Source organism: Emydura macquarii, unplaced genomic scaffold (genome assembly GCF_026122565.2).
Source record: "Emydura macquarii macquarii isolate MOO-44397 ecotype Brisbane River unplaced genomic scaffold, CSIRO-AGI_Emac_v2 contig_1045, whole genome shotgun sequence".
Taxonomy (NCBI): Eukaryota; Metazoa; Chordata; order Testudines; family Chelidae; genus Emydura; species Emydura macquarii.
In genome coordinates, this window is record NW_027131182.1 from 16,531,501 (window position 1) to 16,819,858 (window position 288,358).

Consider the following 288,358-nt stretch of genomic DNA (forward strand, 5'->3'; position numbering starts at 1 on the left):
CTCGTGACCCCCACTTAATCAAGTCGTGACCCCCAGTTTGAGAACCAATGGAACAAGTCTTACAAACGCTTGGGTGAGATTCCAAGCTCTCTCCCAGTACCAGCTTTTCAGATTCTGGGCTGGGCAGGAAGGCTCAGGAGGCCCAAGGAGACAAGTGGGACAAAGTAGCTATACCCTCAAGCAAGTGGAACTTTGACTTCAGGGTAATCTTCTTGCCTGACAATTTCAGGATCAGGAACTTCAGTAATGTTATTGTAAGATGAAGGGTTCTGAACCCTAGTGTAGAATATCTTAGGCTCTCTCTTCATTCAAAAAAGGTGCCTTTCTTCAGTGAGGCATCTATCTTCACATGAAACCTCCATGGAGAGAAGGCCCTGGCATTTTTTTCTTCAATGTAGCTCGTAGAAGTAAATCCTAGGTGAGGGTGAAGTGTTGTTCTTGAGTAACCACACCACGCTAGAACTATCTGTGCCTTATCTCCATTAGGATTTTACATAGTCAGCTACCTGTGTAAAAAACACACTTTCTTTTTCTGCAGCACAGACACAGCCTTAGTGCTGGAAACAGTTGAGCTCATCTCTAGTAACTACTGCTATGTCAACTTACACGCATTTGTGCACCACGGAATATGTTTGTGAGAAGCACCCAGAAAAAGTAGTAGAAGTGGTATACGTCATGTGTCCTCTGCTCGGACACACGTCTCCTTTTGCATAGCAGAGATGAGGAGACACAGAACCTGCACATGAGTCTTGTTTCCAATGGACTTTTCAATGACTGGGAGGAAAAATTTCCTTTACTTAGTATCTCAGTGAGACCCAATGGCAAAGGGCAAGATTGATTATTATCAGGGATTAGCTAGACCGTTTCTCTAAAAAGAAGCAGTATCCCAGCGGTATGGGTATAAGAACCCACTTTGTACCAACATGTGTCATCTCTGAGATTTGACACAAAGGAATGCAAATTGTATATGGCCAGAGAAAACAAAAAAATCAAAACCAAACAAGACTGACCTGAACTTGCTGAAAAGGTTGCCGCTCAGAGTCTGAGCATGTCATTAAGTAATTCATTCGTGCCCCTATCTTGCAGCACTTTTCTGATGGAGAGATCCTTAAGTCTGTGCAGATTACTTCTATAATCAGTAGGATTCCGTGCGGGTTAAAAGGCCTGTCACGTGGGGTTTGTTTTCAGTCTTCAGCTATCATATTCGCATATGAAAGATTGTGGGTGCACTTACAACTGGCTATATTGTGCAGGTGTTAGCAACTGTGCATGCACTTTTAATGATCATACTGTTGTGCAAAATGCTTAGAATTTGTACCCATCAAAATGAGTTTTGTTCATTGTGACAGGCCCAGGTTACAGTCCAGACTAACAAGTAGCTGTGTCACTTCTGCCCTCTAACCTGGGATGCCCTTTATACTGCTTTGCTGCTGTAGCCTCCAATCAGGAATCCTCATAACAGCCTCCAGGTCATTCCCAGATATTTCTGTCTGTATGCTGCAGCCTGCCAGCCACACCTTGACTCTTACCAGCCTTGGTAATATTGCAGGATGACCCACAACACACCCCCAGTCTTAGATTTCCCCACAGAAATGTATGTCCTGTACTACCCAGACCTGTCCTGGACAATACAAATTCATATAAAATCCATATTTCTTTAATAGAAATAATGTGTACACCTTGGGTATGTCTATACTGACGGCAGCAAAGTCGCTACCGCCAGATCGATCTTTCTGGATCGATTGAGCGGTCAGTGTAGACCCGCTCAATCAATCAGGAAGTCGACTAGTAAAACCACCCCCTCAAGTAGCGTAGCACTGCTTCAATGGGAACGCAGTTCCCGTTGGCGCAGTGCAGTGAAGACCGCGCACAGAAGGGAAGCACAGCAGTCGATGGGAGTTACGCAAGCTACTCTGCGTAGTCTGCGTAACGCCCGTTGACTGCTGCCGAATCTCCAGGTAAGTGTAGACCAGGGCCTTGTTACCCCAAATGCAGCTTCCCAGACACTTCATTTTAAACACACTGAATTAGATTATACAATAAAACAAGTTTATTAACTACAAAGAGAGATTTTAAGTGAATAAAAGTAATGAGGAATAAAAGTCAGAAATGGTTACAAGAAAAATAAAGATAAAATGCAACTAGTGCCTAACCTAGCAAACTAGGTTAAATTCAAAGCAAAGTTTTTCTCACCATATGCTCTCATCAGTCTTACTGGCCAAACTTCTTAGGCTAGGCCCCCTTCTTCTGTTTATTGGCTACTTCCTTTGTTCCTTCTTGTGCAGTGAATAAATGGGCAATGATAGAGAGTAGCAGGTTCCTGGGGATATTTGTCCCTCATTTTTATAGTGTCAGTCCTCTTGGAAAACATTTCCTACTGAGATTCAGGAGACAAAGAATCTATAGGAAAGGATGTTCCCTGCTGTTTCTCTTCACCTGTTGGAGCTCCTTTTTGTTTCCCTTCCTGCTTGATGGCCTTTCAGATGATGTTTACTGATTAAATGTAAATTTAACAAAGGAATGTGTGCTCTCCTTGAGACAGACCTGTTTGCCAATCTCAGTTTGGAACATGTGTTAAGATCACCATACAGTGGAATCTTATAACTTCACACAATGTTGCCACACATTTTATCAGAATAATATTGACCAGCAAACTATGAGTTTTCAGATGATATCTTACAAGGCATACTCTGAACAAAGATTATTACAACAGTGTGTAATGATTATGATGATCAACAGATGGCTCAGGCAGTGCTGCTACAAAGAGGGCTTTGGAATATATGACCACTGGGAGGCATTCATACACAGAGGACTGTTCTCTTGAGATGGACTTCACCTGAATAGGGAGGGAAATAGACTTCTAGGATGGAGATTGGCACAACTGTCTAAGAGAGCTTTAAACTAGGAATTTGGGAGAAATGGTTGGGAGATGCCCGGGTAATCTCCACGCCTGATTTTAACACTGGGAGGGAGGAAAATGAAATAGGAAAGGATATAGCAGTGGGTAGGAGAATGGACATTAAGAGGAATGGTGGTGTAGATACCAGTCTAATAGATGATACTGACGGTAGAATGACTGTGACGAATCATGTAAGGAATGTGTGCGAAGTCAAACAGCAAAAAATTAAGATGTTTGTACACCAATGCAAGGAGCCTGGGTAACAAAATGGAGGAACTAGAGCTACTGGTAACCAGATATTATAGGGATAACAGAAACATGGTGGAATAGTAGTCATGACTGGAGAACAAGTATTGATGGGTATGTGCTGTTTTGGAAAGACAGAAATAAAGGCAAAGGTGGTGGAGTAGCAGTGCATATCAATGATGAAGTAGACTGTAAAGAAATTAGAAGTGATGCAATGGATAAGACAGTCTGTCTAGGCAAAACTCACTTTGGGGAAGAAAGCTATTAGAACTTCCTCTGGCTAGTGCTTGGGGTGTGCTACAGACCACCGGGATCCAATTTAGATATGAATAGAGATCTCAATGTTTTTAATGAAGTAAATACCACTGGGAACTGTTTGATTATGGGATATTTTAATTTCCCAGATATAGACTGGAAGATTAATGCTAGTAATAATAATAGGGCTCAGATTTTCCTGGATGTGATAGCTGACAGATTGCTTCACCAAATAGTTGCTGAACCAACAAGAGGAGTTGCCATTATAGATTTGATATTGGTGAGTAAGGAAGTCCTCATAAAAGAACTGGTTGTAGAAGACAACCTTGGTTTGAGTGACCATGAGCTAATTCATTTTAAACTAAATGGAAGGATAAACAAAAATAGATCTGTAACTAGGGTCTTTGATTTCAAAAGGTCTAAACTTTAATAAATTAAGGGAATTAGTTAGGGAAGTGGACTGGACTGAAGAACTCATGGATCTAAATGTGGAGGAGGCTTGGAATTACTTCAAGTCAAAATTGCAGGAACTATCAGAAGCCTGCATCCCAAGGAAGGGGAAAAAATTCATAGGCAAGAGTTGTAGACCAAGCTGGATGAGCAAGCATCTGAGACAGGTGATTAATAGAAATCAGAAAGCCTACAAGGAGTGGAAGATGAGGGGGATGAGCACAGAAAGCTATTTCTTGGAGGTCAGAACATGTAGAGACAAAGTGAGAAATGCCGAAAGCCAAGTAGATTTGGATCCTGCAAAGGGAATTAAAACCAATAGTAAATGGTTCTATAGACATATAAAAATGGAGAAATCAAAGAAAGAAGAAGCAGGACCGCTAAGCACCAGGGACGGGGTGGAGGTGAAAGATAATCTAGGCATGACACAATATCTAAACAAATACTTTGCCTCAGTTTTTAATGAGGCTAATGAAGAGTTTAGGGATAGTGGCAGGGGGGCTAATGGGATTGAGGATATGGAAGTAGAAATTACCACATTCGAGGTAGAAGCGAAACTTGAACTGCTTAATGGGACTAAATTGGGGGGCCCGTATAAGCTCCATCCAAGGATATTAAAGGAACTGGCACATGAAATTGCAAGCCCATTAGGAAGGATTTTTAATGAATCTGTAAACTCAGGGCCTGTACCATATGACTGGAGAATTGCTAACATAGTCACTATTTTTAAGAAAGGGAAAAAAGTGATCTAGGTAATTACAGGCCTGTTAACTTGACCTCAGTAGTATGCAAGGTGTTGGAAAAAAATTTGAAAGAGAAAGTAGTTAAGGACATTGAGGTTAACGGTAATCGGGACAAAATACAACACGGTTTTACAAAAGATAGATCATGCCAGACCAACCTGATCTCCTTTTTTGAGACGATAACAGATTTTTTTTAGACAAAGGGAATGCAGTGGATCTAATTTATCTAGATTTCAGTAAGGCATTTGATACGGTTCCACATGGGGAATTATTCATTAAATTGGAAAAGATGGGGATTAATATGAAAATTGGAAGGTGGATAAATAACTGGTAAAAGGGCAGACTACAAAGAGTTGTACTGAAAGGTGAAATGTCAGGAGAGAGGTTACTAGTGGAGTTCCTCAGGGATCGGTCTTGGGACCACTCTTATTTAACCTTTTCATCACTGACCTTGGCACAAAAAGTGGGAGTGTGCTAATAAAGTTTGCAGATGACACAAAGTTGGGAGGTATTGCTAATACAGACAAAGACTGGGATATCATACAACAAGATCTGAATGATCTTGTAAACTGAAGTAATAGAAATAGGATGAAATTTAATAGTGGAAAGTGCACTTAGAGACTAATAACAAGAACTTTTGCTATAAGCTGGGGACGCATCAATTGGAAGTGACAGAGAAAGAGAAGGACCTGGGTGTATTAGTTGATCACAGGGTGACTATGAGTTACCAATGTGATGTGGCCGTGAAAAAAGCTAATGTGGTCCTTGGATGCATCAGACGAGGTATTTCCATTAGAGATAGGGAGGTTTTAGTATCATTTTACAATGCATTGGTCAGACCTCATCTGGAATACTGTGTACATTTCTGGTCTCCCGTGTTTAAGAAAGATGAATTCAAACTGGAACAGGTGCAGAGAAGAGCTACTAGGATGATTCGAGAAATGGAAAACCTGCCTTATGAGAAGACACTCAAAGAGCTTGGCTTGTTTAGCCTAACCAAAAGAAGTCTGAGAGGAGATACAATTGTTCTCTATAAATACATCAGAAGGATAAATACCAGGGAGGGAGAGAAGTTAAGTTCGGCACCAGTGTGGACACAAGAACAAATGGATATAAACTGGCTATCAGACTTGAAATTAGACGAAGATTTCTAATCATCAGGGGAGCGAAGTTCTGGAACAGCCTTCCAAGGGGAGCAGTGAGGGCAAGAAACCTAGCTGGCTTCAAGACTGAACTTGATAATTTTATGGAGGGGATGATATGATAGGACAAGCTAATTTGGCAATTGACAGATCTTTGACTTCCAGTGGTAAATATGCCCAATGGCCTATGATGGGATGTTAAATGGGGTGGGTTCTGAGTTACTACAGAGAATTCTTTCTGTCTGGCTGGTGAGTCTTGCCCACATGCTCAGGATTTAACTGGTCGCCATATTTGGGTTGGGAAGGAATTTCCTCTAGGGCAGATTGGCAGAGGCCGTGGGGGTTTTTCACTTTCCTCTGCAGCGTGGGGCACAGGTTCCTTACTGGTGGATTCTCTGTACCTTGAATTCTTTAAATCATTATTTGAGGACTTCAATCTTCAGTCTTAGATTAGGGTCTATTATAAGAGTGGGAGGGCGAAGTTCTACGGCCTGCATTGTGCAGGAGGTCAGACTAGATTATCATAATGGTCCCTTCTGACCTTATAGTCTCTGAGTCGATGAGTGTGTAAAGTGTGGACACAAGGGTACATTCTGTCATACTCACTGCATGCACAAAAACATCTGTGCAATATACTGGCTTCTGTGCCCAATTTTGTGTGGCCAGATATGGCAGCTGCATAAAGGCCATTTTTTAAGTACAGCCCTTTATCTCTCGTGCCTCAGTGTTTGCTACCTGACATAAGTACTATAATGATAACTCATGGGGCTGTTGTGAGGCTTAATCAATTGCCATTTGCAAAATGCTTTGAGATTTTCAGATGAAAGATGCTAAAGGAGTGCAAACCTTTATTATTATAATGAATCAAACCTGTCAATGACAGAAAAATATGCAGACTGAAAGCAATGCTGGTGTATATAGCATTAGGTAGATGAATGTGTGAAGCTAATTAATACTGCTAAAAATCAGTGTGCTCTTATTTTAAGAATTATTATACAAAACATTCTGTAAAGCCTTTTTTTCCTACTTAAGACAAACATATACACAATCTGCCCTTATATGTCAACTTCCTTCTAGCAATATTCTAGTGCTATTGCAGCTTTAGGTTCTGTGGTCATATGGTACAAGATCCCGTAAAGAAAAATAAATTAGCTATAAATGGTAAATCTTGTCAACAGAGAAGCAACATTCTTCATCAGGAATTTGGAGGGAGTTCATACGGCAAACTGCTGAGCTGTCAGATTAAAGTGGCTTGGGGGAATAAATCTTAAAAGCGCTATGAAAACTGTATTGCTTAACACAAACTGCTAACTCCCTCTCAACTACTTTCTCACCATCATCAGTAATTAAAATCCAAAAAAGCAAAGAGCTCATGAGATTACCATTAGTTGATGGGCACTTTGCAGTGCTTCCTTCACACAGAGCAAAGTGGGACTTTAAACTTTACTGTACAAATATTTGCTGACTGTACTTGAGATTTTCCCTGTATTGCAGCCTGTATTCTTAGCTGCTTAAAATACATCTAACACCAGCCCATTGATATTACTTGTCTAACGAGTGGCTCTGGGCTCATTATGGCTGTTTTGTGTAGGTCAGATCCATTTCACTAACTAACTTGAATTATTTTTGTTTGCCATTTCAAAAATATAAAATTTTCCCTCAGCAACCATATCTTTGACCAATCAAAAGCTTATCAAGTAGTTCTGTTCCGAGAATAAAATGAAAAGATATTGTTCACTTTAAGAAAAATAAGTAATTACCATTTATGGAAGAGTTAAATTTATGCCAGAGCACAAGACCCAGACAACACACCCCAACATGCCAAGTGAGCCCCTGAAAGATGGCCTTCAAAGGAAAGAAAATGTGGATGCACCTTTTTGCTATATGTAGAAGGCCTGATATTCCTCCCCTGCTTTTCTCCTGCTTGATTTTTTTTTCTTTTTTTTTTTACATTAAGTCTAGGTCCTGTCTAACCTGGAACTTTATGGATGAATATCATTAGAGAATGAAAAGTCAGAGGGGAAGGGATTTTTAGTCAGCCTGCTTCAAACGCACTGATTTTTGTTAATGTCTATTTCACTCAAATGCATGAAAAACACCTGGGAGAAAAAGAGAGGGTCCCTCACCATGTCTACACTAGGGAGTTTCTCAAACATTCCCTGCTGTTGCTAACACCAGTTCAGTTCCAACAGACTTCAGCTTCCTCACCATGCTCCAACATTCATAGTGGGGTTGATGGCCAGTGATATTGGGAGTGGGGGAGGCAGTGCCAACCCGCAACAGCCTGGGAGTGGTGAGATCTGTGGGTAAGTTGAAGCCAGAAAGGCAGTGAGAGAGTTGAGCAGCCCCCTTCCTTTCCAATACCACAACTGATGACAGTTGAGAAAAAAGTCCTGCCAACTGGCATGAGCAGGAGCTCATAAGCCCAAAGACACACCCATCCTGAGGTAAAAGCTGTTGAGTCCCTGTGCTCTTCCCCTAAACTTCCCTCCCACAAGCACTGTTTTCAGACAGACTGAGAGTGAGCCTCTTTCATCACTAGAATCTTTTCTCCCCCATGCAGATCATGTCACAGGGGCTCCTGCAACCCCAGAGGATGCAGCATGTTGCAGAAGAGACACACGCTGTGCTCGTGTTCCTTCTGATTTTGCTGTTTCCCTTAGTCTCCATTGGTTTCATTCAGACTTAAATCATATGTTTGGCTCTTTATTTAGGGACTAACTCTGTAGTACTGTCTCTGAAGCAGGATATAAAGCGTCACATATGATGGCACTTTTCTGCAAATGGTTGCCCCCAGCAATAGTTTGAGAATGCCAGTTGTAAATACAAAATGAAATTTCACTGTGTCTACAGGCTGACAAGCTTTTTGTGGTTTATGAATGCCAATGACCCTGGTGTTGGGTTAAATATGGCTACACCGTTTTCCTTTAAACCATTTAAAACATATAAATCCAATCTAGACCCGGACAGACTAAATGTAGCCAACATTTAGCTTGTTGTAAATTTTGGGCTTGATTCTGTATGATGTTAAGTGCCTCCAGCTCTCATTGACATCAGGCCCCTAGACAGCTAAGCTTCAATAATAAACCCTTTTCAAGATAAGACTTCTAAGGGAAACAGCAACTCCAGTCAATGCAGCACTGTAATACTGAGACATCTAAATGAAACATGAGTAAATTGGTAGAGTCTTCCCAATGGTCTTGTTTAAAAAAGTGAGATGGTACTGCCCGGGGCATGCTCGAGGGGGGGGAGGCAAGGCCCTGCCAATAATAGTCAAGGGCACAGAGCTCCCTCCCAGTCCCAGCAGGGGGAGGGAGGGAGAGCAAGCTCCATCCCACCTCCGGGCTGCGGCAGGGGTGGGGAAAGAGGAAGCTCCTCTCAGCTTCCAGGCTGTGGCAGGAGCTGACAGTTCATTTAAATTCCTGTGCACACCCCTGGTACTATAAGAATGCATTTTCATGCTTACACTAAGAGCATAAATAGAATTCCATTTTTTAGGGATACAAGGGAGGTAAATTAACTGCAGGACTGTTACCCCATAAAATTCAGACAGGCAACGAGAAGCACGTATGAAGTAAGACATCTTGCTGTGGAAGGAGGTAAAAAGAGTGGGTGAGTGGGGAGGCAGAAAGAACATACTGTTCTCTTGGGTACAGCTGAGGTATTCAGTATCTTTACTGAAGAGAGTATATTAAATGGTTTCTGGTAAATCCTCTGCTAGGGTAATTGGTTAAGGTTAATCAAAAGCGATTCTTGACTGATTCTGCTAAAGATTCCTATGTAGCATTTTGATCAGTCATTCTCTGTTCGATGTTATCCTCTTTATCTTTATAAAAGGGAGCACTTGCAAGTCCTATCATAGTTTGACATTAGAGGGGATTTGTATTACTGGCATCTCCCTGCCAGCTTTCCATGAGCTATCATTTCTAAAAGTGCCATCTTATATGGACCAGATTCTGAACCTACTTACATCAGTGTCAATCCAGAAGCTGTACTGGAGTCAGTGGACTAACACCAGCATAAATGAGATCAAAATTACATGGAAACATACTGTATTGGTAATACCACAATAATAACATGACCATCTCAATAGTACCACCATACCAATGAGCAGTAGCTTTCATTCCAGCACTTTCTGGACAACAAAAGGATTTTAATCTAAACAATCATAGAATCATAGAAGATTAGGTTTAGAAAGGACCTCAGGAGATCATCTAGTCCAAGCCCTGCTCAAAGCAGGACCAACCCCAACTAAATCATCCCGTCCAGGGCTTTGTCAAGCTGCACCTTAAAAACCTCTAAGGACGGAGATTCCACCACCTCCTTAGGTAACCCATTCCAGTGCTTCACCACCCTCCTAGTGAAAAATGTTTTCCTAATATCCAACCTAGACCTCCCTCACTGTAACTTGAGATCATTGCTCCTTGTTCTGTCATCTACTACCACTGAGAACAGCCTAGCTCCATCCTCCCTGGAACTCCCTTTCAGGTAGTTAAAGACTGCTATCAAATCCCCCCTCATTCTTCTCTTCTGCAGCCTAAACAAACCTTGTTCCCTCAGCCTCTTCTCATAGGTCATGTGCTCCAGCCCTCTCATAATTTTTGTTGCCTTCCGTTGGACTCTCCAATTTGTCCACATCCTTTCTGTAGTGGGGAGCCCAAAATTGGTCACAGTACTCCAAATGAGGCCTTACCAGTGCTAAATAGAAGGGAATAATCACTTCCTTCGATCTGCTGGCAATGCTCCTTCTAACGCAGCCCAATATGCTACTAGCCTTCTTGACAACCGGGGCACACTGTTGACTCATTTCCAGCTTCTTGTCCACTGTAATCCCCAGGTCCTTTTCTGCCGAACTGCTATCTAGCCTGTCAGTCCCCAGTCTGTAGCAGTGCATGGGATTCTTCCGTCCTAAGTGCAGTACTCTGCACTTGTCCTTGTTGAACCTCATCAGATTTCTTTTGACCCAACCCTCTAATTTGTCTAAATCTCTTTGTATCCTATCCCTGCCCTCTAGTGTATTTACCACTCCCGCCATCTTAGTGTCATCTGCAAACTTGCTGAGGGTGAAATCCACCCCATCATCCAGATCATTAAGAAAGACATTGAACAAAACTGGCCCCAGCACCGACCTCTAGGTCGCTCTGCTTGTTACCGGCTGCCAACTAGAAATCGAGCCGTTGATCACTACCCATTAAGTCTGATGATCTATCCAGCTTTCTATCCATCTTATAGTCCATTCATCCAACCCATACATCTTTTACTTACTGATACAAATACTGTGGGAAACTGTATCAAAAGCTTTGCTAAAGTCAAGGTATATCACGTCCACCACTTTCCCCACATCCACCGAGCCAGTCATCTCATCATAGAAGGCAATCCGGTTGGTCAGACATGACTTACCCTTGGTGAATCCATGTTGACTGTTCCTGATCACCTTCCTCTCTTCCAAGTGCCTTAAAATGGATTCTTTGAGGACCTGCTCCATGATTTTTCCAGGAATTGAGGTGAGGCTGACTAGCTTGTAGTTCCCCAGATCCTCTTTGTTCCCTTTTCTGAAGATGGGCACTATATTTGCCTTTTTCCAATCCTCCAGGACCTCCCCCAATTGACATGAGTTTTCAAAGATAATGGCCAATGGCTCTGCAATCACATCAGCCAACTCCCTCAGCACCCTCGGATGCATTGCATCTGGTCCCATGGACTTGTGCACGTCCAGCCTTTCTAAATAGTCCTGAACCTATTCTTTCAGCACTGAAAACAAAAGGATTTTAATAAACAATCACATTAGCATTGCAATACATATGTCTACTCTAGAATCATCTCCCTAATTTCCAAGACTAGGGTGAAAAGAAGACATTACTGAAGAATCCAGTATTTGCCTTTAGTCGAATAGAGCAGGGGCTTAGGGAATGGTGCCGATACCACAAGTTAAAATCAGAGGTGATGTGTAATCCTAGTCACATCATTTTCCTGATGTGTAAGGGAGTTCTAAACTGGTATAACTCCATCCCAAGAAGATGTGAAAAGCTGCAATAGGAGTTGGCTTACTTCAATTGATTCATAAATGTTAAGGCCTTAAGGGACCCTTATGACTATCTAATCTGACCTCCTGCAGAACACAGGCCAAAGAATCTCACCCAGTTATTTCTGCATTGGGATTAACTTCTGTTTGAGCTATAGCATATCTTTTAAAAAGATATCCAGTCTTAATTTAAAGACTTCACTTCCTTGGTAAATTGTTCTAAGGGTCATTACCCTTACTTAAAAATTTACACCTGATTTTTAGTCTGAATTTATCTAGCTTCATCTTCCAACTACTGGATCTCATTATGCTTCTTTCTGCTGGATGTAAGAACCATCTACTGTCAGAAATCGTTTCTTCAGGTAGGTACTTGTAGACATGATGAAGTTACCTCTCAAACTTCTCTTATATGAACTAAATATTTTGAGCTTCTTTCGTCATTCACCACAAAGGTATGTACTTTAACATACAAATTCTCATGTCAGACTATATTGATCTCCTCTGGCCCTTCGAAATGAGAGTGATGAGTGGGCATCAGTCTGAGTGTAAATAAGTCTAAAGCCTTGTCTACATTAAGATAATTGATGTACAACATTGAAAATTTAGTTACAATGATGAAAATTCCCAACAGAGGCTGGGTGGACCAGCACAATGTGGGGTTTATACTGGCATAGGTTAATTCAGTCAGTTACCAAGTTCAATGACACTTGGATAAGCCTGCTTTATGCTGGAGCAGCCCATCTACATGAGAGGTTTTCGCTAGTGGGATCAAGCCAATGTAGTTACACCACTGGAAATTATTTTAATGGAAACAAGGCCTAGATAAATCAAGAAGGAATCTGCTGCTGATGTAATTTTCATCTTCCTCTACCCCTTTCACCATGTGAATTGTACAAACTTAGTGGCACCTTTCAATCCGGCCCTGTGTATTTAGAAAGTATGCATGGTTATGTTATAAATTAGACTGCCCCATTTCCTAAGCTTCTCCTCCTCTCTCAATTATTTCTTGATTTAATAATGCTCAGTTCAAGGGACAAGCGAAGTTTAATGCCAGTTCTTATTTTATCTAAGACCTTTTGGTCAATCTCTCCTAATGTGCTTTTCTGGACTACCATGAGTACTCTTTGTAGTGAGTGACTGAACTCAGCTTGGACAGAAAGGCTTGCTAGTGACCTCCCAACATTCTATAAAAGACATATCCACAGAGATATTTTAAAAACAGAAACATATTCTTGATATATGTGTAATATCGAATGAGAAAATAAATAGGATTACCGTGTAATAAACTCTCCTAAATCAGCTGAAAGTTATCAGTCTATTTAAAAGAACAAGAGAAATGAAAGAAATTGCCATCTGAATCTTTTATGTCTTATTTTATGTTCTGTAAAGCATTGTTTATGTCTATAGTGCTATAGAAGGCCTCAGACTTGCAAAGATTTATACACATGAGTAACTTTATGTCTTATTGAGGAGGTCTAAATGCCTATTAATAAGTAACATAGATTTGCATAATCATTAACAGAATTCATATAATATTATTTAATACAAACTTCACCACTAGGGAGCACCAGCATACAAACTATTTTAGGAGACTTCCTATATCCAAAGCAAAAAATCAACAGTACAGATATTGCAACACCAATATATTTAATGTTGTAATTTTAAAAATTGTCCATATGGAGAATAGGTGACTCCGGGATAGTGGACTAGAGCCTGTTTTTTATTTGATCACTGGACAAGGTCTGTAAGTTCTGACCTACCAAGAGCCATGCTGTAGCATCTGTGACGTTAGCTGATGGTCTCTGTCCAGTTCCTACTGGAATGGCATCTTTATCACTATTGAAAAGAGGCCAAGTGTATTGGAAACTGAACTACATTTTCTATCCTAGATGTAGTCCTTCTAGCTCGGCACAGGAATAAACTGTGTATCTGATCTGTAGCTAAAGAGAATTTCATGCGCCACGGCTGTTAACCTGGCACCTTTCACAGACACTACATTTATTTTTAATATAGTTGCTTTTATCAAAGCATGGAGCACACACTACCTAGTCAGTGCAGTACATCTCACTGATACCCTACAGTGCAAAATATTTAATCTGGTCAAAACAGGATTTTTAGAGAAGCCATATAAAGAGCTCAGTGATAATTCCTTTACAACTTATTATGAGACTGTATGGTGAAAATCTTTGTTATTGATAAATCTAACTAACACACATCCAGCAGTGTTTGTGTACAACATGCACACTCAGATTGATTAGCGTCTTCAGTGAAAGGATGTTAAGAATAGCATGCAAATATCAACGACCTGATCCATTAGTTCTAAAAGTGGAATCTACTTCCACCCCTTCCCCTTTCATCTCTATGCTAGAGGAGATGGAGAAGGGAATGGTACACCAGGCAAATGTTAAGACTTTACTCCACAAAACTGAGAAAATGCAGAGTTGTGGTTGAAACTCAGTCTTTGTCCCACCACTGATTAAATATTGTGCAGGGTCTCAAGACACTGGATCTAAGATACCCTAGTTTAACCAACCCATGTTCAACTAAAACCTACTCTTATCTGAATCATGGTTCCATCCCCCAATATGAATCACTTCCCAGTCATTCCCCAGTTATCCAAACCCTACATAACCATTTTGATGTCCCTGAAGCATGTCAGTGAAATGAGGCAGTACATGGTATGTCCTAATTGCTGTAATACCTAGGCACAGTGGGATAGAGTTGAAAACAGTTTCACGCAAAAGTCTGAATTTCTTGGGTCATGCAGGCTTCAGACATTTTAAATGTAAAACACAAATTGTGTGGAGCCAACAGATACAAATCTGATGTTTTAAAATCTCAGGTTCTGCTTCCAATAACTGAGAGCAGAATTTAGCCATAACATTTTAGTCCAGTGGGATCCACATTAGTTACAACAGTTCATTATTATCTCTGTCAAGCTGGACTTACAAACAAGACAGCTTTCACTTTGTAAAGCACCTCCCAAACATATCCTGTGTTAATCCTCACTATTATGGTTTGACAATATAGCACTCTGCATATAATGTTCATTGATATTACTGTCTGTGGTCAATTCCACAAACACATTTATTTGAGCAAAGAAAATGAAATTCTTGAGGTAAACAGACATTCGATGATCTGTCAAAAGGAGCGAGCTGCAGGCACCCGCAGAATTGGTTATGTTAATATTATATTGAAAAGAATTTTGCTAGTATGAAGATTAGCGCTATTCATGCTTGTTATCATAATGAGTACATACAGCTACAAACAATTGCATTGTCAGCTTCAGCATGACATCTTCTTGTCTCTTTTCATGGCATGTCGTGTTGCAACCTGAAGGACTGCTAGTGTACAGAACCACCACGTCATTAGTGGCTCCTATGGCAGGACCACTAGCAGCAGGAAGACATTTTTAGACACAGTGGATGGCTAAATCATAGAATATTAGCGTTGGAAGGGACCTCAGGAGGTCATCTAGTCCAACCCCCTGCTCAAAGCAGGACCACCCTAGCTAAATCATTTCAGCCAGGGCTTTGTCAAGCCGGGCCTTAAAAACCTCGAAGGATGGAGATTCCACCATCTCCCTAGGTAACCAATTCCAGTGCTTCACCACCCTCTTAGTGATTAAGCTTTTCCTAATATCCAACCTAGACCTCCCCCACTGCAACTAGAGACCATTGATCCTTGTTCTGTCATCTGCCACCACTGAGAATATCCTAGCTCCATCTTCCCTGGAATCCCCTTTCAGGTAGTTAAAGGCTGCTATCAAATGCCCCCTCATTCTTCTCTTCTGCAGACTAAACAAGCCTAGTTCTCTCAGCCTCTCCTCATAAGTCATGTTACCTGTCAGCTCTGTATTCTTGGGGAACCAGGGTGCAAAACCCCTATCTCTCTGGTTCACCTGAATTCCCCCTGCCTCTGCTTGAACCAGAAACCAAAAGTAATGAAAAGGCAGTGGGAGACACACCTAATCCCCTCCAAACAAGGGTGATAGGACTAAGGCAATTCCCCTAGTATCAGCTACATCAAAGGAGACATCTTGATTAGCACATCGAATGGAAAACAGAAAGCCTCATCTACATTGAAGATGGAACAAGAATTAGCATAGCGTATGGAGAACCAAGCTCCAAAGCAGGAACCGCACTGAACTGTGGGATTGGCAAAGCAGGGATGCACTGCATGATGGGAGAGCTCTGCTCCTGATGTTAATGAACCCACGCCTGCACACACCCAGCTCCACAGTAATCAGACTATTCTACTTATTAATATCTAAAACACTGAATCTGCCTGATTGCACTGTGAGCTCCCTGGAAGTAACACTGCCCATAGCCAAGAATGATCAGCTCCTATTGTCCAGCATAAACAAAACCACTCTGGTATACTCCCTTGAGTCATTGTTTACCCATAAACAAACCCAGTGATCTCCCTTGAACCATTGTTTCTTCTGTACAAAAACCCCTACCCAAGTTTAAACCTCTGTTCTGATGCCTGGATCCAAATGCTGCATCAATTTCACTGGGACTTCACCTTTTCCTGACTGATCATGTTGGGGGCTCTGCCTGTCTCAAGCACTCCGGACCCTAAGCTGAACAGCCTGTCTCCTGGGAACCTTTGAGCTAGTGGTGAGACCTCTCTCTTCTTCCCCCAACACACACACTCTCTCTCTCTCTCATTAAGCCTACTTCTTCCCCTCAGACCTAATTTAATCTCTCTCTCTTTTAGTCCCGGCGTAACTTTTTACTTTTGTAATCAACCCTGGGCTAGCTTTCTCCAATACCCCAACTGAAATTGTGTAATATTGTAACTGTTTAATTGTTTTTCTCTCCTTGTATGGTTATTACTATTAGTATCGTAAGTTTTGTATACCTAGCAATAAAATAACTGTTATAATCATGCTGGTTGCTAGTCTCTCTCTCTCCAAACTTCATTTACTCCTTTGTGTTCTTGGCTTCCCTATCTTGCTCTGCAGAAATGATTCTTTTACCTAAGCCAAAGATCCCTGGAGTGCCCAAAAGGCCTATGGGGTTTACTCATCAAGGGGGTTACTGCTAGAACATTTGTAGAGTTGGGGGGGAAGGGTAGCTGAGAAATGCTGCTCTGCCTAGCCTGCGGAGTCCAGGAGCATATAAGGGTGGCAGCTGAAAGTGCTGTTTGGACCCAGCCTGCTCAGAAGTGTTCTCTATTCTGGTGCAGTGCAAAGGGCATATAAGGGTGGCCACTGAAAGTGCTGTGTCACCTAGCCTGCTGAATTCAGGGACATATAAGGGGTCAGCTGAGAGTGCTTATAGCCCAGTCCATGCAGACGCACTCTATTAAACTGGAATGTGTGTGTGTATATGTGGGGGGTTTATTTGAATCTGGGGCTGGAGGAACCCAGCCCTGAAAACCTTAGGTCCTTCAGGATAGCTCCATTGGGGGGGACTTGTAACCATATGAACACACAAGTAACACAAGCAGTACGTTAATAGAATCACACACCCCCTTCCAGGAAAGTAACCCTCATGAGCATACCCCAAGGTGACGGCAAATCCTGTAACAGTCATGTGCTCCAGCCCCCTAATAATTTTCGTTGCCCTCCCCTGGACTCTCACCAATTTGTCCACATCCTTCCTTCAGTGAGTGCCCCAAAACTGGACACAATACTCCAAACGTGGCCTCACCAGTGCCAAATAGAGGGAAATAACCACTTCCCTCAATCTGCTGGCAATGCTCCTACTAATACAGCCCAATATGCCGTTAGCCTTCTTGGCAATAAGGGCACACTGCTGACTCATATCCAGCTTCTCGTCCACTGTAACCTCCAGATCCTCAGGTCCTTTTCTGTAGAAACTAGATATATGCTATATGGCACCTAAAATGGAACCACATTAAGGCTGAATCTGGCTTTCTCTGACTGTGATGAACAACAAAAGAATTTAGTGTCTAGTTTATGGTGCATAGATAGAAGAAAACACTCCTGTTTCCGCACAATAAATGAAAACTAACATCTATCACAGCATGATGGAACCAACGCAAATAGGCCGACGATAATAATGCCTTTTAAAGTCATGAAGATTCAGATCATGTTCTTCCCAATACTGCTATTACTATGATAAATGTGTTCTTTGCAACCAGAAAATGCATAACAGGATACAATAAGAAAGCTCTGGATCGGTTGTGGATTATGTTTACCTGTAAAATTACATCTATCATCCCTGAACAAAAACGAAGGGCCAGATTCAGCAGAGTACTACAGCTAGGCTGGGCAAAGGGGCTGTTGATGCTGAGATGCTCTATGCTGGGCACAAAACTGCCGCTGCAGCAGATCTAGAAACAGAAGTATACTGGGGTGACTGAGAGCTGCCCTACCCTATGCTTGTCTGTGGGTGGGAGCACTGCACCAGTCTCCAGTAGCCCCTGAATAATACTCCCTAGGACACACAAGCTACCTGACTACATTTGGTCCATTACCAGAACTGGGAAGAATCTGCCACTAAGTGTCATGGCTCAAAGAGTCTGATTCTGATCTCACTTGCACTGAATTCAGTGGAGATCTTTCTGATTTACACTTATCTGAGCACCGAAGCAGGCCCAGGATATTTAACTTCAATGTTTATGTGGTGACTGATTGACTTGGGGGTTAGTTGTAGATTCTCCAGCTATTTATCTAAGACACCTGGTTGAATCTAAACCTGGTTCACAGTAATTGAGAGTTTTGTTTCCCGTCTAAAGGCTTAAGGAGCATGGAGGCCCAGCTCCATTTTCCAGCTGACAAATGTCTACATTCAAAAATAACCACCACAGTTAGCAATCCTATTGGCAGCCAGATTAAGGATTGTAGTGGGCATGGAAACTGAACTGAATTTTAAGTTCTCACCCCTTCAGCTGGTCCCTCCAGGGAAAGCTGGCACTGAGGTGGTTTATTTAGTACCTGTTCTATGGATAAACACTAGACTTCAAGTATTTCCATAAGCATTGGTGCCCTCACCTAGGGTAGCACTGGCAAATCCATGAGGTGTTTCCATAATGCAACCCAATAAAGGAAACAAAAGAGGTATTTAGCTATAGCTCAATGAGCCTTTCTTGAACTGTAAATTACTTGGCAACAGCTGGAAGGAAAGAAAACAATGCTGTGTGCCAAAGGAAGGTATGCATGTCATGGCCAATTCAACCCTTTCAGGTTTTATTATCTGCAAAGTTATAGCCTATTGGCTCTTGTAATTAGAGAGCTCATTAGTGGAAGACAACACATTTAGTATGTACTTAAATGCAGCACAGATTATTGCAAAAATACATTAAAGCGCTTTATAAAATTTTAGCTGCAAGAGCTGTGACCATTTAATACCACAGTGTAAGACAAGTTTTAGTACATTACAAAGTAGTCCAGCTTTTGTTCTGTTTGTTTTTCTTCAAATTAGTAAACAGAAGAGGAAAGGTAAGAATGTATTTTAGGGGCTTTTTAATGCACTTAAAAATGTATTTGAAGTTTTATGTGGGGAAGAGGAGTACAAACACCACTTTATTCACTCCCACCCCTACACACACACACCCCATTTCTAGCCAGCTGGTCCAACTACCGCTGTTATTGTAACAACAGTGGTAAGCAAGTGGCAGTATCAGGAAGCATCAAGGAATAGTGGCATCTGGAGTCTCATCAGCAGCATACTTGCATGTAATTACATTAATTGTATTTAATTACACTCCGTGACCTGAACATGGTGCTTCTGAGGGTTGTAACATAGTACAGTATCTGTTAGTTTAAAAAAGTAACTTGAACAAGTGTATCGTTAGCTCTTCATTATCACAGTTATGCTATGAAATACAGAAGGTATCTGTGCGTGCCATCAATCACGCATAGGAGAAACAGAGGGATAAGTAGGAGGTCCTTCACCACATTATTTGAAACCTTTTAGAACATGTTTCAGTTTGGTAGAAGGGAAAGTTTGTTATTTGATTGAAACCTATGTACCTCCCCTCCTGTAGCAGGAAGGTCTCATAAGGCTGCTAGGCTAGCTGGTTCCACAGTTTCAACCAGTATAATCATCCCAGAGGGGACTCTGATGGCAGCCTCAACCACTCCCTTGTGCTCCAGTTGCTCCCCCAGAGTTTGGTCACTACAGAGGACTGGGGGCAGCAAGGGAGGAAGACCCAGGCCCACCCACTCTACCAGGTTTCCAACCTAGGGCCCTGCAGGTTTATCAAAGTGTCCAGCCCAGTTACTGAACTAGCCCAAATCATGTTTGCCCTAGGCACTTCCTACCAGTCTGAAGCTCCTGAGTTTGGGGCGTGGTCACTGGCTTAGCAGACTCTCCTTAGTCTTCTCTTCAGTTAGTCAAACTCCCCTAGGATTTTCAACTCCCCAAGCAGAGTGAGTGAGTGTGTGAGAGAGAGAGAGAGAGAGAGGTGGGGGGGTGGAGGGAATCCAAGTCACTGCTGTTAGAGCAGATTTCACAAAACTGCTACCATCCTGGTACCGCTCTCAGCATCAACCTTACTTCCTGGTGCCATAAGCAGCACATTCCCGCCTCTCCTGAGCTTCTTTTTAACTGTTCCTCCACTGGGAACATGCCTTGCACCTGCTGAGGGGCAGGGCCACCTTATCACAGTATTGGTCTATTCCCAGCCCTGGTTCTGTGTGGGGTTTGTAGATGCCATCACACCTTCCCATTGACGGCGGCACTTCATCTCTATGTCCCGACTTCCATGTTCTCAGTGGTGGCAGAGACAGAACTAGGATCAATGGTCTCAAGTTTCAGGGGGGGGGAGAGGGTCTAGGTTGGATACTAGGAAAAACTTTTTCACTAGGAGGATGGTGAAGCACTGGAAAGGGCTACCTAGGGAGGTGGGGGAATCTCACAATGTCCACATCCTTTCTCCACCTGGCTATCTAAAGACAATAGGTGTGTCCAGTCATTAAAATAATGATATCCATTCCAGACTGACTTTGACCATGGCACCAGAAACCATCATTTGGCACTCATCAGCTAAAGATATGCAATTTCATCTCTTCCCAGTAACCCATTACATGTTATTTGCTATTAGGAGCAGTGATGCTAAAAACCAGGCATGACTCAGTCTCTTTTATAACAGCAACAACTTTATAACAATTGGCTTTTGTGGATGGCTGCCATCTTGGCCAACACACCAGAGATTGGACCAGGGACCTCCAGAGCTAAAAGCATCAACTAATGCATCGTGGCTATCTGTGACTTAAACAGACTCTCATCCTCAGCAGATCAGGCACAGTGGGGACCTGTAACACAATGACCAAGAGGCTACACTTACATAGCACTTTTCACCTTCAAAGCCCTTTACAAAAGAGAAAGTAACAGTTACAATGCTCCTGTGATTCAGCACTTTAGAGCAGAGGCAGCGGAAGCTCATTTGAACATGGGGTGTTAAATGCAGCAGGAGGAGGTCAGGGCATCTCTCTTGCCAGAGATAGCTGCTCCCAGCTCTGGCCCTATCACTCTGGTTTCTATCTGCTGCTCAGCTGGGGCTCAGTGATACCTTCAGCCAGGAGTGGGGCTCAGGGTTAGAGGGCAGTGTGTGTGGTGTGTGGGTGGAAACTTAGATCTTCTCCCCCAGCAACATCAACATGATGAATGATAGGTAATTGCTTTCTCAATTAACTCTGCAGACAAGGACAGCCTAATTAGCATTCCAAAGGACCTCAAGCCCTATCATACTAATTAAGAATTAGATATTCACCGATTTGCTGTTACTACAGTTTTTTGGGTGGTTGCCTTATTGGTGCAAAGCCATCCCAGGTATAACTCAGCTGAAGCCAATGGAGTTATATTAAAGCTAATGTTATAAAATAGTGAAATACAGCGTTTTTAAAGGAAAGAGTTTCTGTACAGCTGCGGATAATGCATAGATTACCCAAAGGGTACAAGGTTTGGTTTAGAAGTCCTAGAATGCAAAATGTACATAATCTACAACGTCCCAGATTAATGGTGATCAGTTAGTGATACAGTTAAGATATAAGCATTTAAACATTGGGGGTTAACACTCATACCAAAGAAATACGGAAGTTAGGTACTGGCAGACAAGTATAACGATGAGTGCTGATTGTCCCTTAATGAATGGTGGGTTCAGGATGGTTACTCCATCTAGCAAATACGAGCCACAAAGCAAAGGTCTTTCTGCATGGCTTTTCCAGCATGCTTTGTCTCATTCCTTCTGGTATTGCTTATGCCCACTGCTGTGTTCTGTGCAGATGAATTTGGCCCAGTCTATTGTTATTTTATACACATTTATACACTTCGACGTAAGAAATCACAGTACATTTTTAATTAAAACGATCAAACCTCTCTCCCTACCGCTCCCTTCCTCTGTCTCATCAGCACTGTCAGTGCCTGCTGCTCAGTCAGTCTGCACATATGAAGCTGTGGAAAGCAGGCAGACTCCTAAGGCAGCTGTACTGACAGTTCTGAGCTGACTCTCACTGTCACCTTCGTTAGTGGCACAGTGACATGGAACTGGCTGTGTTGCCTTGTCATCCGCAGTGTCATTTTCTCCATAGCGCACCTTTGATTGTGAAAAATATGCTCAGCTTCATGTCTCACAGTATTTTATGCAAGATGCAGTTATGGTCAGAAGGGGCACAGCTGGCTTTAATGGCTATACACTGTTCTCCAGGGATATCCATATTTCTGCACCGACGTTCACATGCATACTTGTTTTCAAACATAACTGTGCACCCCTAATTTTCATGCACAAATTTGATATTTGCATAGACAAAGGATCAATTACATGCACAGCTGACCATAGGCATGCGCTCCTATAACCGATGTGTATGTGCAGTTATGTGATCTGAGTATGAAAACAGGATATGCAAATTAGGTGTGTGTGTGTGTGTGTGTGTGTGTGTGTGTGTGTGTGTGTGTTTATGCACTGCTTTGACATGTGTGTGAGAGTAAATTCACATTTTCTTATCCAGGGAAAAACAAATTGTGGGTTAGTTGCATTGCTTTTGACACACAAGGCATTAATGATCACTTAATACGAAATTCAGAGTGAATTTGGCAGCAAATTGTCAGACACACCAATAATAGATGCAGAGCAGGGGCATCTTTAGGGTTCGTGCGTTAAGTTGCACGCACAGAAATCATGAAACCAAGGGTGCAAAATCAGGCAAACATACACGTCTCTGGTCCTGGTGCAGAGGGGAGACTTGGGGGGTGGGAGAGGTTGGAGAGTGAGCCCATCCTACACTCACCCTGCAGCAGCAGCTCCTGTCCTACACGGCTGGGCCTGGCTCCCCGCTCTGGGTGTTGCAGTCTGGTGCAAGGGGTTGCAAAGGGAGGGGCATCCAGGCCAAACCTTAGTGGAGCTGCAATCCCATGCACCCGGCTGCAATGACCAGAGTGGGAACTGTGCCTTCTTCTGTATGCACTCTCTGGAGAGTGCTGGGTGGTTTCAGTCTCCAGTATCTCCTCAGGGCCTCCCCTCCGCAGCAGGCCAGGATTAGGGGCGGAGGGTGCTGCTGCGGGTAGTTGGTGCCCCCTCAGCAGTTTAGTATAGTGCACCCATGGAATCAGGAGGCTACCTCCACCCTGGTTATGGAAGGAGAATGGCCTTGTGACTGAGGCACTGCACTCAAACTCAGGAGACTTGGGTTCATGGCTTGGCTCTGTCATGGACTTCCTGAGTGGCCTTTGGCAAGTCACTTAGGGTGTTTAACTGCTGTGCAGACGTACCCGGGGCTGGCCTGGACCAGCTGACCTGGGCTCCTAGGGCATGGAATTCAGGGCTGTAAAACTGCTGTATAAACGCTTAGCCTGGAGTCCGAGCTCTGGTACCAGTGAGGGGGAGAGTCCCACCGCTCAGGCTCCAGCCTGAGACCAAATGGCTGTGCAGCAATTTTTTAGCCACACAGCACAAGCCTTGTGAGCCTGAATCAGCTGACCCGAGCCAGCCACAGCTGAGTTGAGGGGCTTTTAGTAGCCCATGTCTTTGTGTCTTTCTTTCCCACCCGTGAAAGGGGGTTAATAGTACTTCCTTTCTTCCACTCTTTGTCTTGTCTCTTTACACTGAAACCTTTTCAAGAGCAGGATTGTCTCTTACCCCGTATATGTACAGCGCCTAGCACATTGGAGCACTTCTCTTAGACGTGTCTTAGAGGCACTACTCTAATGAAAACAATCTATTCCCAGAAAACCTCTTCCTGAAATTAACCCATATTCCAGATACCACAACACACTGGTAGATACATACTGCCATTGTGACAAATGCTCAGGCACTATGGCAATGGGTGGCAGTACAAAACACTATGCCAGCGGATGTCTACAAGCTGCTGGATCAGCTGTACATTACACTGAAAGGCTATACAAAGCAGCCAATATCTTGTGAAGATAATCCCAATGGGAGGTTTGCTAATACTGTTAATGGCAGCAAACCGTGTTAAGGAAGCTGAATTTAGCTCTCTGGCAACTAGGTCACAGAGTGCCTGTGAAAGCAAATTAAGAATCAACTACAGCAAGTCTCACAGATTAGTTTTCCCATTTCACACCATTCATCCCACCAGACTAGAGCATTTAGTGCCTCCTGAAGAATTCCCTTTCATTTAAAGAAAGAGAATTTAAGTCTTCATGTACAACTGACATTATGGTATAATTTTTGTGCTCTACAGGTGGGAGAACAGCTACTTACTTGTAGCTCCTGTGCAGTATAATTAAAATGCAACAAGGTTGGCTTGTTCCATCTCCATATATTATTAGGGCATTCCTTTGGCCAAACATTTTTTTAAAAAGATCAAACCTCGTGGCAAGGTCAAATACAGAACATTTTTAAGAAGAGTGGTGAACTCTTCATTTTGAAATGCTTGTGATATTTTTGCAAGTATTGTGCCTGATTCTGCTTCCTTTGCATGAAAAGCAAGTCAACTGAGAAGTTTCTCTTCAAATGATTATGACAGAAGACCTGTATGAAGAGACCAGTATGCTGACGAGAGCTGAAATTTTCAAGATGAAAAAAGATGTGTGACCAAACAAGGGCATCTTTTCAGATTAGACCAATATCTGAAGTGTGTCAAATTGCTCTTGAAAGGGGTGTCTAAAAATTAGGTTTTAGATGTTACTAGTTAATTTACTCTTTTTTCCAGATGAATGAATGAAGATTCAAAGCAGATTTAAGACTTTAGAAATTCAAAACAAAAAGCAGAGGAAAAGCAGGCCCAACTGTATGAAAAGAAATTAATTATCTAGAGTGTATGGACACTAATTACACCCATTCCCGTGGATATATCATAGTAGCTGGGAGTCCAGACTTCCCGCTATTTGATCAGAGGGAGAAAATATTGAGACCTAGATTTCCAGGGAACTTTTATTAACAAGAGGAATTAAATGGTTCAAAGTTGGTGCCTGGATTCTACAGTAATGTACAGTGTTGTATTTATATTGGTACGTATACAGTTATTTATGGCGAGAAAGAAAAAAAATGAGCCTTAACAACAATGTATTATGGCTCTAGTGTGACGTATTCAACACTGTCATGAATATACCACAGTAAACATTATTTAACACCAATATCAGCAACTGACTAATTATATCTATAAAACCAGCTTGGCATGCTGGTTTTACTATCTTCTGCCTCACACAGGGTCAGAATGCTGAAGAAGTGCTGCTAAAATATTGGTTAAATGTTTAATTATTACTGAAGCCTAATTGCACTGACTGCTTGGGAATTTATGACCATGAATAATGATCAGTCTTTTTCTAATCCTTGGAGAGAACTATAAAAGCTGGGGTTTAATTAATTTAGTTGCAGCAGAACATTGTTATCAATGTTCAGGTACCTGATTTGCATGCAGCACCATCATCCTTGTTACGATGAGGAGGAGCTAGCACTGCAGTTTTATTAGTCAGTCTTCACTGTTCCTTACCGGACCTAATTTACCCTGAGATTATTTGAATCAATGGTGCAGTATAAATTGCTGCGTCTTATAATGCATAAAAGTATACTTTTTAAATGATAAAAAGACTGAATCGAGCAGCACAGTGTCAAAGAGCAGGTCCATCACCTTTAACAATGGCAGGAAATGGAAACAGTCACATGAAATCTTACGTGAGTAGTTAAAAAAAGAAAAGTGATAAATAAAATAAAGTGATGGATTAAAAAACCCAAATGGATCTAGCACTGCGTGCATTTGGCTTTTTCGTGCAGGTGTTTTAGAGCTTGCTAAGATTGACATTTTAAATTTTTCATCGCAATTTAAATATGAAGCTGTTGAAAGTATTACAAGCCGAAGCTTGATTGATTGCTGGTGATTGAAGCCACTGAAGTATAGTCAATCTTCGAGGCTTCTGGCAGCAGTTGTTCATGTTTTGGTACTTGAGCTGTTCAGTAAAACAAAAGAAAGTTCCAGAGACTGGCCCAAACCAATAATCCATCTATAACCCCCCACCCTCCCCCGCCCCGAGATTTGGGGTCTTAAATCCAGATTTGGATTTTACAACATGATCCCCTTTCTAGAACTTTCTTTTCCTCCATGATGTTCATGTGAGAGGGATCTGGGTTCAGAAATGAAGTGATTGTTGGGAAGAGACTTCCCTATGAGCAAATTATTCCATAATTGTCTATTGCAAGATTTTTTGCACTTGCCTCTGAAGCATCTCATTCTGACCACTGTCACAGGCAGGCTACTTGTCTCAGTGGGTTATTGTTCTGATCTAGTCTAGCAATTCCTAAGTCTTATCTCTGACAAGAGGCACAGAGATAAGAACAGGCATAATTTTTATTAGCAGTCTCTTGCCAGCTGATTCATAAGGTAGTATTGGTGCTGGTTTCAGAAGATATCACAGGACTGTGCTTTTGGCTAGAAGATGTAGAAGGCATCTCTTATATGGATAGGACTAGAGGTGAGCTTGAGCTGTAAAATTCAAACCTGCATCCTGATTTTGAATATCCAAGAGTTTGGATCCAGTGTTTTGGTTCAGCAGAGCACTGCTAACAGCAACATGAGGACCTGATACCGAACTGGTGTAAATAGCGTAGCTCCAGTAACTTAAATGGAATGACACCGATTTACTTCAGCCAAGAATGTGGCCCAGCATCTTTTGAATTTAGGTAGGTCCCAGGTCTGAGTTACTTGGAAGTTTACTAGTTTCCAAAGGGTTACATCTCTCTTCTAAATCTTCAGAAAATATTAAAAAATGCTGTTAGGGCCCCTCCCCATAGTTGTTGGTTTGCTGACAGAAGCAGAAGTCCAGAGTTCAGCAGCAAGATTATTGGGGTAATAAAGCAAGAATCCCAATTCTTCACACCAGTAATTTTCCTTCTTCCCACCTTACTTCCTGTTTGACTTCAATTTTTATAGTGTATTTTAACCAATCATTTTCTTTAAAATATTACAGGATAATTCTTTAACCAATCCTAACATACTGTAACACAATTTTCTAACCAATCATACCCCACCACCTTAACTGATTACAATTAGTTATGCAACAGACAGAAAATCAAAGAATCAGACATAAATTATCAGAAAAATGGGTACCATAATGACCAGACAATACGAAGTGTAGAATCTACAACCACAATTCTTGACAAGTGTTTAAAAACCAGACAGAATGCTATCAAACAAAGTTTTCTTTAAACATTCTAGGATCTTTCATTTATCTGGAGGTGTTAGACTGGGTCATCCTCTTAACAGCCTGGTATTTGCCTTATTTTAATAAAAACAACAAGAGTCCTGTAGCACTTTAAAGACTAACAAATTTAATTTCTGCAGGCATAAGCTTGGCATCTAACAAAGTGGGTTGCAGCCCACGAGAGCTTATGCCTGCAGAAATTAAATTTGTTTGTCTTTAAAGTACTGCAGGACTCTCATTTTTGCTGTATACAGAGTAACACAGCTACCCCTCCGGAACGTTTCACCTTATTTTAATGTAATTTGTTTGGAATGTGCGAAATGTGACTACACACTTCCCAGCTTATGGCTGCTCTTTTTGCTTAGCCAAAGTACATAGCCTCAGACTGTTGCAGTGAAAGAAGGCCCATAGACAGCCTGTGATTTTGATTCTTTGTTCATACCCCCTGTAACTAGCTAAGTGATAAGAATATACTTAAAAATCATAGGCATTTACAGGCAATGCCTGTATTCTAACAAATGCAATACTAAAAAAATGAGGCAGTCCATCACCCCTAAACCATTAGGATTACTGGAAACTCTACAGGGGCAGCTCACAGATGGTGTTCAATGGAAAAAGTCCCTTAACTCCGTTGAGATACAAAGCTGCAGTATTAAGGCATCTGTGTACTTTATACAATCTTGCTAATACCCTAGCAGTCCTACAATCTATGCAGTAGATGTGATCTATACAGAACAGCCGATTGCACCTCCAAATGAAAGTGAAAATGTCATTCTCCTAAAAGATGCAACTAATGAGATTCAGAATGTCATAGTTGGGATGGAATAGCAAAATTCCCAGAATCAGCCAGCCAAAGGTAAGAGTGGGTGAGGTAATATCTTTTACCAGACCAACTTTTGGTGAAAGAGGCAAATTTTGAGTTTGCGCAGAGTTGGGCAAACTCAAAAGTTTGGCTCTTTCACCAACAAAAGTTGGCCCTGTAAAAAGATGTTACCTCACCCACCTTATCACTCTAATATCCTGGGACTAACATGGCTACAGCAATGCTGCAAAAGGTTATTTAAGGGCACTTGAAGGCTTACAAGCGGACACCAGTATTGTTTGTTTATTTAAGAGAAAAAAGGCTTCCCAGTGTATCTTTTTGCTGTGGTATGTTTTTCCTCTCCTGGAAGGTGGGTGTGCGAGTCTCTAGAAGGACAGACTATCCAGTCTTAGAAAGAGTTGCATTTTAGCAATTCTCATGCACTTTGCACATCTGTAAATGGCCAGACAAGCTGCAAGGCACTGGAGAATCAGTCGTTCACTTTACATTGGAAGATCAATATACTTAGACTGGCTATGTGCAGTCATTTGAGGAATAACAGTTTGTGGAGTAATATTTCTGGGATCCTCTATTCAGTTGGTGGCTTTCCAGCTTTTGTAGAATCATAACACTTAGGGAAAGAAAAAGGCCTCTGGAGTCACTTAGCCAAACCCCTGCCGGTGCTGGGTAATGTTACTATCATCATTTCGCTAGTCTCAAGAGGCCTCAATCTGGATGGGCACTGTGTCTTGAATTACTTCCTACTACAATGGTGAACCAAGGGTGCACTGAGTTCTTTTTGCCAGTGCATGAACCAAGAGAATAGACTGAGGGATGGTGGGGAGATGGAGGTTAGATAGTCCTTGAGAGAATCTCCAATTAAAGATCAGAGAATCACAGAATCAGAGTTGGAGATTAACTGATCTAAGGTACATTTTCCTAGCCCTTTTGTCCCGCAGGTATTTTGTCCCTTGCCTCCCAACATAGCAGCTGCATTATTTCAATAAAATCACTTTCATTCTGTTCTGGCTTTCACATATTAAGTAGAAGAGCACAACAAAGGACAAATTCTGATCTCGTTTATGGTGGTGTAAATCTAAAGTAGCTCCCTTGAAGTTTGCATTTACACCAGTGTAACACCTTAGAATTTGTCCAAGTCTAGGAAATAATCTGCTTCTCCTAGATAAAATGTTTACCTTATCTATGAGAATATTCAGGCTCATATCAGAATAGATTTGCACTCAGGGTCATGGGTTTATTTTATCTTTGTTCTGTGTCACCAGAAAAGTAAAGCCAGAGGGGCTCAGAAAGTATGATGATAATAATACTCTTGTGTTCCAAAGCAGCATTTTCTCCTATTACTTCATGGATACTGTACCAAAAGCACAAGCGACAGACTGTGAAATGTACAGCAATAGAACAGAGTTCTCTCATGCATGACCGCAAATATGTAGTTTCTTTTTTAATCTTCCTAGAAGGCATGGAACGGTGTTTCTACTTGGCTATTAATATACACAATGGGACATGATTTGGTCAGAACAATAGTTTCAGTAATGAATACTAACATTTCTTGACTGCATAAACCATGTGAGAAAGAGGAAATGAAATATATTTACTGGTGTGCATGATTAGAATTGTGCCCATTGTCCAATTCAAGCCACAAATAATTTAAAGCAGGCTTGCTTTGAACCTGAACTGTCTGTGTGAACACACACTGCAGTGTTGCTGTAGCGATGTCAGTCTCAGGATAGAGAGAGAAGCTGAGTGAGGACCAACTTCTATTTGAGAGCAACCCAAGCTTCCGAGCTACACAGAGCTCTTCCTCTGGTCATCTGAAGAAGAGCTCTCTGTAGCACAAAAGCTTGGCCTCGCTCACCAACAGAAGCTGAATGCATCCTTTAAAAATGGAAGTTCAATCCTAATGAAGAAAATAGAAAGGAGCAAAACTCTGCAAAGTGAAGAGTAAAATATAATTAGGAAGACCAAAAAGAAATTTAAGAGCTAGTCAAAGACTCAAAAAGTAATGGCAAAAAATATTTTCAGTACCTCAGAAGCAGGAAGCCTGGTAAACAACCAGTGGGACCACTGGACGATCGAGATGCTAAAGGAGCACTCAAGCAAGATAAGGTTACTGCAGAAAAGCTAAATGAATTCTTTTCATTGGTTTTAATACCTGACGATGTGAGGGAGATTCCTACACCTGAGCCATTCTTTTTAGGTGCCAAATCTGAGGAATTGTCCCAGACTGAGATGTCAGAGGAGGGTTTGGAACAAACTGATTAATTTAACAGTAATAAGTCACCATAACCAGATGGTATCCACCCAAGAGTCCTGAAGAACTCAAAGTTTGCAGAAATTGCATAACCACTAACTATGGTATGTAACTTATTTAAATCAGCTTCTGTAGCTATCCTCCAGTCATCAGGTAATGTGACACCAATATCTTTTAAAAAGGCTTGAGGCAGTCCTGGCAATTACAAGCCGGTAAGCCTAACTTCAGTATCAGGCAAATTGGTTGAAACTATAGCAAAGAACAGAATTTTCAAATACACATGAATCCAATTTGTTGGGAAAGAGTAAACATGGCTTTTGTAAAGGGAAATCATGCCTAATCAATATACTAGAATTCTTTGTAGAGGTCAACAAGCACGTGGAAAAGAGTGATCAGTGAATATAGTGTACTTAGATTTTCAGAAAGCCTTTGACAAGATCTCTCACCAAAGGATCTTAAACAAAGTAAGCGGTCATGGTATAAGAGAGAAGGTCCTATCCTGGATCAGTAACTGGTTAAAAGATAGGAAACAAAGAATAGGAATAAATGGTCAGTTTTCAGAATGAAGAGAGGTAAGTAATGTTGTCCCCTAGGAGGCTGTACAGGGACCAGTACTGTTCAACATATTCATAAATGATCTAAAAAAAGGAGTAAACAGTGAGGTGGCCAAATTTGCAGATGATACAAAACTACTCAAGATAAGTTCAAAGCAGACTGTGAAGAGTTACAAAAAGATCTCACAAAATTGGGTGACTGGGCAACAAAATGGCAGATGAAATTCAAGGTTGATAAATGCAAAGTAATGCACATTGTAACATAATCCCAACTATACATATAAAATGATGAGTTCTAAATTAGCAGTTTCAACTCAAGAAATAGATCTTGGAGTCATTGTGGATAGTTCTCGGAAGATATCCACTCAATGTGCAGCAGCTGTCAAAAAAGCTAACAGAATGCTGGGAATCATTAGGAAAGATAGGAAGGATAGACAATAAGACAGAAAATATTGTATTGTAGGACTGCATGTTGGCTGACTGATGCGAGGGAAGGCACCTTTGGTGAGTATGCAATTCCAATCAAGAGTAGGCATTTCATGCTCTTCTATTTTATATGGAATAGAGTGAGGTGCAGTGGGTTTCTTCCTATCTGCTTCCCCAGTGACTGCTCTGGCTACACAGAGGATGCTCCCTGGAAAAAAAAGACTATGCACAGGGTTGGCCCGGGAATCCTCCATGGAGATCTCCAAGAAACTTTCATGGAGGTACTTTGCAATCCTCTGCAGAAGGTTTCTGGGGAGGGCTGCCTTATTTATTCCACCACGGTAGGACACTTTCCCACACCACTCCATATTAACTCTGCTGGCATCATGGCAGCACACAACATAGCAGCAGCATCTCCCTTGCTGCCTCTTAATCTCAGGAGACTAATCAAACATAGGGTCACCTAGGGAAGACAGTGGAAGTCCATTAGAAGTGCTTGTACAGCAAACAATAAAGCATGCTGATTTCAGAGTGCCCCAACTATGGTTTCCCTAACATGCCGATGGTTTGGTTGGCAGTGATCAGCACTGACCTCAGAATCTGCAAGCAGGATAGCATCCCAGGAGCATGCCATGCAGGAAGAGGTGTTGTGGAGTAGAACCAATCAATCAGACATATTGAGGTGTCTGGTTGAGTTCAAGAAAAGCAGCTTGAGGCTAGAGTCCCTCTGCAGCCCCACTAGTGAGTGGGGAATCAATCTGGAGTTAGTAAATCCACAGTGGGAGCTGGTCTCATTTTAGTGTTGCTGCGCTTCAGGGCAGGGGAAAGCTCTGTACAAAGTTTCTGGAAAGTGGCCTTCCACATTCGAAAGTTCTGCAGCCACTGCTTGTCATCCCATAGCTGCATAACAATGCAACCCCACCAGTCAGTGCTTGTTTCCCAGGACCAGAAGGGATACTCTACCATGTTCAGCTGCTATGCGACTGCCAGGAGCAACCAGGAATTGTTTTGTTCTATGGCTTGCAGCAGGGCTGCTTGAAGGACATTGCAATATTCCGCCTGGCAGCTCCTGTCTCATCTCTGGAAATACTGCAGGATAAGGCGTGAAGTGTTTGTAATTCTCACAACAAGAGTGAACTACTGAGCATGCTCCTTGGGCTATGGCATATGCATGACTAAGCCAGGCTTTTGAAAAAAGGTGAAAGAGTATGGGTTGTTTGCCATTGATATCAGGGTAGGGAGGGAGGAAACTGCATCATGGGAGGCCGAAGCAATGTTCCCATTCCCCCGTGGCAATGTTTTGGTCCCATGAAGCATTGCAAGCCCATCCCAAAACCCTCTGTGGCTAGTTGCACTGTGGGATAGCTACCCACAATGCACAGCTCTGTTCATTGATGCAAGTGCAGCTAGTGAGGACGCACTGCACCAACACAATGAGTGTGGTGTGGACACGCCCGACTGATTTAATTACTGTGATGGCTGGATGTCAATTTAAATTAAGTCAACTTAACTCTATAGTTGAGACATGCCTATAGAATATTCTAGCAATACTGACTGACTCTTGGAGTTAGGGTCTCATCTGAACTTGGAGAAACTCTAGAAAATGGGTTAGTAGAGGTCAGACTCTCTAACTGCTTATATCCTCCTAACAATGAGCCATCTGCACCATGAGCCATTCAATCCCTCACTAGTTTCTGGAGGAAAAGCAAACACCTGCTGTAAATGGCATCAGTACCCACCTCTTGCAAGTGCCCCCTTTCTGGTCAGGGGTGAGCCTGCTTCTTTGGTCTTACAACAGGGTGGCACCCACCTCTCATGGGCTCCCCTCGCCAATGGTTCTCAGCAGGTCTTCAGTGACTCAGCTCTCTGGCTGATCCACACACACTGTTCCCCTCCCCCCCCTCCAGGATATACAACCTCTAACTCTTTTCATGGCCCTGGTATGGGGCTGTAGCGCTAAGGCTTCCTTCTCAGAGGCACTGCTTTCTTCAACAATCCGACAGAAGCCCACCCTCAGTTGATCTGTCCTTTCAGTAGCCCTTCCTGGGCTTAGTCCCCAACCAGACCAGCATGGCCCACCCTTGTACCTGCACCTGAGCTAAGTTTTGGGCTCACTCCCCTGTGCTTATCCTGCCTGCACTGACCTGTCCATGGTTCTGCCACTGATCTAGCAGCAAGATACCTGATCTTTAGCAACCTTCCCTGGGTGTGGTTCTGCCTGCAGTGAGCTGTCCACAGTGCTGCTGCTCTTCTAGCTAGCCAGGCATTGGGTCCTCCTTTTTTGAGTTGTAGGCAGCAACTGAATACTCTACTATGGCTGCTGCTTGGTTTTATATGGCCTCTCTGGCCATCTGATTGGTCACTCCGGCAACCCCTCTGATTGACTGCTGCCCTGCAGCCACTCTAGGCTGCCTGGAGGACTTCTCTGCTGCTCTATCCTGGGGTGGGGTGAGGCAGGGCTGCTGGTCTCCAGCAGGGGGCCTCCAGACCTAGACCACCCCATCACACTTGCTCACAGATTTATCCCTTTTATCCTGGCAATATCAGCGTGCAGAATCTTTCTTACTGGTGAGCATGAGGCAAACAGGAAAGCCCACAGCATGATGGCCGAGACTGCAAGATTGACAGATAACATCTGTTTGCTCCTAAGACTGTGATTTGGATTCAGTGAGAGACAAGAAACATAGAATATCACTGTACCACTGTTTACAGCACTTCTTAGAGTACAATGGCACTTTAAAGATATAGTCCCTCCCATTTCTCCCAAATAAACTTATTCAGAAGTTGTACTGTCTATTGAATGGGATCCATATTCTGGCCTCCCATATACCCAGCGCACCTCACTAATATAACTGAAAGTAGGGGCCTGCCTGCTTACTATAAAACCACCAAATTTCAAGAGATATTCTCTCCTCCACTCATCATGACAGATAGAGACTTTGTAAGTTGCTCTCTCTTGCCACAGGTGAACTCCATACTAACATCAGTGAGAATTCCATGTACATCGGGAGAACCGAAAAAATAACAAGAGATCCTCTGCATGGATGGGAGAGGAAAACGTAGCTTCTTATTACACTCCATAGCTGTGGAGTCCGTAAGTCCATTTGTCCTCTCATTTACAGTGGTGCTTACTTCATTTAACTCATTGGAGATGCACAGAATAACTCACAAGAGAATTTGGCCTGAGATGTGTGACTTTTTCCACAGGCTTGTGCGGTGTGGCTTTGAGAAGAAGCTCCATTTCCCTTTTGGAGATACAGCCTGTATTTTTTTACTGTGCTGATGTTGGTTTGCCAGCCAGCGCAGAATGGGCGGAGAGCCATGCACAGTCCCAAGTTAGGGGATTTCTAGTGGCTCCCCCTGCTCCCAGTGCTTTTAGTCAGGGAGTGCAATGAATTCCAGCAACCTACCTTCTCCATGTGGGTGTGTATGAGGGAGGACATGAGGGCTTATCCATTCAGGGGAGGCAGAATGGGCTCTAACCCATTTCACAGAAGTGACCTGAAGAAGGTTCCAAGGGTCAATTCTTTTTGGAAGCTCTTTGTTGCATCTAGACATTGAACTTGTGACCTGCAATGAAACCACAACAGAAGAGTACAGGTACCAGGGTTTTATTAGACATTTCACTGAATACAAAGAAACTGGGTTTTATGCTTTTTACGTTAAATACACATTCTTGTCATAAAAAAATCACATTTGCTATACAGAACTATAGGCAATTGTTTTTTACACAACATTTATTAAAGTACCATTGACAAGATCCTAAAAAGAGAAGGTACAGGCCTGTGAACCACTGGTGCACAATGCACAAGGAGTTATATGTCACCAATGTGACATACCCACACTTCTCACAGCATAGAATAACATCATCCCAATGCATTAGCAATCATTTGGAATAGTAAGGCTTCTAGAAAGAGAAATTTAATAGTGTCAGAGGCAGTATGGCAATATTGTCAGAATAACTATCTTGCACGCTTCTAAAACTATTCATCACTGAGGCCATCAATAACCTAACACCTGCTCTGGATTTATCTTTAATTCTTCCCCCCTCCCCCCAATTTTTATAATTACACTTAAAACTAGTGCATTCTGCTTTATGTATCCCAGCTTCCCAGGTGGTGTAACACTAATCAAACAGATTTGTTAATGTAATACAATTAATAGACTCTAGAAATCTTTGCAGATCCAACTGACTTTGGTGGGACTCTGCATGGATGAAAAAGTTTGCCCATGTGGATCCAAATGTAGGGGCTCTGTTCATCTAGGGGCTCTATTCATCTCATTGCTAGTATAGGATTGCCCCCACATATACGTTTACTAGTTATTCATTCATTTGAGCTTTAAATGTGGTGTTACAAAGATTAGGGCTAAATTATCGCCAACCAAAAAGGATCAAGAGTGTGTATGAGTGGGATGGGGTGTAAACCTGCCTGTGACAGGAGATGTAGATCTCTCTCTGCCTTCTCCTAGGGCTGTGTACAACTGCTCCCTTCATGATGTTGAGCAGGTGCTGAGGTTGAGAAAAGGGTAAGGTGCATTAGTGCACATTGAAGGGAGGGGAGGGATGATGGACTGAGGGTAGAGAGGTTACAGAAGGGTGCTGAAATTAGGTAAACAGCACTCCTGCTTATTCCCCAACCAGCAGGGTTGATTCTCACCGGGTTTCACCTCAACACCCCAAATCTGTTATCTGCTGCTTACGCAGGTCTGACTCTGAAGCCGCCCCCACCATATACACATATGATAGCTGTCTATCACTGGACTGAAGAGGCCAGCACGCAGCTGGCTGGTTGGGCAGATTTGGAATTGGACTTGTCTGGTGTCACAAATTGGGTGTTGAGGGCACAGTCACCCCTAAAAGCAAGTAGAGGTGCCTCAGGCAGAAACAGGAAGGAGGAAGTGTACCTGATTGTTGAGGAGACCGAGTTGACTGATTCATCATATTTCTGTGCAGTAGAAAGGTACTGATGCTCTCCTGATTTCTTAGAGCATAAAGCCCTTCAACCCTGGCCTGCTGGATATAATATTCCTTTCTTAATGAAAGATGTCATCACTCGAGAGAGCAGAATGCTGTCAATGGGAGGCGGTACCTCCTTGTCCCTAACCACACCCTCCTCAGTGTCTGGAATGAACCTGGATCCTGGGGCAGGTTCTGAACTGTGAATTCACAGTCATATTCCACCAGAAGACATTATTAGTGTTATTCAGAATCCAGGTATTTCCCCACAGCTGAACTATCCTGGAAAATTTTGCCCTTAATGTCATAGTTACAATACAATACGGAGCAAATTACATGCTCTCCATTACATGTGCACCATTCCCATTGACGTAAATAGGAGTTGCAAGTGTATATCTGAGGGAATGATCTGGCCATATATGTCAGACTAGGTCTTGATATTTGTGTACAGTTAATTTGATTACAAAAATAGTGCTAGTCCTTATTTATCAATTTTGACATGAGCTACAAGTAAGTTCAAGTTTAAACCCCTCTAAAAAGTAAAACACCCCAGTCCTAGACAAAGCATTCAGCCACCACACAACTTGTTTTGAAATCTGAGCTCATGACTATGGTGCTTAACAAAATTATGTAGATACATTAAGGCAGGTACCATGACTGCCCTTTTCCTTTAGGATAAGTTGTTATTTCTCACATCTTGTATACAACCCCCACTCCCACACATGCACACACAAACACACATGTAACCAGTACCTATAAAACAACAGCACATCAATTCATTATTTAAATAATAATAATGATAGAGAAAAATCACTGAACTCCAAGAAACTGGTCATCATTTTACATACAATACAGCATATTTTATCCTTGTCAGTGGGTAAACGTACAATTCAGAACAATGTTGACAACTGTATATTACACAGAAGCTACTACTGAGATATGGCAAACACATCATATAAACTATTAGCTTTTGCTTCACTGAAAAAGGAATTTAGCTGTCTAAAATGGCATTAGCTGACCTCTTGAAATTCTTATATAGCCTATTCAGATGACAATGCTCATCGCTCCATATATTTTTCAGAATGAAAAACACTAGAGATATGTTCTCAGTAGACTTCTCTTTTTTTGATATTTCTCAATTAGACTTCAGAAGTTTTTATTTCCTTTAATACCATATACCATACACAGTGCTCAATTTCTGCTATGGATTACTCCAGTGTAAATCTGCAGTAACTCCTTTGAAGCCAACAGAGTTGTTCTGACAACAGGATTTGACCCTACGTACACAGGCATACTGTATATACTTTTACAGAAATGAACACTATGATAATTTTAAATGGCAGAATGTATGTGTAAGTTCCATCTACAAAAATACTGGGGCAAATTCTACTTCCAGTTATACCAGTTGCAATATCATTGATTTCATTACTATTGTACTTCAGTTGCCTTCCATGGGGGTTCACCAATGAAAGCTGAGCAGAATTTGGCCCCTTTGGGCAGATTTTAATCTCACATACACTGGTGTTAGTCAGGAATAACTTAATTGAAGCCAATACAGCAGGGGCAGTCAATTATTTTTTGTCAAGATCCAAATTTCTTAGTCAAGGTATAGTCAAAGATCCAGACTCCAGAGAATATAAGAATGATAAGAAGTATATAAAAGATTTTGGGATCCGTTTAAAAGCATCCGGCAGTCCAGATTTGACCTGTGTTCCGCCTATTGACTACCCCTGCAATAGCGTATACTGGTGTGAAATCAGTGTAAATCAGATCACAATAAGGCATCAGATCTGCTAGATCTTCAGCAGGTGTAAATCAGGATAGCCCCAAGGAAATAAATGGAGCTATGCTGGTTTACAGCAGCTGAGCATCTCGCCCATTGTCTTTAAGCTCTTTAATGTATGTAGAGCTCCACTGTGATAGGTAATTTTTCAGATCTGACTGCAAGAAAACATTAAGTAGCCATGTCTTAATACCTGAAAGAGACATATTACTTGACATGTACACACTAGACTATAGAAACCATGAGTGATTAATACATACCTGAGGGGGAAAAAACACAATATGGTGGCAGCAGAGGAATTAACATTACTAGCTCCAAAAGTCAGTGAAGGATGCATAATGCAGCTGATGGAAAAATTATGATGCCCAGTATCTTAGGTGGGGTTTTTGCTCTTATGAATAGATTACAGTCATTAGTTCCCTTGTAGGATTCCATGTGGTACATGTGCAGAAAAACCAAAGCAGAGCATTGCATACCACTAAATGAACTAGGGCCCAATTCTGCTGCTCTTATGCAGGCAGATTTCCTGTTCAAGTCAATTTTGCCAACATATAGATGGCAAGATTGGGCTCTAATGACTTGTCTACACATGAAAATTAATCCAGAATAAGCGAAGGTATGAAGTTAAAGCAGATTAATTTTTCCTGATTAATTCTACATATAGTTGCTTTTATTCTGGAATAAGAGTGCAGTAGGGGTTATGCTAATGTGGAATAAGGCATTCATGCTGTAATATAAGCATCCTCACATGGAGGTAATTGGAAATAGCTATTCTGAAATAACTCCCTGTGTAGATAAACCCTTAAATGGTCCAGTTGTATTGCACACTTCCTTTCTGGTTTGTCTGGTTTTTTGGCAAGCATTCCACAAGAACACAATAGAAACTTTTGCCTGCTAGGATGACATGATTATGATTTTTGTCCCTCAGACTATACCACCAGTGAACTGAACATGTTACTCTATTCCCTCCCCCTGCCCCCAACAGTTAAAGCAAGTTTATTTATCCACAGCCATTAAATTCTGTTCTTCTCCACTGGGAAGGAGATTAACAGCTGAATGAAAATGGCATTGATCTGACAAAGTATTTTTGTGCATTTAGCTAAGAGTATAAAGATTTCCTCAACCCCATCCCTCACTAATGAAGAAACAACATCATTTGTTTATTACCTTATCACTGCAGAGGACTTTTTTGCTTTGCTTTTATTTTCCAGCACCCAAACAACAAACAGGACACAACTGAAGCTTAGCAGACATTTTAACAATGCCAATAAGATCAAGATACAACATAGTTATATTTATATATACTTTTTTCTTAAATACATCAAAACACTTGTGTTCAGTACATATTTATATAAATGAAACCCTTGTGGCATTTTGTGTGTGCTTGATTCAGGGTTTCGAAGAGGACATCAATATTGTGCCTCTCCAGTTAGTTACAACGGAAACCCAATCACAAAATAAAAAGCAAATTAGTTTTATTTCCTTGCCCACCCTAAAGATGTTCGTAATGCTTAGATTTTTATTTTTTTAACATATAATATTTATATGCAGTTAAAATGTTTGGCCACATTTGAATAACTGAAAAATGACAGAAGACATTGGAAAAACAAAAAACAAAAAACGATCTGGCTCACTGAAATAATTATGAAAATAGCTTCTTAAACTATAACTCCAATAAGTAAGCAAACAAGCTGTAGATTTATATCAGTGGACACCCTGATTTAAAGGAAAGGCACTGCCTTGAGAACTGTGCAAAACGTGGCAGTTTCAGTTTGCATGGGATTCGGCAAAATTTATTTTTATATTTCAACTCATGTAGCTCTCAGCTGTTGAATTTAGCTTTGAGAGAATCTGAAAACTAAAAACTACATTCATCAGAACCCACTGAGTTTTGTCTGGCTTCGTGTGAAAGCCACAGCTTCTTCCATTTCCTATGGGAAGAGACAGTGATTGTGAACCTCAGCAAAGGTTTTGGTTAAGTTTTGAGTTAGTAAAGAAACGAAACTGGCCTTGTTTTGCGGTTTCATTGTGATTGATTCTCATAGCCCTAATTGCCACATAGGAATTGTTAATGAAGAAGGAGTTGTAATTTTACTTTCTACATTCTTTAACCTGCATATATACCTTTACCTAAAAACAAGGGCACAGTTCTGTGAGTGTGAGTACATCTCTGTACTGTGTACATAGAGAAAATACATATGTATATGTGTCTTTACTGCACACAGATGCATAGACACACACAGGCACAACATCTAAATATAAAATAGCAGTAAGTATAGTACCTTTTATTTCTCTACTTTCTTAATGAAAAAATAGGTCTTCCTGGTGACTCTACTTTCATTTTCATAACCTCAGAACGTTGAGTTTGCAGTTCTTATTCCTCAAGTTTTATCACTTAATGGAAATTAGTAAGGGCCAAATAAACTCAAGCAACTTCCACTGATATCATGGGCACTTTGACTGAATAAGGATGCCATCCTAACTCTCACCCTTTCAAATTTAAACTATGATATTTCAATGAGCAATGTCTCCTTGTACTGCTTTGTAGTCTATGATCAGTAGAAATTTTATTTAATATTCTGCTTTCCTCAATTATGTACATGCACATCATATATGATTAACTCTATTAATTTCCAATTGTGAATTGATGAAACCATACAATGACACTGCTCTCATTTTATTTTATACCTCACCAGCTTTTTCACCTATTAGTGTGGTATTAACGGTAGTGGGACTGGAAGGTCTGCTGTTATAATAGCAGGTATTCCCAATCCCTTGTCATAATTTATTATTTCACATGAATGAAAGGATCAGTTGTTTGCTGCTCACTGAACTATTCCACTCTTTAATAGAACAATTTTTCATTCTTGCATTGGTACCGATTTTTTCATCAGCAAAAACTGTTGTTCTGTGTTTATAGCTGCCTTAAAGAGAAATTGATATTAACTAAACCTTCATATTAATAAAGTCAATGTTTAGTCTGTATAGATTATTTCTATATAAAAGGCCAAATCCTGCTCATCCTACTTACATGAGTAATTCTGTTGATTTAGGGCCTGGTTCATAGCTGATTAATGGAAAGCCTCCCATCCATTTCAATGGGCCGTGCATCAGACCCTTAAATGGAACTTCTCATGCGAGGGATTTTTAAAAGTGCTCAGCATTGCCTTAACTCTGTTCCTATTGAAGTCCATGGTAAAACTCCCACTGGCTTCAATCCGAGTAGAGTTAGGTCAACACTGCATACTTTTTGACTTCAGCAAGTGCATAGCACTTTTGACAATCCCTCTCCATGTGAGCAAGGTAATCAGGATTTGTCCCATATTCTGCAAAGGCTACAGAATGTAGTTCTGTATATTTGCTGTCTGCTGACGATATAAGTGTTGCAGACATGACTTTATATTGACTTTATTTCCCAAAGGCCAATAAACTGATGACCACCAATGAATGCAATCAGTTATGCCATCTAACAGATGAAGTGCATTGAATTAAAATCTTAGGGTCATATTCTGCCCTCAGTCTGCAGCTAAACATTCATGTCAGTGGGAATTCCCTGTGCAGACAGAGGTCATTATCTGTCCCTCCAGTCTGCAAACAGCAAATTGCTTGGCACTATTAATAACCTTAGAAGTAAGACACAGAAATTATATTTGGTACTTCGCGGAAAATGTGTAAGTGGCTTTCTTTAGTCAATCACTAAACAAATCCTGTTTTGCTCTTCAAATGAAAAACACAAGGGTTATTAATGAAAACAATTATTATAACCAATTAAAACATTTCCCTTTGCCCACCCACTACAGGACCTAAACACCTCAGAGATTCAGTGTTATAAGAAGATCTGTGTGTTACAAGATAATTTTTTTTCTAATACAATTGTTGGGTTTTTTTAAAATCTACTCAATGAACAACAAATATATTGCAGTAGTATCAAGTAGTATCAGCTTTGCCTTCATCCAGGACATAGTTGAGTTTTATGACAGTGCTGATAAAGTCACCAAGTTCTACAAAATCAGCAGTGATAATATTGATACCACTTTCTCCTGGTTTCTGAGTTCGGACCCACTGCATCATTGCAGGAAGAGCCCTGAGGAGGAAAAGGAAGAAGAGTTATTCATAAAGAAGCAAGACAAACACTTGGGTGCATTTTTATAAAGCGCTTAGCATTGACTTCACTTTGCTCCCCATGGTAAAATGCCCAATGACTTGAGTTAGGCCATTGCTGAGCATTTTTGAAATTTCCACCTTTAATTCCCTGTGTAGAATATGTCTTGATTATATTTCAACTTCTTAAGGATTAATGCAAATATTTAATAGAAACATGTCAAGCAATTCCACAGCAACTGGTTAGGAAGGAGAAATAACACAGAAAACAAGTTCATGGTAGGTTGACACATCATAGAAAGCTTTGAGAAACATTCTGCCTCTATCATGTATAATGTCTATTGTTCTTACTTCTGTAAAACAAGATCTTTGTTTCTCAGAAGTCCCTAGGCTCCTGATATTTATTTCCTGCCAAGATTTAGAGTTATATTAAAACTTTGTTTGGGACACCAGAACAATGTATTGAATATCTCTTTCTTTACAATATGACATGTATATCACATGTCCAATAGTCAAGCCATGGATTATGTTTCATTATGAGTTTATTATTAGTTAGTGGAAAAAAAACAGTGTGGACTTACTGGTTGTTTTCTGAGACAGGGTGGAGTTATTAGGTCAGATATCCAAAGATGGAATATTGGACTGCAAAACCTATCTGTGTGTGTGTCTCTTTATAGCCTAGAGCGGTCTCTGACGCCATGAAGGGAGGAACTTTTATCTCTAATCACCTATACATGGAGAAGATTTCTGATACTAGATGACTCATTAATTCTGTCGATAAAGATGTAACAAGATCCAATGACTGGAAGTTGAAGTTAGCAAAGTTCAAATGAAATAAATGTGCACATTTTAACAGTGAGGGTAATCAATCAAATTCTCCAGTATTTGGAGTCTTAAAATCAAGATTGGGGGTCTTTCTAAAAATATGCTCTAGTTCAACCACACATTACTGGGCTAAAAGGAGGAATTCATTGGGTGAAATCTATGCCCTGTGTTCTGCAGGAGCTCAGACTAGATTAATGTAATAGACCCCTCTGGACTTAAAGTCTACAAATCTGTGATTCCCTTCTGGATTGCACCTTATGTAGTCATTTTTCCCTATGCAGAGTAAGTGTAAAATGCTGATCTGGTAGCAATACCAAGCACGTCCAATGCTTTTAAATCTAAATTAATCTATTTCTGACCAATAGCTTTAGGTAAAATAGGAAGAAAGAACACAGAACTGGTGAAGGATACAGATTTTACTTGTAAGTGGCTTAGTTTAATTATAAAAGTATTCACTGTTGACACAAAGATTAATCAGGATCCTATAAAACATTAGTGACAGAGAAACATAGCACTCCAAGGCCTTGATTGAGATCAGAAAAGCACTTAAACACATGCTTAGGTCCATCACTATTCAGCAAAGTATAACATTTTATTGTATAGCTTCCAATAAGACATACACAGATGCTTAAAGTTAAGCATCTGTTTATGTGCTCTGCTGAATCCAAACCTAATGGAACATCTTTGGACTGTCCAGTAATTTTATTTTGTATAACCTTGGTACCTGGCATTGTTGTATAAAGAACCATGAGAGAGACCATGAAACTGGAGAGAGACCATATTGTGATTCCAGGAACCAACATTTGAAAGGAACTGACAGCAACCAGGTTTTGAGGAATTGGACAAATCGTAACCAGACTGAAGAGAGTGATACAGATGAACCAGAGCATGAGGAAACTGATCAAAGGTGGCTCAAAGGGGTTGAAAGCACTCAGATGCAGTGCCATATCAAAACGTAAATGATTTTGCTGATTTTGATATGGGTTCTTTATTTCTTAAGTGCTCATCTGCCTTTGATATTTATTTCCACTTGAGGCACAAGATTGTCTCTTTGTGGCATCCCATGTGTTCACTGTGAAACATAATAATTTTGTAATTCTGTTCCCAAACCCAAGGGTTTGCTTATCATCTAATCTATCTAATATAAGGTACCTATCATCTTGATATCTAGAAACAGCATTCTTTGTCTCTTCCCAGGTACATATCAATCTAAGCTTTACTAGACAGGTATGCTTCTTTCTTTTTCTATTCTATTTCAGGTCCAACTGAACTGGTGTGCCTAGACATGAGACCCTTTCAGGTGAAGTGCTGGTAGCTACCTGATTGGAGAATTCTATTTCATAATTTTATATTTCAGCATGAACTTGATTGCATGATCCCTAGTCACACACTGTCAGATAAACTGATAAAGATCTTTTGTTTATAAATCTAGAGAGCTTGCAAATGTAAGTCATATGTAGATGAGACTAGCCAGCAAAGCACAAGACTTCTCCATATTAATGCACAGTAAAAATAAAAGCAGCAAAACGTACGAGGCCCAAATTGTCTGCTGGTATAACTCCACTGACCTCCAGGATTATTAGGCTTGGGGTATTTTACAAAAGTCTCTTTCATTAACGCTGCATATGATGAGAAGTTCACAGAAAGGGCAGTACATTTCCCTCTTCCCATAATGCCCCTTGAAAATGGCTCTACATCAGTGGTTGCAAGAAACTGTGTGCATTGTTTCGCTTTAGTACAAACACTCACACATACTAACAGCAATTATGGGAATAATCCTGGCTTAATGTTCCTCAGGGTCTCTTTGTGATAGCAATACAAAACTTGTTTACCCTTCATTGTAATTTCCAGGCTCTGCATGCCTCAGACTAGTAATTGTCCTCATTAAGTGTGTTAGTCAGGAAAATGTAGTCCATGCTGCGTGGCAGCCACCCACATGTTTTATGCGCATAGAAACCCAGTAGATACTATGGCATTAGTGTGTATCTTCTTAATCACTCTAACAAAGCGGATTTTGTGCATGGATACACGCACTTCTCTCCCCCTATAAACGCACTGCAGTCAACCATGGACCCCACTTCCCTGCAGTTGCATCTACATAAGCAGACACCTGCGGCCACCAGGAGTCTGCCCCAAGGACTTTAATGTCCATCCACCTGCTGTACCAGGGCCAAGGCTTCCTAACCCTAAACTGGCAAGAAAGATAGAGTGGTCTGAGTACAGGCCTTGGCCCCAAAAATTCACAAGTACTGATCTCAGCTCTGATACAGGCATGTTAACACACAAAAGTTGTACTGCTTAAACTATACTGGTATAGTTAAAGCAGTGCAACCATTATGGACACAATTATACCAGTACCATAAAGGAAGTGGCATAAAATAGTCTGGTAAAAGGCAAACTGTGTCTACATTAAGGGTTGTATTGATATAGCTATTTTGGCAAAAAAAGAAACTCACCCCTACTTAAAATAGTTATGCTGGTGCAAAAACTGCATTGACTAGACTCTCATCTCCCTTCTTAGCCTTGTTCCAGAGGGGTAGCCATGTTAGTCTGTATACAGCAAAAACAACAAGAGTTCTGTAGCACTTTAAAGACTAACAAATTTCATTTCAGCAGACATAAACTTTCGTGGGCTTCAGCCCACTTCCTCAGATGCAGTTGGTAGAAATAATACAGCAAATATTGGCAACATATGTAGGAGGCAACATATACATATCCAAAGGCATAGACAACAATGGGATAGGTGGATGAAAGCCGGGTACTTGAGGCCTAATGACAACCATTGAGTAGGAGGTGAAAATGGGTGATCAGAGCAAATTACTTCTTGTAATGATATAGCCATTCCAAATCCCCGTTTAAACCCAGTTTGAATGTATCAAGTTTGCAGATAATTTCTAACTCAGCAGTTTCTCTTTGGAGTCTGTTTTTGAAGTTTTTTTGTAGAAGTATAGCAACTTTGAGGTCAGAGACAGAGTGTCCTGGGAGATTGAAGTGTTCTCTGACTGTTTATGGATGTTATTATTTTTTGTCTGATTTGTGTCCATTTATCCTTTTGCGAAGTGATAGTCCAGTTTGGCCAATGTACATGGCAGAGGGGCATTGCTGGCACATGACGGCATATATAACATTAGTGGATGTGCAGGTGAATGAGCCCCTTATAGTGTGATTGATGTGGTTAGGACCAGTGATGCTGTCACTAGATCTGTTAAACTCACTGTGCCTGAGTTTCCCTATTTCCCTATCTCTAAAATGCTGCAATGACAATTCATAACACTACTTGATGAGGAAATTTGAATGTTTGCTTGCCTCACAGGGGTATTATGTGATTTAATTACTGGCAGTAAACATTCTGAAGTGCTGAGATGAAAAGCCCTGTGTGGGTTTGATTACTGCGGCAAATTAATGGCCACATAGTTGAAAGTTCTGACATATGTAAAGTAGTCATGGGCACATTTCAAAAAGTTTGGAGGTGCAGTTCTATTTGGATAAGCCTTGAAAAGTTTGCATGCTTATCTAAAAATTATTTGTATATATTAATGTCTTCCTTTTTAAATGACCTATTAAGCACAATTAGCTGGGCCTTGCCAACTCTGTGGCTGTGGAATTTGCTGTGGAATCCACTCCTTGCAGTGGAGTTATGCTGGAGAATTTCAGTTTTCTTTCTTTCTTTTTTTTTTTTTTAAAGAACCTTCTGGCCCTTAGGGTGGCCACAATTACCATAAAAACATGAACCACGTGAACAAACTGATGCAGTATTGCTTGCCTTAGTCTTTAGCAAGCTGAAATAATAGCTCTGAGAGAGATCATGCTGCATGATCCAATAAGTGAAGAGGAAAGAGAAATACCTTCATCCAGTCCCACAAACCTATGCACTAAGCCTCACTCTGTCCCGACTCACCCCACTTTTGCATTGGTATAACTCCATTGACTTCAGTGGGAGTTACGCCACTGTGAGATCAAAATCAGATCCTGTGGCAGAGTGCCATGGTGTTTGGTGAACAATGGATGAAGTACAACTAAGCTGCCCCCTGCTCGTGCACAGGTGCAGAACAATGTTGGTGTTCTGGGAAACAGAATAAAGGATGCCTACAGGAAGGTAGAGCTCCAGGCTTAAAGGCGATAGTATTGTGATGAACACCAGGCTGTGTTACTTTGGGTCATCTGTTGCCTTGTTTTGATTTCAGATTATGAACATTATCCTTGCAAGAAAAACCCTTGTTGAATGCGCCACTGTATTATTTCTGCTGAGTCACTCCACTAGCTCAAAAGTCTGCTGTAAATAAACACACACTGCTGTATGAGTGGGGCCACTCATGTCCCTCTTGAAAGAGAGAATAAACCATTTCTTCGAGTCCAAAGCTTCCTGAGAGCTGACAAACAATGCTCCAATTCTCCCCTTGCTTTCACCAATGGAATTCAGGAGTAGCTGGCCTGAAGGCAATGGTCTTTGGCTTTGAAACTGCATATGCATGCTTCGATTGGACCTGATTCTCCTCTCGCTTTCGTACCAGTCTAAGACCATTGTGTAATTTTAAAAAACAACAACCCAGAATGGACCAGCATCATGTCACATCTTATTAAAAAACCTCACATAACTTCAGTTAAGAAAATTTGCTTTTGGCCTGTTTTAGTTCCAAGTGAATTTTTATGTCTGAGTCATAAAACCCTGACAAGGTGACAGAATGTTAATGACGGCAGTGCTCTATTATGGGGCCTCCTGTGGCGAAACATCCATTCCTCTCAGCAGAGCTTTCAAGGGAGGAGAGGCAAAAAAGCAGCACTGTAACCGCAAAACAAAAGAGCTGTTCTTGCTGTTAATGAGAGTTTGATTGCTAAAGGGCAGACAGTGGGTTTTCTTTCAGATTATATGGAACCACTACAATGACTAATCCAGAAAGGGAGAAGTGGTTTCACATACAGATTGCAAAACAGTCTATCAGTGACTGCCCCAGTTACCAACAACAGGTCACACCGAACCTTGAAGCTATTCCATTTGCTCAGGGCAAACATGATATTTACAAGCTGTGACAGAATTTTCAGTGTCTTACTTCCCTTTACAATCTCCTACAGGAAATGCTCATTTGCAAGGAAATAATTGATCCTTTGCACCATCACCTAGTGACAAGAGCACAGGAGCTGCTGTTAAGAACTCTTAGTTCAAATAATGGAACTGCTGACTTGCCATGTGAGTTTTAGGCCAGTTTGCAAAACTACCCACTAGATTTGAGTACCCAAATTGGCACACAATGGCTCTAATTTTCAATGGTGCCAAGCCCTTGCAATTCAGTTGACTTCAGTGGGAACTGGGTTGCTCTGTGCATCTCCATGTCCCGAAATCTCAAATTGGGCACCCAAAAATGGACACACCCAGAATTAGCAGAATAGTTTAAACTTTCTGGGTGGGATTTTCAAGAACGCTCAGTTAGCCTAACTTTGCTCCCATTGATGTCACTGAAAGTTTTATGATATAGGGATATAGGGATTTCCAGGGCATATCAATATGAACCTTTTGGAGCTGCAGACGTATATATATCCTCAGAAGCATTCACCGGTGTGGTGACCATGAAAATGTCAGCATGCAAAGGGTTATTTTCAGTTCCTCAGCATCTCAAATTCCATAGTTTTTCCTTTGTCATATGCAGGCACCATGCAAGTCTGCCTAGGACTCCATGAGAACTGAATGTCATGAGAAGGGGCTGAAAGGGTTACAAAGCTATCTGAAACATTTTAAGGGACTGTACCTATCCTTCTGGTCACTGAGGTGCATTGTATTTTTAGAAAACTGGCTGAAATGAATTTGGTACATTATTCACTCAGTCTCACTGGACACTGGTGGTAGTTGGTTTTTCAGGATCTTGAATGAAAGTGTTATACTGTTTATAAATTGGCAGGATGCAGGCGCTGGCTATACAATCCAGTAGCCTCTGCATTTATTCCACTGAAATGTTTATCTATAATTCAGTGGTCTCCAACTGCTGTATAAAGTTTGGAAACACATTTAGTCTCTTCAGAATCAATGTGGGCCAGTTTTCTTTGTACTTCAGACCAGTTTTTGATTTTAAAAGAACAGTGTGAACTTGAAAGTCAGCTTCCTGTATCCACCTGCAAAGGCAGGGAGTGGTAACATTTTAGTAGTATTTACTAAACCAACATCCTTACTCTTGCAAAAAAGCACAATGGGATATTTAATAGCAACAAATGTTGACCCTGTAGGCTAGTGGTTTGTTCTCAGTATCTATCTTGTTTTTATTCCTGATTCTATTTTTGGAATATTGAGCTTAGAGCCACAGGGAGGCTAACTGTATATCTAAGGGTGTTAGCGATTTGCACAGCTGGAAAAGGTTTCAACAAGCTTGGGGCTATGATTATAGAAACACTCACTTAAGCAACAACACTAGCCTGGACAAATAAACTCTATTTTAGGTGAAGGACCATGCATTAATGTCTAGGCCACAGGAGCTTGTGTGAGGTGTTCTGTGCTCCAAACCTGGCTCTTCCAATGACTCTCTGGATCACTTTGGACAAGTTGCTTAACTGCCCTGTGTCTTAGTTTTCTCCATCTTTTCTTCAAAAGGGGATAGTACCATCCTTTCAACAGTGAAGTGAAGCTTAATTCATTAAACTATGTGCAATTATTTCATAATTAACCATTCAGTTAAGAGAGCTGACTGTGAATCAGCTTGGATTCCTCCCATCCCATTCATGGCTCTTTAAACTTTCCTGCGAGGTATCACTGCACATCTTTGCTCAGGTATTGGTACCTGATGTTGCTGATGTGGTTGAGATGGTGACATGTGCTCTGGATCCAGTTCCTACCTCGCTGCTGAAGGCATGCTGATTTTTTTTTTATTAGCAACAATAATTCATGGAATTGTGAAGTTAAGTCTGGATTCAAGACTTGTTCTATTATATTTTACATGGAATTTCACACTATTAGGAAACCTCTAACAGCAGTAAAGGAAATATCTGTTTTTTTAGTCTGTCTTACATTTCCTTTTTCTAGTACTTGACAAAGTTATTGAGATTCACTTATAAACTCATCACACTCAGTTCAGTGTATTAACAACAGTCAGGCTTTGGAGTTTACTGCAATATGGGAAGTTCTTTGTTGAAGGTGTACAAGTTGTTATTAAATGCAGATGACTCATGTTCTCTTTACCTGACCTTTCACAAGCCTGCATTGAACATCATCAGTCATAGTACTACTCTTGTCACATCACAGTGGGAGTTGTCAGGCAGGGCTTAGTAGTTTGCATCATATTTAACTTGTAGGCTGCTGACTGTGGGTTTGTTTACCTTCACTCAACTATTCTTGGCTGTGTTCTGCCTCAGGGACTTGTGTTGGGACTAGAGAGGGGCTCCCCCATCAGAATTCAGACCTACATTTAAAAAATCCTGAAAGGTGTTTGGATTCAGGGTTCTGGTTGGGGCCATCTATAGTAAGTACCTTTCTTTTACTACAGTTGTATGGTACCATTTGCACAGAGTTTGCAAACAGATTTATCTAACTTTTCCATCAAACCATTAAGATACAATTTCCAGCTCTACTGTTATGCAGCATCTCTCAGCGATCCTATAGGGCTCCCCGTGTCGGCTGCCAACAAGACTGATGTGAGGGGAATCCAGCCTCTGGATCCCGGGGTATTTTAAGCTTACCTGGGTCTCAGCAGGCTGAAACACTGTTTCCTCTCTCGGCCTCTCTGGTACATTTCCTGGACTATGACCTGAGTCTGCCCACCTGCCTTGTCCCCAGGACCAGAACTGACGCCCAAGACGCCTCAGTTTCTTAAACACACCGTGCTCCTAGAACTCTACTGAAGAAGTGAGCCTTCTGGTTTACTGTTTAACTCTCTCAGGAGGCAAGTGGCAATTGGAAAGCATGTAACACACACACAGGCACTTTTCATAGCGTCTAACACCGTTGCTTTTTTTATATTTAAGAGATGAAGCACAAGAGAGTACAGATCATATAGAATACACCAAACATCCTAAACCCAATGCCCCTCTCTAGCTCACCGTTTCCTTGGGGGACCATCTGTGTCAGGAAGGTAGGCAGGGTCCCCTGCCTCATCAGAACCCTGCATGCTGGGCTGCTTCTCCTTCATCTTGAGCTGAAGAAAAATGGCACCCAAAAGAGTAGCTCCTGGCCTTTTTACAACTTTTAGCCCCCTTTGACAGGTGACATCCTGCTCTGCCTCAACAGGTGACCACACAATCCCACCAGTTGATTTTGTTGCAAAGGCAATTTCCCCCCTTCCAAACCAGCTTTCTTGGGGGGGACTCAGTCTATTGTTCAGAACTATTCCATTTTGATGGGAGAGCAATTAGTGTCAGCGATCCTCTTTTGTTATTCTTTTGCCATCACCAGCTTTTGGAATCTCAGCCCAACATGGAAGCAAACAGACAACAGAGGTGGCAAAAAGCTGTACCATCAAAATAGAGTTTGCAGTTTGGTAAAGACGTATACAGAGAATTCACAATCCCATAGAGAATTCATAGATAGTACAGACAGATTTCCTAATGGTCATAGCATCCATTTATGAAACTCAAATAGATCCTAAGGCCAGAAGGGACCACTGTGATCATTTAGTCTGACCTGTATAGCAGAGGCTGCAGAACATCCTCAAAATTATTGCTAGAGCAGATCTTTTAGAAAAACATCCAATCTTGATTTAAAAATTGTCAGTGATGGAGAATCCATCATGACCCTCGGTAAATTATTCCGTTGGTTAATTGCTCTCATCATTAAAAATGTATGCCTTATTTCCAGTCTAAATTTATCTAGCTTTAACTTCCAGCCATTGGACCATATTCTACCTTTCTCGGCTAGACTAAAGAACCCATTATTAAATATTTATTCCCCACGTAGGTACTTATAGACTGTAATCAAGTCATTCCTTAACCTTCTCTTTGTTACGGTAAACAATTTTGCTCCTTGAGTCTACCACTACAAGGCATGTTTTCTAAACATTAATAATTTTTGTGGCTCTTTTCTGAACCCTCTCCAATTTATCAACTACCCTCTTGTGGGCACCAGAACTGGACACAGTATTCCGACAGTGGTCACACCAGTGCTAAATAGATGTAAAATAACCTTTCTACTCCAACTCAAGATTCCTGTTTATGCATCCCAGGATCACATTAGCTCTTTTTGACACAGCATCACACTGGGAGCTTATGTTCAGCTGATTATCCACCCTAAGTCTTTTTCACAGTGTCTGCCTCCCAGGACAGAGCCTCCCATTCTGTAAGTACATTTACATCTAACCATATTAAAACATATATTGACTGCTTGTGCCCCACTTACCAAGCGATCCAGATCACTCTGTATCACTGACCTATCCTCTTCATTATTTACCATTCCCCCAATTTTTGTGTCTAAACCCAAATCAAAATGCAAATCTTGCCCACTGGTTCTATGCTCACTGAACAAAGTTTCAACTTTAGTAACTCTATTTGATAGAACATCTCCTCCAGTGTTTTCAAGCCACAAGAAACGGAGGCTTTGATACCAGTCTCACTCAGACCAATATAAATCAGGAACAACTCCACTGATGTCAAGAAAGTCATGTTGATGTAAAACAGGTGTGGAGATCATAATCAGACCCCAAATATCATGTTGTTAACAAATTTATCATTGATTTGTGGTTCCATTTTGTTGCCTGGACATTTTTCTGACATTTGTTAATATAGCAAGACTGGGATCTTTGCTTAGCAAGATGACTTGCAAATGCAAGTAAGTGCTTTTGTCTTTTCAGGTGCTTTTTATCTTTTTGCCCCTTCCAATTCCTTATTAGTCAAAAGCCAATGGTTCATTGGGCTAATGTGGTTAAGGCACATCAATATCACAGCCAATGGTACATAATGGAGTGAAATGGCCAGCATCACATCCAACTGTCTTTGACTGCTCAAACCCAATGGAGGAGATACTCATTTTGGAGCTGGCCTTTTGGCGTGAGCTGGAGCAAGACACAAACCCACAACCATCAAGAGGATAGTTAAGTACCTTAACTACTCAGCAATCACACTCCATATTGTTGGGAGTTCTTAATGGTATCATGCCTAGAGTTCATCTTACACAGCACATCTTTCATAGCTTTCCTGTTTGAATGTTAAAATCTTGCATATATCAACAAACCAGAAATAATAATCTATAAAGCACAAGAAAATAATAGAAACGTAACATGTAATGTAGCCAGACACAGTCAGGGTGTGATAATTAGCAACTGGCCTGAGTTAGGGACAGCGTGGGGCTTCTTAGTCACATGTACAATGGGATAAAAAACCCACGGCTGTCCTGGGTCAGCTGACTCAGGCTTGTGGGGCTTGGGTTGCGGGGCTAAAAATTGCTGTGTAGCTGTGTGGGCTCAGGCTGCAGCCCAAGCTCTGGGACCCTGTGAGGGTGGAGAGTCCAAGAGCTCAGGCTCCAGAACTGAACTTGAATGTCTACACAGCAGTTTTTAGCCCCATTGCCTGAGTCAGCTGACCCAGGCCAGCCTTGGCCATGCCATGGGTCTTTTATCCTTGTGTAGACGTAGCCCTTGAAACACATTCTCTCCCTAAGCACTTTGGTGCACAGGGGTGCTCTACAGAGTGCATCATCCTATAGACTGATATACCCTGTGCCCTTTGGTGTGTGGGGGGAAAAGAACCAGATACTTTCCTCCCTTTGAATCCCTTTTGGGATGCTGTGCACCCCTAGGAGCCCATGGAGGGAACATTGCTTGAGTGCATGGATGGTCCTCACTTGTGTTGTGCAAGGAGGATGGGGAAGGTTTTTTGTGCTCTTCTTCCACACTGTTACCCCACAGCAGCATAAAGGTCATGCACAATCTGGCTGGCCCAAAAAATTGGACAGTACATGATTGACATTGACAGATCCAGGAAACAAGATTAAGTGGCCTCATTTTGAACTGAAAATTTGTTTAGTTTTTCAAAAACTGAAAAAAATATTGAGAAGTTTTGAATTCTTTCTCCTCCTTTCTCTCCTTCTCACAGAGTGGCAAAATTGCAGTGTTTTTCATCAGCTTTTGCTATCGTGTAACTTTTCCAAAGGTGGAGAAGCTTTGAAAAGTTAGAGCAGAAATTAAAAAGAAGGAAACAATGAAAGAAAAAGGAAAATGTGAAAAACAAACAAACCTCTAGCCATCACTGATTCTGTTGCATTCGGGAGGTGGGGGGCAATAAGGGAGGGGGAAAAATCTGAAATTTCTAATTTTTTGGTTTTAATAAATCCAAAACATAATGAAAATCTAAATTAAAAATGAAACTAAATGAAAACTTTCATTTTGAAATTTCCCATTGAATGCATAAAATAAAATAAATTAAAATACAAAAACAAAATGGAATGGAATGGAAATCTCCTGACACAAATGTTCATTTTTGATAAATTGCATTTTTTTGGACAGGAAAATGTCTGAGTTGAAAAATTTCATCTGTGGAGTAAGTTCTGCTGACGCATTGTGGCAAACTATCTCCATATAAGGACACCTTCTGTAATAGAGAGACTCTTCAAGCAAACCCTTGGAAAGGCAAAGAGGGTGCCCAAAACAGAGCTAGATGAATAGCTCATTTTTCAGTTCAGTGGCAATTTCAAATAATTGGGCGGGAGGGGGACGGGATGGCAGAAGGAGAAGGGGAAATGTTTGTTCAGGTTGAACCAAATTTGAAATGTTTCAAAATGTTTGGTGAAATGGAAGAGTCCATTTCACAGGTGTTCCAGAGTGAGGTTTCAGATGTGGTTCTCTCACATCTCACATGGGTGCTCTAACCACTGGGCTAAAAGTTATGATAGAGGCAGTGGTGACACTGGTGCCAATATCAGCACCTCTTCCTTCTCTGGCCATTTTGTGAATGGCTGAAACTATTTGAGTCAAATTTGCGAATAGTTTTGGGTTGACTGAAACGACATTTTTCGTCATATAAACTATTCGTCTGAAAAAACTTTCCCACCTCTAGTCTCTAAAAGGAAAAACGGTATATTTTTTACTATGTGTTAGCTAACATATAGAAGAATCCCAGTGAAGACAAAGGCAGTTTGTAGCCTTCACATGTGATGGTAGGTCAAGCGTGAAAGCTACAAATGGACTTGTCTTCACTAGGATTTTAGAATGTTTTAGCTAGCACATGGTCAAGGACACATTTTTTTCCCTAATTAACAGAAGGTCCTAGTGTGGGGAGAAAACTTAGGCTGTGTTTTATGCTATTCTGTCGACGAATAAAGAAAGTCAAAAAGAAGAGGAGACAGAGATTAAGCTTGTACTGTACATTGACTGCATATTGTTCAAGGCCGGCTGACAACTCCAAGTCAGTGGCTCTCAACCTTTCCAGACTACTGTACCCCGTTCAGGAGTCTGATTTGTCTTGTGTACCCTCAAGTTTCACCTTACTTAAAAACTACTTGCTAACAAAATCAGACATAAAAATACAAATGTGCCACAGCACACCATTACTGAAAATGTACTTACTTTCTCATTTTTACCATATAACTATAAAAAACCACCCTGGAATATACTTACATTTCACTGTATAAACAAACTGTCTGTATGAAATTTTAGTTTGTACTGACTTCTCTAGTGCTTGTTATGTATCCTGTTGTAAAATTAGGCAAATATCTAGATGAGTTGCTGTACCCGCTGGAAGATCTCTGCGTATCCCCAAGGGTACCTGTACCCCTGGATGAGAACCACTGCTCCAACTGTTCACAACACACATTCCTTGGTATCCCAATATCAATTCCTGTAGTTGCTGGGTATCCACTGGACCTTTCCCAACAAACTATGACCATGTTCAGCCCTGCTTAGTTTATGAGATCTATCATCTGACAACACTGCTGTCTGAGGTGGTACAGCTGCAGGCACTGATAGATTCCCTGATCATAAGATATGAGTGCCTCTGTGTATGACATTATTTTCTTCCCCTTCCTCCAGCCCCCCAAAAAACCCACAACAACAAACACAGAGCATGAAGGTTCTCTGACTTCTCCCTTTCACTGGAAGTGAAAAATGCATTGATAGCCTCCTGCTCTGAGATACATGCATTAGCCTTGGACTAATCAGTGGAAAATTGAGAATAGAACAAACTGACATGGTTAACCAGGTGGGTGCAAAACAGAGCACTGATGTGAGAATTAATAAAACTGAAACTAGCTAGCTCGGAGATCAGAATGCACGTCACTGAGCAATCAAGAGACACTCGAAAGAAACAGCAGAGATGTTTGACATGAGTATGCAGAAAGACAATGTAAATGATATGCAAGAAGAAAACAGAGTGACAACGATAGTAGATAGGATGGATTATATCACATGATCATGGTCTTACACTGACCTTAAAAGGACATTTGGACAAGTCATTATCATAATTTAAAAACATTTATTTTTTTTCTTACTGTTCAAATAATTCTTTGGAAGTTTAATAAGGAAGCCATTTAGTCTTAAAGTGCTTAGACGTTTTGTAACTGCAGCCTGCAAAATCTTACTTCTCTAGGCGAAGCAACTCCTCTTTGATAGGAGAATAAAACGCAGCTGAGTGATATTACAGGCAGCCAGAATTTTCCCAAATAAACTCTGCCTCTCCTTAGGTGCTGCACTTCACTGGTGATGGAACATAATAATAAAAAGGAATAGTTAGTACTAAGGAGGAGTACGCTCAACATTTCACTGTTAGCTGAGTTACGTTCCAAGAGTGTGGATGGGACTAGTGTAGATAAATAACTCCTTTCCCTGTGATCTTCACTGGACCCCTCCTTCCACCACAGTCATTCATAAAGACATGAAATAATCATTGGGGCAGGGAAAAAGGAGTGACTCTATAGCCCAGTGGTTAGAACACTAACTCAAGTTGCAGTCCATGCTACTTTAGTTATTTATACATAGTAGAACAGTTTCAGTAGGGGAGATTGAGAAAGCCCCTACCACAATATCCCATAGCCCACTGGCTAGGACACTCTCTTGCTCTATAGGAGACTGCAGACAGGCAGCCTCCACTCATGTCCTAAGATCCCACACAAACAGCATTGAACACCTTCTGTTTGCTAGCACCTCCATGAGTTTTATTTATATTACCTCCACCAAACCACCATCATAATCCCCTTCAGTAACTCTATCTACAGTTTTCCTTTATCCTCAGCCTTTCCTCCAGGGAGTGAGTAAGATCATACCTCTTCTGAATTCTGCTAGCCTCCTCCTTACACTTTCTTCCAATGCTTTTTAACTACCCTCTCAGCTAATGGGATAATTAGCTCCTTAGCTTCTCAGCCCAGTCTAATTAGGTAATTAAATACTCTGCTCCTCCATCAGGCCTTTTCTGGAGGAACTAATTAATGCTTAGGTGACCAGAGTGTTGGGTTGGCTACTGGCTCTCAGCACTCTCTCACAGAGATCCAAGTTCAAATCCCTTTTCCACATCAGGCAAAGTGGGGAATTGAACCCATCTCCCCCTCATCCCAAGTAAGTGCCCTGACCACTAGGCTAAAAGCTATAAGGAGGCAATGCCCCCCCACCCTTCTCCAGCCATTTTGTGTATTTAGTTCTTAAATGCCCGAAATTGAAACAAAAAATTCCAGATTGGAACAGAACATTTCATTTTAACATGACTCAAATGTCTTCCCATCTTTCTGATTAGCCAAAAAAATTGTTTTCATTTTGATTCAAAAAGGAACTTTTTTTTTGATTGCCAGAGAAACAAAAAAATCCACTGTTCACCCAACTCTGCTTTAAAGGTCTCTATTCAGATTTCAGACACCTCAGAGCTTATCTGTTTCAGGTATGTGAAGGGGGGTCATAGGAAGCAATAAGGCCTAGATTGTATCCCCAGTATCCAGTGGAAAATGAAAGGTGCGTATGATGTTAAAGGCTTTTTTTTTTTTTTTTTTTAAATAAAAACCAATACATTCCTGGGAAATTAAAACAAACAACCAAAAACGAAGGGCCTTAATAATATTGCATACAGAAGCTTACTATGGCAGCATGCCTGGTTTTTTTTATTTACTTTTTTAAAGCAATATATAGCAATCATCTGATTTCCCCCTAGGCACACAACAATTTAAACAATTAAAAACAGATACAAATGTAACAATCCACATTAGCAAATTGACACTGAAAAGAACTCCCAAACCCTCAAGGGAAAACAAACAAACAAACGAACAAACCCAAACCCTTCCAGCTCAACCATCTCTTCAGAGAAAGCATCAGTAAATAGATGGATCTTACAGTGTTCCCTGAAGGCCAACAAACTCTAGCTCTGTTGATTTGGAGCGGAAAAGCAAATTCTAGAAATGAGAGAATTCCCAGCCTCCAATGTAGGGTCTGTCAGCCCTAACTTTCCGGTGGATTTCAACCACCAGGGCAAAGCACTTGGGCAATTTCCAAGATCCTCACAGCCCACACCATTAAGGGCTTGTTAGATGAAGAATCAGCACTTTGAATGGCACAGGAGCAAGTGCAGACTTTGGAGTACAGATGAAATGTGCTCCATATGTAAAACACCACTAAGTGGAGGACAACGAAGTAATCCAGCCTGGAGGTGAAGTTGGTATGGAAAACTATGGCAAGAATCATCAGCCAAAAGAAAAAAAGTAGATGGAAAGAACTACCCTTGATAACTGCTACTATCTGGACACCCAGACGAAGTAGAGGATGTAAAAGACCCTCATGTTGCACACTTGAATAACAAAAGGTAGGCATAACCACTGAACGGAGGGGCTAGATATCTCTTCTGCCATTTCCACTTGCTGTTTTTCTCCATTTCACCAATACCAGGTCTTTCTTATTGAATGGATTGAACGTCCTCCATTTCCTTCTCATCCAAGCCCCTACGTCACAGCTAGAAGAAACTAGCAGAGTGAAAGGTCGGGGTCCAATAAGACAGGTAGAAAAATGAGGATCATCATCATACTGTTGGCACTGCCATCCATAGCTTCTACATATTCTCCCTTTAGGCCTTATGTAAGCATTGAACAACAGGGAGGAACTGGCATTCAGTACCAATAGTGAGCCCAGTGTGTCTCCACAGCATTTTACTAAGCAAGGGATGTATTTGCAGGTCACAGCTCAAAGCTCTCAAGCACTTCCAGAATATTACTGGGAGCATCACTCCCGACAAGAAATTGACATCAGTGAGGTGGCTAATCTGAGCCATACCTCTAAATAGAAAACTCCACAATAAATGTCATGGTTGCAGGGCTAGCACCTCTGTTCATCTCCTGGTGTCACTAAATGTCCCCTCCAGTGTCCTCTCCTGGGGTGGATTCCCACAATTTGCCCACTCTTAGACAAGGCACGGGGCTACAGTACCCTATGGATCAAATGTGCTTAGACAGCAGCTCTGACTGGGTTTGGGTAACCACAGTTCTTTCCCTTGGAAGCTTGTGACCAGTAGTGAATACAGGGACCAGACAACCTTCTTAAACCAAAGTACTGTTTAATCTTAACAGTAGGAACAAAGCATTTAGAGAAAAGGATTGTAAAACAACAAACAGTCCACATGTATGTCTACCTTCCCTAAAGCCCTACCAGCCTGTGATGTGTGCAGATAGGCCCAGATCCTTCAGGCACCCAAGCGGGGTGCTCACCCGGAACAGCTTCCTATGAACAACTACCCCACCTCTGAATAGAGGGAGACATTTTAACTGATTGTAGTCCTTTTAATCTGCTGGCTCCCAGAATTGACTTTGTGTGGCCAAACAGTTCTGTAATTTCACTGGAGCCTGGAGGTAGAATCTACACAGCTAATCTCTTGAGTATTGTCTCAATCACCTGAAGTGTTTACTAGGCGGGTGGCTTAGGTTAAGCCATTCTCTGTTTTTCCTGCTGGTTTTACTTTTAGCCCACTATTAAACTAAACCAACATATTCATAGCATATATATTGTGATAAGTAGGTCATATTCATAAATTATTACAGAGCAGCCCCACATCTGTCACAGAGAAAAATGTTTGATTCTGTACCCAAGTGCGGAACCCTGGACTGAGGGAACTAGGCTTGTTTAGTCTGCAAAAGAGAAGAATGAGGGGGCATTTGATAGCAGCCTTTCACTACCTGAAAGGGAGTTCCAGGGAGGATGGAACTAGGCTGTTCTCAATTGTAGTAGATGACAGAACAAGGAGCATGGTCTCCAGTTGCAGTGGGGGAGGTATAGGTTGGATATTAGGAATAAGTTTTTCACTAGGAGGGTGGTGAAGTACTGGAATGGGTTACCTAGGGAGGTGGTGGAATCTCCATCCTTAGAGGTTTTTAAGGTGCAGCTTGACAAAGCCCTGGCTGGAATGATTTAGTTGGAGTTGGTCCTGCTTTGAACAGAGGGTTGGACTAGATGACCTCCTGAGGTCCCTTCCAACTCTAATATTCTATGATTCTATGACTCATTTGGCTACCTACCTCCCAGTCTTGCTAGTGGGAAAAGTCTCCTAGTACAGCAAAAGTCAGTGTTCAAGGGAGTGTTTCAAATTTAATAAAAGCAAGAATTCTTTTACTAGTGGATGCATAATTAAACTGGATGGAAATATTTTAATGATAATTCCAGATCTTACTTTGCCTCATAATTTCATGTTAGTGGCTAACAGAAGTCTTCTGTTCAACTGCCTTATGGAGTGCTTATATCCTTCTGCACAAGTTCTTGGTTTAACTTCCTCCTCACATAGCACCCATGATCTCACATTGGTGGGTCCTCTAATCCTGCAAGCATATTGGGCACATGACTCAATTGCTAACAATATATGCAAAGATGTGATGGTATATAAGATGATTAAAAAAACCTACATAATTTAAGGAGTAACTCTACAAATTACGCTCAGTTCTGAGAGTGAGAAAGCACATTTATAGAAATATATGGGCAAGTAGGGAACATTAAGGAATATCTGTGGTTGTCCCTAGAAACTCTAGAGGGACATGTGTAAACAATGGTTTTTTTGTTATAGAAGGTCTGATTATACTTTTGTAGTGCCTGTATTCCCACAGATAAATCAACCTGAAATGGGATAAATGGTGATCTACCTTTGTTCTCAATATCTCCCTCTTTCTTTCCTTCTTAAATGCAACTATTTATAAAACAAAAGGGTCTCCTTCCTCAACTAATGCTTAACAGTTTCCATTTTCAAAGTACTTCTCAATCATTAATAAATGAATCCTCACAAAATACTATAGATGAGAAGTATCCCCCCCACTTGTTTTACAGACAGGAAACAGAAACAGAAACAGAGAAGGTGAAGGCCTGATCTTGCAGATATTCTGCATGCTTAACTCTTGGTGAAGGCATTGGGAATTCTGTGTGTGGATCAGAAGTAAAGTGACTTTCCAAAGGCCAAGGAGGGGGAGTCAGTGTAGGAACTAGGGATACTGATCAGAAGTCTTGTGCTCAGGCAACAAAACACTAGTTTCCCATTTGTATTCCTTGATAAGTTGTTTCCTGGAAAGGTCTCTTGGGGGATATCTACACTCCAGCTGGGGGCGTGCCTCCCAACCCAAGGAAACAGAGATGCATGAACTACTTCTGGCCTAGCTAGTGCACTAAAAATAAGTGTGGACTTTGTAGCTCAGGTGGCACCACAGGCAAGCTACCCAAGTATCAGTCCACCTGACCTCCTGGATCTATACTCTAAGGATTAGTCTGAGCTGCTGTCCATACTGCAACATCAGCACTGCTATTTTTAACATACTAGCTGGAGCAGAGCTAATGTGTGTCTGTTTGCCTGGGCTGAGAGGCTCACTCTGTGCACATAGCCTTGGTCAAATCATTCGGTAGTTCTCTTAGCCAAATTAATCCAAATACATAAAAATGGCCATACTAGGTCAGACCAATGGTCCATCTAGCCCAGTATACTGTCTCTGAGACAGTTATCAGTGCCAGGTGCATCAGAGGGAATGAACAGAATGGACAATTTCAAGTGATCCATCCCGTCATGCAGTCCCAGATTCTGGAAGTTGGAGGTTTAGGGACACAAGCAGCTTGAGGTTGCATTCCTGACCATCTTGGCTAAAAGCCATTGACGGAACTGTCTTCCAAGTACTTAACTAATTTTTTTTTTAATCTAGTTATACTTTTGGCTTTCACAACATCCTCTGGCAACAAATTCCACAGGTTGACTGTGTGTTGTGTGAAGAAGTACTTCCTTATGTTTGTTTTAAATCTGCAACATATTAATTTCACCTCTAGTTCTTGTGGTAGGTGAAGGGATAAATAACATTTTCCTATTCACTTTCTCCAAAACATTCATGGTTTTATAAATCTCTATGATATCCCCCTTAGTTATCTCTTTTCTAAGATGAATAGTTTCAGTTTTTTTAATCTCCCCTCATACAGAAGCAGTTTCACACCCCTAATCATTTTTGTTGCCCTTCTTTGCACTTTTTCCAGTTCTAATTCATCTTTTTTCAGATGGGTCACCAGAACTGTATGGTCTGGGCCTGCCATTGATTTATAAAGTGACATTATGATATTTTCTATTTTATTATCTATCCCTTTCCTAATGATTCCTAAGAGTCTGCTGACCTTTTTTGACTGCTGCTGCACATTGTGCAGATGTTTTCAAAGAATTATCCATGATGACTCCAATATCTCTTTTTTGAGTGGTAACAGCTAATTTAGAACTCATCATTTTATATGTATAGTAAGGATTTTTTTTTTTGAATGTGCATTACTTTGCACTTATCAACATTGAATTTCATCAGCCATTTTGTTACCCAGTCACTCACTTTAGTGAAAGCCCTCTGTAACTCTTTGCAGTCAGCTTTGGACTTAACTATCTTGAGTAATTTTGAGTTGTCTGCAAATTTTGCCACCTCATTTTTCACCCCCTTTCCCCAATCATTATGAATATGTTGAACAGCACATGTTCCAGTACGGATTTTTGGGGCACCCCGCTATTTACCTCTTTACATTATGAAAACTGACCATTTATTCCTATCCTTTGTCTTCTGTCTTTTAACCAGGTCTCGGTCCATGAGAGGACCTTGCCTCTTACCCATGACTGCTTAGTTTGCTTAAAAGTCTTTGGTGACGGACCTTGTCAAAGTCTTTCTGAAAGTCCAAGTACACAGTATGCACTGATTCACCCTTATCCACATGCCTGTTGACTCCCTCAATGAATTTTAATAGATTGGTGAGGCATGATTTCCCTTCACAAAAGTTGTGTTGACTCTTCCCCAACATATTGTGTTTATCTATGTCTGATAATTTATTATAGTTTCAACCAATTTGCCTGGTACTTAAGTTAGGCTTACCGGCTTGTAATTGCCAGGATCACCTGTGGAACCTTTTTAAAAAACTGAAGTTACATAAGCTATCCTCCAGTCATCTGGTACATAGGTTGACTGAAGCGACAGGTTACATATCAAAATTAGTAGTTCTGCAATTTCGTATCTGAGCTCTTTCAGAACTCTTGGGTGAATACTATCTGGTCCTGGTGACTTGTTGCTGAATATTTTATCAGTTTGTTTCAAAACCTCCTCTGCTGACATTTAGATTTGTTTCATCTTCCTTTTGTCTTTCCCCTTGTGGGGTCGGGAGTGAAGTATGTTCTGCCAATGGTGCATCAATTGTCCCAAGGATTCCGAAAGTGCTTCTTTCTCTTCCTGGTTTTGCAAATCATATGTGATTGCCTCAGTTTGCCCTTGCACCCTTAGTGTAGAGCCTCTTTTGTCTCAGATTAAAGCTTTACTGGTCTTTTCCCAGATTATTTACTTCCAGAGTTGATTCTTGGATTTTTTTCATGCATATTAATATGTGGCCAAATTGCCCAGCACAAGGCAGACTGAATGGATGCTGTGCAGGTGTGTCTCTCGCTTCTTTTGCCCCTGTAAAAAAGGCTGGCTGCATTGTGGCTGGGGAGTAAGGCTCTGCTCTCGCCTCATGCTTCTGCAAACTGCCTGAAAGGGGACAAGGGAGAATGGGACTCTGTCCTGGCCTTGCTCACCTATTTACTCACAGCAGCAGAGCAAGCTGGGGGACAGAGAAAAAACAGGGAAGCATTCTCAAGGCAGGTTAGGTGCTATGCCAATCTTTCTATCTAAGCTTTTATACTGTGCCCATCACCATAAAATCTGGGCTTCCAGGGCTCACTACATGGAAACTCCCAAGAGGACTTTTGGCCAATTCAAACTCTGGGGAGCAATGGCTGCCCTGTGACGACTACTCACACCCTTCTAGAATGTCTAAGTGCCCACTCTGGCCTTCAAGGTGCTAGGGTTCATCCAATCCAATAGGGATCATCATCAGAATAGCTTGGATAAGAACAGATAGATTTCTCAGAGAGGAGAGTTTAATAAAATAGTTGTTTCTACTATTTGGTTTAATAAATGTTTATATGTAATTTTACACCCCATTATTGGTGAAAAATGAGCTTTGGAGAATCGGACTAGGAGAAAAAAATAAATACTTCTTCTACATACAGCTCAATATAAAGATGGACCTAAGTTAATAATATCCTTTCAGAACAGGGATATTCATGCAATTGTGCCACATATTATTCATTCCAACCACCTGAAGCCACAAGATCTCAATGATATATATGAGATCAACTCTTGATATGTTTGTTGAACTTCTATTTGTCCTGTTAAAAGATTAATTAATAGCAGACTTTATAATCAAATGCTAAAAACCATCATTCTTAGCTTTCCATTCACCCTTACAGCCAATAATAATGAAATGTCTAAATGACATCTGAATTGAAGATAGTATAATATGATCGATGAGCAATTTTTAGATCTCTCATAAAGCCAAGTAATCTCCACCAGGCTCTTTCATGTTGCATATCTCTAAACTTATGGCATCTAGAATACATCTACCATCATGCTGACTGCCCTGGTTTTAAATAATTGTAATTTTTAACAGGGCATTTGAGTTGAATTCACTTTCAGACACAAAGATGAGTTGAACTTTTACAGCAGGAATTAATATAAAATTACTGGAATTGGTATTAAGTTTTGACTTATTTTTCCTAGTTTAAAGAGCCTGGAAAATACGCTTCTGTGTAACACTTATATTACAGTCTCTCACTCTAAGATCTCTTTTTTTTTTTAATTTCTGTTTATTACGTGTTTACGAGATAAGATATTTTTAATATCCGGGTTTGGTTGCTGAAGATGGTCATATTTTCCCATTTCAACTAGACATTTGCTTTGGTATTCAATAGAGATGGTTGAAAACCAGTATTTCAGTTTTGAAATTCCAACATTTCAAAGTTTGTTTTTCTGAATTGAAACAAAAATCCAAAATGTTGAAATTTCCAGCAAAATAAACATTCTGACATACTTCAATTCAGAATTACCAAAATGTTTTGTTTAGATAATGTTGAAGTGTTAATATAAAATATTACTTATAGTATGAATCACACATATTAAAATTAACATGTTAATATCATATAAAAGTCAAAACTAAATTAAATCAAAAAGATAATGTTGAAACAAAATGTTTTGACATTATCAGAACAAAATGAGAGTCAGAATGATACATTTAGATTTTTTCCCATGAAAGTTTAATCATAATCAATATATTCCCATGAAATATTTAGTGAGACAAAACCATATTTTTGGACAGAAAATTGTTCCATTGAAATTTTTTGACCAGCTCAAGTATTAAATATTTTTGTTCCTCAAGCCATTTTCCAGTCTTTTTTTTTTTTTTAAAGCTTCATAACATTTAAACAAAGATACATTTGCTACTTGATCTAAAACAGACAACTGCAGACCAAAACCATAACGGACAAAATAAACGTTAATCCTGACTAATATGCCAGATCACATGGAACATTAAGAAGTGAACTAAAATGAGCTTTAAAACTAATAATGACCAGGGTTTTTCAAAAGTGATAGTGATTTTGGGTGTACAATTTTCAGAGGGTGAGTGCTTAATACTTTCTAAAACTCAGGCCTTGTGAATGGTCTCAAGTTGCCCCATAATATTAGATACTTTTGAAAATCTTAGCTATATATTTTATTTATAAATGAGCTATCACTGATACACTTGGGTTGCTGTACCATAATATAAAACACACTGCCTTGCTGGTTTACAATGAACATAGGAACATAAGAATGGCCATACTGGGTCAAACCAATGGTCCATCTAGCCCAGTATCCTGTATCTGACAGTGGTCCGTGCTGGATGCTTCAGAGGGAGTGAACAGAACAGGGCAATTTTGAGTGATCCATCCTCTTTCATCCAGTCCCAGCTTCTGAAAGTTGGAGGTTTGCGGACATCCGCAGCATGGGGTTGCACCCTTGATGATCTTGGCTAATAGGCATTGATAGACCTATCCTCAATTGAGTTATCTAATTTGTTTTTGAACCACTTACACTTTTCGTCTTCACAACATCCCCTAGTAACACATTCCATAGGTTGTCTGTGTGTTGTGTGTGGAAGTACTTCCTTGTGTTTGTTTTATTCCTGCTGCCTATTAGAAATACATTAAAACCCCAAAAAACAAAGCAGTGTGGGGGGGCGGGAGAGAAGAGCAGGATATTATACAGGAGACAACCAAAATTAAAACTGAAACCTCATTAGAGCAAAATGGAGGTGGGTGTCTAAGAGCTGCCACAGCAAAGGTGTCACCACCTGTTCTCTCAAAGTGTGCTGGCAGTGATGGCAAGTGCAGTCACAGCAGAGATACCCATCAGTACAAAGCTCAGGGAGAAGGTGTCAGCCATAGCCAATGCCTGAGCCATTCAGGACTTGAAAAGTCAGCCAGGTCACCTTAAAAATCAAGCTTTTACTTTATGGTTAGTCAATGGAAGAAAGGCGGGATGGACATAATATGATTATAGCTGCCCAGTGCTGTGAACAGGCATGCTGCGTTCTACGGTAGCTGCAAGCAGCAGAGAAGCCCTGTTGAGAACTTTATTAAGAGGGAATTACAATAATTGAGCTTGGTGCTCTGGAGGGCATGTGTTGCTTTTCAAGGTCGTTGCAAGATAAGGAAAAGTGCTGCCTGAGCTGGAAAATACAGATTCATGTAACAGCCCACATGTAGCTCTCATTAGAGATGGCATGGAAAAAAATAATGCAAAAGTTACATCACTGGGCTTGCTACTTGCAGCAGTGTTCCCTCAGTCTGTGGGAACACAATAAAGAGAATCTCCTCATATGACAGATCCCACTCAACAACTGGATGTAATGTCTTTCCAGATCCAATGCAGCCAATGATTGGCATCATTCAAACACCTTGCCAGTGGACAGAAAGATCATAGAGCAAAAGATTTACAATTAAGTATCATTAATCATAATATCACGATATTCTCATCTGTGGTTAGAAATGACCTCACCAAGAAGCTTAGTGTATACATTGAACATGGGAGATAAGATTTAAGGTCACCATGTTTCAAGTTATTCAGTGACAGCCCATAATCATCCATTGCTACCAACTGATTTCAGTTTTCTTTAACCTCTAGAGCAGGGGTGTCAAACATTGAGGCTGCAAATGGCTCATGTGATGTATTTATTACATCTGCATGACAATCTCATACCAACTCCTGAGTCCCAGTGTACCCTGCAGCGTCCAGCCCCTTATCTACTAACACTCATGGAGTCACCAGGTCTCCTGTTCCCAATGGAGCAGTACATACCAGCTTGCAAAATTCAGCTAAGGACCATCATGCTGCTTAACACCATCGCACTTAGATATATTTACAGTGAAAACAAGGATAAGTTTATTATCAAAGAATAGAGATTCAGGTAACAGTGAGTAAGAATATTGGAAACAAATAGCTACATATAAAACAAAATCCTATGACGCTTTCTAGAGACTGAACTTAACCGACTAAAGAAGTTTATCTCACCCAAAGATCTCTCCAGCGTTTCAACCAACCCTGGCTGAAACCATTCTTTCATGAAGAAAATATGCTGTACATTTACTTCCTAAATGAGGGATCACAGGGTCTTTTTTGTCCCAACAAATAGAATAGAGCAAATCTTTCAAATGCACCTCAAAATAGGGGTCTCTCCCCCACTGTTTTTCTCTTCCTGTTAGTTTCTTTCTGAAGTTCTTACACTCCTTCATTAGCATTTAGTTCAGACTGGTGGGAGGAGACCCACTATGAACTATACAATACTTAATCTACATGTAAACAGTCAGCTAGATAAACATTTCTTAGCTGACGGCAAACCTATTTTGCACCTTTGCTGGTGACCAGTACTTTTAAGAACATAATTTTCAATATATATACATACGTCCTTACACAACTTCTATACATGTGTTCACAATGGTATTGATCCATGTGACACTAGCATCTATTTGAGACCTCACCTGACACTCTTTGGTAAACTAGAATGTATATACCAGACTCAGAAGATTCCTCTACCCTTACGTACTCCCCTCTGTACTCCTGGCCTGTTAGCACTAAGAGTTTCCTGGGTCTCAGTGACATAGTGAGATTCTTTGGATTCTAACTTTCATTTTAAATAAAGTGTAAGTTTCTAGCCCCAGTGGCTGCAGAGATAACCTTCCAAAGGTGACCTCAATGACAACAGATGCAGTGATGTTTGCCTCAGTGTGCAAGACAGTGCAGCCTGAAACAATGGCTGAGAGGGGTGGCCTGCCCCCTATTTATCTAATTGGAGTGTTAACTGTAAAACCCACTGATGACGTTGTGGTGCCAACATTAAGTGTTCAATCACTAATCATGTTAGTGGTTGGAATGGGGCTGAGAGTGAGGGTTGAGAATTGGGGAGTTGCTGCAGAGAAGACAATGCAAAGAAAAGAATACTAAAGTTGGTGGGGAAGGGGAAGAGAAACAGAGAAAGGAGATAAAGGAGGAAAGAGGAATCAAAGGGTGAGGATAGCAGTGGGTCTGAAGAGCAGCAGATTTTCCCACTGAATTGTGAATGTGACAATAAAGCTTTGAACTAATAATAACCTCCAAGTCAGTGGCACAGCTATGGGCACCCGCATGGCCCCACAGTTTGCCAACATTTTTATGGCTGACCTGGAACAACGCTTCTTCAAAACTCGTCCCCAAATGCCTCTTCTTTACCTACGCTACATTGATGACATTTTCATCATCTGGACCAACGGGAAAGAGTCCCTCGAAGAATTTCACCGGGATTTCAATAATTTCCATCCCACTATCAACCTCAGCCTGGACCAGTCCACACAAGAAATCCACTTCCTGGACACTACAATAAAAATAAAAGATGGTCACATTAATATCACCCTATACCAAAAACCAGCTGACTGCAATACGGATCTTCATGCCTCCAGCTTTCACCCTGGACACATTACACGATTCATTGTCTACAGCCATGCCTTAAGATACAACCAGATTTGCTCCGATCCCTCAGACAGAGACAAACCCCTACAGGATCTCTATGAAACATTCTTAAAACTATAATACCCACCTGGAGAAGAAGAAACAAATTGACAGAGCCAGATGGGTACCCAGAAGTCACCTACCACAGGACAGACCCAACAAAGAAAACAGAACACCACTGGTCATCACCTACAGTCCCCAGTTAAAATCTCTCCAACACATCATTAAAGATCTACAACCTATCCTAGCAGATGATCCGTCTCTCGCTCAGGCAGTGGGCGACAGACCCATCCTGACTTACAGACAGCCCCCCAACCTGAAGCAAATATTTACCAGCAACTATACACCCTACAAGAAGTCCAATCCAGGAACCTATCCCTGCAACAAACCCCGTTGCCAGCTCTGCCCACACAGACTCTAGTGACAGCATCACTGGCCTAACCACATCAATCACACCACAAGGGGCTCATTCACCTGCACATCCACTAATGTTATATATGCCATCATGTGCCAGCAATGCCCCTCTGCCATGTACATTGGCCAAACTGGACTATCACTTCGCAAAAGGATAAATGGACACAAATCAGACATAAAAAATAACAACATCCATAAACCAGTTGGAGAACACTTCAATCTCCCAGGACACTCTGTAGCTGACCTAAAGTTGCTATACTTCTACAAAAAAAACCTTCAAAAACAGACTCCAAAGAGAAACTGCTGAATTAGAAATTATCTGCAAACTTGACACATTCAAACTGGGTTTAAACAGGGATTTGGAATGGCTATCCCATTACAAGAAGTAATTGGCTCTGATCACCCATTCTCACTTCCTACTCAATGGTTGTCATTAGACCTCAAGTACCTGGCTTTCATCCACCTACCCCACTGTTGTCTATGCCTTTGGATATGTATATGTTGCCTCCTATATATGTTGCCAATATTTGCTGTATTAAACTGCATCTGAGGAAGTGGGCTGAAGCCCACGAAAGCTTATGCCTGCTAAAATTAAATTTGTTTAAAGTGCTACAGAACTCTCGTTGTTTTAACAAATAACTAAATGTTCAGTTATCACAAACTTCATATTCTCCCCCATGATCTCTACATAAGTCTACCGCTGACATCAGTGCGCATCCCCTGTGCATTATGGGGAATGTAGAGTCTTTAATTAAAACTCAGCCCACCAACAATGATTAAACATAGAGTCTGACCCTTTCCTCTGGATGAAATTGACATCCCTGCCTTAGAGAGTGATTCCAGACACACCAAATTTCTCCCATAGTTGCCTGAGTAGCTAAGAAATCAGAATGGGATGTCCTGATCTTAAAATACCAGGAGGCTATTTATGTTCCCGACCAGCCAGGAGGCCAAACAATCACTTCTTAGCTAATCAAGAGAAACACGGGGGTGGTGCATCATTACTGGTAATATTACAGTTGTGCCTTTAATCAAGATGGGTCCCATTGTGCTTGTCACTTATGCAAACACAGAGTGATAGACGGACTCTGCCCCCCCAAGAGCTTATAGACAAGACAAACTAAGTATATGTCTACACTGCAATTGGGAGGTGTGACTGCAGTACATATAGAAATACCCAAGCTAGCTTTGATCTATGTACAGCAGCAAGGAAGCTGGGGCAGCACAGGCAGCGGCCGCTTGAATATATACCTAGGGTGGTACGGGGTATCAGGTGTACATGGGTAGGCAGAGCTAGCTTTTGCAGCTACCCTTGCATTGTGACTCAAGCTAGCTTTGACCTAAGTAGATCAAAGCTAGCTCCAGTATGTCTGTATACGCTGCAATCACACCTCTCAAATGCAGTGTAGAGCAGAGTGGGAAACAGACACCGAGAAACAAAGTGAGTTGCCCAAGATCACACAGCAATCTGTAACACAGTTTGAAATCCACAGTTCCTGAGTTCTCATCCAGCACCTGATCTACAGGACGGCATGAGCATGAACGCTAAATAGCAGAGCTATTCTACTATTTAGAACTATGTCTGAAACACAAATGGAATCAGGGTTTAATGCCTTATGGCACATATTACAATATTAGTAACATTACGGCTCCCAGAGTATAATGCTTCTTGTGATGTGGCTCTATCAACAATTTTTTGGTGGGATGGTGCTTGCATATCACCATGGGTCCCAACTGCTTCTGACAAATCAGTCTGCTTCATTTCTTATCGCCATTTATGATATAATATATTCTCAATAACAGTTGCTTGGTTACTAAAACTCTCACATCAACAGCTGTAATATTAAAATCGTGCCAAAGGTCAAATCTCACTGAATGATCAGTAAGTGCCTAAAATACGTATATTTTATTTGCCTTAACATCTGATATTAACATTGAAAGACATTTCACTGTAATCTCTTGTACGTCTATTACAGCCAGAGTGTAATATGGTATCATGTGTGAAATACAATCATCAGAATTGTAGTAGCATTTCCATTATAAACTCCTAATACATGCAGTTTATATCTTGGCCATAAAATTCATTCTTAGCAGATAGTGGAATAGACTACTTTTGCCTAGCAGTAAATTTGTTGAGAAAAATTCAATAAAATCAGATTAGCTATTTCTGAGCTCTAAGTGTGAAGGAAAACACCGTAAGTTTTATGGTCACATAAAGAACAGTACTTAATGAATTCAGCCTCACAATGCCCCAGTGAGGTATTATTGTCTCTGACCTAGTGGAAGAAAATATTGCACAAATGCTGTTTTGAAGGCATTTTGATGGCTGTTGTGTATGCTAGATTCATGTATAATGATGCAACATCAAGCTTTCCTGCACGACTGATCTGCCCTATGGCTTGTGATATTTACCAGTTCATTTATTGCACCAAAATACTGGCTTGCTTTTCTTCTGTTAGATAACAGTGGGTTGCCAATGTCCCTGTGTTACTTCCTGTGTATATCATGTACCTACCTACTCCACGTGTATTCTGCATAATTAACAGCTTTCTTAGGATATGTACAAAGGCTGTGTGAAAGGATGTGGGAGTCTTTCACAGGCAAAACTGGTTTCAGGTATGGATATGGCTCCAAACTTCAGAGAAGACTTAGGCCAGCTTGGAGCATATAAACAGTGGCCTGAGAGCCTACTTCATACAATCCTCCTCCTTATATTTAGTTGTCTTCTGATCAGACTAGCAGCTACTTAGCTCCCTTCTCCTCCCAACTTCTGAGATGGCTTCAGGCTTCAAGTGAGACAATATTTATCAGTACGATGTAACAACCCTTTTTCGTAGCCTACCCTATTGCCACATAGCAGTGCCCCTGCACCCCTTCTAGATCAGCATTTCTTTCTCTCGCTCGCTCTCTCTCCCTCCCTCCCTACCTCCACACTTCTCCTTTGGACCCTGTTCAGCATGCATTATCATGGCACATGGTTAGCCAGCAGTTGCAGAGATCAAGGGTTTGTGTGAAACAGAATGACTCTCTCTCTCTCTCTCTCTCAGATGTTGGCTGCATCCTACCATCCTGGCTTTTTTACTAGGCTGAATCTCCAGCCTGCTCTGTTCTCCGGAGAAAGAAAAGAGGAAAGCAGCACTCAAACAAGCCACCTTCCCGTGGCACAGTCAAAGAGGGTAAAAAAAAACCTCTAGTCCTTCTGTATGAACCAGAGCATAAGATCCTGGTTTCCACAATCTTGGCCTGGAGAGAGGATATAAACAACTCCAGTTCCTCCATGGGCAGTGAAGGAGGAAATCTTGCCTTCTGATCCTTTGGCATGGTAGAGAGAGAGAAGAACCCTCAGTCCCACTGTAGAGGAAGCAAGAATCTGTGGATATAGAGCTATGTCTCATGGAGTGAAAAGGGAAAGAGACTCCTACTAGCTTGCCTTTCTCAATCTCCAAAAAGCACCAGGTCTTGGTAGCTGCTGTGAGTGTCCCAATTCCATTGGGAAGGAGATAGCATGGGTAATGGGGTTGTATGAGTCAAAAAGAAAGGAGGGAATGGCAGGTTTGGTTGGTGATGCAAAAGAAAGATGCAAGCTTGTGATTAGGAGATGAACAAGGAAGACAAGAATGGATAATGCTGGGGGGGAGAAACAGCTCCGCCGGCTTTATGGGACCAAGGGAATTCTATGCTTGCCATTTCTGGCCTGTTTTCATCCATTTTGTACCACTCAAGCAGCATAGAGGGCATGTAGGAAATCAGAGAATCCAGCCCACTGAATTTTTATTGACAGGGTGCTAGTAAGTCTAGAACTACACAAACCCACTGGTCAGAAAATGGTAATGACACTTCTATGTATCTAGCTAATTACATGGCCCTGTAGCATCTGAGTCAATTCCTGTGTGCCAGTACTAATACAGTATCGTGGGACCTAGAAGTCACTATAGGATGCCCTGAAGTTATAGTGGTGTGGCATCACGACTTCTGTTTAAAGGTCAACATTTCTAAGTGCTCTAAAATCAATATGCTTAGTCTGATTACATGAAATTTGATGTGCCTCAGCAGGTTACAGGGTAGGGTTAGTGAGCCAAATTTGGGGTCATTTGAGCTGAGAGATGTGAAGATATAAGCCCTGAAAAAAATAGCTATTTTTCCAAGAGTTTCTAGGGGTGTGGTGGGTTTTTTTGTTTTTTTTTGAGGAGCTAGAGATCAAACTGTTGATGTAATGTGGGTCAAAATGGTCTCAATCGGTTGAGTTTTTCCCAAGGTGGTGCATGGCATCCACTAAGTCTTTGGGGGATTCAAACTGAGAAGGTATTTAAGAAAAAAAACATTATCTAACTTTCGTAACTGTTGTTCTTCAAGATATGTTGCTCATGTCCATTCCAATTAGGTGTGTGCGCACCATGTGCACAGTCGTAGGAAGGCTTTTCTCCTAGTGGTACCTGTCGGGTCAGTACAGGCACCACTTGGAGAGGCGTCTCCATGGTGCTGTGTATAAGGCCCTGCTGACCTGCTGCCTCTTCAGTTCCTTCTTGCAAGAAGGCTCCAACAGAGGAGAAAGGCGGGTGGATCTTGGAATGGACATGAGCACTACATCTCAAAGAACATCCATTTTTTCTTCTTCAAATGCTTGCTCATGTCGATTCTAAGTAGGTGATTCCCAAGCTGACCATAGAAGGAGGGGTCAGAGCTCATGGAATCGCTGACTGAGGCATGGGTCTGCCGAATGCTATGTCATCTCTGGCCCACTGAGTAATGGCATAATGAAAGGTGAATATAGGGATCGATGACAAAGTTGTGGCCCTGTAGATTTCCTGTGTAGAGCCCTGCACCAAGAAAGCTGGTGAGGAAGCCTGTGTCCTCGTGTAGTGCATTGTCAATGCTGAGGTTAGCACCTTAGCCACTACGTCGCAGGTCCTGATGCAGGAGTTGATCCACAATGAGATCCTCTGGGACAATATTGGGAGACCCTTCATCCTCTCTGCTATAGCGATGAAGAGTTGGTTTCATTTGTGAAAAGGCCTAGTCCTTTCTATATAGAAAGCTAGCACCCGCCTGAAATCTAGAGAATGGAGGCTTCGTTCCCTGTTATTGGCATATGGCTTCAGGAAGAACACCAGGAGGAAGATGTCCTGGTTCATGTGAAACTGGGTTACCACCTTAGAGAAGAAGGCCAGGTGGGGTTGCAACTGAATCTTGTCTTTGTAAAACACCATGTACAGCAGGTCGGATGCCAAAGCCTTGAGCTCAGACATCCTTCTGGCTGAGGTAATCGCGACCAGGAATGCCACCTTCCATGAGAGGCAGAGGAGCAAACATGTCGCTAAGGGCTCAAAGGGAGGTCCCATTAATCTGATGAGTACCAGATTAAGGTCCCATGCTGGTATCAGACAGCAAACCTAAGGGTAGAGACTGTCCAGACACTTGAGAAAACAGTTCCAGAGGGTAGCTGTGTTAGTCTGTATACAGCAAAAACAACGAAAATCCTGTAGCACCTTAAAGACTAACAAATTCCTGTGGCATAAGCTTTCGTGGGCTGCAATGCATCTGAGAAAGTGGGTTGTAGCCCACGAAAGCTTATGCCTGCAGGAATTTGTTAGTCTTTAAGGTGTTACAGGACTCTCGGTTTTTTTTGGGGTTTTTTTTATGAGAAAACAGGTCATCATTGCATTAGCAAAGACTGATTGTCTGTCCGCTCCCAGGTGGAATGCAGAGATCACCACTAGGTGCACCTTTATGGAGTTTATTACAAAAGGAATGGGAAGTAATGAGCTGGGATATGAGAGCAGTCTAAGCATGTATTATCTGCACACACTCCAATAAAATGAATGTGGTCAGTGTGAGGTGCAGCTGTATTGAATGGCAGAGGCAGCAGTTAGCTCTGCTTGGTAAAGGTGTGTTTGTGAGATCTGTGGACTACTTTGAAGTGTGTGATAGAGCTGTGACTGTGAAATGAGGAGATCTACTTTTTCCACCCTCTCAGGTGTGTGAGGGAAGACACAAGGTGCATGTGTGCCTTCAGGATGCAGTAGGCATCATCTCTAGGCAGAATTGTGGAGGGTTATGCTGGTAGCAGGGCATAGGGTTTTTATCACAAATGACAGTGTCAGAAGTCACTGAGGTGGAATAGGAGAGGATTCTAATGCTTTAATGATGGTTAAGTGAAAGTGTAGGTCAAGATGGTATCCTGGGAGCAAGTGGAAGTGAGCTGTAAAAGGCTGTGAAGTGGTTCTTAAATTGTACACGTGTGGTTTTCTTTCTGGGGAGTTGGCTAAGTGTGTGAGTATACGCCAGGATCTGGAACCTCCTGAATCTTAGACTGCCAAGAGCCAGTGTGTATGTGGTATGTGCATATTGAGGCAGTGCTGAAAGAGGGTAGTAGGAAGATAATATAGGCCACTTTGTCCTTTAAGAGTGTTGGATTGAATCTTTTGGATGAGAGTGAATGGGCTGTAAAAGGAGTTGAAGACCTTGTACCATTCTGTAATGCTGGGGCTAGTATGTGTGTGAATGGGGTGTATCGGGGCATTGCTGAAAGAGAGCAGACTTAATTCTCTCATAGGCAACTTTAACTGCAGTTCCTGGTTTTCAGAAATTTATGTTTTGCTCAACTAAAGTTCTGCAAGGGGACAACATTCCATCAAGCAATCTGAACTCAGCACTAACACATGAAATCCACCTTGAGAATAAATCTGGAAGGGTTTTTTGTGTTAATCTTAGTGTTTATCTTATAACTCACAACTGAAAAAGAGCAGGAATGAATTGTCTCTTTCACAGGATGTACAAAGCAGCTAGGCAAGCGCAGACTTATAAATACACTTATCCTTTGGGTCAGCACTTGTCGACATCTATTGGCTGTAGAATTATCATAATTATCTAAATAACATTGGAAAGAGCAAAAGAAAGCGTAACTACTTTAATGAGCCATTTGCAGTTTCACTGCATCAGCCATGTATATTGAGGTATTCATTACCTCATCTTCGAGACAAGCATATGCTAGTGACAGGATAAACCAGAGTGAATGAAAAGTTATTTTTAATGATGGAAAATATTTACCCCTTTCTCTATATCCAGGGATAACAAGTGCTCAGATACTTCTGATGGGGTCATATAAGAACCTAGACAAGTACATAAGACCTAACAAAATGTTGCAAAACAAATGTTTTGATGTCTAATGTGCTTGTAAATCCACATACATACTACGTGTGTGTGTGTGTGGGGGGGAACGTCCTGTGATACTAACCCTTTGAGTATTGAGCTCTAAAACCATGTCCCCTTGGCTGTAAAACTGATTTGTTATTGGTATGTGTTCAGGTGCCTAGAAGGCTTTTTAAAAATCATTGTACTCATGTATTTTGCTGTATTTATGCTGCAGATTCATGGAGTATGACAACCAAACATTGAAGGGGGAAAATTATGTTGGAATGGAGATATGCTCAGAAGCTATCATGATGAGCGCCATAGAACTACAATAAAATGAACATTGGGACAAATCCCAGAAAATGCTGTGCAACTGCCACTATTTGTGTTTGTGTTCCAGTAGTGCCTAGCTGTCCCAATCAAGGGCAGAGCTAATTGTGCTGGACACACACACACACACTCACTCTATCTCTCTCAGAGCCAGACCCTGAGATTTGGCCAGGATTTGGCTGTTTGCGTAGTTTTAGAAAATATATTCATATGCCAGGGAATTGAACTACTGCTTTGGCTTCATAAAAATGGCCACGTACCACCAATCATGATCAACAAAAATGAAGGTAGGGAGGCAGTGTGTGTGTGGAAGTCTCAGATCCCAAGCAAGCAGGTTGATACCAATGACACCAATGTAATCAGTAAATCTGGTAAAAAAGTGGCAACCTTTTTTATTTTTTGCAGAAAATTAAAGAAAAAATTCTCCTGCTGTAATGTTTGGGTTACAAACACAGAAAGCCTGATCCTCCAGCATCAAAGAAATCTATGCTAGGGTGAGAAATGACTTGGAGGTATGGCAGTGCCACTTACTGATTTGTGAACACCACTTCTTGCTGCACATGGGATTTTTCTTTGAATGACTCCCACCTACATACCAACTAGGTCTGCCCCTACTTAACTTGTGACAGCAGCCAAAGATGGTCCCTTGGCAGGCAGCCTTTTTGGCCCACTTATCCTTCTTCTCCTTTCTTAGACTTTGGTTTTTATCAAAGGTTCCTATGTGTCTTTTTTTTTTTTTCTTGCCCTGGTTGCTTAAGCAGAATGGTACATTTTTAGTGTGGTAGGCAAGGATTTAGTGCCATGTCTGCTGAGTGATACATTATTCTTTGAGATTAATTTGGAAATAAAGTATTACTTTTGTAGAGATGAGTGGATTTGTGTCTTATTTCTTGTTCTGCAGAAACATTAAAAGTACCTCAACATTCCTGCATCCTCTAAGGGAGCTATGCTATTCAACTCTATATTCTTCAACTTCAGAGATAGCAAGGGTAAGAACAGCTCCAATGTCATTTACCAGCTGCGATAAAACTGGCAATTCCATTGAAAGTCGGAAAACAAAACAGATTCATGTAAAGTACAGGTTTATGCTTATGTTTCACAACTGTCTTTCAGATGTACTAAAGGCAGCTGTTTCACTGTCAAGTTAATTCAATAAGCAAAGGAAATGTAAGTCATTTGGTGCGTACTGTTTGCTAATCAAAGAATATTTCTTGGCATGCAGACTGTACATGACAGAATGTTAAGCTTGAAAACATATTGTTAGTCCTCAAAGTTTTTATCAAATCCAAGAAACATAATGTACAATCATGTGAACAATTCCTCTCATTAAACCACTGAAGGCCAATGATGCTGTATAAAATTCAAGCTGTACTGAGTTTGTGGCCATCTGAGGGGGTTTATAAGAAAAGACTTTTCTTTCCCATCTCTGTGTAAGGGCACAGGGACCGGTGATATTATTATTTCTCCTTCTTTCGGATTATTATCCCACAGAGAGTCATGTGCACTATCAATAGCAAAGCCCATAAGTAGGCATTTTATCTGCTATTGAACTGTGTTTTAGAAAGATCTGAGATTCCTTCCCTCTTATCTAGATTACTATAATCCTCCCATATAGTACATTGGCTACAATGCCAAAGGTTTGTGTGTGGGGGGAAACAAAACCATTTTCCATTCTGAGAAGGATTGATCAGCAACTTTCTATAGCTTCATCTATACTAGGGGATTGTTCTGTTGCATCTTGAACAAGTGGGGCTGCTCCAGTGCAAGCTGCATTGGTGCAGGGCATCTCCAACAGCCATCTTGTCTTGGCTGCAAGGAGCTGCTCTGTGTCCATATGCAGTACTCACTGCAAGCGCTGGAAATCTCTGTAGTTTGCTGCACCTATCCCACAATTCTCAACATGCTCCGTGGATACACACAATAGATGGCATATGCTTTCTGTTCACAATGCAGATCCCAGGATAGAGGGGCACCAGATTCACCCTCTTAGTAGGCCATTGCTGAACTACTTTAGGAGTGCTGCTACTCTTGGACGATGCACCAGGAGACTAGGAGCTGGATTTAATTATTGTCACTCACTTGTTCAGGTTTCTTTTAAACTCAACATTTTTCCTGTTCTTTGTTTTGCAGTTAAATTACTGCTCCCTTTTTTCTTGTGCTCCCCAGTGGGACAGAGAGATTGAAGTGGTCTGGGTGTGTGATGGCAGGGAGGACATCCCTGCCAGTTCCTCAGTGGTTCCCAGTTGGCAACCCCTGCCCAATCCTTCCCTTAATGCAGTGGGGGCCCAGAAGACGTACTGGTTCTTGGTGGGATCAGTGGCTGGCATAGCTGCAGAGGTAAGTGGATCTATTCGGGCAGTGGTTCCCAATCTGTGACCCAGGGGCCAAAAGTGGCCCATGGCAAAGTGCGCTGCCTGGGTCCCTAGGTGCTGGGGTCCCTGCTGGAGCCAGAGGGAGGCGAGCACTGATCTCCCGTCTCCCGGGCTGCAGAAGAGAGCCAGAGCCTAGCGACCCAGGTGGAGTGCACGGGGCTACAGGACGCGTGCGGTTGCCCTGCTGCAGCCAGGGAGATGGGAGATCAGCGAGGAGGCAGCCTCCTTTCTGAACTCCTTCCATCTGGCTGCACTGTATGTGGAGGGGAAAGAGTGGAGGAGCTGCTGGTGGAGACTGGTGGCCCTTCAGGGTTGTAAAAAATGATATCCGTGACTCTCGAGCCAAAAAGCTTGGGAACCACTGTATTAGGGGATGGGGGAAGGGAATTGCGTGCTGTGTATCCTTTAACTCATGACCCCTTTCTTTGTTTTCCAGCTGTCAAGAGCGTGAGAGATGCTGTGAAGCAGCATTTAATAAGTACACTGCAGAATGTGTGCCACGCACCCTGTGTTGGCTGTCTGCTATCCTCCAATGTTTGTGCTTTGCAGATGAATCCTCATAGGACCAAACAAAGAAAGTTTGCAAAGTTTTACCTGCCCTGAATAATAACAAGGCTGTATTTTCCAACCTGTCTTTACTGCTTTGGAAGACCAGGCTGGGGATGGAGAGAGAGAAGTGGGCAACTGTGGAGGAGGGACAGAGCCAAGCCAAGATCAGACACGTTCGCCTCAGGTTGTTGCAGACCAGGCCTGAATGAGGGATGTGCACTGCTAAGATTAGCTGAGTAGTCTCAACTGCTCTTGGGACTTCAGGCTGCCAGCAGATAAGTGGCTTGACGGAGGACAGACCCACTCGTCTGAGCTACCAAAACATTCACTGAAGGGTGGGCAGAAGCACTGTAGGATTGCACTGGGATGACAAATTGCAGTCTTGTTGCTATTAAGCCAGTTTTTGCCATCTGCACTGGCACTGCAATAGTGCACAGTCATATGGTGGTGAATAAACACCAGGCTTAGCCTTGTCCGGAGCAAGCACAAGCACAGTAGTGGTATGAATAATTATGTGCTGTTGCAAGCTTTTTTGTGTGTGCTATATGATATGTTACAAGTGTGTTGGGTGTTGTATTAATGTTGGCAATGCCAGCTCCCAAACAGACATATTACAGCTTCTGTTAGTAACCAGTAAAGAGTGCGTGTATATGTGGGTGTGTGTGCACGTGCTGTTTTTCTATATAAATTAACAAGTACTGTGTAACACAGAACACATATAGTAGCTGTCTACATACCATACCATAATCTGAATTATGTAGCCACTCAGAAATGGGCAAAGTAATGTTTTTTCCAGTTAATTATAACATGCCTTCCTGCAGTAGGGTAATGAGCATCACATACATGCATCACACGTACATCAGAGTACAGATTACATGCTTATAAACTAGTAAAATCTGAATGCAGGGACGGTAAGAAATGTTCTATACTTAGTAATATTGTTTTGCTTCCTTGTATTGCTCATCCATCTATTTTTGAACAGGATCACAGTCACATGGGCAGCAGCTTTGGAATATTTCATCTTCACTTTCAAAGCAGTTATCACAGTGAGTTCATTGCTATTAACTGTGTAGAACTCACATATACTCCCATCGGCTGTATACTGCTGTATTGTATTTTTGCATTAACTAATGACATATCATTCCTGGCAGGCAATATGTCACAGTTCTGGAAACATCTTGAAACTTTGTTTCTCTTACAGCTATTATATAAGAGGGAGTGGGGGAATAAATATTTTAGAACAAATTTGGATCCATATGTGTGGCTTGTGGGAAAATCTCAATTATGGTTTTGAAAGACACGATCACCTGATATTCCTGTCCAATTATTTTTAGATATTTCAAATATGTTAATTAGTGATAGGTTCAAATTTCATACAGAAATGAGAAGCTGAGAAGCCAGAGATTCAGAAGATACAAATCTCAACCAATCATAAAAGCCTGTACTCCATTCATGCCTTATTTTCTTCCAAACAGCTACGAAAAAGACCATTCTGAGCAGGAGGAAACAAAAATGGATTCTTGAGGTGTTTCCCTGCACTCACTAGCACAGCAATTTTAAAAAGCAGACTTCCAGTAAAGGGTGAGAGACTGGTAGTTTGTCAGTTGTGCTACTGAAGATTCAACAGTAAAAGCCTGTGACAAAACAAAGGAAAGAAATGGGGTGCTTTCTAGACACACAGTAAAAGTACATCTACACTGTGATAAAAGACCCACTGCACAGACAAAGCTGGCTCAGGTCAGCTGACTTGGGCTTGTGCAGCTCAGGCTGTGGGGCTATAAAGTTGCAGTGTAGAAGTGGGGGCTTGAGCTGGAGGCGAGGATCCGAGATCCAGCTAGCAGGGAGGGTCTCAGAGCCTTGGCTTCAGCCTGAACCCAAATGTCTACACTGCAATTTTTTGCCCTGCAAGACCAAGCCCTGTGAGCCCACGTCACCTGACCTGGGCTCTGAGACTCAGCGGTGCAGGTTTCTTATTGCAGTGTAGTATCCTCAGAGACAGTCCCTTCCCCAGGGAGCTTGTAAATGTTATGCAGGTGAAACATGTAGCAATATCTGTGGGTCAGGTTGCACAAGCATTTCTGTTCTGAAGTCCTTTCAATTACTTATATCAGTTTTGCTGTCTTATCATTTAGGCTGAAGTTTAAACTTTGTTTTTTTTCCAGCCTGAATTTGTCTCGGAAAGCTGTCATAAAAACTGGTCAGCCCCTTTCAACAATGAGGTGGTGTCTGGGTTGCAAGTGTCATAATTATTTGGGAAAAGTGGTTTCATCCTTAGCCATTCACGATATTGAAGGAGACAGTATTCTCTATGGATTTTCCCAACACATGTGCATCCGTGGAGAACAAAACATTAACAGACCATTGTCTTCATTATAGCTTTTTTGTTTTGCAATGCTCTTGAGCCTTATGGTACATCTACACTGCAACTGGAAGTGTGACTGCATCACATATTGATCAATGCTAGCTTAAGTACCAAGAGCAGTGAAGCCAAAACAGTGTGGATTTCAGGATGGGGCACTGTCTGACTAAATACCCACTGTCCCGGGCATTTTCTGGAATAATGCATTTTAAAATTGCTGTACATACTCAGGGTGGCTAGCCCTTCCTGAAGTCTGCACTGCAACAGCTTCATCAGTATTGGCATGTGAGCTACCTAGATTACAGCTAGCTCAGGTACGTCGACACATGATGTAATCACACCGCTGATTCCAGTGTAGACATACCACAGTGTAGTGGAATGGCCACCTGAAATTTGGCAGGCACATAGTCACACAGATGTGCCTTTAGGTGGTTTGGTGAAAACTGGTTGTGATTTGTCCAAGTCAGAAACATTATAATAATTGTATAATAATTGTATGCACACTGATTTTTGTAATGTAACCTGTCAACATCCTATTCACTTTGTGCATGCATAAGGTCCACAGGAAATCTTGCCTCTTTCTGTATGATGAATGCTAGAGTGTTTGGGAAGGACATAGACTCTAAAAGAGTTCTGCCATCTTTGATGTGCTGAATGAAGTTAAATAAAGGAGGATGTATGGCTCCAGGCTATGTCTGTATAGAGGGGGTGTGAAAGTATGTAAGGAAGAAAATTTTGCATTGTCTGGCTTTGTTAAAGAGACAGAATGAAATATCTGTTTCTCCAACACCTGGAATCTGTGCCTAGATCCAATAACTAAACCTAGGCTGGGTTCAGTTATTGCATAGATTTGCCCATATCTAAAAAGCACATTTTTTGAATAAATATTTGCCATGTTAAATGGTAAGAAACAAAATGTGGAAAAAATAGTATCCAGAAAGAATCAGGACTTTGTTTATGCTTTAGTGCGAATTCTCTTTCAAGATAAACTTTCATTGTTGTGTCATTTTAAATGCCTTAACATCACTTTTGAGCTTTGACTCTAACCCATCATAGCAAAGAAAAAATCTGTTAAATCTTCCACAATAGGAGCAGTAAAAGCAGAGCTAATGACATACAGACAGCACAGTCTGAACACAAAGTGCCTTCCCGACACTTACCTTTCTGTGATTGTTTCTCTGAGTCCACTAGCAACACCCTTAACCACAGTACTAGCTTTGGGGGTCAGCACCACTTGAGAGATAAAAAAGGAGCCCTTCTTTCTTCTCTCGGTGATTGATGCCTGGAGAAACTGAATCAATTTTTCTGGGTCTGTTGTGTTTGCCCAAGGAGCTGGCATCATCTGCCCTGGCCAAAGAAATGGCACCTCAAGAGCAACTGGACTGTGATAAAATACCAACACTTGGTAATCCTTCTCCCACAGGTACTGGAGACTTACTTCTTGGGCAAATATAGCAGGGCACATTTTATTCCCAAAGGTGCCTCTGAGCATTTGGACCAGGTTCTCATGATGGTATTTCTGCATCCCATAGAAATGATTGAAGTCCAAGAAGACAACTTCTTTATGGTGGTCGGTAAGAAATGCATTGATCTCTTCAAGGCCTTCATTGACTTTGGCACTGAATAAACCATGGGCAAAGTAAAGTTCATTGTCAGGGTCTCTGGGTTTAGTGGAAATTCTGAGATCAAAATATCGTATACCTGCACCCAGCTGGCTAGTAAAGTTCATCGTCTGTGTTGCCAACCATTTTCTCATCAACTTTTTAGCCACAGTCCCAAATACGGAGACAAAATTCTGGACAGTTTCAGGTTGTTCAGGTCCAACTGGAGAGGCTTCGTCAATGTAGAAGCTAAAGGAGTCATGAGACCCTAAAAATATAACAAAGCAAAATCAATGTTGCATTCATAAATATTCTCTGTCAGAATAATATAAGTTTCTGATCAGCACACAGATTCTCTAAAATTGGCCTTGTCCTACCCTTTTCCATCCCCTCCAATATGCTATTTTCATGGAGCCAATATTCATTCACTCCTTTGGCACTTTTAGTGTAGCTGAATGAAAAGAGTACTGCTTTCATGACTAGCCCTTATTTATGCCCTTAGTACTAATAAGTCAATGGGCCTGATTCTCAGTGTAAGTCAGGAGTAACTCCACAAGTCAGTCAACTTTGCAGAAATGTGTGATACCTATGTAAATGAGCAGAGAATTAGGACCAATAAGCGTGTTCACATGACTGTGGTTAGCTGGGTCAGGATCTTTGTGATGAGTTAAAATACATATCCTTGAAATTTTAGAAAAGCTAAAGTTTTCAAATGCATCCATGTGACTGAAGAGCGCAGGTGCCATTTTCAAAAGCACCTAAGTCCCACTGACTTTAATCAGGATCCTAAATCATTTAGATGCTTTTGAAAATTATATCCTAAATCTTTGCATTTACTGGAGAAACAGTGTAAGAATGATAGTTTAATAGTTATAGCTGAAGGAGACATTGTATTCCAGAGCTTAGATTGAGAAGATTCTATTGTGTACTTTGAACAATGATGAACAACTGTATTATTAGAATCATAGAAGATTAGGGTTGGAAGGTACCTCAGGAGGTCATCTAGTCCAACCTCCTGCTCAAAGCAGGACCAACCCCAACTACTGTAATTATTCTACCTGTTTGTGTGCAGAGTTTAACTGCATTGTACATTTTTAAAATTTGTGCCACAGAAAACAGTAAAATGGAACAAAAACAACGCTTTGCATTGCAAATTTCCCTTAGTTTCAAGGATTTATCTTTAATTTGCAATATTTACTTATTTGGTCTAGTTCACAGCCACTTTGTGTGAAATTGCAATTAAGGTTAAGGGTGTTAGCAATATCTAATAAGTTTTCTATCTGACATTGGAAAGAGATGCTTCTGATCTAGTAGGTCTTTTCCATTCTTAACTACTGTGATGCAGTCTAAAGGGGAAGACACTTCAGACGGCATGTGGGCAAATGTGCAAGTTAGAATCTGCAATTCAGATGAAGGAGGGATGGCAGAGCACTTATGCTATGGAACTGCCTGACCTGTTACACAGCCAGGATTTTTCCTGCAAAATGGATCACGGTAGAAAAAGGGGAACAAAGGCCCCTGGCCACCTCTTTCCTACCCCAATCTCTGGGCTGTGAATTCTGACAGAAGTTTGGGACAAAATGCCTGAGGCCCCCAAAGCTATTTGGGTAACCCAGAGAGACTTGTAGAAAACTAGCAGATATTTATATACTCTGATCCCACTGTAATGTGTTTTATCTGCCTTAACCTTTTAATAACTCTTATTTCTTCTCTTAGTTAATAAATCTTTAGTTAGGTTACTAAGGATTGGCTATAGCATTGTTTTTGGTGTAAGGTCCTGAGCATCTATTGACCTGGGTAAGTGACCAGCTCCCAGGAACTGGAAGAATGTAATGTGTGGTGATTTCTGGTTTTAATAACCTTTCATCACAGAAGTCCAGTTTGTCTGTAAGGCCTAAAGGGACTGCTTATTGCTCCATACTAAGCTAGTATAGCAATCCAGGAGCACACTTTTTTTGCTGGTTTGGTTAAATCTGTTTATAGGGAGGAAAAAAACAGTGTGGGAGTGTCTGCCCAGTTTTTGTCAGTCTGACCTTAAATTGGCGCTCTCAGCTGTGATCCACACTAGGCAAGCTGACAACTGTTATTACATTTTTGTGCATTTTGTAATGAAGAACCAAAATGTACCCCTCTTTCCTATTGTCACACTGCATCCCGTCACCTTACCTGGGATGTACTGTTGCCAGCTCTGTGGGTGAAATTCATCCAAGCACAGAGGGCTGTGCCCAGACCTATCCTGCATTTTGTGCAAATCTCTTTGACGTCAATGGGGCTTTTGTGCCTGGAATGGGCTGTAGCACTGGAGTCAAAGTTTCAAGCAAGAAGGAACCAACTGAAATGAGACCAAAGTAGCCCACAAGAGACTACACTTATGTGCCACAGACAGAGAATTGGAGGGATCAAGGTGCACCAGTGCTCAAGGCCCCTGCAATGGCAGGGAAATGATTACGTGAGATATACCCAGATAATCCTGGCAAGTGACCTGCAATCAAACTCTGCAGATGAAATTACCTTCCCCCCCCCAAGATCACTGCCAATCTGACCTAGGGGAAAATTCCTGCCGGATCCCACACGTGGTGATCAGTTTAATCCTGAGCATGTGAGTAAGAACCAGCCAGCCAAGCACCTGAGAGAGAATGCTTAGCGTCACCTCAGAACCCTGGACCTCCCCGTCCAATGTTCCATCTCTAGCTGTGACCATCTGTCATGGTTCAGAAGAAAGAAATAAAAAACTAAACAAAACCCCAGAAGACACTGGGGAGGGGGAATCCCTTCCTCACCTGTGCAGGTGACCAGATGAAACCCACAGGAGCTTTTAGGAACATAAAACGAGGCTCTAAGTGATTCAAATTCCTGGCATCAAGGGTGGGATTTTCATCAACACCTGAGCCTCAATGACTTTCAAAGCACGAAAGTAGTGGAAAACAAGACATCAAGGTTAAAGAAGTCCCCCAATTTGCTCATTTCTGGATGCCCTATGATATGTTAGCTACCACGCGATGAATCTTACATATTGCAATGACAAATGAAAGGTTTTCTTCTTTACAAGGAAAAGTCATTATTGCCCATCTCAAGCTTTGTTTAACCCAAATAATACCTTCATCCAATTCTAACATTACTTTGTTTAACCCAAAGAATACCTTCATCCAACACTAAAAGCACTTCTACTAGGCAACTCATTAAAAGTCCCATTTTTTGTCTTATTGTCTTTACTGACTCCTGGAACTGCATTTTATTTTAAATAAATTGCAAGTTGTGATTAAACTTTCTTCTGTTAAGTGTTGATCTGATACCATATTCCTTCTTCAGCCTGGTTAGATCATAGAGATGTATGTGGTTACCCAAAGATATTCTAATAGACTAGATCTGCATATAGCATTTTAATGCTAAACGAAATGTGTATCACTAGATTAGAGCAGCGACTCATGTTTCAACATATTACAGGACAATTAAATGGAATATATTAAAGGTTCTGCTCAGGCTAGCATTTATTAATCTAGATATCAAAGCAAACCTCTTGTTTGAGACCAGGCTTAGAATATTCATACTACCATAGAAAGGATCACGTGAACACTTACTACCATGTATATTCTTAATCCAAAATAGAGTTCCTTGATTTCAGTAGGATTCTGTATGGAATCAAGGATATGTACAGTAGCAGGTGATTGCAGGATTAAGCGCTAAACTTGTGGGAAGATAGGAACAGACACCAATGGTCTAGTTAGTCTGCTATGTTGCCTCTAGTAGCCTGATGTTCCAGAGGAGGCCATGCAACTCCCATAACACATCTGGTCAATATGAAACAGTGATTATTTAAATGACTAGAGCCAAGAGCGGCAGCACTAAAGTCTCATAGCAGAGGACTACACTTGTCAGTATACACAACTTAGCTTTTGTAAAGTAAACCACAGACAATACAAAGGAGAAAATTCATTTCATGGTCGGCAAGGTTCTGAATGTTTTGAGCCAGGGAAGTTTACAGAAGTAATTTTTGTTCTCTTAGTATCTTTATGCATAGGCCTGAGTTCAGACAGCTGGGACTCTGAGGGGATAGGGACAACAGAAGAGAGTGCCATAAGTTTAGAGAAACAGTGTCATGTTGTGCAGACTGGACAGGAGGAAGTCATTAAAAGGTCTCAAATGACAAATGAAATCAATCTGTACTGTTTGGTTTGCTGATTGACACTGTGCATTGAGCAGATGTGATCATATCTGGAGCTGACCATGATGATATAAAAATTCTTCCTAGTTAGAGAGTATAACTGACTCATAACAGTTTTATAAACTGTTTTATAAACAGTTTTATAAACTGTTCATAAATAATTTGAACAGTTTCTTCCAATATGAGTTATCATGCACTTGTCTACATCAAAATTCTCTGTCCTCATCTTGTCCTGTTACCTTTACAAATCTACTCATATGACTTTGAGATTCCAGCACCTTTGCGCCTGGAAGGAAAGTTATCTTATGGTCCTCATTGCCATCACATCCAATTGTTGATATTCCTGATAATGAATGGATCTCTTACAACCATAGTCTTTATTATATCGCAAACTGGTTCCATTCTATTTGAAAGATTACCTTGGTGGGTGAAGAATCCTCCTCCTCCTCCCTCCACTAGAAAGCGAGTCTTTAGGGACAATTGTCTGTCAGTATTCTTTCTGTCAACAATGACATTGGCTTCCATAACTGAAGGAAGGATGCCACTATTCTGAAGTAAGGCTAGCAGAACCAGGAAGCAGAAAGAGGAAACCCAGGACAGAGCACGGGACTGGAAACTTACAATTCCCTGAGATCGAATCTTTGCTCTACCACTGACTTGCTCTGTGGCTTTGGATTAGTCACCTATTCTTCAACTGCACTCTAAAGACCAGAAATTCCCATGCTCGTTACAGTTTCTCTGTGACACTCCAGTTTCCTTTCAAGACCTTTGGGATACATTATGTTCATGTAGTTAGATTAGCAGCTGCCACAGACCCAAAGACAACTTCCTGCACATGGAAGGCTGCTGATTTGCAGTGGTTTCTGCACCCTGATCATTTGTGTCACAATAGTGCCTAGTGGCCCCTAACGTATAGCTACGTAACAGTTAGCAAGAGAATCTCTGCTTACAGTTTAAACAGACAAGATGGACAGTTTACAGTTTAAACAGACAAGATGGACAATGGGGGGTGGCAGGCACTGTAAAGCAAAGTGACTTGCCCAGAGTTACACAGCAGGAGAGCCAGGAACACAAACTACATCATCTTATTGCTAGCCCACTGCCATATCCATTAGAGCATATCCCAAGGGCCAGTTTTCCTGCAATATATATTCTGCCACAGGCTGTCTCCAAGGAGGGTGAGGTGAGGGAATGACAGCAATTCAGTGCAGTGCTCGCTGGGAGGCTTTTTAAAATGCGAAGGAAAAGATCTGGCACTCACACCTTCACTTTCACTCAGAACAAACTCTTTTTTTAAATTGACTCGCTATTTCCATCTCACTCTTTTCTCTTATACACGTGCACATATGCATGCACGCACGCACGCACGCACGCACGCACACACACAGGGCTTCCCACTACTCTGCCAACTTTTTATACCTTTTCACCACAATCATTCAGCTTCCCCACAATCAGTCTCATCAAGGATTGGTTTCCGTTCTTATATTTACAGCTCTCAATCAGTCACACCAATTTTATGTACCCAGCAGGGGTAATGTTTTGATAATTCTCGTTTTAAAATAGCTCATCAAAAAGAAACTTGAAAACTAAAAACACTCACCAATACTTACTCACTGGATTCCCACTCAGCCAAACTCCTTTTTAGCATGGAGTCACACTGTATACGTTTCTGTTGCTGGCCTCTCAGCTTCAGAAGTAATTGCAAATAATGCTTCTAGTGTCTGCAGCATGTACAGTCAAAAAAATAAAGTGGTCATTTTCAACCACTGAGACATTAAACTTTGATGTGCTTACACATAGTCAAGCATTATTTAGATCAGGGATGTTAATCTTCTGGCCTGCGGGCCGGATACGGCCCACCAACCTTTTTCAGTCCGGCCCCTGGCAGCAGTGCACGCTGCCACGAGATCCCGCAGCTTCGTACTCTCTGGTGAGAGTACAACGCCACAAGATGTCACAGCGTCGCATGCTGCCTCGAGATCTGTGTACTCTTGCGGCAGCGCATGGAGCACTGTGCGCACGAGACGCAGCGCATGGAGCGCTGTGTGCACGAGACACAGCTCATGGAGCGCTGTGTGCACGAGACACAGCGCTCCAAAAGTGCCTACTATTTCAATTTATGGTATGTATGGCCCACTTGAAATACATTTAATTCAAATCTGGCCTGCCATAGCAAATGAGTTTGACACCCCTGATTTAGATATTCAAGAGTAAAGTGTATAGTAACATCAAACTTGCAAGCAAAAAGCTTCTGGTACTTTCATTAAGGAAATGGTCTTAGTTTTCTATAGTGAATTATTTTAACAGGACAATTGGGAATATACAACTGACTGCAGCCTAGTTATCAACATATTTATAGCATCCCTGGAGGGCTGAACCCCCATTTAAAAAATAATTGGACTCAGTGGTGGAAAAAAGACCCTAAGGGAAAATGTATTTCAGTTTAGAAGTTGTTTCTTTAGTTCCATAGAGATTTACAGAAATACTGCCAACCTATTGTTCTTGGCTACCCAGCATTATTCCCTCATTCATAAAAAGGGCAAGTGTGGTTGGATTTTAGTTTGTGTTTCTCCCCCTACCATCTCTCAGTAAATGCTTAGAACATCTTGCTTAATGAGGGTCTGGTTACTGCTCCCTAGAATAGTGGTCCTGAAATGAAATACTTCTTCAAAGCAGTGCCAGACTCCATCACATCCTCAGTAGCACCCTCAAGATTCACAAGGTACAGCAAGACACAAGTAGGATACACAACTCTGACACATTTTGTGAGAGAGATGAGCTTCCTCCACACCCTCTCATGCAGGAAACTCTGTATCAATGTCTACTGCAGTCCTGCCCCCAAACTCTTCTTGAGGAAGGGTTAGGCCTTGTCTACATTAGCACTTATGTTGGCAAGGACGAGAGATGGGGCGGGAGGCAATCTTTAGGTCTGTCCCCAGCTCCTACCACAAAAACAAAGCTCAGTTGCTTGTTTTCTTGAATCCTAAATCAGCTTATGAAAACATTTTCAAGGTTTTCTTTTCAAGGAACAGGGCTAGAAACTTAGGTCTGATCTACACCAGAGAGTTTTGTCAACCAAAGTAAGCTTTTGTCGACAAAACAGTGCTGGTGCATACACTGCAATCACACCCCTTACCCCCTCCACCGACACAACTGCCCTGTTTTTAAACAAAATAAAACCACCTCGATGAGAGGCATAGAGCTTCTACTGACAAATGTTTATCGACAAAGCATCTGTGTAGACACCATGCTTAGTTATGCTGTGGGAAATGGCCTCCAGGAAGTGTCCCACAATGCCCATCCTGACTGCTCTGGCCATCAGTTTGAACTCTGCTGCCATTGAGCGACCTGCCACTTCCTCTTTAAAGTCCCAGGATTTTTTAATTCCACTGCCTGCTTGGTCGGTGGGGAGAGCTCACATCGCATCTTCCCAGTTGACCATGGTGGCTCCAGGCACCAAATGCTCTCCTGCTTGGAGCACACCGGAGCTGCTGGACCTGACTGGCATTTGGGAAGAGTTGACCATACAATCCCAGCTCCGCTTTAGCCGTAGGAACTATGATATCTAAAGCCAGATTTCTGGAATCCTGGCAGAGAAGGGCTAATGAATGGGACATACTGCAGTGCCAAACAAAAATCAAGGAGCTGAGGCAGAGCTACCAAAAGGCCAGTGAGGCAAACTATCACCCTGGTGCAGAGCCAAACAGCTGTCGCTTCTATAAGGAGCTGGAAGCCATCCTCAGCGGCGACCCCACCTTGACCCCTAACCCACCTGTGGATACCTCCACGGCCCTGGGGCCAGCAGACACTGGAATCTACCCCAAAGATGAAGTCGTTGATGAGGAGACAGAGTTGGAGAATGACTCGGAGCTGGGGACCGGTTCATTTGGTGAGGTGGGGAATCAGGAGCTCTTCTTGACTCCAGAAGGTTGCAGCCAGTCCCAGCCCTTCAGCTCTGGCATGCTGGATGCAGGAGAGGGGTGCTCATGTAAGTGTTTTTTTTTAATCAGATGCAGCTTGTGTATGTGAGGTAAAACCATCCTTTGTTTTTTTGCATTATAGGATAGAAGGGATAGAAATGCACAACAGTAGATGCGTTTGCACGTGCTTCGCATTCCCCTCTTCAGCTAAGCAATGTGGCAGAGAAGCATGTTAATGTATGCAGAGATTTCATGGGAATCCTCCAGAGAGATCTCAAGAAAACTTTCCAGGAGGTACTCCCAAATCTGCTGCCGAAGGTTCCTTGGCAGAGCAGCTTTGTTCCTTCTGCCATTAAAGGAAACTTTGCTGCACCAATCGGCAATCACTTGTGCAAGGACCAAAGTGGCACACAGGTGAGCAGCACAGGGACCTAGTGTGAAGCTGCTCACATGGAGGAGATGCACCCTAGCATCTCTGCTTACTCTGAGGAGTGAGATATCAGCTTCTATGGCCCCCACCTGCAGAAAATGGTGGTACAATTTACAATTTTGTCCCTCTTGACCTGCATTGAGACCCCCAAACAACCTTCCGCCCAGGTTTATGGCCCCCTCCAACTCCCTGGGAAAAACTCACCATGCCCTGCTTGCCCGTGGAGCTGTGCGATTGCCGGGGGACAGTGAGAGACAGGTATATTTAACAGTAATGCATCAATGCTGTGATTGCATTCACAACCTACTGTTCATTGCTTATTGTGCTTGCACAGATGTGGCCTTGGCGGTCAAACATCCAACAACCAGCAAACAGCTGTGGCTGATAAGAAAAAGACCTTGGAGGAGCAAAGAGGAGATGTTCCAAGAACTCCTCCACTCCTCTGAGGGAGACAAGAAAGAAAAAAGGGCATGGAGACATATGGATTGCCAGGACAGAAAGAAAAACCAGGAGTAAGCGATGAGAGGTCATGAGCGCATGATAAAAGCAATGGAGGAGCAAACGGAGCTGCTGAAGTCACTAATCACGCTGCAGACTGAAATCATGCGTGCTCCCCCCCCCTGCAGCCAATACAGAACTGCTATCCATGCTCTCCACAGACTTCATCCACACATGCCTACCAAAGAGCAGCCCATCTCGATATCCACTTCACTCCACCCCTTCAGACAGCTACCAGAAAGATAGCTGTGACAGCTCACACTGCCCCTTACCACATTCTCCCCTCAAGCCACGTTTTTCTGTTTGTTGTAAATTCCTATTATTTAATAAAGACAAAACGTTTGAAGAATAAACACTTTTCATTTGTCTCTTGCACACACTGGTTGCACCTCTCATTGATACACAGAGCAAGCTAGATAGCAGTCAGCACGACACATTGCTGTTTACAAAGACACCTTATTGGGGTTCATTGTTAAAAGAGTACCTCAAGGCCTGCCTGATTTGAATGGCCCCCTGTTGTGCCCTTCTAATAGACCTGGCACCAGGCTGCTCATAGTCACCTGCAAGGAAGTCTGCCTCTGTGCTCCTGCGAGGAGCAAACTTTTCACCCTTAGCTTCTCATAAATTATGAAGCACACAGCAGGCAACTATAACCATGGGAATATTTTCCTTACTGAAGTCTAGCCTACTATAAAGGCACCTCCAGCAAGCCTTTATTCTGCCAAAACGCACATTCAATGGCCATTTGGCATCTGCTCAACCTGTTATTGAAATACTCCTTGCTGCTATCCAGGTTGTCCGTATAAGGCTTCATGAACCACGGCAGTAAGGGGTAGCTGGGTCTCCCAGGATCACTATGGATATTTCAACATCCCCCATTGGAATCTTTTAGTCTGGAAAGAAAGTCCTTGCTTGCAGCTTTCTGTACAGGCCAGTGTTGCTGAAGATGTGTGTGTTATGCACCTTCCCTGACCAACCTGTGTTGATGTCGGCGAAATGCCCAGGGTGATCCACAAGCTCCTGCAGCACCATAGAGAAGTACTCCTTCCTGTTTATGTACTCGTTTGCAAGATGGTCTGGGGCCAAAATTGGGATATGAGTGCCATCTATCACCCCACCACAGTTGCTAATCCCATCATTGCTAAGCCATCCACTATTTCATGCACACTGCCCAGAGTCACAGTCTTTCATAGCAGAATGCGATTAATGACCATGTGCACTTGCAATAATACAGCTCTAACAGTGGACTTCCCTACTCCAAACTGATTAGTGACTGACCAGTAGCAGTCCTGAGTTGCCAGCTTTCACAAGATGATCGCCAAGCGCTTGTCCACTGAGAAGGCAGCTCTCCTTCTGGTGTCCTTGCATTGCAGGGCAGGACAAGCTCCGCACAGAGTTCCATGAAGGTGGCTTTGCACATTCAAAAGTTCTGCAGCCACTGTTCGTCATCCCAGACCTGCATAATAATGTGATCCCACCACTCAGTGCTTATCTCATGCTCCCAAAAGCAGCACTGCACTATGTGCAGATGCTCTGTAAATGCAAACAGTAATGCAACGCTGTTCACTTGCATGGCACATAACAGGTCAGGTGCCTTGGATTCCAGTTCTGATTGGGAGCTCATGACATACTGCATGACCAGCTGCAATGTGTTCAGAACACTGATAGCAACAGTGGAGAGCAGTGCAGGATCCATCCTTTCAGATAGAGAAGGTGGGTGCTCAGGAAACGGGGGCCATTGAAAAATGCCGTGAAATGCAGTCAGAAACCCACGGAATGATAGGACGGAAATCATTGCATCATGGGATGTAGAGTCCATGCCCATGATGCAATGCGGCCCAAACACCTTCCCGCAACTCCTAACGGCACAAAATGGCAAGTTGAACACTGGGGTAGTTACCCACAGTGCACTGCTCTAATGTCAATGCTATAGCGCCGAGTGTGGATGGGCTTTGGCGACACAGTGAGTGCTGTGCATATGGACGCAAGTGCTGTAATTACTGCGTTTTTTGATCACCACTGTAACTTGCATCGACAAAACTGTCTAGTGTAGACAAGGCCTTACTTTGTAAAAAAAATAAATAAATAAAAGCAAGTCAGCTAAGATTCTCCTTTGCATTTACAGCTCCCCAACTTGGGTGCACGTGCCCCAGCTATGGGTTTCATGAGGCAAACTGCTGAGGCAATTTAAAAAAAAAAAGGCAATAAAGAACACACGCAGTCCTCCTGACAGCAGGTTTTCCCTCTCATTTGATAATTTACTTCGCTGTTGGTCTCTTGTAACTGTTTGCGTGGGAGGAAGTGTTGCAATGTTTTCTATGAAATTTCACAAAGTTAAAAAGACATTGCTGAGTGCAGATACCCTCCCACCTCTCCCCAGTCAACCCACTACCAGACGGATTTCAGCACAGAATTCACGCAGATAAATGAAAGCATGTGTTGGGATGATACTAACTTACTATAAATCATCGTGGTTGACATAAGTCTGATAAAGCTTGGTAAGTCTGAGTGTTAAAGGATTCTAGGAGCAAGGCCTCTTACCACTAGACAGATTACATGGGAAATCACTAAGATTACCAAACTTGCACTTGGCACTGACATAAGCCATGAATGGTTATCCAGGCCCTGTGTGTGTAGCTGTGCTGATGTGACAGACCAACGATCATGGTCAGCCAATGGCCAGTTTGCCTATTGTGTACACGTGGAGGTGTGTAATAGTGAATCTGGGACTAACTGACCTGGGTCAACTGACCCTGTAGAACAGCACGACATCAGGTGCCTGGATGAATAGTTGACAATATGTCAGCCGATCCCTGTTGTCCCTCCCAAAATTAATTAGAAAAACAAGTTATAAATAATCATGATATGCTAAATAAGTGGTAGCAGAGCATATTTTGGGGACATGTGACTCCTTTGAGAAAAGTGTATATGTACTAGGGAATATCGCATGCCACAGAGACATCCCAATTTAACATCTGAAGAGGGACTTTAGAACTAAAAAGAGTCTTAGGGTATCCAAACACCCTGCCACAAGGAACCATTAAACAGATCAGGTACTCAAGAAGAAGAAGAACCAGAGGGTCTCGGTTGCCAACACCCTGCTTTGAGGACTCAGAAAACACACCAACTACCTAAAGGAGCATGAAGGAAGGAACAGTCTCTACCTAGAATTGGTATCTATATCTGCTTTGTTTGCTAATCAGGATACTATATGGGGCAAGCATAGTTACCGACGGTTTATGCTTGGGGAATTGAGGCTTATTAAGGAGAGGCATTGTATAACCCTTTCTGTTTGTCTGAGATACCTGTTTTCCAACAAATAGCTTTGCATTGAAAAGACTGAATCCTAGTCTTCACTGGTACGGCTATTGGGTGCCCAGTTGTGGATGTGTGAATTGATCCCGGCTCAACAGTATGACAGTAGAGTTCAAAGGCAAGCCCTTTTCAGGTGCTTCAGCATGCTGTGTGGAACGGTTATTTTCACCATATGTGGGTTCCAAATTAAGAGCCCTGTTCTACACTCTTTACTCAGGCAAATGGCCTATTAACATCAGGTAACGGACCAAGGACAGCAAGACTAGGCCCTAACACAGACTCAATGTGGAACTGACTAATCAGCATGTTTAATCAGCTCATTAGAGATTGCATGCTGCGTTAGTACAATAATAAAGCAGGTACTCCTTATGAGGAAACAAGATAAGTCCCTATGGGAATTGGGTTTCTAACTCCTATTTATGCCATTGAAAAGTGCTCCACAATTGTAAAAACCAAGTCAATTTTCCATGAAAATTTTTATATAACTTTTCAGTTTCTTGATTAGATGAAACATTTCATTTCAGTTTTGAAAACCAAAATAAATTTGTTTTTTTGGTTTCTCTACCCTCCTACTATCTACCTCTGCTTCTACAGTTGGCAAAAGGAAGAGAAAGGAAGGGAAATCTCTTTTGTTTTCTTTTCTTTTTCTTTATTTTTTAAATATTTCCCCCATCTTTCACTTCCTTTTCCACCCCTTGCACCTCAATTTTCCAGGAGAAGAATTTCTTATGTTTTAAATAAAGACACACCCCCTTCCCCCCCAGCTCAAATGTATAAATAAATAATAATAAACACACTTTATTGTAAAAATGAAAATGTAGCTAACTGGAACATATTTATACTGCAGGCAGAGTTGAGTAGAAATATTGTAATGGATTTCTCTTTGGAAAGAACGGTTGCTTTCCTTGTAACTGTTGTTCTTTGAGATGTGTTGCTCACGTTCATTCAGAATTAGGTGTGTGTGCACCGCATACACCAGTGCTGGAAATTTCCCCTCCAGTGGTATCCGTAGGGCCGGCTCTAGCGCCCTCTGCAGTGGTGAGTATATGCGCTTGTATATAGGGCGCCGGCCCTCCTCCCTCTCAGTTTCTTCTTGCAAAAACTCTGACACAGGGAAAGGAGGGTGGGTTGTGGAATGGACATGAACAACACATCTTGAAGATCAACAGTTACGAGGTAAGTAACTGTTCTTTCTTGTTCGAGTGCTTGCTCATGTCTGTTCAGAATTAAGTGACTTACCAGCAGTGCCTCTGGAGGTGGGCAGGAGTTCATAGATGTGATGGTTGCAGCACCGCTCTGCCAAACCCAGCCTCGTTCCATGCTTGCTGCATGATGGCATAGTGGATGTAAATATGTGTATCGAGGACCATGTAGCAGCTCTACAGATGTCATGAATGGGAACACATGCCAGGAAGGCCTTTGAAGACGCCTGTGCCCTTGTGGAGTGGGCAGACAGGGAAGCCAGGGGGATGACTCCTGCTTGCTCATAGCAGGTCCAAATACAGGTCGTATTTCAAAATGAGATCTGCTGAGATGACACCGGACGTCCCTTCATCCAGTAAGCGATTGCAATGAAGAGCTGCATGGAGCAGTGAAGGGGCCTGGTCCTGTCGAAGTAAAAAGCCAATGTCCTCCTCACATCTAGAGAGTGAAGACGCCTCTCCTCATTGGATTTGTGGAGCTTCGGAAAGAACACTGGCAGGAATATGTCCTGATTGACATGGAAATGGGAAACGACCTTCGGCAGAAAGGGTGGGCAAGGACGAAGCTGTACCTTGTCCTTGAAAAAAATCATGTAAGGCAACTCTGAGGTCAGGGCTTTTAACACCTCTGTGCCGAGGTGATTGTCACCAAGAATGCCACTTTCCAGGATAGATGTGCGAGGGAACAAGAGGCCAACGGCAGTGCTGTCAGTCTTCAGAGGACGAGGTTTTGATCCCACTGAGGGACTGAGTCTTGTATCAGCAGAAAAAGTCTCTCCAGGCCCTTGAGAAATCTGGACGCCATCCCATGGGAGAAAACTGACCTGCCTTGGATCGGAGGGTGAAAGGCCGAAATCACTGCCAGGTGCACCTTAATAGACGAGAAGGCCAAGCCCTCCCGCTTTAGATGAAGCAGATAGTCCAGGATCAACTGAAGAGGGGATTTCGTTGGCGAGACATTTTGAGCTGTCGCCCAGCAGATTAAACGTTTGCATTTGGCTAAATAAGATGTCCTCGTAGACGGCTTCCTGCTCTCCAACAGGATCCTCTGAACTTGGGCCAAGCAGTGGCGCTCATCCCTGCTCAATCACGAAGCATCCACGCCATTAGGTGCAGAGTGCTCAGATCCGGGTTCAACAGCCAACCTTGGTCTTGAGAGAGAAGGTCCGGTCTCAGCAGACGTGACCATGGCCTGGCCATTGAGAGTTCTGACAGCATCCCAAACCAGTGCTGCCTGGGCCATGCCGAGGCTATCAGGATGACCTGCGTTCTATCTCGCTTGATCTTCACGAGGACTCTGTGTATGAGAGGTATCAGGGGGAAAATGTACAATAGACCCCTCGTCCACAACAGGAAAAGGTGTCCGACAGGGAGGCATCCTCCGAACCCAGGAGGGAGCAATATTGGGTGCACTTCCTGTTCTCCCTGGTAGCAAACAGGTCTACTTGGAGAGTTCCCCACCTCTGGAAAATGCTGTCGGCTGCCTCCTGGTGGAGGGACCACTCGTGGTGAGAGCAAAAGGTCCTGCTCAGATGATCCGTCAGAGTATTTTTCAGACCACGTAGGTGCACCACTTCCAGATGGATGTTGTGGCTCATGCAGAACTCCTAGAGACACAAGGCCTCGTGACAGAGTGCTGAAGATCTGCCTCCTCCTTGCCTGTTCATATAGTACATGGTAGCTGTGCTGTCCATCAGGACTCTCACCACTTTGTTGGAGACCTGCGGTAGGGATACCTTGCAGGCCAGGTGAGTCACCCTGAGCTCCCTGATGTTGATGTGGAGAGATGACTCTTCCCTGGACCAAAGACCTTGAGTCCTTAGGGCACCGAGGTGGGCACCCCAGCCCACATCCGAAGCATCTGATACTAATGACAGAGTCAGTCTGGGGGCCACGAAAAGCATCCCTGCCATTACATGCCGAGATTCCAGCCACCATGACAGGGAGGTAATTACATGTGGGGGGATCATGAGTATTCTGTCCAAAGGGTGCCTGGTTAGGAAGTAAACCTTGGCAAGCCACAATTGGAATGGCTGAAGTCACATCCTGGCATGCTGGATGACGTACATACACGCTGCTATGTGCCACAGGAGACTAAGACACACTTTTACCGTGGTGAGGGGGTGGGCCACTAGTTGGGCTATGAGCCTTGACATTGCTAAGAATCTGTCTTTCGGCAAGAGTGCTCTGGCTTGTGTAGAGTCCAGGACTGCCCCTATAAATTCGATCTTTTGAACTGGTGTAAGTATTGATTTTTGCTCATTTATTAGCAGGCCCAGTGACCAGCAGGTGTCTACCCCTCACAATCTCGATGCTGCGTTGGACCTGCCCCATGACCAATCCCAGATCAGACAGTTATTTAGGTAAGGAAAAACCTGCACTCCCATGTGCCTGAGGTGGGTTGCTACTACCGCCATGCATTTGATGAATACACGTGGTGCGGTGAAGAAGCCAAATGAGAGGACAGCAAACTGGTAGTGCTGGGCGCCCCTAGTAAATCGCAGGAATCTCCTGTAGCCCAGGAAGACTGCAATATGAAAATAGATGTCCTTAAATCGAGAGCGGCATACCAGTCGCCTGGATCCAGGGAGGGTTTGATAGCTGCCAGGGTGACCATGTGGAATTTCAGTTTTTTGAGGAATTTGTTCAAAGCACACAGGTCTAGAATGGGCCTCAGCCCTCCTTTGGCTTTTGGGATCAGAAAGTATCAGGAGTAAAACCCCCTTCCATTCAATGCTTGAGGGACCTCTTCCACCGCTCCCACATGCAGCAGGGCCTGCACCTCCTGAATGTGGAGTTGATTGTGAGAGAGGTCCCTGAAGAGTGATGGGGAGGGAGGGCGGGAAGGCAGGAATGAAAGAAACTGGAGGATATAGCCAAAGGCCACTGTGTCTAGCACTCAGTGGTCCATAGTTATGGCCCTCCAAGTGGGGAGGAAAGATACTAAGCAGGAAGAAAATAATCGGGAATTTGGATCCTGAATGAAGTCCGGTAGGCCACTCTCAGGTGCACCTTCAAAAGCCTCGCTTTCCCTTTGAGGGATGGCAGCTCAGCCCTGATCTCGAGGTCGAGGCTGGTGAATTGCCCCACTGTGCTTATAGTTCTTATGCCTCCTCCTGTAGGGCTCCATTGAGGCCTAACCCCTGAAGCACTGCTGTTGACAGGACCTGAAGTGACTCCTGGATGAAGATGGGATGTAGAGGCCAAATTATCTCAAAGTGGCCTTTGAGTCTTTTAGCTCGTGCAGCCTGGAGTCAATCTGGTCTTCAAAGAGGGTGGAACCACAAACTGGAGGTCCTGGATGGATTGCTGGACCTCCGTCGACGCCCTCCTTATCGACACCGCTGAAACCATCACCCATGCTGCCAAGTCTGCTGTGTCTGATGCCACCTGTAGGGAGGTTCTGGCTACTGCCGTCCCCTCCTCCAGGACTGCTTCAAACTCCTGCAGGGAGGACTGTGGGAGGGAGCTGGTGAACTTTTCCAGTACTGCCAGATATTATAATGGTAATGGCCTAAGAGCGCCTGTTGCCTGGACAACCTCAGCTGCAGGCTCACTGTTGAATACACCTTGTAACCAAATAAATCAAATTTTGGCCTCTTTATTCTTGGGTGTTGAGCTCATTTGTCCCTGCCTGTCATGCTCGTTAGCTGCCGCCACGACTAGCGAACCCAGGGACGGGTGCGTGTATAAATATTCAAACTTCTTGGTGGGCACATAATATTTCTTCTCTGCCTGCTTATATGTGGGGAGCAGGGAGGCCAAGCTCTGCCACAATGCTTTGGCAAGCTTGAGCAGCCCATCGTGGACCGGGGAGGGCTACTTTGGAGGGCGCCGCAGATGCCAGGATTCCAAAGAGTTCATCCACTGGCTCAGAAAGTTCCTCTATTTTGAGGCCCAGGTTAGCCGCTACCTGCTTTAACAGGTCTTGGTGCACCCTGTAATCGTCCAGTGGGGCAATGTGAGAGGGGCCCACCACAGCCTCGTCCAGCGAGGAGGTTGAGGAGGCAGGAATCTGAGGAGAGGCTGGATCTTCCTCCCTGGTTGGGGTGGTTACTGAGGGACTGGCTGAAAGAGTCTTCCCAGTTTGACCCAATAGTTACCTCTGGTGCTGCGGCCAGGCCCTTAGATGACTGCAGTACCGAGGTGCTTGCAGATGACTGAGCATATGGCATCGCGCCCTGAGGGAACCCCCATGGGTTCCAATATTGCCAGGGACCTGGCCATTGTCTTTGCAGCCAACCTCCGATCTGCGGCAGCATGGGAAACCCAGTGGGTTGCTTGGGAGCTTGGCCCTTCGGGGGGACAATCACTTCTTCTCCTGACTCCGAGGAGCTAAAAGCTGGTGACCAAGGGGTTGCCGATGCTGCATGCTTCTCTGCACCACTTCTTAAGCATCTGTGCTCCGGTGTTTGGGAGTGGTGCCAAGAGCCCAAGTGCTATTCACGCCTTGACTGCGTCTTGCCCTTAGGCTTCTTATAGGGACTTTCGTAGTGCCGGGGCTCCGGAGATTCCCTGTGGGGGCTTGCAAAGCAGTGCCGGGGTCTTGGGAAGTGATGGCGTTCTGGAGATTGATGCCGGCATTCTTTGGATTAGTACCGATGTTCCGATGACTGCCGCCTGGCTCCCAGTGACTGAAGACTCGACCCCAACCCATGTCAATGCGGCACCTGGGGAGCGGTGCTGAGATTCTGGAAACCACTGTGAAACAAGCGAGAAAGGGAGAGGCTGTAGTGGAACCAGCACTGGCTTCCCTTTTGACTGGCCTCTGGTCTGGGTATCTGAGTCTCAGTGCCCTACTCTACCCTCCTATGGTGTAGGCGGCACCAGCAATGCCAACATGTCCTTCATTGCCAGAAAGGCCTCAGGTATAGAAAGGACCAGTAAACGGCGCAGGCCTCTGCCATTCTCAGGAGTGGTAACAGAGTTGGGCTTGACACCCTTATGGGTGGAGATGTTCTCAGGGCCAAATCAGCTTTCCACGTGGTGCCTAAGTTCTTCTTAGCTAACTTTGGCTCGCGCCTTTCTCTTTTTCGGTGCCAGAGATGTTGAACAGTGCGGTGCGGGCACCGACACTGGAGGAGCACTTCTAGTCAATGCTGCCAAGCTGGGTGCTGAGTCTGATCGTGGCTCTGACACCAGTCTAAGTGTGACTCCATGAAAAGGGCCTTGAGCCTAATGTCCCAGTCCTTCTGGGTTCGCGGGTGAAACCCTTTGCAGATCTTACACTTCTCACAAAGCTGGGCTTCCCCCTGACACTTTAAACAGCTCTGGTGCGGGTCACTCAACAGCACAGGCTTCTTGCATGAAGTGCAGGGTTTAAAACTCAGGGACCGGGGCGTGCCCCGACCCTGGTAAACTACTAACTAATCAACCACTAATTAGCTAATAAACTCTGAAACAACAACTATGTACACTATGTAAAACAAAGAACCACTAGGAATACCAAAGCTTGCAGGAGAAAGGGAGAGTTCCAGCACCGTCATGGGCGGTAAGAAGGAACTGAGAGGGAGGAGGGCCGGCAGTGCCGTATATATGAGCGCATGTGTGTGCCACTGCAGACAGTGCTAGAGCCGGCCCTTTGGATACCACTAGGGGAAAAATTTCCGGTACCGGTGCATGCGGCGTACACACACCTAATTCTGAATGGACATGAGCAAGCACTTGAAGAACCATTACCTCCTGACTCAAGATGAGAAAACAGCAACAACTGAGCCTACAGCTTTACAACCAGATCAGGGCTTATTTGATTAAATTTGCTGATGGAAGATTCGTGAACAGACAGCCAGAAAGGTAGAGAGCAAGCAGGAGGAAAAAGCAGATGCATAGGGGGCTTGTGGGGTCTGTGTGAGGGGGAGAAAAGTGCTAGAGAGGGGATTGAGGAGTCAGCGACGCCCCACTGCTCCATGCTTTGGAGAGTGGAGCAGTTAGCTAAGGAGAGGCAGATTAGTGACTTGGACTCATTTTAGCAAACATTAAAACTGCAGACATTTAATAACACCGCAGCAATATATATTTAAAGCATTTTACACATCAGCTAAAAGAGTGAACTGATAAATAGAAAACTTTACTTCCTGCAGCATGAACTGTCTCCTATGACCTGGAGCAGGAGAAATGTCCCCTTCAGGAGCACATGAAGAGGCGGTGGATGGAGATCATCTGCAGGGGAAAGGAATAACATCCCTCTAAGGGAAGGAAAGTAAGTTAAGAGATGAGAAGGAAAATGACACAGGAGAAGATGGTTTTCATCTCTCCTATTCAAGTGTAAAAGGCCATCTCCCTCTGAAGAAATTATCTCATCCAAGGCCCACTTTCGCCCCCTTCAACCAGGCTATGCGTAGAGTTATAGTTCTGGAGGTCTTCATGCCAGGAGAGAAGTAGGCAGTAGTTATTCTTCAGAGAGGCCATCTAGTTGGTGGAGTGCTGCAGCTCGTGTGCTCTTCTGCCACTGCTCCCTCAGGTACGGCTCTGTGGCTGCTGATGGTGAGGTGGAGCAAGGTCTCCAGTTCATCCTACAGGTATTTCAGAGTGCTGGGATAACCACCCTGTCTTCATCAGTACCTCAGCTAGCATACCTTCCACAGAGGTGATGAGATGTAAAGGTCTGGGCCGCAGCAACCTCAGTAAAGTGAGCCCTCACAGGTGATGAGGGGGGACTCTTCCCTTCCAAATCTGTCTCTCTCTGCGGGGCTGCCTACTACACTATTTCCAGCATCAACAAACTTCCTAGTGACATCCACAGACAAACCAACTAACCTTGTTTCACATGAGCATGAATACAGAGCAAGTGAAAACAAGTGAAGCCATGTTCAGATTCCAGTTCACCAAATAGTTTTTCCCAGAACTCACCCAGCTATATACCAGAGCACAAAAGAAACCACCAACTCTCTCATCCCCCTACAACATGGTGGTTCTGAACCGGGGGCACATTGTCAAGTTTACAGATGGGGGCTGTACCCTGGAATGAACTCAGAAAAGAATTTAGAAATTCTGGAAGCTTGAGAGTTGGTTATCTAGGAGTATGATACTGTAGTTAAAGGGATTAACACAGTCCTCTGATGTGTGAACAGGAGAATTTTGAGTTGGGGTAGGGCCATAGGAGAGGTTGTTCTGGTGAGACCATTATTGGATACTGCCCAGTTCTGCTGTTCACACATCAAAAAGGATGTTGAAAAATTGGAAAAGTTCAGAAAAGAGATACAAGAATGACTTACAGATATGGAAAACCAGCCACACAGTGGACAAATTTAAGAAGCTTATATAGCTTATCTAAGACAAAGTTAAGAGGTGATCTGATCATGGTCTATAAGTATATACAAGTTGCATGAATCAGATAGTGGATGGCTCTTTAACCAGGAAAAAAAAGGTATAATGAGATCCAGGTATGGCAAGCTGAAGCTAGAGAAATTCAGATTAGAAAGAATCTTGAAATTTCTAATTGTAAGAGGAGCTAACCACTGGAATAATTTACCAATGGCTGAGATGGATTCTCCTTCACTTGAAGTCTTTAAAGTAAGATTGGCTAGCATTCTAAAAGATGATCTAGTGTCAATCAGAAGTTATGGGCTAGATGCAGGAAATTACTGGGTGAACTTCCATAGGTTTGTGTTATGCAGGCGGTCAGACTAGGAGATCATATCAGGCAGGCCCTTCTGGCTTAAAATAGCAGAATTTCAGCACAGTTATGAAGATTTAAATGTATGTTGGATATAAAAATTAAAGAGCATCACATGCCTTTTCAATGCATTACAGTTTACCCCCGATCTGAATTTGGGGGCCCATATACAATTCTTCTTGAAATTTAAATGGCAGGGGCCAAATCCTCAGCAGGCACAATTCAACAAAGCTCCATTAATGAGGATCTTTCCCAAATCTTTGCAAGCCTTGTGGCTTGCATCCTTTGTGAGAAGAGCACAGAAATGTGTGTGTTATTTTTCCTTTCTTGATTAAAGCTCAGTGCTGCTTGTTTAGATGTATCAGGAAAAAATATCTTTATCAGATCTAACAGTCTGGTTAAGCACTAGTCTCAGACAGCAAAGTACCATATTAGCTATTTTCTCTTCTCTTAGTTCAAGGAATAGCATATAAAACGTGAATGTTTCTGTGGCAGGGAAAAAATAGCAAGGGGGTATCTACTACTAAGCATAAAATTCATGTGCCAGCAACCATTTGGGGCATGTTTTATTGCAGCATCAGCACATCCAGGCTGAACATGTCCAAGTCATACCTCTTGGGGCAATCAGCAGTGCTTGAGTTTTGAGCTTATACCTTCGAGAGTAGCATTAAGCTATGATGGCCCAAGGTGGCTTTGCTCTGCTGAGCATGAGAAATAGCATCTCCCCAATGCTAGTGCCTTCCTATCGTAATTCTTGTTCATAACCCTGATGCTACCCACGGACGAGACAGGCTTGAAGGGCAGTATGTCATGTGAGAGGCTTTAAAAAGAAAATTCTGTATTGATCTGTTACTATCCTTTCCTCTCCAAACACATACACACAAAGCCCTATTTATGATATATGACCCAGGATGATTTAGCCTTCATACTCTTAAGAAATATCAAATCAAAGACATCCTCTTAGTCCTGAGCTGTTATTTGTTTGCTTTCCTTTCATAAATAACAACAGTCCTTAGTAGTATTTGTGGCATAGAGAAAAACTTCCCTTAAAATACATTGCTTCTGATGATATGGTTTCCTCACAAAACCGCCTTTCTTGCCAACAACTGGATCTTTTGTTATAAAGGGACATTTTGGATCCGTGGATTATGCATCCCATTCTGTCTTATTTTGCTTTATTTTTCCTTGAGTACAGACAGTACAGTCCTTTCCTAATTCACGGCTGTCTTGTATGTATATTTCTAACCTCACTGTGGACTTTATTTCATTAGGCCTCTTTCCTTTTCAACCACTGTAATATGTTCTATTAAATCTGTAAATGATCCTAACATATATAATGCACATTGTTCCCTACTGCCATATAGAACCAATACTATGCTGTAGAATAAAGTGCAGTGGGCACCTTTAAGTTCAGGATATTTATTGATTGCCACAGTAACTTTAAACTAATGTATTTCACATTCTGAGTAAAGGGAATACTGCAAATACCCTGATACAGTGACTCTACATGTTTTTTTGAAGCACAATGCACAAATCAATAAATGAAATGTTTTTTATAAAATAAAACTAGATAAAATGTATTCACATTTTTTATAAAACTGCAGGTTCAAAACTGTTGTACACCTGCATCCCTGACTTACTTCCAGTGGAGTTGCAGGTGCTTAGAACCTCTGAAAATTATGCTTCATGTTTTGGTGGTCTTAAATTAAATCTGAGATTTACACTCCCACTTAACATTGATAGTTTGTTTTTTTTAAGCTAGTTTAAATCCCTTGTAAAAAAAGATGAGGTTTGCCAAATTCAGGATGTCAACTGGCCGATAATAATGAACCCAACTATAAGCTGTTAAGTTTTCACATCTTTATCTATTAGATTGCAACCCAGACAAAGACAGATGGTTGTCATGGATAGCGTAAATGTGGTTGTATGAAAAGCCAGTGAAAGCGTGATTTGATGCATTAAAGTGGATTTTCTGTGACTCTTAGCGTATCTCCACCCTGCAATTGAGGCATGTGATTGTAGCTTGCGCAGACTTATCCAAGATAGGTGTTAACTAGGTTAAAGCTATACTGATAGCAGTGAAGCCCCAACAGCACAGGCTTCAATAAAGGCACAAGCACTCCAGGAGCTCATGCTGAAGTCTGTGTTGCCAAGACTTCAGTATAGGTACGCAAGCAAGCTAGAGCAACACGTGCTGAAATCACATGCCTCAACTGCAGTGAAGACATACCCTTAGTGTCTCTGTAAGAAAGCCACTGCAGTCTGAAATTTGTCTCCAGGAGATTTTTAAAGGCAAGATTTTTGGATTGTTTGTACAAATCTCAAACTCCTCTGCAAGCAGGCCTTCGATACAGAGAATGAGGATTTCTGCAGCACTTTAATGAGCATACTGACAGCTGGTGTATCAGTGCCTGGGGACAGGTTGGCTTAGAGATGCTGTTGACAGAGTTCCCCATTACCATGCAAAGATGTCAGCTAGATTTCTATGTCCATTTTCTCAGTCACTGAGCCAGTACGGGCAAATCCAAGGAGCACTTGATCCTTGTGGCAGGAGGTTAGGAGACCAAGTAGGGAACATGTTATAGAGCAAGTCCTCCAGGGAGTGCAGAGATGCCACGCTTCCTATATAGTTTTGACTCAGACTTTGGTTCACTATGACACACATCCTTGTGGGGTAGAACTAAATAAGTCCAGGTCAGGGCAGTTGCAGGCTGTAGCTCTGCAGAATAGTAGAAAGTTTTGTAATCTCATGGTTGTACATAGCTTCTGTTCATACAGCACTCCACTAATCAGTAAGATACTACAGGGAACCTCTTCCCCTTCCTGGTTCCATGCACAAATCCTTCCGACAGCTCCATTTCTACCGTGATGTCTACACAAAACTAGCTGACTGACAATGGCAAGGCTGATAGGAAATTGAGGTTCATCTCGGAGGGGAAAAAGGGGGGAAGCAATTAAAATATTGTATTATGAAGACATGGTTAATCATCACCTTGATCACTTAACACATATGTTCTTACCATAGTTTACCTGGTGTTTTTACACTGGAAGCTCTTCTGTCAGGCATCATGTCTTATTTTAAGGTTTCTCCCATGCCTAGCACATTTTAGGTGCTATCAGAAACAAAATATCCTCTCTAGCCATCATACTGGATATGAGAAACACCTCTTGCGATGATGCAAACTAAAAAGAGTCTCTCACACACAGTCATCTGAGTTAAAAGGAAAGTCACTGCAACATTTGGCCTCCATATGAATGAGTGGGAGTGGATTAAATTATTTCTTCAGGCCCTGAGATGTATATGGAAAAAGAACTCTGCTTTCCCTATACCTGGAAAACAAGTGCCTTAGGAAGAGAGTAAAGAACTAATCCTCGGGTATGTCTACATTGCCGACGACTTGGGGATTGATACAACGGGTTCGATTCAGAGGGTTGTGGAGAGACAAAATAGAGGGTCCCAAAAGGAGTAAGACTGTGTCTACTGGAGGGCATCTCCGATCGATGCAGTGCAGTGAAGACACCATGGTATGGCAACGTAAGTAAGTTGACGCGAGATACGCAAGCTACTTTATATACTTTATGAAGCTTGTGTATCTCCCATTGACCGCCAGTGGCAGTGTAGACCAGGCCCTAAATATTCCAGATCTGATTCCCCATTGCCTTGCACTTTGTGGAGTCATTTACACCTGTGCAAAGTGGGTATAAAAAGCTAACACTCATGTGAGTAGAGGACTCTGATTTGTTAATGTTTTACATTTAGTTTAGTAAGTAGCTACACCAGGTGCAAGGCAGTGGGGAACCAGGCCCTCTGTATGCACTCTTAGCTGCTGTAAATAAGCTTAAAAGCATTTTTCATTGATCATGAACAGGATTACTGCCAACAAGCTGAGACTGATAAAAAGCATGATACCACTGACATTCTGCTGTCTAGTGCCAGAGAACAGAGCATCTAGTGCTGCTGTACCTTACAGTACGCACCAACTGTTGTTTGCACAACCACCTTGTGTGAAAGCACTGCAGACTAGTAACCCTTTCCAGAAGGCCTCCATTTGGCTCCCTGATGGGAAGGTAAACAAATAATCAGTTTTTTATTTATTAGCTATGTCTGTAGAATAAGGCTAATAATCTCATTCAAAGATTTGACAACCCAGCTTTTAAGACTGCCATGGCATCATTAGGTGCTGGAGAGAGATTTCCTAACCCAGTGGTTCTCAACTAGGGGTACATGTACCCCTGGGGGTATGCAGAGATCTTCCAGGAGGTACATCAATTCATCTAGATATTCGTCTAGTTTTACAACAGGCTGCATAAAAAGCACTAGCAAAGTCAATACAAACTAAATTTTTTTTACAGACAATTACTTTTTTATACTGGTCTATATGCTATACAATACAATATATATATTCCAATCAATTTATTTTATAATTATACAGTAAAAATGAGAAAGCAAGCAATTTTTCAGTAATAGTGTGTTGTCTTTCTATGTCTGATTTTGTAAGCCAATCGTTTTTAAGTGAGGTGGAACTTGGGGGTATGTAAGACAAATCATACTCCTGAAAAGGTTAGAATAGTCTAGAAAGTTTGAGAGCCACAGTCCTAACCATCACATGCTGGCATCCTCTGATGTATTTTACTTGGCACTGTAAATTAGATGTGATGTCATAAAATGGTATCATGTCCTCCTGCTATATGACATTCATCAACAACATCTCTTTGTATAACATTTTAATGTTCAAATGTTCATGTCACAGTCTGTTAGTCACTGTAAAATGTCCTTCCTAACAGTACGTACAGGAGGTAGAAATTATAAAACCAGGACCCTATACGCATGTTGCAAGAGGAAAAGTGTCAAGACAACCATGGAATATCACGACAGGATCTTTGCCACAAAATACCCATCTACAACCTGCTGTTACCAGGAGTAGAAGACAATGGGCAAAAGGTCCATTGCAAGTGAAGTGCCATAGGATGGTATGGATTTGTGAAGAGCAGCAGTTGAGGAATGCATACAGTATGAAGAGGAAACCTTGAGTGCAAACAAACTACAAAAAACATTTTATGACTACTCAACGGAAACACAAGTGATGGGTGACTTGTGCTATTTCTTAATTTTCTGTAATTTAGGTTGGATAGTGGTGAAAGTAGATTGAAACAGAGAGGGGAATGCTCACTGAACATCAAAAGGGGGAGATATGGGGAGCACTGCTTATCCAAACCAGGGAGGAGTGAGCGAACTCCTCTCTGCTTTTACTTCAGCCTCTGGACATGGAGAAATCATGACCCAGAAACATAGGAATTGCCAAACAGGATCAGACCTGACGACCATGAAGTCCAGTCTCTGATAGAGCCCAGAATCAGATGCTTCAGAGAAAGGTACAGGCACAGTAGGCAGCTATGGGATAATCTGCCCTCATATTAGGTCTCATCCAGATCTCTAATAGTTAGAGATTGGCTTAAAACCTGAAGCATGAGGCTTAATATCCCATCTAAAATTTTTACCATTATTATAACTCGATAGCCTATAAATATCCAATTACTTTTTCATTCTGAGAGCCGAGGATTTGACAAAAAGAATGGAAGAAAAAAATGTACCAGACTACAAAAGACTTCATGAGATGTGTTATTCTCAATCAATATTCTGGGAACATAAAAGTAGCTTTGATAATATTTCAACTGGCAGATTAAAATAAAAACCACCTTGTAAGAGAGTAAAAATGTTCAGATGGCTAGTGCTGGAGGAATAATAGCTAGGATTGTAAAACAAGTCAATCAGCGAGTTGCACTGTTTGGTGTACATCCTCTCTGCCCAGAGGAATACAAGAAAAATAATCATTATTCCATTCTGAAGAACAGGAGTGCAACAAGAAAAGATTCACAAAATGTAAAGGGATTGACTTCAATTGAGTAATCCCAATTTACATCAGCTGAGGATCTGGTCAATAACATTTAATAAGAAGTCAAGTTGCTTGGAGAGAAAGTACAGACAGCACTTTAGATTAACTGAATGAGCACTCAGCTGACTGAGTTTGTTCAGGTTTCTGAAAACATGTAGTTCACACTGGGCATGTTCATGGCTTAATCAAGTATTAGCTCAATTGCCTCCCTGCTAAAATTACAACATTTCATTTGCATAGTCAGAATTATACATGTAATTTGATGCCTATCTTTATCCTCCTACCACATCAATTTTAGCTATTTTAATTCCTGTGACAACTGTTAACTCTGAAATAATATTAAACCACTAAACACATTTTTAAAAATATTTCAAAGCAATTGAATCACTTATAGTTTATTTCAGTCTTTAATGTATTCCACAGGTTCTCTCTTGTCACGCCTGCTAACACATCTTTCTCTAGGATGAGTATGTTGTGGCTCTAACATGATGCTTCCTGGGCTTGGAAACCCTGATAATGCTGGTGTCTGCAATAATCCTGTAACTGAGAACTTTGGATGCTGATATTTGTTAGGATTCTGCTGACACCAATAAAAATTCTTTCATTCCCTTAAGTGTTCCTTGATAATCAAGTAGTCACGTTTTCCTTTTGCACTAATAAAAACAGATCACCATAGTATCTCAGCAGGATTATCACAGCCAGAAATAGCATAGGGTCTTCTTTCCTCTCTGGCTCTCCAGGGCAAGCTCAGGTATTTCAGATGATGAATCTGCCCACACCTCTGATTGTCAGTTTGCTATCCTGTTGCAATAGTAAAGACTCTTGCTGCTTTCTAACTGTTGTGCTGTTGCTCTTATTAAGGCAAGGTGACCTTGTACTTAACAATTATTTTTATTAATATCATATTGTGCAGTAAACTGCACCCTGCCACTTATTCTGTTCAATCCCCTGAAATCCAGAAACCTGCCTTGAAAAACAATGGATGACCTTTGGCCTCTGCAGCCACACTCTAGACCTTTACATAACTGTGTGGAGCAACTGCTATTGTTATCTTCTGTTCTGAACTGGTCCACACTGAAAAGTTACATCAGCATAGTTACGTCTCTCAGGAGTGTGCAAAATCTACAACCAAGAGACATAAGCAAGCCAACCTAACCCCCTGTACCGACAGCACTAGGTTGACAGAAGAATTCTTCCATTGACCTAGCTGCCATCTCTTGTCCTAGGTTCCATCTCCTATGCTGAGGCGAGAATCCATCCTCTTGCTGTAATAAAAGTGTCTATGGTGAAGCGCTAGAGCTGTGCCACCGTAGCATTTTAAGTATAGACATAACCTTAGGTGCCAGACTGGAGAATCTCTGTCATAATCAGTTTTTTTTTGTTTGTCCCAGTTGGTATGCAGTAAGTCGGGAAATTGCTTAATTTTGAGTAACTGAGATTTTGTGAAAAATAAAGTCCTTGTTGGTCTGCCCATAAGCATCTGTGCTATAGAAGCCAATCACATTATTTGTAAACTTCTAAACTCCAACACGGCTGTATTGTCAAGTTTAGCTTCCTCTGGAAAGATTTCTCACTGCTCGAATAACACTTAGGCATTCCATTATGTTCTGCATATTCTGAGGAAATGTTATGCTTAAATTAATAGGTTTTAGCAAATTCCTGAAATTCCACACTTAAGAACCTGCTCAGAGAAGGTCTAACCTTCTAAGATCAGTGCAGCTGAACCAGGATTGGAAACAGTGGAATTTTTTTGTAAAAATTACCTGGCATAGACAAGACTGAACTAGGCCCCTGCAACTGCCTTTGTATGAAGGGCCTAGTTCTGAAAACCTTTACTCATACAACTACCATATTCTTCTCTGAGCAATCTCACTGGCTTCAAGAATGACACCTTCATGCATAGTTCTTGTGCTCATTGCACTGGTCAGCATCTGTACTTAACACTGGTCTGACAGAGTTGCCAGGAATAAATCAGAGGATCTAAAACTGTAAATGTAATAAGCACGGCAGCAGTCAAATCATGGCAGAAATCTCATCATGTGTTTGTTAAGGTGACTTTCTGAGACTCTCTTAGGTCTCCTGTTCTACAAATCTGAGTTTGAGATGGAAGCACTAGAGAGATCCTTCTGCTCCTAAAAAGCCTGGTTATTGAAAATGAGCTTGACGAATAAACTATGGGGTAATCCATGGGATTGCTAGTGTGAGATCAGAATTTGCTCCCATGGCTATAAGAGAAATAAACATTCGAAAAATTAAGTGGTATGCAAATGAACATTTGGTTTAAGGAACATTGGGTAAAATTTTCAAAAAGACCTAGCGTCCAGATCCACAGCAGTACTTTGGTATTGCTCCACTCAGCACTGCAATGCCTAACCCACTAGGTGTCCTGCTGCCTACTGGAGCCCTCAGCTTTGGGCTAGGCATCCAGCCTTCTCCAACAATGCCTGGGGACAGTTGGGTCCCTAAGAAAGGGATTCTCAGAGGTTGCAAGATGAGTGGGGAGCTGCTTAAACCAACCAGGAGTGAAATGCAGAGGAAAGAGGAGTGGCTTCGAGGCAGGGAGCCTAGGCAACAAAGTGGATGACTTGGTGCCTGAGATATGCACCTCCTTCCACTCAGGATCCTCAGCTGTGACTCACTCCCCCCTCTCATCTCCCCTCTCCTGAGTTAGGGGTCTAAGCCAGTCAGCCACTTAGGTAGCTCATACCCAGTTTTCTCATCCCATTTCTGAGAATGTCGCTGGTGCCTAAGTGTCGGAAGTAGGTACATAAAAGACAGTTAGGTGTCTAATTACCTTTGCGAATATTGGTCTAAGTGACTTAGGAGCATAAGTAACATTTTTGAAAGCGACAAAAGCACTTAGAAGTCCAAGTCTCATGGATGTCAATAAGATTGTCTAAGGTACTTAGGAGCCTGATGATATAAATGGGCACCTAAAAATGCAAATAGGTACTTAATGGGATCAAATAGACTTCAATGGATACAGGCATTCCCTCTGCTTAGAAAATACAGACAGGAAGATAGCATTTTGTCAGAGTACAAAAGTATGTCATACATAATGTGATTTTGTTATATGGAAAGCTTCGGTTGCATTAGCGACTTTTGTACCATACAAACAAATGAACACTGATAAAGAATGCAAATCTGCTTCATAAGAAGTACATCACAAATTTTCTAAACTGTGATTATAAAATCTGAATTACAGCTAATTAAAAGTATGTCAATAACACAATGTCCAAAATGGCTGATTGCCAACAGTGCTGCAGAATTAGTGTCTTCCTATAAATTTTATTTTTTCATGAATATGTTGGGATTCTTCAAATATTTTTTATGGTAAAACACATGCTCCTCTTTGTTTATATTTCAGTGCTGTTGCTCATAGCAAAAGATTACAGGTCAGTTGGTTCTAAGGGCAGGAACTGCCTTCCCACAGAATTATTTTGATCTTTTCTTTTTAAAATGTTCAAACATCTCCACTATAAGTAAGGCTTCATATTCTAGTCACATGAGCAGAGCACAGCACAGCTTCCTAGACCAAAATCCTGCAACAAACCTCGCAGTGCATGTGGCAATGCTTCATTCTGGGGCAAACTGACAATTATGCAGCAACGTTAGTGGATTATTAAATCACTGAATAACCCTTCAGTTTAATGGAAATAGTAATAAAAATGCAACCCAGTGTGAAAATATAACTAGTGCTTGTTAGTTACGGCAGTGCAGCTGCTCTGCGGTGTAATAGATGTAGGAGCCCTTGGAACCTGGGATGGCAGTTGCCTTATCCTCCTGGATTTCAGAAAGATGCTGTCAAAATGACAGCTGGATGAGCTGAAGAGGGCAGGAAAATGGCCATTTTTTAAGATAAGGCAACATAAATTAATTTATCTTTTTTTTTTAAAGTGTTCTATAGAGCCACTTACTTGAGTGAACATGTGTGAGCATTATATACATTGCCCCGACTATACCACAAATTTCAACATCATCACCACCTAGCTCTTACATAGCAATTTTCATCTGTAGATCTCAAAGTGCGTTACAAAAGGTGAAAAGAAGGCACAAGGAGGTGAAGCGATCTGCCCAAAGTCACCCAGCGGACAAGTGGCAGAGATGGGAATAAACCTGGTTTCAGGTCCAGCCCAACGCACCGGCCAAACTGCCTCCTGGCCTGGTCAGGTTCCCATAGAAGTTAGAATCCCAACTAAACTAAAACCTCAGATTCAAACATCCTAGGACTCTGGCAAAAGTTCAGATGTGCATGTGAATTGTGAGGCTAGCACCTGTTTTTAAACATTCATGCTGACGGCCCAACATCAAACAGTTTGAGGTTTAGGTCAGGTAAGCATCCATATAATGAGATGTTTACCTGAATACTTGAACTACAGCTCTGGGAAATGTTTCCAATAAAAAATTAAGCAAAAGTCAACTGGTTTCATGTTATGCTGCAACCCACAACAAGACTAAGACCATGTTCACTGAAAGATTTGCTAAGATTTGTGACGCTTTCAAGCGCATCTGAGTCTAAATGAGAATGTCTCTGGGTTAGTTTATGGTTTTGCAGTGAAAATCTTGTAAAAGTCATAGATTTACATTGTTTTGTCACAAAACCAGGTGAAACTCAATGGATTTGACTGAGTATTTCTCTTTAAGATTTTGCATTCCTCTGAACCCAAGCCGAAAGTGAAATTTGGAGATGAACGTTCATGAAGCCCTGCAAAGAGAGACTACTGAATTTTGCAAGCTCTCAGTCTAAACATACGATGAAATACAGTGTTGTCCTCAGTGTATTTCAAGTAAAGCCAGTTGAGCTGTACAAAAACCAACACAAAACTTCCTTCCCAAAGTGAAGATGCAGTCTGGTTCTTGTCTTACTTGAACTAGTTCACTCTATCCAAATCAGAGACACAGTTTCCTTACTAAAACATAAGAATGGCCATACGGGTCAGGCCAATCATCCATTTAGCCCAGTTTCCTGTCTTCCGACAGTGGTCAATGCCAGGTGCTTCAGGGGGAATGAACAGAACAGGTAATCATCAAGTGATCCATCCCCTATTGCCCATTCCCTGCTTATGGCAAACAGTGGCTAGGGACACATTAGAGCATGGTTTTGCATACACTGTAACAGTGACTCACAAAAGGATCTCTCCAGGGGGACTCTTATATAGTAATTTATTGCAATAATCTTACTGGTTGCCTGCACACAGAATAAACTAAGGATAGTCAAATCCTGTGGCATCTGCATTAATCTTTTTTGACTAACGTCTCTCTTGTGTGCACACGCACAAGCTAGTAAATGATGCATTCCAAGAACCATTAGATTGAGTGAGATATTCACACCACTCAACTTAGGCCAATTTAATAAGCACATTCATACTAAGAACTTTTGTTTTCCCTCAAATTGTCACTCTGTCAGTCAAATAAGCTGTTCCAGCCATTCATCAGATCATTCCAATCATCTGTTCACATAGGCAAAGGCTGTTTTGAATCTTCGCTGCCCTCTACTATGCCTGATAAAGTCCATCTGGACTCCAGCCAGAGGGAGAGGGTAAAAGAAAGGAGACAAATGCACAGTACAGTAATAGTGGGAGAAAATTAGAGTCTAGAAGCCTCAGCGTAATGTCCTCCCCTTTTCATGCACCATAAAGAATGATGCCCAGAATAATTACTACAATAGGGATGTTATAATGTTAACTTGTACAGTAGCCTATGGCACATGTAGTTTTGATTGACATTTTGGCTAGAAAGTGAATCTTACTTAGCAATCTCTGTTTGCTGAATTAAAGTACTAATAAAGGCAGTTTGATAAAGTGATGTCTCCCTGTTTGAAAATGAGCCAAAGGAAACAAATGTTCTTATAACTTTGCTCCTGCGACTACAAAATGATATTTAGATAGATAAGATTTCATCGTTCTCAGTGTGGGTGGATTTCAATCCTTAGCACTAAAAGCTAAATATAATGATTAGGAAGGTCTTTATAAAATGTAAGCTGTGTAATAGTCCTCAATTAGAAACACATGCTGCCTTCAAGATCTGCAATATACTGGATGCTCCATCTCTTTATGTTGCTACGCACTTATATCATTACTATCATTGAAGTATATGAGTGCCTCAGACATTAATGACTATATCCACATGGTACCCCTATGGGGAAGAGAAGTATCACCATTTTACAGATGGGGAACTGAGGTACAGAGAGGCTAGGTGACTTGCCCACCGTCAGAGCGGAAATGCGTCAATGAGCCAGGAACTGAACCCAAGATTTCTGAGTCTTAGTCTTGTACTTTAGCCACAAGTTACAGTTGCTAGTCACTTTAACCAAAATGTTCACAGGTGGCCACTATTTCTGTGTTCCTAGTTTTTGGGGTGTTCAACTTGAGTCAGCTGGAGCATGAATTTCAGAACTGCTGAATTCTCACAATTGAAAATGAAGTAAAAAAGGTGCTGAGGATGCTCAGTAGCTCTGGAAATAAGGCTATGTAGTCTAGAGGAAGGAGCATAAGAAGTCAGCAAGTCCTGTGTCTTAAGATACAGATCTTGTGAGAGAAAAATAGCTTGTGACCATGTAATTAAAGACTGTCTCATAACACACAAGGGGGTAAAATGAATTTGCATGGGAAACCTTAATTATGGCTGTAACGGGATGTGCATGTGCCTGCACACTCTCTGTGTTTGTGGTGGGTCTTCAACGACTAAGCCCTCCGGCTAAGTCACACACAGTCTGTGTGAAATACAAATCAAACCCCTTCTAGGGTAAACAGTCTAACCAGAGCCTATCCAAGTACTCCTCAGTTGGAATGTCGCTGCAGCCCTCCTCAGGCACGACTCACAATCAGTCCAATAGTCCCCCAATCCTGGTATAGGGTCTTGCCCCAAGGGCTTCCTCCCTGGAGTCTCTTTGGCCCCTTGGGGCTTTTCTGGTCCCAGCTCTCCAGCCAGGACACTAAACAGTTCAGTTCCCTGCCCGGGACGTGTGTAGCAAAGTCCAAAATAGTCCAGTGTCACTGACCCTCCTTCCAGGTCTTCAATCCCCTCTCCTGGTCCAACTCCTCCTTCAGGGAGTAAGCTACTTTCCCAATGGCTGGTGGGGGGGTGAGGGACTCAGGCCTGCCCACTACTCTTGGTCTCCGCACAGGGACCATACAAATAGCAGCTGCCTACTGCATATCTTTGACTACTTGAGAAGCTGCTACATTTCCCTGGGCCACTTCCCCACAACCCCTTCACCTTCTTCACCCTTACAGCTTACCCTTACAGCAGCCAAGTCCCAGCAGCCAGCCACGAGCTTCTTCTCTACTCTCCCGGTCCCTGCCAGCAACTGCTCTGTCTGTGGTCCTGTAGCATCTTCAGCCAGCCAAACCCCATCCACGCTCCTCCAAGTCCAAGCAGTAACTGCCCTCTGCTCTGCACTGCAGCTCCTCATATAGAGGCCTGCTGGGCCCGAATTGTCTGCTCCCTGCAGCATCTCTCTGATTGGCTGTGTCCCACATAGCCTCTCTAGACTGGTTGGAGGATTCATCTCCACTGCTCCTTTCTGGGATGGGGTATGGTAGGACCACAAGGCCTCGGGGCCTGGTACACCCTGTCACACTGGCATTTTCTAATTTCTGAGTGCTTGGCGCTGCAACCTTAACAACATTCCTTTAATGGTTTTTTCATGCAATAATATCCTATTATCAGGTTACTGAACAATAGCCTGACGTTTTTACTCTTCTTCTCCTCCATCCTTGTTAAGCTGAGTCTTCAAGAGCTGGGGGAACCATTTCTGTTGCCCTTTCGTCACAACCAACAATGAGTAACAATCTCATGTTCCATTGATTGCTCCACTCAGGCTTTGTTTATTCCTGGAGGATGCTGCCATTAGATTGATGTCTGGTTCTATTTCCACTACTTCTTTCTCCATCATTATAACTCAGATTGTCTTCACCCTTTTCCTCCTCAGAAAGGAGTCTCCTAAGATGTCCTCTTCTTTGCCTCTGCCCTTACAAGCATTAAAGCTTTATTTATACATTAGACACACGTACCCTGATATCCTGGATTTATGTGCAACCTACATGATCCACATGCCTAAACTCTGCTATTGTTAGCAACAGTGCTGGTCTCAAGCCCAGATAACAGAGAAAGGTTCTGCAACCCACTCAGGTAAAACTTTACTGCAAAAGAACAGCTCAGTTAAATCAAAACTTGAGGACAGTGAGTGCAGTTGGAGCTCAAATCCCACGTATGACAGACCTCAGTGAAAGCCAAAGGGAAACGGAGATCTCAAGACCTCCCGAAGAAAGAGAACCCATGTGCCAACCATGCAGATAGAAGTAAGGAATCGTTTTCATCCTCTCTGCACAAGTACTACGGCAGAAAATGATTTGGAGGACCCTTCGGAGGAAATGGATCATCAGGAGACCCGTTTGATCAGAAGGCAAGAGATGCATTCTCCTAGGGATGGGGGTTCCACGACCACCATTCCAAAAAGGAAGAGAAGGGTGATGGTGGTCGGGGACTCCCTCCTAAGGGGGACGGAGTCATCCATCTGCCGTCCGGACCGGGAAACTAGAGAAGTGTGCTGCTTGCCTGGAGCTCGGATTAGGGATGTGACGGAGAGACTGCCAAAACTTATCAAGTCCTCAGACCGCTACCCCTTCCTGCTCCTCCATGTGGGCACCAATGACACTGCCAAGAATGATCTTGAGCGGATCACTGCGGACTATGTGGCTCTGGGAAAAGAGATAAAGGAGTTTGAAGCGCAGGTGGTGTTCTCGTCCATCCTCCCTGTTCAGGGAAAAGGCCCAGGTAGGGACAGTCACATTGGGGAAGTAAATGCGTGGTTACGCAGGTGGTGTCGAAGGGAGGGCTTTGGATTCTTCGATCATGGAATGCTGTTCCAGGAAGAAGGATTACTAGGAAGGGACGGGATTCATCTATCGAAGACAGGGAAGAGTATCTTCGCAGACAGGCTGGCTAACCTAGTGAGGAGGGCTTTAAACTAGTTTCGACGGGGGACGGGGACCTAAGCCCGAAGGTTAGTGGGGAAGAGGGACACCACAAGGAAGCAGGAGGAGGGTGCAGGAGGGGAGGCCTCCCGATTCATACTGTGAAAGTAGGCCAATCGGCTACTTATCTCAAGTGCCTGTACACAAATGCAAGAAGCCTGGGAAACAAGCAGGAAGAACTGGAAGTCCTGGCACAGTCAAGAAACTACGACATGATTGGAATAACTGAGACTTGGTGGAATAACTCTCATGATTGGAGCGCGGTCATGGATGGGTATAAACTGTTCAGGAAGGACAGGCAGGGGCGAAAGGGGGAGGAGTTGCACTGTATGTAAGAGAGCACTATGACTGCTCTGTGCTCCAGTATGAAGCTGGAGATAAGTCAGTTGAGTGTCTCTGGGTTAAGCTTAGAAGCAAGAACAATAAGAGTGATGTCCTGGTGGGTGTCTGTTACAGACCACCAGACCAGGAGGACGAGGTAGATGAGGCTTTCTTTACTCAACTAGGGAAAGTTTCCAGTTCACAGGACCTGATTCTCATGGGAGACTTCAATCACCCTGACATCTGCTGGAAGAGCAATACAGCAGAGCACAAACAATCCAGGAAGTTTTTGGAGAGTGTTGCAGACAATTTCCTGGTGCAAGTGCTGGAGCAACCAACGAGGGGCCGTGCTTTTCTTGACCTGCTGCTCACAAACAGGGAAGATTTGGTAGGGGAAGTACAAGTGGGTGGCAACCTAGGCAGCAGTGACCATGAGATGGTCGAGTTCAGGATCCTGACAAAAGGAAGAAAGGAGAGCAGCAGGATACGGACCATGGACTTCAGAAAAGCGGACTTTGACTCCCTCAGGGAACTGATGGGCAGGATTCCCTGGGAGGCTAATATGAGGGGGAAAGGAACCCAAGAGAGCTGGCTGTATTTTAAAGAGACCTTATTGAGGGCACAAGAGCAAACCATCCCGATGTGCAGAAAGAATAGCAAATATGGTAGGCGTCCAGCTTGGCTTAACAAAGATGTCCTTGGCGAACTTAAACGCAAAAAAGAAGCTTACAAGAAGAGGAAGCTTGGTCAGATGACTAGGGAGGATTATATAAACACTGCTCGAACGTGCAGGAATGAAATCAGGAAGGCCAAAGCACAATTGGAGTTGCAACTAGCAAGGGACGTGAAGGGGAACAAGAAGGGTTTCTACAGGCATGTTGCCAACAAGAGGAAGATTAGAGAAAGTGTGGGCCCCTTAGAGAATGAGGGAGGCGACCTAGTGACAGAGGATGTGGAGAAAGCTGAGGTACTCAATGTCTTTTTTGCCTCTGTCTTCACAGACAAGATCAGCTCTCAGACTGCTGCACTGGGTGGCACAGAATGGGAAGGAGGCGAACATCCCACAGTGCTGAAGGAACGGGTCCAAGACTATTTAGAAGGATTGGACATTCACAAGTCCATGGGGCCGGATGCAATGCACCCGAGGGTGCTGAGGGAGTTGGCTGAGGTGATTTCAGAGCCGTTGGCTATTATCTTTGAAAGCTCGTGGCAACAGGGGGAGGTCCCTGACGACTGGAAAAAAGCAAATATAGTGCCCATCTTCAAAAAAGGGAGGAAAGAGGATCCAGGGAACTACAGACCTGTCAGCCTCACCTCAATCCCTGGAAAAATCATGGAGCAGGTCCTTAAGGAATCCATTTTAAGGCACTTGGAGGAGAGGAAGGTGATCAGGAACAGTCAACATGGATTCACTAAGGGAAAGTCATGCCTGACCAACCTGATTGCTTTCTATGATGAGGTGACTGGCTCTGTGGATGTAGGGAAGGCGGTGGATGTGATATACCTTGACTTTAGCAAAGCTTTTGATACTGTCTCACACAGTATTCTTATCAGCAAGTTAAAGAAGTATGGGTTGGATGAATGGACTATAAAATGGATAGAGAACTGGCTAGAGCATAGGGCTCAACGAGTAGTGATCAATGGCTCCATGTCTAGCTGGCAACCGGTCACAAGCGGAGTGCCCCAGGGGTCGGTCCTGGGGCCAGTTTTGTTCAACATCTTTATTAATGATCTGGAGGATGGGGTAGATTGCACCCTCAGCAAGTTTGCGGATGACACTAAGCTGGGGGGAGTGGTAGATACCCTGGAAGGTAGGGATAGGATACAGAGTGACCTAAACAAACTGGAGGATTGGGCCAAAAGAAATCTAATGAGGTTCAACAAGGACAAGTGCAGAGTCCTCCACTTAGGAAGGAAGAATCCCATGCACAGCTATAGACTGGGGACCGACGAGCTGGGCAGCAGCTCTGCAGAAAAGGACCTGGGGGTAACGGTGGATAAAAAGCTGGATATGAGTCAGCAGTGTGCCCTGGTTGTCAAGAAGGCTAATAGCATATTGGGCTGCATTAGGAGGGGCATTGCCAGCAGGTCACAGGAAGTGATTATTCCCCTCTATTCGGCATTGGTGAGGCCGCATTTAGAATATTGTGTCCAGTTTTGGGCCCCTCACTACAAAAAGGATGTGGACAAGTTGGAGAGAGTGCAGCGGAGGGCAACCAAAATGATTAGGGGGCTGGAGCATAGGACTTATGAGGAGAGGCTGAGGGAACTGGGCTTGTTTAGTCTGCAAAAGAGAAGAGTGAGGGGGGATTTGATAGCGGCCTTTAACTACCTGAAAGGGGGTTCCAGGGAGGATGGGGCTAGGCTGTTCTCGGTGGTGGCAGATGACAGAACAAGGAGCAACGGTCTCAAGTTGCAGGGCGGGAGGTCTAAGTTGGACATTAGGAAAAAGTTTTTTACTAGGAGGGTGGTGAAGCACTGGAATGGGTTACCTAGGGAGGTGGTGGAATCTCCATCCTTAGAGGTTTTTAAGGTGAGGCTTGACAAAGCCCTGGTTGGGATGATATAGCTGAGGTTAGTCCTGCTTTGAACAGGGGGTTGGACTAGATGACCTCCTGAGGTCCCTTCCAACTGTAATATTCTATGATTCTATGAAGACACAGAATGACCAACTCTGTAACTATAGTATGCACGTGGAATGCACTATTTGTGCAGTAAAGGAACATTGGCACAAGTTACACGAGAAAGAAAGAGATACCGTCTTAACAGAATTGGTGTCACTGAGATCAGATGGGCAGGGAGTGGCAAGATGGGGTCTGATAGTGCTACACTTTTATACTCCAAAGCACGAACACACAAAGAAAGTGTGGGAATTATACTGGATAACATCACAGTAAAGGCCCTGCTGGCTTGGATCAGTGAACAACAACAGCCAGGTTGCAAACAAGACATGCAAATAATACAATAATCCAAGTATATGTATCAACAAATGCAGCTGGTGACAAGGAAAAGGATATATTCCATGACCAGGTGCAGCAAGTATTGGATGGCATGCCTAACAATGACATTGGGTTGATGATAGATGACTTCAATGCACAAATTGTCAACAACTCTCCTGGCTGGGAAGGAATCACAGGCACATCAGTGGAAGACATTCAAACTGATAATGTCAAACAGCTCTTGAATCTATGGTAAAAACACCTTAAAGACAGAACGCAATTTCTTCCAGCACAAGAGGATTCACAAGATCACATGAGATTACCAGACAATGTGACTGTCAACCAGATAAAGGTGTTTAAGAGATGCACATCTTCAAAGCAGGGGTCAGTCAGCTGAGAGGCAGATGTTGGCCCTGATCATTATCTTGTAGTGTGGCCCCATTACAACTTAAACTCAAAAAGATTACAGAGATGGACAAAAAGTGTTACAGCAACAGAGAAGGGCAAAGAAATGCAGATCAGATTGCACTTAGCAATTGTTCCAGCATTTTATAGAGCAAGGGTGATGAAAGTCTGGAAGACAGATAGTCAAACTGGAAGAAGACAGTAGTCAAGACATCAGAAGAAATAATGGGCCTCCAAAGAGGGTGGAAGATGCATGGATTACAGCTGAAACATGGGCAGTGACTGACAAGCTGAAAGTTCTGAAGGCAAAAAAAAAAAAGGGAATTGCGCAAGACACTGACAGAACTCATAGAAGCAGATGCAAGAAACAGAGAAAAAGACAAAGAAATGAAGAGATGCAGGCAAGATAGAAATGCTGGAGTTCAGAAGAAGGCTGCTGATGCAGAAGCAGCAGCACAGAGAGATGACATCAAGCTGCTCTATAGAATAGTGAAAGATCTCTCAGAAATAACCAGACCATCACACGGACAGATGTTGAAAACACATGAAGAACAAGCCAGATGATGGAAAGAACATTTCCATTCCATATTAAACTGTCCAGAGCTTATGATCATGCACAGGTCTGAGAGAAATGCCAATGCTAATTTAGAAATAGAAGAAGGTCCAATAACATCTGATGAAATTAAAGAGCTATCAAAGGCCTCAAACAAGGAAAAGCTCCTGAGGTTGACAGTCTTCAACTAAAAGGCAGAAGGCAAATTCTAATTCAGCAACTAACTGAATAAAGAAATATGGATGAAAGTACAAGTGCCACAGACTGTAAAAACTATTATTATGACATTGCCAAAAAAGATGACCTGACTCAGTGCAGGAACATAAGAGGTATTTTGCTGCTACCAATCCTGAGCAAAGTATTGGCTACTGTTATGCTGAATAGAATGAAGGTGGCAGTGAATGAAATATTACAAAAAGAACAGGCTGGGTCCCATCCAGGCAGATCACTTTGTGAACCCATTCACTGTTAGACGGATCATCAAAAAGCTACTGCTTGGCAAAAAGACTTCTTAATCAACTTTGACTTTAAGGAAGTGTCCACAGAGACACCCTGTGGAATATTGCCAGGAGGTATGGGATACCAGTCAAGCTGATCAATTTAATAAGGAAGTAATATGATGGAAGATCAGATACAGACCTGGGTGAATGGTTTGATACTGTGACTGGTGTTAGAAAAGGGGGTGTGTTGTACCAATCCTCTTTGCATTAGCAATAGACTGGTTGATGAAGTGGACAACAAAAGCATCATGGAGAGTGTAAAATGGTTAGTGGAGATGAATTACATGACCTTGACTTTGCTGATGACATTTCTATACTAAGTATGACATGAAATAGAACAATTACGCTTACATCTGAAGTAGAATTGGAAACAGCAAAAATTGGATTGAAAGCAAATGCAGAGAAAACCAACATTATGAAGGTAGGAAACTAGACAACAGATGCAAACGCGTACATGGATAGGAAAGAAATTGTGAAGGTGGAAAAATTTGTTATCTGGACTATGTGATGACGTTTGAACGTGGCTGCAATAAAGATATTCATACAAGATTAGGAAGAGCAGCCACCATTTTTGGAAGGATGAACAATATCTGGTCAAACTGATAGCGGCCTTTAACTACCTGAAAGGGGGTTCTAGGGAGGATGGGGCTAGGCTGTTCTCGGTGGTGGCAGATGACAGAACAAGGAGCAACGGTCTCAAGTTGCAGGGAGGGAGGTCTAGGTTGGACATTAGGAAAAAGTTTTTTACTAGGAGGGTGGTGAAGCACTGGAATGGGTTACCTAGGGAGGTGGTGGAATCTCCATCCTTAGAGGTTTTTAAGCTGCGGCTTGACAAAGCCCTGGTTGGGATGATATAGCAGAGGTTAGTCCTGCTTTGAGCAGGGGGTTGGACTAGATGACCTCCTGAGGTCCCTTCCAACTCTAATATTCTATGATTCTATGATTCTAAACTGACGTCTCCACACCAAATTAAAAAGTCAGATTATATCATGTGACTGTAGTGAACATGCTGCTATATGGAGCAATGACAGTGGCTTTAAAAAAAAGATTGGAGGCTGCCCATCACAGATGGCTGAGGAAGACATTACACATTTAATGGAAAACCCACAAATATGAGATTAAGGGAGCTGACAGAACAGGACATGTTAGCAAATATCAAAGAAAGAAGGCTCAGGTTGTTTGGACATGCCGTATGGAAGATGGGAGACATGTTAAGCTAACATTGATTTGGGTGCATGAAGGAGGAAAAGAAAGCAAGGAAGGCCAAGAAAGAACTGGCAGAAGATAGTGATGGAGAAGGATACTGAATGTGCTGGCATCACCTGAGAAGAAATACCACAAATAACAGGCAAATATAATCAATGGAGGAATTGGGCTGCCCAATGTGCCCGCAGCACAGGAGGAACTGAGGTCCAGAATAAGGTCTACATGACTTGAGAGGTAGAAGCTTCCTGTAGTTCTTAAAGCTTGTGAAAAATAAATAATGAATACAACTGTCATTTTCAGGTGGATATAATACTAATTACAACTCATTGCCTGCCCTCACCTCATCTCATGGGCTGAACTGTTGTATAATGGTAAACAGCTGCCATGGCAGCTTGTGAACCATCCGTTTGGAGAGGCTAGCCCCCAGCCCTGACCCCTCCCACTCGAAGCTCCACTTCTGCTGCTCCCTCCCCCATCAGAGCCCGAGCACCAGTCAAGCCGGCCAGGTGGCCCCAGTGCTAGGCAGTTTGAGCGCCCCCGCAGCCTGTGTCCCAACACTGCCCTGCCCCACTGCCAGAGTTCCAGCACAGCCTGCCCCAGAACCAGCGTGGACCCAACCCATCCCCAGGCTGGCTGATCCACCCCCGGCCCCGGAGCACTGCTGGCCCGAGAGCCCCCAGCCCCCAAAGTGCCACTGGCCCACCCCACCCCTAGAGTGCTGCCAGTCCACGCCATGCCACAGCACTGGTCCACCCCAGCACCAGCCCGCACTGTGCCACAGCATCGGTCTGCCCCAGCTCCTGCCCGCCTCATCCTCAGGCAAGCCTGTGGCCAGCCGGCCCCCACTGCTAGAGTGGCTGCCAGGCCGGTCTGCCCCCAGGCTGGCCGATCCACACCATATTCCACCTCACTGGTGGCTATATTTCAGTGAAGAGGGTAGCAACTCTTGTATGAACAGTTTAAAAGACCAACCTTACTGTGCATCATTTTGTATATGTCCTTTTCAGTGTTAATCATGTGCTAACGACCGAACTTTTAATTCACCCAAAAAGATGGGGAGTTGGCTTCATTCTAGGAGTTGAAATTACATCCTGTGGTCATGATTATGCAGCCACGCTGTGTAAGGAGATTGGCCAGGAGTATGGAAACTTAGGAGTAAAAAGCTCTACAGATGTCTTTGGAATTGTTGATCCGATTCTGTTGCCACACAACTTGCTCAGCAGAAAATCAAAATCTGTTATAGGAAAAAATAGGGCAGGATTCTGTATAGGGGAGAGGAAGGGCAAGCTTGTGGTTAAGACACTGGATTGAGACACAGGAGATCTAGATTCCCCTCTCTGCCACAAACATTGTGTGTGATCTTAGGCAAGTCACTAAATCTCTCTTCACCTCAGCTCCCCATCTATCAAATGGAGATAAATTATATTTCTTTTCTCCAACCCTTTGTCTGTCTTGTTGATTTAGATGGTGAACTCTTTGGAGTAGAGAATGTCACTTGCTAGGTATTTGTACAGTGCCTAGCACAGTCGGATAGGTGGGTGCTACTGTAATACGAACTCATTAACAATAATATCTGCAAAGAGAAAAGATGAGTCAGGAAATGATGTAAGTAACATTGTCACACAGCAATTTCCTCAATGCATTAAGGACCACAAACCATCTTATTTATCGGTGTGATTGTAGAAGCAAGAATTTCTGAAACTCCCTCAATTGCTTTTGAATTCAATGGTGAATATATTTAAAAAGCAAACATCTATGCAATTGGTGCCTGATCTAAATAAGGTTTTCAAAACTGGACACTACAGACCTTCCCCCTCCCACCATTGTTCACTTCCCCTCCCCCAGGACTCATCTGCCACCTGCAAGCTGGGCTGCGAGGAGCTGATGCGGAGCCTGCCTGCCTGCCTAATCAAGGCACTGGAGGGGAGAGGCGGTCCCCAAAGAATAGGGCTGGAAAAAGCTGAGGCCCCAGGAATCTGAAGAGACAGGATGGGCCTTCACTGGCAGGGACATATTGTTAACTGCAGAGATTATAGAAAAAAATTGATGTTCCGAAATAGGAAAAGCACTATTTAATTACTTCACTGACTTATCTTCAGGCAAAACCATTTACTAGGTAAATAAAATATTTCAATATAGAGCTATGATTTTTTATGGCTCTGGCTTTGGTCAGGTTGACAAGTAAAACTAGCACAAACCTCAAAACCTGGGAGGCAAACAGTTATCTCATTAAAGAACAACATATTAACTTGCTGCCATCAACCCTGCTGCATGCTGTGCTATGAATAAATTAAACGTGAATTCAGAAGCATTCTGGCTGGCTGTGTCTGACAAGCAATAAAACTGTACAAACTCCACCAATCATTTCAGCCTGTGCAGCAGAGTCACAGGGAAGACAGAAGGGAGGCGAAAGCAACAATGTTGATTTCTCTCCTCCAGCATTGGTGCAGCTGTAGCTCAAAACACCGGAAACAGCTTCATATTAATATGACGTTGAACATACAAAGCTGAACTGATCTCTGGTACAAAAACCAATAATAAAGCAGATATTTCAGTGAATTGCCAGAATCTGTGTCTTTCTCTGGTTGAACTTAACAGCAACTAACAATGCTCACTTCAGAGGATATATGATTTGGACATAAAATGTGCTAAATCTGGCCCTGTAACAGCTCAATCAGGCAGCAGAATCAGCTCATACACTGTGCCATCAGCTGAATACACATCATCTTAAATTATTTGGGTCTGATTCTTATCTTCCCCAACACCCTTTACTCCACTTTGGAAATATAACGAGGCCTTAAAGTGGGTGTAAATTATATTTTGACTACTTGAATCTAAATTACTTTTCAACAAGTATACACATTAAGGCCCAGCCTTAGTGGACAGCAGATACACTACCAGAGTGGAGTAAAGGGCTTAGTGTAAATTATAGTCAAGTTTTCAGTCCAGTTCTGTCATCTGACATACAGGTGTAAAGCAGGATCCGAATGAGCTTTTCCCTGCCAAGCTCACTGGGGAGAGGAAAAAGCATCAGGACCAGACTGTGTTTACATGAACACACCCTCTCTGCACAGGTAACCAGCAGACAGAGCAAACTAATCAACTTTGGCTGGTGTTGGGTTACAAATCACTTTATAAATTTGCTTCACTTGAATGCAGAGGCAATTAACCAGCAGAGAGGCCAGCAGGGCCAGCGGAGCAGCTGGCAAGGTAGCTGGTGGGATGGCCGGCAGAGCAGCCAGACAGTGGAGCGAGTAAAGGGCCTTCTTCCTCCCCCCCCCCCGTTTCTCCTCCCCCCAATAGGTTACGAGATGAACTCTGCAGCTGCACCTGTGAACTCTGGGTCTACAATGACTAAGGACAACAACTGTGAGTAGGGTGCTGTGAGGGGAGAGGCACATTAACGAAACATCTGGTTGCTGGACTCAAGAACCTAAGGTGAATGGAAACCGCCCAATGTAGTCAGAGGTGGGTGTTTTTGCTCATGGTTTTATGCTTGTGAATGCGGCTTGCAGTGTTTCCCCAAGTTAATGCCGGCTTACTTTTCCCCTTTTTTTAAAAGCTTCTTTTCTACACTCAGTCTCTGTCCTTGCGAGAGGGGAAGCATTGCCTCCAGAGGAGCCCAGGAGTGGGTGTGTACTTGTCCCAGGTTGTTGGGTGGGGGCTCGAGCCGGTTTTGTGTTGTACTGTCAAAAAGGAACCCCTAGATATTGAACCCAGCCCTTGTTGCTGCTGATTCTGACTGGCAGAAGGGCTACACAGGCATAACTCTTACTGATGTCAACAGAAGCTGCATCTGAGGGCAGAGCTGGTCCCTTAGTGTTATATATGAACACGTTTCTGAATTAATACATACACTCTTGAATTTGTGAATTTCAGTTAGGTGAAACTGAGTTTGACAGGGTAGCTTCTCTTTCCTTAATCATAATAAAAACAAGAATGAGCATGCAAGCGTGAAAGCCCCCATCTTGGTGGACACCAGGGATTGAACTGGAAACCTCCAAAGCTAAAAAGCATGAGTCAGCTTGAACTAAAGACCCATATCATCTGTGGATTGGGCACAGAGGAGGACACATAATCACAGTGACAAGTGGTTTACACAAGGATAATATTGTTGTGGTGCACTCATGCTAAATATCAGGAATACAATATCAGTGGAGTAATGCCAAGACTGACAAGTTCACAGGAAACAAATCTTGCTGACCTCCTCGCCAATTTGGTACAGTGGCAGCAGCATTATGGAAAGATAATCAAGGAATAAACAGGAATCAAAATGTAAAAAGAAAACAATTTTAAAAATAGGTGTAATTATATCTAGAACTACACAAAGCCTTTTTCTTCTAATAAATTTAGTGTGGTGCCCCTGGCAATTAAGTTTCCATGGCATAATATTTATTTGAATGTACAGGCACATTAAATAACATGCTGTCAGGTTTCTGGGATAAAAGCAGGCTGAATTCTAATTAGTAAGTTTAAATTGATGGCAAATTAAAAATTAACCTTTTATTCATCAATATTTTAAAGTCATATTAGGCTCTATTCAGTAGAATATGCCCTAAGCAGATACACCAGGCTGCCTTATAGAACGATTAAAGGGAATTTCGGGTGAATAAGAAGCATCAACTTTAATGTGAAGGAAGAATTATAGCACACAGTCAAATTCATGCCCGTTGTGTAAATGGTACCAAAATTAGAGCTATTCCGCACCTGTATTCCACAGCTTGAGATCTCCATTTGCCTACTTGCCACTGGCAAATGGGAAGCGCTCCCAAACAAGCAAGGGGCCCATTCATATCTGAAGAATAAAACTTTTATTTCAAAAGCATTTCAGAGATTTCCAAAACAACATCAGAAGGAAATTAACAAAATTCACATGCTGTGGACAGTTGTGAAAGCAAAACTATCAAGCCCATGTAAATTTGATAGTGATCTCACAAGGGGAAAGACTCTCCACTATCTGTACTGGCTTTTAACTAGATACAGAGTCTAGGTCAAGATTTCTGTCCTGCTACTCAGACCTCTCCAGGTGATTGTCCCTTTTGAGATCACCTTTCGTTCCAAAACCAGAATGTCCCAGAAATCCTTCCATTCCACCAGAACAATAGAAGGAGATTTATTATGGTACCTGGTGTCTGTCTTTTAATGCGATAGACCTTACTGACCATCAACAATTGACTAATCTTGCTCTAGCAGGACAATGGAGCCACTTGTTAATGACTCATAGCTACTGTAACACACAGGAGGAGGCTGTTTGTCACAACACACAGAGAATCAGAGAATGTGTTTGAATCTACTGTTAAAAGAAAACTGTGTCTAGCAAGGGGATACCAGATCAAACCAGAGTCAGAAGAGATGGCTGGACAAGAGGAGAGGGGGTGCAGAAGGATCTTGGACTCCCTGAAGGACACTAAGACACAAATGGCATTCCGAAGGGATAAGGAAACTAAGGGAGGATCTTGCATGCAGGTGTTCATTATTCTTCTATGGATCTGTATATTTCATGTGCTTTGTCTATGAGTAAACTGTGTGTGGTTTAGAAGTTGCTTTGCAAAGTCAGTGCATTACTCGCTTTATCTGTCATGAAGTCCCCAAGTGCCCATATGAGTGGAGCTCTAGAGAGTGCATGCATAAGTGACTGGGAACACCTGTGAGGGAAGTGCAGGATCAGCATTGGCCTTGGGGCCTAGTGCAGCTGAGCTGCAGGGCCCCATAACCAAACAGGGGGATCAACATTGGAGTCTATACCCCAGGAGTGTGCCTGAAAGGCCAGACAGAGACAGTATCTGAATGCTGCTCAGACGTAGTAGGCTTAAAAGCAAGATTAGATCTAATATAGTGGGCTAGTGTGCCCAACCACTGTAACAGAGCTAACTGCTGCCTAAAATGAGAATGGCCATGGAACTAACCCCAGTCAGAACTAAATACAGATCTAATGTCTTCAATTTTGCTTTCCCTCAATGATTTCTTCAGACATAACTTGATTCATTTACAGGTTTTGTTTGTCTGGAAAGCAAAAAAAAAAAGACAAATTATTTTTATTTTGAAATACTTGGAAGGTGTCCAGATATGGGCAGTAATGGGGCTATACAAGTATCTAGATAAACAGATATGTTTATCAATTGGGAAGAGGCACAGGCTGGGAATGCTGGAGCTACACTAGGGCAAAACCACTGCAACTTTTGCCTTCTCCCACTATCGCAGAAGAGCCCCTGCAGTCAGACTCTAAGGGCTTGTCTACACTTACATCAGAGATTCAGCGGCAGTCGACCGGAGTTACGCAAACTATGCACAAAACTTGTGTAACTCCCGACAACTTCTGTGCGTCTGTTCTGCGCTCCGTCTTCAATGCACTGCGCCGACGGGAATTGCGTTCCTGTCGATGCAGTGCTACACCACTGAAGGAGGTGGTCTTAATATGTTGATTTCTGGATCGACTGAGCGGGTCTTCACTGACCGCTCAGTCGATCCAGACAAGTTGATCTGATGGCAGTGAATTTGCCGCCGTCAGTGAAGACATAGCCTAACTTAGGGAACTTCAGGAGTACCCCGCCCCGGGACCATTTGGAAGCACTTATCTGTACTGATTATCTGCCACACCCCCAGCTCTCTCCTGCTGCAGCTGCCCGGGAAGCAGCTGTGCCCTGCGCCAGGAGTACTGGGGTCGCCAGGCAGGAAGCAGGCACTTTGCTGCTCCTGGAGCTTCTCAGACCCCAGCTCCAGTGTGCGGAACACTCCTCTAGTCCTGCGCAGCCAGCCGGTGCCCTGCAGATCCTCAGCACCAGCCCCCACAAAGTCCAGGCACCAGCTGGGCTCCAGGCATCTTTGGTGAGAGGGTCCCCTCCTGTAAGGCCAGCCCCTCACCTGCCACGTGCACCTCTTGGGGTCGGGGGCTGAGCGGGAGCAAAGCCTGGGGCGCAGTGGGGGTGGAGTGTGGGAGGGTTGGAGAGGCAGAGCAGGAGCTTCTGGTGGCGGTTGTTATAGTATAGTCTATTATACCCACTGCTCATGGCTGAAATGATAACTACCAGAAAGGCCATCTTCATAAATAAGTGAAGCAAGGAGCACGTCGCCATAGGTTCAAATGGAGGTCCCATGGCATCTAAGTACCAACCTGAGATCCCAAGAAGTAGAATCCTCAACCAGGGGGTAGAGGTTCCCTGAACCCTTAATAATTCTTTAGGATGCAGGGGGCATTTTTAGCCACCAGCCACGGGTCTAAGACAATGGACTACCAATTATTTTGCTTACTGCATTTAGTGGGCCTCTGTGGCCTTAGCATAAGTAGGCAGGCAAGAAGAGGAAGGGGAGTGACCATGAGAATTAAGCATGACCTGTGCCATCCTGACTTGTTTCTTTCTAACTGCTGAGGTAAGTGTCTGTGCAAAACTGGAAGTCTGTCTATATTTGATTCTTGGTGGGTGTGTTTCAGGGCCCATGAGACGGTAGACTCTGCAAAAATGCATTTGTATAACTAATATCTGAAAAGTGCTTGCTTAATGGTTTTTTTTTTTTTGATTGACATGTTGTGCATGTCATTGTGGCTGTTACTAACATAAAAGGGGTAGGCAGGTCTGAGGAATTTGGATTTGACCTTCTGGATCTCCCTTAGAATCCCTACCAACAGATGGCTAGCTGGCCACTTGAACCTTGTCGTTTGACCATTGGAGAACCCTCCAGACCATGAGCAACTATTGTTTGGGGGTGCTCTATAATAAAGACACTTGATTCTGACTTTCTGTGCTAGCCACATAGCAGAGGGAAGTGCTGTGTCCCCCTTTGTTTATGTCCAGATACTGATTCGCAAAGCAAAGTTATAGATTTGAGGAACCTTGGATAACAAGGACATAGGGTGAGCAAAGACAGAAAATCCTTCTGGGTGGGATGAAATGCTGCTACTGTGGCCGGATGAACCTTCATACAGCTAATTGATAGCCCTGATTTCTTCAAGTCCAGCAGGTAATCAAAGATGGCTGAGAGCGAAGACGATTCTGGCACAAGACAGTGATGATGACACTAGTGGTTGAAACCTTCAGAAATAGAAAGAGAAGTTATTTGAGTTAACTCCCTTCTATTGTTTAGTAATACTTGTTGAGCAGGTGGATTCTAATCCAAAAACTATCTCAAAGCCATGCTCAGAGGTTTTTACACCTAGGTTGGGATGAAGCATGCAACCTGCCTTCTGGAAAAGGAGATGTGAGATGGTCATAAGCTTCAATGCCAGTTGGACACACAGGTGAAGCAGGTAAGGATACAGTCAAGTCGGTACTATAAGGATTACCCTGGTCTTGCCCTGTTTGATCTTGTTCATCACTGTTACTATTAGCGATGTTGCTGGGAATGCATAGAAGAGGCCCTTTACCCAGGGAGGAGGAAAGCCATCCCACAAAGAGTGGTGACCTAGACCTCCTGTTGAGCAGACTAGGTGGACACTTTTTGTTGCTGAATGTGGCAAATAGGTCCATCTGTGGAATTCCCCATCTTTGCAGTGTGCTGTGGAGAATTTGAGAGTTCAGCTCCCATTTATAGTCCTGGGAGAAATGCCTGCTGAGCATATCATCTGTGACACTCTTGACCCCAAGAAGATAAATGATTGAGGTCTGACTCTACTGGGCTATATGCTAGTTCCATAACTTTATAGCTTTGGCACCAAGGGAGGGGGATTTTGCTTCTCCTTGGTTGTTGATATAGAACATGCAAGTCATATTTTCCTTCATGATCCTAAGTAGATTTGCCCTTGATGAGGGGTAGGAATTGAAAGCAGGCATTCCTAACTGCCCTGAGTTTCAACCAGTTGATATGGAAACCAGTGTCCTGAGTTGACCATCTGCCTTGAGGTGAGAGGATATTGAGGTATGCTCCCCCACATAATAGTGATATATCTGTTGTCATAGTTATAATTGAAGCTGGGCTGACAAAAGGGACACCCAAGAAGACACTGAGTTGATTTTTCCACCAATCTAGGGAATTCTCACCTACTTATCTGTCCCCACTCACCACTCTGATAACCCTTTAGACTGCTATAGAAGCTGCAGGATGGGTCTTCTATTCTAAGGCCTCATGCAGAGTATTTTTTTACCCCTGCCCCTAGAAAGACTCCCAGTCTCCTGTTCTGCTATTGGGGCTAGGTTTTGAAAAGAGGATTTGATCCACAGTGGCCTGCCTAAATTATTTCTAAATTAATTCAGTGCACTTAGTTGTGAGTTATACACTAGCTTGTATATCAGGCACTTTCACCTTTTCGAGCACAGAATAAACATGGAAAAATATCAGCTGAAATAACTTCTCCCTTCTCCACTTTCCAAAATGTTATATCCACCTGAAAATAGAACCTTATAATCTCTTCTCAACACTGAGTGCAAGTATTGGTAGCATTTTATGGTTAGGACACATCTGTCAGACCTTTTCTGGCCTCCAAACTGTTCCTATCTTCCAGCAACTTAGATCTTTAAAAAAAAAATTAAAAGAAAATTCTTTGAAACATCTTATTCAGAAAGGACTCCATGTGATAGGCAGGTCAAACTTGTATATCCTCCTGCGTGAATTTTCAAATGACAGGAAGAATGAAAGGAAAACTGCCCCTTGAACTGCACTATATCTATACTTGCAATTCCCAGGCATACACTGCAATGCATGCTGTGCATGTTAGAGTCAAGCAATTTTAAACTGTCTCTGAATCTTGACAATTTAATTATTTTTAGCAACTGCTTGAAAAAGTAACTGTGCTATATAATGTTAGTTTGGGGATTGAATCCCCCATTTGATGGCATCCAAATAACATCATAATGGGCACCAATGGGCACCAATAATGTTGCTTATAATTATGTAGAGGAAATTAATGCATGAAACCCACATAAACAGTAACAGGAGTTGTCAGTGTATATTTTCCCTACATTCACTCACAATGAGAGAATAAATTCCTTAGAAGGGCAGGATGAATAATTTCCTCAAAAAGAAGCTGGCCATACTCTGAGACAGTTTCCTGGACCAGTATTAGAGGTAGAAGGAATAGAGACTTTCTGCACCAATCGTTATTTCCTTTGAGGTCCAGGCAAATCTTCCCTATCAGGACCATGGATCACACTTGGAGGCTGATGGAAAGAGTTTGCTTTCAGCTGACGATAGGGAAGGATACTGTGCTGTCACTCTATTGCTGGCTTAGTACAGTAGCCATATTATAATCATTTTATAGCCTCACTGTTGACAACAGTGGCTCTTAAATGTTTTCCCTTGGCTTTGCCCTTACAGGTAATTGTTATACTGAAAGGTTGTGATGGATGAAAATGGAGTGAATTTAATTTACAATTTGCACAAGCTGTGGATGTGATACAATAATTCAGATTGTATGGGTAAGTGGCGGAAGAGAAACAATAGCAGAGGAAGGTTTACCTGCTAGAAAGATGTCTGTTTATATGACTCTTCTGTCCCATTTACTCGGAATGAATTATTCTATTCATAACTAGCTATTGCCTTTTTTCCTCCCTCTTCTTTATTCCTTTGTTCTACTAACATGAGTATCATTCTCCACTATGCAATCAAATGGTATAGGCCTTTAAGCAATCATGCGCCTGCTCTGATAAATACCCTACCTGGGAATTTTTTTTAAAAAATTAATGTGCACAAGTGATATCTGCTCAGGTACTTTATGGTGGTGGTTACTTTGCTGTACAATAAAAAGGGAATATTTACCATAGCAATTTATGAAACCCTTTGCAAATTTAGCACCTCTGAGATCCAGGCTCATGTAAGAAGCACACTAAGATGTAATAAATATTTTTACTCTCAAATATTTCCCCAACACTACACATCTTTTTTCTCAGAGGAAATATACGTAAATGTAGCAATATAACAAACTCTTTATGTTCTTCTTTGAGTAGTGTCCCTATGGATGCTCCACTTCAGTTATTTCAGGTGCACATATGACTTTCAAGCCCTGGCTAGGAGATTTTCCATTAGCAGTGTCCATTTGACCTGTGCATGTGCTTTATACAATCTCGTACTGCACACTGAGGGTATACAGAACTGTGCAGGTGAACTGCCCTCAGTTCCTTCCCTACTGCCTTAGCTCTAGATGGAGCTCTACTGTGTTCACCTTGCGTATGCCGCAGCATGTACTGCAGGTATGTTTTTTGTATAGAATTAGACAGATAGTAGTGAGAGGTTTGCTTTCCTCCCTCCCCCCCTTTTTTTCTGGAGTGCTTATTTGCCCTTTCTAGGGATGTCCGGGCTCACTGGGTTTCAAATGCTGTCCTTCTTGGCAGGAGGCTATCCCAGTCAGCGACAGCGTATCCATTACTTGGGAGAATCTCGTATCTCCCCAAAGTAACTTTTTTGCCTACCTCTCACATCTAGGGCACAGAAGAATTGGGAGACGAAAGTGACGCTTTTGATAATGAAGCACTCCCTTTGACCGTCTTCAGAGTCAGGTCAGGGACACACACACACACCTACCCCCGTCTTTGGGCCAAATCCGGCAACCATTCGACCTCGGCCAACATCTCACCTAAGAGCAGGAAGACTTCGCTGGACTCAAGGAAAGCGCTGAAGAAGTGGAGCTCGGTCTCCCACCAACAAGCAGCCAGCTCCCAAAAGGCCCCAGTTTCCTGCTGACTCTATAGTGTCAGGGGCCTCAATCTTTCAACTCAATACCATGGAGTCAAAAGACTCTGCCTGTGGTACAGTGAGGGCATGTGATCCTGGAGCACTTTAGAGAAGCATGGCTCCAGCAGGCCCTCCATACCATCTCTGAAGGACAGGAAGGCCCAATATACAAACTCCTGCAGAATGACACCATTTACCAGGCTTATCCTCTGTGTGTATTTCCATGATAACATGTTCAAGTTAACCAGTGATGGACGCCACTCAGAAAAAAAAAAGTCAGATTGCATTTTGTTAGGGAACTAGGCATAGGGCAAAAGTAATTTAAGCAGGCCACTGTGGATCAAATCCCCTTTTCAAAAGCCAGCCCTAGTGGCTGAACAGGGGTCCCTGAGGATCTCTCCAGGGACAAGGATGGAAGAATACCCTGCATGAGGCCTTAGGACAGAAGACCCATTCTCCAGCTTCTAGAGCACTCTAAAGGGTTAACGGAGGGGATGGACAAGTGGATCCACTGAGTGGCAATTCATTCCCTTCTATCCCCACTCTCCCCCAAAGAGTGATGGCGGGTGGCTGAACTGGGACCACACTGAACTGGGCTGTGGCTAGAAGAGAAGAAAGGATTCTGGCCTGTGTTAGATAAATGGCAATTATCAGTCATAGGATTCTATCATGATGCTGCATGCAAAATGCCTTACAACCCTGAAACCAAGATCTTCCCAAATCAGCATGTACATCTCCCATTTAAGGCCCCCAATTCAGCAGATTACTTAAACTCATAATTAGTGTTGAAGTAAATGGGTGTTAAGCACATGCTTAGATCTTTATTCAGAAGAGTACTTAAGTCAATGGGAATTGAATTTTCTTATCAGAGAGCAAAATCTGGCCCAAATTCCTGCCTAGCTTGAGAAAAATATCTATTGCTAAACACTAGTACAGCACAACCAGTGTCCACAACACTGAGAGCCCTACTGTAGACAGGGCCTAAATATCTTGACTAAAAATATCTAATAATCAACCATTGATAAAAAGTCATTACAGTAGAGGGGGCTCCACACTACACAAAACCTGTGTCCTCAGAAGAGACTATCACATGAGATAAAAATAACTACAGGGCCAGATGTCTCTTCTCATTTGAGAACAACTCCTAGTTGCAGTAATAAGAATTACAGATTTGGGGTATAATTCTCAAAAATGGTCAGCACTGGTCTAACTCTTCTCCCATTGAAATCAAAGATTGGACTCCCACTGAGGGCATAATTGAGTGAATATGGAGTGTTTTTGGAAAACCCACCTATAAATATCTACATGCTCACATGAAAATAGACCATTAAGGCTCTGAAACCTGAACAAGAACCAGCAGAATCTCAGCATGGATGAGCTACATTTAGCATTTAAAATTACTAACAGAAAAAACTTGCACTACAATGTATGACCACCTGGTGTTAAGCACCTGACAAGCTTGAAGAATATGTGCAGATTACATCAAAATCTCTTTTTCTTCTTGGCCATGTATTGCTATTATTGCATATAGTAAAAAGGGAATGAAAAGTGTTCGTTCTCTCTCTCTCTCTCTCTCTCACTCTCACTCTCACTCTCACTCTCACTCTCACTCTCACTCTCTCTCTCTCTCTCTCTCTCACTCTCACACACACACTTTATTTTATGTTGATTACTGTTAAGTAGCAGAAAGGTTCAATGCTTTCATCATGGAATTTATTTATTTACATTTGCATTTTTTGGTAACTGTTTATATTTTCAGTCAATATACATAATATATTTTGAAAAATTTTAAGTGGTATAAATTCAACAGTCTGAAATTATACAATATTCATGCAGATGAATGGTAGGTGCTTAAGTCATTCCTGAGTATTTTGCCCGATGCTTAAAAACTAGATACATTTGACTGAAGCAGTTACTGTTGGCTTCAAGGCTTCTGTATTTGATATAAGCTTGATTGATCAAGCTAGTGAAGTGAGTTTAGTGACATAGCTCTAACCACACAGATTAATTTTTCATTGGATGTAGTTTTAGTACATATTTTAGCCTGAATGGAGGATGTTCTGTCTGCTTGGCTCATACGACTGCTTGATGAATCTGACTGATATACAGGGCCTGATACGGCCGCCTTTTCTCCGATGAGTAATCCTTACAGCAAGTATCTTTGAGTAGACTCACTGGGACTATTTGCATTGGCTCACATATTACTCATGGAAGGAAAGGTTGTTAAGGTCATGTCTTTGACTGGAACACTTATATCATTACATCCAAGAAACCTCTTCTCCTCTAATATTTTTAATTCAATACTTTTCTGTCATTTCCACTCATTGAACTAGGATCATGGACATACATACCTCTTTTCTTTCCTTCCTTGCTCCTACTTTCAAAATAAAATGTCCAGAGTTTGACATTTGAGTTGATGTAGCATACATGAGCACATACCCAGGCTGATCAGACTGGCTACCGGAAGGGTTAGACCTTGACCTCAGTTTTCCTGCTAGTTTATATTTCTTTACACTGAATACAAACTATTGCTAAATACATTCTTATAACATTTTTAATGTTATAACCTATTTTTAAAAAAAACTTTAGTACATATATCACAGGCTCAATCTACATTGTCTACATGAGGTTAGCAGATGAGGACACCTAAGCAGATATGTTTCTCAAATGTCCTCTGCCCCCCGCTCCAAAAAAAAAAAAAAAAAAAAAAAAAAAAAGGAGGAAAGCAAGAGAGACTGCCGCATTCTACGGCTGCAAAATAATTTTATTTAGTTTTTTAAGACTGTAGCATAGATGAAATTTCAGTAAATACAATCAGAAGACAGCATGAGTACATAGAAAAGAAAAGGGCTAAAAGTTAGCAGAAGTTGAATAAATGATTAATATAAAAGGAAAACATGAATAAAATAGGAAAAAGAACGAAGAAAAGCACATTACAAGAAAACCATTGCATAAAGGAGTTAATTAACCAAGCTGCTTTTTTTTTTAAAGATGCTTAAAAAAAGAAATCTCATCTTGATAAATCTGGAAGTTAATAGGTTTATCCAGAAATTCTTCACTTCTTGAGGCCACTATTGTCAGAAATGGGAGCTTAAATTTAGATTCCAAAATCCATTCTTGCACACCCAAATAAGTGGTCTAAGGATAAGGAAATGTTAGAAAAGAAAATTCTCACTTTCTTGGGAACATTTATGAATAAATCAATTAGTTCACAAACTAGTTTCAATCTTTATTGAAGGGAGCAGCAAAAATTGCTTCAGGATGCATAAAGCCACCTCTTTTATGTCCCTGTTGCCAGTTCCCTCTTCTTTATATAATTTCCTGTAAACATGATATTGGTTTGAATTTTGATGGACTTATCTTGGAAGTTTATAAAGTGGTAGATAGTTCCCATATTACACAGGTCTTAAGGACAATGGAGAACATCATCCTTTTCTTCTTGATGGACCACCGAGTCTGAGCTAATAATTTAATATAGCCCATTATATAAAGCATTTTCTGTTATTGAAGGCAGTGGAGGGTGGAATTCATTTCTACACGCAATCACACATCATTTGAGCACACACATTTTCAGGTGAAATAGCACCTGAAAATAAGTGAGGTCTGGAAGGAAGATACAGTGAGTGAGTAATGGGAATGCATGGAGGAATTACCAGATCACCCTTTTTTTATTGCAGATCCACAATCAGGAGTATACACACCATTATACCAAAATCTTAACAGGCTGATCTGGCAGTTACTGCCTAAAACAGCCTGCCACAAAAACTTTGTTTAAAAAGTCCAAAAGCAATAAGCAATATTGATTTCTATGCTGCCCGGTAGCTAGTGAAGATGGCAGGTAGCCCTTCCCTCTGGCATCTTGTTAGTGGTTGGCAATTAATTAGTGGTGCTAGTTAATTAGGTGTTAGTGGTGATTTTAAATCCTTGGTTACATAAAGCAAGGATATGCCCCCACAAATGATTTAATATATTACAGGTGTCCTGCAAAGAGGAGCCTATCAAAAAATCTAGTTATTTTGAAACAAAAAAGTTAAATAACTTTTTAAACAACAACAAAAAATCAGAGCGCTATGGTTGGGGGTAAAAAAGAGGTACAGTGGAGTCCAGCAACCTACTCTTCCCACTCCCCTCAAAGGTTACCCTTCCGCTACCAAAATTCTACAACTTCTACAACAACCCAAAGACTGGCAAGTCTAGGGGCAGAGTCCTTCATGGAGGAGTCCCTTATAACCTGAGGAAAAAGCTACTTCAAGCTCTAAACCTGGAGACTACTGGAATATAGTGGCTTGCCACGGATTTAAATAGAATGTAGTGTTGCCCTTTATGATCTTAGTATGGGCTTCATTCAAAGCTCAATGAAGTCAATGGAAGTATTTCCAGTGGATGTTGGATCAGCCGCTATTCATTGAATTTAAGGCCAGAAACCAAACAATGATCATCTAGTCTGACCTCTTCCATAACACATGACGAAGAAGAATTTCACCCAGTGATTTCACATCAAACCTATAAAAATTGGTTGTGCTAAAGCAGATCTTTTACAAAAAGTCCAATCTTGATTTAAAGATTTCAAGTGATGGAGAATTCACCACTTCCTTTGTAAATTGTTCTAATGGTTAGTGAGCCTTTATGTTTAAAGTTTATACTCTATTTCCACTTTGACTATATACGTGGCTGACATGGCATTTATATTTCACTTCTCTGCTTCCCCCACAGCATACTGTGTTAGTTATTATCTTACTGGAAGACTAGCCTGATAAATATTGCTTATATTCTTTAATCAGAGTAAGTAACCCTTTGTTTTGTGAGAGGGAATAGTTTTCCAGCAATTCTAGCTGTATTCTGAACCTACAGTACCTCTGTAATACCGACTTCTTGCTTTTTGGCTTTGCTGTGCCAACTGACTGTTAGGATTTTGTTGCTTCTGATATTTATTTTAAAAATAAAGTTAAAGTTTAAAGAGGCAGAAACTTAATGCACATAGAATAAGTTAGTATATGAAATTACCAAAGCAACTTTCAAAGAATAACACTGGCAGAAACACTGCTGAAGGAAGCTCATGGATATCTTAAATTAGTGCTGCAGACAGATTACGATACATTGGTCAGCCACAAAGCCAAGGAAGCATAGTCAAACACTTGGCAAATATTGGACACTAAAAACAAATGAAGAATGGAAAGAGAAAAGAGTATGCTGGCTGTCATTGCCTTGACAACCACGTCCATATTTACTACTCAGGAACTGAGGTGGGGGGCAAAAAGTATGCAATTGGAACAAACACACATAACTGGGAACCACAAGGATAAGACATGTATTGGATTATGGAATGTAAGAACATACCCGGCTGGAGCACTTCAATTTCCGACACATCTTTTAAATTCATGCTTCATTAATGGATCTATTGCAAATGGAATGTGAAGGCAAAGGAGAATTCTAACATGATGAAACTAAGATTTTGACATCAGGAAGAGAATCTGGTAGACAGCAGGACAGAGTTAGGTTGGCGTTATAGCCAAAAGGCAAGTCAGTCTCTTATGACATTTAACTTGATATCATCTTGTATGCTAAAAGTGAGTTCCAAATCAAATACTGTGCAGTTATAATAGATCAAGTATATGTGCTGAGGTTAGCAGTGCCCAAAGAAGAAATGGAGTAATTTTATAATTACCTACAAAAAAATGCTAGCAGTTTTGAGACAAGACCTGTTATTAATGATGGGAGTTTTTAATGCAAAAGTAGGAACAGACGGAAATTCCTAGGCTGCAGCATAGGCAGATTTTGACTACATAATGGAAACAAAAGAGAAGAAAGACAGTAATTTAGTAGTTAAGCAACAACCTGATGATGATAAACACACTCTTTCAATGAAAAAAGATTCAGAGAAAGCAGACATGGATATCAACTGATGGATAAATGAAGAACATGATAAACTTTACTTGTGAATCACAGATGGAAATCAAGTGTATTTTCATGCAGAAGCTGCCAATATCAGATCAGATAAGTTAGTGCCGGCATTGATGAGTTTGAGGCTGAGAGCAACTGAGAAAGTGTCAAGAACTAAGATCTAGGACGTGGACAAATTGAAAGAGTTAGATATCAGGAAAGAATACAAAGAAGCTGTGCAGAAAAACCATCACAGCTCTGGTGGAAGAGGAAACGAACATTGAAGAGACACGGAACAGTGTAAATAACGGGATTACGAGAGTGGCTGAACAAGTACTGGGCTACAAGGCCAAAATGAAGAAACCAAAGTGGATAATGGATGAAGTGCTGTAGTTGCATGACAAGCATAGAAAGGAGAATAAAAAGGACATAAGCCTAAGAGCTGAGTACAATAGGCTGATCAGAGAGAAAGACAGAAAGCAAAGAGACACAAACAACTGGATAAGTGAACAATGTAAAGAACAGAAGAATGCATGAAGAGAAATGCGACACCGGGGTTGTGTTGCAAGACAGAAGAATTGAGTGGGACATATGAGTTGTCTTTCACCACTGAAATCTTTAAGCACAGATAAGTAACTGAAGATGAAAGAACAAAGAAACAATGGAAAGAATATTTTGAAGAGCTATACAACATCAATAGATGAAACAGTCCTGGAGAAGCTTCCCGGCCCAAAGGAAGAGCAGATGCCAGATTCTTAGAAATATTAGTAAATTCCCAATAGAAAGAAAAAGTGCTGAGAAGTGACACCATAATCACAGAGCTATTGCAAGCAGTCAAGGAAATCATGGTAACGGTGATGCATAAGCTATGCAACAAGATTTACAAACAAGAACAAGTGCTGAGTGAATGGAGGAAAACTATAATAGTACAACAGCAAGAGTTCTGTGGCACCTTAAAGACTAACCAATTTATTTGGGCATAAGCTTTCGTGGGCAGAAATGCACTTCGTCGAATGCATGAACAATAGTACAGATATTATAAAATAGTATAATATACTATTATAATACATAATAGTATATTATAATATAATAGTACAGATATATAAAAAAAAGAAATGAGTGAACGCAAGAGCTACAGAGGAACATCAAGTGTGTCTGAAAAAAAAGCACTCACTAAGGAGAGGAAAATAAAGAGGCATGGGGAAGGTCAGATTTACATTAGAACACAAATAACTGATCTACTTTGTCATCAGAGAAGTACCTACAACACCACCAAACCTGTTACAACAACTTTATAGACTTCAAAACAGGTATTTGATAGTGTGACATGCCAGGGCACCATCCAGACCAATGAGTAGCTGTGTCACCCCTGCCCTGTAACCTGGAATGCCCTTTACAATGCTTTGCTGCTGTAGCCTCCAACCTGGACTGCTCACAGACAACCTTCAGCCTATAAGACACTCCTGACTATATCTGTGTGCACTGCACATGTTGGCTTTGCCAGCCACACCTTCGTTCTTAACAACCTTAAATAGTACTACAAGGTGACCCCACCACACTCCCACACTCAGATATTCCCCCAGAAACGTATGTCCTGTACTGCCCAGCCCTCTTCTGGACAGTACAAATATACTGAGTCTGTTATTTCTTTAAGGGAATAACATGCACACAACTTGTTACCCCAAGTGGAGTTACCCAGACACTTCAATTTAGACACACTGGATTATATCAAACAAAACAAGTTTATTAGCTACAAAGAGAGAGATTGTGAGTACAAGTAATGAGGTGTACAAGTCAGAAATGGTTACAAGAAAAATAAAGATAAAACATTTACTGGTGCCTAATAAACTATAGTAGAATCAAAGCAAAGTTTCTCACCACATGCTTTCAGCAGTCTTACTGACCACGCTTTAGGTCAGGACCTCCTCTCCCGCCCCTCCCCACCCCCACCCCGAGTCCAAGGGCTGCTTCCTTTGTCTTCTTAGGTGCGATGCCAGAAACAGACAGGGAGAGGGAGAGGTGTCTGCTCCTTCTTTTTTTGTCCTGTTTCCCCCTTTGAGAAGCATTTCCTGCTAGGAGCAAGGCAACAAGCAATCTGTATGGAAGGAAACTGCATGCTGTTTTTTTGCTAAAATGTAGATTTTTGCCCCTACCCCCTTTACTGCCAAAAAATGGCCATTTAGCAGGAAATGGCCCATCGGTCTTTTTTACACCCTTCTGAGGTGTTAGTTTGCCCTTTGTCTCTGAGAAACTGGTTTGGCCAGTCCCCAGACTTATTTGGAAAAAATACTTTTAGTCGTGATTTCAGTTTATGTTCATAACTATACATATGATATTGCTATGTGCATTTTGTCATTCTATTATTGATCAGCAAGATATGAGTTTTTAAAACGATACCTCACAAGGCATAGCTTGTACAAACATTATTACAATAGTGTGTAGGGTGTGAACACAAGGGGATATTCTGTCACAGATAGCATTTGGCAGAATGGGTTATGGCAACTTCTGACAACATATGGCATACCTAACTGATCAAGCTGATAGAAAACATCTACAGCAAGATTAAATGAGCATGGTGACAAAAAGCTGATGGATGGATTCAGGACAGCTGTAGACGTGAGACTGGAAGCAGTAAGGATGTAGCACGGAGATGAAACTGGAGGAGTCATGTTATGTGGTAGGATAGTGCATAAACTTATATTCAAGAGATAATATGGCCTTCACAGCACTAATCGAGGAGAATTTAGAGAGAACAATTGACAAGGTAAACCAGGAAAGCTGAATATTTGAATTGAAGATCAGCCTGAAAAAGACAAAAAATTATGGCAATTGTGAAACAAGAGAAAGAGCCAAAGATCAAACTCTGAGACGAAGAACTAGAACTAGTGGAAAAAATCTGTGTACATTGGAGGACTAGTGTCAAAGAATGGGAATTGTTTATGATGCCAAAAAAAAAAAAAAAAAAAAAGAAGACTAGCCACTATTGCATTCAGAAAACTTAGTAAGATCAAGAAGGCTCAAGACATTTAGATAAAAATCAAGAGTCAGCATAAGACCACTGACATGCTAATACTGCTGTATGGATTGGAATGCTAGAGTGTGACAAAAAACAATGAACAAGAGATTTTGACTGCAGAAATGAACTGGCTGAGGGGAATGCTAAGAGTTTCAAGACTGAAGAAAAGAAGAAAATGACTAAGGCAAGAAATGATGCTGTTACAGAAGACTGAAGAAAAATAAACTGTGATGGCCTGGACACATGTCAAGAATGAACATGAATAGGATATCTTACATGGCAATACATACCAGATTGCAAGGAACAGGAAACTGAGGAAGACTGAGGATGCATTGGTGAAGAATGACATAGAAAAAAATGTTAACTAACGAAGCTGAGAAGCTGGTATGAGATAGAAAGTGGTGAAAAACACTTCATTTGGCCCCATCGGTGTGGTTGCGCTCACAGAAGGTACTCAGAGAAAAATGTAGTATACACATACTGAACCAAGTCGTGAACCTGGGAACATGTCACATGATAGAAGAATGTGCCATAACATGGAGCACAGGGGTTGAAGTACAGAAAAGCAGTAGTGAACGTAGCAGCTTTCCCTCCTCTCCCTTTTTGCCTGGCTTAGGTAAGCGGTTCCTCACCCCAGTTCCTCACCTCGTCCGGGGTGGTACAATGAGAGTTCCTTGTTTCTGGCTACTTTATTAGCTGATGGCACAAAGAACATGATAATCTCCATTTGACCCAGAAGTACGGCAACTACAAGAATAATGAAGACGAATCATATGTTCCACCACTGGCACTTTGCAAGAGAGAAACCAACCAGCCATGTCAGAACTACCCGCACAGATCAACCAGATGGATTTCCCAATTTATCTACCAACACAAGACTACCAGTCCTTTTACTCCTTTTGTTGCTTTAATAGACTGATTTCTACTGTGATACATTATACAGTAATGCACTCTTCTTATGAAGACAGATTATTATAGCTGTGGGGTGCAGAATAGTGAGAATCATACATTTTATAAAAAGAATGCCATTGCCATGTAGATAAGTGTCAAATTTCCAACCCAAGGCATGTGTTTTAACAACTGTATGGCATGGAATATATTAGAGATTGAATGTCTGTGTAGGCCGTATGAATAGTATGAACAGAATAGCAAATACAGTGGTAATGATTTTTTTTTTTAAACTTTCTTTGCAGATTTCACAAAGCTCAGGAAACTACCATCCCTGCATCACAGCCCTCTAAAAGAGAAGATGGTAATGTGATACTGTACAGTAATGGCTTCCTGCCAAACATCATAACGTTTTAATGTGCACTTTCAAGAATCAGTGTAAATTAGGCATTCTTCTTTAGCCATATATTTTTGCATAATCTGTATTAACAAAATAGATGAGTTCATCCTCCTTTCCCCACCAAATCTCTCAAACATTAAGGGAAACCAGAGACTTTTAGATTATATTAAGGGACAAAACATGTCCCCTAGATCCATATATGGTGATTTCTCTTTTGAATCATCTTTTTCTCTCAACCCTCTGGAGGTCTCTCCATGTGGTCCAGGCTCTGGAGACAGATCAGGCAGAAAAGTTATCTTTCCCCTCCCTGCCCCTTCCAATTCAGCTTGCTTAGGAAAAAGTGATACTACAGCTTGCATAATCTCAGGATCTCTAGGGAAAGGAGACTCAGACAGCCTGGGTCTGATGAAATTGCTCTGCCAGGCTAGATGTTCCACTAGGAGGCAGAGCCAGTGGAGAGACACAGGGCCAACATTCAGATGACCCTGAGATCTTACAATGCCTGTTAAAAATACTAAGGTACATACAGATGGCATTGTATTTCTAAATAGCATGCAGTGTCTTTTTTGACAATGGTACCACACTATTAATGCATTTCCCCCAAATACCTGTTACATTCAATGCACATGCACAGAGAATTTAGGGAAAAACAAATACTCTTGCTGGAAGGTTTCACCGTAACACAGCTTGGTTTCTTGTGTGTTATCGTTCTGATTTCTAAGAGCCCCAAAACAAAGAGAGACAAAGCAGGCTGCTTCCTAACACAGAGAGGCACTACTCACCCACCTTACTCTAGGCTGGCTGGCTGTAGATTGGCTGCTGCTAGGCCCAGATTGCTCACTTTCCAACAGAGCCCCATATCCTGCAAGCAGGACCAGGAAAATCCCTGAAATTTAAAGTGACAATCTACAATTTTAGCAGTTTTTGAAAATATACCACAATAGCAGCTTTAGTTTATAAACTAAAGCCCTGATTCAGCAAAACATTTAAGTGTCTGAGTGCTTTGCTCAATTAGGGCAATCATCATTTGTGGCCAGATCATGAACTACCCACCAACAAGAGTTGAAGGTAATTTGCCACGAGTAGCCCCACCAATGGGACTACTCATGTCAGTAACTACTCCACATTGTGAACCTATGACTGTCAATCTGGCCCTTAATGAGCAAGGACAGCTACATAATTATTTAGCTTCTAATTCAATCTGTGGGGCATGCCTCCTACGGAATGTGGAGGAACTTTAGGGGAGGCGCGGCAGAACCCAGGTGAGCCCCCATGGGGGGTGGGAAGGGAGGGAGTGCCGCCTCACTCTTCCCCAAGCTCTGCTCCGACCTTGGCCCATGGCATCGCCACCAGCTGCTGTCTGCAGTTTCCCAGCTTGGACCATTGGTCTGACCCAGTATGGCCATTCTTATGTTCTTATATTCCATGCTGAGTAGAGCCTTCATTGAATTAAATCAATGGTTCCCAAACTTTTTAGATTGTACCCCCCTGCCTTCTCCCCTCAGTTGAGTCTGGAACAGTGGCTGGGAGCCAGACTGGGGCCTGAGGGGCCATGGCGGCCAGGAACTAGGCATCAGGGGCAGGGATCGAGGCCGAGGCCAGTTGCTGGGGCTGTGGCAGCCGAGGCAGGGAGCAGGGCCAGGGGCCATCTAGCCCAGTATCCTGTCTTTCAACAGTGGCCAATGCCAGGTGCTTCAGAGGGAATGAATGTAACAGGTAATCATGCAGTGATCCATCCTTTCAGCCAATATTCACAGCTTTGGACTGTGTAGAAAAACTCCAAGGTCACAGATAATGATTCTCAACCAGACTAGAATTACGCAGACAAAACCTGACCTGGGAGTAGAATCACTTTCTGGCAGAATTAAAGATGCCTCCTGCAGACAGCAGGTCAATGCTGGATAAATTAGATTAAAGAGTTCTCTCCCACTCTCATTCAGACTTTTTATACTGAGTCAGCTGGGCAAAACTTTCTGCCTTCTTCATTATCGTGATGAACTTTTGCAAGGCAACAGTTGCCGATTATAATTCATCTACAATTTAGATTTCTCTTTCTTAGAGACAGGCAGAGTGGTCAGTCTTTATTTGTTCTCTAATTTAATTCTTTAAAAGCTTTTTGCCAGCAGGTGATCTCCATCTTGTAATAGGACACCGAACAACATTCTTCATTTTTTAAACATTATCTAAGATACGGTCACCCTATTACTTACTAAGTAATTATATCCCCCAGTGCTATCCTAAATAATCTCTTTCCATCCTTTACATGTCTGCTCCCCATCTGTGACTTAGCTAACATTAATATATGGAACTCTTGCAAATAATTTGAAAATCACTCTAGTCTCAAAGTAAGTTTTGTTGCTCCCTTCAGTTTCTTCCTAGTAATGTTTCTAAAACTGAACACAAAGTTCAAGTACAACTACCCCAGACTAATTACCTCCATGATTTGCAACATGTATATGCAGCCCAGAATTGTTCTGCCTCCTTTTCCATGCTAGGTCACACAGCAAGGTCATGTACAATTTGGTATCCATTATTCACCTCCAGGTCCCTTCCTACAGCTTTACAGGTTTCACCTTCCTGTTAAATATCTGGGTTTCAGATTATTCCCCCCTCCTATCCTAAGGCATTAGATACTTTTTACGCTGATGAGTCTGATGCTGTTATTTCCTGCTCATTTCTAGTCAATTTAGGGTCCTTTAGGGTTATGGTTCTCATGGATTTCAGATTTCTCTCAATAATGAGCCATGTTCTCCCCCCTACATTAATAGAAGATACTAAATGAGATTGGACCCAACACCAATCCTTGCAGCAACTCATCAGACAACTCTGCTGACTTTCTGTTGCTTAGCATAACCTTTAACTTTGGACAGTTTTCATTCTATGTGGCAGTCTTTTTATCCAAGTTTGAGTCATTAATTGCACTATACCAAATTAAGCATCTACAGCTTTCTCTTCATCCACTTATTATTCCATCCATGGGATAACAGTGTTATCCCTAGTGTACATCAGTGAGAGCAGACCATTCACCTGCTCACCTCAGCAGAGTCAGTATGTTTTTCTCGGTCACAGATACCAAGCACAGAATAGTGCAGCGGCAGGCGTATTACAGGCCCATTGGCAACTCTGACCCCAATCTAAGTTTAACAACTAAAAATACATTCTGCTGATAGCTTTCATTTGAACTATTCTAGCATGGCTTTCACGGAATTTTGCCAACACCACAAATTGCAAAGGTTTCTGGTATCACTACATGGAACTCCCAAAATATAGGCACCTTCTACCAGGATGTCATTAAATTGTGCTCTCTGAGGCTCAAGATGTTTATCATCGAAATAGTCACAGTGTCCTCTAACAAAATTCTGATGTTCTTACCATTTTAAAGACATCTGTGCTTCTTTAGAGGTTTTTAAGCTGCAGCTTGACAAAGCCCTGGTGGGATGATTTAGCTGAGGTTAGTCCTGCTTTGAGCAGGTGGTTGGACTAGATGACCTCCTGAGGTCCCTTCCAAGTCTATGATTCTATGATTCAATGTGGAGATTCTTCCCAGAAGGAGATCCTGAAAATGGGATTTGGTCAAGGTAGGTTTTATGCTGGCTGGCTGCACACGGGTGAATATCATTCTACAAGCATACTTTGCAGGGATCAGGTTGCTGCAACCAAAGGTTTATTAGGGAAAGACTAATCATCTCCTGAACTAGTCTGATGAGTATTAAGAAGAACAAAAGCCGGCCTGAAAGCACTGCAAAATGATATTACGTTCTTTAAAGCACCCTAGGAGTTTTTCAAGCCAGGAGGCAGAGTGCTAGTCAAGATCTGTAACAAGTTTTCTAGCTCATTTAGTAGCATTACCACCAAGAGCAGTCTGAAACATCTTTACTTTAATTTACTTTTTAGGTCAGTGTATTCTCCCTGGTCTACTCAATGATCTTCCCGAGTGCATGGAGTTACCCTTTGCTGTGTTTACTCCTCAGAGGAGGAGGAGGAGGAGGAGGAGGATTCTGGGCAACTGAACTTGGTCCCCAAGGACCCAATTTATTGCCATTCATTTTCAGTATTTACATAAGATCACTATGTAGCACAAGGAGTTATTATGGACTGCAGTGCCAGCAAACTGCAGATTAGATTGCTCTGTGTCTCCTTTACCTCACACTCGTTCTACAGGCTCACTTTCCCCAATGCACAACTGACAGGGATCTGCATAAAAGCAAACTGGCTGTGACTCAACCTGAACAAGAGAGAATAATATTTGTTGGCAGTGGGAAGCATTTAGAGAAATAGCAGGAATCTGTGTTTGCATCATCAGTTTAGTGTGAATTCTCAGATAGCAGTGGCCTGCACAGCCTTTGACATTTATGACTAACGGGAGGCAGTGACCATTTCTCTCTTCTGGACCTTGCAACAGTTATCGATGCATTTGCCATCTACGGACTAGACTACTGTCATCTGTTCTGTGTCCTTAAAATATTCCAGAAGCTCCAGATGATGCAGACCTTTGCTGCTCACTTCCTGCGTGAGGCAACCCACCATGATCATTTACTACCTGCACACACTTCTGTACTGGTTTCCTTTCACTTTTGAGTCCACTTTAAAATGCATCGCCAACATGTTAAGTCCTGTATTGTTATGGGACTTAACTACATGAAAGACTGCCACTCACCCTATACCCCATTAGGGCTGTTAAATTAACTGGGAAAGATCTGGTCTGTTTGAGATTTTTTTTTTCAAAAAACACAACAAACAAGGTTTTCCCACCTAAGGATATCCCTCTCCAGAACTCATTCTCTTGCTGGTATGTCAGGCTACAGCTACACTGACGGCGGCAAAGTCTCCACCGTAAGATCGATTTCTCTGGATCAACTGAGTGGTCAGTGAAGACCTGCACAGTCGATCCAGAAATCGACTTACTAAGACCACCTTCGCAAGTGGTGTAGCGCTGTGTCGACGGAAACATGGTTCTTGTCAGCGCAGTGCAGTGAAGATGGCGCGCAGAAGAGGAGCCCAGAAGTCGTCAGGAGTTACGCAAGTTTTTTGCGTAGCTTGTCTAACTCCCATAGACTGCTGCCAAATCCCGGAGGTAAGTGTAGACAGGGTCTCAAAGTGCAAGTATTATTGACTCACCATGCCAGAGTGCTCACTTGTGGCATGTCAGTGACTCTGCTTCCCTCTCCTCCTCAGGACTTCAGTGGTCTGGAACGGTGGAGACTGAGTCCTCTGGCCAGATCACACTGTTAGTTCCACCCCTTCTGGGATATCAGTGTCCCATACAAAATGTCTGACAAAACAGGAGTAATCACACATCATCTACTAACCCTCTTGGGCTGCTCTTCAGCCTCACTTTTCTTCACAGGGCTTCCCCCCTGGAGTCTTGCATACCTTCCATGTCCCACCACAGGAGCTAACTACACTCCTGTAGCTTTCCCACAGATCTCCTTCTCTGTGAGAAGGGTCTGGCAGAGGGAACTCCAGACCATCTCCTCTTCCTGGATATCCTCTCCTCAACTGCACAAAATGCCTTCCTTTTAACTCCTCCCTCAACCTGACAAAACTTCAGGTGTTACACGGTGAGGCCAACAGAGCTTTCAGGCTCTAGTTATCCCCTTCTTGGCTAGTGTGGAGTTCACAAACCAGAGTGGATGAAAATCAATGAGTTTTTTAAAAACAATTTTTTTTAAATTGGATTTTTTTTAATTTAAATCAGATTTTTTTTATTTTTTAAAATAATAAAATACTAAATTTCTCTCTCATTTTAAAAATTACAGTTACAATTAAATTTCATCACAAACATGCTAAACCTACACTTGTCTCATTAAAATGAATTAATGGCTCTAGTCTGTCCAGCCTAACTCCCAGCTCTTGTTTCTTGAACGTTCTGGGCTTTCAGTTTCTGTTTCTAATCAGACTAAAGTCACATGTGCAAAGAAAGACACAGGCTGGATAGGATTGTTGTTGTTCTGTGCTTATGGGGTGGTGGAGCTGGGCCAAGCAAGGCAGAGGAGTTACTTAAGACACTGTCTTAAAGACAGAGAGACAAAGGACAGAGGCAGAGTAGAAAGGAACAGTGGAGTAGACTGGAAAGAAAAAGGGAAGACAGTATTCAGTACACACACTGCTTACTATATTCCCCTACACTTTTGCCACAGAAAAACTGTTATAGCTTCTGGGTGTAAGAGAGTCCCTATCTGGGAATATTTTGAAGAAATTCCTTCCCTGGATAAAAAAGGCAAATGTGTCAAGTGTAAGCAGTGCAAGAAAGAGATGCAGGGCCTAGTTGCAAGAAAGAAACATCATAATGAAAACTGCTTATTGGGAGAAAATGATGTGGATGAAGATGTGGATATGTCTGAAGAACAATGTGGATCAACTGTTTAGTAACTTAAATAATTCACTTTGCAATGCATCATTCTTCAAGACTCTATGCCTTTTAGTATCAGCAAATTCCCAAGCTGTTTGCTATGTTGGATGTTGCTAGAAAAGAAAGTTTAGCTTAGCTAATCCTTATGGCTTGTTTAATTAGTTAACTAGGTTTAGAATTTATCACCCAAGTATATGGTACAGAAAGCTGCAGTAAGAGAAATCTAGCATTGCCAGCTGCCACTGGGTGTCATTTTCTTATTTTATATTACATAATACATGCCCCTTATTTTGGAACATCATGGCCACAGACCATAATGGTGATGCCATAAGTCTATTCCCTATTTTATTTCAGCATAACTCAGCTTTCCCAAGGGAACCCCATCCTATACTTGTTTTCTCAAAAAACAGAAGAGCCAGTGAGTTCTATGGGGCTTACTCCAAAATTAAGTGCACTCTAAGTGCAGTTAGTCTTAGCTTTTTTGGTAATTTGGAATCGGATCTGCATCCTTGCTGAAAAAAATGTAAATGATTAACTGAATAATACAGTGAGAAGAACTGAGAAGAACGACTATTCAAAATCACTTTTTAATTTTGTTTCAGGATCCCATTTAAGCATAAGAGACTTTGACTGTGACCGTCTATCTGCAACAACTTCAGAGTCATCCATTGGTACTTTTAGCAGCAGTGCTGCAACTAAACATATTTCAGACAACAAAGTATCAGTAGCAAGCAAAAGATTTCAATCATCCAGTAAAACCATCACCATGGATCGGTTTGTAGTAAGGACTAGTAAATACAGCAAAACACCATATGTGAAAAGATTGCTCAGTTTATTTATGCCACAAATTCTCCTTTTCGCATTGTTAACAATAAACACTTCACTGAGAGGTTGAGTCCTTACGACCATGCTACCCTCCACCTGGTAGAGCAGACATTGGTGGAAAGTTGCTAGATACAGTGTATGAGAAGGAACTTGAACAGTGTGCAAGAAATAATGAGAGGAAATTTGCCAGTTTAAGCCTTGATAGGTGGAGCAATGTACACAATGATCCAGTAATATGTGTCTGTGTGACAACAGAAGATGGGGTTGCATATCTTTCAGAAACAATAGATACATCAGGAAATGCCCACACAACAGAATATTTAAAAGAAGTGGCAGTGAAAACTGTAATAAACGGTGAACAAAAATTCAACTGCCACGTGCACAGTTTTGTCACAGACAATGCTGCAAACATGGCAAAGATGAGAAGATACTTAGAAGAAGAAACGGAAGGATGCGCCTTAATAACAGATGTCTGCAGTGCCCATTTAATGCATCTTTTAGCCAAAGACTTAAGTACATCTTCTCCAGGAATAAAAGAAAATGTTATTGAAGTCTCAAAATACTTCCATAACAACCATTTTGCTTCAGCTTCACTGAAGAGAGCAGGAAAATCCAAACTAATTCCCCCTCAAGATGTTCGATGGAATTCTGTGATTGATTGTTATTCTCATAAAACTTTGTGAAGAAAACCATGATAAACTAGATGGAAATATCTCATCCAAAGTATCTAACATTGGATTAAAGAGGAATGGAGAGGATATGCTCAGTATACTGAAGTCTATATCCATAGCCTTAAACAAACTTCAGAGAAATTGTTGCTGCATTGCTGTTGCTGTCGAAATTTGGAAGGCACTTCAAGAGACATTGAAGAAAGAAATACCTCACCAGAAAGTTAAACTGCAGGCAATAAAGAAGTGAATGGATCAAACACTAACTCCACCTCATTTTCTTGCAAACATTCTTGACCCCAGATATAAAGGTAGATGCCTAACTTCTGAAGATAATGATGCTGCCATGGCATGGGCATCTCAAAATCACTCCTCAGTTATGCCAGTCATAATAAATTTCAGGGCTGGGGCGGAACCATTTAAACAGTACATGTTTACTGATGATGTTTTGAACAAAGTCACTCCCCTGAATTGATGGAAATCATTAGCCAGGCACATTGAAACAGAGATCCTTCAGTTGCTCAGCCAACTTTTCACAGCAATAGCTTCCTCTGCAGGCGCAGAAAGAATATTTTCATTGTTTGGTATTATTCACTCAAAAGCTAAGAAATCAACTGGGAGTTGAAAAAGCAGGAAAACTCGTATTTCTGTTTCAGTCTATGAATAAAAACGACAGTGGGAGTGGGGAAGATGAGAGCTAGTTGTAGAAGTTTTAAGGACAGTGTTTGTTTAGTGTTGTGATTACTTGTCTGTTAGAGTTAATAAAATTTGAAAATTAAAAAAAAAAAAAAAAAAAAAGTTAAGGACAGCCATCAGCCAGCAACTCAGAAGACTGCTGCAATTGCAAATGTGAAATAGTTATATAACATTTGAGATTTAGTTTAAAAAAATATAAGTGCTATTGTGTTTGTGTGTATGATTTAGTTCTTACCATTCCTAATGTACTGCTGCTGCATCTGCAGCTTGACACTGGTAATGAGTATTATGTACTATTTCCTATATTAATAAAAATCAAGTTATCTAAGAAATTACACAAAGTATACTCTCCTAGATGTTGTAAAATGCTGTATTGAGTTATAAATTAACATGTTTTAGTGATCAGACTTGCACCATTGTTTAAGAAATACATGAAGAAGTATCAGTGGGAAACTTGATTTAAATCAATAATTTTATCTTTGTGATTTAAATCAATCAATGATTTAAAATCAATCCACCCTGTCACAAACCCCTTCACAGCAAGTCTCACAAGCCTCATTGCAAGATGTCAGATTCTTTTTAGTTGGTCCACATCTGATTTTGTATGTTTTCATTATTTATGGTGGCAAAGTAACAGTAATTTAATACCAATCACTATGAGTATCCTCATAATAGCACCTTGCTTCTAAAGCAGAATAAACCAGTGAGTAACTCTGTTTTACTGTTTACTTAGTGAAGAAGGAAGGATAATCCATTGGTTAAAGCATTGGAATGACACAGAAGACTGGAGTTCAATTCCTACTTCTGTCACAGACTATGTGATCTTGGAGAAGCCACTTAATTACTCATCTGTAAAATTGGGAGAATATGTCCCTTCTCCAGATCCCATAGTCTTTCATTATTGTAAGGTGCACAAATGCTATGGTGATGGAGGATGGCTAAATAAGTATGCCATTTTTACAGCACATAGATTTTGCCCATTTTTCAGTATTTCTTTTGGACAGGGTTTAAACACACTGCATTGTTTCTAAGTGCATCTTACTGAATCTCACGCTGTAAAGCCCCTCTGAAAGCAAGAAGGCTGCAGAAAGTCCTAAATTCTAACCACCACCCTTACTGACACCCTCTTTGGGCCTTAATTTCATCCTCTGTAAGTACCCACACCTGCCTTAGAGGAGGAGTATGGTGAAAAGTTGGTGGATACCTGTAGAGTACACGGAAGATTTAAAAGCACTTATCTGGAGCAGTAAATGCTAAGTATTAATATATTCTTTTAACATTTCAAATCCTTAAATCTTTTCTCACTCTTTAATACATAGTTACATTCAGGCTGTGAAAATGCCATCAGTTGTCTCCTCACTACAGTACAGAATACACTACCTTAAGGTTTTCTTTAGTAGCAACACGATATTGTTTCAAATGCCAAATATAAAAGTTGAAGCTGTCTTCATTCTCATTTGCAGGTCTATTAATAACACAGCAAATCAAGGACCTGATCCAATGCCCATTGAAGTCACTAGAAATCTGCCCATTGACTTCAATAGGCACTAGATCAGACCCCAAATCCTGAGGTTCTCAATCAATCAGTTTCTACTGAAATTGATGCTCAGGGAAGCCATAACTGAAGATAATGGAAATTTGCCTCAGTAACGAAATCTTTAATACTACTATAGCAAGAACTGGAAACCTTTCAAATGATCCAAGCCAGATCATTGCCCACATTCTGCTGGGTACTGAAGAATCACAGAACACCCACTTGAATTTCCTGAACAAAATTCTTACACTTTATTTAAAAGACACAGGAAGTAAAGACCAAAGGATTTTTAAGAGTGCCATCTAATGGGCTTAGTCTCTTCTCAATACTGCTTTCCTCAGCTGCTCAGAAGCAGTTTCACTTTTACCAGCTGTACACCCTGTATCCAGTTCTACACTGCCCTGTACCTTGTGTAATTATTGACCCGTGTGCAAACTAAGTGTAAGATGCTAACATTCTGATTTAGGAGCATTTTACACACAGGGCAATATTGTATCTACAAAAGGTACAGGGCAATGTAGAATCTGGCTCAGCTACCAAAGAAAAAACTGCTTTTGAGTAGCAGCAGAAAGCAGTGCTGAGAGCTCCATTATCCAGGGAAAGGTCCAAAAAGCACATTTATATTGAAAACTGGGGTGAACTTATGCATGTTTATTTCAAGCATAACAATGTTTGCCTTTTATGTCAATTGACAACTTAAAAATCTTTAAATTTAACATTACCTTAAATTATTTGACTGTTCATATACAGGTGAGTTTTTTAAAATACATTTATGAATTCATTTTCCTTTCAGATATTAGCTTCAAGTAGTCACTCATGCTTGCAGAGTAGAGTTTAACTGTCATTACTGAATAGTAATATAAAAAAAAAGTAGTTTAAATAAAAAATATGGCTGGGAGAACGGATAGCTATCAGACATTCTTTCTATATGTGATCTCACAGTCCAGAAGGATATTCCTCCATATTTTAAAATATTGTAATAGCTTTATCCCCACAGTAGCGGGGAAGCGGAGGATGCAGGGGGAGAAGAAGGGCAGGGGGGAGTCTGCCCTACACTAGTAAAAACATCCCATAATGGAGAAGAAATTAAAATGCATTGCAATTAGTTAAATTTTCTGTGTTTTAAGAATGCTGCATGTTAAGGAAACTGTGACATTTTTATTCATATAAAAACTATTTTGGAAGAGAAAGGCATGTCCCTCATCCGTCTCAAGAAAAGTTTATTTTCCAATTTATTAAACTCCCCTATTGACACTTCCAGGGGCATAGCAAAAATATAAAAACCACATACAATTAAATCTTCAAACGACAGTGTGAAACAAACACTCTTCCCATCAGACCAAAACCTGAGCTAATAGATAACCTGGCAATGCAGCATGAAGGTCAAACAAACACTGGCTCTGGAACAAGTGGGGAAGCAAATTCTAAAGAAGAGGTAAAATCAGCAACACACAGACTGATATTGGCAGCAGCCTAGCACCCAAAGAGTCCTGGAAAAGGACAAGTTGGACTGGGAGGAATCCAAAACAGAAGTTCCTCTGGGCTGTGGTAGTGCTACATAAGGCTGGGAAAATTACGTTCTCCCTTTGAAGCAGTGAGAGGATGATGGATATGAATAGATGGTGGCTATTGGTGGAGCTGGGTTCCCACTGCTTGACCAGGATGTCATGCATGTGGGGGAAACTAGAGCTTCAGTCTAGGTAATTTTCACATGTCTCTCCAAATATGTAGATCTAGCTGTGCATATCTCAGTTAGACAGGTATATAGTATTGCCAGCTGCCAATCCCAAGTATTCAAAGGTCCTGAGCTAGGCCTCTTAAAATTATTATGAGATTTAATAAAAATAAAATATTGGTTCCTTTTTATTTGCTTTCTAGATTTTGAGCCTTGGGGGTTTATATTTTCAAGCCTTCCTCTGCCACCAGGAAGGACAGAAACTTTTTAAAAAAGGAATGCCAAAATTATCACATGAATCCAGGAGCTGGAGCTTTTTAAAAGACCAAATATCATGACAAAAATCACAAGGATTGGCAACATAGTCAGTCACGGGCAAGCCAAGGTTCATGCAGGAAGAAGAAATGAAAACACCCAAAGATCCACCCCAGGGCCTGCATGTTGATGGTTCTGGTTTCTCTACTACAAAGAGTATGTAAGGAAGACAGCCAATGACTTCCTGACCACTAAAAATATATAAAAAAAGATTAAGTGAAGTGTTGCATTTGGCCTGGTACTACTCTATTTCCATTCTGGCTGGAATTAAATACAAGGTGTGAAACAAATGGCTGTATTAGCAACCAAACAAGCAGCTGTCTGCACTTCACCCTAAATCTGGCTAGAACTAGATTAGAACAGTATGTTAGCTACTCTCCAAGCTATCTTGGCTCAGGGTGAGGGGAAGCAGAAAAACAGGATAGGAAATTAGCTCTCAAATCTTACCTCTCTCCCTCTTAAAAATTCTACCCCATCTTCACCCTTTGTTAACTGAATGCTTACTGCGTATAGCAATACTGCGACTCCTGCACAACTCGAGAACACCCTAAGAAGAACGGATTACTCCGGATTTGAGAAATGTGTGGCCTTAGCAGGGAACTGTAATCACTTCGTATGTTGCACTACTGTGCAGGTTAGAACGGACACCTTTGAAACGGACCAGCCTTGCCAACCTTCCCTTTTGTTCAGTGACCTGCTCCAGTGACACTACAGGGAAATAGGCTTATGTGCATTTTAAGCAGCAACTAGCCATTCCTTCCCACCACCATCACCTCACTTACCCCAGATTTGCATACCAATTTAGAAACCATTTACACCAGTTAAAGATTCCCATCCATTTTGATTAAGGCTGCCCCATCAGCAACTGATTCATTGATAGTGGTTGTGGGACTCCCTCCTTTAGCTACATCCTGCACTCTGAAAGTTTTGTGAATAGGGCTTCCTTGTTTTGCTCAAGGAAAGTGCTGGGGATCAAGCAGCATCCCCATGTGGCGAGGGTCAGAACACCAGGAGACAGACCTCACCTCATTACTGATTCGCACAAGCATGGGCTAAAATGACATACACACCCCCGGCTGCTCACAAAAAAAGCCCACACACTCACCACAACTCTTCAGATCTTTGTTATCCAGACATCTGAACCCAGAGAGTCATCCTGCTGCTATCCTTGTGGCTTGGCAATTCTTGCGACCTGCTTTGTCCCCTCTGGTTTACTTATTCTACAAGATGGCTGCATCTAAAAACACCACTGCTGGCTTGGTTTCTATTTATTTATTGTCAGTTTATAAAATGTGCTGCTCAAAACATTAAGCACCTGTACAACACATCAATTAAACAACACTAAGATAATGGCTCAACTCCAACTCCCTTTCCAAGCATAAGCCTGCACAACTAAACAAACCCTCAAGGTCCAAAGACGTAAGCATTGCCTGGCTTGCTGGGGGAACCAGTTCGAGAATCAGGGGCATCCCCCACTGAAAATACCTTATTACCAATCCACTCCCAGTTGTACCTGGAGGGCTGTTAACTTGGCATCATCAAAGGAAAAGAGCCAGGACTCAAGCTACATAGAGCTTGGTAGGTCAAGACTAGAACAGAACAAAAACTAGGATCTACATCAGGGGTGTCAAACATACGGCCCGTGGGCCGCATCTCCCCGCAAACCTTTTTGATCTGGCCCGCGTGCTGCCGTTGAAAGTTCCACTTGAAGACATGGCATTTCCACTTTAAGAGATTTGTTGGCGGATGGCATTGTCACTTTAAGGGAGTCTCAAAGCGGCAATACCTCCCTCCGCAGAAGCCTCCCGCCGAAAAGCGGAAGACGCCCTGAAATTTTCGGTGGCGGGCACCACTCCTAGAAATCTCTTAAAGCGGCAATGCAGCTAGGGCCCATCGCGAAATTCTGCCGCCGAAAAGGGCTGATGCCACGCCACTGAAAAGGGGAAAATGGTCAGAATTCTTCTGCAGAGGGTTTTCTATGGCCCCTGCGAAGGGGAGTGTATGTGAATTTGGCCCGTCACCATCACCGAGTTTGACACCCCTGATCTACATCATGAAGGAAATTCCACTATTTTGACTTTTGTGCTTTTGTCCCATATTAGGACAAAAAGTCAAAACATCAAAACTTTTTATGGACCAAGAAGTTCTGAAAGATTTTGATTCAGAAATTTATACATGAAATTTTTCAGTATTAATTTTTTTTTAAAAGGTTATCATATGGGGGGGGGGGGGGAAGCATGTCTCATTTTGCATCAACATTAATTTCTGCATCCAACTGAGCTGCTGCTGTGCCTCATGGAAGGTGTAGTTCCAGGCCCCTCAGCCCAGGGAGAGACCACAGTGAATCATGATGGATATAGTCTGGCCAGTGCCCATGCAGGAAAATGGAGGCACTTTGGAACCAGAACTACCAGGCCCATGAGGGACTCTGGAGGCTCAGATGGGTGTAAAGAAATCAAAATATTTTGTTTTGATTTTTCCCAACAAGAAATTCCACCAAAACAAAAAATCATAACCTTTTTCTGCAGAAATGTTTGATTTTGACTAAACCCTATTTTCTAATGGGAAAACATTTGTTTAATTCTTTTCATCCAAGCCCTAAATCAAGGCCAATGCATTGAACCGCCCTTGAAATGAGACAGAGCTCTGGTGTAGCGTTCTCTGTGAGACGTATCACTGAGTAAAACAGAGAGCTGCATTCTGCACTAAGTGAAGCTTCCGAATTGTCATCAAGCGTACACCATGTAAAGCCTGTCTTAAGATGTCAGAGTCATGCATAACTCCTTGGATGGATATATAAAGGATGACTGGCCCGCTGGCTGGTAAGATGAGGCGCTCCGTCTCCACTGTAGTGTTTCTGTGGTGGTTGATGTTTGTGAACTAGCCTGCATAGATTAGAATGAGCAGTCATGCAAAATCCAGGTGCTTCCACAAGAGATCCTCAGTGGAGCCAATGCTTAGTATGGATATCTATACTGACAACTGAAAGCAGTAACTATTCAATCAGACAAGCCCCACAACCCACAAAAAATAAATAAATAAAATAAAAATGAAAAAATCCCTACTGTCTCTACACATTCTTAGAGCAGCCCCCACACACTCAAAAGGTGGCATAAATTTGGTCTACTTAAAATAAATAGGTACTTGTGAAATAGGTTTCCACCCCCCTCTCCCTGAAGTCAAAATGCTGTTGCGCAATCACAGATCGGGGAGGAGGGGTCAGTTACTGGCTTTGAAAGCAAAGCAGACTGCTTGTTTAGTAGAACAGACATCAAACTGGTGCAGTGCTGAAAATCAAACCAGGTAATGAATTAGTGCCACAACAACCCCATGGTGCTAGGTAAGTATTATCCCCATTTTACAGATTGGGGAAAATGAAGCAGAGAAGTTCAGCGACTTGCCCAATATCATATAGCGAGGGTGTGGTTGTGATCTGGCATAATTACTCCTAGAGCTCATGACTTCCTTTCCTCTCATTTAACCACAATACCTTAATGAACAAGGATACAGAATCCTAGAGTGGGAACTAGGAAGAACAATCCATCAACAGATTCAAAATAACCACAGACATTTCTCTCCTGCTGCAATCCGGCTTTGTTATCATGACCTAGACTCTTTTCACCACCACCACCACCCTGCCCGCCCCTCAAGGACTTTGACATTTTGAGAAAAAAGAAACTGAACACTGTGTGGTCTTTGGCCACCACTTGATTTCAGACACTTTTTGCATTTGTATACAGAATCTGAGTATTTTCTATCACTCAATTCAATATAATCTCTTATAGTTATAAAGCTATTTTGTATAGCTGCCAAAATACCAGTTACAAGCTAAAGCTACAATAAAAGCAAAAATTATGGTCTTCTATGAAACATTAATTGATTGCGGATAAAAATGGTCCAGCAATTTAAAACCAGAAAAGTACATTACTTATTCCATCTACACCTTGTTTTAACTAAATATATTACAGGAATTATTTAAAGATTAGAGTAGTTCAGTTGCCTCTATACCTTCTTTTTAAAATCAGGAGTAATTTTTGTAATCCAATAAACCACTTAGCCTCCCTAGCAACAACAGTATGTCATAGATCTCAACTAATCTGCAGTGTCCTGTCTGAGTGGATGTGCAGAGGGGAGTTAAATCTGGAACCTGTGCAGTGGAAAGTATTTATTCTTTTCAACTTTCTGAAAAGATTTTATCTGATGGTTTACGCATTCATGGAGCAAGTCAGATTTTAAATTAGATGAGGAAAAGATTAAACCTTTTTTATCATAAATGGGGATATTAAACAAGGTGGCTAGGCAGCTGAAAATTGTTCCATTAATTGGTTTAGGTGGTTTTCTGGTAATCTAGCCATGTGATTTAAAGTCAGAAGTTTAAAGACAAAATTTATACTTTTAAAAAGACTTAAAATATATTTAGTTTCATATTGAAATAATGTCAGTTCTTAAAATGGATTTATCATTGTGTTCCACTTCAGAAGGAGGGATATTTAAGCAATAGTGACCCATTTAGGAAACTTTGGGCCTGATCTTATGAAATGCTGAGCACCCTCAGTTCTCATGGGAATGAGGCCTTTTTTTTGTTTTTGAGCAATGATCTGCTAAGGGAGAAATATCCTTAGCTTTTCCTCAGACCCTAGAAGATAATTATCTGACAAGTAGACAACATCAGAGAAAGGGATGATTATTGCTATTATAAATGTAAAAGTTACAGTCTAATTTAGATATCCTTCCATGTAACTAAACAAACAAAAATAATCATTGTTTCCTTACTTCATGCTACCCACTGCTTTTTAGAGCACAACATTTGTTCTGCTACCTAGTTATACCCAATTATGAAATCACATTCTTTCTACAAAACAACGAGAGTTCTGTGGCACCTTAAAGACTAACAAATTTATTTGGGCATAAGCTTTCGTGGGCAGAAAAGGGGGTTTCTGCCCATGAAAGCTTATGCCCAAATAAATTTCTTAGTCTTTAAGGTGCCACAGAACTCTCGTTTTGCTGAAAACAAACTAACACGGTTACCTCTCTGGAATTCTTTCTATAAAAATCCTGAACACAATCTCAGATAATCTGGCTCTGAAGAGATTTGCAGCACCACCACAAAATTATGCCACCAGCACATTATCATTTGTACATGAAAATATATGCACAAGCTGTTCCTCACCATAACCCCTAGAGGAAATTACCAATGATTCCAATTACTGACTTGCTACTTGAGGAGGGGGAAAAATGTCACATTGCATTTGTTTTCACTGATTTATTCATAACATGACAATATTTCTATATAACTAATTGCTGAGTTCTTTGACACTGTATAGATGTATTCCTGCTAAAGACAGGCCCAAACCAAAATCTCTAATCATAGGTCAACTGAAAATCAGACTTCCAAACACACCCTAAACACTGGGAAAGCTTAGATTCAAATCCAATATTTACAACTTTGATTCATCTCTCTTTCAAAATATATTCCTGTACAGAAACTCATGGACTTCAATGGGGCTCCATGCTGGAATGAAGGACTATTTGCAGGACAGGATTCTAAAATTATAACTCTTTTGAACACAGAATGAGCTAGGATAGAGGTTATTCTCACTGGAACAGATGGCCCATTAAATCTAAGCAGTATATAATCAAAACTGTCTTAAAAGCAGAAACCAAAATTATATTTAATTAAAGCAGAAAGGAAAAAAAAAACACCTCCGCTTACCCCCACCACCACCACCATTATATTGTTCAACATGATGAATAAGATTTTTTAATAATAAAAGGGTCTCTGAAAAGCCAGGGTTGTAGTTCCCATAACCTTAAATTGTTTGCTTTGTATCAATAGGATTATTATTATTACTATTGCATGGCACACCCATTTTGAGCTCTTTAATTATGTATGTATAGCAATACAAATGTTTTGTATGAAAGGTGTGATGTAACTTTGTAAAGTTATAATACATAAATGCAATTGCAGAGTTACATAGTAGCGGAGGAAAAGAGGAGTTTGGATGCACCGGCAAAGGAATAAAGATGTTTTCAGCCACAATTTGAAATGAGATGGAAAGTCAATGAGGTAGCAAGACAGGAATAATACCTTGGCAGTACCTGCCAACATTAGTGAGATTTTATGGAGGGTCAGAGAAGAAGCCAATTCTATTGGAAGTAAGCCAGAGAGTAGGGAGTAGATAGAGAGAGAAATGCATTAAATAGGCAGCTCTTGTTTAAAAGCAGTAAGGTAGTTCTGAATCAGATCTTACAGTAGATGGGGAGCTAATGAAAGAGGCTGAAATGGTTTTGCTCTTTTAGGAAGTATGAGGAGGCAGGCATCATCATTATGAGCATGCTGAACTCTGGAGAGCTGGGATAAAGGAGACACTGAGGAGGCAGATTAATAGTGAAGGCAACAGAAAAATTAGGCCTGGCTCAGGGTATCAGCAGAGGTGAAAATTGAGGCAATGGAAGAAGGAGAGGTGTTGATAGTTATTTTACAAACAGGGCAGATGTGAGAACAGTGCAAGAACAGAGAAGAGAGAACAAGGTTACAGTTAGTAGAAACAAAGAGAAGAAAAGAAGTCAAGGAAGTAGATTGAGGATCTTCAAAAATAACTTTCATTTACTGTCTTGAAACAAGAAAGCACTTTCCCTGGGCAAGAAAAAATTGAGACAAAGTCATGGCCTGGACTGGAAAGGAAGGAATGATTAAAATGTATCAGAAATATATGTGTAGCTTGATCACCTCTGTGCAAGAATGGTAGTTAACAGCAAAAGTAAGGCTAAGAGGGCAAACTATGTACATGTCAAATTTAAGTTTCTAAAAAAAAAAAAAATGTATGAATTATCATCATCTGCTATTCAAGCTCAATAAATGGAAACAACATCTAAACAATATTTAATAGCTGATTTTTTCCCCATTCTCTGATAAGAATAATTGTTTAGCCTCTTTTGGGATTAAAGATTTCCAAGAAGTTTCCTTACTGAGCTGAGAATACATATGAGAAATGTCCACCCAAGAGGTAATATTTTTCAACAGTTATAAAACACTAATATAAAGGACTAGAATTAAAATGTCATCTGAAAAAGTGTTACACTGCTACTCCTGCAATGCTATGCAATGCATAAAACAGGTACAATACACCTACAGTAATAAACGAGGCCTACTCAACAAAGAACAGAATTAGGCGTAAGCACATGTTTAAGCATCTTGAGGTCCCAGTCTTATGTCTGTCATAATCCAGGTATTGCAACTGCTGGCATAATGTAAGCAAGAATCAAATAATGCAGCAAGTTCTGATGTGTAGGGGAGCCTCCTCCCTGAACACACACCAAGATAGTTTGAAAGTTACTTAGAGCACCTGGAATAAAGAATGAAGAAATGGCTTCTAAAGAGGTATATGGTTAATAAATACTCAAAATGTAGGCTTTTCCTTAGTAAAAGTGGTAAAATTATAGTACAATTTTATCTATGCTAGATAACTGAACTCCAAGCATCCCTATTATTATCCCATTCATTTCCCACAATTCATAAATATTCTTTTGAAATTCATAAAAAAATGGAAAAAGTAAATCAGTAAAATAAGAGAAAGATTTTATTAGCATGAGCTTGAAATGGCTACACAACTCATAAGCAAGGAAGCTGTAAATGAATTATGCTAGTCATCCCAAATCAGTCCATAGACCCTTGATATCTCACCCTTCTATTCTATATAGATTTCTATACTATGCTCATCTGAGTGCCTTCCAGGAGTGCATTAAGCAACATGACTATACATCTGTCACATTTGTACTCTCATCCTCTCCCCCGAGGGAGCAGCATGTGTAGTGGAGTATTTTGTTTTGGCAAGTTGTTTTTGTTTTGTTTGTTTGTTTGTTATGACATAACTATACCTGTTCCTTTGTGTTTCATCTTAGAGAAGGCAATACCAAAGAAAAGCACTTTGCACTTGAAACAGAAAGTGGTGAGGTTTGTGATAGTCATTTGTTTCTAGGGGCATTCAGTCCAGTGCCTTGGACCACCCTCAGAAGGTTCTGTCTCCTGCACAGACAAGCTCCACTCGTACTGTTAAGAGTTCCATTGTGCCAAAGGAGTGAAGTTCTTGACCACAGTCTGTGGCTCAGAACTTTAGACAGTCTTTTAGGTATTTTAGTCTTTTGGATCTTCAAAGCCATTGAGTGCTTTGAAGATAAAGGACCAATACTTTGAACTTGAGTTCAAACCAGTGTGCCCTGGTTGCCAAGAAGGCTAATAGCATATTGGGCTGCATTAGTAGGAGCATTGCCAGCAGATCGCGGGAAGATCCCCTGTATTCGGCATTGGTGAGGCCGCATTTACAGTATTGTGTCCAGTTTTGGGCCCCCCACTACAAAAAGGATGTGGAGAAGTTGGAGAAAGTCCAGCGGAGGGCAGCAAAAATGATTAGGGGGCTGGAGCACAAAACTTATGAGGAGAGGCTGAGGGAACTAGGCTCGTTTAGTCTGCAGAAGAGAAGAATGAGGGGAGATTTGATAGCAGCCTTTAACTACCTGAAAGGGGGTTCCAGGGAGGATGGAGCTAGGCTGTTCTCAGTGGTGGCAGATGATAGAACGAGGAGCAATGATCTCAAATTGCAGTGGGGGAGATCTAGATTGGACATTAGGAAAAAAAGTTATTCACTAGGAGGGTAGTGAAGCACTGGAATGGGTTACCTAAGTAGGTGTTTGAATCTCCATCTTTAGAAGTTTTTAAGCTGCAGCTTGACAAAACCCTCGCTGGGATTATTTAGCTGAGGTTAGTCCTGCTTTGAGCAGGGGGTTGGACTAGATGACTTCCTGAGGTCCCTTCCAACTCTATGATTCTAACTTGTTTCGAAGTTATGGGAAGCCAGGGTAGAGCATAGAAGGTAGGTGTGATGTGTGCTAACGGTAGCTTGTGTTGCCAAGGAGAAGTGCTGCAGCATTTTGTACTAGGGGTTTCCTAAGTTCTGAATGTTTCATGCCCAGGAATATCAGAGTGCTGTAGTCCACGAGAGAGGTGATGAATGCATAAATAATTGAGGCCAGGTATTTGTCAGCCAGGATGTGACAGAGTCTCCCAGCCACCTGATGATGGTAGAAAGCATTACTCACAGCTGTTACGATGTCTTGCACCAGCAGCTCAATGTCTACCACACACACAGCTGCACTTGCCCTGCTCTCACTTCTGCTTCCTGTCATTGCTCCAAGCCCTGCTCCAGCCCCAGACTCTACATACATCATTCTGGTTTCTGATTCCTGGCTCTGAATCTACATCCCTGTTTATGGCTCTGGCTTAGGCTTTGGTTTCTGACTCTGGTTCATCTTGGCCCTTGATCCTGACTCTGGCTTCACCTTTGGACCAGTGCCCAATTCCTGAATCTACACTTACCATTACCTGAACTGCCATCACAACCACCAGGCAAGCTCCTGCTTCACCCATAAGGTAGACTGCCCATGGTCCATCAGCTTACAGGTGGAGCTGGGTCATCTGCATATTGCTAACATTTGAGTCCAGGTCATCTGACCAGTTCACCTAGCAGTTGCATGTTGATGTTGAAGAGGACCAAAGAGAACTGATCCTTGTGGAACTCCACAGGTAAGGGGTCTAGTGGGGGAAGTGCAATTTCACACCACCACTCATTGGGTGCGTCCCTCCAAGAAGAACTCAAACCATTTTATTACCTTACCCTGGACTCCTGCCACTTCTCTCAGGGAGACAGCAGTATTTCATGCTTACCAATGTCAAACACTGCAAAGAGATCCAGGAGGGTGAGAATAGATGTCTGTCCTTTATCCATTGACAGGAGATCATCCATCAGTGTTAATAAAGCAGTTTCAGTTCTGTGTTCTGGCCTGAATCCAGATTGTTATCTTCATTTAGATGAGCCTGAAGTTGCCTGTGGCTAGCTTCTCTGTAAGCTTGCTCAGGAATGAGAGCTTTGACACTTGGTGATGGTTGTCTAAGACTGAAATATCCAGGGTGGGTTTCTCCAGTGTTGGTCAGACTATTGCATATTTAAAGGAGGAAGGGAAGATTCCTTCTCTGAGTGAAGCATTGGCTATTTTGATCAGGCGTGGCACCAGTTGTTCCAGGCAGGAAGGGCATGGGTCAGATTCACAAGTCTTGTGTCAGGACTCCTCTATCGGTGTCTAGAACTTCTTGATACGCGAAGGCACGCAAGCTATTGGTTGTTGGGTGCAGGCAGAGAAGATCCATACTGTAAAAGGAGGCTTCTTAAATGGGTGTGATCTTTTTAGCAAAGTAGGATTATAGTTCTTCATAGTGCTTGGTGCACGGCTCTCATGAAGCAATTTACCACCCAGATTTACCAATGGAAGCTGACAAATCCACATCAACATATTAATTAGTGAGTTGGATAATAGAGTGGAGAGTATGCTTATCAAATTTGTGACTGATACCAAGCTGGGGGGGTTGCTAGCAGACTGGAGAACAGGGTTAGAATTCAAAAGGACTTTAAGTAAAAAAAACTGGTCTGAAATCAAAAGATGAAATTCAATAAAGACAAGAACAAAGTAATACAATTAGGAATGAAGGGGGAAACAAATGGACAAATATAAAATGTGGAATAACTGCCGAGGAGGTAAGATTGGTGAAAAGGATCTGGGGGTGACAGTGGATCAAATATTGAATATGAGTCAATGTGATACAATTATGAAAAAGGCTAATATTCTGGAGTTTATTAGCAGGGGTGTCGTATGGAAGATACAAGAGGTAATTGTCCTGCTCTAGTCAGCTCTGGTGAGGCCTCACCTTGAGTATTGTCTCCAGTTTTGGGTGACACGCTTTAGGAAAGATGTAGACAAACTGAAGAGAGTCAAGGGGAGAGCAACAAAAATGAGAAAAGATTTAGAAAACATGATCCATAAGGAAAGGTTAAAAAAATGGGTATGTTTAGTCTTGAGAAAAGACAACCTGAAGGAGGGACCTGATAACAGTCAGCAAATATGTTAAGGACTGTTATAAAGAGGATGGTGATCAATTGTTCTCCTTGTGCACCAAAGGTAGGACAAGTAGTAATCAATTTAATCTGCAGCAAGAGATTTAGGTTAGATATTAGGGAAAACATTCTAATTATAAGGATAGTTAAGCACTGGAATAGGCTTCCAAGGGAGGTTGTGTAATCCCTTTCATAAGAGGTTTGGAAGAACACGTTAGACAAACACCTATCAGGGATAGTCTAGATAGACTTGGTCTTGCTTCAGTGCAGAAAGCTGGTCTAGATGACCTCTCAATGTCCCTTCCAGCCCTTAATTCCTATGTTATTAAATCATTCATAACATATTTTAGAGGGTTTTTATAAAAATGACTTCTTTCTCTCTACTTGTGAAAGTCACAAGTCTAACTGTACAAGACTTGGAGTAGTGGCAAACGTAGCTCTGAAATTGAGGAGCCTTTACTTTTTTGTGTACTGAACCTTTATTTTCTCTCAACTCTTTCCTCCTGTGCCCCTGCACTCCAAGTCCCATAGTTGCAACCAGATTTCTTATGTTTCTCCATAAGTAATGAGAAAGCAGATATTTTCTGAATAAAAACTAAATCTCAGACAGAGAGCACACAGTGCATGTCTCATCCAAAAGTGCACTGAGCTCTCAGAACGAAATGGCTACTGAACTAGACACGTAATGTTTGTACATAGAAATTTAAAAAGAGCAGGTCACAAAACGAGAATGAAATTTCTCTTTTACACACACTTCAAAACAAATATGTTCAAAATTACTCTAAAATAGCTTATATAAAAAGCTATAAAAGTGTTACAACATTAAAGAAAGAGACTTTAAGGCCAGAAGGAATTATTGTAATTATCTAGTCTGACCTCCTGCATAACAGGCCATGAGACTTCCCTGAATTAATTGCTGCTTCAAGTTCAATTGCTGTGTTTGAACTAGAGCATATCTTTTAGAAATAGATTCAATTATAATGTAAAAATTTTCAGTGATGGAGAATCCACTACAGCCTTTGTTGAGCTGTTCCAGTGGTTAATTACCCCAACTAGTTACATTTATCCCTTATTTCTAATTTGAATTTGTCTAGCTTCAGCTTCCAGCATTGGATCTCGTTATGCTTTTGTCTGCTACATTGAAGAGCCCTTAATTATCAAATTTCAGTTCCCCTTGGTATTTATAGACTGATTAAGACACCATTTAATCTTCTCTTTGATAAGCTAACTAGTTGCCATCCTGGGGTCTCTCACTGTAACACGTTTTCCAGTCTTTTAATCATTCTTGTGGCTCTTCTCTGAATTCACCTCATTTCTCAAAATCTTTCTTGAAGTGTGGACACTAGAACTATCTACCTCCCCTCTTTTCCATTAGTTGTGTATATTGTCATCAGCAATCCCTCGGGTCAAGGATGATCTCCTTCACAGGTTTTATTTTATATGGGTCCGTTGGTGACTGAGCCGCAGGCTCATTGGCAGACATTGCAGATGGTGTTGGAAGGCAGGGTAGGGCCACAATTGCTGCATGAAAGTTGTTTAGCCTTTCTTTTCTATCATTTTTCTCCAAGAAGGCGCAAGGTGATCTTCCCCAAAAGTGCCTGTTCCTTCTCTGACAAGTCTTCACCAGTTAGCCTTGTCTAGAGCTACTGTTCCTCAGTGTGTGGTGTTGATACCACATCTCTTGATGTTTATTTTGAGATTGTCTTTAAAGTGTTTCTTTTGGCCTCCCCATTTCCTTTGGTGAATTGGACATACAGCAATTGTTTTGGTAAGCGTGCATCAGACATGCATACGCAGTGCCCACTCCACTTCAGCTGGTGCTGGACAATCAGAGCCTCAACACTGAAGATGCTGGCTTCCATGAGGACACTAAAATTAGGGCAGCGATCCTCCCACTTTACACACTGGGGGGTGGAGAGGGAGGCGGAAGAGGAAAGATTTTGTGTTAAATTATTTTTAAGGCAGCTCAGAGGTTCAGAATATTAGAAGCAACTCAAGAGAGAGATTAATAAGCAATGTTCAGGTAACGTGGTCAAAACTACATGACAAATTAATTTATCACGACTAGCACCTCTGCATTGTGTGTGTACATGAAATACCTCGAGTTACATACAATTACTATTACATTCACTGATGGTCTATATAATGTGTATATAATCAGTGCATGATTTCTTAGGGGTATGCTTTATATTATTTAGTATTGAGAGCTTACTTTGGTTGCATATCATTTGTATCTGGGACCTGGATAACAAGCATTGGGCACATTGATATTGTTAAATAAATAGGTACAATATTTAACCTATTGCCATTGGTTTGCAGACACGAAGACTGAAACAACCACCACCTAGATTGGTTATCTAAAAGTATTCTTTTCTCTGGCCTTCTCAAAGGCAGAGAAAGTGAGCTGAATTACTTCTTTTAAAACCAGGACAGAGCTCATTTTACTCTACCTTTACTACCAAACAAGACAGTTGTTTTGGAAACAGGACTTACAACTTTAGTTGGGTGGATCTTCTAATATGAAAGGCAAATTATATCGGTGAAGAGTCCCCTGTGATCCACAAGTGCCTGCAACACCATTGAGAAGTATCCCTTTCGATTTATGTACTCTGTGGCAAGGTGGTTCGGAGCTAAGATAGGGATGTGCGTGCCATCCATGGTCCCCGACAGTTTGGGAACCCCATTGCAGAAAAGCATTCCACTATGTCCTCCATGTTTCCCAAAGTCACTACTCTTCTTAGCAGACGTCTATTAATGGCCCGGCACACTTGTATCACAGCTGCTCCCACGGTGGATTTACCAACTCCGAATCGATTCCCAACTGACCGGTAGCAATCTGGTGTTGCTAGCGTCCACAGAGTGATGGCCACTCTCTTCTCCACTGTCACAGATGGTCTCAAGCAAGTATTCATGCATTTCAGGGCTGGGGAGAGCTCTCCGCAAAGTTCAAAGAAAGTGGCCTTTCACATTCAAAAGTTCTGCAGCCACTGCTCATCATCCCACACTTTTATAACGATGTGATCCCATCAGTCACTGCTTGTTTCCCGGGACCAGAAGTGGCGCTCCATTGACTACAGATGTGTGACAACCTGCAGCAAACGGGAATTGTTTCATTCTATGGCTTGTAGCAAGGCAGCCTCTAACATCGCAATTTTCAGTGCTGCGGCTCCTGTCACAGCCCTGAAAATACTGCAGAATAAGTCATGAGGTGTTTGTGATGCTCACAATAATAGTGCAGAGCTGAGCGGTCTCCATTCCTCTCAGGCAATGGCGTGCGCGCGGCAGAGAGTGAAGGGTTTGAAAAAATGGCGCAAAAAGACAATCATCTGTTTGTTTGGACTGGGACAAGAAGGGAGAAGGGGAGGAATACATTGCATCATGAGAGGACAACAACCTTCCCAAAAGCCTTTGCGACTCGTTGCACTGTGGGATAGCTACCCAGGGTGCACTGTTTGATTGTCGACCCAAGCACGGCTAGTGGGGACGCAATCCTCCGATGCAATGAGCGTGGTGTGATCACACTCCTGCGACTTCTAAAATTTGGCAGGTGAAAGTTAATTTAAAATGAATCAACTTCACTCCGCAGTGTAGACATACCCTCACTCTCTCTCTGGCCCAATAATTAAGTCTTTCTATACAGTGGAACAGCTTCAACAGGGGAGACTGAGGGAGGTCCCACATCAGAACGTCCCACAGCTCAGTGGCTAGAGCCACACTCTCCCCAGAGATGGGAGATCCAGATTTAAACCCCTTCTCCCCATCAGCAGGGGAAGGAGGAACTAAACCCACAACCCAGGCAACTACTCTACCCACTGGCCTAAAAGATACAAAGTGAGCAGCAGTAGCACCTCCTCCACCTATTTTGTGTGGTGTGAAGTAGGCATTAACTCATTCTCACAAGAAATGACTTAGGCACCTAAACTGCCTGACTTCAAGAGAGAAGCTCCCAGATGGGGATTATAAGCAGAGGTAGGTGCCTCCCTGCAGCCTAGACTTCCAAGATATCCTCTCACAGAGTTTGTCACAAAGTGCTCCCTCAGCTATCTGGTGTGCTGTACTGCCTAGACAGTTTCCATCATCTCCTAGTCACAGCACACCCAAGCTGTTTGCCTTTCGCCACACATACCTGTTACTGAACAATCCTTCTGCAAACTGAACATGATACAGGCATACTGCAGCAGGGACTTTCCACACAGGTAACCTTCTGAACTCTTCCCTCATGCTTCCGGTTCCTTCTACTTACATCCTCCCAATTGTATCATTAGCTCAGTAATTATCCACCCAAGGGCTCATAATCCCCCAACAGAAAGCAGTTAACTGCCAACAGCTGAATCTGCAGCCTTCTTCCTGCTGCAGCAATGTGAGCCATCAGGGTGCTGCTGCTAGCACTCCTTCACATACTTCCCCCCAGTTCAATTCAGATCCTTTCTTGCCTCCCTGGGGTCTTCTTCACTGTTTGAGCCTTACCTTCTTTATGAGGCTGGGGTTCTAATGGGGCTTTTTGTGCCCTTTCAAACCAGACTTCCATGGGCCACCAGTGAGCGTCTTCTGCCTTCCATCCACAAAAAGCACACTGTAAGGATGGAGGTTTCCCCCACAGTTCTGTCGCAGCCCATAGGTTAGCACTAGTTACACCCCAGACCTTAACTCTGCTTTCTTTTGCCCCTGGCTTGTAACCACCAGAGTAAATTGCCCCTCCAGAGCTGCAATACTTTGGTCTCGGTCCTCTTGTCTTATCTTGTCCCTGACTCGGGACTATCCGTGTAAGTTCACCCATCAAGGCCTCATTATCAGGACCCTTTTCCCTCTCTTCAGCATGCCCTCTCTCTCAGGCCTTGCACATAGCTTGTTCCTCCTGGGAGTTGGCCAAGCCTCTCCTCTCCTTCTCTTTAAGTGTCTCTACTCTAGAATTTACCAACCTATTGCCCCTTCTCAAATTTCTCTCACTAACCACCCATGTCCTCCAGCGTGTCTGTTAATATAGTCTAAGGTGCTTTTGTACTACCCCTGGAGGGCTATCTGGAGGGTTTTCACTTGGAATTACTTTATTCAGACTGTTTTATTGGAGTATCCTCCTCCATCTTTTGTCTTTCTTACTCAAGGGAAGTGGAGTCCAGTCCATTCCTATAATGACCATACAAGGTAATGACTTTATTACACCCATTCTCTGCCACTTAAATCTTCCTCCCACCTCCAATGGAAGGACAGCCACAGGGTAAGTATTCTTTTCCCCATGCACACAGTGGATGGTTATCACCCCTTTCTGTTGCCAATGCAGTTTAACCAAGGTGCTTAGGACTAGGAACATGCAGTTGCTGAGTCAACCACTCCCCTTGTGGTTCTCTGGCTAGTCTGATGGAAACAGTCCTTATCCCAGAATTGCCTTTTCCTCTTGCCCACCCACAGAACTCCATGCACCCAGAGTTCACGTATGGGCCGTCTCTTTGGGTGTCCTTTGCCCCTTGAACTGGTGACATACTGCTGTACGGGCAGTTGGGGCATTCTTGTTCACCCCTTACATCCCCTTCCCACCATTTTATGAAGGAGGTTTCCTCAACCTGCTTTCCCCCATCTGTGCTTGTGGTGGGGAAGAGGGAAAGGGGGAGGTTGGAGATTTCTACATGGGAAGTCTGCTTCCACAAACTTCTCCGTTAGTTTCGCCACAGCCTCTAACGATTCTGGCTAACACCTCTGAACTGAGGCTCGCATAGTCTCGGGGAAGCTCTTTGTTCAAGGACAATAAAGTCCATTAGAGCCTCTATGTCCTTCCTACCTAGCCTCAGCCACTGAATGGTCCAGTCAGACAGTTTCTGGGCAAACACCCTAGGACGTATCCTGCTGTTCCGCATAGCCACACTAAATTTCTGGTGATACTTCTCTGCTGACAGGCCTACCCTGTCCAGAATAGCAGCCTTCAGAGTGTCAGTGTCTGGGCTGCTGTTTGCTCGGTGCCATATAAGCTGCTTGAGTTTTGCTGCTCAGATGAGGGTCCAGCCCTAGCATCCAAACCCCCGTGTCCCATTCAGCACTGGTAGCCACCTGCTCAAGTGTCAGCAAAAAGGCATCAAAGTCTTTATGTCATTTTACCTAGTCGTAGGCCTGCTGCCTTTTTTCCAGTTTCCTCACCAGAGTTTGCTAACCACTGCAGAAGATGCTGCTGTATCCAGGACTGCTCCTTGATAAACTATGGTAGCTTCAACTGCTACTCTGTCTGCCAACCCAGAAGTGCTCGTCACTCCATCTGCTGGGTCTTCTGCATCTTCAACTGTTGCTCAGCTAGCCAGAGTGGCATTTTCTCTCTCACATCCAGACCCTACTAACCTCACGTGGGTCATTTTCTCTCAATCAAGAGTGTTAAAGACCCTAAACAAGCCCACACTTGTCACAGGGTGCTCCCTCAGCTACCTAGTGTGCCATGCTACCTAGCCAGTTTCCATCCTCTTATGGTCATTAGCTGCTTGCCTTTCACCACGTTTTTTTTTTTTTTTTTTGCATAGTTCTTTTGCAAACAGAACAACATGACAGAAGCATATTGCAGCAAGCACTTTCAGCACAGCTTCTCTCCTTTATACAGTTAACCTTCTGAGATCCTCCCTCTTGCTTCCTGTTCCTTCTATTTATATCCTTTCAATTACTTCATTAGTCCAGTGACTACCAGCCAGGTGCTCCTACTCCGCCAATAGAAAGTGGTTAACTGCCTCCAGCTGAACCTGCAGCCTTCTTCCTGCTGCAGTACCATCAGCAATCAGGGTGCAGCTCCTAGAACTCTGTCACAAAGGTGGGGCTTAGGACAATCCTTTCATCATCATCTGCCATTAGCTAGTTTAGGTGGCTCCCTATCTAACATGCTGGCTTTTGCGGATCACATCCTTTAATGCTTAGGTACCTCTCTCTCCCCATTCATTGTACAGGGAGCCTAATCCAGGCTTCATGGATCCCAGTATTGTCCCAGTGATTTCCAAGGTGCCTAAAAGTTAGACAGTGAGTGTAACAGTGCTTATGTCCTTTGTGGATCCAGGCCATAGCCATGTCCCAGGCTTCCTAAATGTGCTCTTCAAAAAAAAAAAAAAAAAATAGCATTAGCTAAAACCACCATTTAAGAATTAGAGATTTGGATAACTGGATGTGCTCTGGGATTGTTAATGGTTTATAGGAGGGCTTGATCTTATGCCATGAAGTCCTTGGGAGTTTTGCATTAACTTTAATAAGAGCAGGATTAAGTGCGAAGTTTTTAAATGAGCAAGAACTCCTTTGGAAGTCAATGAGAATTTTGCTCAATTACAGACTATAGAATTTGCCCCATATTTAATAATAATATTGGTGCTAACTAGCACTGTTAGCAGACTCAGCAAAGCAGCAATAGCTCAAACATACATGGAGACTGAAACACCCTTTAATGCCTAGAAATAGTTGCCCCTAAAGAGTGCTGAGGTATGTTGGCAGGGCAGTGGGAAGAAACTTGCATTGTTACTGACTGTGTTACATCTGATCTCTGGACAAAGCTACATTAGAAAAATTAGCACGTATTTTACTGCAATGTTTCAGCTGCAGTTGCTAAAAAATGGCATGAAATTTCTAATCATAGATGCCCCCATTAAATCTTAAGGCTCTAGTTATGTCAGTCAAACAACCAGTACCCTTCATGACCATCAAATATAATTTAATATGTTTGGAAATAAATGAATTTGATTATCTGCTCAAAACTGACACAAAAATATCTTTTTAAAAAAATACCCTGTGTTTTGAGGAAAACTTGGTCTGTAAATGTCCCTATACATTTTAAGTTAATGTGTTGCATATAATGACAAGTTGTTACAACAACATTTTGCTTGTTTGCACATCAAAAACTATTATAAAAGGCTTGCTTACTATTTTGTGTTGTTAACATGAGCACAATATGACCTAGTGATTGGTCCTTTATAGATTCCTATAGCTGGATATTAACACCTTCTTATATGGGACATATTCAGTCAAAATAAAAAATGCTGCAGAAGCTAAGACATTAGGCATTTTGTATTGTGAAGACAGTCAGATTCTCAAGCAATACATACAGCAAAAATAGAGGCACAAACTGTAAAGCAGCAGCAGCTACTATAATGTTTAAAAACAAAAGCACAAGACAGAGGGACACTAGCAAACAACAATTGCAATTATACTGGCTTCAAGTACCTTTGAGTGATGATATGACTGTCACAGCACCAGCAGTTGGTGTTTAGTGCTTTCAGAAAGTAAGGTGAGAAAGGTTGACATTCATCCTAAGTGTTTACTGGGACACTTAAGAACCATTATAATTTACATTAGAGTGTTAGAGCACCTAGTATAGTACAAAAGGACATATCAGAAAATTTCCCACAAACCAGTTTTCTTGTTAATCCCAGAACCATCAGGTTGTTCCGAGTTTACTAACCTGATTAGCATTTCAGACTGCGACACCAATTTGTGCATCATTTTAATGTATTGTCAAATAGAATCTTTTGATGGAAGAAAGAGGAGATGGAGGAGGACAATTGCTCTAACAATCACGGCAAATCAGGCAGTGTGAGCTATCATTCTTTACCTTGTTCAGTTCAGGGACTAGACTGACATTTCGCATAAGATGTTTTCCAAATGCTACCGAAAATGAAGTCACATATTAAAACTCAGTATTCTCTCTCTCTCTCTTTCAAACACACATACATGCACAAAAACAAAAAAAGCCACCATAACTCACAGTCAAAACTAGGATTTTGACGTATGCCCAAGGAAATGAATTTCCATCCACTGAATTTCAATGTAAATTGGGCACCCGGCTCCCTTAAACTCCTTTGAAATTCCTGGCATACAAGATTACTTTACACCGTAGTTTATTACAATTTTAAGTGATCGTGCATTTTACCCTTGTACTGCCCCTTTTACTCTGGAAAAGTTATACAAAGAAACATTATTTCATCAGGAAATGATCTTGTGTGTGAGACAGAGTCAAATCCTATGAGTTTATAATTCATTTTACCAGCAAACGTGTGTACTACACACTTTGCACGAGTAACACAACTACCTCCACATACAAGAAAAAATGTATTTGTTTGGAATCAGCCATATATAGCAGCGGATAAATCTTATGCAGCCAATGTTCTTATCCAGGCAATGCAATGGAATAAGGTACAATAACTTAAGAGAAAGATGTAACAGTAGCACTGACTTCACTAGTTTATCTCTTTAGTAGTTCACCATCATTCATGTACTATATAGAGTGAAGTGCTTTACAACTTTCACTATTTTTTCTCTCTAGTTGTGTTTAAAATCAGTGAATTTATGTCTGTCCATTTACAATGTAATTGTGGCATCAGAAGGACTCCTTTAGAGAGCACTAACCCCTAGTCTACACAACACGATTAGGTCGACCTAGCTGTGAATGTGTCCTCACTTAAGTTTGACTCCCACTGACGTAAATGCCTCTCTACACAGATTTAGTAATACCACTTCCCCGAGCAGCGTAGAGTCATGGTTGATGTAATTTGTTAACGCAGTGCCAGTGTAAACACTTACATCCACTGCTACTGGCCTTCAGGAGCTGTCCCACAATGCCCCACACTGACAGTACAATTGATAAAAGCGCTCCTGGTGAGGACACGCTCTGCTGCCACAAGGAGACAAGTGCACACACCCACACAAACAACGTAATAGCAGCAGTGGCTATATGCTGATGTAAATTAGTTGACGTAATTTTGTAGTGTAGACATGGCCTAACAGAAGAAGATATTTAGACGTAGTCACTCCAACATACCTTTATATATTTTTAATATCTTTACCCACTCCGCGCGCGCGCGCACACTCCGCGCGCGCACACACACACACACACCATTTTTAATGGCAGTGGGTTTTTAAAGTTTACCTGTTCGGATACTAGCTGGGGGGAAGGGATTCTTTCATGATCTCAAAGAACAGAAGCAAAAATTATAATCAAACTGACAAGCTCATTTTGAACAAATATTTGTGTACGGCAAACTAATTGCATGCTGCATAAAGAGAGAGGGATACATGATAAGTTACACTGAAATGTCTGTCAAATACAGACTATATCTATCTATGTGATATCACACAATAACAAATGCATACCACTTCTAATACCCCTTAGTGGCTTAATCTCATTTGTTTTTCAAGCATCCAAGTCAAAATACAAAATCGTATACTCATGTAACCACAAGGCACTCATTTCTCAAGTTATCCTCAAATAGTCCATTTATTTAGAAACGCATATAAGCAAGAGCAGCACAGTGTTAAATGACACACCGCTGCAGACTATCATCTTCTGCTGCAGCGAATTTAGTTTGTCAGATATTCCCCACATTTGCAGCCCTTTAATAAGACAAGTAGCCTCAGGCATTCAAATGCTATAGTTTAACCATTGGTCAAGTACTTGAGGAATGGCTTCAAATGTGAAGAAGGAGGGTGAGAGAGATTATTGAGGGTTTTTAAATTTAGACTGATGCAACTGGCAAATAAACATGTAACAGCCCAGTAAATTGTTAACACTCTTACAGGGCAATTAACTTATTAGCATTTAATAGACTTCAGTTAGCATTTGCCAAATGCAAAGAGTTTTTGGTCATTGTTTTGGTGGTATTGCTTTTTCCCAGAACACTCTGCCACACAAATCCATTTCAATCACATAATTATTGAGACACCACATTAGCATTTTTCAAATATCTGCTCTGCTTTTTACCTTTGCTCTGTCTGGCAACCACTCACTGAATACTAGGAATTCAGAAGCAGGCATATGTGACATATTCATACTACAGCTCTTATAAAATGACAGCCCAGCCCATTACTTCTCAGCAGCTCTTGTGGATTTTGAACCACCACATCATCCTATGTACTTTAAAGGCCCTTATGTGCTCTCAGGAAATTGATACTCTGCATTTGACATTGCTCTGACAGTGGAGAGGCTGTAATAATGATGCTGCTTTAATAGTTCCAAATAAATTCTCTTTCAGTTTTCAAAGCTGACGATACCTAGCTAATTACAACTTATTGATCTGTTGGGAAGAGGGGTGGGAGGGAATGCATTAAGGATCTCCAAAAAGTTTAGCATTCCAGATTGTGCAGGAGATCATTTGAAAAGTTAAAGCAAAGTAATTTCTCCACTGCCCTGGGAGGCATGAGCTTCAAACCCGTAGTGAGTGTTTTACAGAAAAATATTGTAAGCCCGCAGTCAATGTCTTTCTTTCTCTCAGTCAAAGGGGCCTGACAAGAGCTCTGTGTAAGCTCAGAAGCTTCTCTCTCTCTCACCAAATTGAAATTGGTCCAATAAAAGATATTACCTCACCCACCTTGTCTTTCTAACCTCCTGGGACCAACATAGCTACAAGACTGCATACAGGAATCTTTACCCATGCTTCATACAAGCATCACCCACAGAAGAACACTGGAGCTCTCTTCAATTGCATGCTCGCTGACTCACAGACATACACACACATTTCTGCGTTTCATGAAACAGCTGATTCCCTTGCACATCTGCACCAGATCACCCCAGTTCCAACATGTCAGGCAGCGGGGGAAAGGAGCTTTGCTAGCGCTGTCGTTGCCCCTGAACTTTCCTCGCCTCTTCTTGCAAGGGCTTTGTCTCTTTAAGTGAGATCTGAGGAGAATATTAATGACTCTGGGAGGGTCTGGCAAAGAAATCACCAGATCCGTCCAATTCAATGTCAACACGAAGGAGGCTGATGTCCGTGGTGGAGAGAGGACAAGGATCTGAGCAGCAAAACGATGGTAGAGGGAGAAAAATAATGGTAGAGAAGGGAAGCGAGGGGGAAATGAGAGGGGACAGAGCAGGCTCCCCAGCACCCCACACTCACACAAAGAGAAGCAGTCACCTTGCAAGCAAAGCTACAGTCTAGATTTCACCCCTCAACCCACTGAAGCAAGAAGTGGAAAGGCAAGAGCTTGCCCCATTTATCCGCCAGCGAGGCTTTGCTTTGCCAATGCTAGTCAATATCTCAATGTAATACAATTAATGGGGGACAACCCCCCCGCTTAGCGTCTGCCTCGTACCTGGGATCGCTAGGTTTGTGAGCGGGAGGCTGTGGATGCTTTCTGGCAAAGTTGCCATCCAGTCTGCGAATTTCAGCTCACTCTTCCCTTGCGACGAAGCCATGCTGCTGCCTTGATCGCGTGAACCCGCCTCGCTCCTCTGCCGGGCAGCCTCACTGCCTGTAATCCAATGTTTGCCCCAGCCCTGCTAGAGTTTACACTCTGCTCTGCGCCACACCCACAGGATGGCGCAGACACATGCTCATTTTAATAATTATTCCAAACACTCCGCGCGCCCTGCACGCAGCCAGCCGGCTCGGATGGAGCTTATTTCCCCCCCCTTGCCCAGCACTGCTGCTTGAACGCTGCTGACCCTTTGCTTGAATGTCTGCCCTTCCAAGCTCCCACTTTGCCTTGCATTTTAACTTGATCCACGCTGCCTCCCATCTGCCTCACTCACTCCCCCCCTTTGTTTGCTGTTTCAGGCTGGCTCGCAGCAACCAATTTGCCATGCTTCTGATTGGGATTTTGCTCATTCATTTTTAATCCACGGTGCATAACACTTTCTCCCTTAGGGGCTTGTTTATTTTTCTTGCTTGTTCCCCCTTCTCTTTGCTGGGGTCTCTGTTTCTGTGGCTGGCCCTATCAAGAAGCGTGATTTTCATTTCTCTCAATCTGCTTCCTCACAAGGGCTTCTTCCTTTACTAGAAAAATGCTGACATCATCTTGCTTTGCTCTTTTATCTTTTGGGTACAACTTAGGTTGCCTCTTCTGCACTTCATTCAGCGATTAAAAGGATGATGTAAGTGTCTGTTTTACATCTAGAGGGTTGGTGTCTCTTCATGAATGAACTCAAAGGACACCCCTTTCAATGTATGGACGCATACACCAGTTTAGGTGGGGATGGAGACGGAGCAAGGACACCCCAGTGCTCCCTCCCTCTACCCCGGGAAATAGACACCAATGGGGAGAGAGAATATCTCCTGACCTTCCCTTGCCCTCTCCTCTACAGCCTTATGGAATGAGGAAGAAAGGCTGTCTCTCCAAAGGGAGGTTACTCCCAGGAGCCAGATGCATGACAGCAGTGGTTGCAGTAAAATGGGACCGGGGGAGGGAGGTATTGAAGAGGAGTAGGCATGAAGCCATCAGCCATTAAGAAACTCCATCTAGTACATGCAGCAGATCTCCTCAGCAACACAGTCTTACCACAAGCACATAGAAATGCAGGGATGAAAGGGGCCTTGAGAGGTATTCTAACTTCAGCACAGAGGGCTGGCAGGACCAAGTATACCTAGACTGTCCCCAACAGGTGTTCTCTAACCTGTTCTTAAAAATATCCAATGATGGAATTTCCACAACTTCCCTTGGAAGTCTATTCTAGACCTTAAATACCCTTATAGTTAGAAAGCTTTGCCTAATATATAACCCAAACCTATTTTGCTGCAGATTAAGATAATTACTTCTTCTCCTACCTTCAGTACACATGGAGAACAATTGATCACCATTCTCTTTATAATAGCCCTTAACATATTTGAAGACTTGTATCAGGTCTCCCTTCAAGTCTTCTTTTCTCAAAACTAAACATAACCCGTTTTTTAACCTTTCCTCACAGATCAGATTTCTAAACCTTTTATCATTTTTGTTGCTCTCTTCTGGATTCTCTCCAGGTTGTCCACCTCTTTTCTAGATTGTGGTGCCCCAAACTTGACACAATACTCCAAATGAGGCCTCACCAGTGCCAAGTAGAGCAGGACAATTACCTCCTGTGTCTTACATACGACACTCCTGTTAACTTAACCCAGAATGATATTAGCTTTTTTTTTGCAGCCACATGCTTTGCACACTTTGTTGACACATATTCAGTTTTTGTTCCACTATAATCTCCAGTTCCTTTTCACTAGTACAGCCACTTAGCTAATTATTCCCTATTTTGCAGTTATGTAGTGTTTTGTTATGGTAGGGTTGTCCTCTGCTCCCTGCACTGGCTGGCTCCCAGTACAGAGTCAAGTTCTTGGTCCTTATCTTCAAGGTGTTCATTGACCTGGACTCAGCATATCTAAAATATCACCTAAAGCTTTGGGATGAAGACTGGGATCAATGAGTCCACTTCTCATGCTCAATGGAACTTTCTAGTTTCTGTCCTAAAGGTCAAGTTCCACTGTGCAGGAAACAGAGCAGTCTCAGGGGCCAGCCTGAAATTTTTTAACAAACTCCCACACAAACGGAGAGGGAAACAAACAAACAAACAAACAAACAAACCAACCTTATCACCTTCCACTCCAAGTGGAATATGCACTTCTTAAACCTGCCTTCACTAACTCACACATTCTGCTCCAAATTTTTGGACTGTGGCTTTAACACAAATACAGAGCAACATGTCCATCAAAAACAACAGTAAGCTATAGCCCTATCAAAACAAAACACTACAACACACACAATTCTGCCCCTTGGGAGTGGATGAGAGAGAGAGTGAACCACACATGATTGATGTCAGTCACATTGCTTAATGCACTACTGGCACTCAAATACTGCAGTGATGGGGTGGTTTAAGAACCTATAGACTAGACTAGCAGCGAAGTGCCTAACTGAGGACTTCAAGGTCTCTGGTCCCCTATGACACAGATGGAATGTGTTTTGTCTTGGGCATTTGCAACAACCTCCTGATGGGCATAGGAATGTAATAAGAGTCTGATAAATAATACTGGCAAGAAATCGAACTGTCTATCCTGGCTTCAGTGCCATGTCCTGGCCAGAGTTACACATTCCCTCTTACGTGAGAAGCTTTAGTGTTCTATGACTCCAGCAGTTACTGTGACAGCTTCCTTTTTTAAAAAGTTCAAGTGAAAATAAAACAAACTTAGCTCAAAGTCACAGTCACAGTGTAGTCTGTTAACAGTTTCTGTCTCTGATCCTGTCAGTGGCTTTCTGATCATATAGGCACTTGTTCTCAAAATAGCTCTTTCTGCAGCACCCTGTTCAATGCTCAGGTAGATTAGCCATAGGGACTTCATCTTTTCTGTTCCTGATGTTTTTCTTAGTGGCTGGGAATGCATGTGTTAGGCTTGGTCTACACTTACCTGGCGATTCGGCGGCAGTTGACGGGAGTTACTTAAGCTATGCGCGGTCTTCACTGCACTGCACCAACAGGAACCACGTTCCCATCAACACAGCGCTACACCACTTGAGGGAGTGGATTAACAGCGTCGACTTCTGGATTGATTGAGCGGATCTTCACTGACCGCTCAATTGATCCAGATAGGTCAATCTGACAGCGGCGACTTTGCTGCCGTCAGTGTAGATGTACCCTAAGTTCTGCCAGTACGAGAGCAAAGTCAGTAGAATTTCCTGATGACCTTATGTCCTCATTTTTTTGTTTCAATGTCTTCTACTCCTTTAGGACATACTGTCAGGGATAGCTATGAAAGGTGGCTTTGGCACACATGATATATCTATTACCTTGGTAAACTGCCAACCTCTTTTTGTTTGGATTCTACCTTTCTCTCCTATTTGCAATGGAAGTAATTGTTGAGCATTTTTGTCATAGTACTTCTGGTCTAAATTCCTTTAGCTACTTCCCAAGTTAAGTGCCTTCACTCTAACAAGATTATTAAATTTAGGCAGAATGACAAATGTCTGAATATTGCTAGTGAGTCACTGAACTAATAAGCCTATTAAAGCATTGTGAGGCATGTTGCAATTTTTTTACAATTCTAAATACTGATCTCTTGAATGCATTATCACTTTTTAGTTTTTATCAAGTTCTTGATATTTTGTTTTGACTTCTCTTTTAGCTCACTAGACTGTAATAATAATAGTAAAGGCTTGATGTAGCATGCTTGAACTGATAGGCGAAAGGAAATTATTGAAAAGAGCCACTTGGACCATTACCGGTTATCAACTTATCTGGAGTCTGATGGTGATCAAAATGGGATTTATAATGTGGCATCACATTGTTACTCAATGTGGCATGCAAGAGCCTAATTGAAAAAAAAAATCTAAGTAGTAACTCGTTTAAGTGAAATTCACAACACAGATAAAACAACCTTCTCCCTAGCCAAAAAACAGTTTCTTGGAATATGGTTAATTTAAAAAAAAAAACCATTTAAATAAAAATAAATGGATGTATTTGTTGTAACAAGAAATTATTCAATAGAAGTAGATCTTGAGGGATTTGAATACAGAGAAAGTATTGAACTGATGCTCCACCACAGGAAAGATGTTTAATCTGTAGTGAGTAGTATAGAAAAAAAGTGTAGAGACATTTGTGGGATGAGCGGACAAATGTGGCATGGTTTTCTCCAATATTAGCAATTCTCTATCTCCTTGCCTGTTAGAGTTCAAATCCATTGCTTCCAAAGTAACTGACATTATAAATACACCAGTAATTAACACAAAAGTCCACGAGGTCCATGCTGTGAAGCAAAAGAACAAACTGCATTCTAGAGCTAAAGACAAGGTATCATTTTCCATCATCTTAGAGTGACATAAAAGAATATAAGAAATTATACTACACATTTTCAAACAAGTGCTTTAAGTTTTAGAATCAATGCAGAGAGAAAGAATCCATGACAGAAGGGTAAGAAGTAAAGTTTTTGTCAACACAAGTTTGGTGATATTACTCAAGAGTGGTGAAGTTACAAATGAATTGTGCCGGTCAACCCAAAAAGTTCTGATAAATCTTTATACCACTCCATCACGAATTCTGCAGATGGCATTTTCTTATATTAAAATGATTTTATAAAGGTTTTAGAAAAAAGTTAAACATACTATTGGTACTATTTCTTGTACCTTTCCACCTATCAAACCCTGCTCTATGGGATTTAGGGTAAGAAAAAAAACCCACCTTAAATAGCTTTTTATTATATCTAGAAATGACAGGATTTGTCTATTATTTTGGACTTTCCAGGGCTGGAAATCAATGTTTTCTCTCTCATTAGAGAAGTGTGAATCTCCCCCTTTGTAGTGGTATAAAGTTGCTGGCTAAAGCTTTCACAAGCAATTAGTGATTTGAGTGCCTCAATTTTTGGATGCCCAACTTGAGACATCTTAAAGGGGTCTCGTTTTTAAACCACCACTGCTCAGCACATTCTAAAAATCAGGCCCCTTTAAGGTGTCTCAAATTCATCACCTCAGAAAATCTTTGCCCCTTTTTCTAGTACACTGCAACTCATAAGATATTAGATTTAAATCTGTCATCGTTTCAGGACTGAATATTTCTTCATCTGCATCACAGATCAGTGTAATTTGGAGGAAGGATGGAAGGAGAGGAATTCCACTTATGATAGAAAGTAGTAATTATTCCTCTGGTAGCTTGAATAAATATTTTGGTGGAAAGTTGATTTAAAATAAAATAATGGCTTTATGAAGGGGCTCAGAGGTTTGGATTTCTCCACCCACTAATTTGCACCAGTGTAGTAACCTCAAAGCAAACTCCTGTGCAAACATTCTTATTTCAGTTTAAGAGTGACTTATTTTGGTTTTGCCTAAGCCTATACCTAATTTAAAATAAACCGAAATAAGCCTGGTTTAAATCAAAATTAGTGTGCACATATTTTTTTGCATGTGTCAGAGTGCTAGCTGTAGCACCCTGGTCACTTAGGTAATTGTGAAACAGAGAAGATTACAGACTTAATTGGAAGCAATTAACCTGTTATGGTGAAGGTTATTGACATTTGGTGGCTATGGTTGGACTAATGAAGTAATTAGTTCAGTAAGGGGAAGATGTATATTAGCAGGAACAAGAAATAATGGAGGGAAGCTCAGAGAGTGAGCGGATGTGATAGAAAAAGCTGGGTGGAATGCTCCTTCTGACACATGCCTGTGCTATTTTCTGTAATGATCAGAATCTATAGACTATAGGTACACATGGGGAAGAGAGATGGATTGTGACCATACAAATGGGCTAGGCAGCGTGGCAGACTATGTAGTGGAGAGCGCACCCTGTGATATTGCATCTCTAACTAAATAGGTTTTTTTGTTTTTTTTTAAATCAAACTTTCAGTCAAACAGGTGAAAACTCTACATGCAATAAGCCTTGGGTCTCACAGGAGGTGGATTCAAGGAGAGAGAAATATAAAAATAGTGAGGGTGATTGTGAAAAAATACAAATTAAAGAGAGTATCCACATGTCTAGAAATACAATCCCTGGTCAGTTAATGCCAACTATACTAGGCTCAGAGATGCCAAAGAATGAATGAACATGAAGATTGAACTGTCCTTGCACTACTAGTAATGTTCCCTCCAGAACAGGGCTGTAAGCACACTGGTGGGTAGTATTTAGTAGTAAGTGCCACTGCCTATTCTGGGGCAGTTCTGTAGAAAAACAGAATATTTGAAGCAGTAAAAATGTCAGGTTAGTGCTTTTTATTAGTAATACATTCATTGAATGAAAATGTTTCCTGTAGTTTTAGTTCTAGTAAAAGTAGAATTTTATGATAAAACTTCATTGTTAAACTTTGTTATTTTAACTATCAGAGACTGTCTTTTCACATGTCCTTGGGGTTAGGAAATGGCTTCTATTTTAGTCACTGAACAACAGAAGTAACAAGATCCTTCACTTTAACTACCTTGAAGTACAGTTTTATTCTGAAAAGTGACTCTGGATAAAAGGCCTTGTGGGACAATGGCTCTCAATTGCCAAGTTAAATGTGCTCAATTTACAAATTAAAAAATTTATTTAAATGCCAGTTCTACAAACTCAAACTGTGTGTTCTGAGCACCACTGATCAGGAAAAAAAGTGAAAATTTTGACTTTTTTCTACTTTTCATTGGAATTTCAGTGTTTGAAATTTTCTGACTCTAATTCTAAGAATCGAGCTGTGTTTTCTCCTCACACCTCATTTCTATTAATAAAGGCCCTGCAGAACAAACTATGCCGTCCTGCGGTACTTGTGTACCCCACTGTCTTCAAATTATTCTCTGACTGATGCCTATGCAATACCATTGCCTATAATTGAAACTTAATTATCAATTATGTTGTTCACACACACACACACACCCAATCAAAGTCACCATCTCTGAGCTGCACTGATCTGCACAGCAAACAGAAGTAAAATGCTGTTTTCATCCCCAAAGTGAGCAAATATAACTCTGAATATAGTCACAGGAAGCAGATCTGCTGAGTAAGAAGCTGTCATTTTGACAGTCACCATAAGGAGGTGATAGTGTCTCTCTCACCAACAGAAGTTGGTCCAATAGAAAGATATTACCTCACCCACCTTCCCTCTCTAGTACCTGTCCTACGCATGTAACAGAGCAGGCTGTGGTTTTTTAAGGTTGTTTCTGTCTCATAATTATTGCAAACCACATTGAAAGCTGTTGCAATCACAGCCCTAGCACCCTATCACCAGAGCTTCTCATTGCAGAGATTCTCACTCTAGCACCCCCTGTAGGCCATTGGTCTTTATGCACATTTCAACACTGGCTAAGAAACATCTAGTTCATATCCCTTTCAGGGTAACAAAAGATCAAAGTAATACCCAAAATGCCCCAAGCAAATCAGTCCTGTCTTCATTCCTCTTTCTCAGCTACTCTGAAGCTTGCTTGTTTTCAAGCATGTCAATTTCAGCAACTTCTCAAAAATTAAGGATGTGAAACAAAAATGAGATTTGGGACTTGAAAATAGTTCAGCAGCTGAACTAGCCTTAGGCAGCTCAGACACAGAGTCCACAGCCATCATCTAAGTAGCCAGCCTAAAAACTAGAGCAGTTTTTCCCCCTTTAGAAAAGGTCTATCTTTTGCCCAACTCCCCCCCCCCCCCCCCCCCAATTTTTCAGTTTTGAAAAAAAAATCAAAACCTTTTCAAGGATAACAGACATTTTCCATAAATTTTCTTTTTGTCAAAATCCCTTTTCAATTGATGGAAATGTACCTAAGACACTAAAAAACATTCACACAACACCAGACATGATTATAGGAAGTATAGTCCAGTGAAGGAATCTAAATTCTCTAGTTGCTATTGTCACCTGCTGGGATCATACCATTGTGGATTTTATCTAGCAGCTGACAGAGTGGGAAAGATAAGAACAAGTTTAAAAGTGTTGAAAAAGTGAGAAGACAGCACCAGGTCAAGAGCAAAGGGATTCTCATTTCACAATATTTACTTTGTTATCTCATTGTGGTTAGAAAAAAGTCAATGCTATCTGTAGATAAATCAATGAGAAGAGTAGGGCTGAGATGCAGAAGGTTATTAGACATGGATAGCAGAAATGAATGATGAGCAATCAATTTATAAATGTCTTCAGTTTAAGATATAGCTCAGTCATTTTAGATACCTACAGAATGTTAGGCAAAAGTGAAAAAATGTTCTTTCTGCACAGACTTCTTAATAATAGAGACATTATTTTCTGTATAAGCAATTTAGTTAAAGTAGGAAAATTGTACAAACATTCTGCACTATTATAAAAATGCAACTCTTTGATATATGACAGGTGGTGTAGTTTTTTTTGTTTTTGTTTTTTTTTTAAACCATCAAGACATTCTGCATAACACCTTGTAATTAATCTTAATTTTGACTGAATGTCATATATTCAATATTGTGATTATTTATGTGGTTCTGATTGCTTCAGTGTAGGATCATTGCAAAAATATTAAATAGTAAAGATTTTCATGTGTTTTGTAGATATGAGCCAGGAGTTAGGATTAGCAAGGCATGGCCTGTAAAGTGTAATGATAATAAGGGTTTTCTTAGGATTTGAGTCCAATGTCCTATGAATATTTAATTAAAGTCCCTGTAATTTAGGGCTGTTTTTACCTCACTGCTAGTTGATCAAAGAAAACCAGTTTGGTACATTATTACAATTTTTATTCAAGAGCACTAATAGCTACAAAGTTAAAACAATTCTTATACTTCCTTAAATTATTAAACTATGTGATCATTAATATTGATATTACAATAAAACTGAGTTAGTCCAATCAAAGAGTTAACAATAATACTACTTAAAATTGGATAATTATTAAAAAAACAATTTAAGACCAACAAATGGTGAAGTTATTGCGAGAGCACAATCAGTAATCAAATCACAAAGTTAACTTAATACAAATGATTACATGACTTATTTAATCTTCCTATTTCTATGTGGTTTATTTAGCATCTTATACTTTCCCTTGTGGAAAGGATAGGTTAAGGTTTAAATCTGTATGTATCCCATATGACTCTTACAGATATATGATAAGATTTACTTTGAACCTATGCTAGTTAATACCCAATGGTACCTTACACTATGGGCTTATGTGCACATGTGATTACTATTATGGATACACACACCCCCTAAAGAAAGGCTTGCACAGGTGTCTTCTGGCAGGTGTCCCTGAAGAGGTGTGTCCTGTTAAGGAGACAAAAAGAATAAAGTTACTTAAAAAAGGAAAAAGTATCTGCTCGTTAGCTTTCTTGTCTTGTGGAACTTCAATCAGTAACTGCAGTTGGAGAACCAGGCAATGTTTTCGGGCTCAGGTACCATCACGTTAGTGAGCATCATTCTCGGGTCAACTGCGTGGTCTATGATATCTTGGTCTCTACTCTCCTTGGTAGAAGAAGGAGCATCAGCCAAGTTGTCATTATGATGACATTTCTTTCTCATTTACCTAGTCTTGTATGGGTGAAACGCAGGCTGGTATCATCCAAAAACCTCCCCTATAATCTTCTGATTGAATCAGGAGATCACAAGTTTCTCACCCCAAACTGCACTGTCCAGTCCTGATTAGATGATGTCGTTCTGACTCTTGGTCCACTTTTGGGGTTCTCCTTTTATAATACTACTTCTTAGTCATGTCCATCACTCTGTGTTTGTCCTAAATAAGCAACATTGAGGGAATAATAGAAGGTGATGAATATCAATATGATCTCAATCCCTTGTGTTTAGGTGAACAGCTGAGACTTTTCAATGGCCTCTTGACTACAAACCTGTTGTCTTCCTGGTCATGACTTATGACCCATTGCCCTTTGACTTACAAAAATATAAAAGTAGTTCCTTACCACTCACACAACTCATGCTTTACTTCCTCAAGATGGAGAAGACCTCATAAATAAAATAAGAATTGGCAGAACTGTCACCACATCTGGGAGACTGGGTGAATTAATTGCTTAATTAATTAAATTTAGTTTAATTTAATTTAATTAATAAATTAAGTGCTTAATTTGTGCGAGGGCTTGCCAGGGCTGAGCCCCAGCACCTCTGAGCTTGCTGCATCAGTTATGAAAATAAAAACATTGCTTGCGCTTCGGCACCTCTTTCATTAAGCACTGGGTTAAAGGTTATCTTACTCTCTTAAGGCTCAAAGTCAGTCTGCTGCAAAGCTATTTATTAAATCTATTAACATACACTTATTAAAATATAACCAATTAAAGTTTATACTCTGTCTGTACATGACTATAGGCCTATAAGTCCTGCAAATGGCTAATAGAAGAGTGCTTTAAAGGGGACTTGAATAGAAAGTGCAAAAGATTATTGAAAACAAAGAGATACTTAATGACTGCTTAAACAATTAATGGGATAATTGATTATCACTTCTTCTTTGTCTTTTGTGGCAAAGTCAGTTAAGTCAATGAAAATATTTCCATTGACTTCAGTGGGATTTGGATCAGTCCCTTAGTGAAGAGCACATATCAGTTCGGCAGAGCAGATATCAGTTTAATAGCTGACAAATCTCCTTTATCTGTATCTTAAGCTTTTGAGGGATGGAATTGACAATTTGATTTATCCTTTCTAGCTCTGGCTCCTAATTAAGAAGCCTGATGGATGCCCAGCATATCAGATATGAATTGTACAGTACCTGCTGTATTAATATTGGTCAATTTCATTCTTAGTGTCCTATAATTATGCTTCATGACAGATGTATTTCTGTATCCTGGATTAGGCTATCCAGATGCTAAGGGCAGGCATCAATTTAATAGCTGTGTGATGAGGCATCTACCCCACATTGGCTGCTAAAGGGCTAACAGAGCTCTAGAAAGGCTGCATAAGAGGCAGCCAATTAGAGATGGTCTGAGATGAGCAGCCAGTCAGGGCCAGGCAGGCCCATATAAGAAAAGATGCAGGGCAGAGCAAAGGGAGTCATCCCCTGGAGCTTGAAGAGGGAGGACTGCTGCCTTGTAGGCTGAGAGCAGCTAGCAGCCTGGACACAGAGCTGTGCTGCAGACAGGGACCTGGGGAGCTAAAGACAGTTCCTGGCTGGTGGAGACATGCAGGCTGTGAGGCCCTGACACAAGGGTGAAGAGGGTGCTGGGACTGCAGGAAAGTGGTCCAGGGAAAGATATGGAGGAATTGGAGGGGATACAGCAACAGTCTACCATCTACAGGGTCCATGGGCCAGGACCCAGAGTAGTGGGTGGGCCTGGATCCCTCTATCCTCTTTGCCACAGGAGCAGTGGCTGGACAATTGGCTGCAGTAGCCACTGAGGTAAGTGGCTACACAGCAGACTGCAGATCCCCCTGAAATGGGGGGAACAGAGTGTGGCACGGCTGGAGGGCTGTGGCACTGAAGAGGACGCTGCGGTCCTGGGAGTGACGTGGGTTCCAGAGAAGAAGTGATGGTGGTGAAGCACCACCAGCAGGGGGTGAACTGGCAAGCAAAGTTAATCCCCGTGACTGCTAGCAGGATGTGCCAGAATGGTGAGTTCACCCCGTATCACAAAATGATACATCTCTTCAATCTATAATCTAAACTTTCAAGGGACAGATTTGAGAATCAGTTACCTCTTTTTGTAGATGGTCAGTCTGATAGCTAGCTTGCCTAGTGGTTAGGCAGTGGCCCCAAAGTTTTTTCTAGCCTAGTTATTGTAGAAAGAACCCTGACTGGGTAGCGCCAGTTTTTAAAAAAGGCTCCAGAAGCGATCCCGGCAATTACAGGCTGGTAAACCTAACTTCAGTAGGCTTGAAACTATAGTAAAGAACAGAATTATCAGACACATAGATAAATATGCTTTGTTGGAGGAGAGTCAACATGGTTTTTGTAAAGGGAAATCATGCCTAACCAATCTACTAGATTTCTTTGAGGGGGTCAACAAGCATATAGACGGGGGTCCAGTGTACTTAGATTTTCAGAAAGCCTTTGACAAGGTCCCTCACCAAGGCTCTTAAACAAAGTAATGTCATGGAATAAGAGGGAAGGTCCTCTTCTGGATTAGTAACTGGTTAAAAGATAGGAAACAAAGGGTGGGAATAAATGGTCAGTTTGCAGAATAGAGAGACTTAAATAGTGGTGTTCCCCTCAGGGATCTGTACAGGGACCAGTACTGTTCAACATATTCATAAATGATCTGGAAAAAGGGGTGAACAGTGAGGTGGCAAATTGCAGATGATAACTATCTTGAGAAATTTTGTAAGTTCAAAGCAGACTGTGAAGAGTTACAAAGGGATCTCACAAAACTGGGTGACTGGGCAACAAAATGGCAGATGAAATTCAAGATTGATAAATGCAAAGCGATGCACACTGGAAAACATTATCCCAACTATTCATATAAAATGATAGGGTCTAAATTAGCTGTTACCACTCAAGAAAGAGATCTTGAAGTCATTGTGGATGGTGATCTGTAAACATCCACTCATGTGCAGCAGCAGTCAAAATAGCTAACAGAATGTTGGAAATCATTAGGAAGGGGCTAGATAAAAAGATATAAAATATTATATTGCCTCTTTATAAATCCATGGTATGCCCACATCTTGAAAACTGTGTGCAGATCTGGTCACCCCATCTCAAAAAAGGTGTATGAGAATTGGAAAAGGTACAGAAAAGGACAACTGAAATGATTAGGGATATGGAAAAGCTTTCGTATGAGGAGAGATTAATAAGACTAAGACTTCAGCTTGGAAAAGACACAACTAAGGGGTGATATGATAAAGGTCTATGAAATCATGTCTGTTGTGGAGAAAACAAATAAGTGTTATTTACTCATTCTCCTGACAAAAGTATGGGTCATCAAATGAAATTAATAGGTAGCATAGTCAACCAAAGGGACCAGGCGGGGCAGGTGGATCTGGATCACTGCTTCCAGAGGAGCCTTAACAATGCAGTAGCCACACCTCTCACAGCTCCAGACATCAGCTTCACTTCCCAGTGTAGTCTATAGCTTCTTATCTCCTTCCCCTGGGCTACCAGAGCCTTTTTAAACTATGCTTTCATCTGAAGCACCCCCTGCAGCTGCTGAGGGGTGGGGCGTCCCTAGCGCAGTACTGCTCTGTGCCTTGCCCAGGCTTAGCCTGGGGTGTTTGGCCCTAATTAAAGAGCATGATGGATAATATTCATCCTATCAGATATGATTTGTACACTACCTTCCATAATGTTGGTCAGTTTCATTTTTAACTATCCTAGTGTTATGCTTCATGACAGATGTATTTCGGTATCCGGGATTAGGATACCCAAAGGGTCTCTTTCTGTTTGCATGGTAATGAAGCAACCCCAAAGGTGCTGAAAACAGTCAATGGGGTTGATGAGATTTTTATGCAAACCAGCTAAATCAATATGCTGCTCACATTCCACAAGTGAAAGTGCACGTTGGGAGTGACAATACCAATTTTTTTTAAATACAGACCATAATCAATATGACCAGCCTCATTAGTCTAATTTGCCTCCACTCAGCTGCAGAATAGATATGATAGAATGCAGGAGCACTGTTTGGTGCCAGGTGAAATGTTAACTCCAGCTCTACTTTCCCCACTCCTTCCCCAACTCCACTTTCCCCACAAGGTGCTTTGAGGAAGATCTGAGGGACCTCTTGGTGTCAACTGACAGAGGGCACAGAGGTGCATAAGGGTTATAGCAATCTCCTAGGTCTGATAGCTACATATTAGCTCATCAAAGAATGTCATATGAGGTCTCTACTGAAAGCTTGCGTCACACTGGTCCTCATAATCACTGTATGTAAGAAGTTAAGAATATAATTTTCAGTATATATACCTAAGGTGTGTGAGTTGGGGCTGGTCACCAAAAGGTGAGAAGCAGATTTCTTTTAGGCAAGTAATGTTTATATATCTGACTACATGTAACACTGAGTAGTGTATGGTTCACAATGAACAGCCATTTACAGTCTGAGTTGAATGCTATGAAGGGAATGTTTGAACTTCTAGAGAGGGAATTTACAAGACGAAATAAACTAGGAAAGGAGGGAGTCCTGTTGACAAGGGAATACCGTGGTTTTTTTGGATTATAGCTGTAGGCACAGAGCTATACTCTGGATCCTTTATGGAGGAGACAAGATGAGGGTGTGGCTTGTTTCATGAAAAAGGGATCACAGCCTACCTGGCTGAAAAACGCTGGTGAGCAATAGTAGGTTCTGGAATGAATGTTATGATTTTATTTTATATGTCACCCTTTGTTTCCAATACTTCCAGCTGCTTGCTTCTCCTTGAATCTCCGCTCTTTGTTAAATAAACTTCCTCTTGTCCTGTGTGTTGAGTGGAGCAGTGAGCCTGAGGTGTAAGTGGTAAGCTGAGGTGTACTATTCCTGTGGGAGGTGAGACTCTGTGAGTGTCCAGTGAATCGAGGCTTGGATACTCCCGGGGGATGCTCAGAGATTGGCGTTTACTGACTGCCAACCAGTAGAGAGAACAGGGCCTGCGGAGGTCTGGAGAGGTGTGTTTGTAGTGCGAGAGGCTGGTAGTGTTGGGGAACTGACCCATGTCAGGTGCAGACAAGGCTTCCTTACGCTAAGAGCAAATGGTAGCAAGGTGCCCCCAGGAATGACTCAGAAGGGCTATAAATGTGGCTGCCTGGGAGGCAGAGGGTAAAATATCTGAGAAGACATTGTGAATGTCAGCTCACCACTGGTGCCTCCTTGTGGCTGGACATGGCGTGGCAGCTTTCTCTCAGCTGAGATCTGTTGCCACCGGCTGCTCCACCTCTTCCTGTGACTTGGGCCTCCAGTCAGGCCACTTCAAAGTCTTTCCTCTTCCAGGCTAGTCTGTGAACAAAAAAATCCAGGGGTATTAACACAACAGACTGAGTTAATATGGGGGAGGGGAATGCCTCTCTCTCAGGGAGTATCTGGATCAGACCCTCCCCTTCCCTAAGAGAGGGTCCTTGAGGCAGCTGTTGTCAGGGCAGTTCCTGCTTTCACTTGGCCTTTCCTCAGGAGCTGAGGTTTGCAGATCTGTTCTCTTCCCTACTCGGCCCACCGGTGAGCTTTGCATGTCTTGCAGGTGTGGTGGGATGGAGCCAAGAGCAGCTCCTTAACTCCTGCTTGTCCAGCGTGGGGTCACTCCATCACAATAGGGGTCACAGGAATTAACTGAACCCAAATTGGGTTGTTTCTCTGGTTAGGTTTGCATTCTCTCTCCCACCGCGCTCCATCCTTGTGCTGTATCTCTCTCCTATGAGAAGTATTGCAAAGATTCGGTTAAACAGCGAAGCCCTCTGCATCAGTGTGTTAACTGGAACTGCAAATATTTGCTATTATAGCCAAGGGGAATTGAGTGGGAAAGCAAGTGAGCCAGAACAAACAAAGGAAGAACACAGCAGAACAGACTTTGGGAGGGAACAGAGAGGAGGAACATCCCTTATGGCAATAGAGAAAGCTGATGGCCATGCTGATTCTTTTAGATCTGCCAGCTGGTGTTCTTAACATGCCTGCAGACCATTAAGAGGGCTAGATGGAGTTCTTTGAATTACTCTGCTCCTTCCTCTCTGAAAGGTCTTAATGGGCAACACTGAGCAATTGCTTTTCTGTGCTGAGATGTCTCTCATGCAGGATGCCCTGTGTGTAAAGGAGACCAGCAGGAATTTAGGGACGGGGTATGAAGTGGCAAGGGATGTGTATCATCCCACACTGGTGGCAAATCTGATGAAGAGTTCACATAGTCTTAGGGTGTAATAACTTAAATGATGAGTTCCCCTGGGGAATTCCTCCTACAAGAAGGATTGCAGGGGCATCTGTGGGGAAAGGACTCCCTGGCAATGTGAATCTGAGCAATGCTGCCAAGATGTCAGAATGGTTTCAGATGGTCTCTGATCTAATGAGGAAGCTCAGGTCCTACACACACACAAGGTTCTAGTCTTCTGCAGATTCCCTGGGATTGGCACAGATTAGGGATGATTTGTAGGGTTTCTGTGAAAGGATCCCTGTTGTCTTGTTACCATGAAGAATTTAGGGAAGCCAATTTGTTATTACCGAGAGAACTTTAGAGTACAAGATTAGCCCTAAAAACTACTGGTATGGTAGTTCGCTCTATTGGAATTTCCAGGGAGACAATCTTCCCTTGAAAGGACATGGATATAGCCCTCCGATCAAGATAGAATACATAAGATGTGATACTTCAAAAACAGATACCAAGTTTATTTAGAAGTGAATGGTTACATTAAGTAGAAAGAGATAGAAATCAAGTATGACATGTGACCATATAACTATATATTTATCAGAATACAATTTATTAGAAGATACAGTACACAAAATAGTACTTAGACTACTAAAACATATACGGTACAATAATGACTAACTTATTATATACCATATCACTATAATATTTGACACTTATTTTAACAATATATTAATTAATTTTATACATTAATACTTAACACTCTATACATATATTATTACTAAAAATCTCAACCATCTGTCATCCAGCAAGCGTTAGGCCAGGCGATTGTTGGATGGATAGAGAGGAAGAATCTCACTCAGACCACAAGCATTCAATTTTATGAACATGCAGACTCAGGTGGCCTTTTACTTACATAACCTTTAAAACATCCCTCTGTTTGTCAGGGAAGATCCTTCTGTTCTGTCCAAACATTGCTAAGAGAATTACCTCAGGCTCAGACATAGAGCAGGGACTCAGTTATCCTGGTTGCCAATAAACCCAAAGGCACCTGTGCAGAATTATTTTAGGCTCAGACACAGAGCGGGGACTCAGTTAGCCCAGTTGCCGTAAGCCCAGAAGCACCTATACTGCTCTCGGACACAAGGATCACTTGGGCCCAGACACAGAGCAGGGACTCAGTTAGCCCGTTTGACTGTAAGCCCAGGATCACTGGTGTGGTTTCCAATAGAAGGATTACTCTGGCTTGGACATAAAGCAGGGACTCAGTTAGCCCGGTTGTCCAAGCCTAAAGCGCACCCTTGCTTGGATGATGCTCACCGCTGTTCAAGATGAAGCTCCTGTTCTTTCCGCCGTTGGTTCCTCGATCTGCAGCTTTGTGGTAATCTTCAGTTCTTTAGTCATGTCCACTCTCTACAAAGCTTAGCCTGCTAGCAGTTGGCTATATATAGCTGTCAGAAGTCAAAGTGGGTAGGGGAGGGGTGATGTTAGGAGGAAGTTCATCCAAAGGTCACCCAAGCTCAGCCAATCAGCTTGAAGGTTACCTAATATGCTAATTAAGCCATACCTGCTATGTTAATCAGGTTCTGATGTACAAAGGCTCTAAGCCAATCAATACTTAATATGCTAATTAGCCTTGGCTCCTATGCTAATTAGAAAGGCAGGGTTACGTTAGGAATGAGAAGGTCAAAATGGAGAGGGGAGGGGCTAGGAGTGAGGAGAAAGTTAGTAGTGAACAGAGGGGAGCCATTTTCTAATTGCCAACACCAGATTCACTTGCTTATTTTTATCCTAAAAATCCTTTTCCTAAAAACTTATCAATATTTTAAATACCACAGAATGTCCAGACACTGATACCACTCTTTATTTATCCAGTTAATTACTCTTATTTTTGTTATAATTTTAAACCCCTTCTGAGGCTTTTCTGCAACCCATTACCTGACTATTCTACCTAGCAGATTCAAAACGAAAATCTCAGATACAGTCTGATTTTGGGAAAACTCCACAAGGAGAGTCTCTGTTTTCTTCCCTATCCCATGTCATTTCCACATGATTTTTTCCTAGGAAGATGTAATCTGACCCTCTGCAACCTACAGAAGCATAATTAAGTCTGCTCTCTGTTTGCTCACAGGGGCACCTTAAGGAGGGTAGGAGGGAAGTGTCCATGAGAGAGCAGGCCAGCTACAAAGGAAGGTGCAAACTCCTTAGTCCTACTCTGTGCTGCAATGCTCCAGGAATGGCATGAAGCCCTTCCTCATTCCACATGTCACAGTAGTGCTGGAAAGGTCGGCCCTGCTCCTATCTCTTTGTTTGGTTAGGGGATGGGCACAGAGGGAGGAGCTTGGCTCTCCACTCCCTCACAAATGTTGTGCTTCTCTGAAATGCATCCCTCTCCAAGATACAGCTCTGCTCCACCTCTGATGTGAGCCACTGGCTAATCATTGGTCCATACTATAGATTAAGGTATATGTTTAGCAGCCTAATTAGTAACCATAATAACAGAACTGGTTCATGGTGACCTGGATGCATACTCTCAAAGTTCATAACCATTTTATTTAAAGTTCTGTAGCCCTAATGCAACCAAACATTGGTTTCAGAGGAATTTTTGCTACAGAACGGGACTCTAAATATGCTGCATCTCATGTCTTATTCCTTGAAGTGAAAAAGCTGGTAAAATATTTTTCATTAAATGCAGAGTAGTTTTGCATTGTAAAAATAATTAAGTATTGAAAATATAATTATCTGACATCAAGATAATAAAAGATATGAAGAACGTCTAATAAAAATACAATCCCTATAGATGTGAACTCATTATTCTGGCAATATAAGCTAGAAACTTCGGATACTGGACTGCGCAGACTTGTCTACCACCCATTGGAAAGTCAGGGGTTAAATAAGCCATTGGAGATGTTTTTCTGCAAGCATTAGAAACCAATTCAGAATGTAAAAGAAGAGAATCAAAATATGAAAGCTATTGAGTTGAAACAAAGGGCCTGACCATGCAACGCTTAATCATGTGAGGAGGCCCAAAGCCTGTTCCCAGTTCATGCCATGGTCTAGATGCTTTCAGCATTTCCTACAAGTCACAGTAAATTTAATTTGCCAACTATTTTTGGTGGAAGTCCTATTGCCTATGTATAGCATAAAATGGCCTGAATTTCAGCTGCAGCTGATTGAGCACCTGCTGCTTCCACTGAAGTCATGGGCCTTATGAATTTCACCCTTAGAGCCCAGTCCTGGAAGTATTCCTTGCATGGAACTGTCATTGGGCTCCCTGAATCAATAATAAGTTAAACTTCAGTCAGGAGTTGCAGACACTCAACCAATCAGTTTGCAATTCTCTTGAACTTTTTTTTATAGTTTTATAAGTATTTAAACCTGCCCTCATTAGATGCACTAATTCTTAGGCAGGATAAAGATCCAAGTGCAGCAAAGCACTTCAGCATGGTCTTAAATCCAACAGTGGGACTTAAGCATGTGTTTAAAGTTAATCTTATGCATGAAAACTTTGCTGAACTAGGGCCTTACACCACAAAAAGATTGAACTGATAAAGCTACCTTTAAATAGTACAGCTACTTTTGATAACTTATTTTCTTAAATGTTTAGCAGATTGACCCATGATAGTACTATGCTGTGCAACACTGTAATTTTTATCATGTCAACTCCAGATTCTGCAAAGGTCAAGCATATAGCTAGGCTTGGCAGAATTAATTTAAAAAAAAATAATTTCAATGGATAATATCAAAGTTTATTTTTAATCACTTTTTTATTTATACAATTTAAATTTTCACAGTTGCAGGAAACTGTTGGCGGGGAGCAGACAATAATTTAATGACAATAGAAATTGAGATTAAAAAAATTTAAAGCTTTATAACCAGGAAAACACAATTTGTCAACATCCTGTGTCAAAACATACAAAGTAACTATCCCTAATTCAGACTATAATAACTTCACAAGCAGCATTTTACTTACTTTGCCTATCTGTAAATTTAGATTATCAATGGAAATATGTTTTCCTTGTTTGTGTGTGTACAGTGAAATTGACATTAACTAACATTTACTGAAAAAAGTTTAATCCTTCCAAGCCTACTTGTTGAGGAAGCATAGAAAATGAAGACTCCAAAAGTACTTAGAATTTAGCCACTAAAAGGCATTTCCATTGTCAATGGTAACGATTTATGAAAAAACCCACCCTTAATTAAAACGTGTCTTGTTTGTGGAAAGCATTAGAACCTCAGTTCCAATTGTTATGGAAAGCTCACATTTGATCAGGTTAGCTGTATTGTTATACTTCAGACTAATAGCGGTTTCTTGGTGTTTCCTGTTTAGTTAGTCATGTTTACATTCAGGTACATCTGTAAATCTCAGCTAAGGATGGAATGGAAACATGTTGGATAGTAATTGGCAGGCATATTTCTGGGTGATTTAGAAGTTAGCCTACAACCTGCAAACCAACCAAATCTGGTCCTGATTCTGACCCCAATTCTGTAGCAGTTACTCATTCAGAGTAGTGGTAATTCCAGCATGTAATTCTATTTTAGTTAATTGTTGACGGTCATTGGCACGTCCTATCTCACTTCAACATCACACTTGTGCGTTGATCTTGTGGCATTCTGTCTTCTTTAGGTTCTGCAAGAGGGCTCTGTAAGAGCTACAGCAAATCTGAAACTGAAGAGACAGCAGGCAGATATGTAAACAGAAGAGGAATGGGAGAAAGATGTGGCCTGAGCAAGTTTGGTATTATTGCTTTCTAAACTACCTTTATAAATTAAGCATGGCAGCAGAAACAAACTTATACATTTATGTTTAAGGCTTTAAAAATATTTCAGGATGTACTGTTTCAACAGTCCTGTCAGATAACTGAAGTTTTTTAAATTAGTCAATTAAAAAAAATCAAGTTGACAGTATCCCTTTAAGTTCCAAGACTATATATACTATTTCAGGACTTTTATCTGCTTTAGCACTCTAGGTATTTTATAATGTGTGAGTTAAATACCATTAGATTGTATAACAAAATATACACACTTTACCTAAACACTGGTAATATTTTTGAAAGATATTTCTCCCATTCTGCCATAGTTCTTTTCCACAGTATGTACAACTGGTGTCTTCCAGATACATTGCATGATGTTGTTTTAATGTCTCTGGTATATAATCCTAATTCCACAGTTCAGTTTTATACTTTATCATGCCATCAATGTTCAAACAAAACTCCCTATTGATTTCAGTACTGAGTTCTGCTTAAAAATAGCACAATTGATTCGGACCCCATGACAGTCTTGAAATACAAATAAATAGTTTATTTACAAAGGGATATATTATCAGATTTTATCACTGGGTTAAATTCTCCTCTCTTAGCTATTATTTAAAGAAGACAATTAAATTAAGTATATTTTTCTGTAGTGCAAAAGATGTATTTTCAGAGATCTTTATTAATAAAATAACAACATGTTCCAGCTTCCTCCTTATGTTTCAGCAAAATGGAAGTCTCAAAAGAATCTTTTCAGTGCAGTGTTAGATTAACATAGAACTGTTATAATATACCCAATTGGGTTTTGTTCATGAACATACACTGCAACAACTTATTGGGCATGACTCCCTATGCACTTTCCTTTCCTGTGATTTCCTTTTACATAAGAGGATCTATCTTTTCTTGTTTCAGACATTGTTCAGCCTTATTAATTAATAGCCAAGACAAGGTTACTGAAATTGGTGGCTCTGTCTCCCTCTGGGAATTACAACCCAAATACATTAGTTTTAGAAATCTCACTCCCATAGGTACATTTCCCTTTTTTGCCCTATTTTTTTATTCTGAGTGCTGGGAAGGGGTACTTCTTACAGCTGCTATCTGGAAGATTTTGGGTGACAGTGTGAGCTACATCAAGAACAGTGTGTGTTGCTGAAATTGTTGTCATAAGAGAAAATGTAACTCATAGCTACTGTTGGGAGTTGAAGTCCGAACCTGGAAGCACCGCCTAGTGGCGGTGATCTGGGCCGTATCCAGAGCCCGCACATGGGGGGGGGGAGGAAACGGTACACTTTACTGGGGCCCGGATGCCCTGGCGGGGTGGGAGGCCCAGCCCAGGCTGCAACCCCACTACCATGAGGAAAAAAATTTTCATGGCTCATGAGATTATATGTATAGAATGAAGGATTGTGGTACGTGTGTGGGAGGGGGCCCGTGTTACAAGCTTGTACTGGGCCCGAAAAAATTATGCTTGGGCCCTGGCCATATCACCCAATGGCAAGAGCCAGTGGTAGAGAACTTAGGCCCTCTTTGCTCGACTGGGTTCTAACCCAGGACTCTGTGAATAATAGCTCAGATATGTGGATTAGGGGCAGGCACCCTTATGCCTGTTCCCTGGTCCACTTCCTACCCCAGTTTTGGTTCCTTCGTCAGTGTCACTTGTCTGGTTTTTGCATTCCCCCTGGAATTCTTTCTGATTGCACTCTGGGACGTCTTCCTCTATCAGCTTTGACCTGTCATTCTCCACCTCTGTTGGGTGAAGAGCCAACTAGTGTGTGTAGCTAGTTGAGGCATATTCATTCATTGTTTTCTGCCATACTAAATTTAATTCTGGAACTGTCAGGTACCATATTTTAAAAGGAACATGACAAATTCAGGATTAAAGGAAATCTGAGACTGTCACAACACTCTGAAGTTGCTGAATGTTAAATATTTAATGTTGCACAGTATGTTTGTTCAGTAACTAAAGGGTTAATTATCTCACATGGGTGAACCTGCAGTTCATGGGCTTGATTTTAATTTCACTAACACCCCTGTAAATAGGAATAATTCTCTTAAAGGCAATGGAGTTAAAGTGGTATGAAGCAGATAAGTGAGATCATTCTAATACCCATTGCCCCATTTTGGGAATTCTGTTTGCTTTTGATGTATGAGATCCTGAAATCTCTCAAATCTAAGTGTAAGTATGGTCACATTAGACACAGTGATAAAAGGGACCACAAGGTTATTCTTGTTTGCTTCTAGAAACTTACCTAAGCTGGAAACAAAAATGCTTAGGCAGAAAAAGAGGGCTCAATTCAAATCTCACTTGATGTAGTCAGGAGTAACTCCATAAAAGGTAACATCTTTAGTATGTACAGATAGCTTAAGTAGAATAGGAGTCAGGTATCATACATTTCAGAATGGGAGAGCATTGATATTGACTTCAGATCATAAACTTTTTGTTAAAAACCCTAGATCAAAATGGATACGGGCATCTTCATCAGCTGCTAGATTATAAATATAGACACTGATATGGTTTTAGCACTATTACATTAAAAATATGCCATCTGAAAAGCAGAAATGATGACATGTCATATCATTAGGCATATACATTGAAAAATCCAACATATTTTGGTCCCATTTTTTATTTCTTTTTTTGGAGGAATTTCTCATTACTTGCAACAGTGGATATGGTGAATGTTTTGGATGAATATTCACATTAGAGGGATTTTAGGTTTTCTTAAAAAAGAAAGTCTGGTAATGACCCTGCTATTTAATTTGCCTACTGCTTCCCATTAAAACGTACTCGTGCTCCGAGCAGAAATCTCAGAAGCCTGTTAGCCTCTGGGTCCAGTTGCTGAGTGGGCATCATATTTAGGTCCATGGAAGGCCCTTCCCTGCATCTTCTGCATTGCCTGGATCGACTACAGAGTCTTTAGTCTCCATTATGTCTATGGAGGGGGTTGCCTCTCTCACCAGTCTCCACTCTTTCATTTCTATCCACTTCTCTTTCTAGGACTTCTTCCTTCTAGGCCAGGAGATAAGTAGTTTGGGGTACTTAAAAGGGAATGGTACCCCTAATGTTTCTTCTGGAGTGCCTTCCTCAGGCTCCTGCACTAAGGGAAGCTTCTGTAAGGGTTCAGGGAAATGTATCCAATCTTGGCTTAATATCCCTGGATAGGTAAGATCCAGAAACATGCATACCTTCATCCAGCCTTGGTTACCATCAACAGTCAATTTTACTAGCATGCTGGGGTACTGTACAATTTCTCCATGGGTGCATTTAATCGGGATTTCCCCCATGCCAGTTTCCCTCCCGTTCCCATTACCCACCCCCAGACAAATGTCTGGTCACATTGAGTCCACGGGGGCCAGTGTTCCTTGGCCATTCACCTCTGCTGGAGCTGAGTTTCCCTCCTGTCAATGCAACCTTACTCCTTTTTTGGGGAGGTGGACTAATGGTGTCGACCAGAGAGCCCATCTCCCATCGACTGAGCAGTTCTACATGACCTACTGCATTGATCACTGAGGAACCCACAGTGTAAACATACCTGAGGCAGCCTGATGTGGGACTGTTGCCTCTCTCTTATCCCAGGCCGTTTTGCGTCCCCATCTCTGTCTGTTCTCCTTCTTTTATAGCTGGGCTCGTTTTCCTTATTGGTCCCCGTTGTGGGTACTTGGCTCCATGATTAGCAGTTCTGGCAGCTGTGCTGAGGTGTAGTCAGCTTGGTTTCCTAGAAGGCAGGGAAGAATCTCCTTTTTCTTCTGTCTAGGCTCAGTATGAGGTTTGTAAACCGCATTACAAGGTAACTTACTCAGTGAGCACCCACTTAGTCCTCAGTTCTGCAAGGTACTTAAGCAGATACCTAGCTATAAGCATGTGAGTTAGTCCCCTTGACTTGAGTGGAACTACTCAGATACAAAGATAGACAAGTGCTTAAGAATCTTGCTGAACTGGACCCTTCATTGACTTATTATCCAATCCTGAAATCAAGCAGGCAGAAAAGTCCAGCTTTTTGGAACAGCACCTTCTCTCTCTCAAGACCCTAGACAGGAAAACTATTTCAGGACAAACAAGAAAAAACTAGAAAAATGTGAAAGCAATGGCTTTGCAAAGTTGCATAGTGCGCCACCAGTGGAACACTTTTTTTTTTTTTTTTTACAGATTGAGAAGTAAATTACAAGACCGTTAAAAAATGAAATCCTTGGTTAAATATGGTGGGATTAAACAGACTATTCCTTTCATTGAACATCCAATATTTGATAAAATGGAAGTCCTTCTAGAAGTAGAAAGAATTTCTGATGCTCCTTGTATATTCAATTAATTAAAGAAACATTTTAAAATGTAAAGTATGACTGTGCATTCTTTGCTAAAACCACATGTATTGATCAGAGAGCAAGAGAAAGGAGACAATGGAGTAACCTCCTTTAAAATCTCTTCTTTTAATCTACCTATGCCGTGTTGCCTACTAAACACATGACAATGGTGAGGCAGCTGTTGTGCTGTGAGCTCTAGTAATCATATATGTCTCACTGTTACCTTATTCTCTCCTTGTCTCTCACATTTGCGAGTTGTCTCTTGTCCTATGCTAAGTCCTGTAAACTCTTTGGAGCTGGGACTTTTCATTATATGTATGTTCAATGCATAGCACAATAGGATCCTGATTGGAAACCTCTAAGTGCTACTGTAATACAAATAAGAATTAATAATAATTTTCTGGGTGGTAAAATCTAGGGGTGAAATTCTGGCTCTATTGAAGTCAATGGGATTTTTGCCACTGACTTCACAGAGATCAGGATTTCACCTTCGCTAATATGTCCTGAATAGCCTGGGACCTACCTAGCTGAGAGACTACACTTCTCCCTATGCAACAATACTGCTGCAGCTATAGATAAAGCACTTGAGCTGGAATTCCCTCAGTACAATAGAGACAGAACTGCCAGCAGAACATCCTCCACAGGATTCACTTTATTTTGAGGATGTTGTGGGGTGAGCAAGTTCCAATCTGTTGACCTTCCAGTCATACTGCAAAGGCCATCTCTTCTCCCTGGGATCTGAGAGGGTGAAGTCTCATGGTAGGAATTTGGAAGTGGTTTTTAAAAATATGTAGGGCTGTCAATTAATCACAGTTAAAGCATGCAATTAATGCAAAACAAATTAACTATATTAAAAAAGTCATGATTAATCAGACTGTAAAAAAGATCAAAGAAATAGTATTTTTCAATTCACCTCATATAAGTCCACTCAGTCCTACTTCTTGTTCAGCCAATCGCTAAGACAAATAAGTTTGTTTATATTTATGGGAGATAATGCTGCCCACTTCTTATTTATAATATCACTTGAAAGTAAGACCAGGCGTTTGCATGGCACTGTTGTAGCCAGAATTGCAAGGTATTTACGTGGCAAATATGCTAAACATTCAAATACCCCTTCATGCTTCAACTCGTAGGCTCTAAAGTTTTACATTGTTTTGTTTTTGAGTGCAGTTATGTAAAAAAAATTCTACTTTTGTAAGTTGTACTTTCATGATAAAGCTATTGCACTATAGTACTTGTATGAGGTGAATTGAAATATTATTTTACTTACAATGCAAATATTTGTAATGAAAATAATATAAAGTGAGCACTGTACACTTTGTATTCTGTGTTGTAATTGAAATCAATATATTTGAAAATATAGAAAAACAAATTGGTATTGTTTAAAAGTGCAATTAAGACTGAGAGTAATTGTGATTTTTTTTTTTTTTGTTTAATTCTCACGATTAATTGTGATTTTTAAAAAATTGTTTGACAGCCCTAAAAATATGTATAGTTTCTTTTTTGTTGCCAGGGCTATTGTTGGCTGAGAGTAAAAGTTAGTCATTTTAGGACTGTATATTTAAAAACGTATCAGGAGTGCCTAGGGGTCTGTGATAGATGCTCTTTATTTATTTTGATTTATTAGACCTGTTAATCAGCTATTGTACTGGATAAAATATTAATGGAGTCTGAAATTTAGAAAACACCCCTCAGGAGTGAAACTTGTGAAAAAAGAGGTTTTTTTTTTCCACTACCTTGTACTTTGTTTCCAACAATCAATGAGATAAAGACTCAGCAAGCAATGTTGGGCCTGCATGGAGTTCTACAAGGACAGACAATGAGAAAGCTGCTGGATGGAAATATTGAAAGTCACCTAAGTGTGGGCTCTGTGATTCTACCCACACCACTGAAGAATAAATGCATTCAAGAAGTTAAACTCTTATACGTTTCTTACTGGAGATCTAGTTTCAATGGGACTGATAGTCTCTTTGCTTCAAGCCCGATTCTCGTTGTTACAGAAGAGCTCTGCGTAGCAAAAATACTTATTTTGTAAAGCATTCTCCTTTAGAGCTCCATAAACATTGAGGGTGAGCACTAGGCACTGCCCCACATGTTCTGCTAAAAAAAAATTGAGCTGTCATGTCCTTAACTCTATACTTTGCCTAATTGTTTTCTATCACACAACATGCAGTAATATTGTGCTTACAATAATCACCCTTGGAAGGAAGGGACTGTGGTATTTGTTCCACAGAAAAGCTCTAGCTGATGTATATAATGTAACTTCATTCCCACTTCTGTTAAATTAAATCAATATTTTAAATATCCTGAGTACAAAACACTTTGTTTCTCTCTATTATTACAAAGCCTGAAGGAAAAAGCAGGAAGTTGTCCTTATTTCCTTAGCAACAGAGTCAGGTGTGATTTATAATACCATGCCTCACAACAGCTATCTCTAGGTAAAAAACTAAACTGTAAAACCAACTGTTGTGTGTGGATGTGGTTGAGGAAAGGCACTGGAACAAAAATACAGAGGGCATCAAACAGGAAACAAATCTAAAAGAAGCAGGAGGTGAAAATGAAATAATTCAGATAGTATAAATACCTCAATTTAGTCTGACAAATGCTCCGTCTCTGAAGAAATAAACACTTTAAAGTCAACCAGTCAGGACCTAGTTGACACACGAAGATCTGAGTTACTACTTGCCTAGGCTCTGTCCTGACTCACAAGGTGATACCACAGTGTCATCTGAACAATAATTCAGAACATTCATGTGAAAAAGAGGAATAGTGTCACATCAGAGAGTAATTTCAGTAATGGTTCACCATTAAAAAGTCTGCATTTACCAACAGTTGCTATACTGCATACGTGAGATAGCACACTTATTTCCAATTCTAAGTGTAGAGATTTACTTCTGCATCTCATATCACAGTGCTGAAAATGTTGGGTTTCTAATGGCAACTATAACATTGAGGGTTGCCAGATGGTGCTATTACAGGTAGTAGTACAAGTTTGTTTAAAGGACAGCACAGACAATTGGTTCTTGGAGAAATGTTTATTGTTAGTTGTGGTGCAATTCACTTTAGAAGCTGAGCATATCAATGCTAAAGTCTATTCTTCTTTAGTCTAAGAGCTTGGCTAAGTCACAAGTGAACACTTAGTTCACAGCAAACTTGACTAGCATACTGCACATTAAGTGTCTGTGTGGACTCTGCTAATGCACTTGGTGCACTTTGATCTACACCACTTTGAAATGGGAGTAGATTGAAGTGCACTAGGAAACTTTTAAGTGTGCAGCAGAAGGGTCCGCATGTGCAGTATGACAGTGTGGGTTAGATTTGCATCTCAACTTGCTATGAGCTAAGTGTTCATAAACATGCCCTAACAATAATTTTTGGATACAAAGCTGTTGCCTGCAGATTATGCCCACACAAGCAAACAAAACATTACACAGTATCAAAATATTACAGTCCACACTAACTTACCGTTACAAAACCCCAGATTCACAAAAGGGACTTGGGTGTTGGAACACTGAGCACTGCAAAACCTGGAAAATTACTAGAACAGTGAGGTCCACAAATCCTGAGTTAGGCACCTAGGCTCCTTATACAGTGAATGTGGAGTGAGCTGTGCTCAAGAATGGGATCCATGAAAATCTGCATGCTATGCAGAAGACCACCTAAACTAGCCATTGGAAAATGCCAGCAAGAGTGTTGTGTCCTGAGCCTCACCCTTTCACAGTGCTAGGCACCTATCCTTGCTTGTGATCAGCAGTCCATGGAGCGCTGTTCTGGAGTCAGGCAGTTTAGGCGTCTAAGCCACTTCTTGCAAGAATCAGTTAGGAGACTTTTTAATACCACATAAAAGAGCTGGAGGTGGTGCCCACCTTATAACTTTTAGCCTAGTGGTTAGGGTACTCACCCATGAGCTGGGAGATGTAATTCCCTCCCCTCTCCTCCCCCCCGCCTGATGGGGAGGAAGGATTTGAACAGGGTTCTCTCACTTCTGGGCTATGGGCCATTCTAGTGTAGAGTCCTCTCAGTCTGTCCTATTGAAGCTTTTCTCCTTTGGATAACAAATATAGAGTCATTAAGCCAAAGAGAGTGGGAACGACTCTATAGCTGGGTGGATAGGGTAACCATCTGGGAGGTGGGAGCCCCAGTATCCAATCCCCTTGGCCCATTGACTCTGTTCATTTACTTCAAAGTGGAACAGCTGCAACAGGAGAAAATGAAGGGACCCCATCTCAGAATAGCCCATAGGCCAGTGGTAGGGCGTGTTCCTAAATGGTGGGAGACCCCTGGTCAAATCCTTTCTCTCCATCAGATAAAGAGGGGAATTGAATGTGGATCTCTGTAGGCATGCGTGGCCATCCCTCTTGCTCAATATCTGAGGGAGGCCATGCCCCGTCACTGTCACACCTGTCATGGCAAGCTCAAATAGGGGAATTAGCTGTCTCTGAAGCCCTGACCGTCTAGCCAGGGCAGGACAATAAGCTGATAATGACATCCTGGCCCTCAGGCAGGGGCAGGGCTAGCAAGCAGTCTAGAGGGCTTTGACTCCCAGATATGGTGGGCAGAGCTAGCAAACAGTCTAGGGACTCTGGTCTTGTAGCAGGGCAGAGCTATAAAGAAGTCTAGGGCTCCAGCCCTCAGCAAACAGCAAGCAAATGGTCTATGGCTGGGGTCTCTTGGACAGGGCAGGGCAAGCAAACTGTCTAAAGGGATTTGGCCTTCTGGTAGGATGGAGCCAGCAAAGCAAACAGTCTAGGGACTCTGACCTTTTAGCTGGGCAGAGCGATAAAGCAGTCTAGGAGTCTAGGTGCCCAGGCCCTTAGGCAGGGTGGAGCACCAGTTAGGGGGCTGTGGCGTAAAATCAAGGCAGAGCAGTCAAGAGTCTAGGGGTCTAGGCCTTCAGGCAGGGTGGGACACCAAACACAGGCCTCCTGGCCTAAAGTGGGGATGCTGCCACCATAGGGATGGGATGGTAGGGGGATCCAGGCCCATCTTACTCCACTGGGTCAAAGCCCAGGGCCCTATCAGTGGCAGAGGGTTCTACCTCTGAGTCAGTGGGGTCCTGAACAAAACACACTGATGTATCTCCAGGCCACAGCTCAACCAGATTATAGTCCAGTTCTCCTGGGCCACTTCCAACATCCCTGGGATTCGGTACTTCCATGCTATAGGTGTCCTCCATCTCCCTAGGGCAGATGACCAGCAGCTCCTCAGTGTCTCAGTCAGCCAGCTGCTCTGGCATGTCTTCAGTATGGCGGGGATCCTCTATGGGCTTCAGCAGCAAGCGACATGTGATTATCTCCCTCAGCAACTCCAGCCCAACTGAGCTGGAGAGCCTGCCTCTTCTACTTCCACTTCCTGTGCCTCTTTTCTGTTTCTGGTGGGGCTAGTGTAGCCTTCCTAGCTCTGCCCCCAAAGGGCCAGATTGTGGTCCTTCCTGGTCAGTCCTGAGGGAGGCCACATCCTCCTCTGGCTAGACTTTGAATGGAGCCTGTGACAGGGTTTGGGGTGCACTGCAGACCAATGGGGGGTTTTGTCACTGCCTGCCTTGTGACTGCGAGTGCCTCACAAAGCCTAACGGCTGTAGCTCCCCACTTGGGTCATATCCTGAGAGTCTATAGGCTAGACAGCCCTCGTTCAGCAGTTCTGACCTCAGCAGCCTGTGTACAGTCCCACTCTGGCTTCCACCAGCCTTGGTTGCTATTTGCAGGTGACCCCCAATGCAATCTCAGTCCCAGATTTTCCAAAACTGTGTGCTCTCCAATGTCTAGTCCTCTCCTGGACACTTCAGATAGATAAAGAGGTTCATTTGTTCCTCTAAAGACACAAAACCACATCACAGCTTATTAACTTAACTGAGGTAAATACAGCCTTCCATTTAAACACAGCACTGGAATTATATTAATAGTAAAACAAGTTTATTAACAAAAGAAGATAGGATTTTAACTGAATGCAAGTTTAAGAGAGAAAGTTAGTAAGGGTTATATGCAAATCAAAGTCAAAACACACATCTAAATGTCTAAAACTTAATCTAACAAGATACTGGTTTTTTCAAGATGGTTTCTTTCACTAGATAGTCTTCTTCCCAGCCATTGCTGACTTTCTATCCATCAAGACTTTCTACAGAAGCACCAGGAACTGGCTTCCCTTGTCTTTGTGTAAGCAGGTTTCTCATCTATATTCAGTTCTTAGAGATTTCAGCTCCGCCTCCCCCTTGCTTAAAGGACCCATCTTTCTCAGTTTGTGAGAGTTCCTTGTGTCTGTCTAGTGATTGAGGTCAAAGATGGTTTCTGTCTTTGCTTATACAGTATCTTCCAAAGTTCAATTACTTTGTTTCAAGAGGCAGGATAATCTCGTGTTGTTTTTCCATTTCTGTGGGCTTCCCAGCCCCTTGTATGTAAATATGCCTTCCATAGTTTTGATTCCACCAGGCTTAATTTACATAGGAAGCAGGTAAATAGCGACTTTCTCTCCTGCCTGGGAGAGAACCTGTTTCTCTCTGTTTGATCCAGATTTTAAAGCATAATATCACTAAGTATCCATTTTCCTCATATAGTGTTAATACATACACTCCACAATCTGAATCACCAGTGTGTCATTAGCTTTCAGAAAAGACATTGCTCGATACACTTTTATAATACAGTAATATTGTATACAATCAGTTGATTCAATTGTTTATCACTTGAAGTTCAGTCCCCGTCTTTCTAGACCAGTAAACTGTTGCAATGCATTCTTTGAAAAGTAAAACCCAGACCAAGCTTCTCTCTCCTGCTGGGTGTAAATGCCATGCTGTCTACTGCCCCACTTGTTTGTTTGATAGATAGCTTTGTTTAGCTGATATGTAAAAATGGACCTTCATTGTCTCTGCCTAATGACCGGGCTGGTCCAAGAAGCAAATACACATTCCTTTGTTTAGGGCAGACCTGACACGCCTGGTTTAAACACACTTGAGTAATAAATCCACAACTCTTAATACACTCCGTGTACATACATCAGCAACAATATTAATAAACAGTGAATTATTAGTTTTCAAATGATACTTCACAAGGCATATTTTGTGTTGTAAGATGCGGGGACACAAGGACCCTTGCTCCACTCGGTCTCTCCCTCCTAAGCAGCTGGGAGAATACAGGGACTGCTCTCTCCTTTCACTCGTGCAGACAGAAATAACCCCTGTGGGTGCAGGAGAGTCAGGAGGCATGATCCCATGCTGTCCACATTCCCCAGCCCATGGAGCAGGCCAAGTGCCCTGCATGGAACAGATAGCTGGGAAGCTCCAGGAGGAAACTTCAGACCAGTTTCTACATGGTTCTATCTGGCTCTGAATGAACTTGCACTACATGAAATGAGCAGTTCGGGGAAGTGTTCTCTCAGCATCAGTATTACCAACTCAAACATATCAATTATTAAGGAAAAGTGACTCAAGAAATTAATTTACCTCAATAATGGGAATTATATTAGTCCAGTATATCCTCTCTCTGTCCTGCTGGGATCTTTGCTGCTGCTGTGCCATTTTTAATTTGCAGAATATCTTTCTTTAAATTCATTGTAATTCAAAGACAGTAATCTTAAACATTAAAGTGTTGAGTGCAGGAGGCTTTGACCTTCCATCCAAAATGCTGCTGCGCTGACAATGCTTTATGTCTAGAGGAAACATCTCAGTAGCAAGTAGTCACGATGAAACCATGTTATTAGAACACCTAAAAAAGACAGGCTTCAGTCAGTTGTTTAAAGTCAAAGTTTCTTTGCCAGAATCTTTATTCAAACTGTGCAAGTCAGAACACATCATTTACTGTAATTTACTGTAATTAGCTGTAAAATCATTCTTTCCGTCATTATAATATTCTTCCCTTTATGTGGTGATTGGTCTGTTATTTTACTGCAATGCCAGTTTAGGTTTTTTGGAGGTCTTCAAAAAGCCAGGTACTTAGAATTACATTTACATCACTGATCCATCTGGGAGCACCTGTCATGGCTTTATTCCATCCTAGTTAACCACTGTATATCGTTGTAAGTAAGATTGTGTTTACCATCACTTTTGAGTTTTCAAATTTTCACTGCTATGGGTTCTATTTAAATGGCTTTACTACACAGTGGAGTCTTCTTTGTGGGATATCTCTTTAAATAAATGTGCACAGTAGCAGGGTTGTCTCCTCCCACTTCTTTGCAAAGATTTTCAAATCACTTGGATTTTGTACTCTTGTTGAGTGGTTATTCACCTCCTGACCCCTTGCAACATCACTACAGGTTAGTCCTTGGAAAAAATTATCACTGGATGCTTATTGTAAAAAAACTTATTTTAGTGTGTATTTTCCCTTAAAACAATTATCACTGTAGTTTACCCCCAAATGAACGTCTTGGTTGCTTCATTTCTCTCTTGAAGAGCTTTTCTGAGAGAGTGTTCTCATTAAAAAATTCTTAACTCAGCTGCTGGAATTCTCATCCTTTCATAGCCAACACTTGATTTTTTTTTAAAACTATTGAAGATGTTTCCTGAAAGTCTTTTTCATTGTGGTATGTCTTTATACATCTGTTTTTGAAAAAAACAGACACAGGGTTGGTCCAAAATATTGGAACAAGTGCTCCAGATCCAAATTTTTGCACATGGCCCCTGCCATCTCTATAATGGGCTGAAACAAACCTGGAATTTGACATCCCGGAACCATGGGATGTTTGAAGATGAGATTCAGACTCTGAAGCTTAGATCTGACCTTTGCAAGTATCTAAAGGGAATATACATCTTCAAAAGCAGAAGTCTTCAGAGGCTGTCACCTTACAACTTTTGGCACAAATACAGAGCCTACAGCATGTTCAGTTTCAACAAAGATTACACACAAAATTGGGTCCAAGCCCAACAACAGATGCTAATCTCTCAACCTCTGAGTATGTTCAGATCTAAGGCCTAAATACAGCAAAATACTTAAGCATTTGATCAGTTTTAGTGAGCTTTGGATCAGGCCCTATATGCATAATTTTAAGCGTATGAACAGTCCCCTTAAAGTCAGTGGGACTACTCATTTGCTTAAACTTAGGAACTTACCTTTGTACCTTGCTAAACATAAATTCTGAACACACTCTGTAACTTGGGTCTCTCTCCAAAGTTCTGTAGTAATGTACATTACCTACTGAAGACTGTGACACAAAGAATTATAAAAAAGAGATAATAAAGGATCACCTGTGCCTCCCCCTACAAGTGAAGGAAATTTTGCATGTACCCACTTGATACTAATGGATGATTCCTGATTAGCACTTCATGGGAAGATAAAAAAAAATCAGACTTTCTTCATCCTTACACCAATGTAAATCAGGAAAACTCCAGTGAACCAATGGGATAAGAGAGAAGGTCCTCTCATGGATCAGTAACAGGTTAAAAGATAGGAAACAAAACAAAAGATAGGAATAAATTGTCAGTTTTCAGAATGGAGAGAGGTAAAGAGTGGTGTCCTCCAAAGATCTGTTCTGGGACTAGTGCTGTTTAACATATCATAAATGATCTGGGAAAAGGGGTAAACAACAAGATGGCAAAGTTTGCAGATGATACAAAATTACTCAAGATAGTTAAGCCCACAGCACACTGCAAAGAGTTGCAAAATAATCTTACAAAACTGGGTGACTGGGCAACAAAATCGCAGTTGAAATTCAATGTTGATAAATGCCAAGTAATGCACATTGGAAAACATAATCCCAATTATACATACAAAATGAAGGGGTCTATATTAGCTGTTAGCACTCAGCTGAGATCTTGGACTCACTATGGATAGTTCTCTGAAAACATCCACTCAGTGTGCAGTGGCAGTCAAAAAAGCTAACAGAATGTTAGGAACCATTAGGAAAGTGATAGATAATAAGACAGTAAATATCATAATGCCAGTATATAAATGGTATGCTCATAGCTTGAATACTACATTCAGTTCTGGTCACCCCATCTCAAAAAAGATATATTAGAATTGGAAAAAGTATGGAAATTAAGGGTGTGCAAAAGCTTCCATATGAGGAGAGAGAAATAAAACTGGGACTTTTCAACTTGGAAAAGAGATGACTAAGGAGGGATATGGTAATGGTCTATAAAATCATGAATGGTGTGGAGAAAGTGAATAAGGAAGTCTTATTTACCCCCTTCACATAACACAAGAACCAGAGGTCACCTGATGAAATTAATAGGCAGCAGGTTTAAAACAAACACAAGGAAGTACTTCTTCACATAACATAGAGTCAACCTGTGTATCTTATTGCCAGGGGATGTTTGGAAGACCAAAAGTATAACTGGGTTAAAAAAAATTAGATAAATTCATGGAGAATCAGTCCATCAATGGCTATTAACCAAGATGGTCAAGGACACAACCCCGTGCTCTGGATGTCTCTAAGCCTCTGACTGTGAGATGTTGGGATTGGATGATAGGGGATGGGAATCACTCAATAATTGCCCTGTTCTGTCCGTTCCCTCTGAAACATCTGGCATCTGCCACTGTTGAAAGACAGATCCATGGGCTAGATAGACCATTGGTCTGACCCAGTATGGCCATTTTTATGTTCTTATGAGTTGCACTGGTGTAAAACTAATTTATGAGGAGAATCAGACCCTTGGTCACAACTAACACAAGCAAAGAGTTAATTCTTTTATTGTTTCCTTCAATATTCAGTTCTCCCTGTGAGTGAGTTAGCTTTCTTTTGTCTTAGAGAGAAACATGAGCAGACTTTAACATCTCAAGTGCTGTCACCTAAAAGTGGCTCTCTTTTTCTCAATAAGGACTTTTAATAGCATCTAAAGAACTGACATGCAAAATAAGAGAAAATTTTAAAATGAAGCTTTACTTTTAAAGTTTCAAAAGCTTTAACTGTTTGCCTTCTTTTTAGTATGTGTATTTAATAAAAGGTTTTTATTTGTGTATTTAAAAAAAGATGGTGGTCATTGACAATGGGAATAAGCCAGTGCAATTTATGGAACCCCTGAACCACATTCTTTAGGTTTGGAATAGTAAAACAAGATTTCTAAAACTTCTTAACTCTCTTAATGCCAATACCCCTTCATTTCAATATTACCTTCCTTACAGGCTACTTTGAAATCCTTGCATTAAGGTGTTTTAAAAGTACAAAGTGTCGCTATATTACGTGGTATCAGTCCCCCTTTTGTTACCAGCATTTTTGCCTGTTACGCATTTGCTTGCCCTTGGCAAGCTCTGACTTTATAAATGTCATGACTTTATTTAGCTTTATTATTTTAATCAAAGAAAGCAGCCTGTGATTGGTAAAGGGAAGCTTTTGTCTTAATCTTTCGGCTCTTATTCATAAATATGCAGCTTTTCACTGCTTATGTTCTTCCAATGTGTGTTAAAAATAGAACAAAACAATTATAGTAATAACACAAGAATGGGACTGATTCACTACTGGATTACTCCAGTTTTAATCCATCTGAAGAAATTCAATGGTTAATCGGGTCATTATTGGATATGCTGGTTTACAAGTTTTAATCCATCTGAAGAAATTCAATGGTGAATCGGGTCATTATTGGATATGCTGGTTTACAAGTTATTATTGGCAAATGGGTGGAAGAGGTCACTGTCTTTACACCAGTATTCTGCATTAACACTCTGATACCAATCTATAAACAAACATACCATAGTACAGCATGCAACCACGTGTGAAAAAGTTCATCATCTCATAACACTGAGTGAATGTGATTTTTCTAAAATAATCACCTACCCAATAAACATTTATGGAAATTATCTTAGCTAAAATCTGATCAGTAGAACTGATGGTGCCAGTTAACCTTCATCTGGACAAATTGGAGGCCTCACACACAACATGACCAGCCCATGGAAGAAATTATATATATATTAAATTGTTTCTTCCAAACACATGTAAGGCCACTTGAACAGTTAAAATCCCATGCAAATGAGTGGTGACCCATGATGGAAAGGTCATATTTCTATATATTTTTAAGTGGCCCACAATGAATGAGTGTAACAAACCTCCATATTCCAGCTGAATGGGTATATATAAGTTAGCTGAGTAGCCTATTACACCCCTGAATAAAACAGCAACGACGTATCACGTTGCTATAGCCTTTGAAGAACCTGCTCTTTTGCTTCTGGTGGCCTTGAATCCTACATTCTCCTCTTTCCTCCCCTTCTTCTTGATCTAGAAATGGAAAGATGGCTGTAAAATAGCTGTACCTGGCATTTCTGAGACTGAACTCTAAAGCCCCAAGACATCTGTTCCCGGAGCAGTTAGGTACACAGGTGGCTTCATTAATCTTTTTGTGGCTTTTTTCTTGGCTGCCCATGAACTGTCTCTCTCTTTTGTGACTTCCCCTGGACGCTATGCATGTTCTTTTTCTTTTCTGAGAATTTTTCTCCATTTTATGTGACTGAAAAATAATGACTTAAAATAATCCCAAAGAGTAGCCTATTAGTGTAGGCTACTAATAAGGTAGTTTTTCCATGTCCATATTTTAAGTGTAATAGCCCTAAAGCTCCACCTACACAATCCATATGAAAAACCCATCTGTGAGAAGAGTCTGACTTTTTCTTATGGACCCAGCAAAGCCATTTCTTTAAGAACAAGGTCCCAAATGGAGCTTCAACCAGTAAAGAATCACAGAGATTCTATTTAAAATTTCCCTGAGCAGCACTAAAACGTTATTAATAGCTGCCAGCTCTATGATTCCATATAACTGATTATCACTCACTGTAAGCACACCAAACTAGCTTATTTATCTATGCTTTAACACATGCAGACATAATTTTCTATTTGATTCTTCAGTGGAAGAATTGTACTCAGCTGCCGCTTTTATTCTCAGCCCACATAGTCAATAAAATTGCTTTCTTTTAAAAGCAAATATTTTACCTTTCCAGTTTTTATTTTTTCATTTAACAAATTAAATCAGTTGAAACTTGTAACTGAGTAAACAGATTATGGTTACTTTGCCATTTTTCTGATGTCTTCCTTGTGAGACATTCTAGCAACATCTGACAGTGAAATAAAATACATTTATTTATTAAGGGCAAAAGGCCCATGGAGCACTTACATGACATTTTAAAAAGGAATTAAGTGGGATTTGAGACCTGAAAACAGTCTGGCTAAATACACCCTCCACAGGTTTCAATTGCTTCTGATTTCATAATCCCACTAGTTCTCCAGTTCTCTACAGAGTTTTTAAAAAAAAGATTCCAGACCTGGTATTTCTCATTTTAAAAAAGCTGGACGTTTCTCAGGCCTCTTTTATAAGCTGTTTACAAACTCAATTTTTTTGGCAGATCTCATCAAAAAATATTTTATTGTCTTGTTCATTCTAAATATGGCAAATAAATAAATAAATAAATCCCAACTTCACCTCCTCAGACACATGAACATCGACCGTTACTTTAAAGAACATTTTCAGACATGCTGCAGCACTACCAAAGGTAAAGGCAAAGTAATGTCTTAGCTCTCTCAGCAATGGATTATTTTTACAACATCGGGAAAATGTTGCTTTCCACTTTGGGGTTTGAACTGAAAAGGGAACAATTTGTCCTTTTTCCTCCAGAAAATATTGTGTGTTATTATGCTCCAGGCGAAGGACAATAATGACTTTCCAAGCACCTCTGGGATTGTGCTTTGCATTTTAAGCTACTCTACAATTAATTATTTAAATAAAATAAAATAAAATAAAAATCACAATGACCTGTGTCAGGAAAATACACAATCAGTTTGTGACTGCTATGATTGGGTTGTGGGGAGGGCAGGGTGTGTGCATGCGCTCTGGACGTCGTCAGCAGCATTCTGCCTGGGGGTATCACACGTGGGAGCAACATCTACAAGTTCTTTTTGGAGATGCAGCATGATCTCCTTCACCCTGCCACCACGAGGCTTAGATGGCCAGCCAGTATATGGTAGCTGTGGCAGTGGATGGGGGACATAGCCCTGTTGAGTCTCCTGGAATGGATGGGAGACTCCCACTTTTTAATGCTTTCTGTGCCGTTCCCAACCGGGAGCTTTAATCTCCTGATTTGGGGCCAAATGGAAAGGATTCCTTTGACATCAGTGGGCTTTGGGTAAGGTCCTGGGGGAGCTGTGGAGTGGTGGCTAAGTGCTCTAGGTCTCTATGTTTCGGGTTTGCTATAGGCAGGCTCACTGAGATTGAAATCCTTCAGGAGCATAGAGCATAGTATAAGGCCACACATGTGCAGCACTGGACAATATGACATAGGCCATTAAAATACTAGATCTCTGTGGCCACAGGCAGGTTGGGAACTACACTCTGAAGTGTAGTTTTCTATTGCCCTCAAGCATACCATGCAATTATCATAAGCTTCAATTTAATGTTTAAAATGGTACTTGTGATCTGCTTGAATACATTTCAATACATCTTCCAAGAAGGGACAAACCAATGAAATAAGGGGCAATCCCTTAAAACAAGGGATGGGTGGTCATCCTACCATAGACACACTTCAAATAGGAGAAAAAAATTATTTGCTAGAGCTGCCAGAAACAGTGAATATAGCCTAGGCACAATTTCTATAAGTTATAACAGTCAAGACAGTGGTCCCTCATTCAGCCCTAAAGACAGGCCAGTACCAGCCTGTGATGATAAGAATCCTCCTCCAGACCCAGGCTCCTGCCTGCTGATCTGTATCCTCTGCTGCATCTGATCTCTGCCAGCAATAGTGGGTGAGTCTGCCAGGCACTGGGGCCTTGCAGCACCAGCTCTAAGGATCTCCTGTGATATCTTCCAGGCCCCACACCCAGCTCCAACACTCAGACTGCAGCTGTCAGCCTGCTGCTCCTGCTCTCATACTGTCTCTGAGCCTGGTCCCCCTCTGTTGACCTATAGATATTACTGCCCTTTCCTGGGCTGGAGGGATTAAGGAACCCTCTCCTGGCTGGATGTTGAACAGGGTGGTACCAGCACCCAGCAGTAAGCTTGCATGTTCATTACATTACAATGCTGGCCAAAAACAGCCATAAGAAAATAACACAACACCATATCCCAAGTACCAGTTCTCTCCTAGAGGACGCTACTGCATTGGAGGAGGAAGAAGAGAGAAACAGGAGCTACCAGTGGGACTGCAACAGCTAGCAAGAGAGGCGCTAGGAGCTGCTGATGGCTGCTGAAGAGAAATCTCCAGATGAGCAGAAAAGAAGGGAATCAGGGTGGCTAGCCAGCATTTCCTGGGGAACTGAACAAATGAGAAACAAGCAGCCAAGCAGCAAGTGCAGGGACCAAGTGGTAAGGAAACATGTAGTGGAAAGGAAGAAGCAGCAGCACGGGCAGAGGAGGAGGTGGCAGGGAAGAATGTGATGCAGATCAGGGGGACAGAGAGTGGAACAGGACAGATGGCAGGGCGGAGATGAAAGGAAGAGCTAAATGAGACAGCATAGTTGGCTTCCCCCCCTCCCTCCCAAAGTAGAAAACCCTCCATTGAAGCAGCTTAAAATACATATAGTGGATTCATTCCCCTGCTTAAAACCCATAGTACTCCTACAACCAGAATGAACTATTTAAGGGCACCCACTGTACTCATGTAAGCAGCTACTGCAGTTGCCATGGGGATGGTGTGCAATCATAAATGGGACAATACTTGGGAGGGAAGCTTCCTCATGGGAAAGATCCATAGAATGTAATACACAGTGAAAATTGTTAAATAATTTTTTAAACCATCTTGTAGAATTTAATAGAAAATGATAACTGAATCTAGAATTCTAGAGGACAGTTTAAAACACTCATAGAACAAATGGATTTCAGAGTACTTTCCATAGAACTCAGTTACTTTCTCCTGCACTAAATTCTGTTGGACTTTTCTATTAGGGGCAGATCCATGAAAGGGTCTCTCTATTAAGAGGTGATCCACCCTATGACACAGCTTAAGGTAGTGCTGTCTATCAATTTAAACAATGTAATATAAATACACAGATGAATGAGTCAACTTGACCCTATCTCTTTTGGGTCGATGTATATGGCCTCTGCATGCCTGCTTTTCTCCTATCTTCTAATTTTTTTGCTAATTTTTTGCTAATTTCATTGATGACACAGTTTTCTTTAGATTGTGAGTTCATTCAACCTGAAGACAAACATAACTTGCTGGAGAGAAATGTGGGCAAATACGTAGACAGTGGGATATTTCCTCTCTCGCTTATTTAACCTTTGGGAGCTTGAGGGATAGCGCAGTACCTGATAGAACATATTCTGTGATGCACAACATGGCCCAGGACAGCATGGATCTTGAATGCCAAGCTGGCAGTGTGTGCTCAAAAACATTTTATGAAGGAAACAAGAACGGGGTAGCTAAGCAGAAAAGTTTCAGGAATCCGTTAAACTGTAACATTTTACATTCTAAGATCAAAATACTGTTGTTTGTTACAACCTACTGCTCTAATCTACCCCCTGAAGCACACCACGCATTGCTGCATAGCCTAGAATTAGCAATACCATACTTGTGTCGTTCATCACGGATTAGCATTTGGTTGCAGAAATCAAAAGACCAAATAGACTGTATAATGTAAGAGATCCCAAGAAAGGCAAAAGATATGTGAACCCATGAGTCATAGCTCTTATTTACTAACCCTACCGTTAGCCATTTTCCCTTCAAGTCTCTCTAACATCCCTAGAGGATATTCTGCTTGCAGCTACACCAGTGTAAATCCAGAACCACTGCAGTGAAGTCCATGGGGTTATTCTAGGCAGACACCAATGAAACTGAGCAAAACCTGATCCACCATGTTAATTCACAGGTTTTGTAAGGCCAGAAGGTAGCATTAGATATTCTAGTCTGACCTGTACAACACAGGTCATAAAATGTTATTGTTATTCCTGTTCTGAGCCCAGCAACTTGTGTCTGACTGGAAGCCAGAGTTGATTTGAAGACTTCAAGAGATGGAAAATCCACCACTTCCTTTGATAGTTTTTTCAGGGTTTAGAAACACTCCTTAACTTTGCCTGCATCCCACTGATGCTCTTGACTGTTACAGTTTTTGTTTTTCTGTGGAGCAAGGGATTCATGTATACTATGAAGATTATATAGAACACTCCAAGTGAAATGTTGTCTGATATTTTTTTTGTTGGCAATTTTCTGAATTTTGATGCATATTTCTGGTTCTGGTTCATTTTTTGACTTGCATACATTTTAAAAAAATACAGGTTAGAGAGAACAAAGGGCGATCCCAGCATTTGGAGAAAGTCATTCTGATTTTTATACAATATTTCACAACACCCAGAGGTGTGCTGGTTGCTTCACAGAAGACAAAGAAAGACACAGGTTCTTCCCTGAAGAGCATACAGTGTAAATATTAGTTGTAACATGATGCATGAGGTTGAAGAACACTAGAGATAGATAGAGGGAGAAAGGACAAGGGTTACAACAGCAGGATTCTTCATTTACATAGACAAGGCCTGTCAGGTTAGAGAGTTTAAGCTTTATCATTTAGAAATCATCGGTCTGGTTACTGGGCAAGGTAGTTTCTTAATTCTCCATACTTGGTTCAACTGTGGCCCCTTTATGCACCATTCAGGAGCTTACAAAGCCAGCTGAATCAGCAATGCTGGCGTAGGGCTATATGCTACTCCATGCTCATGGACCATGGAGTATTGGGGTGGGGTCCAGGGAGGGCATGGCTGGGTACTGAGATCCAGCTATTACTGGCTGCAAGAATAGCACCTTACGGCCATTGCAGTCACTCATTGCTCTAGCTTACATCAGGGGCCGTGCAAGATCCAGGCAGGGCCAAGAAAATGTAAAGATGGCCCTTGTGCTCGTCTGCTGAATTAATTTGGCCCTACCGATTCAATGTGCTCACGGTCTCTAAGATATGGTGGTCAGATATGATGTCCAGGTCTAATGTATGGTGATCAAGACTGAACATTGTAGAAGGTCTAACCAACTTCTCATTTCATAGGATTTAAATCTTTGCATATATAAAGACTCCAGGCCAAATGTTGAATCCTTACACGTTTTTAAACTTAGTCTTTACTTAATCAACCCCCACACCGGGGACTCTGTGAGAGTTTTGACATAAATGCGACTATAAATGAATAAGGACTTCACAATTTGGCCAACCTATCCAAGAATCTCAGCTTCCTTCTTCAGTGTGATGAAAAGGTTTTAGATTTGATACCTCCCAAATATCCCTACAGCACCTTTCTATATAAAAGGTGATTCTTTTTTTTTGGTTCTTCTCTCCAGGATTTACATGCATGCTACTTTTCTTAAATTAATAATATATTTTATTTATATGAAGGGCCTCATCTCTTGCAGCCAATCACTATCAGTGATTTAGCATAATGTCTTGCTAGTGCCATAAGCCCTATTATTAACCTTCTTGCTAAGTGGTAGCTAATCTTTTTGCAACAAAAGAGTTAGCAGAACTTATGTCACATGGTAAATCACATTCTACATGACACTCTTCGAACTGAAATATGCATCTTAAAGGAGTTACTCAAACTATTGTATATTTGCTTTTGTCTGTCTCTAGCTCTAAGGGATCAGACTAAATGTTACTGAATTAACAGTAAGCAATCTCAAAATGGAAAGGATGTTTTTTGAAATTTTGGTGTATCTCAGTGATGCGGGGATCCTATCCAGTGCTGCTTCCCCAGGACCCTCTATGGAGGGCTCCAACCCAGAGTCTGGAATGGGGCCACAGGGGCTTTTTATCCTCAAAGTCTTGATTGTACATCTCAGGAGAAAGAGGCAGAAGGAAAATCAACTAGGTTTCTAGTGCTGCTGGTAGCCACTGCATAGGCCCTCAATTTACCTTTAATTTCTTTTACGAGTGTTATGCTCAAGTCAGCTGTCACACTGGATTTACATCACTGAAACTGAGAGCAGAGTTTTGCCCTTTGTCCAAGTAAGACCCTGAGAAGACAATGTGGCTCAAGGTATCTGTCAGAAGGACACAACATCTGTCTATCTTAAGTATCTATAAAATGTCAGTCACTAGTATCCAGGCACCAGTCAGTAGATGTATGTGAGGCCCTAACCTTACTGTCCAGTTTCACAGGCATTCAGATACCACGGTGATGATTGGTAAGACCATCTAGATAGCAGTAGTATAGAAATGTATTCAAATGCTTGCCATATGTGATTGTCCAGTACACATACAATAGCTCAGCTGCATAGGAGATTTCTGCTTAGCAGAGTTCTATGCTGCTTTAATAGGATTTTTAATTTTAAAAAGTTATAGCTCAAGTTCATCCTCCTTTGTATTTTAATGCCACAGTAATACTTCAGCATTTTCTTGATTTGAAAATGCAAGTGGTGACCTTACATTTGTGCTTCATATTTGCAAGAGATTCTCAATGCCCACACACAGAGAAAAAAGCTGGATATTCTTAATCACACAGAGAAGGAGTTTTAGAATTCCTTGCAATTCTGTCCCTTGACAATGACAAATGAAAGAGGGCTAGAATGTATTACAACAGCTGAGCTGGAGAACATTTAGCATTGACAAAGAAAGGAAGTGAAATGTTCTTGTTATCTAGTGTTACTTCACATTATCAAGCCACAGCTTTTTAAATTACTGCAAACAGGAAAAAATACAGTTCACTTCAAATGTGTGTAGTGTGCTGTTTTTCATTTGTTTATTTTTTTCCCCATTTTGTTCTGGTTTTGTGAGCATAAATGGTACTGTAAATATTTTCTTCATTTCATTTTATTCAACTCATGCTATTCTACCCACTGGGCTGGTAACTGCTTGTAAGGGTCCCTATGGCAGCTCAGTTTCCAGGGTTCATGGTTGGCACATGCTACAACCCTTTGCACAGCTCCACTGTCACACAAAGGATTTTCCTGGAGTAGGAGAATAGCTTGAGAGTGTAAAAGCAGCATTAATTATAGAAATGGAGGGCTGAAGGGGACTTGGAGAGGCTATCAAGTCCAACCCGTGGCACTGAGGCAGGATCAAGTAAGCCTTGACCATCCTCGACAGGTGTTTGTCTATCAACTCATTCTTAAAAAGCTCCAATGGTGGTGATTCCACTACTTCTTCCAGAGTGTAACTATTCATATAGTTCTTAATATTTACCTTAATTATCACTTTCTGCAGATGAAGGCAATTACTTCTTGTCCTACCTTCAGTGGCCATGGAGAACAATTGATCACTGACCTCTTTATGTGAAGACTTATCAGATTCACCCTCAGTCTTTTCACAGAACTAAACATACTCAGTTTTTTTAACCTTTCCTTGTAAGTCAGGTTTTCTAAACATTTTATCATTTTTGTTACTTTCTTTGGGACTCTTTCTAATTTGTGCACATCTTTTCTAAAGTGTGGATCCCAGAACTGGACACAGTACTCCAGCTAAGGCCTCACCAGTGCTCAGTAGAGCAGGACAATTACCCCTGTTAATACACCCCGGAGTATTAGTTCTACATCACCTACTTCTTGCCCTCCAAATATAAGATGATTGTCAGAGAATGCCAGAAAATGCCTAAGTGCTAATCATAAACATAGTGCTTTACTAACTAGCCACCACTCCTGCCACTGCTAACTGTGTTTGGATTGCAACATTGACCTGGTTTCATCCAAAACTTTCTGCTACTTCATTCACTGTAATTATTTTGTCTGCCCTTTCCTTAGTTTTTTCTTAGCCATTTTCACTCCTGTTCATTATAGTTTTTCACCTTAAAATTAGTTCTGTTGGCAGTGTGCGAAATACCTTTACTAATGTGGTAAAGAGAGCTGACTGCAGAGCAACTGGACATAAAATTCCGGCTGAAGTAATCCCACTGCAGCACACAGGTTAAAATCAGTAACTAACCTTTTTTGGTCCAAATGTGCCTAGCACATCCTCTTGATTCCTCCTTACCCTCATTTACACACATCTCCAGTCCCTTTATGACATCACATTACTAAGCCATGGCAAATTCCCTCCAATCCCCTGTTCATGTATTACATACAATAAACATTAAACACAATGGGCCAGGTTCTTTACTGCCTTGCACCTTGGGTAGTCATTTTACACTTTGGTGCACAGGTAAAGCATAAGACATACAGCACCAGGCAATGAGGAAGCAGACCCTCCATTGGTACTATAGACAATGGGCCAATGCTGTAAACTGCCAATGTTGTAGGATATGGACTAATACACCCAAGCCATGATCTTGCAAGTCTTCATAAGGTGTATATAATGATGTGGCACCCGTGTCTCACAAGATCCCCTGGTCAAGTGTGTGTCTGTACTTTCTTTGTTCCTTCCATTCACGGAGGCCACTGTGCTTGTCAGGGGGCCGAGTCACACACAGTCCGTGTGCAAAACAAGACAAACACCTTCTGGGGCATATAGTCCAGTCAGGCCTACCTCAAAGCCCTTGGTATTGGCCTGCAGCCCTCCTTAAGCTCAGTCCTTTAACAGATCAACAGGGCCCATCATGGTATCCTAAATTGGGGTCTGGCTACCTTGCAATGGTTCCTGCTCTGGGATGGAGCAGCACTCTCAGCCTTCTTCCCAGGATGCTCTTCGCCTGGCCTTTAGTCCTCTAACCCCGACTCTCCAGCTGAGTCAGTCTCAGTTCAGCCCCCTTCTGGGGATGTAACAGTTCCAGATGCAGCCCTTCCCCAGGTCTATTTAAACTCACTCTCTCAGGGTGTAGTCACTTCCCAAGTGGTTGTCAGGAGGAAACCCAGGCCTGCCCACTACTCTGGGTCCTAACTGAGGGACCCTCTAAGTAGCAGCCATGTACCAGGTCCCTCTAACTAACTCCATTTCCCTGGGCCACTTCCCCACAGCCCTTATCTTTCTCTGAATTCCAGCAGCCAGCCAAGAGCTCTTCCTTGCTTCCCTGGTCCTTCCTAGCACTGAGCTGTCCATTGTGCTGCAATTCCCTTTGGCCAGCAAGGAGCACCCTCTGCAAGCCTCTAACTGCAGCAAGGAACTGTCTGTTGTTCTGGCGCTGCAGCTTTTTTTATAGAGCCCTCCTGGGCTCTGATTGGCTGCTTCCCCTGAAGCCACTCAAGCCCACTTGGAGGACCTCTCCACTGCTCCTTTCCTGGGACAAGTGTGGCAGGACCCTGAGGCCTCCAGCAAGTCATAGTGCACAAGATTGCTGTGCTCCAGCACTTGTTAGCAGAGGATACAGCTGGTCCCAAATAAGATTAAGCATGAGACATTGTCCTCTTTGTTAAAGAAAAATAAGTCTCAAGCTCCTTGAGTTTCTGTTTACTGACTCAGGATTGCAGGGTTAAAAAGGGGAAACGAGTTAGACAGAGAATATCTGAAAACGCAGGATCTTAGCTTGTAAGTCAGAGGCTTAGTTCCCTCTCTGACCTCATTCCTGCTACTAGGCAGGACTAACTTGGTAATCTTGCAGTACTGTGCACACTAATGAAGATTTGGGTTCCCCTTCTCTCCCTTTTCTTCCCCTCACTTTTAGCTGCCACTTACATATGCAATACTCTGTACCTGTACCTGTGCTGTTCAGGACCATGCCTTATATACTGGAGCAATATGACTATTTACATCCATACATCCATAATGAGCCCAAATCTGCTCTCATTTACCTGTACATAGCTCAGAATCAGCGAGAGCTGCACCAAGGTGATTGAAAGCAAAATTTGGCTAGTATCGCTTAATTAGTGAGCAAACCCCCTCTCTCCAAATTAAGTCACCTTTACTATCAATCTCGGTTTATATCAGTTATTTTACAGAAAATGATTGCAAACAGCAACAGCAACCCTCTCCCCTTCCCTGGGTAATGCCAATATGTCAACAAGTGGAACTATTCACACAGTAGATTACTATTTAGGCTCACACATGTTGCATTTTAACATAGCCTGTGTCTTTGTGTTTGCCAATGCATAGATAGCAAAGACATGCTCTACAGTTATATGAGCAACAGCCCAAAGGGCACTTTATGTTCCACAAACAATTAGGAGAAAGTAGCCTTTTTATCTGTGACATAGTTTCCCTAAACATTGCCAAAGCACCATCAGTTATGGCTCCTAGCGGGCCCGGGCACATCAGATTGCTCATAACCTCAACAATCAGCTCAGATGTGAAAAGAATTCTATTATGCATAGCACAGAGGTAGTGGCAGCTGATGACGTCAGCAGGAGCAGGTATACAGACAGACATCATGCATGTGGGAGATTAGTGGGTAGCAGAAATGCATAGCAGAATCCTCAGAGAAATGACAGATAGCATTTGAGTTGATTTAGTCATATGAGAAGAAATGCTCACCTGATTTAGATGCAAACATGAACATACATGGTTTAAGTGTGTACCAGTCCTGCATATTCTGTATCAGTTCTATTGTACCTATGCATGCCAATCAATGTTCAGCTATTACTCAAGTTAAAACACCTGGATATAAGAAAGAGACTGTTGGATAAACACAACTTCATAAGAAAAAAAAAATCATCTTTTAAAAAAAGACTGAGTAGCTATAAAGAAGATGAGAAGCTGTTCATACCTCAAATATAGGAGAAATCAAATTTTTACATATCCAGTAAGAACAGATAATGACTTGTCACTATTTTAGATGAACATATAGGAAGAAAAGGTATATGAGCCTGAATCTACACCTCTGAATAAAAGTCTTGCTATTCACCTCAATGAGAGCAAAGAGCAAGTTGCAAAATCCAACTCACAGAGAAAAACATTTTTGCTCTACTCAGTCTATGATACTGCTGATCACATAGATTGTGCATTCGATTACCATATGGACAGGCTGGAGTGATTGCATTCCTAGATCGCACTCTCTAAAAGGATTCTAAAAAGAGAGAGCAATGCTAATATTACAAACCAAATTGAATGATTCCTTTAAAATCTTATATTTACACCTGACGCTGGCAGTCCTGTTCACATTCAAATAGCTATTCTGGATAAGAAATATTGAAATTGTGAGTAAGTCTCACAGGGGCTCTTCCCTGATAAAAAAAAACAGTAAAGAACTCACACTCTAGTCGGAATGCAGGCTTGATTAGACTTACTATATGATTAGTTTCTGGAAAAATAACTGGGAAGGTTTAAAGCTGCTTGATGAAATCTTGGCCCCCGTGAAAGCAATAGGATTTTTTGCCATTGACTGCAGTGGCCCAGGATTTAATAATTAAAACGTTTAAAAATACAATAATTTAATATCTTAATATTTATGTTCTGGCTTCTCCCCCTGGGCCTCTTGCACCTGTGAATCTCATCAAGCAGGCTTTTGTTCTGCAGCCATCCTGTCTGGGGTGTGACCCAGACAGCACAATTTGAAATACAGATATCTCAAACATATCCATAACTTCCATCACACATATAACACGTGCACATAAACATCATCATCTTACTTAGCACATTATAGCCTTTCTAACAGTACCTGACATGGCATATCTCACATAAATTATTGATTTTGACATACTGATGTCAAACAATATAATAAATGCCCCCCTCCCCCAATCCAGCCAGCGTGACACCAGTCACTTACCCCAAATCAATTGGTACACTAGATCCTACTCCAAAGACAACACCTGTAGCCAATCCTGTAATAAATTAGCTAAAGGCTTATTAACTAGGAAAAAGGAATGAGATATATTTATATGTTAAAGCAAACAAACATATACACATCAATGAGTTACCATCTACACCCTAAGAATGACAGTTTAGAAATCTGTCTGTTCAAAGTATCTCTCAGCGCAGACCCAGGAGGCAGCCCCTGGGGATCACTCGCTTCAGTTTTAGAATCTCTGGCCCTTCAGAGTTCAAATAGTCAAAAAGATGCAGTTTCTTCATGTTTGGGCTTTTTATTCCCTTCCCCCAAAGTTCAAGATGATGGGATGAATTCATTGCATGTCTCCTCTTCATGGGTGTGGAGGGGGGAAGCAATCAACACAGTCTTTTGTCCTCTGATGTTTCACAATGATTCATCTGGTGTCTATGGGCCTTCTTTTGTTGCGTAGGAAATAGCATCTCTTGTGGCAAACTAGTATTTCACACTTGATCATTTTTCTCTCCTCATAGACTTAGGCCAGAAGGGACCATCATGATCATCTAGTCTGACCTGCTGCACGTTGCAGGCCACAGTACCTCTCCCAGTCACTCCTATAATACACTCCTAACCTCTGGCTGAGTTACTGAAGTCCTCAGATCATGATTTAAAGACATCAAGTTACAGAGAATCCACCATTAACACTAGTTTAAACCTGCAAGTGACCCATGCCCCATACTGCAGAGGAAGGCGAAAAACCCTCAGGGCCTCTGCCAAACTGATCTGAGAAAAATTCCTTCCTGGCTCTAAATAAGGTGATCAGTTAGACCCTGGGCATATGGACAAGACCCATCAGCCAGACCCCTGGGAAAGAATTCACTGTAGTAACTCAGAGCCCTCCCTATCTAGTGTCTGGTCATTGGAGATATTTGCTGCTAGCAGTTGCAGATCAGCTACATGCCATTGTAAGGCAGTCTCGTTATACTATCCCTTTCATAAACTTAACAAGCTCAGTCTTGAAACCAGCTAGGTTTTTTGCAGCCACTGCTCCCCTTGGAAGGTTCTTCCAGATCTTCACTCTTCTAATGGTTAGAAACCTTCATCTAATTTCAAGTCTAATCTTGTTGATGGCCAATTTATATTTATTTGTTTTTCTGTCCACATTGGTGCTTAACTTAAATAACTCCTCTCCCTCCCTGGTATTTATCCTCAGATGTATTTAGAGAGAGCAACCATATCTTGCCTCAGCCTTCTTTTGGTTAGGCTAAACAAGCCAAGCTCTTTGAGTCTCCTCTCATAAGGTAAGTTTTCCATTCCTTGAATCATCCTAGTAGCCCTTCTCTGCATCTGTTCCAGTTTGAATTCATCTTTCTTAAACATCGAAGACCAGAATTGCACACACTATTCTAGATGAGGTTTGTATAATGTATAACACTTTCCTGTCTCTACTGGAAATATCTCACCTGATGCATACTAGGACTGCATTAGCCTTTTTGTGGCCACATCACATCACATCACAGCTTAGTCATACTGCGATCAACCAATATACCCACGTCTTTCTCCTTCTTTGTCACTTACAACTGATTAGTCCCAGTTTATTGCAAAAATTCTTGTTGTTAGTCTATAAGTGCATGACATTGTACTTTACACTATTACTGCAGTTTTCAAGGTCATCCAGATCTTTCTGTATGATATTCCAGTCCTCTTCCGTATTGGCAATACCTTCCAGCTTTGTCATGTGCAGGTTTTATTAGCACACTCCCACTTTTTGTGCCAAGGTCATTAATAAAAATGTTAAATAAGATTGGTTCCAAGACTCATCACTGAGGAACTCCGCTAGTAACCTCGCTCCAGCCTGACAGTTCACCTTTCAGTATGACCCGTTATAGTCTCACCTTTAACCAGTTCCTTATCCACCTCTCAATTCTTATATTCATTACCATCTTCTCCAATTTCACTAATAATTTCCCATGTGAAACTGTATCAAATGCCTTACTGAAATCTAGATAGATTTGATCTACTGCATTTCCTTTGTCTAAAAAAAAAAAGTCAGTTATTTTCTCAGGGAAGGAGATCAGCTTGATTGGGCACGATCTACCATATGTAAAACCTTGTTGTATTTTATTTCAATTACCGTTTACCTCTTCTGACTGTGGGGGTTTACAGTTTCAGAGCAAACACTTCCTTTACCACATATTCATTATAACATGGGCTATAGATATTATAAATGAGATTAATACATGCAGCAACACATGAACGTTTCCTAGAGTCTAAACAATAAATTCATTCTTATAAGACTCATACCTATTTTGAACCAAACTAAAATACAGATGACCTGGTCTGGTTTCCAGTTACAAGTTTGTCTGTTCTTAGCTAATGTCTATGACCTGGGGAAGAGCAATAGGCATACTCAATATGTTCATGTTTTAGCAGCATTTTGTCAGTGGGATCACTTTCCATGACACAGGAAAGTATAGGAGAGATGCACCATTAAAATTACAGGTTGGATAAATAATTTTTCTGGCATAGATTGGATAAGAGGGAAAAAAAGTTAAAGATTCCCCATATTTAAGTGACACTGCCAAGACTGGTAGGCATAAAATTAGACCTAACAGCTTTGTTTTCATTCACAGTTATCTGTGTGCAGCCTGACGCATCCGCCCTTGGCTTGGTTTCCTTTTTCCATTCTTACGAGAAGGCCAGGTCTATGTGGGAAAGACCCCGCTCAGAATAGGATTCTTGTACATTTCAAATAAGATCATAGAGTTTAAGGCAGAAGGGACCATCAGATCATCTATTCTGATTGTCACAGGCCATCAACATCATCCAGCACCCACACACTAAACCCACAAGCAAAATTAAAGCAAAATATTATAGCCCTCAAGTGACTAGACTGTTATGTGCGACTGGCAAATGTGCCACAACTGTTGCCTGCTCTGAAGAACTGAGGGGGGGTACAGTGAGCAAAAGTGCTCTCACCACTCACAAATCCAGGTGGCATGCCCTGATCGGGTGAGCCAGCTGACAAGAAGAGATTTTATTTTTTAAGCCTGATAGACTTTCCAAGACCAGTAGGAAACTTTGAATATCGATTTGGTGTGGACATGGAATGGTATAATGACTGGAAAGGTTTGGGTGCCTGTTAATTGGTTGATTTCTGTGTCTTGAGTGCCCCCTTGCAGTCTCAGTTTCCCTCCTCTGATGGACCCCCTTCACCATCAAGCTCACTTATTTGTCTTTTGTTCTGACCTCCACCCTCCAGCTGAGTTAGTGATAGTCCTTTCTCCTTTGGGGTACTAATAAGTTCATTGATTCAGGAGGCCAGTCACTCTAGGTGGGCATACAGTGTATGTTCCTTTTAAGCATGACCCACTTATTCAAGGCCTTAACAAAGTTCTCTTGGTTCAGTTGGTTGGGGAACCCAGGCTCGCCCACTCTCAAGGTTCCAGGCTAGTCTCCTCCCAATCCCAACCCTTCAGTGTTTCCCAGGCCTACTTCCTACCATGCTCACCTTGCGGACTGTGCCTCTGGTTCAGTCTTATAGTCCTCTCTTCCAAGATCCTGGTTTTGTGGCTCCTCAGCTTTCTTCACACACACCAGGCTATACTCCAAACTGTCCTTCTGGTTCCTCTCCTGAGGTGGGAGTTTCCCTCAGCTCTTTTCCTGAAGCTCAGGTTATGGTTTGGCCTACTAAAAACCTTTTATTTGATGCAGATGGTCCCCTAATCCTCCTTCACAGAGCTGAGGATGAGGTTCAAGCTGGTAGTGTCTCCTTCCTTGGACTAGGACCCTCCCCAGCTCTCCTCCACGGAGTTGGCTTTATGGTTCAAGCCAGCTGAAGGGCTTTAGCCAGTTTCGCTATCAGCTAGGTACCTTTTCACAATTAGTCCTCCGGCATGGAGGGTGCAGCTGATGTCTGTCTTGCTATAAGGGAGGAGAAAGCATATATGCTGGTACTCTTCTCAAAGCTCGGGTTGGGAGATGGGAGCCTTGCCCCACCCACCCTGCAATGCTCCAGGTCCAGAGACCCTAAAAGAATCTGTTACTGTAACTTTCTAAGCACTATTTATTCCTGGGACCATTTCCTCTCTTCTCAGCCTTTCTGCATCAGACCACTCCAAACACTTAAAGGGGCCATGACACGTGATGGGGATGAGTTGACCACTAGATACCACTACTCTAAAAGGAGCCGTTTGCCCTATCACGGGACCTCTATGCATCATCATGGCTCCTTTTCAAACAAATAGTCCTATTTCGATCAGGTATATATTCAGTGCAGGAATGAGCTCCGCTTTTGTAAAATGTATACTATCAGCACTTACGACTTAAGTAATAAATAATATTAACTGACACAAATAAGTCTAAATGAAGAAATGTTTAACTTACAAACCTTTTAACAGTCTTTCAGTCCCTTATATAATAAAATAAAATAATAATAATAATTAATAATGATAATTCAGTATAATTGTAGTACTTAACAATTCTATAGTGCCTTCAGAATATGTAGTATTCCTCTAGCTTGTCAATGTCCTGTTCTTCAAAGTAGGTGTTGTCTCTTCCATGATGTCTTGAAACTTTTCAGGATCAAGCATTTTCAGAGATGAACTAGCTTGGTGTTTCACTAAAAATATGGAAATAAATCCCTTTTACTTCTGTTTTGAGGTGGTGGTGTTGGTTTGTCCATGCTTTTTAGGTCTAACCTTACATGAAAGATAAGTTCTAGTATGTGTCCAATGGCATGGGTGGGGTCAGATGACCTGGCAGAAGCCTATGAGACGTTGTGATGGCTAGGAGGCTCTCAGGTATTTTGTCAGGGGAGGCAGCTACATGCATATTGTAATCTCCCAGGATAGTGAATTGTGCAGGCTCTCCTAAAAGGTTTAGAAGAAGCTCTGTAACTCTTTTTGGAACATGGTCAGGTTCCTGGTGACCATCTTATCTGAGAGACTGTATATTAGATGTATTTTCATGGTTTTTTCTGTCCCTGGATTCACACAAATATATATATATATGGACACATAAATATCTTTAGTTTGGTTGGGGACCCTTTTTATTTTAAGTTAGATGAGAAAAATATAGTTTATTCTAAGGCTGGTAGACAAAGTGATCCTGTGGGCTAATATGCTGAAATGCAGCCACTACCAGAGTATGAGACAAGATACATCAGTTTTTGATGAACAATACAAAACAATATTATGTAATGGATTAGGCATAACAGGACCAGTGGCTGAAAGCTGAAGCCAGACAAACAAATTCAAATTAGAATTAAGGCAAACATTTTTAACAATAAGGGCAATTAACCATCGGAACACTCTACCAAGGGAAGTGGTGGTTTCTCTATTTATGTCTTCAGATCAAGACTGGATGCCTTTCTGGAAGATATTGTTTAGTCAAAAAAAATATTGGGCTCAAATCAGGGGTAACTGGGTGAAATGTAATGGCCTGTGATATACAGGAGGTCAGATTAGATGATCTAACGGGCATGTCTGGCCTTAAACTCTATGACTATGAATTAGGAGAGGAAATGAAGAACAATGCTGTATTCAATAGAAACTACAGTGGGAAATTTAGATAGGCACAAGATATAATTACCTGACCTTCCATGGGGCCAGGACACTAGGGCTAAATCACTAATTTTACCAAAAATGCCATTAGGTCTTTAGTGACACCATCTTGGTTTTACACATCATCTGAAAGATGACACCACCAGCAGCTCAGTGCCTTCCAACATTATGCTGAGGCCTGGGTTCAACCCTCACTGAGAAGGAAGTGTGCCTCTTACTGAATCACAAACACTGCTACCTGCAGCACTACCTAGAGGGTCTGAGATAACTGGATCCTGCTTAATTTTGTGAGATCTGAAAGCATCACAGCACAAGGTGGTACGATGACTTAGACTTCTTTTAGACTTATCTGGGTTTACTTATTCCTTTACCAGCTCCTTTGGTGGAGAGTAGGTCAGGTTAGCTACAGCAGTGCAGGCCTAGTGCTAATAATCCCTGCCCCCGCCCTCCCCCCGAAACTTTCATCTTTCCTTCTCTTTCTATTCTTGGGCTCACTTTTTCTCTTAAGACATTGCAGAGGAAAATAATTTCATTCTTACATTCTTTTGTGGCTGAGGATTTCATGCTCCACACCTGAAAATTAAATGCAGCATGAAATTTACTTTTCACCCTGATGTTGAACTTGATCAGATAGAAACAGCATAGAAATTGCTTTTATTTTGTTTTTTTTAAATCACAGCTGTACTTTGCTCACAAGGATTTTATTTCCATCTGATATAATACAGATATTGTATTACCAAAGGATTGCCATATCAAAAATGCACTTTATTAATTTTTCTCTTCCACTAATGTATTGCTTAAATCCTGCCTCAGTGACTCAATAAAAAGAAACTGTATCTGTGCAGCAGCTGTTTGACTAAGATATTGACTATATTTACAAGAAGTGAGACATAGGTTTTATTTTGTTTTCAAGAACAGCGTTCAGAGGCTCAAATAAATAGTAGGCCTTCAGAAAAATAGGTCATGAATTTTTTTTTTTTTTTTAAATTCCATCCCTAGAATATGCCAGCAGCAGGGCTAGAAAGGGCTGGGAGGAAACAAGAAGAGGGAGATTGATTCTGATCTCACATTAGTGTAAATCAGGGTAGCTCCATTGAAGTCAGTGGAGTTACAGTAGTGTGAAAATAATGTGTGATCAGAATCTGGTCTAGCTGATTCAAAGACAGAAATTTCTAGGAGGCAAAGGAGTTAGGATGCGGCCGTGCTAGGAAGAACTTTCCTCTAGGCCATACACAGCATCAGGCAGAGCTGAGACAATCAAAAACAGAGCAATAGGCAAGCTGAAAGAGAGTGCAGAGTTTTTAAATCAGACCCATAGGAGATCACTAAGTTCCTTCTTGCAGCATAGAGTTATTAGAGCATGTGTTATTCAACATGTTTGTTTGTAAGGAAGCCAGCAGCCTCAAGACACAATCTCGTCACATTCGAAAAACTCTGAAGAGAGCAGCAAAGGCATGAAGAAGCAGTGGGTCACAGTGGCACCCAGATCTGACTAATATTATCTCATTACACTTGGTGTCCTGTGTGAAATGAGTTCCTTTATCAGCATGGTTCTTAGAGAACAGGTGTCTATGGCACATAAGACCATCCTCATAGTGGACAATAACTGGCACTCACTGACATGCAAGTGTCAATCTTAGCAGACATTACAGTCCTGTTACAAACCAGTGCTCCCTGCTTGGTAAGGAACACCGCCTGATGGATACTGTGGGGAAGCTTGCACAACTGCTGCCTGCATTGTACAAGCAGAAACACTTTGATTTCTAATGCTATCATCTGGTGCATCTTTTAAAAAACTATTCACATAAAGTAAAACAAGCTGCCATGACACACTGTCAGATTGTCACAGTTGTAGTAAATAAAGTAAATAAATGGCTAATTTGTAATTAGCATAAAGCAGAAGGATAAAACAATGAAAAGTGAGGCCTTCCAAAACGTACAATGAATCACTCTGGATGCGGTGCTATAGAGAGTATAAAAATTTGGCTGCATGCCAGAATAATGCAAGGATGACTAGAACAGCAAGTGGCAAGAATTTCTTTCTGAAGATAAATTAAAAATGTAGATGTTTAAAAAGTGATCCCCATAGGCAACGGTAAAAAAATGAAGATTTAGGCTGAGAAAAATGTTATTTATTCTCCAATCATCTCTTCTGAAGCCATAAAAGTTGAGGAACTGGCCCTGGTAACATTTATAAGTTTATGTGCTTCACTTTTCACATGTGAGCAATTCAATTGAAGTCAACGGGATGATTCACACGTATAGTTACGCATATGTGTGATTATTTGCAGAATTGGAGACTGGGCAATGCAGCTATTATTTGGATGAAAGCGAATGAAAATTGTAACTATGATTTCTGCAAAAATATTCCAAACTCAAGAATACTGACTGGTTGCTTTGTGACGTCCAAACAACAACAAAAACAAAACAAAACAAAAAGAAAACAGTTCAGTGTTATGCACCAACAAGTGATAGAAACAGTCTCTGAACTGTTTGTTACTATGAAATATTGTAGAGTGTCCTTAGCAAGATCAATAAATATGACATTATCCCCCTGGGAGATACAGATGCACAGGCTGGTGATAATACTAGATATGAACACATTAAAGGCACATGTGGTATTCCAGGACAGACAGACAATGGAGAATGTTTTGCTGAACTCTGCAGCCTATGCAATCTTCACTTTGGGGGTACACTATTTCTATACAAGGAAGAACATAAACTGACATGGAGATCAAATGAAGGCTTCACCCAGAAACAGCTAGACCTTATTCCCTTTAGTAGGTGCTGGAGAAGATCACTGGTGGATACCAGGGAGTATACAGTGCTGATGTTGGACATGACCATCATTTTGTTATTGGGACAATCAAAATCAAACTAAAGGAGGTAACAGAATGCAAAGCAGAGGGTATGTCTGACACTAGAAAGTTAGTAGATCCAGCAGTGCAGGCACATTTTAAGATGCAACTTAGTAATAGATTAGAAAAGTTTAAAGACACTGATGGATACTAAAGGAACAATGCCAGTTTTTCCAAAGAAGCAAGTGTGGGTGCAGCCAAGACTACAGTGGAGGTGAGAAAACTTTAGAAAGAAGAATGGCTCCAAGTAAATAGATGGAGGCTTGTTGAAGAGAGGAAAGAGTTAAAGAAGACAATTCAGCAACAAGCCAGCATTAAGAGAGCTATTCTGCACAAAGACAAGGAAGTTAAAAGATCTGCCAGAAGAGAAGCAAGAATGGATGGAAAACAAAGCAAGAGAAGCTGAGGAAACATATAAAAAAGGGGATTATAATTTTTTTTTCTAGTATCTAAATAAATGCATCACAATTCTTTAACCATTGTGAAAGGCTGAGATGGTACAGTTTTACAGAGGAAGGACAGTGAGCCTGTTAAATGGAACATTTCCAGGCTGTGCTTAACCAGACAGAACCACTAGAACATTGAGAGGTATGAAGAAATAGTGGACATACCTATTTACTAGAATTAATCACCTTTGAGGAAGTAACTAAGGCTATAAACCAAATGAAGAGTGGTAAAGCACCAGATTATGATAAAACAGATACAGAAATGTTAAAAGCTGGGGAGGAAGTGATGTTTAATTACATGTGCAGATTATATAGAATTGTTTGAGAAAAGGAGATCTGATTTAAAGATTGGTGAAGAGGTGTTGCCTGCAAAATCCCTAGAGAAGAGGATCATCTTTATTTGTGATAACTGGACAGAGGGAACACTCCTATGTGTACCTGGAAAAGTGTTTTGCATTACCATTTGGAATAGGATGAAAACTGATATTGATAAAGTTCTCAGGGAAGAACAGGTTGGATTTCAATGTGTTAGGTCTCATTCAGACCAGATTTTCATCTTGAGAAGACTTATTGAGAAAGGCTTAGAACATCAGCAGAAGATGATTTTTAAACTTCCTTGATTTTACAGAAGCATTTGATAGTGTCCACAGTGAAGCTCTATAATCCTGAAACACTATGGAATTCCAGAAGAGACCATTAAATTGATAAAAGTTTTGTATGACCCATTGGTGTGCTGCATCGGGAGAGAGAGTGGTTTAAGATTGTTACTGGAGTAAGACAAGGTTGCACAGTATCTACTTCTCTTCTACATTATCATAGACTTTGTAATAAGAAAAGTCATGGTGGCTACAGATGACACTGGTATTGTCTGGGCAAGAGATAACTGAGACATAGATTTTACAGATAATATAGTCATACTGGATACCAACTTGCACGGAATAAAAGGGCTCTTTGGATACTTCTGCTTTTGTGCTCATAAGGTATCAGTACACAGAAGACCAACACCCTGGAGGCAGGAGAGAATGCTGTCAACACTGCTGGATGTATGATTGATGGAGAAGACCATGAAGAGCTAATGAATTTGTCTATCCTGGAAGTACAATATCTGCTAATGACCATCTCACTAAAGAAATGAAGGCAAATCCAGGGAATAATTTTCCCATTTGTCAAACATCTGGAAGATTAAGATATAGCCACACACTAAAATGAGATTGTACAATGCTAATGTCCTTCCAATACTACTGTATTCCTTGGAAACATCGCCAAGAGTGGAAATAGGCAACAGTAAGCTGAACACACTCCTCTAGCATTGTTTAAGAAGAATCTTGGGAATTCACTGGAGAAATTGTGTAATCAATGCAGAAGTATTGCACTGCATGTGTCAGCAGACTGCAGACTCAGTTGGAGATGGCTATGTTGGTTTGCCCATGCCACCAGGCTACCCTGTGGCAAAAGCAAAAGATATGTCTTGGATTGGATCCCCTTGGAGGGAAGAGAAGGCATGGAGGACAAATAATTACTTATTGCAGGACAGTCAAAAAGGGTGTTGCCATCATGAAGACAACTTACAATAGAGTCAAACATCTTGCTCTAGACATACAGTAATGGGAAAATGGGTTGCCTTGTATGCCATTTGAAAAAAAGCTAAACGATTCTCAGGTTGAAAAAAAGCTAAAAGCACACACTGGGCATGGCACTCAGCTGCACCATCTGGGTCAGATTAAATAGAAGACTGTAGCCCATGTCTCCTCACTCACCCTCCCAACAACCCCTCCTACATAGTTTCCTTCCATGTCAGATAATTGACTGCAGTGAGAGTTATGAGCCAAAGATGAGGATGAATAAGGGAAATCAAGTCAATTATCTCACTGTAGTGTCCATAACTAAATGAATTAATGTACTTACAAACACTTCAAAAAGATTTAGCAATGTTAATCATTTAAACTATCAAAATCTTTAGTTTATGGTAAAATTTAAGTAAACAAACTTAATCTCATGAAGAAATGTCATTACAAGAAAACATGTTGCACTGCCATAATGTTCCAGAGCCTTCTAAAGATAGTAAAGCGGCTAAGAAATTAGATTGGAAATCAGGAGATTTGACTTCATTTCCTGGCTCTGCACTGACTTCCTACGCGACCTTGGGCAAGTCTCAACTCATCTGTAAAATGGCAACAATGCTTTTCTACCTCACAGGGTCTTGTGGCTAAAACAAGGAATGACTGAGGTGAACAAGGAATTCAATTCAGAGTTTAGAAATGTTCCTAGATTCCTCACTGACACCACAGCAGCATCTGCAAGTAATGTTTTCTACCATCTCCTGTTGGCTAGGAGACGCCGTCTCATCCTAAAATATGCTGAACTGGCTTTGCTTTGTCACCTCTCATCTGGACTGCAGCAATGTGTTATTCCTGGGCATGAAGCTCTTAGGATACTCCAAATAGTGCAGAATGCTGCAATGCATCTCCTCAGCAATACAGGCTACTGTGAGTACATCAAACCTGTCCTCTGCTCTTCATACTGACTTCCCAGAGAATATCGAATCAAATTCAAGGTCTCAGGCCAAAACTTTGAGGAGCCCCATGACCTGCATGCAGCATATCTAAAAGATTACCTAAAGCTCTAGTATGAAGATTGTGTGGTACAACTCTGCTCTTCTGGCGCAATGGATTTTCTACTGCAAGGGCAAAGCTAGTCTGTGAAGGAGTTTGTAGGGGCTAGTCTGAGACTATGGAATTAATTCCCCCAGGAACTAAGGACCCTCACAAATTTCACCACCTTCTACTCCAAGTAGAAGGTGTATTTCTTTAATTTTGCAACATGTCCATTTTAAAAAGACCACAAACCAAAATCCTACCAAAACAACACTGCAAACACAATTCTCCTCCTGGAGGGAGGATGAAAGACAATGAATCACACATGGTAGATGTTAGTCACAGTGCTTAATGTACTACTGAAAGGCAGTCATGTACTATGGTGGTATAGAAACCTATACAGACTAGAATAGCATACCTGTGCAAAGGAGAGGGAGAAAATAAATTTAACTAAGGCTTGGTCTACACTTACCCTGGCGATACGGCAGCAGTCGATGGGAGTTATGCAAACTAAACAGAAAACTTGCGTAACTCCCGTCGACTGCTGTGCTTCTCTTCTGCACGCCGTCTTCACTGTACTGTGCCACTTGCAGGGGTGGATTAATAGTGTCAACTTCTGGATCGACTCAGTAGGTCTTCACTGACCGCTCAGTTGATCCAGATAAGTCGATCTGATGGCGGCGACTTTGCCACCATCAGTGTAGACATAGCCTAAATGTCTTTGAACCTCTGAAGGGGCTCATTTTAGGCTGGTTCTTATATTACCCCCAAAAATTTCACTCACCACTAGCTCTAAGAGTGGATATCTGAAAATTAAACAATCCCTGTTTTAAACACTAGTGAAACTATTTGATTTTCATAATATTGTAAATAAGGAGGCACAAACCCTTTTTGTCTAATTCCAAATCCAGTCAAACATTGCAAGTTCAAAGGTCTGACTCAGATTTGAACATTGTTGAGTTCACATTCTTCTGAGGAGAGATCACAGAGCCATTAGAGTACTATTCTCTGGGCTTGATCTTGCATAGTGAAGGTGTGGTCTGCTCCACTGCCTCTAAGTTATGTCTACTTATAGCAGTAAGGCCTAAGTGAGGAGCATATATCTAAATATATCATTTGCAAGTTAAGGATAGTCAGAGGAAACACCCATGATAAAAAACAAGAGCTGAGTTTACAAGGCATCCAGCTGCACTCAAACGTTCAACTGCACATTCTGCGTGGATTGTATAAAGAAGTCATCATTCTGAGCTTCACTGAACTGACACTACAGTTTTTGATAATATACAGAATTAGTTCAGCATTGTGTGACTGCTGCATGACCAAGTATTAGTAGGCTATAGACTGTAAGAGGGAATACTTATTAAAAATGGGTTATCAGCAAATGCATCTTATTTCTCCCATTATGAAAGTCCCTCTTTAAAGGACATGAAAATTACCATCTTCGTAAGACATAAATGTACAAGATTCCTATGTGCTGGGGATGCCATGTTTATGGTGTAAAGAAGAACAGGAAGTAGGCTCTCATACACTGAACACATGATAATGACACTAATTAACTGAATATTGGTTTGTTTATAAATTGACTAATTTAATATTTATGGACAACTAGCATAACTGAAACAGCTGATCTGAAAAACAAACTGGAAATGCCACTGACCTTAATGGGGGTGCACTGGTATATGAGAAAACTGAATGTGACATATTTGACATCACATGCCAGAAGTGGATTTCACAAGCCAATAGATGTTTACCATACACACACAAAAAGCCCCAATGAAACCTACATGTCTTTGATATTGGAAGATCGAACATTTCCAAAACAACTTCCACTAAAATAATGCCAGGTTCTAGTTTTAGGCATGAAGCCATGACCACATGAAGTGCATGTATTTAAAAGCATATATCATAAGGTTTTTTAAATAATTATAAAAATGTACATTTCTCATTTGAAAAATATTCTAAATTATCCTCTAAATTGGGTGAACTTTCAAAATCTTTGGACACGCTTTATGTTTGATTTATAGGTTTGATTTGTAAAAAGTTTAGAAAGGGTCACTAACCGATAAAAAAAGGTTGTAATAGCATTTTACAGATATGAATAGTTTTGTGTTACAGATAGTTATAACTATATCTAGAGAAGGTTATTAATTATTAGAAGCCATGGTTATAAACAATATATTGACCTGTTGGACTAAATTTAACCACTTATTAAAACATCTACGAATTATTTATTAACCTTATAAACTGTTTATAAGTAGAACTTTATATTAGTGTCAACAAATCATCGTAAGTTTTACTTTCCCTGTTAAAAATCCTTCCCTGCAGAAAGATCCAGATATCAGCAGAAAATAGTATTCCAAACAAGTTGCCACTTTTATTATCCCCACACACACATTTCATAATGGATTTCAGGAGTTAGAATCAGGGAGCTGCCCAAAGGCTGTAATTCATGGGTTTATTTCCTTGATGTAATAGTTATGACTTGCTTCAGCTCTGGCCCAGCTGGAATTTCCCAAAAGGCTTCACTGGCAGCTGAACAAATTTGATCTTTCATCGTCTATTAAAAAACATAGATCACTAGTGTTTAATCCTTCCAATTTATCTCTTTTAAATAGAAGCTGAAAATCTAAGTGACCCAGCTGCTGGAAGAGCCATAGCTGCCAGGTTGACTGACTGTTAAGATGTTGAATTAGCACTCTCACAAAGCTGAGTTTGCTCACAGCCTGGGCATTTTTGATCTTTCTGCTTTTATTAAAAAGAGATTGATTGGGAGTACCCATAACACCTGATACATGATGAAAGATCTAAGTAGTCTGTGTGCCAAAGAAGCCACGTTGGAAGCTTCATATCTTTCTACATGTGGAAGAGGAGTCTCCCAAAGAGACACTGAACCCACGGCAGCTGCAGGAGTCATCCAGCGTGTGGGGTAAGCTAATATCAAAGACTGAGAAAGACTACTAACGTGCTGAGTTTAGTTTAGAATGCAATTTATCTTTTAATTAATTATGATCAAACCTTGATCCACATTTTTCTGGCTTATAATCACTTAAAATCTTGCTGTAATCAATAAAGTTATTTGTTTGTTTTATCTAAAGCAGTGCATGTGGATTGAGTGTGTGCAGAGACCTCACTTAGAGTGAGAGAGCTGGTGCAAATCAATTTCTTTGATAAATTGATGGACAAATGAAAATGAGCTTTCAGGGTGCAGTGTACAGCACTGAACCCAGCAAGATGGCAGTTCCCGGGGTTGCATCTAGGACTGGGGGTGTTTGCTGGGGGTCAATCCTAGGAGCGGCTGGCCAGAAGCACTCCTTCACTGGGCCAGGGACCGATAACTCACAGGAGGCTGAGCGTGGGCCAACCTAGGAGTGAATGGTTCACACGGCAAAGCAGAGTAGGTCGAGGCCCAGGAGTGAGGGAGTGGGGTGATACAGCTACACACCAGTCCAAATTGTGTGTGGGGGGGGACGGGATATCACAAATAGGTCTCACTATTGGATCATCTTGCATTAATGCTCTTTCTGGGCCTGATTCTCCACGGATTTGCATCTTGTGCAGTCAATTACACCTGTGCAAATTAAGTATCAAATGCGACTTAAAATTAGATTTCTCCATTCACAACAGCCTTAGCACTTTACATCTACTTTACACTCTATGCACACTTTAAAAATGCTTGCAATCTCATTAGGTTCCAGTATTTAGTGCCATGTGGGGCCTGACTCTGCTGACAATGGGTAGTATGATTTGTAACGGGTGCAGGATCGGTCCCAGGATGATTTCTTTTTCAGAGTAAGATGGGCACATTTTTTATGTTCAGAAAATGATACAAGTCATTTATTTTCAAGCACATGTCACAATTCCCTCCTAATGAGAAGTGCTTCTTATCTTTCAAGCTTCTAGAGTACCGAGCTGAGAAAAAAAAAGTGTGTGCCATTTTCTTCAACGGTTACTCTGAGTGGGACAAAAAAATTCCTCATTTTACTACAATGGTTTTGTGATTTCATATATTAGTGCTTCAGAATAAATATATATAGGTCCCTGAGGCTGTGTCTAGTCTCGAACCCACTTCATCTAGGACAAAGTGATCCAAGTTTTACTTTGCAGTGCTGTGCAACCTGAACGAGAGCTGTGCATACTAGGAGAGACAGCACCTTCAGGGCAGTGCATAATACATAAGGTACTTGTGAGGTAGGGGTTACTTTTAAATAAATGCAACTACCAGATGTGCTAAATGAGACGAAATATAGTGCCAGGAGGATTTCAGCTATACCAATTAATACATGAAGGTACCTGATCTGGAGCTTTTAGCTGGATAAAATAATTATTTTCATGAATTTATTTATCATACTCCCCACTCCTGATCCCCACAAGGAAAGGTTAATGAACAATAGCCAAAAATACATTTTAAAAATCCCAATAAAAATCATGTTGTGAACAGAACCCACGTACAAGATCAAGCACTAAATAAATAAAAAAAAAAATAGATAAGAAAGAGAGTGTAGGAAACAATGAAAATAGGTGGTGATGCTAAGCCTGAGTCCTGTTCACATGATTTTTGCTGGGATGGATTACTTGATGATTACCTGTGCTGTTCAGTCCCTCTGAAACATCTAGCATTCGCAACTGTTGGAATACAGAATACTGGGCTAGATGGACCATTGGTCTGACCCCATATAGCCTTTCTTATGGGATACTTATCCTTCTCTTTCCTTTCCATTTTGTTTCATTCTGTGTTTATGATTTTTATGCTATTGTTAGTCAACTCTTCCCTGTATGGAATGGGAATAGGGATCAAAGGCTTTTTGGAAGAGGTACCCAGGAAGGACAGTATGCAGACTTTGTCCCAGTAGCATTATGAAAATGGGACATGAAGGATCCTCTTTATTAGTACAGCGTGTATTCATTGTAGAATGGTTACATTCCACAGGGACATATACTTCAGAAAAATAATTACTTTCTCCAGCTAAAAGCTCCAGGTCAGATACCTTCATGTATCAATTGTTATTGCTGAAATCCTCCTGGCAGTATGTTTTGTCTCTTTTGCACATCTGCTAATATTCCATGGTATTATTCATGTTAATAGGCACTGTACCCAGTAGTAAGTATTTGCAAAACCAGGCCTCTATGGACCCTTTGGAGCAAAAGAGGTAGTGCCAGATCCTTCGCCCAACTTCAGCCCCTTTGCTACTGGAGGCAGAAATGAACTTTAAGGCTGGGGGATCAGGCCACTGGTGGATTAGGCCTACCACTCCATAGCCCTCCAGTGCCAGGGACATGTTCAAGAGAAAGGAAGTGTGGCCCGGACATTCCTGGCAATCCTGGTTACTGGAACAGCCTTTGGGAACTCATGACAGCAGACAAAGCACAGCAGCGTTAGGACTTAATGTTAGCTATCCAACCATATCCCGAACCACTGAATTTTCTTTCCTGGGCTCAGAATATACTTCAAGCCATTAAAGTGGTTCAGGAACAAAGCCACAGAATTCATATTGTATATGTACTGTAGTGCATATATGGGACCTGAACCTGCAAGACTTCTGCCTGCCCAAAGCCCTTTGAACTCAACAGGGTGTGTGCAAAGGGCTGGCGAGACTGTAAAGACAGCTCTTGATTTAAAAGGCAGCAGTCCCTAATGAAGGCACAGTACAGTTGGTTGGGGAAATATATACTTCATGCCCTAATGGAAAAATTTCAGCTTTTCATCAAAAAACTGAAAGTTTGCTGAAAACTCAGAATTTTACAAAGAAAGCAGATGCTTTTTTGTAAAAAATGAATGTATTTGAAAATCCAATTTGCCATCCAAAAGCATTAAGATTTCAAATGATTGATCTGTCATTCTTTTCTCATTTCTTTGAGCAACTTCACCATGAAATGCCTCTTTGTTGTTTCATTGCCTGCAATGCCACAAGGAAAAGGGAAGGATTTTTCTGTCTCTTAACACCACTGCACTGGGTTTAGTGTTTAGAAACGCAGATATCATAGCACCTTAGTATGGAACTCCACATTTTTCAGGGAAAGCAACTGGGAAACTAGATTTAATGCAGACAATCTAGGGAGTATCCCTTTAGGACAGATATTTACCATCACCCTTCCCAACGAAGGAGCATTAGGTGGCATGAAGCCACCTTCCTACTAAGTTGAGCAGTTCATTCTTGGGCCACAAATGAGGATGTGGGTCTCAAACTGCAAAACAAGTTGTATTATTAGCTATTATTTGTATTACGGTAGCACATAGAGGCCCCATTGTGTTAGGCACTGTATTCAGATATAATGAACAGATGGCCTCTGCCGTACAGAGCTTATGATCTAAATGCATGACCAGAGACAACAGACAGATGGGAGAGTGCAAAATTCAGAGACTATTGTGATCAACTACTCTGACCTCCTACAGGAGGAAGGCCATAGAATTTCACCCTGTAATTCCTTCAAGGTATCAATGAGATGATTACAATCAGAGCAGCAAGCGGCCATGTCACAGAGTTCCCTACTTACTGCTGGGGTGCCTTCTTAGGCCTCATCTGGGGATTAGCTCACAACCAGTCTGACACTCCCTCTTTCAGTTTCTCACCCCATAATCTTGCTCTCTTTCTCTCTCTCTCTCACTCTCTGGAGTCAATTTACTCCCTTTCCCCTCCAGCCAGGTGAATATAGTTTTCCCCTTCCAGGGTAGTATAAAAATCGTACTGGATAAACTGTCTCAGGCAATGTTCTACTCCACTGTCCAGGCTGTGCCATTTTCCCAGTGGCTGGTGGGGAACCATGGACTACCCACTATTCCAGGTTCCAACCCAGGGACCCTATTCCTAGCAACCATGGTCTGCTCAAGCTCTGACCTGGTTGACGTTTTCCTGGGCTCTTTCCTACCTATCTTCTCCTCCCACCCAGGTTACCCCTGGAGCTTCCTTTGCTCCCTGTGGCTATTTCTCACCCTCAAGTTCTTGCCAGAGTCTGTATTCCAAGGCAGGATCTCAGGGCTTACCCCCCAACCTCCTCTTGGTCTGTGTCTAACTCCCCATCTCTCTAGAGAGTGACCACAATTCCTTCCTACAGCCTATTCTTACTACCACCAACTACTTCTTTTAATGCCTACCCCAGCTCCTCCTGCATCGGGGCTTCATCAGCCATTAGGCTTTAGCCCTGACTCTTCTTCAGATCACAGGGTTAATTAGTCCTGTTTACACAGTCAAATCCTGTGTGAAGTAGACACCCCATCACAGGGGGTCATAGCACCCCAAATATTCTGTACAGGGCTGCCAACTGTCCAATTTCTCAAAACCGGATACTACAAAATCCTCCACGCCCACAACCAAAGGTTCAACTCACCATGAAGAGAAGATGGAGGCTCAAGGGGATCGTGTCTCTCCTGCTCCGTCCAGCAGCAGCTCTGAGGCAAAGAGTTCACAGGGAGCGATGGGAGCAGGAAGCAGGGGGAGGGAACTTCTTGCAGTTGGGGGAGGTTCTCAGAGGTGGATCTGACCTAGTCCCAAAATCAACCCATGCAGGGGAAGAGGAAGTGTCCCTCTGCAGCCTGGCCGGGACTAGCAGCTGGGGTGCCTCTGGGGCTAGTGCTCATGAGTTAAAGGGGCTTGGCCTAGTGCGGGGAGGAAGGTGACAATGGAATTGGGGTAATCGGACTTTTGGTGTCCAGTTAATACTTCTGACCAGGGACTGTACAGATCCCCTTAAAACCAGACTTTCTGGTTGAAAATCAGATACCTGTCAACCCTAAGCTTTGTAACATGGGTGAGTTTTAAAAAGGGATTTAAAGGAGAATGATGTAATGTACTATCATATCTACCATTTCCTACATACTGCATCTTGTCACTGCCTAAAAAGCCTATTAGTACAAATAAACCTTTTTACTATAAAACTTTGCTTAACATAAGTTCTTAACGATACTTCAGAGGAACCAAATATAAAAGTCAGAAATAATAAGAGATAAGGGGGGAAACAAACGAGGAAACCAATAAACAAAAAAACAGTAAACCTGCCACTTTTTCCAATTTGTAAGAAAAAAACATTTAAAATTATGGCTGTAATTAAATAAATACTGTCACGCTGTCTGGAGTGGCTCACAACTGTGAATACCTACCTCAGGGCAGGCTGTGACTCCATGGTAAGATGGGTATAGTGATCCAGGAGTTCACATTTGTTACTGACTTGCTGAAATCTAATTATAGAACATACCACCTGTTTGGGGTATCTGCCCTTGTTTTCTGACAGACAGTCCCCTTAGACTCTCCCATCTATCTTGCCACCTGACAAACTGAATTTTGTGATAAAAGATTATTTACACCTAAAATCACACATAACTTCCACCAAAGACAATGCTGGCAGCCAATTCTATAGTAAACTAAGTAAAGGAAATGAGAGTTACTGAGAGGCTAAAGCGGGTAAAATATATTAATAGGTGAGTCACAGTTTGTAAGCCCAAATGGTGGCAGTGATGTAAGAAATGCCAGTTTCCCAAGTCTTTTCAGGGTACCCAGAATAACTGTAGGGATCTCCGGTTTGCATCTGGTACACTTCTGTGTAAGAGTCCAAGTAGTCAGTGATAAAGGATGTTTCTTTAGATCCATAAATATAGTATCTTCACACAGAAAGCAAGCTGACACTCTCTACCCACGTGGACTTTTCCTTTGATGATGGTAAGTGAGGAATCCACTTAAATTTCTGACCTCCAGTCATATCCATAATGGTCACTTACTTTGAAATTAACATTTTCTGTTAAAGTCCTTAAGTCCTTCATTAGAATTTCACAAGATTTCTTTGATGGGTAATTTAGTTACAAGGATATTTACCATGTAAAATGTTTACTATTATATTATAACAGGAACAGATAAGTGAAAACTATTAAAAGACCATCCCATTAGTTTTCATGAAGTTTAAACATCTGAATATACACATACATCTAACCATCACATCGATCTACACAAATGAATTGACCTGTATACACCCTAGCATGACCTGGTCAGCCAGTGTCATAAATATGTTATAGGGCTTGTCTACACTTACCTGGGAGATTTGGCGGCAGTTGACTGGAGTTATGCAAACTATGCAAAAATCTTGCGTAACTCCCGTCGGCTTCTGTGCTTCTGTTCTGCGCACCATCTTCACTGCACTGTGTCGACAGGAACCATGTTCCCATCGATGAAGTGCTATGCCACTTGAGAAGGTGGTATTAATACGTCGATTTCTGGATTGACTGAGCGGGTCTTCACTGCTGCCGTCAGTGAAGACTTAGCCATAGACCGACCCAGTAGTGACACCTATAATTAATTTTGCCTAACACTTTGCATTATAAGGCCCTGTGTGCAATTTCTTTTAACTTGTCAAACTTTAACCATTTGGACTGAAATTTTCCATGCTGGGTGTCTGCTTCAGGCTGAAATGTTTTGGGGGGAAATTTCCATTTTTTGAGATTGTATAAAAATACATTTTTTTGCTCACATAAACTTTTTTTTTTTTTTTTTAAAACTCCGGTTTCATTGGCTTTGCAACAAAGTAATCTGGCAGAGGTTTGCGCTCATGTGGGGAAGCTGACAAAGGTGTCACCTGACATGGGGCTGAAGATTTTAAAAGGGCAGAAGCTGATCGGCTCACGGGCCCATTTTCCCCAGTTCATGAAAGACACCACTCGGCATGTGACTGCCTGTCTGCCTTCCGGACCCAGATGGTACCCCAAAGGCTCACAGAGGAAGGGTGATCTAGAAAGTTAGCAAAATGTGTGGTTTCTGATGTTTGTTGTTTTGTATGAGCTGTATTCTTCTGTGCTCTCTCTGTTCAGTAAAGAGCAATAGTGCTAGAAATTGGTGCAAAGCCGGTCTACCAATTTATGTTAAGTGTTCACACCTTTGGGGTGGAGTTCAGGGAGAGGTGTGTGTTTAAGAACCAGGGAGTCAGAAGGGCTTGTGCTGCACCTAAAACAGTGGCTCTCAACCTTTCCAGTCTACTGTGCCCCATTCAGAAGTCAGATTTGTCTTATGTATCCTCCACGTAGTTTTTAAGTGAGGTGAAACTTGCTTACAAAATCAGCTATAAACATACAAAACTGTCACAGCACATTATTACTTAAAAATTGCTTTCTTTCCCATTTCTACCATATAATTACAAAATAAATCAATTGGAATATCAATATTGTCCTTACATTTCAGTGTATGGTATATAGAGCAGTATCAACAAATCATTGTCTGTATGAAAATTTAATTTGTACTGATTTCACTAGTGCTTTTTATGTAGCCTGCTGTAAAAATAGGCAAATATTAGCTCCAGCAGCACCTGGAAGTCCGATTTACTATTTCAGTTGTATGCAAGTATTAGCTCCAGCAGCACCTGGAAGATCTCTGCATACCCCCAGGGGTACTCCTCGTTGAGAACCACTGACCTAGAGGGGCAAGGTGGCTGAACAGCAGGTTCCAACCCTCAGAAAAGGAATGTCAAATAGAAGGTCTGCACCCTGAGAATGTGCAGAGATGGTAACAGTGGCTGGATGACATTCAATTTCCAGGAGTTTGAGGCTATGTCTAGACTGACGGCAGTAAATTTGCTACTGTCAGATTGATTTATCTGGATTGATTGAGAGGAATTGGAGACCCGCTCAATTGACCCAGAAATCGATGCTATTAATCCACCTCCGCCAGGTGGCATAATGCTGCATCAACGGGAGCACATTTCCCGTCAGTACAGCAAACTGAAGACATCGGCGCAGTGAACTGTGGTAAGTAGGAGTTAGGAAGTCGACGGGAGATACGCAAGCTACTCTACATAGCTGCCGAATTTGGCGGCAAGGGTAGACATAGACTGAAACACCATGGATCCAGAGCAACAGAGGATTAGATTCTGCTCACAGCAGTCATAGTGGGGGGAGGGGGGATGCTCATTAAGATCTGTGACAGCCCAGCACAATGGGGTCTTGGTCCATGATAGTGGCTCCTAGGCACTCTGGTAAAACAGATTATAAAATATTTTACACATGGTGTAAATCCAATAAATCAAATGCATTCCTTCTTACCTTTAAACACATTTTCCTCAGTCATAAAACTATTCATCTTATTACAGTGAACACAAATGAATACAATTTTGATGATGGTAATAGAAATGTTCAAATATACCTATACAAAAACAAATGCTCCACATTCCTCAGACTCACTTCGTGTGAAAAGCAAACAACCCACAAGAGCATCCAGTTTGTGATAAATGAGTGATTAAAAATATAGCTTTCATTTGTGAAATGACAGATTAGTTTGGAACACACCACATTATTTAGAAGTATTAAAACAGACTATGAAAGATATTAGTCAACTATTCTCTTTCCTTCTAGACATTAATGACATTCATTCCTCTAGCAAAACAATATTTTCAGCAGTGCCTCACACTATGTGGTAAGTGTCCAGTGCATGCAGCTATTCAAACAGAAAGGGATTTAATAGAAGCATTAAAGCAAAACTTAGCTGAATTGATAGGCATCTCGGCTCTCCCATGGAGCCAAGGACAATTACGTTGCACTACCAAACTAATTTTTTTGAAAAATATCTGACCACACTCTTTAAATAGTACAGCCTGAATTTTGACTTTTAATACCCTAAAAAAAAGTTCTCTATCGCTCTGCTGTGTTTATATGGGTCTTTTGGGCAGGTCAAAAGACAACAATGCCATCTCTTTTACCTCACTCCAACTCCCCTCTTTTTTCCTCTTGCTACAGACTTACCTCTGTAAATCCAGCTTTGCTGGGTGTTGTAAACACCCTCCTGCAGTGCCTGAGAATGAGCAGGCCTGTGAGTTCCCCCAGAGCTGTGTGAATGAGAGATGCAAATGACCATCAATAAAACACTAAAACTGACTACACGCCAGCTGCTATCAATGGACAAATTAAACAGGCAAAACACAGAGAAATGTTTGTTTGTTTCCAGTCTCTTTCAGTTCTAGTAACCACAGAAATTTTTTAGGTACAAAGTTTTCAGATGGAAATGTGACTTTTTAAAAGTTTACCATGTCCTTTCAAACTGATCACTGGAAGACATTCACATAACATTAAAAGGTATGAAGGCCCATGTTTTAATGATGTGGGCACCAGTCCATCTGGAAAGTAGACAGACCATCCCAGGGAAGTTTGAGGAATTGGCCAGGGGAACAATGGGTAAGTTAGCTGCATTGGAAAACGCTTGTCTTCAGTAGTTGTCTGTAGGAAGTGGATCAATTTGATAGAAATAAGGGATCAATCCATGCAAAACTTTATTTTCAGGTGAGGAAGAAGCAGTACAGGATGTATAAAGAAACCTAAGGATCACATAAGACACCAAAACTTTTCAGACCTAATAATTGTTAGTTTCCCCAACCTAAGTATGTTGCACTTTTTTGTATGGTTATATACGGGGAGGTTTACCTCCACATATACATTTTAACATTGCTTTTGGCATTTTGTTAGAGAAGGTTAGGTTTGCCAGCTGAATATGTTCCCAATCAATATAACCCCAGTAATTTGATTTTCAGGGAAGAAAAAACAAAGTATTAGAAATAAAGTATTTTTCATTACAGGTAATTCCTCTAGCATGGAAATATGTCTACAGTAAGCAGTTTGCACTCCTAACTAGCCATGTTGAAAATGTACCTTTCTGATATATGCATTTTCTCTCTCATTTATATGTAGGTGCATGAGAGCTTTGTGGTGTTTACCTTTCCTTGTAAAGTGCTTTGAGATCTGCTGATGAAACATGCTATATAAGAACTAAGTATTATTATGCACCACCCAATAAAAATGTTCCAGTGCATTCAAGACTGAGCATACAAGCATACATCTTGTGCTAAGTACTCAGAAGTCTTTTTATAAAATTTAATTCTGTTTGTTCAGTAAAACAACTCGCAGAGAGACTAGAACATCAAAAATATATATATATATATATTGATCAGGACCTGGTAGTTATCCCCTAACTTTTCAAAGGGTGCCAAGGAATCTAACTCCCATCTGTGTAGTTACTACAAACAGAAGAGAGCTTATTTTAATGTCCTATCCAAAGGACATATGTTAGGCTGATATCCATTTGCTGGCACTCCAGTGCAATATTTAGAGCATAACACCCTGGAGGTGATACAAACCAAAGTCTGGGGGTCCAATTCTGCCCAATGACATTTGATCCCAGGCAAAGGAAGGAGAAATTTAGACCCTTAAATTTGAAACTTAAAGCCATAATCTTTTAGCTCTTTGCCAGAACAAAGCTGCTGACTCAGCCATGCTGACATCTGAATGGGTTCCAGGTTAGCTAAGTCCCTGATTCAGCCAGGTACTTAAGTACACATCTAACCTCAGACACATGAATATTCCCATTTGGCACTCTAGGTTACGCACATACTTAAGTACCTTGCTGAATCAGGGCCTAAGAATGCAGATAGATTGATGGCTATGGGCATGGGCGGGCTTCAGGTTTATCCAACTCAGCTTTCCCACCTCCCTTTGCAGTTGCTATATGATATTTCCTGACCTGGGCAACAGAAGTTTTGGATAATTGATGGTTAGATCAAAGCTTCATTGCTTCTCTTCAACTGATTTGATGAATTCACAGATGCTGAGCTGAAAGCAACTTCAGTGGAAATAGCAGGTTGAGAACTATAGTAGTCAGCCACATTACTTTCTTACAGCAGCTGCTGATCAGGGATTTGGTGCCAGGTGCTTAATGGATGGCAGGAATTGTCAGCATAGGACCCTCCTTGCCTGAGTGGTGGTGGCAGGTGCAAAACTGTCCCCACTATTTTGCAGCAATACAGATAGAAAGGGACCCTGACCAGAGCCATGACTGAACTTTGGGAGACTTGGAATCTGGATCTGAACTTAAAGGCTGGATGCAATTTTTGTAATAGGGCTAAACCAACCCCTCTCCCCCTTTTCCAAACAACTTAGTTTTTTGGGATTTAGATCCACATCTAATCACACAATAGCAAATTGAATAGCGTGTGCACACACTGTCCTAGACACTTGCCTCACAAGCTTTTCCTTTTGCCCGGCAGGGCTATTTTTGTTTTAGTCAATCAGATGGGCTGGGAGTTAATACTGGTTTCTTTATTTAAAAGAACAGGAACTTCACACTCACTGAGTCTTTGTCATCACAGCAGAATAACAGTATTGACCGGAAAGTGATTCCTCTCAGCTTGTCACCCTGACTCCTGGACTGCAGAGCTGCTGGATGGTATCTAGTGGAACCTACTGAAAAGCAGGAGTTCTTGACCAAACAAACCTCTCTTGCTTTTAATGTATTACATGTTAAACATGAAGAACTCTGAGTTCTGCCAGGTTCCATGGGTTGCGATTTCAGTTTCCTCCCTCTTCTGCTCAGGGCAGCCATCTTCACTCCCCTTGCAATACCGTAGTTTATGAAAGAGCTGCTCCATGGACCACTATGATTTCTCGAGGTAATTGCTTTGCTTTGATGGCTGGATCAAAGGATTTCTTCTTTGTAATTAATTTGGCTGTAGGGTGGACATTATCCATTTAGCTGCTGCGGGGTTTTTCCATCCATTCCGATTTTCTGCATTTGGAAGCCTTCCTGAGGTCAGAGGCAACTGGCCCCAACAGACACTGTTGTATTGGAGATTCCACAGCTTAATGCTAGGAGATGCCAATCCAACAAATGGGATTTATAAATACAATTAATAGGTTTACAATACATATATAGCATTTTTTTAATCACTGCTTTACGAAGGAGCTCAGTATCATTGTCCACATTTTACAGATAGTGAAACTGAGAGATGAAGCAACTTATCCAAGATCACTCAGGAGGGTAGTGGCAAACACTGAACTAAAATCCCGAGTCAGTTCAGTGCTCTATCCATTAGACCACCCTGCCTCATAAGAAGCACATGAATACAAATGACATGTTCTGTTCTTAGTAGCTTAGTAGTAAATTAAGTAGCACCATGCATGAGTGCCCTAGGGAGGAGAGTGGCAACAAGGAAACATTTCCTCTCTTAGCACACCACAGGGTGGGCAAATATAATCAATCTCTCAGGCCTAAGGAGCACAAAGAAGGGGGCCAGCTTACACTGCTGGGCAGGCAGTGTGTCTCTTCCCCTCACTTACAGTTCAGCCTCTTAGGAGGCAGAAACCAATCCTACATTTTGAATTGTTTTCTGAACTCCCAAAACCATAGTTCTCCGATGATTATATTGCATTTTAAGTTCAGAAGCTCACCTGCATTATTTAGTGCAATCCCCATAGCAACCACCCCTCTTTTTAATTTCTAAGGATTATCACCATTGAAAAAATGCAGGTGTTTTTATTGTTCAGTTGCATAAATCACAGGCTAAAAACCCCAACACTATTAAAAATGTGCATAACATTTTAATCTGAATTCATTAGAAATCAAAGGATGCTCAATAAAAGCACATTCTCTGTTTTAATACAGTTCTGCATGTTCATTCATATAGTTTTAGCTTTTGTTGTCTAGCCAAAAAATACCCCAAACATTAAAATACTTTTAAAGCCCAGCCTATAATTGAGGATCTCAGGTTTTTTTTGTCTCTTTTATCAGACAAATCTTTCTTCCCATATTGTGGCTGCAGAAACTGTACTCTGTGACACTCTGTGTCTGAAAGAACACCCCCGGAACTCCATATTCACCCATGTCATGTAATTATATGTTCTGTACAAGGTATGCCTTGTTTGGTATTATTTTGAAAGTCCTGATCTGTTAAACATTAACAGCCTGTTCAGTTGTATGTGCTACCATTGTATGGGAAGATATAAAATATTTCTGCAAATACTACTCAAACATGTTGTGAGGTGGGAAACACCTAAACCAGCTTTTCAGGTACAACAATGAAGTGGCCAGACATGCTAATGGGCCATCGAGGACAGAATCCACAACCAGTAATGGTTTACAGTGAAGGCTTCACTTTAGGAAGCATGTTCACAATGCGGTACTGATTGACCAATGGAAAGCGGACCCTATGTCACCTGCATGACCTGTCCAGCAAGCTGGGAGTAGCTATAAGAGGGGGAGAATGACATCACCACTTGTCTTTACTCCCCCACACCTAAACACCTGGAGAAATGGCTGAAAGACAAAGAACTGTGGAATGAGGGAAGGGAGGGGAAAGCAGTCTCTGCCTGTATGAATTGAAAAAACAAGGTTACTTACCAGGAACTGATGTTCTTTGAGATGTGTTGCTCATGTCCATTCCACTATAGGTGAGTGCATGCCATCGTCCTCTGTCGCCTGCTGGGCGATGGCACTTGAGCTCTGGTTGCACACTGTGATGGTTCCCGGAAGGGACACCCTCGCCTGCTGGTCACAGAACTTGATGCATGATGTAACCCGCAAGGAGATGCCATCTCCTCTCCTTCTACAAACCGTGTGATTTGGAAAAACATGGGGAGAAATTTATTTTGGTTACAATGAAATTGGGAAACCACCTTGGGCAGGAAGGCTGAATGCAGCCTCAACTGCACCTTATCCTTATAGAATACTGTATAAGGGGGCTCTGAGGTCAAGGCCCTAAGCTGAGGTAATGGCCACCAGAAAGACACGAGCAGGGGGCTTGAAGCCATGGGTTCAAAGGGAGGGCCCTGTGCATCTCAAAAGGACCCGGCTGAGACCCCAGGGAGGCCCCGGGTCACAGACCTGCGGGTAGAGCCTCTCCACCACTGTGAGGAACCTGACCGACATGGGGTGGGAGAGTAGTGGTCTCCCTTCTGGAAGAACATTGCCACCACGTCCGGGTGCAACGGCCAGTCGTGGCGGGGTAAGAACGACTTGCTGAGGCTACCTGCCTTGTCGTTCCCCATTCCTGAGAGTCCTTGCAGAGGGCCGACGGCCACTCTCCCCCACTGCCTGTCTATGCAAACCATGGCTACGGTTGTCCGTCAGCACCTGCCCCATTCTGGCTGTCAGGAATCGGAGGGACACCTCATACGCTAGGCGGATGGCCCTCAGCTCCTTTACATTGCTGTGCAGGAGCTTCTCCTCCTCCAACCAGATCCCCTGATTACCTGGGTCGGCGCTGACGCAGGCTCCCCATCCTACAGTGGAAGCATCAGAATTTAGGGTGACCGACTGGACCAGTTCCTTGAATGGAACACCTTTCATCATTGCCCGGGGAGTCCGCCACCAGTGGGTAGGCCAAAGGGCAGGCTAAACTATTTAACTGTTGTCCAACCCCCTGGGGGACCTCTGTTGGGGGGCTGAGGACAAGCTGGGGGGTTGATTCCTACTTCTGAACCCCCTATTCCTGTCCCTATTTGTATAGGGTTGAAATGGCCTAGAGGGAGGCCTTGGCTGCTGCTGCTTCTGGGGCCATGCCTGCTGCCTGGAACATGAACAGGCCCAGGGAGCGAAGCGTGACTCTGGAGTCCTTCAGACTGTGCAACTTTGCATTGGTCTGATTGGAGAATAGGACTGACCTATTCGAAGGGGAAGTCCTGAATTGATTGCTGCACTTCCTGGGACAGGCCCAAGGATTGCAGCCATGAGCACCTTCTCATGGCAATGGCGGAGGCTATGGCCCTACCCGCTGAGTCAGCAGCATCACTGGCTATTTGGAGCACTGCTCTAGCCACCATGATTCCTTCATCCAGGATGGTGGTAAGGTCTGCGGCCTAGTCCTGGGGCAGGGCCTCAGCAAACCGCCTGAGGGAGCCCCACAAATTAAAATTGTATCTGCCCAGGAGGGCCTGATGATTGGCAATCCTGAATTGCAGGGCTGCCGTTGCATAAATTTTTCTCCCAAACAAATGCAGCTTCTTGCTGTCTTTGTCCCTAGGAGTGGAACCTGGCTGACCTTGCCTGTCCCTCTGGCTGACTGTATCTATCACCAGGGTTCCCGCGGCCAGGTGAGTAAACAAATACTCAAACCCTTCGGCCGGGACATAATACCTTTTCTGGGCCACCTTTGATGTAGGGGCGACCGAGGAAGGGGTTTGCCACAGGGCCTTTACAATCTTGAGGACCCTGTCATGGACTGGTAAGGCCACCCTCGCTGCTGGTTTGTAGGCATCTTGAAATTGAGAGGATTTGTTTTTTATTTGAACCTTTATCCAATCGATTGGTCTCTTTTATAAAAATAAAGAGCCCTGTGCTTTGAATAGCAGCATCCCCACCATAGCTTCATTTTATGTTTAAAGTCCCTGTACTAGAAGGTTGACTGTATTTTACTACATCATCATATGGAGTTTAAAAAAAAATTAATGGCTGCCTAAGACATCCTGGTTGTCGTGATGCTGAGAACCATGGTCACTAGGAACTTCACAGTAAAGGGGCAATAAAACCCAGAAGCTTGTGTTCCAAAAAGGTAGATGCCTTCTACTTGAGCTACAGGAAAGTCTTCGTTAGTGACTGGCAGCATATGGGCCATTCCTTCAGTATAGCGCAGTGATGCACACTGCAAGATGATGCAGCCTGCTGAGAGCCAGTCATTTAAAAAAAAATATACAGCTTCTTCCTACAACGTTGACAAAGTAATGGAGGAGTGGAGTGCTGACCCAACAGTTAAAATACAGCTATAATAAATAGGAGAAATGTGCCTTATATGATACGCAAACTCATTTTAATATCAGAATCTCCCTAGCAGTTGTATCTGAGCTTAAATATGTGGACTCCAGGTCATGAATATTATTGTAAGATCGTGATGCTGAAAACCCAAATTTTTTTGTGTAAAACACACTGCAAACACTGGCCCAGTAGAAACGCAACTCATGTCTCACAGGAAATCCACACTAATGATACCCCTCAGAATCTTGCCAGCTTCCAGGCAAAGGTGGTTGTGGGGACTCCTCTTTCACAAGCTTAAGCAAACAGACTCCTTTCCAAGATCACAATACTCAAGTGGGAAAGAATGGGTTTTTGGGGGTAATGCCCTGGACTGGGATTCAAGAGATCTGGCATTAACACAGACTCTTTGTGAGTATGCAGCAGGGAATCAGTCTTCCAGCCTGGGTAAACAGACTTGTGGTAATGTGCTAAAAACCATTGTGTGGAAGTTGTGGCCCTCGTGGAGACTCAGGCTAGCCACCTGAGCAAAAGCCCACCCAACTCCTGAGGCTTGAGCTTGGAAGGCGGAGCCACAGCTGCCACTATTTTCTGCATGCTATTTTCAAGCACACTACTTTCAGTGTGCTTGAACGAGTCTGCCTACCTGGCTGGGAAGGCTCACTCCCCGTTGCACTGTACACATACCTGAGCTCACAGATGGTAAGTCACTTAGTCACTCTGTGCCTCCCCCCTCCATCTTTAATATCAGGATGATAAGTCACCCTCTTTCCCACCATTTGTCTGTCTTGTCTATTTAGAGTGTCACCTGGGGACGGGCAGAAGTTGTCCCTTATGTTCATGTTTCGGCTTGCTGTTTACCCAGACTGCTTATATTATTCTACAGTGCCTTGCAGAAGGGGGTCTGATCTCACTTGGGACCACTGGGCTCTCCTAGAATACACATAATAAAATACTATTTCATAAGCTGAATGGGTAAACAGCAGAGCCTATTAGAACTGATTTACTCAGCAAACCAAGTTATCTTGTAATTCTCCACCTTGCAGGCTCAATATAGCTAATGAAAATCAAGCTGTATTCATTTCTGCCTTCTATAGCTTCTCCAGCAATGAACATTTTGGAATCAGAATGTGTTTTCCATTATTTGGCTCTTGGTAATTATGCAGATGAGAGAATGCTACTGTATTTGATTTGCTTGAGCTCTGTTGAATTCTCAAGCACTGTGAGACGCTATAAACCATACTGAATACTAAATATGTTACAAAAAGTGAAAGTGAAGCCATTTTCTCCTTACATGTTTACTTTTCTAGAAGTTTGCTGATCCATCACAATTAAATCTAGGTATCTGGAAATTATAATGTTGTTTTAGCACAACCTTTCCCGCCCCATAAACATACATTTAAAAAGACATTTTGCTGTCCCATGTGTTGTAATATGTTGGTGGTCATCCAGTGTCACATCATGTTACAATGTATAAATAGCGGGCAAGAAATAATCAGTACTGTGTCTCAGAAAAATCAGTCTACTTATTTTTGAGCAAACCCCTCAGCTATTTCTAAAATTTTCTTTCATTAGAGCATCTCTTTGTATCAAAAACTAAAACACGTCAGATCCAAAAACAGGTGAAATTCATGGAACTTTAATGAAGAAAATGAAATCGTGGGTTGTGAAATGGCCTAAAACAAAATGATAAAAATGTCAAATGTTGATCATTTCCTTGCAGTTATACACAGAATCATTTATATGTTGACATGATGATCTACAACACAGTAACTACTGCACCTTTAGCATTATTGCTTGACAACTTCTATTTCTCATGCAACAGCTTTAAGTTTTCAGTCTCAAGCTAGTGCTCTATGTTAAAAGGAACTGCAAACAAGGGTTGTTCATTCTCCAATTATCAATTGCCATTAATTCACCCTTTTGATTTGGGCTTGTTTATGCACATGGAATGAAATCCTGGCCTGTGGAAGTCAATGGTGACACTCCCATTGACTTCAGTGGGGCCAGGATTCCACTGACTGCCTCCATTTTCACTCCATTTTGGGGCATACGTCACAGATAGCACATTTTTCAAAATGGCATTTTGTACTTGTTTCATCTGGGCATCTCTGAGTAGTTCATTGCTTGGTCACAGAAGCTAAAACTTGAACAAATTCAGAGCAGAGTTGGCTTTAATATTCCCCCTCCGCCCCCAAGCCTGGGAATAATTTTGTCACCATTTTCTACCCTCCTATTTCCTCCTGCTTCCCACTCCCCCAAAAGTCTAACTCCTACCCACAGTGTCCCCTACTGAAAAAAGCTGACTGATCCCACAGTCTTCTCTACAGCCTCAAAATGGGCCGACTCTTGCCCATCATCATTGTGACACTGGCAGATCAGTTGCCAGCTCATGCCAAGACCCCAGGGCTCACTGAACACTGACAAATGCAGAGCTGGAAACTAGTCTGGCTCACCTGTGGGTTAGTATAGTTAAAAGAGCTATTATTAATGTTATGAGAATGTGTTTAGACTTTATTAAATGCTTGTAAATTGCTGCATGCATTAGTCTCACTTATAATCTCTACATCCCATGCTATAAGGTAATGCTTAATTGTTTGATCTATAACTGTAAAATGTTTATTCTGAGACTATGTAACTCACCAAACTGGAAATAAAAATCTACACCAAATGCAAAACTCTGGATTCCTACAGAAGCTCTCTTGCCCTTCAAGAAGGACTATTGAATCCAAATGGGCCATTGTGGAACAAAGACTTAGATGATTGCTTCTATCACAGTCCAGAAGAGGGTGAGTGCCCAAGCCCTCATCAGCTTGAATGCTAGGTGAAGGGAATAAAAATGCCTGTTAAGGAGAACTTATTATTCCTTTGTTGCTTGAACTCTGAAGGGTGAGGATTTCTAAGCATATGCAAGGAGTCCCCAGCTGCTTTGCTTGGGTTAGCCCTAAAGGATGTACAGAGTCTGCTTACTCGAGTAGTTGCGGTTATCTTTTGAAACCTGACGGTAAGGCTATGTCTACAGTACCGCCGCGGTCAGCAAAACGTACGTCACATCAAGGGTGTGAATATTTCCAACATTAGCGCTAGTGTGTACAGTGGTAGGAGACGTTCTCCTGCCAACATAGTATATGCCGCTCATTGGAGAGGATTTTTAATATAGCGTCTTCGTCATGTAGACATGGCTTAACGCATTTGTGCATGCATGCTTACCTGCTATAGCCTTGTGAATAACTCATTTCTTTTTCCAAGTTAATAAATCCTTAGTTGGTTTACTACAGGATTGGTTACAAGTGTTGTCTTTAGTGTGAGATCGAAGGTGAAATTTGACCTGGGGTAAGTGACTGGTCCTTTGAGACTGGGAGTAACCTGAATATTTTATCATCCTTGGTGTAAAGCGACCATTTATCACAGCAGGTGAGGCAATATCTTTTATTGGAGCAACTTTTGTTGGTGAGAGACACAAGCCTTCAAGCTATGCACAGCACTTCCTCAGGTCTGGGAAAGGTACTCAGTGTCACAGCTAAATACATGGTTGAACAGCTAGCACATATTCTAAGGGACCGGTCAAGGTGAAGTGGCCCATTAACATCCTGTAATCATAGGTGCTGGGGTGAACTCTTTTCACAAAGCGATCACTCTATCTGACCTCAGCTATCAGTCCTCATCCTCAAAGAAAATCTGCACAACACTTTCAAAAGAGGAGCCTGGGAGCTTCAATTCATAACTTTGCTAGACACTAAAAATCATGGTCTTAATAAGAGACTGGATTTATGGCTTATTACAACAATCTGTAACCCACTAATCCCTCTTTTTGTTTCATGATTACAGGGTGTTAATGGGCCACTTCACCTTGAATGGTTCCTTAGCATATGTACTAACTACTTATGTTAAACTAACTGATCCATTTGGTATTTAGCTGTGAGACTCTCAGGGTATGTCTACACAGCAAAGAAAAACCGATGGCTGGCCCATGCCAGCTGATTCGGGCTTGCAGGCCTCAGGCTCTGGGGCTGCTTCACTGTGGTATAGACTTCTGGCCTCAGGCTGGAAGGTCCTAGAACGCAGGCTCCAGCCAGAGCCCAGAAGTCTACACAGCTGTGAAACAGCCCTGCTGCCTGATCCTGAGTTGGCTGGCATGGGCGGTTTTTCTTTGCTGTGTAGACACACCCTGAGTACCTTTCCTAAACTGGAGGAAGAGCTCTGTGTAGCTTGAAAGCTGGTCTCTCTCACCAACAGAAGTTGGTCCAATAAAAGATATTATCTGACCCACCTTGTCTCACTAATATCCTAGGATACAACAATAGTGCATACATCTGTCACAGAGTCAGGCTTGCCTGGGTGGCAAGACGGCTCAGAATGCTCGAGGGGACTGACTGTGAATCCATGTTAAGGCTGTATAGTGCCTGAAAATTTTACACTTGTTACTTGGTTGGTGAACTTCTTAACAGTCTGCCCAGAGACTGGTATTCTCACTTGTGAGCCACTCCAGACAGCAGAGCAATCATGACACACTGCTATGCATTAATGTTCATAAACACCTCAGTTTGTAACCATGGGTCCCTGAAAACCTTGTCCCAGAGATCCAGAATCTCCCTCTTTTCAGAGAATATCCCCATGTCCCAATTGTTTTATTACAGAAAATGGTGCTTGACATGCTGGTTATCAACACCAGCAGAACAGCGACCTGAAGGAGCTGCCAACCAGCTGAGCTAATGAAAGGGACTAAAGGCTAAGTAAACAAATATGCACATCACTAACACAATCCACACTTCAGCCATACAGTGATGTTGGCACCCTACCTCACTACTGAAATGGGTTGAATTCAGACAGTCCATTCAGAGGTGAGAACCTCTACAGCACATTACCAGTCTCCTCAGCCATCCTGTCATCCATGAGGTACAGCATTTCTGGTATGATGCAATTATAATAGATATAATATAATCAGTTTTCTGTTTACCTGGAAAAGTGCCAGTCGGAGCCAGATGAAATCAAAAACATACGCAAAACTAAGACTAAGGATTGTCTTGAATGCTGCGTATTTAGTGACTAGCCTTTTGAGCACAGCCATGTTGCTGTGAAGGCCAACATTTTTCAAATTTGGGGAGCGATTGAAGTTATGCATTGAAACCTGTATTTAGAACAGGAAGGTTAGTACATAGAACCATAATCACAACATCAAGGCACATGTTGAGTTTTTCCAACAGAGTTTACTGTACCGAATGGCTTGCCTGAGGGTAGCCAGGTTTAACCACCCTCTTAAGGAGCACTCATATGTCAGAGTGCGTAGCTGAGGTATCCTTAGAGTGGAGGGTCCTAGAGCCTGGGTTCCAGCCCGAGCCCAGAAGTCTACACAGCTGTGAAAAAGCCCCACTGCCCAAGCTTGTCAGCTGGCGTGGGCCAGCCATCTGTTTTTCTTTGCTGTATAGACACACCGTAAATACCTTTCCTAAACCTAGAAAGAGCTCTGTGTAGCTTGAAAGCTTGTCATTCTCACCCACAGAGGTAGCCACCTCCCTAAGGAGCTTCTATATGTCAGAGTGTGTAGTTGAGGTAGGCCTTAGTGTTTATAGAGGAGCACAAAACATGGGGGATTCCTCATCTTAGATGCCAGCTGAAAAATCCCTTCCATGACACAGCATCTATTAGACGAAGGCACAAGAGAAGTGCAGGATTATCTATTACAGAGTCTACCCTGTGAGCCTTACTCTCCAAAAACTTTGCTCTTCCTTCTGCTACTTCTGACTTTCACTGTGTCCAACCATTGCTTGCAAAGAGCACTCTTACCTGCCAGTTCTATAGACTCAACCCAGGTCACCCTTTGGAAGGAAGCAGTTGGAGTTGCTCTGGCCTATGCTCCTCTCCAGCTCCTGGTGCCTCCTTTATCTCCACACCAGCTCTACTGCAGACAGTGGCCAAAGAGTCCTAACTTAGCAGGGATCTGGGGAGGGCTGCAATGCCTAGATCAAAGGCATTTTTAACTACATTAAGACAACTAAAGTCTGCCCCAAAGCGGCAAGCTCATGCTTAAATCCATCTATATTCAGAAAAGCACTTAAGCATCTGCTTGAGTCCCACTAGCTTCAGAGGGGTTTAAGTGTGTATTTAAGTCAAACATTTTAGATACTTTCCTGATCAGGGCCCCATTTAAAAGTCATGGGTGAGTATAAATGATGTCCAGTTTAAGTCATGATCAGGTCATAGTAAGCGCCCTTCCTCTCTTTCCCACAATGGCACTAGAAGAATACTTTCTCTTTATTTTTACTTAATTGTTCTTAGACTTAATTCATGAGGAGTTAACCTTGTTAGTTGAAGTTATGAATGCCTTTGTCGCTGTGTATTTATTTGGAGGACAGTCATTCGTTCCAGATGATTTTTTCCATGAAGAATTTATTTAGTAGTGGCAAGTGTGCTACATTGTTTGTATCCCCATGTCAAAAGTCACTGTTAATACCAGGAGCTATTGAAACCATATCTGTAGCTTTTATGCAGCCTAGAACCTCATGTTTGTGCTTCTTTGCTGATCATCTGCACCCAGTGCTTTCCTTTTTAAGACACTACAGTTTTTATGCCCATGGTTCTCGCTCTAGTCTGTCTCTTTTTTAATGGAATAGATTAACTGGTGTGAAGAAAAAGAAGAATATTAATTTTTGAGGATGGGTTTATGCTAGTATTTTTCAAAATGGATCTATTTAAAAATTCTGCAGAATTTCTATATCTTTTTTTAAATTGGAGTTTTCTAAAACCAAATGTTTTTATTTTGAAGTAAAAAATGCTAGTTTTCAAGAAACCTTATAATGTAACTAAACCAACCCAACTTGGCAATAAAAAAATCCCCAAAGCCAGAAAACTGAAAATAATAAAAACAAAATATTAATGGAAATATCAAAATATTAACATTTTCTTTTATAAAGGTAAGGCTTTACTTCATTAAAAATGAGTTAAAAAATCCAGCAAGCATTCAGTATGCATTGGGGTTTTATCTGAAGAAGGAATTTTGATGCAGTTTTAAAGCAAAGTTACCAACAAGAACAAAAGCTGGGATTTTATGCTTAAAGAATGTAGGAGCAGTAAGCACACACTTAACTTTAAACAGTGTTTAAATTCCACTATAGTCAATGGATTTTAGCACATGCTGAAGTGCTCTGTTAAACAGTTCATTCCTCTTCAAGCAAGGACTTGATCATTTGTTTAAAATAAGATAATCCCTGGAACAGGACTGCTACTTACCAAGCACTCCCTCCTAGCCTTAGGTGTCTCTGCAGGCTCATCATCTCTGCTTTTCCCCTCTTCTTGGCCCTTTAGATACCTCACAGAGGCTTTCTCTGGTTAACAATATCCTGCCAGGGGCGGCTGAATATCAGAACCAGTTTACAACCATCCAGAGTCCCAAACTAAAGTCCATTCCAATGATAAAAAGAAAAAGTCCCTGCTTAGCGCTGGCGTTTTCTATGAACCCCAGGACTCTTCTTCCCTCCCAGCCACTCCACCCAGTTCTCCATCAGTGGGGCTCAGGCATCCAGTCGCAAACACAGGCAAGGTAGCTCCTCTAGCCTCTTCTTGGTCCTTTAGGAGCCTCCCCACCCCTACTGTCCACACGCATAACTATACCTGCAGCTCTCTGCACTCCTCTCACCTCCTGCTCTTTATAGGGAATAGTCTGATTCCACTTAGCTGGGGTCATTCTGTAAATCAGGGCTGACGTAGCCCCAGGCTCTCCAGCCCACAAAGGAAGCCACCCAGTTACAAGCCCCATAGCCCTTATAAATGGTGAAAAAATAATGGTTTTTGCAACTGATGAAGATCCAAACTGTGTTCTTTGAACTTTGGGCTATCTCTAAATTGAAAGATAATTTCTTGTATTCATTTCCTATTTTTTAATCTTTTGACTCTGGTAGCCACCAAAACTACTGTGTACATGAGAAACACGGATACCATGAAAAACTCTAGAGGTGGCTTTCCTGAGCCATCAGTCACCTACCCACGGTTTTCCAATGTACCCCTTTGTTCAAAGACCTTATTCATTGTGTTGCCTACATTAGCTGTTTTCTGATTACTGAATGATTCTATCATCTCAGTGCTGACTTTAAAATGAACTGCTGAACAATTAAAACCCCCATAGAAACAAGCTCTCTGGGTGGTAGTTGATGTCTTCTCAAATTGGTTATTTTGAGAGTCTAATAACCTGTTAGCCAAAGGTTTATAAAGCTGATGATTCAGATAATTGTCAGAGTCACCACCTTTCTCAGTTTTGAAATAAACACTGATGATTCCCCAAAGCTTCCACCCAGCACTGTTCAATTTAAGATATTACAGATAATTGCCAGAATTATCTCCTCCTCAACATGAAAAGTTTTTCCAAATCAGATTATTTTTGCAGCTATCCACCCAATTAGTCTACAATATTTCTTTCCAAGCCACTGACCTGAATGTTTACGGTCATTACTGCTGGAAAAGTGGGCTGCAAATTATAAATTGGATTTTGCAAGTCTCTATTTTTTAAAAAGTGGATCTGCAACCTCTTTCCCTCACTACAGCAATTAACGTGTCCTAAAGATGTTGAATTGCCCCTGAACAAGGACTGGGATATGCGGTTGCAGATTATTTCACCATCTTTCTGTTTTATTGCTAGTGGATTTATTGGGTTGAGTTTTAGATCCAGACTATGGGCTGCAGGAGGAGGGTAAGGCTCTAAAAATGTGAGTATTAATCAATTCTGGAGCAGAGAAATAATCTAATATCATTCTATAAAAGAGAGAAACAAGGAAACATTAGGAATGCTGTCAAAAGTACCTTTCCATAGTACCCCTCACATGGGATATGGAACTTTCTTCATCACAGTTTGAGATATTGAACTTCAAACACAATCATTTTATGTTCAAGGAATTCTGAGCTAACCAGAAACAGAATCTGATATTAACAGAGTGCAGCTCGTGCTGCTTTTTGCAGCAGCGTTAGTGCAAGACCACTTACTACTCTTCTTGATGAGCAGCTAGGATTTGAGGGGAGCAGCAAACTTATCTGATGGCCCCCTCCACACACAGTAGAGGAGATAAGTTTCTGTTCATCAGATAACTTGCAGAGTACAGACTAGCAGGTCTCCAGGCCTTTCCTGTGGGACAAGACCATCACATAGTGGTAGTAGTTTCATTTTTCAAAGAGGTGCAGCTCCAAACTGCCTGACCTTTAACTTGAAATCAAACTTAAAAGTAATCAAGGGGGGGGGGGGGGGAGCACCCACTTCTCTGGCAGGAGATATATAAAAACAGCAGGAAGAACTGGACTTGTTTGCAGAAGTGTGTGATGGTGGGCCTTATAACAAGAAAGCCCATCAGTGCTGCAGAAGCATCATTTCTATTCACGGCTGTGAGCGTGGATCTAATATAGTATAGTAGTGGGCCACAACCAGGACTTAGAGGGCCCAGCACATACTGTGTACGCAACCTCTTGTGCTATCCCTTGCATCCCTCTCCCTTGGACACAAACTGTTCCCCTCCCTGTCATCTCTGCCCTTGTGTTGTGTTTACTTACTGAGCCAGGCAGTCTCTCTCTCTCTCTCTCTCACACACACACCCTCCCCCTTCCTGCCTTCATCTGAACCCAGGGAGGCAGGAGACTATTGAAGTTTGGAGGATAATGAAGCCTGTTGTGCAAGAAGAGGAACTGTCCGCCTCCCTACACCCGCAGGACATCAGGCCAGAAGTGGTGTTGTGTTCTTCTCGCCCATTGCCCACTCAGTGAAACATGTTTGATGGCCTTTGGTCTACAGAACACCAGAAGATTAACCTAGACAGGAATGTCTGACAAGTGGAACTGCTTCATTTTTCCATTAAAGTTTATATTTTTAAAGGCTGTTTACTGACTTTCTTGCAGAACTTTTCAGTATTCTTGGGCAGATCTGTGAAACTGTGTTAATCGCCCATAATTGAAGATTGCTTTTATGTTACCCAAGAGTTTCTGCAGCATAAAGGACAGTGCATAACAAATTAAAGTTTTGATTCACTCACCATCTAAACAGAACAGGCACAGTTTGCCCCCCTTGTTGTACAAGAGTAAATGAATATATCTCAGTGCCTCCATGTGGAGTCTATTTGTTCCTTCTGTGTTTGTTCTAACCTAATTGCTTTAACTTGTTGGGCAACATCTGATTCTGCTTTGCACATTATCGCTCAGCTTGTTTAAATGTAGGTCGCAGGGTATACCTCACTTATCAGTTTCCTGCCATTCCAAGGACACTGAGCAGTGGTTCACACAGGCTGGGTGACGTCAGTGGCCTGCGATACACAGGAGGTTGCAAAGTGGATGATCTGATGGTCCCTTCTGGCCCTAAACTCTTGGATTCTATGAAATGTTCCCATTCTCCTTGTCACAGTCCAGGCAGCTGCAGCTGTATTTCCCCTCTGTGGTCCAGCAAGGGCTCCCCGTCAAAGTTCCTGAGCCGTTACCTCTTTAGGGTGGAGACCTGAGTCTTACTTGCTCCTGACTGGGGTTTTTCCAGGCTGTGCTGTTCTCTGCCTACACTGTGAGTTCCCCAGCAAGTCTCACTGCCTAAACAGGCCTGCTTTGTTTTCTCCTCAGAGGCTATAAACACCACAGTTATAAGTTACCACATAGCCCTAAGCAAGCACATTAATTTTTAAGGTAAAAACATTATAGAAAAAACATATTAAAAATAATCAAAACTACCCCTACATTCATGCTAATAAGGTTACCTGATATCACCATACAGGACTCTGGTCCGTGTCAGTCCACCAAGGGGTTTTTCTGTGGTCACAAGTTGACAACAGCTTTTGCTCAGAACAACAACACCCATGAACCCCTAAGTCACTCCTTTATACAGTTTGAGTCTCTGATTTGGGACCCTGGGAACAGGTAATCATCAGACTAAGGTCCTCACCTCAAGGTTGAGTTCTTGCATGACTGGAGGGGAAATGGGAAACACACCTAACTGTTTGCCCTGTAAGTTCATTCTTGTCTGGCACCTTGTTTCCAATAGGCCTTTGACGCTCATAACACTTCCCAGGTTTACAGCAGTCACATTTTCCCCCTCTAGAAATTACGTACAACAATACATAAACTTTGCATTTTTCATACAATGGACTCCAAAACCTACTTAAATTTAATTGAATAGGGTTTTTTTCCCCCAAGGATATTATATGAAATTGCCATATCTGTCACACTCCTCTTCATCTGATACTTTGTGCTTCTTATGGTGGCTTTTGTTTCCTTATATTCAGATTATGATTTTCACTCCATTTTTCTATCTACCTAGAATTATTCTACTAGTAGAGCCAAATTTTCTAAGATGTATGCATGATCTCCATTTTTAGAGTGTATCCAAGGGGCAGAATTTAGCCTGTTACCAAATCTCAGACTAATTTTTTACCGAATACTTCTTCACCAGCTCCTCCACCTCATCTCCTGCCTTCAATAGGAAAATACAATCAGCCAAATTGTCAAAATGAGATCCTCATTAGAGCACATGCCAATTTGCACATATAAGCACTTGGGTGCATATTTGCTTGCATGCACAGGTGATAGCATTACAAGCACAAACTGAGTTTTGTGCATCTAAATTCTATTACTCACATACATAAGTGATTTTCTACCATTTGTATTTTGCAAGCTCAAAAACATATGCAACAATGGTTGTGTGCATAGGAGGGCCCTTTGAAAGTTTGACATACTTAATGCACTTGAGTACTGATACCAAAGCTTTTAGGATCAAAGTTTTCTACTGCATTAACAAAGCAGGTGAACCAATCTGACATGCTAAAGTTTTATGTGGCAAAAACCAATCAATCAGTTAAGTCCTGAAGCCTCAAAATTCCATTTGACCTGTAGGTATTCAGGAAGGGATTCTCCCCCCAAGCCCAGCCCTCGTATTCTGCTCAGGCTAGGATACTAGAATAGCCCATTAACCGGCTGGTTGAGAATTCCCCCTGTAGAAGCACTGCATCAGATGACCATAGCTGCTTTTTACAGGACCCATCACAAGCTCCAAAGTACAAGGCATGCTGGAAGGTGAGGCCTTCAGCTAGAGAAGCATGTCAAAGATGGGAGTGGGTGGTGCTGGAGCTCATAGCACTGAGTAGCTTCTAAGAGGTGCTGCTGTCCATAGGAAGCCATATTGTGCCTACCCTCAGGTCTGTGTAAGATATGCTGGAGGCCACAAAAGTGCCAGGAATAGCCCAGAACCAGGAGGACTGAAAAGTGGTTTAAAGCCATTTAGCCCTTTCTCCCATGGGCTGGGCCTGTGTGCACACAATTGCACCTTCCATGCCACTCAATGAAATTTACCCTGTAGGATAGGTAGATTTTCAGGCTCCAAGACTGTAGCCTACCCGCATTATTCTGACACACAACTTTTACCCCAATTCATGGAGAGGAAAAGGAAATGCTGGAGCTTGGCCATACACAGAAATTGTGGGAGCTTTTATTTCTGAGTAAACATCCCTTCTGCTCAAAGTCTGAGCATTTTTCTTCCTGATTTTCATCCAGCTTTTTCTTGTTGTTGTTGCTGTTGTGATACTGAAGATAAAGGACACGCTGACATATATGCCCATAAGTGATACATTTAAAAGGATGCATCTATCATACACAGACAGCATTTCCATCACTTCAGTAATCACCATGATTCATCATTCACCAGGCAGATACTAGAATTTAGGAGTAATGTCTTAAAACATTTTCAGGCTGCAGATGCACATTAATACCAGAGTTTCAATCCTTGTTTTGCTAAATATAAAAAGCCTGATTCCCACCTTTTGTGCAATAATCTTTATTCTAGAGGGACGAATCATTCCACTGAGGAGTCCAGGTCACACAAAGTGAATATTGCTACTTTGCCATGTGTAGGAGGCTCATGATCTCCTCCCTCCATTGCACCTCCTCTTCCTTACACCCATATTTGACCAGTGTGAACTGCAAGTTGCTTGTAAAATGCATTTATTGTGGATGCTTATGTGGGCTATCATTCAGACTGGCCAAACATGCAATGCAAATAAGAGGAGATACCACGAAAAGCACTATGGCTAGTTAGGTGGCCAGCACCATGGCTAGCATGGATTAGCACCATGGCTAGTCAGTTGTTGCTCTCCTATTTTTTATTCCTCCTGTTTATCAAGTTTCTCCATCTCCAGGTAATATCTCATGACATTTGTGTAATAAGGTGCACCTACGTTATTATAGCATGTTCAATATGCCAACAGAAAGTCTGCTGATTCTTGTATGCTTTATTATAAAGAACACTAGCAATACACAAGACCAGCCCTTTTAAAATCTTTAATTTTTATTGATTTTTTTGCAAGTACACATAAAGGACTTTGACATATAGTTTACAGTACAATAGCCATTTATGTCACCTTTTTATATTTTGCTTCTTCAAGATACAAAATCATGAATTGGTTTAAAAAATTTGAAAGAGAAATAAGTCAGAGTGATATGACAGAATCACCACCTCCTTCAATCCAAGAGCATTGTTATCTTTTTCACTAGGAGGGTGGTGAAGCACTGGAATGGGTTACCTAGGGAGATGTTGAATTTCTCTATCCTTAGAGGCTTTAAGGTGCAATTGACAAAGCCCTGACTGAGATGGTTTGGTTGGGGTTGGTCATGCTTTGAGCAGAGGGTTGGACTAGATGACCTCCTGAGGTTCCTTCCAATCCTTATCTTCTATGATTCTATGATTCTCTGTATTGTGAAGTGGTAATGATCTAGGTAATGATCTGAATGTATTCCACTGGACCTTCCTGACCTTCATGTTGCCATGAAGGAGAAAAAGGAGAACCTATCATCAGAACTACTACCTAGTTTGTACATTTCAGCTATAAACCAGACTTGCTTGTGTTCTTCAAAAGGAAAGCTGCAACAGGAAGGTCCAACTGACTAACAAATGGATTTGACTGTTATGAAAATCAAGTTTATACATTTGCACTCCTCATGGTAATACAAGTCTTGCAAAAACATGACCAGAAAATTAATACAATTGGCTTACGTGGGCACAGAAATGGTTGACATTTTAATAAGAATACAAATACCCTCCCAGTGTATAAACTTACTGAGGCAAATACAGGAGCATAGCAGACACATGTTTGCACCATAGTTGTATGCTGATAAGTCCTGATTCAACTCTTATCTCTACTCGCTAGTGTAAGTCTATTGACTTCAATATTCCTGAATGACACTGGTTGAAGGGCAAGGAGAATCAGGTCCAAAACGTTCATTGCATGTGGCAGTCCCCAAATGCTCTTTTATACTCTTGATCAAGTGTTGAATTTTCCCTTATTACTTGCTGTACAGACATTAGCTAATTAAACCTCACAAGGTCAATGTCTTTTCACAGCTAGGGAAACTGAAGCAGAGTATGTGTGTGTGACTCTTCCAAAGCCTCAAGTGAATAACCAGAAAACCTAAGATTAGAACTCAAGAGTTTTTGGCTCCCAGTCCTTTGTTTAGGATTTCGAGACATTTAACTTCTAATTATTATTAGACCGTTCCTCTCCTTTGAGCATCAATTCTAATGACAATCACATGGTCTGTAAAGCACATCTGATGAAAGATCCTAGCAGCTGAAGTAATATATATTTGCTGCTGCCCTCTCGCACCTATCAGGTACCACAGTTGTGGTAAATATACTCTGAGGAAAGCTTTCGACAGTCTCCACCAAATTAATTGCTATTGAGCTTAATTTAATATGGTTAATTCCATTAGACAACATTCAATTCGCTAGATTTTCTTCAAGATTTTCCCTCCCTTATTTAAACATAGTTTTCTTTATAGACAAATTAAAAGTATTAAAGGAGTGGTAACTCTCCTCCTTAGATAACATGTTTTACATATTTCCCTTTGAAAAACAATATACACACTGGGTGTTCTTCTGTAAATGTAAGAGTAATGATTAGCAGGAACCCATTTATCATCTCATCCATTCTGTCAAAAGTGCCTCTGAGCTGTAAACTGAGCCTCAGCTATAGAGATATGATGTACACTTTTTACTTTCTGCATCACCAGGACTCTGTACTGTCTCAACAGCAAACACTATCAGTCACGGGTCTTTGTGGATTAGCTCAGGTTACTTGATCCTCAATCCACAATTATTTTATGCGAACCCACAGTACATTAGTTTCCATTATAGCAGAGCCATTACTGAGCAATCCCATGGTAATCTAGCTCTACAAAATTCCTGGAATAACTTCTTACATCTGATTTTTTGGTTTTACTCCAAATGGGTGGAAATGGTCAAGCCATTAATTGACATCTAGAGCTTATAGGAAACCTCCTGAATTTCGAGCTCAGAGGAAACATAGAGCTGGTTGGAAAATAGGGCCAGTGCTGGACTGTTGCTTGCAGTTAGGCTATGTCTACACTACTGCCTATGTCAGCAAAATTTACATCATGCAGGGGTGTGAATATTCCAGCCCCTTGAGTGACAAAAATTACACCAACATAAGCGTTAGTGGGCACAGCGCTATGTTGGTGGGAAAGCTTCTCCCTCTGACATAGCTTATGCCGCTCGTGGGGGTTTTTTTTATAATGACAGGAGAGTTCTCTCCCATCAGCATGGAAAATCTTCACCAGACACGCTGCAGTGGCACCGATACAGCGGTACCGCTGCAGTGCTATACGTGTAGACATGGCTTTATTCTGCAGTGCTTTTGCCACGGAAGCTTCAAATTTATCAAACAAAAATATATTGGACAAAATGTTTTTGTATTAAACCATGACTTTAATTCTACCATTTACACAACACCTTTCTTCTTCAAATATTCACTTGTAGGTCTGTTTGAGGGAGGAGATCTTTTGTATTTTCCCTTCTCCCAAAGTAGCTCCTTTCTGAGTTACATATTTGTGGGTTTCATCTTCAAATAGAAAGGCCCAGAGTCATACACTAGAAGGTGTACCCTCTGTTTGTCACCACCAGTACATAAATACCACGGAAAATACAGATACTTTCTGGGTTAAGGGCCAAATTGCTCCCATTGATTTCAATGGAAGTTTTGCAACTGACTTGTTGGCCATAGGTTTAGGCCCCAAGTTTTCAAAAAAGAGAGGTGGAAGCTCACAGGTTTACTAAAAGCTCAGCAATCATCCACCAGAAAAAAAATCAACAAACACCTCACCATGCATTAGAACTACCATGACATTTGCAGTATTTCCACTTCAAGTGGTTATCTTGTTTGTAAAACTTCAGCAAATGCACAGCCAGCTGGAAGTTTGCATAAGCATTTTCTTTGCACAATAGATCTGTACTTTTTAAAAAATGTAGTCCACAGTAGTAAAACTACTTCTACAAGGTATTTCCTTGAGCCAATGTTTAACAATAATCATGGTTGAAGTGTGATGTTATCAAAACTTAGGTATTACATTAACATTTTTATTAAAACTGAACTGTAATGTCATGTGAGAATAGCTATACACAGCTATCATAGCCTCAGTTTAACTGCTAGGAAACTACTTTGAAAGCCCTTAAAAAATGTATAATTGCAAAACAGACACCGATTTCCCTTCACTGAGCTCCTGTTTGGAAACAAGACCTCTGGCAAGTCCAGGTCAGCTTGCTTTTCAGGTTGAAATCTGCCTCATTGGTATGAGATTAGGTGAAACCTAGTAAAAAGGGGAGAGGGAGGGGGAGGGAGCGAGAGAGAGAGAGAAAAGTTGACAAACACACACAAAAGTGCAAACTAAGTTACTATAAGCATGCCCCCATCCCTCGATTTCCAACAATGAAACACTGCAGCAGCAGTAGTCCCATCAGCAACTTGTTTTTAATATATAAACACGCTTGAGATCTTCCAATGGTTATTGCACTGTCATTACGACATTAACACAAGACTGCCAAAGAATCCTTTGCTAATAAGTCCTATTGCTCTAAAATAGCTCAGCTTGTTCATTAATTCCACTACAAACACCTGACAAAACATGTCTTCTGTCGTGATGGGCCCAGATAGAACAATTCCAAGACTGGGTTTAAAAAAAAGCTATCCATGGCTGTGCAGCCAGCTTGAATGGGATGTAGTCAAGAAAGACACGAGTATTTACAGCTAGCATTAATGCAGTGCAAGGTTATTTACACTTACTTACCCTCCACCTCCCAACTTATTTAATCACAAGGACATTTTTGTTTACTGTTTTCTAAGTCATTCATTCCAAGCATGCATGGTACTGTATTGAAATTAAAACCAATTAGTAATATAGACAGAGACAGAGAAGCCATCCTAGCAAAACAGAATGGGCAAAGAAAAATAACTCAAAAGGGAGAGAGCTGATGAAAAAAAGAATGTGTGTGTGTCATGGGGATGCGAGGTGAGGACATTTGCTGGGGGGGGGGGGGGATAAACAGCAGAAATGGTGAACAAGTGACTGATCCAAATTAACATGGTTTGAACTAAGCCCTGAATACAGTTATAGAGGGACACTGCTAGATAGCCTCAGGAAAGTATCAGCTTTTACTTCCAGCTCCATTTAGACAGAAGCCCAGGTGGAAAAACAAGGATCAGCTGCCTAGGAGAGAGAACACCTCAGGTACCTCAGGCCTACATGAATTGGTCTTCCTAAAACCTCACACATTGCATTTCCTCTTCTGCCTCCTTATCCCACCCCTTTCACAATACTCAGCGTGCTCACACATTACACAATGGTCTTTGCAACCATTAATGGCCTGTTGCCTTCAGAGGTGCAGGTCTCTATTTCCTGCAGATAATGCCAAGTTTAATTTCCTGAATTATTCTTCCTCGAATGACAATAAATCATCATTTATCTCCAGTCTCTGATGAGAGTAACGGCTGAGAAAAAAGGCTTGGTTCATGCAGAGTATATTTATTGTGTTGAATGTTAATGAAACATCTTGGTGGAATGAGACACTGTACATTGATTTTTTCAAAGCTCTATATAAAGTGGGATAATAAATTGCTATGAGTGCGTGCATAGAGCCTTGGGAGAAACTTCCTCAGTGTATGGACACCCTGAGACTGGTTCCAGGAGGCTTACATTCTTATATCTTAAAATGCATATGCATCATAGTCAACATAGGGCAATTCTGTCACCCTTTAGAACTTTACTCCATGAGGTGTTCCACTGAAATTAATAAAAATAACTGAGGAGTAAGGAACTACTGAAGTTGAGTGAGAACAGCAGACTCTAGCACTGTATTTTCTGACAAATCCAATTACAATGAGTGGATATTGTTTGTCTGTTGTCATGGTTTTCAGTACCAGTGTGGCTTGGAACATTTCACATTTGAACGAGCACATTACATTAATTCTCACATTTGTCTCATTTGAATTTGCACATCTGACACTACAGCTGTCCCTGGTATGCACCATCATCTGCCCCCTTCAAGGGTCTGATCCCAAGAGGCATTGAGGCCCTGCAACTTCCACTGAAGTCAATGGGGTTGCAGGTTCTTAGCACTATTCAGAGTTAGGCTTAAATATAACAGCTGGCTATGAATAAATAAAATTAAATAAGCAGAAAAATGCTTGAGTAGCTGTATTAAATCATCAAGATTGTAATGCGTAGATTCCCCCCAGGTCTAAATCTCAACAGGATGCACCCAGTTCTATATTCTCTTGAAACAAATAAATACCTAAGTTACAGAGTGTGTGTCTTTCTATCTGTGGTGAGAGGTCCGCTCTGCATGGACATCAAAAATTCCATGGCAATTTTGATGAGGCCACATTGTTTCCCCTTCCACCTCCAAGGTTGGGATGTGAGTTGATTGGCTGCCATCCTCTGTCCCAGAAGAGGACCTGAAAGTATACAGTTGGTCGAGTGCTTTGCAGCCTTTCAGATGCAAGGCCCTTCAGATATAGGTATATTGCTTAAATCATGAATGATATGGTTACGTATTGTGAAAAACTCTTCTATTAAACATCCAGTAAATGCACCTATACAATGTAAATTCACCTTTACAGTTTGGAGAACATATGTCTCTTGCAATTGCTTTGGTAACACAGGTAACATCATATTAAGGGATCTTTTGCAATTAAACAACTCCTCCTCACAAAGAGAGAGATAACTGCCTAATGTATACACTTCCCTTTCCTGCTGCATTTAAACTCCCATTTCTAATAAAAGAGCACGGTCTTTCGGATTCAGATTTCAAAACATTAAGTGCCAATGCAAATCCTCACCTGTCCAACTAACAGATAAAGAGGTAGGTGCATTTAATCTTTCCCAAATTTAGGCTGCCATTTTTATGAAGGTGAAAAGGGCTCAATAAACTCCAAAAAGTAAGTTAATGTGCATGCGCACACACACACACAAAAGAATCAAACAATCTTTTCTGCAATCACCTTTGTGTGGTTGGGCAGCCATTCATTAAATGCATAAAAAGTCACTATATCGTGTTACCTGGAAATTATTTTTACTTGCAGATGAAGGCATTTGTTAAAGAGCATATTTTAGCCTCTGCACAAGACTCCCTTTGTCACTGTAAGTTCCATGGTGGGAGAGGGGTGACAAGGACAGAAATCGGGCTTTGCCTTAAAACATACCCCATCATATAAATAATCCTTTTTTTTTAAGAAAGGAAAGAACTTGTCTAACCTAAAACTACAGAGAAGTTGATGATATCCCATATGTCATACTATTTCTCACTCATTGGCTTGAACATAGACAGTTCAATTTCATTTTAACCAAACCAACAGCTGCTTGATATTCAATCCTGGGTTGTTTTCTTGGTCTGAAAGCCACTGTTTTGAGCTCCATGTTCGCTTTTAATGTCCTTTTTGTATCCCTCATATAGAATTGAGCTTTCACAGGAAAAAACAAGAAGCTGAATCTTTATATGGACAGACTTGCCTTGTCTATTTTTATAATGAAATACATCTACGAAAGTATGTTTTCTTGTTATATTCTCTCATGGTCTCATCAAAGCTATAAGCTGGTACAAGCGAAAAGAGATTACCCTGCCAAGGTGATCTACAGGTCTGGCGGTAGCAAATCTGATTTAAGTGTACAAGATATGCCAATACTTTGTCTTCACAGCCTAGTGAAATCCAGGGTGAATTTTTTATTTTTGATATAATGCCAAGTTTATAATAAAGATTAGTGACTCTAAATCACTTTTCCCTTGGCATGTAGCTGTTGTGGATGTTCTCTAGGAGAGGCTTTTTCAAGCAAGTAAACAGGCTGTGAAAATAAGAATGTATAGTCAAATATCTCTCAAATAAACCATAATGTTACTAAATGGGTTTCCTTGTATATTTTTCTTACAAGAAACAATATGGGTCCAAAAGTATCTGCATTATGGGCAGCACCCTGTATGGCTCAGGCTAAAATTAAGTACAAATTGTGCAGTTATGCATTAAACATTGAATTGTAACAAATAAAAAAAAGATAGTTATTTTAGCTAATGTTTTCTGAAGCCCCTGTCCCAATGACTATCAGCTGTCATTATGAATGATTGCCACATGTGCTACTACATTAGCTTCATCCATTACCCCTTTAAATGCTTTTCACAAATGGCCCATTCAAATACATTCAATACTTTGTGGTTTAATCCCCTATTTAAACTTGTAAGAATAAAGCAGGGTGGATACTGAGTGCAAAAAAGATGAATCTACAAAGTCAATTTTCATATGCTTTAGCATTGGCTTTGCTGATTGCATGAGAGGCTCACTGTGACTGGAGAAAATAAATCCTGACATTATCAAAGTATGCAAAGATCTACCCCTTTCCCTCTATTATTACTGGAAGGATGATCAAAAACTTTTCTGTTGTGTACAGTATTGCTGAAAATGAAGAGCTGTTTCAAGAGAGAAATTTTTAAAATAAGGTTAATAGAGTAACTTCAATAAGGTGTTATGTGGACAGTGAATTATGCAGCCAAGTTGTTTTTATAGCAATATGTTATACTGTGCCAGTTGCAGGTCATTCAACATTAAAAAAATAGAATTCCTCTCAATTAGCTGACTCTATTTTTCGTAAGTGGTGTGGCCTTGCACCCGCCTTGCATTAAAAAAAAAAAAAAGCCAAACAATAAAACTAACACATGATACTTTGGGGCTGTTTAGCAAAATGTATTCCTACAGATGCATATAGTGAAGCAGATGAAGTCAAAACACCTGCCCTGCAATCTTACAATTATCAACCCCACCTGGCAAGGACTCCACAAGGAGTTGTTGTCCACATTAGTGTATTCCACTGTACCACTGGAGGCATTGGGGTTTTATTAAAATGTCTCCTAGCTACTGTCCCTGCCCTGAAAGAAATAAGAAGACAAGCACCACACTCTGGGTGTGGAAGGAGGACTGTGGCGGGGGACACTCCAGAGCATCCCCTTATGGCACAGCAATGTCCTGCAGGCACACTTTCCTCTGCTCCCTTTAGTGGGGTTCAGAAATCACTTGCCTCCACAGTCTTTCAACAATATTCCCCTTCCTCTTGGATCTAATTTATTTAGCGTATAAAGCACTGGTTCCCAACCCATGGCCCAGGGTCCCTTGGTCCCTAGGGATCCCTGCTGGAGCCAGAGGGAGGGGAGCACTGATCTCCTGTCCCCCTGACTGCAGAAGGAAGCCACTGCCTAGGGACCCAGGTGGGGCACAGTTTCCCTGCTGCAGTCAGGGGGACGGAAGATCCTCTTTGCTGAACTCCTTCCCTCTGGCTGCAGCAGGGACCCAGCGCATAGGGACCCATGGGGAGCACACAGGGGGCTGCTGGCAGAGACTGGTGGCCCTTCAGGGTTGTAACCTCAAGCCCAAATGGTTGGGAACCAATGTTATAAAGCTTCTCTTAAGGAGATCCACTTTAGGTTCCGGGGTTTTACCGGCCCTCTCTCTCAGGGTATTTTTAGTCCTGGCCTTCCTGCTCTGTAGATTCTTCCTTTATGTTCAGGGTCTTCCTAGCCCTCCTCTTTGGGATTGGGGAGTGAGGCTCTCTGTCAAATTTCTCCCTCCTTGACAAAGGAGGCCCTTGTTGGTCTGTGATCATTACCTTAGGCCAACTGTGGCTTTCAATCGGCTTCCCTGCCAGTACACCCCTTTCTCTCTTAGTTCCTTTTCTCCCTGGATTCAGAGAGCTCAGCAAGTACCAACCTTCCATTGCTGGTGTCTCCAGGTTCTGAGAGAAGAGGCAGCATATATACAGCCCTCTTTCCCAGAGCTGGTGCTGGTTGGTTGGGAGAGAGGGGAGCCCTGGCCCGCCCACTCTACAAAGCTCCTGGTCTTAGGCCCTTAAGAAAGAGCAGCACAGACTATTCCCCAGACCTCTTCCTCTCTCCCCATATCTGCCTTTGTCATTTTTCTAGGCCCTTGGGTACCAAACTGTACAGGGGTCACAGCATGGCACAAAGCTGGACTGACCTGTAGCTCCTATTACTACTAAGCAAACAGACTGCCTTTGTCACAAGAATACATTCAAAATATGAACAATTGTTATATGCACCATACATGGCATCTGTTTTGTTAAATATACGTCATTAGTTGTACCCCACTGCCCCTCAAATCTTTCTGTCGTTGGTTGGCCAGTTTCATATACACACCGCTGAAGAAGTGAGACTGTTGAGTTGGGATTTGAAGGATGACAAGGTAGTGGCCATATGGATTAGCACATTTCAGGCATATGGGGCAGTTTTAAACTGTGCATTGGAAAATGAAGAAAAATCCATACACAAAAGGGGGCTGGGTGAGCTAATTTTTACACAAATGAACAGGCTCAAATATTCATCCACCTTCCTAGTGAAGCCAATTTCTCCCCTTCAATTCATTAGATCAGTTCCACTCCCCAATTGTCCTTGCTACTCCTGTCCCCCTCTCCAGTTCTTGTACTGCTCCCAGCCAATCCCCAATCTCAGATCTGACACCCTCACTTGCTCTCACCTTAGTCAACCTACAACTTCCCTCCCTGCTCTTATGACATGCATCCATGCAACCTAAATAAACTTCAGTACCCCCACCAACCCCGACACAGACACACTTTGCAAGGTGAAAGCTACTGGGGTTACAAATGAAAGGTTCATGTGCTGTTCTTATCTGTTAAACAGGCTTCTCTGGAACATGATGACCATATTTGTTCCTATAATGACTTACGGTAAAGTCACAGCCAGTGCTTTTCTTGATTTCATCCACTGACAGTCCTTCCCAGATTTCAACCAGGGTCAGTCCCTTTTTCTTGTCCACATCAAACACAGCCTGATTCAAATAAAATATGAGTAATTTTTAATGTAAGAAGAGATCATGATGAAATTACTATTCAGATCATAAAAAACGGCAAGTTGAAACATGTACATTTCCATTAGAACAGTAACAAATTATGTTGTTATTTAAAGGTGTCAATTTTCTTCCATATAGCTATCCAGTAAATATTAGTGTAATATTCATTAGTACTTGAAAGAATATAAACAAAGAGGGATGTTAATATTGGAAAAATATGCAATACCCTTTATTGGGCCATTCCTGCTGGATTTTTATGCTTGTTTGGTAGGTGACAATTGGTGGTGGGAGGGAGGTAGGGCTTGCTTGCTTTGATTTTTATGTTAGGTCAGAAGTGAAATACATTTCATTGTTTGAACAGTCTGTAGATGATTTTCTCCACAGTCAATTGCACCACCCAGTTTTTGTACAATTTGATTATTTTGGGAATCCAGAAACTGTTTTGTTTCTTTACAGAGTACCTGGGACAAAATGGCAAAGCCTGTGTAAGAGAGCAAGGATAGCACCTTTTGAAGCTTTCTCTGGCACTCTGGCTAATGTTTTGCACTTCCACAGCTCACAGCACATAGAATAATAAAGGCTGTTTCTGTATTCCACAAAAGGAAAATACAGGTAATATTAGATTTAATGGACATCTGCCAGAGAGAGTTATGCTGATTGCATGCTAGTTGCCAGTAAAACTCATAATTTGTCTAGAAATTTTCCCAGAGAAAGTCAGTTGAAAAAGTCATGTGAAGGTTTAACTTGGAATAAAAGAGAAGTCACAGGTTCATCACAGGAGTGGCCTGAAGCTCAGATTAAAGGCTTAGTTATCATTCCCTGGGGCACATCAGGCTATACATTTGATTTACCAGATTACAAAGGGATCTCAAGGAATCCCTAAATCTCAAGACAGAAACTATGGAGGAAGAAGCACCTACTTTAAGATGTAGATTTGGAGATGGTTAGAGTTTCCAATTCAATTTAATTGATATTCTGGTATATTCAGGAGAGCCATTTCTTATAGGAATATATGATAGATGTGTATATATAAATAGAGGATCCGACCAGTGCTGGTTTTTATACAAATTTCTATAGGTTGCTTGTTTTCTCTCAATCTTTGTTCAACTTTCCTTTTCAACTATACATTTGGACGTAGCCTGTTACTAGATTAAGACTTTATAAATGTCATCTTTCATTTGTTTTCCTCTACCTTATGGAGAAAGATTTATTTAAGATAACAGTCAGTAATATACTACTGGGGGAAAACAGTACCTAAAATGACTGCCTATGAAGCATGCTACTTATTATGATAAGAGGGATCCCACAGAGACTACCCTTCACCCTCAAAATGTAAACACTTATAATAAAAGAAATGTGGTTGCAACAATAACTTAATTTTCTCAGCCTCTGTTGAAAAGGCCCACTGAACTACTCTGTGCAGCAAACTGACTGTTTGGGGGGCTCAGTTCTGCCTCCCTTACTCACACTGAGTGGTAACTTACTTCACAAGTAGTTCCCAGAAAGGCTGATACCAGACACTATTTGTAGAGCTCTAATTCTATCGAAGGCATTTGAAACCAGAATGTGTTTGAAAACATGGCCCAGTATGTTGGGTGCTAAAGGATCAGTTTTAAAAGGAAAACTGGGAACCACCCAAACTCTTGAATCCACCTCCCATGGGATCTATCCTCTTCATTGCTAAGTGATGTTGCATGTCATTCATGCTTTCACTAACTGAAATTTAAATTTGATTTGATGGCACTTTCTAGGGGGAAAAAGGATTAAAGAAATGTACTTCACCTTCTCTGTAATGATACGATTTACACATTGTTTCCCAGTAAGTGGCAAGTTACATTTTTCCATGATTTTGTGGACGTTGCCCTGCATTTAAACAATAGACAGACAAACATTAGCTTTCAAGAAACAATGCTTCTTGTTCAGATAAGGAGAAGAAAAGAAGACACTTAAAGCATCACAGCTATAAGCACTCTGCATGCATGAAGCACACACTGTACTCAGCCTTCTAATGCTGGATTCCTTGCTGATGGCAGATTATATATGATCTCAAACCCTTAGTGCTAGATTGTGTCTTGGATTACAGACTCACATGGAGGAGTAAAAGGAAATAAGGACCTCTTTCTTGTGTGGTCTTTATGTGGGCTATGCCCAGTGTATTTCTGCTTACTGCCTTCCTCCTTCTGGAACACGTGGGTGGGGAATGGGTGGAGCCGTGGTCAATTAATGCAGCTGAGCTGATTTGGGGCTGTCATAATTGGCTGCTAGAACCAGGGGAAGGTAGGGAGGGAAATGTATCTCAAAGAAATCTCTCTGGAAAACAATGCCTCCTGGAATGGTGCTATTTATATATCTTCTCCTGCTCAGGGCTGTGCCTAAAAGTACAATCTGGTTCTTTACTATTAAGGTGAAAGCCCAAATAGTAGTTATGCATTTGCAAGTTCAGGGAAATTGCAGGGAACCCACCCTACCCATTCCTTTGCACACTCTGCAGGGAACCCACTCACTTACTCTGTGAGGTGCCTCGCTCATTTATGAGAGCTCAGAAGACCACAAATATGAAACCCAGGTTCAGCAAGCCTTTTAGCTGCTGATCTATATTTCTACAGTCTGTTTTATTGGAAGGATGAAAGTTTGCAAGAATATTCACCAGATACAGAGAGATTCTTAATTCACTCTCCCAGTGATTCAGGGGACTCTATATAGTGTGACCATATGTCCTAATTTGCTTAGGATTTGTCAGTGATCCCTAGACAAAACCAACCAGGGATGCATGAAGTTTATTTGTGAAAGTGTTATTCTGCTAAGTATTTCTGTGGTGGCATTTCTCACTCTGTCTCAAGAGGCAACCGAAGAGAAATTCCTATCTCCCTCCCAGCTTGTTGGCTTCCAGAATCAGCCCTAGCACGAAAATAATTAAAGAAGGTCACCGAGGGCCTGATATTGGTCTAATATGCTTATCTATGCACACTACTTACAGAGAGTCTGCTGCGCACACAATCAACTCCAATCTCAAGGAGGCTGTACACATGACCCAGCCCTTCTACCCAAAGCACCCCAGTACCCATCTCTTCTCCTGGGGCTACACACAGCCAAGTCCAGAAATAATAGGAGCTGGATGCAACTTTATCATCCAAAAGTGTTATACAGAAGCCACATGGTTTCTATCTTAGACAGAGCATCAGCCTGCACATATAAACAAAAGGAATCTATGACTAAATGATGAGACCTCCTGTTAAATGAATGTAGGCAGAAACTGCTCTGATGGAACATCAAATGGACAGATCATTGCCTTTTGATTACAAGGTGCAAGTATTTTACAGTAAGCG

General features: G+C 41.7%; 1 protein-coding gene and 1 long non-coding RNA gene across 2 annotated transcripts; both read right to left on the reverse strand.

The window, feature by feature from the left end:
* Positions 1-35,914: 35,914 nt before the first annotated feature.
* PLCXD3 (phosphatidylinositol specific phospholipase C X domain containing 3) lies at positions 35,915-182,952 on the reverse strand. The gene is made up of 3 exons (XM_067545574.1): positions 182,797-182,952; positions 83,598-84,306; positions 35,915-42,207 (listed from the first exon to the last, which is right to left on the reverse strand). The coding sequence occupies exons 1-3, from the start codon at positions 182,897-182,899 to the stop codon at positions 42,051-42,053; spliced, it is 969 nt and encodes a 322-aa protein (XP_067401675.1). The 5' UTR covers positions 182,900-182,952; the 3' UTR covers positions 35,915-42,050.
* An 8,811-nt stretch (positions 182,953-191,763) lies between these two features.
* Positions 191,764-199,900, reverse strand: LOC137151315 (uncharacterized). Its single transcript, XR_010919248.1, has 3 exons — positions 199,842-199,900; positions 197,533-197,671; positions 191,764-192,098 (listed from the first exon to the last, which is right to left on the reverse strand). It is a non-coding gene; the product is annotated as an uncharacterized lncRNA (long non-coding RNA).
* Between the last annotated feature and the right edge of the window lie 88,458 nt (positions 199,901-288,358).

Coding starts and splice junctions, on each gene's coding strand:
- PLCXD3 (XM_067545574.1), bottom strand. CDS start 182,899: ATGGCTTCGTCGCAAGGGAAGAGTGAGCTGAAATTCGCAGACTGGATG. Junction 84,307..182,796: donor CACAAACCTAGCGATCCCAG/GTACGAGGCAGA, acceptor TTATATTTTTAG/GGTCTCATGACTCCTTTAGC. Junction 42,208..83,597: donor AGAGAAACAATCACAGAAAG/GTAAGTGTCGGG, acceptor TTTCCTCCTCAG/GGCTCTTCCTGCAATGATGC.